The 250,810-nt window shown below is 44.7% G+C and overlaps 6 protein-coding genes and 1 non-coding gene across 10 annotated transcripts; 2 read left to right on the top strand and 5 right to left on the bottom strand.

The window, feature by feature from the left end:
- Positions 1–33,340: 33,340 nt before the first annotated feature.
- On the bottom strand, positions 33,341–34,152 carry LRRC3 (leucine rich repeat containing 3). Its single transcript, XM_038748796.1, has one exon. It carries the CDS (start codon positions 34,150–34,152, stop codon positions 33,379–33,381), a length of 774 nt encoding a protein of 257 aa, XP_038604724.1. The 3' UTR covers positions 33,341–33,378.
- A 23,959-nt stretch (positions 34,153–58,111) lies between these two features.
- Positions 58,112–112,895, bottom strand: TRPM2 (transient receptor potential cation channel subfamily M member 2). Of its 2 annotated transcripts, XM_038749031.1 has the most exons (35): positions 112,807–112,895; positions 112,476–112,494; positions 111,930–111,996; positions 104,917–105,172; positions 104,427–104,512; positions 103,676–103,844; positions 101,698–101,878; positions 99,030–99,196; positions 98,695–98,875; positions 97,744–97,805; positions 97,013–97,213; positions 93,914–94,016; positions 92,622–92,743; positions 91,784–92,134; positions 91,150–91,287; positions 89,860–89,989; positions 89,399–89,544; positions 87,271–87,383; positions 83,136–83,349; positions 77,357–77,475; positions 76,537–76,669; positions 76,096–76,267; positions 75,607–75,790; positions 73,960–74,141; positions 72,005–72,137; positions 70,430–70,517; positions 68,990–69,077; positions 67,367–67,518; positions 66,010–66,086; positions 64,927–65,028; positions 64,323–64,409; positions 61,564–61,669; positions 60,110–60,211; positions 59,510–59,626; positions 58,112–58,724 (listed from the first exon to the last, which is right to left on the bottom strand). In XM_038749031.1, the coding sequence occupies exons 4-35, from the start codon at positions 105,079–105,081 to the stop codon at positions 58,599–58,601; spliced, it is 4,497 nt and encodes a 1,498-aa protein (XP_038604959.1). In that variant the 5' UTR covers positions 105,082–105,172; positions 111,930–111,996; positions 112,476–112,494; positions 112,807–112,895; the 3' UTR covers positions 58,112–58,598. The 2 variants fall into 2 exon arrangements, with proteins under 2 accessions (XP_038604959.1, XP_038604960.1); XM_038749032.1 differs by lacking the exon at positions 112,807–112,895 and having other exon boundaries at positions 112,476–112,521.
- Positions 112,896–123,722: 10,827 nt separating this feature from the next.
- CFAP410 (cilia and flagella associated protein 410) lies at positions 123,723–139,386 on the top strand. Of its 3 annotated transcripts, none has more exons than XR_005451858.1 (8): positions 123,723–123,864; positions 128,152–128,170; positions 129,623–129,669; positions 131,682–131,911; positions 134,420–134,594; positions 135,526–135,619; positions 137,107–137,364; positions 138,947–139,386. XR_005451858.1 is itself a non-coding variant. In XM_038749680.1 (7 exons), the coding sequence occupies exons 1-7, from the start codon at positions 123,788–123,790 to the stop codon at positions 137,236–137,238; spliced, it is 774 nt and encodes a 257-aa protein (XP_038605608.1). In that variant the 5' UTR covers positions 123,723–123,787; the 3' UTR covers positions 137,239–137,941. The 3 variants fall into 3 exon arrangements, 1 of the variants encoding a protein (XP_038605608.1); XR_005451857.1 differs by lacking the exon at positions 138,947–139,386 and adding an exon at positions 137,468–137,941; XM_038749680.1 differs by lacking the exon at positions 138,947–139,386 and having other exon boundaries at positions 137,107–137,941.
- Positions 139,387–145,777: 6,391 nt separating this feature from the next.
- On the bottom strand, positions 145,778–150,882 carry LOC119930468 (gamma-crystallin B-like). The gene is made up of 3 exons (XM_038748795.1): positions 150,863–150,882; positions 147,569–147,887; positions 145,778–146,140 (listed from the first exon to the last, which is right to left on the bottom strand). The coding sequence occupies exons 1-3, from the start codon at positions 150,880–150,882 to the stop codon at positions 145,865–145,867; spliced, it is 615 nt and encodes a 204-aa protein (XP_038604723.1). The 3' UTR covers positions 145,778–145,864.
- A 3,275-nt stretch (positions 150,883–154,157) lies between these two features.
- Positions 154,158–209,221, bottom strand: PFKL (phosphofructokinase, liver type). The gene is made up of 22 exons (XM_038748984.1): positions 209,125–209,221; positions 198,902–198,975; positions 195,261–195,338; positions 188,793–188,982; positions 188,237–188,402; positions 187,560–187,604; positions 186,546–186,654; positions 182,186–182,281; positions 181,068–181,160; positions 176,535–176,660; positions 175,680–175,744; positions 172,694–172,757; positions 171,548–171,694; positions 170,927–170,997; positions 167,404–167,491; positions 163,994–164,146; positions 162,949–163,113; positions 159,773–159,834; positions 158,444–158,555; positions 156,853–156,952; positions 156,552–156,657; positions 154,158–154,685 (listed from the first exon to the last, which is right to left on the bottom strand). The coding sequence occupies exons 1-22, from the start codon at positions 209,219–209,221 to the stop codon at positions 154,538–154,540; spliced, it is 2,355 nt and encodes a 784-aa protein (XP_038604912.1). The 3' UTR covers positions 154,158–154,537.
- Positions 157,746–157,884, top strand: LOC119931097. The gene has a single exon (XR_005451960.1). It is a non-coding gene; the product is annotated as a small nucleolar RNA SNORA7 (small nucleolar RNA).
- Positions 209,222–224,094: 14,873 nt separating the features above from the next.
- AIRE (autoimmune regulator) lies at positions 224,095–247,396 on the bottom strand. Its single transcript, XM_038748793.1, has 14 exons — positions 247,247–247,396; positions 244,842–245,016; positions 244,135–244,287; positions 241,503–241,574; positions 239,276–239,389; positions 237,407–237,540; positions 236,444–236,524; positions 235,633–235,748; positions 232,304–232,403; positions 231,952–232,245; positions 231,565–231,728; positions 229,571–229,667; positions 228,132–228,200; positions 224,095–224,175 (listed from the first exon to the last, which is right to left on the bottom strand). Exons 1-14 carry the CDS (start codon positions 247,394–247,396, stop codon positions 224,095–224,097), a joined length of 1,800 nt encoding a protein of 599 aa, XP_038604721.1.
- Positions 247,397–250,810: the final 3,414 nt, after the last annotated feature.

The following is a 250,810-nucleotide window of genomic DNA, read 5'->3' as shown; positions in this document are numbered from 1 at the left end:
CTGGCACGTAAAGCAGGCTGAGGGCAGGCAGAGTCCCTCAGAAGCAGTGGGAGAGCCAAGGGCACAGAGGGCATGAGATTACAGCCTCTTGGTGGGAGGTGAAGAGAAGCTGGGGGGGCCGGGCTGCAGCTTTTATACAGGTCCAGCTTGGCGGGCCCAGAGCTCCTCTGCCGAGGACACCCAATTCCCTCAGATGCGGCGCATCCAGCCATGCCACCGTGGAATGACTTTAGGATCTTAATGAACCTTCACAGTTAAATGTTTTTAGTATTTTCCAGCCCCTTGATCTGCTGCTAGTATCACTTTTGAAAAACCCACAAATGCAATTCTGAGGTTTTGTTTTGTTCTCTCAATTTTCACCCAGGAAACATCATGAAATCCACTGAAGCTGCCCGTAGGGACCTCCGGAAGCTTGTGCCCCTGCTACTTACTGTGTGCAGAGCACTGTACTAAGTGCTTGGGAGCGTACACTATAACAGAGTTTGTAGACATGTTTCCTGTCCACAACGAGCTTACACTGTAGAGGCGGAGATAGAAATTAATGTAAATAAGTTATGGATAGGTACATAAGTGCTGTGGGGCTGAAGGAAAGGTGAATAGAGGGTGCAACGGCAGTGCAGAAGGGAGTGGGGGGAGAGGAAAGAGGAGCTTAGCCAAGGAAGGCCTTTTGAAGGAGCTGTGCCTTCAATAAGGCTTTGAAAGTAGGGTGATGGTCTGTTGGATATGAAGAAGGAAGGCATTCCAGGCCAGAGGCAGGATTTGGGCATGAACACTGGAGGATTAGTGGAGGAATTAGCCAGAAGGACAAAGGCTTTTAATAATAATTGTGATATTTATTAAGCACTTTAAGTGCCACTTTAAAATCACTATTTTAATCACTGGTGCAGATACGAGATAAACAGATTGAACACAGTCCCCACTCCATATGGAGCTCCTCGCCGTCCAAGGGGGAGGGAGAACAGGCATTGAATCCTCATTTTATAGATGAGAAAACTGAAGCCCAGGAGAGGTGACTGACTTGTCAAGGTCACGCAGCAGGCAAGTGGCAAAGCTGGGATTGGAACCCATGTCCCCTGATTCCTTGGTCAGCGGTTTTTCTACTGCTTCACTTCTCCTCTGCTCTGCTCCTGATGTGTGTCCGTGTGTGATGGGGCACCTTATGTGTGTGAAAGTAAAGCCTTGCAAGCACGAGGATGTAGTTTTGAGAAAAGGTTGAAAATCCCTAAAGTAAAAAGGCTTATGGGGTTGTAGACAAAATATTTCTGGAGCTTCAGAAAGTCAGCAGGCCTGGGACACCATTATCAGAAGCCCAAAGCAACAACCCACTTGAGCTGAGAGCAAAGTGAATGGGTGGTTCTTAAGCATTCTATGTGTTCAGTACTTGAACAACTCATGCAAGATCACCTTATTGCCAGAGCAGGAGCTGGAAACAATGAGCTGAGCATTTATCACTTACTGTTTCCACCTGCTCCCCTAGGGTTTAGGTTAGCTTTAGTCTGGCAGTGAAAAGTGGAGGAAAAGACAAAGAACAGGGGAAAAGCAGAAGGAGAAAAGGGAATCTGTCTCCATCAACAATAATCAGTCACTCTGTGTTCTTATTCAGGCAGAAAGAGAACAACAGGAGAGGTAATCTTTGTCTCTCTCTCTCCCCTTTTCTCTCTCCCCTAATCCAACCTGGTTCTTTCTCATGGGTGGGTGATGGGTCTCAAGGGCTGGGCCCGGATACTAAAGAGTTTTGGGGGTCCTCCTTTGGAGCTGGACTTAGGGGGAGAGCAGAAGGACAGAAAACCCATTTCTCCCAAACGTGGGTTGTTTCTTGTGGTTCTTTCTGGGGTAGTATGCCTCAAATGTGCCCTGGTTTTGTGCCTTCTAAATCTTGTGTATTTCATCTTAGAAACCGGCATACAGTTCTGTTAAAAGCAGTTGTTCCCTTTCATTAGTCATGGCAGCAAAACAAACAAGTCTGCCACATGGGGCAGAAGAACCGTTGGCAAGAGCTACAAGGCAGTACTTGACTTTAAGTACCGAGAAACAGTGTGGCTCAGTGGAAAGAGCCCGGGCTTTGGAGTCACAGGTCGTGGGTTCAAACTCCGGCTCCGCCACTTGTCAGCTTTGTGACTTTGGGCCAGTCACTTCTCTGGACCTCAGTTTCCTCATCTGTAAATGGGGATTAAGACTGTGAGCGCTGCGTAGGACAATCTGATCACCTTGTATCCACCCAGCACTTAGAACAGTGCTTTGCACATAGTAAGCGCTTAACAAATACCATTAATATTATTACTATTATTATTTAAGAAGGAAAAGCGCTTGGGTTAAAATTAAATATCACATCCCACCCTTCATTTCTTCTCTATTTTTCTAAGGCCATTCTTTCTGCATACACCATTCTAGAAGAGTTAAAATTGGAAAGCATTTTGTGAGTCATTAATTCTTGATAGCCAAAGATGTAATTCATCAAACCCCTTGCAGATGATCGAGTGGATAGCTGTGGATAGCTTCATCTAGGTCCAGAAAATTGGTTTGCAGTGACCTATGTATTTTCAGTAAGTGAGTAATGCATCCAGTCAGTTTCTTGCCATTTGGGATTTTCATAGCCCAGTTAAGAACAATGCAGGAATGCTGGCTTGATTCTCGGCAATGCCTGATTTGCAGGTATTCTAAAGACATTCTTACAGTCCACTCAAACTGTAAGTGAGGGGAGCTAGAGGAGGTTCATGCTTTGGGGACTAAGTCAGGGAGAGCGGATGTCCCTTGAGACAGAAACTGACCCTTTCTGTAACACTTCAATGAGGTGAGAAAGTCTAAGTAGCATGGCACGGTGAATAGAAGTCAGAAGGTCACAGGTCCTAATCCTGGCTCTACCGCATGTTTGCTATGTGATGTTGGGCAAGTCACTTCGCTCCTCTATGCCTCAGTTACCTCATCTGTAAAATGGGGGGCGAGACAGTGAGCCCTACATGAGACAGGGACCGTATCCAACCCAATTTGCGTGTACCCAGCCTAGCGTTTAGTACAGTGTCTGGCACATAGCTCTTAAATACCATTATTGTTATTATTCCCTATTCCCCTCCTCCCAGCCAATGATTGATGAACCATGGAAAATCTGATGAGGGAAAACTCTAACCTTCGGTTCACCTGAAGTATTTGAACCACGGCCCGGATCTTGGAGTGGGTTTCAGCTCTCCAGTGGTGGTGGTAGTAGTAATGGTATTAAGCGCTTACCGTGTGGGTGCAAAGGACTGTTTTAAGCACTGGGAAAGAATACTCGGGTGGGAATTATTCTGTGTCCCTCAGGGGTTAGTGCATTGAGAGGTGGGTTGTGTCTGGCAGGAGGTGCAAAGGATGTTGGCAACCATGGCGTCTGTGTGGGGAGCAGGCTTTGGTGCCTTTTGTTCCACTGAGTAGGTGGGGGGCCCCCATAAACTGGACTGGAGCCAAAGCTTGGGCCGATCAAGGTCTTTTGCTGTGTTGCAGTCTTGCTTAATAGACTGTGAGCCCACTTTTGGGTAGGAACTGTCTCTATATGTTGCCCACTTGTACTTCCCAAGAGCTTAGTACAGTGCTCTGCACACAGTAAGTGCTCAATAAATATGATTGATTGATTGGTATTTCCACAAAATGGGGGATTAAGGAAAGAGCAGAGTCAAACCACACAACCCTCTAGATGTAAGCTCATTGTGGACAGGGATTGTGTCTGTTTATTGTTACCTTGTACTCTCCCAAAAGCTTAGTACAGTGCTGTGCACGCAGTAAGTGCTGGAATGAACAACTGCCCTGGACCCAGAGGTAGGGGCCTTGAGAGGAATGAAAGTGGCTGCCGAGACTCTTCTTGTAAGGAAGGAGAAGTGAACCAAACTGCTTAATAATGATAATTAATAATTATTATTATATTAAGCACCTACTATGTACCAGGCACTGTACTAAGTGATGGTGTGGATACACACAAACAGGGTTGGACACAGTCTCTGTCCCGCATGGAACTCGCAGTCTTAATCCCCATTTTCCAGATGAGGTAACTGAGGCACAGAGAAATGAAGTAACTTACCTAAGGCGACCCAGCAGAGAAGTGGTGGAGCCAGGATTAGAACCCATGACCAGGCCGGTTCCCTCTGTGGGATAGAGAATGACCCTGACCTGATTTTCTTGTAACTACCCAGGAAGGGAATACGGGGAAGCGGCATGGCCTAGAATACAGGCCTGAGAGTCAGAAGGTCACGAGTTCTAATCCCTCCTCTGCCACTTGTCTGCAGTGTGACCTTGGGTGAGTCACTTCACTTCTCTGGGCCTCAGTTCCCTCATCTGAAAAATGGGGATTAAGACTGTGAGCCCCAGGGGGGACAGGGATTTTTTGTCCAATTGACTAATTTGCATCCACCCCGGCGCTTATTACAGTGCCTGGCACATTCAGTCATTCATTCAATCATATTTTATTGAGCACTTACTGTGTGCAGAGCACTGTACTAAGCGCTTGGGAAGTACAAGTCGGCAACATACAGAGACAGTCCCTACCCAACAATGGGCTCACAGTCTGTAATGGAGTGGGGGCATATATAAAGCAAATACCATAATTATCAGTGCTTAGAACAGTGCTTGGCACATAGTAAGTGCTGAACAAATACCATCATTATTATTACTGGGACTGGTTCATGGAAATGACCACAATTATTATTATTAATTATTGAAAGGAGACCTGCTTCATGCTCATCAAATTATCTTTACGGAATCAATAGGTACAATCCCTGTTGAGTGAATTTTCAGGCTTACTATGTAGGGCTTATGTAAATATTTGATTACTTGATTACGCTATTTGCAATTTGTATGTAGTGCCCTGTACTAGACTGCAGACTCTTTAAGAGCATAGATAGCGTCATTGTCGTGGCTCAATGGAAAGAGCCCGGGCTTGGGAGTAAGAGGTCATGGGTTCAAATCCTGCCTCCGCCAATTGCCTGCTGTGTCTCTGTGCCTCAGTTACCTCATCTGTAAAATGGAGATGTGAGCCCTACATGGGACAATCTGATCACCTTGTATCCTCTCCAACGCTTTGAACAGTGCTTAGCACATATTAAGTGCTTAACAAATGCCATCATTATTACTGTATATCTCCCAAGTACAATAGTAACTCAGGAATCAATACATTCTGTTGATTGAGTGGAAGATGGACTTTATTGACTGGGCTTCAGGGAGTCTAGCAACCAATCTACAATCTCTGAGGTCCTTTTAATTTTAAAATGCCCCTGCAAAAGATCAGTTGATTTTAAAAAAATAATTGAAGAAAACCTTACTGAAATTTCTCTTAACAGAACAAGTTGAGCCATTTTCAGTCTTCTAATACTGTAGGCTCATTGTGGACAGAGAACATCTACCAATTGTGCTGTGTGGTACTCTCCCAAGTGCTTAGTAAAGTACTCTGCACCCAGTTAGTGCTCTGTAAATACCATCAATTGATATACAAGGTCTCCAGCTTGTTGAAGCTGAAATAGAAATAGAAGTTATAATTAGAAATAGAATTAGAAATAGAAGATATAATAGAAATAGAAATTATTTCTGAATATTTCTCCTCAAAAGAGAGATAGCCACACAGGCCTGTTGAGACAGATGCAGGTGTGAGCCTTGGGCACTGCGTAAAGTTTCCCAAGTGGCCAAACCAGTAAATACTGTACTATAAAATTTGATGGGTCCTAAAGTAGGTGAATAGAAGCAAAATAGTTTATAAATTCAATACTGACCCAGTTGGTTACATACGCTGCCTCATTTTCCTTTCCTCCAATTCTTTCCTTTCCCCGCTGCCATCTGGATTTCAACTGAAGTAACTGAGGCAGAGAGGTGAAGTGACTTACCCCAGGTCACACAGCAGACAAGTGTCCCAGCTGGGTCCTTCTCACTCCCAGGCTTGTGCTTTATCCATTAGGTCAAGCTGCTTCTACTATTACCTGGAAAAAGGGGGTGCAGTTTGGAATCCTGATTCTGGCTCCCCCGTCCCTCCCTCCGGATTTCAACTGTGTGGGCTCTTGAGATGGTTTTCTGGGTCTGCTTAGATCCCCTGGGCCTCAGAACCCCCGGTGGGAACCTGGAATCCTAACTGATCCTGAAACTGCTCCAACCTCTTTTGGGGTTCCTGAACCGGCTACTGGGCCTGGGATAGAAAAAACAAAAACCCACAGTAGACTTAAATTTTCTTTCCATGAGCTCTTAGTACAGTGCTCTGCACACAGTAAGCACTCAATAAATATGATTGATTGATTGATTGATTGACTGCAGCCTGGAGCAGATCCCCTTCTAGACTGTAAGCTGACTGTGGACAGAGACTGTGTCTACCAACTCTGTTATATTGCACTCTCCCAAGCGCTTAGTACAGTGCTCTGCCCACAGCAAGCGCTCAATAAATATGATTGATGATGATGATGATGATGATCTCCAAAGACTGCCATGAGCCCCAGGCTGGGCGGGGGGCCCAATGCAGCCACAGGCATGGGACTCCGAGCATCCGTGTTCCCAGTAATGCTGTTACAAGTGCACGGGAAGCAGATGCTCTCCCTTCTGGGAAGTCGCTGTTCTCCCTTCTGGGAAGCGGATGCTCTCCCTGCCAGGCAGCGGATGGCTGTATTCAACTCCCTGTGGGATGTTGCATTTCATCGGGACAACAGGAGAGATTGTCTACTAGCTAGCGGTTGTCTGCTAGTTGAAGTTTGTCTACTAGTTCGTCTGTTATACTCCAAGTACCTAGTGCAATGTCCTTCACAGACTAAACACTCAAATACTTTTGGTTTAGAAACAGTTTGGCCTAGTGGAAAGGACATGGCCCTGGAAATCAGAGGACATGGGTTCCAGTCCCTGCTTTTTTTTGTTAATGATACTACTTGTTTAGCCCTTAATTTGTAAGTTCTAGACTGTAAGCTAACTGTGGGCAGGGAATGTGTCTACCAACCCCATTGTACCGTACTCTCCCAAGCACTCAGTACTGTGCTCTGCAAATAGTAGGTGCTCAAAAAATGCTACTGATTGAGTGTGTCATGAACTGAGGTAGATATGAGATAATCAGGTTGGACACAGTCCCTTGTCTCACATAGGACTCACTGTCTAAGTAGGAGAAAATAAGATTTAATCCCCATTTTACAGATAAGATAAATGAGGTAAAACAGAGAAGTTAAGTGATTTGCAGCCTGTTGGCAGAGCGGGGATTAGAACCCAGGCGCTCTGACTCCCAGTTCTGTGTTCTTTCCTCTAGGGAACTCTACTTCCCATGAGACCAGCTGTAGAGCAAGTCATTCAATTTATCTGTGTCATCATCAATCGTATTTATTGAGCGCTTACTGTCATTTCCTCATCTGTAAAATGCAGATTCAGTACCAAGTTTTCCCCAGTCTTTGGGACAGAGACTGTATCTTATCTGATTATCTTCTATCTACCCCGGGCTTAGAACAGGGCTTGGCACATAATCCCTTAACAAATGGCATTATTACTACCATTATTATTTGATCTTTGCAGCATGGCTCAGTGGAAAGAGCCCGGGCTTTGGAGTCACTAGTCATGGGTTCAAATCCCGACTCTGCCAATTGTCAGCTGTGTGACTTTGGGCAAGTCACTTAACTTCTCTGGGCCTCAGTTACCTCATCTGTAAAATGGGGGTTCACTGTGAGCCCCCCCCCCATGGAACAACCTGATTGCCTTGTATCCCCCAGTGCTTAGAACAGTGCTTTGCACATAGTTAGTGCTTAATAAATTCCATCATTATTATTATTATTATCTTTGTCAGATCTTTTGGCTGAAATTAAAAATTAAGGCTAGGGAACCTGTCTAACCCTTCTATTAGTTCCCGAGCACCCACTATATTGCTATACAGACTCTAGTCAATAAAGACTTACTGACCACCTATTGCTGTTAATTGGCTTAGATAAATTGGAGGGTCAGAATTTATTAAAATGATGGACTTTTTAATATAGTAAAATTGAGTCTAAATCAGGGTCTTCAAGTGACCTGATAGCTTAGCTACATGACAGGAAGGCATCGCCTTGCCTTACATACACCTTTGCTCATTTGTTAGATTTAAAATTTCAAATGGCAATTAAGGGTCAGGCACTGTGCAATGTGTGTCAGATCAGACTGTTTAAAGGAAGAGTTAGTCGGGGAGTTAAGAGCAAGAGTTGCTAGGCAACAAGGCAGAGGCCTTAGAGCATTCTCTCCAAAGGTCCATTTCAAGGAGGAAAACCTTCATCTCTCTTGGATTGCATTAGCCTGCTTCGTAAGTAGCCAGGGCCACTGCCCTCAGAAGAATTGGAAACATTATCAAGGCCTAAGTGGAGAGATAGAAGCCCAAATTGAAATGTTTAAAAAGACCAAGAGCTGATTGGGCAGCCCAGACTGCGGCTGTGCAGATGGAGTTAAATAAAAGAGTTTTGAATCATCAAATTAGGGCTGAAAGAACTGGTAGCTCACAGAAAGGGGAATGGACACATTACGGGGGGATTCTCTCACCCTTCCAGCATCCGTCACAAAGGCAGGACCCTAGTGAGCATCAATTTAAGCCTTCTGTGGGGCAAAAGAGAGACCCCTTAGCTGGATCAAGACAGCAAGAGAGGAGGAGGAGAAAGGCTTTAAGAAAACACTGATACTTTTAAAAGTCAAGCTAGGGAAAATCCTCTTCTTCCTCCGCTCCTGAAACACAGTTTGCTTTATAACACCCTGGAAAGTCAGAAGTAAGAAGTACAAAGTCTTGCACGTTACAAACTTCGAAGTGGCAGGAAAATTGTGTCCAGGGGAAATTGCAGGCAAGAATACAACATGATGTCATTCTCCTACTGGAAAACTACAGATACAAAAGCCTTGGCAGGGTCAGATGAGGGTCTGATGATCAAGGAGGTGGTTCTGTGCATGATGATTGTAATAATAATAATTGTATTTGTTAAAGCACTTACTTTGTGTCAAATAGAGAAGCAGCGTGGCTCAGTGGCTCAGTGGAAAGAGCCTGGGCTTTGGAGTCAGAGGTCATGGGTTCAAATCCTGGCTCCGCCACTTGTCAGCTGTGTGACTTTGGGCAAGTCACTTCACTTCTCTGGGCCTCAGTGACCTCATCTGTAAAATGGGGATTATGACTGTGAGCCCCTAGTGGGACAACCTGATCACTTTGTAACCTCCCAAGTGCTTAGAACAGTGCTTTGCACATAGTAAGTGCTTAATAAATGCCATTATTATTATTATGTTGGGGTAAATACAAGATAATCAAGTTGGATACCGTCCCTGTCCATCTGGGGCTCACAGTCTAAGAGGGAGAACAGATTTAATTTTTAATCCCCCATTTGAAAATGAGGAAAATGAAGCAGAGAAGTTAAATGACTTGCAAGTAAGTGGCAGAGTTGAGGTTAGAAATCAGATCCTCTGATTTCCAGGCCTGTGCCCCTTCCACTAGGCCACACTGACCCAAATTCTGCTACTTACGCTGTCTTTTCTCATCTCTCTTTGCTACTGCTGCTTCTCTTTCCGATTCTGCCCTCTTAACCCCTGGGTGTGTGTGTGTTTGTGTGTGTGAGAGAGAAAGGGTTTGGAGAAAGGAGTGTGTAGGTATGAATTCAGAAAAGAAGCTGTTTTAGGCAATCAGGCATTAATATGGAGTAAGAAAACCTCTCCAGAATGATGAACTTAAGGGCTATTCATTAAAGAAATGTAATCAGATGTTGAATGGCTTCATCAGAGTGTATCCACGTGGCAGCATGAGCCTTCCTTGAATTATGAAACACCAAAGAAGTGCCACCAGACTTCAAAGACATCCTCTTAATCTCCATCTTCAAGAAGAAAGGGAGCTGACTATAGAAAATAGAACATATCTCACCGCTTTTCACTGGCTGCAAGATTCCCACTGGAATCCAGCTTCTTAAACAGTTTCATATGATGATTAATTTTTTTTCTGATGGTATTTGCTAAGTGTTTTCTATGTGCCAGGCACTGTACTAAGTATTGGGGTAGATTTAAGAAAATCAGGTTGGGCACAGTCCATGTCCCACGTAGGGCTCACAGTCTTAATAACCATGTTACAGATGAGGTAACTGAGGCACAGAGAACTGAAGCGACATGTCCAAGCAGCTTGGCTCAGTGGAAAGAGCACGGGCTTTGGAGTCAGAGGTCAGGGGTTCAAATCCCAGCTCCACCAATTGTCAGCTGTGTGACTTTGGGCAAGTCACTTAACTTCTCTGGGCCTCAGTGACCTCATCTGTAAAATGGGGATTAAGACTCTGAGCCCCCCGTGGAACAACCTGATCACCTTGTAACCTCCCCAGTGCTTAGAACAGTGCTTTGCACATAGTAAGCGCTTAATAAATGCCATCATCATTATTATTATTAAGGTCACACAGCAGACAAATGGCAGAGCCAGAATTAGAACTCAGGGCCTTCTGACTCTCTGGCCCGTTATGCTATTTTCCTTATCTGAGAAGTGTTATAAGTTCATGAACTCCACATAATTTTCGGTGCTTTTCAAGAGAGGATTGTGAGGATCAGCTAGGGACCTTTGAATTTACAGAATCTTTCCCTTTGAGTCTGGCCTGACTCATAGATGCTTCGCTATTATTTTTTTTCCAAGAAACTGTATTTATGTGTCTGATGCCAGCTGCCTTCCCAGGTCTCCGTTGTGGATAACAAGGAAAATGAGCTCATGTCAGTTGTTTGCAATATCTAATTTGTCACTAAATCATTCAGCCTTCTGAAATATCCATTTACTGATTTGCAAAGGGAAGCAACAAGCAAGTAGGAGCTCTGCTAACATATTTTTTTACTCTGGGGCTTGTTTCTATCGATCACTCTTTTTTTTTAATGGTTCTTATATAAGAGCTTACTATGAGCCAGGCACTGTACTTAGTGCTGGGGTAGATACAAGATAATCAGGTGGGACTCAGTCCCTGTCCCACTTGTCCCCTGCCTAGTCTAAGTAGGAGGGAGTAGGATTTAACCTTTATTTTAAAGGTGAGGTAACTGAGACACAGGGATGTTAAGTGCTTTGCCCAAGGTCACACAACAGACAAGTGGTGGAGTTGGGATTCTAGACTGTGAGCCCGCTGTTGGGTAGGGACCATCTCTATATGTTGCCGACTTGTACTTCCCAACCGCTTAGTACAGTGCTCTGCACACAGTAAGCGCTCAATAAATATGACTGAATGAATGATTAGAACCAAGGTCCTCTTACACTTTGGCGTGTGCTCTTTCCATTAGGCTATGGCGTTCCTTTCAGTTGAAGCTCTTCGAGGGCAGAAAACATGTCTCTTACTCAACTGTAGTTTCCAAAGTGCTCTGCAGGTAGCAAGAATTCAATACAAGTTGACTGATGGATCATCATCTTCATGAAATTCAGCGTTTTGGGGCAGTATTTTGGGACAACTGGGTCATGGGTAAAATACGCTTCTTTTCTTACGTTAATGGTATTTCATTCATTCATTCAATCGTATTTATTGAGTGCTTCTTAAGTGCTTACTATGTGCCAGGTACTGTATTAAGCACTGCTGTAGGTACTGGATAATTAGGTTGGACACAGTCCATGTCCCACGGTCACAGTCCTAATCCCCATTTTACATGTATATGAGGTAACAGACACAGAGAAGCTAAGCAACTTGCCCAAGGCTAGCCACCTTTGCTCTGTTAGGGCCAGAAACATATGCACGCACAGTGACATGGCCCTCACCCCCTCACACTTCCTTCCTTGAGCTCTTCCCCAAATAATAATAATAATAATAATAGCATTTGTTAAATGCTTACTATGTGCCAAGCACTGTTCTAAGCACCGTGGAGAATACAAGGTGATCACATTGTTCCACGTGGGGCTCACAGTCTTAATCCCCATTTTACAAATGAGGTAACTGAGGCCCAGAGAAGTAAAGTGACTTGCCCAAAGTCACACGGCTGAGAAGCGGCGGGGCTGGGATTAGAACCCGTGACCTCTGACTCCCAAGCCCGGGCTCTTTCCACTGAGCCACACTGCTTAAAGAGTGTTACGTCCTACAAGCTAATCAAGTTGGATATAGTGCGTGTCCCATATTGGGGCTCACGGTCTTAATCTCCAATTCCCAGGAAGTAAGTGAGAAGGGAGATGAACTATAATAATAATAATAATAATAATAATAATGGCATTTATTGAGCGCTTACTATGTGTAGAGCACTGTTCTGAGCACTGGGGAGGTACAAGGTGATCAGGTTGTCCCACGGGGGGCTCACAGTCTTAATCCCCATTTTACAGATGAGGTAACTGAAGTACACCATAGCACACTGTGGCTAACCATAAAAACTGAGTCGGCATCAGCCACAAGCAAGCAAAAAATGATTTCATAATCAGTCCATTCAGATGAAATTATTTTTATGGCCTTTCCTTGAAGTGTCGTGGACTTATTACAAAAGTGGCTTTATTCAATTCATCTGAATATGGCTCTTGATATGGCTGCCAGAAGCAATGTTTTTGGAATGCCTCATTTGTCCTGGCAAATGCGATTTTCTCAAGCTCAGCTAGGCCTAATGGACTACTGACCCTATGAATTATAGCTGGTTGATTTCCCTGTTGTCAAACAGTTCTTTTTCAAGAAACCATCGTTCTTCCATAATAACTTGTTCCGTTTAGCCACAAATACTGGTCATGGAATTGCATGCAGTATCATGTATGTTGTACCAGACATGCAGCATAATGCAATGATGGCGTAAGTGCAATCAATCAAATAATAATAATAATGATGGCATTTATTAAGCACTTACTATGTGCAAGGCACTGTTCAAAGCAAATGATTCACTGAGTGCTTACTGTGTGTAAAACACTGTACTAAGCCCTTGGGAAAGAGCACAGGCTTTGGAGTCAGAGGTCAAGGGTTCAAATCCCAGCTCCGCCAATTGTCAGCTGTGTGACTTGGGCAAGTCACTTAACTTCTCTGGGCCTCAGTGACCTCATCTGTAAAATGGGGATTAAGACTGTGAGCCCCCCGTGGGACAACCTGATCACCTTGTAACCTCCCCAGTGCTTAGAACAGTGCTTTGCACATAGTAAGTGCTTAATAAATGCCATTATTATTATTATTATTACAATACCATTTGGCTGAAGTTTGTCCGAACTTAGAGGCTTTTCCCGGAGCAGGTGCCTGTCCCCCTGATAATAATAGTAATAGTAATAATGATAATAATGGTATTTAAGTACTTACTCTGCATTAAGTATTGTTCTGAGCACTGAGGTTGATATGATACATAGTTTCTGTCCCACCTGGGGCTCACAGTCTAAATAGAGAAAGTAGGATTTAATCCCCACTTTACAGATGGAGGTAATTGAGGCATGGAGAAGCTGTGAGTTGTCCAAGATCACACAGCAGACAAGTGGCCCAACTGGGATTAGAACCCAGGTCCCCTAACTCCCAGGCCTGTGCTCTAACCATTAGACCACACTACGTCAGAGCTATTCCATTTCCCTCCCAGGTGCCTCGAATACCGGCCCCAATCCAAGAGGCAGAACTCAGCGACAGAAACTGTGGTTGAGGAAGGCTGAGTGCTGAACATCAACTAACTAGACATAAGCCAGGGACGTAGTGTGGCCTAATGGTTAGAGCACAGGCCTGGGAGTTAGGGGACCTGGGTTCTAATCCCAGCTGGGCCACTCGTCTGCTGTGTGACCAGAGAAAGCGGAGGTCGGCAAAAATCCGGATCACTTATTCATTAATTCAATCGAATTTATTGAGTTCTTACTATGTGCAGATCACTGTACTAGGTGCTTGGTAAAGTGCAATATAATGATAAACAGACACATTCCTTACCCACTAGAGCTTACAGTTAAGAGAGGAAGACAGACATTAATATAAATGATTGTTGCAGATATGTACATCAGTGCTGTATATATGTATATATGTGTGTACATATTTATTACCCTATTTATTTATTTATTTATTTTACTTGTACATATCTGTTCTATTTATTTTATTTTGTTAGTATGTTTGGTTTTGTTCTCTGTCTCCCCCTTCTAGACTGTGAGCCCACTGTTGGGTAGGGACTGTCTCTATATGTTGCCAGCTTGTACTTCCCAAGCGCTTAGTACAGTGCTCTGCACACAGTAAGCGCTCAATAAATACGATTGATTGACTGATTGATTGATTGATTGATTGATTGCCATTTGTCTGGTGCATGGGGACAGGGCATGGGCCTGGGAGTCACAAGGTTTGCTGCCATTTGTCTGCTGCATGGGGACAGGGCATGGGCCTGGGAGTCACGAGGTTTGCTGCCATTTGTCTGCTGTGTGACCTTGGGCGAGTCACTTAACTCCTCTGTGCCTCAGTTCCCTCATCTGTAAAATGGGGATGGAGACTGTGAGCCCCACGGGGGATAGGGGGAGGGTCCAACCCCATTTGGTGGTTTCCACCCTAGCTTTTAGAATGGTGCCTGGCACATGGCAAGTGCCTAGCAAACAAATAATAATATATACGTATATTATATATATATATATGTATATATGTTTGTACATATTTATTACTCTATTTATTTATTTATTTATTTTACTTGTACCTATCTATTCTATTTATTTTATTCTGTTAGTATGTTTGGTTTTGTTCTCTGTCTCCCCCTTCTAGACTGTGAACCCACTGTTGGGTAGGGACTGTCTCTATATGTTGACAGCTTGTACTTCCCAAGCGCTTAGTACAGTGCTCTTCACACAGTAAGTGCTCAATAAATACGATTGATTGATTGATTGCCATTTGTCTGCTGCATAGGGACAGGGCACGGGCCTGGGAGTCACAAGGTTTGCTGCCATTTGTCTGCTGCATGGGGTTAGGGCACGGGCCTGGGAGTCACAAGCTATGCTGCCATTTGTCTGCTGCGTGACCTTGGGCGAGTCACTTAACTCCTCTGTGCCTCGGGGTTCCCTCATCTGTAAAATGGGGATGGAGACTGTGAGCCCCACGGGGGATAGGGGGAGGGTCCAACCCCATTTGGTGGTTTCCACCCTAGCTTTTAGAATGGTGCCTGGCACATGGCAAGTGCCTAGCAAACAAATAATAATATATACGTATATTATATATATATGTATGTATGTTTGTACATATTTATTACTCTATTTATTTATTTATTTTACTTGTACCTATCTATTCTATTTATTTTATTCTGTTAGTATGTTTGGTTTTGTCCTATGTCTCCCCCTTCTAGACTGTGAGCGCACTGTTGGGTAGGGACTGTCTCTATATGTTGACAGCTTGTACTTCCCAAGCGCTTAGTACAGTGCTCTTCACACAGTAAGTGCTCAATAAATACGACTGATTGATTGATTGCCATTTGTCTGCTGCATAGGGACAGGGCACGGGCCTGGGAGTCACAAGGTTTGCTGCCATTTGTCTGCTGCATGGGGTTAGGGCATGGGCCTGGGAGTCACAAGCTATGCTGCCATTTGTCTGCTGCGTGACCTTGGGCGAGTCACTTAACTCCTCTGTGCCTCGGTTCCCTCATCTGTAAAATGGGGATGGAGACTGTGAGCCCCACGGGGGATAGGGGGAGGGTCCAACCCCATTTGGTGGTTTCCACCCTAGCTTTTAGAATGGTGCCTGGCACATGGCAAGTGCCTAGCAAACAAATAATAATATATACGTATATTATATATATATATATGTATATATGTTTGTACATATTTATTACTCTATTTATTTATTTATTTTACTTGTACCTATCTATTCTATTTATTTTATTCTGTTAGTATGTTTGGTTTTGTCCTCTGTCTCCCCCTTCTAGACTGTGAACCCACTGTTGGGTAGGGACTGTCTCTATATGTTGACAGCTTGTACTTCCCAAGCGCTTAGTACAGTGCTCTTCACACAGTAAGTGCTCAATAAATACGATTGATTGATTGATTGCCATTTGTCTGCTGCATAGGGACAGGGCACGGGCCTGGGAGTCACAAGGTTTGCTGCCATTTGTCTGCTGCATGGGGTTAGGGCACGGGCCTGGGAGTCACAAGCTATGCTGCCATTTGTCTGCTGCGTGACCTTGGGCGAGTCACTTAACTCCTCTGTGCCTCGGTTCCCTCATCTGTAAAATGGGGATGGAGACTGTGAGCCCCACGGGGGATAGGGGGAGGGTCCAACCCCATTTGGTGGTTTCCACCCTAGCTTTTAGAATGGTGCCTGGCACATGGCAAGTGCCTAGCAAACAAATAATAATATATACGTATATTATATATATATGTATATATGTTTGTACATATTTATTACTCTATTTATTTATTTATTTTACTTGTACCTATCTATTCTATTTATTTTATTCTGTTAGTATGTTTGGTTTTGTCCTATGTCTCCCCCTTCTAGACTGTGAGCGCACTGTTGGGTAGGGACTGTCTCTATATGTTGACAGCTTGTACTTCCCAAGCGCTTAGTACAGTGCTCTTCACACAGTAAGTGCTCAATAAATACGACTGATTGATTGATTGCCATTTGTCTGCTGCATAGGGACAGGGCACGGGCCTGGGAGTCACAAGGTTTGCTGCCATTTGTCTGCTGCATGGGGACAGGGCAGGGCCTGGGAGTCACAAGCTTTGCTGCCATTTGTCTGTTGCGTGACCTTGGGCGAGTCACCTAACTCCTCTGTGCCTCAGTTCCCTCATCTGTAAAATGGGGATGGAGACTGTGAGCCCCACAGGGGATAGGGAGAGGCTCCAACCCCATTTGCTGGTTTCCACCCCAGCTCTTAGAACGGTGCCTGACACGTGGCAAGTGCCTAGCAAACAAATAATAATATATGCATATTATATACATATATATATGTTATACATGTATATTATATATATATTTTTGTAAGTATTTATTACTCTATTTATTTTACTTGTACATATCTATTCTATTTATTTTATTTTGTTAGTATGTTTGGTTTTGTTCTCTGTCTCCCCGTTTTAGACTGTGAGCCCACTGTTGGGTAGGGACTGTCTCTATATGTTGCCAACTTGTACTTCCCAAGCGCTTAGTACAGTGCTCTCCCCATAGTAAGCGCTCAATAAATACGATTGATGATGATGATGATGCTGTGGGGCTGGGAGCGGGGATGAATAAAGGGAGCAAGTCAGGGCAACGCAGAAGGGTGCAGGAGAAGAGGAAAGTAAGGCATTTCTGGCATAAAAATGGACATCGGAGCTTATCTCCTGATTCAAAAACAGGGCCCGTTTGGTCTTCGTGGCCCTGGGAAGAGTGCCTGTTTCTGAAAAGCATGTTGAAAAGGTTGTAAAAGAGTTCTAACAACTCTTTGAAGGGTACTATAGGTATCAACTAGCTCTACATAAGATGAAAGTCAGAGGTGTTTATTATTTATGGTGTTTGCTAAGCACTTACTAAGTGTCAAGCATTGTTCTAAGTGCTGGGGTAGCTGCATGTTAATCTGGCCGGACAAAGTCTCTGTCCCACCTACGGTTTCCAGTCTAAATATGAGGGAGAACAGGGATTGAATCTCCTTTTTTGTGCAGTGGAGGAAACTGAGCCACAGAGAAGTTGTGACTTGAAGTGTTGCCTAGTAGAAAGAGCATGGACCTGGGAATCAGAAGGACCTGGATTCTAATCCTGGCTCTGCCATCTGTCTGCTTGTGTGACCTAGGGCAAGTAACCTAATTTCTCTGGGCCTCAGTTCCCTCATCTGTAAAATGGGGATTAAGACTGAGACACCCAGGTGGGACAATGTGATCTCCTTGTATCCTCCCCAGTGCTTAGAACAGTGCTTCGCACATAGTAAGTGCTTAACAAATTCCATCATCATTATTATTATTATTATTACAGTACCTGGCACATAATAAGCGCTTAACAAATACCATTAAAAAAAAGGTCACAGAGCAGGTAGGTAGTAGAGCCAGAATTAGAATCCAGGTCCTCTGGTTCCCAGGCCAGTGCATTATCCATTAGGCCATGTTGCCTCCCGAGAATTCATGGTGAAAAATAATTCTTAAGTACGAATGTCTACCCCTTCTAGACTGTGAGCCCGCTGTTGGGTAGGGACCATCTCTATATGTTGCCAACTTGTACTTCCCAAGCGCTTAGTACAGTGCTCTGCACACAGTAAGCACTCAATAAATACGATTGAATGAATGAATGAATGAATGTCTGAGAAATAACTGTAGATTAAAAATATACTGACGTAGTCCAACCTTTTCCATGAAACTTTCTGGCCTAGAAACTGTACATCTGTTCCACTGCCAACCTTGCCAAGGAACTTCCCAACCTGTATATATGTGTATATGTTTGTACATATTTATTACTCTATTTATTTATTTTACTTGTACGTATCTATTTATTTTATTTTGTTAATATGTTTGGTTTTGTTCTCTGTCTCCCCCTTCTGAACTGTGAGCCCACTGTTGGGTAGGGACTGTCTCTATATGTTGCCAACTTGTACTTCCCAAGCACTTAGTACAGTGCTCTGCACACAGTAAGCGCTCAATAAATACGATTGATTGATTGATTGATTGATTGAGACGGCGAGTTTATCCTGGTCTCTCCCAAGCCCTCCACCTGCCCAGCTCTTTCTCTATAGTTCAGCATCTGGCATTCAGTACCAAAGGTTTATTTCACAGGCAGCTGTCCTTCTCAATCCTTAAAACAGTTATTGATCGTAATCTAGGATTTGACCTTTAGCCCTCTCTTGGGGAAAAATAATGTAACAGAAAATATGTTCCCCCTCTGATTTGTAGAACAGATTATTCAAAGAAGCGTGCTAGCCAAACCTCACCTGTCTTTGGCTGCAACTAACAAACCAGGTTAAATGTATAGAAGCAAAAGAAGTTTTTTGTTTTTGTTTTTTCCCCCCCACTATGCGATAGCAGGATTCTATTCTAAAGGTGGGACAGGAGAAAGGGAGATAATAATAATAATGGCATTTATTAAGTGCTTACTATGTGCAAAGCACTGTTCTAAGCGCTGGGGAGGTTACAAGGTGATCAGGTTGTCCCACGGGGGGCTCACAGTCTTAATCCCCATTTTACAGATGAGGGAACTGAGGCACAGAGAAGTTAAGTGACTTGCCCAAAGTCACACAGCTAATAATTGGCAGAGCCGGGATTTGAACCCATGAACTCTGACTCCAAAGCCCGTGCCCTTTCCACTGGTGGGACAGGAGAAAGGGACATAATAATAATAATAATAATGGCATTTATAAAGTGGTTACTGTGTGCAAAGCACTGTTCTAAGTGCTGGGGAGGTTACAGGTGATCAGGTTGTCCCACGGGGGGCTCACAGTCAGTCCCCATTTTACAGATGAGGTAACAGACACGGAGAAGTTAAGTGACTTGCCCAAAGTCACACAGATGACAATTGGCAGAGCAGGGATTTGAACTCATGACCTCTGACTCCAAAGCCCATGCTCCTTCCACTGGGCCACACTGCTTCTCTAAGGTTTAAGTACATACACTTAGTTGTTTGTTAATTTGTTTGTTAATATGTTGTTTGTTAATAAAACTTTATTATATATTTGCATGTGTGTTTAGAAGAAGCAACTAAAGGTGAAATTTACCTTCAAATAGACCATTACGAGAACCCAGGACCCTGGGCACATTGCGCACCTAAAAAGTCTGTCTATTTTGGGGGTGTCAAATGACCGGTGCTCTCTTTACTTTCTTACCTTCTTGTCTCATTTCTTATGAAGCTTTTGCTCAAAAATAGCCACTCCTTTTTGGGGAGAAGCAGTGTCACCTAGTTGTAAGAGCACAGACTTGACTTCTAATCCTGACTCCAGTACTAGTCATCTGTGTGACCTTGGGCAATTCTCTGTACCTCAGTTTCCTCATCTGCACAATGGCTATTAAATACCAATTCTCCCCCACTCTTCCATGTGACTTCCATGGGGGCAGGAAGTGTATTCAACCTGATTATCTTGAATTTTCCCCAGTGTTTAGTATTAACAAGTAATGGTATTTGTTAAGTGCTTATTATGTGCCTAGCACTGTTCTAAACACCGGGATAGATACAAGGTAATCAGGTTGCCCCACGTGGGGCTTACAGTCTTAATCCCCATTTTATAAATGAGGTAACTGAGGCACAGAAAAGTTAAGTGATTTGCCCAAGGTCACACAGCTGACCGGTGGTGGAGCCAGAATTAGAACCCATATCTTCTAACTTCCTTGTCCGCACTCTTTCCAGTAAGCCACACTGCTTCTCAAAAGTGCTTCTTAAAGTTCTCCTCTCATCTCCTTGCTTTTAGTTTCCCATTTTCAGCAGTTGTTTGGATTTCCTGTTCGTTCATTCGTTCTCCTGACATATCCCACACAGCATAGCTGTGTTGAGTTGAGCAGTTTTAATATTAAGAGACTGACTGAGTTTCAGAATTTTGTAAGTTGTAATCTTGTCTTGCCCTTTACTATCAACTACAGGCCATAATTCATGCTGAAAAAACTCTTTTCATAATTTTTCCATGTTTCTTTTCCTTTGTTCCGTGTGTGTGTGTTTGTATGTGTCTACGAGTGTGTAGGTTTAAATGATATTTGTTAAACACTTAATATGTGTCAAACATTGTTCTAAGTACTGGGGAAGACAGAAATCAATCAGGTCCGACACAATCCCTGTCCTACATGAGGCTCACAATCTTAGCAGGAGGGAGAACAGGTATTGAATCCCCATTTTATAGTTGAGGAAACTGAGGCACAGAGAAGTGAAGTGAGTTGCCCAAAGTCGCATAGCAGAAATATGGTGACACCAGAATTCATAATAATAATAATAATATTAATGATGGCATTTATTAAGTGCTACTATGTGCAAAGTATTGTTCTCATCGCTGGGGAGGTTACAAGGTGATCAGGTTGTCCCACAGGGGCTCCCAGTCTTAATCCCCATTTTACAGATGAGGGAACTGAGGGACAGAGAAGTCAAGTGACTTGCCCCAAGTCAAACAGCTGACAGTTGGCGGAGCCGGGGTTTGAACCCATGACCTCCGACTCAAAAGCCCGTGCTGAACCCAGGTCTTCTGATTCCAGAGCCCTTGCTCTTTTCACAATACACTGCTTCCCTATTCTGTCACTCATTTTTTTTTTGCTCCTGCCAATTTGCCTTTATACTCAGTTCCCCTTCATTTGTAATGAAGTCTTGTAAGCCAAACAAAATCAAACCGGTGTTCTACCTTTATTTTTTTTAATAAATCTTTCAAACCCTTCATTGAAATTAGGCATTCAATCAATCAATCGTATTTATTGAGCACTTACTGTGTTCAGAGAGCACTGTACTAAGCGCTTGGGAAGTACAAGTCGGCAACACATAGAGACAGTCCCTACCCAACAGTGGGCTCACAGTCTAGAAGGGGGAGACAGAGAACAAAACCAAACATACTAACAAAATAAATAGAATAGATATATACAAGTAAGATAAATAAATAAAGTAATAAATATGTACAAACATATATACATATACATCATCCATGATGATGATGGTATTTGGTTTGGGTACATTGGATAGGAGTTGGGTTGTTTATATAGTAAAAGCGATGCTAGAGAAAAGTTGAAGCTGGCTGCAGGAGGTTTAAGTACATTAACTTGGCCTTATGGGCACTCCAAATTACAGTAAGCATTGGTTGCCTAGGTAACAAATGCACAACCCTCACAGGCCCAAATTCTTTGTGTAAAATTTAAGGGTATCTTCGCTGACAATCAGTTTCAGGTTGACCATGTGGACTGGAATTGAATAAATGTAGCTGCTCTGCTTTGCTTCACTCCACTGTTGATCCTCGATGCAGCGTGTCATTTGAAAAGCTTTTTCAAACGACTTCGTATTGGATGTTTCTTCTCCTCAACATTATCCTCTTGTGGTCCTGACATCAGTCATTTGGGAACCCAGAGGTGCCATTGTCCCGGCAAAGGAGAAGCCCCAGCCATCGCGTAGCACCTTTCCTTTCCCATCCTTCTGTCATGTGTGATTTTCTGTGTGTTATACCCACTGCCCCAGCAGAAACATGATTAGCAGGGCAGAGTCAGCTGCCATTCTTATGAGCCAGTCATTATACTCTTAAACCTCTCATTTTAGGACTAAAAACAGCCATCTTGTGAGTCCTTTCTGATCCTTCTTGCCAAATCCAACTGCTCTTACTCCATCCTAATCCTCCTCGACCTCTCAGCTGCCTTCAACACTGTGGACCACCCCCTTCTCCTGGAAATGTTATCCAACCTTGGGATCACTGATACTTTCTTCTCCTGGTTCTGGAGAAGGAGTGGGCAGAGATAGGAGGAGAACCAGGAGAAGACATATCAGTGAAGCCAAGTTTACATAATGTTTCAAGGAGAAGGTCCACAGTGTCGAAGGAGGCTAAGAGGCCGTGGAGGATTAGGATGGAGTAGAAGCAGTTGGATTTGGTAAGAAGGAGATCATTGGTGAGTTTAGAGAAGGCAGTTCATGTGGAATAATGGGTGGGGGGAAGGCAGATTGGAGTGGGGTCAAGGACAGAATTGGAGGAGAAGTGGAAACAGCGGGTGAAGACAATTAGCTGAAGGAGTTTGAAGAGGAATGGTTGGAGGGGATGGGGCAATAACAGATAGGGAGCCAGGAGGTCAAGAGCAGGTTTTGATAGGATACGGGAGACATGAGTATGTTTGAAAGCAGGGGGCAAAAAGCCTTTGGAAAATGAACAGTTGAAAATGGTGGTTGGGGCAACCAAGATGGAAGAAAAAGGGCATCTCGCTGCTGGGGTACCTTGTGGGAAAATGTTGTGAATTCAGAGCATTTGTGAATGAAGGCAAATCCTCCTCACCCTCCAACAGGGCAGAATCTCCCATCTTAATTTCCAGCAAATACACTGAACACTTACCTTTCCGAGCTGAAGGATTGTTCAGCCTTCATATCTAATTGGATGACTTTCCCCTGACCTTGTGTAAAACTCTTATGAGATATGGACTCAAACACAAAAGCATTTGCAATTATCTTCTGGAACTGTGACTCAATCCCGATCACGCTGGTTGGTTCAGGACAGGAACTGAAATGTTGTAGTGAATTCCCTAAATAACTGCTTTGCCATTAATAGGCAGCATGATACTTATTTGTGTTAAATTCGTTACTGGAATACTATTTGACTGAGCTGAAATTGTTGAGTTGGGAGATTTTGTTTTAAACAATATTTGTTAAGTGCTTACTCTGTGCCCGGCACTGCCAACAGCTGCGATAGGAGCCCGTTGCTGGGTAGGGACCATCTCTATATGTTGCTAACTTGTACTTCCCAAGTGCTTAGTACAGTGCTCTGCACACAGTAAGTGCTTAATAAATACGATTGAATACAGCCTAATCAGGTTGGTCACAGTCCATGTCCAATGAGAGGCTCACAGCCTTAATCCCACTTTACAGTTGAGGCAACTGAGGCACAGAGAAATGAAGTGACTTGCCCAAGGTCACACAGCAGACAAGTGGCAGAGCTTTGATTAGAACACAGGTCCCTCTCACTTCCAGGCCCAGTCTCTATCCACTAGACCATTTAATGCTGTGGTCAAAGAGTTTAGTGAATCTCTAGGGCCAGAGGTCATACCATGCCTTCGGGCACATTCATTCATTCAATCGTATTTATTGAGCGCTTACTGTGTGCAGAGCACTGGACTAAGCGCTTGGGAAGTACAAGTTGGCAACATATAGAGACGGTCCCTACCCAACAACGGGCACTGACTACAGTCATACGTAAAATAGGAAAATTGACAAAAAAAAAAGTTATGGCACACCCCCAAACCCAAACAACAAAACCAGGTCACCCAAATTAATTATGATAAAAGCTAGTAGTGATTCCCAAATGAGGAATGGGCATCTCAGACTGGTCTTTGCCGATTGTGCTCAGATACCCGGGCCTCTTCCTATTCCTAAGAGTGCTACAGAGGCAGATCTCAATCCCTCTGCACCCCATTTAACATTATGTGTTAAATAATGTGTAAGCAAGACACTTACTCTGGGAGGAATTTAACATTATGTGTAACATTTAACATTATGTGTAAGCAAGACACTTACTCTGGGAGGAATTTATGAAAGAATATTACAGACACAGCATGGTCTAGGGGATAGAACACCAGCTTGGGTCTCAGAAGGACTCTAATCCTGGCTCTGCCACTTGTCTGCTGAGTGATCTTGGACAAGTCACTTAACTTCTCTGTGTCTCAGATGTTACCTCATCTGTAAAATGGGGATTGAGACTGTGAGCCCCATGTGCGACATGGACTGCGTCCAACCTGATTAGTTTGCATCTGCTTTAGTACAGTGCCTGGCACAGAATAAGCATTAACAAATAACATGGAAAAAAAAAACAGTTGAGTCACGCAGACAGGATTTTATTTATAAGATTGTGTGCAGGTCACTGACTCCACCCTTTCTCTAGACTGTAAACTCTTTGTGGGCCAGGAATGTGTTTGGTAACTCTGTTGTGTTGAATGTTCTTAGTACAGTGCTCTGCACACAGTAAGCCCTCAATAGATACCACTGACTGATGAATAACTGCAGCAGTCTGGGAAGCTAGAAATGAAACTCAGGACTGGTAAGAATTTTAATAATAATAATAATAATAATGGCATTTGTTAAGCACTTACTATATGCAAAGCACTGTTCTAAGCGCTGTGGGGGATACAAGGTGATCAGGTTGTCCCACATGGGGCTCACAGTCTTAATCCCCATTTTACAGATGAGGTCACTGAAGCCCAGAGAAGTTAAGTGACTTGCCCAAAGTCACACAGCTGACAAGTGGCGGAGCTGGCATTAGAACCCGTGACCTCTGGCTCCCAAGCCTGTGCTCTTTCCACTGAGCCACGCTGCTTCTCAGCAATTTTAGATATTTTTTCTGCTAGTTTCCACAGAATCTAGGCATCCACAAGGGAATAGAGAAGTCCTTGCTTTGCTCCTCTTCTTAGTTTATTTGCTTCTCCTTTAGACTGATAGCATCAATCGTTCAGTCAAACAAGCAGGCTTAAGGAGGACCAGCTCTAAAACAACACCCTTGTCTCCCTGGGACAGTTCCTGTTAAATTGAAGTTAATCAATCAGAATTTATTGAGCTCTTCTTGTGTGCAAAGCATTGTACAGTGCACTTGGGAGAGTACAATAGAGTATGTGGACATGCTTCTGGCCCTCAAGGAGTTTACAGTTTAGTTGGGGGAGACGCTAAAATTACAGATCAGTCAGTCAAGCAGCATGGCTTAGTGGAAAGAGCCCTGGCTTGGGAATCAGAGGTCGTGAGTTCTAATCCCAGCTCTGCCACTTGTCAGTTGTGTGACTTTGGGCTAGTCATTTAACTTCTCTGTGTCTCAGTTACCTCATCTGTAAAATGGGGAATAAGACTGTGAGCCCCGCATAGAACAACCTGCTAACCTTATATCTACCTTAGCTATTAGAACAGTGCTTGACACATAGTAAGTGCTTAACAAATACTGTCATTATTATTATTATTAATTGTTGATTGCTTACTCTGTGTAGAGCACTGTACTAAGTGCATAGGAGAGTCGAATATAACAATAAACAGACATATCCCCTGCCCAAAATGAGCTTGCAGTCTAAAGTACTATAGTTGCAGAGAGCAACCAAGTTTACATATAAGAGAATGGGCCTGGCCATCAGAGGACCTGGGTTCTAATCCCAACTCTGCCAGTTGCAAGCTGTGTGACCTTGGGTAAGTCACTTAAATTCTCAGTCTCAGTTTCCACAACTGTAAAAGGCGGATTAAATCTCTATTCTCCCTCCTACTTTGACTGTGAACCCCAGGTGGAACAGGGACTGTGCCCAACCTAATTGACTTGTACCTATCCCAGTGCTTAGAACAGTGTTTGACACATATTAAGTGCTTAAAAAATACCATAAAAAGATATATGTACATAATTGCTGGGAGAAATGGGAACTAATGGGAGAAATGAGTTTCTAGTAGCATTTTGAAGATGGGGAGAGGAGTGGTCATCTGATATGAAGTGGGCGAGAATTTCAGGTGGGGCTGTTGGTGAAATTTGTCCCACTCGATTTTCTATGGTAAGTAGAATTTTCTACTGGGAAATTTCTTTCCAAAACCATGCCTAGCTCAAGCTTATTAGACCGAAGAGTTGCCAGCCCTAAAATGGCTCTCATTTGTTCTGCTTCCTCCCAGGGAAGTGGTAATTGTCAGTGAGGAGAGAGTCTGCTCTCCCCACAGTCACCAGTCACTCCAGATCACTTCAGAACTGCACAGGAGAAAGACAGAAACCTGATTAAACTCCTCAGGTGTGTCTGGTGAAGCCCTGAGTGAAAGCAACTCAGTATGACCTTATCCCCTGCAGGAGAGGCAGGTGGGGCAGGAGGGGAGGAGAAGGAAGAAAAGTGAAGCCTTTACTAATGTTGGAGGAAAACCAAGTGAAAGAGAACCAAATGGTAGCAGTTTCTCATCTGCTGGTGCTAAGAGAGAAAAGCCTCAGAAGCCAGCGTGGAATGCTGTCTGGAAAGGAGCTTGCAGGAGCAGAATGAGAGCCCAGGTGATGCTTTCTCCCTCTGGCTATGAGGAAGTTTCTGAAGAGGAGCTGGGAGACAACCTGAGTGAGTCCTTTCACCCCTCCAGGAAGCCACGATAGCCCAGAAAGTCCTTCCTGTCAGTAATATGCCACCAAAGATTTCCCAGCCACAGGCCTTCTGGGAGCCTGGGACTGGGCCTCCTTGTGAATTTTTTGTGTTTAAGAATGTGATTGCTGAATCTGTTCCCGTGAGGAGGAAAGGGTTGAATGCTAGAGAAATGCTTTGTGGTACTGAGGAAGAGGCTTAGGGTGTTCCTGCCAGGTAACTTGCATGTAGAAAATTTGTGCTGTGGATAGTAGCTATAGTTGAGACTGAGGGTTAAGATATCTGCAGGAGGAATCTCTCTGTCCTGTGGTTAATTAATCATATTTACTAAGTGCTTATGCTTATGGCAGAGAACTGTACTAAACATTTGGGAGAGTATACTATGGCAATATAAGAGACACAATCCCTTCCCACAACAAACTGACAGTCTAGATGGGGAGACAGGCATTAATGTAAATAAAATTATAGATATGTACATAAGTGCTGTGGAGCTGAGGGGAGATGAATAAAGGGAGCAAGTCAAGGCGACTCAGAAGGGAGAGGGAGAAGAGGAAAGGAGAGCTTAGTCAGGGAAGGCCTTTTGGAGGAGATGTGTAAGGCTTTGAAGGTGGGGAGAGTAACGGTCTGTAGGATATGAAGAGCGAGGACGTTCCAAGCCAGAAGCAGGATGTGAACGGAAGGTCGGCAGCGAGGTGGAAGAAACTGAGGTACATACAGTGAGAAGGTTAGCATTAGAAAAGTGTGCCGTCTGGGTTGCAGTAGAAGAGGAGCAAGGTGAAGTAAGAGGGGGCAAGGTTATTGAGGCCTTTAAAGCAGATGTTAAGCTCTCAGGCTCTATTCAGGCCCTGTGGTTCTGGGACTTTGGAGATGTTCTCTTCATTGCAGCCCCCGCTCCCTAGTGACAGTTGGTAGTCAGTTTTATAGTGTCGCGTTCATAGTTTCTGGCTGTGCCCAGTGTGGAGGCTGAGAAGCTGTCGGTTGGCAGGTGTGCTCTGGAGCTGGTTGGGTGCAACCCTTTGCTCTGCCAACCCAAGTTTGGTTTTGGGGGGGTTTTAGGGTATTTGTAACCACTTACTATGTGCCAGGCACTGTACTAAGCACTGAGGTACAAGCTAATCAGCTTGGACACAATCCATGTCCCTCATGGGACTCACAGCCTTATTTCCCATTTTTACAGATGAGGGAACTGAAGCACAGAGGAGTTAAGCGACTTGCCCAAGATCACACAGCAGATAAGTGGCAGAGCTGGGGTTAGAACCCCGGTCCTTAATAATAGTATTAATAATAATAATGGTACTTGTTAAGCATTGGGGTACATACAAGTCAATCAGGTTGGGCACAGTCCCTGTCCCACATTCATTCATTCGATCGTATTTATTGAGCGCTTACTATGTGCAGAACACTGTACTAAGCACTTGGGAAGTACAGGTTGGCAACATATTGAAACAGTCCCTACCCAACAACGGGCTCACAGTCTAGAAGGGGGAGACAGACAACAAAACATGTGGACAGGTGTCAAGTCAGAACAAATAGAATTAAAGCTAAATGCACACCATTAACAAAATAAATAGTAAATATGTACAAGTGAAATAGAGTAATAAATCTGTACAAACATATACAGGTGCTGTGGGGAGGGGAAGGAGGTAGGGCGGGGCGGGGTGGGGATGAGGAGAGGAAACAGGGGGCTCAGTCTGGGAAGTCCTACACACTCCTAATCCCCATTTTACAGATGAGATAACTGAAGCCCAGAGAAGTGAAGGGCCTTGCCCAAGGTCACACCAGACATGTGGCAGAGTCAGGATTAGAACCCAGGTCCTTCTGACTCTCAGGCCTGTGGTCTGCTAAACCATGCTGCTTTTAACTTTTGACTCCTAGCCCCGTGCACGATCCACTAAGTCAACCCAAGTCCGGGTGTTTACCTGCGCTGAGGTGGGGAAGTTGGCCAGGGGTGGCAGAAGTGGCTTTCTTGGGGGCCAGTGGTGGCCCAGACTGCTTGCCATCCCCGGGGTGGGCAGGAACTGCAACCCCAGCCTGAGCCGTGTCCCAGACAGAGTCTGAGGCACCACAGCCTGCCTTCTTCTGGACTGTGAGCCCGTTGTTGGGTAGGGACCGTCTCTATATGTTGTCAATTTGGACTTCCCAAGCACACAGTAGGTGCTCAATAAATATGATTGAATGAATAAATACAATTGAATGAATGCCAGCCCAGAGCAGTGCTTCCTCCAGAGGAAATACGGCCCTGGGCCTGGGGGCTGACAAGGCACCAATTCTGGCTCCCAGATGTTCGGTTTCAGGCTGCTTGGTTCAGGGTCTGTGGTGATTTCCTTGCCGGCCCTATCACCCCATCCCCTCTCCTCTCCTCCCTCCGAGGCTTGAGAGACTGGCAGTGTCTGCTCAATGTAAGACTGACCACACCTGTCCTGTCCTCTCTATCCCCGCTCTGCTCCTTCCTCCAGCCCCAGCCCAAGGCCTAAGGGATTGGTAGTGTCTGTACAATGTAAAACAGGCCCTTTCCGCCTAATTCCCTATTCCCGCATATCTTCTCCCTCCTGCTCCGACCACAGGCCTGAGACACTGGGGAATGGCCATCTGATGTAAGATTGGCCCAGAATCTTTAAACCCTTCAAGTCTGTAGCTTCCTGCCATGCTTTGAAGATCTGGAGAGTCTCCCAAATGCAAAATCTAATCAGGTAACAGACAGAAACCTGATTAAATGGTTTTAAACATGAATGACAAGACTTCTGCCTGAGACAATATAAGGCACTCAGAGTGAAAACCGTTATTGGAAAATGCAATTTGAATTTTTTTTTAAATAGGAGGGAAAACCCCACCCAATTAGTTGAAAGTGACCAGGAGAGTTGAAAGTGGAAGGCTTGCCTGGGGACTAAGTGACAACTAAGAAAATCCTTTAGATGGAAGGATTGTTGTGATACTGTGAAATAAACCACTTCTGACGGTCTGGAGCTAAACTGGAGAGCTTTTGCTTTGACCATTGCCTCACTCTCCAGTGGATTTGGGGGTTTTCTGACTTGGCCTAGAATCTGCCTGGGTTGCAGCCCACCCTGTGGAGTATCAATCAGTTGTATTTATTGAGCACTTACTGTGTGCAGAGCACTGTTCTAGGCACTTGGGACAGTATGATATACCAACAGAGTTTGTAGATGCATTCTGTACCCACAACGAGTCTGGAAGGGGGGACAGAGATTAATATAAATAAATTACGGCTATGTGTATAACTGCTGTGGGGCTGATGGGACAGTGAATAAAGGGAGCAATTCAGGGTGAGACAGAAGGGAGTGGGAGAAAAGGAAAGCTGCCTCTGCCCACAAATACATGGACCTGGAACCATTTGTGGACAGTGACCGTCAACTGAATCCCTCTCTGAAGGTAAATGCCTTGGGGCTGGGAGACTGGACATCTGTGTCCTAATCCCAGTTCTGCCACCGGCCTGTTGCATAATGATGGGCAAGTCACTTAACCTCTCTGAGTCTGTTTCTTCATCTGTTTAGTGGGATTAAGATACCAGTTCCTCCTCCTACCTAGACCGTGGGACAGGGACTGTGTCCAATCTGATTCTCTTGTACTTATCCCGGCAATTAGCACGGGATCATCGTAAACCAAATTAATTTCTTGGCATTGGGCCTACCCTCTTCTTATCACCTTGGCTGCCCGATTCTAGTTTTCATGATGGTGTTTGTTATCCCTGAAAACTCGACATGCTTCACACAGGAGAATTAACTACCTGCTGTTTACACTTAGTGGCTTCCTTAGAAGTGGAATTGTGCTGCTACTCCAATAAATGCCCCCTGCACCTTTGCTTTCTTCTCCAACCCTGAATCATTTAGAAAACAGAATCTCATCTGAAGTTTCAAGCGGGTTCTAAACAGCTCGCTGAGTTGTCGGTTCTGCATGAGGACTCCTTAGGATTAGAGTTAGGATTCCTAACTTGCTGGCGCTTCCTGAGGTGATGATCCCAAATTTGGGGGTAATGTTACCCCACCCCTGGTGCCCATGTGCTGGGGAGGAAGTTTCATTAGGACCCCCTCTCCTACCCTGATGCCTGGGCGAGCCCCCAAACAGGACCTTTCTCTGTCAGAGCTGACACCCCCCCTCACCAGACTCTAAGCTTGTTGTGGGCAGGGAATATGACTGCTAATTCTGTTGTATTGTACAAGTACTTAGCTGTGTGACTTTGGGCAAGTCACTTAACTTCTCTGTGCCTGTCACCTCATCTGTAAAATGGGGATTAAACTGTGAGCCCCCCATGGGACAACCTGATCACCTTGTAACCTCCCCTGTGCTTAGAACAGTGCTTTGCACATTGTAAGCACTTAGTAAATGCTATTATTATTATTATTATAAGCACTCAAATACCATTGATCAACCAAGGGAGCAGCGTGGTTGCCTGGGAGAGAATCGGGCAAAGCTGTCATGTGGCCTAACTACCACATTGCTTCCTTCTGAGGCAGGATTCACAAGTACTATTTCACATTCCCGGTTCAGTTGTGGTGTTGGTTTAAGCCCTCTGAGGCCTTCTAGGGATAAAAGACAGGATGAAATAAATGTGTAACTTTAAAATGATCAACGTTGGAGTTTCAGTATGTGTATTTTTGGTTATGTTTTGTTTTAAAGGTTCTGAGTCTCCAATTTGCCCTAGCCCCACTGATTAAACAGTGGCTGTTCTGAGATCCAGGAAGCCTTAACAGGGGATAAGTGAATGCCCAAGGGGCCCTCTTATTGCTGGAGGATGAGGAGGGACAGAAGAGTGACAATCTGCCTTGCAGGTGGCCATTGGCCATAGCACAGTTGTGCCTCATCAAAGATATCAAACCAGAAAAACCCAAAGTTTTGGAATGAGTGCTGAAAGTCACTTGATCCAGAGCAGTAATGCTTAATATTCCTTCAGCTGGCTTCTGTGGGTAAACTAAAGCAAGGAATCGAGTTTATTTCCCAGACTACTCAAGTATAATTTCCTATTGTGTGATCTGGGAATTCAGGAAAAAGCAGGACTTTCTGCTGAGATTCAAGATTGCCTTAACCCTTTGCTTCAGCTTGATGATGACTGATTGGCTCTATGAAGCAATCCTCATTTAAAATCGACAGAGAGGATCATTGCTCCGGGGGTGACCCTCTACCCCTACAAAGCCCATGAGCTATGCACCCTATAATCAGGCTTGCTTTCCTTGTCTTCAGACTCAAGTATTTTCCTAGCAGAACCTAGAGTCACCCACTCATTTTAGGAAGTCCAAATGGCTTTTTCCCGCAGAATTCCAAATTCCTTGGACTTCCTTCATAAATCACTGTCAAGTTTGCATCTCTGTAGTTTCAGTAACTCTGCCACATAGTCTCCAGGCACAAAATCACAGGAATAAAACATCTTTCAAGTTTCTTGAATGCACTTTGCAGTGAGGAAAATCAAACACTAGTTGGTTTAAATCAAACCATTTAAGTAAAAAGGCTGTAAATAGCATTCATTCCATAAATAAACTTGTTTCATTTTTTGGCAATTTTATACTGACAGGTTGATGACACTCCTCCCCCTCATCCCCTGGTGCTGAGGAAAACATTATCTGTACCTTTAGATATTAGCCTCATAGATAAGAAAAAACACTGGTTTTTATTCTGGCTTCGTATGAGCAGAAAGCTTGCAAATACTCCAACTCACTTCATAGATCTAATGTAACCTGTTCCCGTCCTCTTTAACCTGTAATGTTATAATCAGTGGTATTTATTAAGCACTTAAGCTTAGAAGAGTGCAATACTACAGAGTTGGTAGACACATTCTCCTTCCACAAGGAGCTTGCAGTCTAGAGGGGGAGACAGACATTAATATAAATAAATACATTACAGAATTCTATATAAGTGCTTTGGGATTGAGGTGGGGTACATAAGCAGTTGATACTCCCTTGGCAGCTTTAGAGGGTTAACTTGTATCCATCAGTCATACTTACTGTGTGCAGAACACTTTACTAAATGCTTGACAAAGTACTACAGAGTTGGTGGACATATTCCCTGTCTGTACCTCCAGGACAAAATCTTATCTTCCTTTGGATAGTATCTATAACCATTTAAGCTTCATGAGCCAAGTACCTAAGGTAATCTCATTCCAATGTCACTCCTGAAGAGATGTTTATAAATAAAATTCTTATAAGTACATATGGCACATTTTTGTGGGGAAAATAGCAAATTCATGTTTTCTAAATGTCTTATGCTGACTTTGGAGTGCTTCCATAGAAAAGTACAGCCTTGAAGCCAGGACTTCAGTTTTGTCATCATGCTGCAGGGTTGTTAAGCTGTTGGTGAAGTAAATCTTCTGGATGCTACTAAGAACTTTCATCATTCTCTAGTTCAGGTAGGGCATCTTAAAGATAACTTGAAGGAATAAAAAACAAGGCACAATCACAGCTAGAGACAGGAGTGATTCCCTGCCTATTACAAACCAGGCACGGAGTGAATGGGCTTTTCCTTTCTCTGCTCTTCTCACATGTGACCTTCCAAATTTGAGTTGGACAAATTCTGTGTTTCTAACTTTCAGAAGCCTCCCTCTTGAAGATCTACCACAGGGACATAGCACCGTTGCAACTCTTTGTCTCTTGCCTTTGAGATTTATGTAGCCTTAGGTGAAGAAATTCTCCTGTTCAAACAACTGGTCTTGACTATTATCAGCGTGGGTTAGGAATGTTCATTTTCGAGTGGGAGCATCTCTCTTTTTTTTTTCAATGCCAAGACTAGAAACTACAATTTTAAACCATCTAGATTCAGAGGTAATCAAGGAAACCTGTAGAAAGTACCCTATCATCACTTTTCTCTTCTCAGATCATTAGTAAGGTGTCTCTCTCTTGCATTTCTATCAGAAGTCTCTTAAATCACCCTTCACCAATGTAACGGCACAGTTACGTTTGACTTCGCTATTAGAGTTCAGTGTTGATAGCATCTGAATCCTTAGCATCCTGGGTGCTGGGCAGGGACTTGAGGTATTCCAAGTGCCTCTTTGCATCTTCTTGATTTTGCCGAACGTAGTACACGACGTATGTAATCACCATAGCGAACCAGCCAAACATGGTGATGAACATGGCGACGTCCGTGGTCTTGTGGTGGATGTTGCAGAAGTTGGTTCCCGAATCCAGAACCCGAATTAGGGATTTGCCAATATACTCCTCCTGCACAGAGGTCTGGCAGGTGATCTCGTTGACGGACTCGGGGTCGAGCTTCAGTTCCCACAAGACCTCTTGTAAAGTACACTCACAGTGCCAGGGGTTGTGAGAGAGGCGGATTTTGGCCTTGAGCTTGACGAGGGCTTCCTTGGGAAGGCTCCGGATGTGATTGTTGGAGAGGTCGAGCAGCCTCAGTCCCCCCGCCACTCCCTTGAAGGCCGCGATGTCAATCGTCTCAATGGTGTTTTTCGATAAATCCAGCTCTTGCAAATGGGTCAGGTTCTTGAAAGCATTTCTGGGGATCTGGGAGATTTTGTTGGCATCTAACTTCAAGAACACTGTATCTTTTGGAATGTCCTTTGGGATTTCTCTGAGATTTCTCGAACTGCAGTAGACCACCATAACCCCAGTGTGGTCTGTACACTGGCACAGTTGAGGGCACGAAGCACCGACGTGAAGGCAGAGGAAGAGACAGGCAAAACCTTCCGGGTACAGATGGGGAGACTTGGGTGTCTTTTTCCTAAGGATCATTCTGCTTCCTGTTCAAAGGCTGACTTCCAAGTCAGCATGGAGAGTGTAGACTCTTACTCTTTGACAGGACTCCTTTTAATCTGTTTTCCATAGAGATTCACTTTTAGCCAGCAGGAATTCTCTGTGTGGGTGAGTCATGTGAAGTGCCATTAGATTTCCGTTCATGCCTTTCAGAGAAGACTGCTTCAGGTTCTAAAAAGCCAGGGGTAGACAAATTCAAATAATTTTTGGTGACACACGTGTAACGGCCTTAGAGCGTTAGCTATTTGAACCTACAGTTCAGTATATCCTACCAAAATCAATTACTGTAAAATGGATGTTAAATTTCTACCAACTACCCTTTATAACTCATTCCCTTGTATTACTGAAATCTCATTTAAAGGCTGGCCTTAAAACAGCCCTTCAATTATGGTTATTTATATACTAGATAAAAGCCATGAACTGAATTCAGCAATCTTTGGTTCATGCTTTGGAAAAGCAACGATACTTGCTCAAATAGGACATGGATATTTTGTTAAGGATACCGGATTATATTCATATTTTTCTATTATCCAATAGCCTTTGAATTCTGATTGAAACACCTCCTGAAAACTACAAATAAATTTCCATTTTGGTGTTTAAACCTTCAAGAAAATTAGTTCCTTAGTCATCTGCTTCTAATTCCTACACTTGAAGAGAAATAATGGAATAAAACTCACAATTGATGACATAGTAAGGGGGTTTTACTTTGAAACTGCTCCTTGTCTTCAGGAATCTGGCTAAAAGAAGAAACAAAGTAGATAATTCTACAGGGCAGTATTTCTCATTGATGTCTTATCTCTATGCTCCCGAAAGTTTACAGAAGGCTTGAAAAAAGACTTTGGTGACAACTAATTACTAATAGCCACACAATCTGGAAAAGTGCCACAGTATTTTTTTTTACGCCCCTGAGTTTACTTTTTTCACTCTATTAAATAAGCTTGTCTTCAGCTGTTCAGTTTACTCTTTCTCTCACTCTCCTGTAAGTGTGTCAACATTGCTTAAATCAGTTCACCCTGAGCATAAAGGGACTGTTACATGCACAGGGTATTTATCAGATTAGCTTGTATCTGCCCCAGCGCTGAGTACAATACCTGGCACATAGAAAGCACTTAGCAAATTCCATTTTTCTGGAGAAAAAATAAATGCTCATTTGATTCAAGTTCACTTACCTGAACTGTAGATTAGAGATGTCCCCACTTCGTTGTTGGTTTAGATGTTCCTGGCGTTTCCTTTCCGTTCCTGAAGAAACTACGGCTGATCCACTTTTCCTGATTGAGTGTGTCGCTCTGGGGAGGGACAGGGATTTTTTAGAGCCAGACCATACTTGTGGAGACCCCCGTTTCTCCTCGTTTTTCTTTGTCTCTTCCCTCTCCCACTCAGCCCCCTTTCCAGACAGCGTGCAGGACTGAGCAGACCATTCACAAAGGCTGAGAGCTGTAATCGGAGAGCCTCTGATCTGTCTCTGACATTCGGTGTGTTGGAAGAAGCATGGATTTTTTTAAAGGGATAACTGAGAAATTGCCTATGTCCTCCTAATCCGTGGAAATGGACTAATTTTCCGAGAAATCTCCTGAAGTTCAGGAAGTGACAGGAGCCCCTAAGGAGGGATGACTGTCAAGACAATTACCACAAGCTTTGTGGGAATTAGTCACAGTCACAACTCCAGTCCTCCTGAGAATTCCTCCTCCGTCTGGTGTCCTGCCCCATGAGGGGCACTGATTGATCGGAGTTCAGTGGCATAGTGAGTCAAAGGGTTGCTGGTCTACTTTTTTAAGATGACAACGCGCATGCATTTGTGTGGCTGTGGGGGTGGGTGGAGGAGGTCTGTTAAGGGAAGAAAACAAACGTATCTGGAAATCATGGAAAACATCGCCGCAAAAAAGACACACCAAAAGCAGAGGCAGGCACTGTGGGAGGCAATGCAACAGCGTGTGCTATAGAAATCCTTGTATTCATAGAATGTGGGGAAAAAAAAAGGCTGTTAATTACACTTCTGACTAATCACCCTCATCTGCATCCCAATAAATCAAGCATTACCCCCTCATAGAGCAGTTCTGCCTCTATGCCATATTAATATTTTTGATGGCATTTGTCAAACACTATGTGCCAGACACTTTACTAAGCACTGGGGTAGATATGACTGTGAGCCCACTGTTGGGTAGGGACTGTCTCTATATGTTGCCAATTTGTACTTCCCAAGCGCTTAGTACAGTGCTCTGCACATAGTAAGCGCTCAATAAATACAATTGATGATGATGATGATATGACAGTGAAACTGGACGCTGTTCACGTCCCACTTAGAGCTCACAGTCCTAACCTCCATTTTGCAGGTGAAGTAACTGAGGCACAGGGAAGTTGTGTCTTGCCCAAAGTTACAGAGCAGACAAGTGGCGGAGCCCGTGTTAGAACTCGGGTCCTTCCGACGCCCAGGCCCATGGTCTATCCACTAGGCTGTGCTTCTTCTCTGACATATGTGACATCAAATGGCCAAACAGTACGGCTCTAGTACGCAGTCCAGTCACCAGTGTCCAATTGCTGCTTGGCACATCACTCTTTCCCTGGCCAGGGCATGCAAACAAAGAGAGTAATGATAATGGCATTTATTAAGCACTTACTGTGTGCAAAGCACTGCTCTAAGTGCTGGGGAGGTTACAAGGTCATCAGGTTGTCCCACGTGGGGCTTACAGTCTTAATCCCCATTTTACAGATGAGGTAACTGAGGCACAGAGAAGTTAAGTGACTTGCCCAAAGGCACACAGCTGACAAGTGGTAGGCTTACAGTGAGCTGAAATGGGGTGAATAAAACAGATACGATGCAAGCAAAGATACGATGAGGCAAAATTCCAAGCAATATCTGGCATAGCAGTGAAGAGTAGGGACATCACAGAAGAAGACAGGTCAACCTGGTGCAAAGCATCTCCATCTTTCCTATAATGATAATAATTATGGTATTAAGTGCTTACTGTGTGCCAGACACTGTAATAATGATGGCATTTATTAAGCACTTACTATGTGCAAAGCACTGTTCTAAGTGCTGAGTAATAATGATGGCATTTATTAAGTGCTTACTCTGTGCAAAGCACTGTCTAAGTGCTGAATAATAATGATGGCGTTTATTAAGCATTACTATGTACAAAGCACTGTTTTAAGCACTGGGGAGGTTACAAGGTGAGCAGGTTGTCCCACGGGGGGCTCACAGTCTTCATTCCCATTTTACAGATGAGGTAACTGAGGCCCAGAGAAGTGACTTGCCCAAAGTCACACTGTTGACAATTGGCGGAACCGGAATTTGAACCTATGACCAATGACTCCAAAGCCCGTGCTCTTTTCACTGAGCCAAGTTGCTTCTTTGTAGGGACACCACAACAGAAGGCAGGTCAGCCTGGTGCAAAGCTTCTCCCTCTTTCCTATAATGATAATAATTATGGTATCTTAATTAATTCATTCAATCATATTTATTGAGCACTTACTGTGTGCAGAGCACTGTACTAAGCGCTTGGGAAGTACAAGTTGGGAACATATAGAGACGGTCCCTACCCAACAGTGGGCTCACAGTCTAGAAGGGGGAGACAGAGAATTAAACAAAACATATTAACAAAATAAAATAAGTAGAATATGTACAAGTAGTTTACTATGTGCCAGAGCCTGTACTAAGCGTTGAGGTGGATACAAGCAAATTGGATTGGACACAGTCCCTGTCCCATGTGGGGCACTCAGTCTCAATCTTCACTTTACAGATGTATATATGTTTGAACATATTTATTACTCTATTTATTCTACTTGTACATATCTATTCTATTTATTTTATTTTGTTAGTATGTTTGGTTTTGTTCTCTGTCTCCCCCTTTTAGACTGTGAGCCCACTGTTGGGTAGGGACTGTCTCTATATGTTGCCAATTTGTACTTCCCAAGCGCTTAGTACAGTGCTCTGCACATAGTAAGCGCTCAATACGATTGATGATGATGATGAGGTAACTGCGGCACAAAGGAGCGAAGTGACTTACCCAAGGTCACAGAGCAGACAAGTGATGATACTTTTGTTCTCTCCCTGATTTTCCCCCTTCCATGCCTCACAGCACAAGCTGTCTCCCTCATGCCCTGACTTTCCATATGCAGTCTGTCCAAGCTTAGCTTTAACAACATGCCCAACCCTTATTCTCCCATCCAGGCCTTCCCCCCTCTTTCCTGCTTTCCACTTTCCCCCTCCACAGTCTACAGCTTCTCTCAGTCCTAATGGTTTTTTTTTTTTGAGCACTTGCTGTATGTTGACCACTGGAGTAAGTGCAGGGGAGACTATGAAACAGCATAGCCTGATGGATAAGCAGCATGGAAAGAGCATGGGCTTTGGAGTCAGAGGTCATGGGTTCAAATCCCGGCTCTGCCAACTGTCAGCTGTGTGACCTTGGGCAAGTCACTTAACTAAGTGCTTAGTACAGTGCTCGGCACACAGTAAGCGCTCAATAAATACGATTGATTGATTCTCTGGGCCTCAGTTACCTCCTCTGTAAAATGGGGATTAAAACTGTGAGCCCCCCATGGGACAACCTGATCACCTTGTAACCTCCTCAGTGCTTAGAACACTGCTTTGCATATAGTAAGCGCTTAACAAATACCATCGTTATTAGAGTACCTACCCAGGAGTCAGAAGGACCTGGATTCTAATTCTGGCTCTGCTGCTTGTCTGCTATGTGACCTTGGACGAGTCACTTCACTTCCCTGAGCCTCAGTTACTTCATCTGTAAAATGGGGATTAAGACTGTGAGCCCTGTGAGGTACAGGGGCTGTGTCCAACCCGATTTACTTGTATCCACCCCAGCGCTTAGTACAGTGTCTGGCCCATATTAAGCATCTGAGAAATACCACAATTCTTCTTCTTCTTCTTCTTCTTCTTCTTATTATTATTATTGTTATGCTAAACAGGAAGTTTTGCTAGCTTTAGTTCCCTCCCTTCCAATTCAGTCCTGAGCTATTGCATGGAGCAGGGTAGCAGCATCCAGTGGCAGACTGCCTAGCCGGGCATACCATGGCACTGCCCCCAGCTGAGCTGGCAGTCGTCATTATGCATCATGGTACGCGCCCCAGGAAAGAACATGGCATGATGTGCATAAAGGAGGAAGGAGATCATTTCTTCCACCTCAATCTTTATAGCTAATAACCCTGGCCTAAAATGTCCTGAAGTCCGATGTGATGACATTCGCATGTCTATAGTACTTTATTCCAAGCTTGGTGAGTTAATGATCACAATTCTAAAAGGTAGGGAAGGACTGTTCCCACTTTACAGAATGAAGAATCAAAGCACAAGATAAATAATTTGCTAGAGTTGACCAATATTCGTGGCCAAGCTTGGTGAGTTATTGATCATAATTCTAAAAGGTAGGGAAGGACTGTTCCCACTTTACAGAATGAAGAATCAAAGCACAAGATAAATAATTTGCCAGAGTTGACCAATATTCGTGGCCAAGCTTGGTGAGTTATTGATCCCAATTCTAAAAGGTAGGGAAGGACTGTTCCCACTTTACAAAATAAAGAATCGAAGCACAGGATAAATAATTTGCCAGAGTTGACCAATATTCGTGGCCAAGCTTAGTGAGTTATTGATCCCAATTCTAAAAGGTAGGTAAGGACTGTTCCCACTTTACAGAATAAAGAATCGAAGCACAAGATAAATAATTTGCCAGAGTTGACCAATATTCGTGGCCAAGCTTGGTGAGTTATTGATCACAATTCTAAAAGATAGGTAAGGACTGATCCCACTTTACAGAATAAAGAATCAAAGCACAAGGTAATTTGCCAGAGCTGACCAATATTCATGGCCCCTGATACCACTGAACCAACAATTTTTTTTTTCTGAAGGTAGATTCCCAGAAGGATTACTGATCTACCCAAAGCAGTCAGAAGCCTTTCAAGGCAGTTAGGGCTCATTTTGCTCCATGTAATATCTTTTCCAAACTAAATTTCATGAGAAGATAATATAACCAAGCTCAGCATGAAATTCTATATCGGCAAACTCAAGGAATATTTCCCTTTCTCTGGAAAAAGCATCCTCTATAATTATAGCCATGGACAACATGGATGACACTAATATTCATTTAATCATATTACATTACTCATCCCAATTCTCCAAGGGCTTAAAATTATTCCTTTCAGCCCAGAAAAGAGAACTGCTTAGAGCTCTGTTGCTTGCATTGTATGTACATTGACCCTTGGAGGTCTAAAAGAATTCACGCTCCTAGCAAAGTGCTAATTTCTAGAGGGAGATTGTAATAATAATAATAATAATAGCATTTATTAAGCGCTTACTATGTGCAAAGCACTGTTGTAAGCTCTGGGGAGGATACAAGGTGATCAGGTTGTCCCACGTAGGGCTCACAGTCTTAATCCCCATTTTACAGACGAGGTAACTGAGACAGAGAGAAGTGAAGTGACTTGCCCACAGTCACACAGCTGACAAGTGGCGGAGCTGGGATTAGAACCCATGACCTCCGACTCCCAAGCCCGGGCTCTTTCCACTGAGCCACGCTGCTTCATTCAGTGTTGCAGGGCTAAGAGTGGGGATGAACATAGTTCTGGAAGGGGCAATTCCTTACATGCCTCCGGACTCCAGGCAAACTCTTGGATTCCACAGCTGCAAGTCTCAAAGCTTCCTTAGGACTTCACCCGTCCTCAAAGTTCTTGCAAGGCAGTGGTGCCCATGTCCCACATTGGCCTGGCAGAGGAAGGGAGACCTTCCATATACATATTTACATACATACATATATATACACGTACATATATGTATATATACATATTCCATGTACATATTTATTCTATTTATTTTATTTTGTTAATATGTTTTGTTGTCTGTCTCCCCCTTCTAGACTGTGAGCCTGCTGTTGGGTAGGAACCGTCTCTATATGTTCATTCAATTGTATTTATTGAGAGCTTACTGTGTGCAGAGCACTGTACTAAGCGCTTGGGAAGTACAAGTTAGCAACAGATAGAGACGGTCCCTACCCAACAACGGGCTCACAGTCTAGAAGGGGGAAACAGACAACAAAACAAAACATGTAGGCAGGTGTCAAAATGGTCAGAATAAATAGGCAAAAGGCCTCTTGGAGAAGATGTGAATTGAATAAGGTTTTGAAGGTGGAGAGAGTGGTGGTCTCTTGGGTGAAGGGGGAGAGAGTTTCAGGCCAGAGGGAGAATGTGGGCCAAGTTGTCTGTGGTGAATTGGAGGAGACAGAGGTACAGCAGTAGGTTGGCATTAAGAGGAGTGAAGTGAGTCAATAGGAGATCAGTAAGAAACCAAATAAGAGTTGACAAGGTGGATGAGTGCTTTAAAGCCCCTGGTAAGGAGTTTCTATTTGATGAAGAGATGCCTGGAGGTTCTGAAGAAGTAGAAAAAAAATGACTGAACTTTTTTTTTTGGCTGGGGGTTGGGGGAATAATCCAGGCAAAAGTGAAGTGTAGACTGGAGTGTGGAGAGACAAGAGGCAGGGTGGTCAGCAAGAGGCTGACACAATAATCAAAGCAAGATAGGATAAGTGCTAGAATGTAAATTCATCCCCATCTTATATATGTTGCCAACTTGGACTTCCCAAGCGCTTAGTACAGTGCTCTGCACACAGTAAGCACTCAATAAATACGATTGAATGGAAGGAAACACGTCTCCTGGTCTTATCAGTTGACTTAACCAAAGAAATTAATTGAGTTCTTGTGCATAGCACTGTGCAACACTCTTGGGGGAGAATAATAGAATAAATAGACCAACTTTGATTGGGGTCTGTAGGCCATATGGACCTTCCTTAGTGTTCTTTCCCACAGCAATAGATGTTCTGCCTGCATTGGCAGGAAGCCATGGGCCTGGATTAGCATTGCCTCTGTAGACTGCTTGAACCAAGTTTTATTTTTTAATATTCCACAACATTTTTGAATTTCACCTGGTGGAACAGAAGTCATTTACTCTCAATTGTTTTCTGTCTTCCACCTCACCTTTTATTTACCACTGAAACATTGGTTGATAGGTTGATAACATCGGGATTTTTCGGAACATCAATTAATCATTTATTTTTGTTGAGCTTTTACTGTGTGCAGAGCACTCTACTAAGCACTTGGGAGAGTACAATATAGCAATTTAACAGAGTTGATAGACTCATCTACTGCACCCAATGAGCTTAAATTCTAGAACATTACGCAGAAGTTTCCGTAGCGGAAATATTTTTCCCCTTTATTCTCCCTTTACCACCACAGTTGACTCCATTTTCTACTTGATTTTGATCCCTTCGATCCACCAGTAGTATTTATTAAGCACTTAGTGTGTGCAGAACACTGTACTAAGCATTTGGGAGAGTATAAAACAGAGTTGGTAGACATGTTCCCTGCCCACAGGAAGCTTACAGTCTAGAGGAGGGAGACAAACACTAATAGCTCTCTCTGTTCATCCTCAAACTGATCCCACAGGGATTGTCTAGGCACACCATATTTCCCTGAATAAATGTTTCCTTGGAGATGCAGCACACGTGGATTAAGGGTGAATTTCCTTGTAGAGTTGATCTGAATGGCTTTTGATGGTCCTCACCAACTCCTACCATCAATCAAGGGCTTATTGAGAGCTTGCTGTGTGCTGATCGATCATTCATTCAATTGTATTTATTGAGCACTTACTGTGTGCAGAGCACTGTACTGAACTAAGTGCTTGAAAGAATACAATAAAGTAGACATGATCCCTGCCCTCAAGCAGCTTGCAAAGCAGCATGGCTCAGTGGAAAGAGCGAGGGATTTGGAGTCAGAGGTCATTGGTTCAAATTCTGGCTACGCCAACTGTCAGCTGTGTGACTTTGGGTAAGTCACTTCACTTCTCTGGGCCTCAGTTACCTCATCTGTAAAATGGGGATTAGAACTGTGAGCCCCCGGCGGGACAACCTGATCACCTTGTAACCTCCCCAACGCTTAGAACAGTACTTTGCACATAGTAAGCGCTTAACAAATACCATCATTATTATTATTATTACTACTTGTGGCAGGTCAAGAATTGAGGTAATCACTAGGCTCCAGGAATGCTGTACTGGGCCCTGGGTTTGAGGTAAATGAAGGTTCTTGGGAAAATATGGGCTAAAGCCTGTGGCTGCCCTTTCATTCATTCAATTGTATTTATTGAGCGCTTACTGTATGTAGACCACTGTACTAAGCGCTTGGGAAGTACAAGTCGGCAACATATAGAGACCATCCCTACCCAACAGCGGGCTCACAGTCTAGAATTTTTCAATCAGTCAATGGTATTTACTGAGCACTTACTGTGTGCAGAGCACTGTACTAAGCAGTTGGGAGAATACAATGCTCTCAGCAGAAGCATGGCATAGTAGATAGAGCACGGGCTTGGGAGTCAAAAGGTCTTGGGTTCTAATCCCGGCTCCGCCACTTGTCTGCTGTGGGATCTTGGCCGAGTCACTTCACTTCTCTGTGCCTCAGTTACCTCATCTGTAAAATGGGGATTGAGATTGGGAGCCCCCATGAGATAAGAACTATGTCCAACTGGATTTGCTTGCACCCACCCCAGCACTTAGTACAGTGCCTAGCATGTAGCACTTAGCAATACTACAATTATTATGATTATTATTATTACAATACAGCAGAATTAGCAGACACGTTCCCTGTCCATAATAAGCTTGTTGTTCCATATCTTCTAGACTGTGAGCCTGCTGTTGGGTAGGGACCGTCTCTATATGTTGCCAACTTGTACTTCCCAAGCGCTTAGTACAGTGCCCGCGCACAGTAAGCGCTCAATAAATACGATTGAATGAATGAATACGTAGCATCCGAATGCAAAGCACCAAAAGTGCTTTTTTTTCCAGCAGGTTCAGCCATTTGAATTCTCTTTCAATTTGAACTTGAGTCATAGGTGATCTGTGAAGGATGTGACTTAGCCGTGACCTGGCTGCTGAGATTCTCCCTTGGTTTTGGGGGGCCCAGCGTACGGCACCATTATGGCTGGGTTTGACAAGGGTTATGGGGTTAAGTGGGGAGGATTAGAGTCTCTGGAAAGCAACGGGGCAGAGCAGCTGCAGGAGAGACCGGAGAAGCCGCAGCCAATGGGTTTCAGTGCCCCGTCATCATCATCATCATCAATCATATTTATTGAGCTCTTACTGTGTGCAGAGCACTGTACTAAGCACTTGGGAAGTACAAATTGGCAACATATAGAGACAGTCTCTACCCAACACTGGGTTCACAGTCTGAAAGGTGCTATGGACATGTTTACTACTGCTGTCATTTCTGGGGCTGTTCCCAGAGATTTCTGTGAGTCCTTTTTCTAGCCTATCATTCCTATTTTTTTTTCTTCTTTTTCCATCCCACATCCAGTCCTCCTCCTCTAGCTCCTTTTTTGGAGCAGCAGCATGGCTCAGTGGAAAGAGGTCATGGGTTCAAATCTCAGCTCCGCCAACTGTCAGCTGTGTGAGTTTGGGCAAGTCACTTCGCTTCTCTGGGCCTCAGTTACCTCATGTGTAAAATGGGGATTAAGACTGTGAGCCCCACCGTGGGACAACCTGATCACCTTGTAACCTCCCCAGCGTTTAGAACAGTGCTTTGCACATAGCGTTTAATAAATGCCATGAGCCCACTGTTGGGTAGGGACCATCTCTATATGTTGCCAACTTGGACTTCCCAAGCGCTTAGTACAGTGCTCTGCCCACAGTAAGTGCTCAATAAATATGATTGATTGAATGAATTATTATTATTATTTGGGGGGCCCATCCCCTAGAGATCCATGCCTGTTTCTGGTTTCAAAAAATCTGCTCACCTAGGGTACGTACCTTTTCCTTGCACCCCACACCATTTCTTATCTCAGTAACTGAGGCAGTATTTCCTGTGGGGAAGGATAATTATTTAAGCTTGTCATCTGCTCTGACTGATCAGTGCTTGCCCTAGAGGTTCTTTCTTGTTGGTAAAGACCTCCCAGGGGTCCCTCAGTTACCTCATCTGTAAAATGGGGATTAAAACTATGAGCCCTATGTGGGACAACCTGATTACCTTGTATCTACCCCAGTGCTTAGAACAGTGCTTGGCACATAGTAAGTGCCTAACAAATACCATCATTGTTGCTATTATTATTATTATTATTATTAGAGCTAAATGGCCCCTCCCAGGTTCCTCCCCAAAGGGATCAGCAGAAGCAGTGTGGCTTAGTGGATAGGGTTTATGCTTGGGAGTCAGAAGGATCTGAGTTGTAGTCCTGGCTCCATCTCTTGCCTGCTGCGTGACCTTGGACAAGTCACTTTAAATTCTCTCTGCCTCAGTTACCTCATCTGTAAAATGGGGATTGAGAATGTGAACTCCATGTGTCCAACATGATTAGCCTAGATCTACCCCAGTGCTTAGTGTGCCTAGCACATAGTAAGGGCTTAATAAATGCCATGAAAAAATGAAGTGATTAACAGATAAAACATGTTAGGAAGAAGGGACCTTAGGTCGGTCACAACCTTGGAATAATGAAGTTTTCAAGTAGAGAAAGTGCCTTGTGGGTTAAAAAAAAAAAAAGCCCTATTTCAAGTCATTTCTTTTTAATTGGATGGTATTTTGTTTGCTCTGCAAGTAGCTTGGTTCAGTGACTCCAATTCACTAATTAGGCAGCTTTATCTTACTCCTGGGCCAAGAGGCAAACATTATAATAAAATAAACCAAAGTGATAATGCCAAGTTTTGTGCCTCTTTACAGTAATTAAGGAATCCGAGGTGGCTGAGGCCACGATCAGCGGTCAATAATGCATTTGCTCTTGGAAGATTTCACTGAGATTGACACTAGATGAGGCAGGGAATGATTAGTGTGCAAAAGAATGGCAGGAAAGGTCAAAGTTGGCCACTAGAGAAAAATGCAAGAGGAGGGGGCCAGAGCCCTTCAGCTTGCAGAAGTTGGGCTGTTCTCCCCCTTTAAAAAAAAATATATATTTTTTGGTATTTGTTTAGCAGACATAGTAGATTGGATTGCATCCAATTAAAAAGAGACGACTTGTAATAGGTTTTTAAACCCATGAGGCGCTTTACTTGAAAACTTCATTATTCCAATGTTGCATCCCACCTAAGGTCCCTTCCTTCTAATGTGTTCTATCTTTTTAATCACATTGATTTTTTTTATGGCATTTGTTAAGCACTTACTGTGTGCTAGGCACACTAAGCACTGGGGTAGTTACAAGCTAATCAAGTTGGACACTTGGAGTTCAAATCTCAATGCCCACTGTACAGATGAGGTAACTGAGGCACAGAGAAGTTGTGACTTGGCTGAGGTCACACAGCAGATAAGTGCAGGAGCCAGGTCCTCCATTCTCATTCATTCATTCAATCGTATTTATTGAGCGCTTACTGTGTACAGAGCACTGTACTAAGTGTTTGGGAAGTACAAGTTGGCAACATATAGAGACAGTCCCTACCCAACAATGGACTCTCCTGTTCTCCCTCCTACTTAGCCTTTGAGCCCCAAGTGGGACAGTAACTGGGTCCAACCAAATTAATTTGGATTTACCCAGTGCTGAGAATAGTTTGACACATAGTAAGCGCTTAACAAATACCATAAAAAATAGATTTTCATAACAGATGGTCATTGGTCACAGTAGAGGAGATTTTGAAACAAATTGATAACCGGGGACGTATGTAGGACCTGGCACAGTGTGTTTCTCTGAAACTTCTGAAGAAACATAGAGAAGAAGTTGCAATTTTCCTGGCAGGAGAATATAACTTATTTTACAATCAACATGCAGGAGGATAAACTGCTTGTCTTCTAGACTGTGAGCCCACTGTTGGGTAGGGACTGTCTCAATATGTTGCCAGTTTGTAGTTCCCAAGCGCTTAGTACAGTACTCTGCACACAGTAAGCACTCAGTAAATACGATTGATTGATTGATTGTCTATTGACAAATGCCATGAAAAAATAAAATGACTAACAGATAAAACATGTTAGGAAGAAGGGAACTTAGGTGGGTCACAACCTTGGAATAATGAAGTTTTCAAGTAGAGAAAGTGCCTTGTGGGTTAAAAAAAACCTATTGCAAGTCATTTCTTTTTAATTGGATGGTATTTTGTCTAAACAACCAGTTAATGGTATTTATTGAGTGCTTACTGTGTGCAGAGCCCCATACTAAGCACTTGGGAGAGTAATAATAATAATAACTATGGTATTTTTAAGCACTTACTATGTTCTAAGCACTGGGGTAAATACAAGGTAATCAGGCTGTCCCACATGGAGCTCACAGTCTCAATTCCTGGTTTACAGATGAGGTAACTGAGGCACAGAGAAGTGAAGTAACTTGCCCGAGGTCACACAGCAGACAAGTGGCGGAACCGGGATTAGAAGCTACAACCTCTAATTCCCAGGCCCGTGCTCTTTCCACTAAGCCACGCTGCTTCCCTACAGTTGGGTCGGCGGGCATAATCCCTGTCCACAAGGAACTTTCAGACTAGATGGGAAGGCAGATATTAAAATAAATTACACAGTAAGCGCTCAATAAAATAAATTTCAGCTAGGGGAAGCAGCCGGGAATAGACTGTGAGCCCGCTGTTGGTTAGAGACCGTCTCTATATGTTGCTGACTTGTACTTCCCCAGCTCTTAGTACAGTGCTCTGCACACAGTAAGAGCTCAATAAATACGATTGAATGAATGAATAATATGTACTTAAGTGCTGTTAGTTCAAGGGTGGGATATCAAAGTGCTTAATCAATCAGAGGTATTTATTGAATGCTTACAATGTGTGTACCACTGTATTAAGTGCTTGGGAGGAGTATAGTACAATGGAATTAGCAGACACATTCCCTGCCCACAGTGAGTTTAGAGCATAAAGTGATGATGAGGCTTTGTGACTCAGGAAATTAATTTTGGAGTTATCAGATATTTCTTCAGAACAGTCAGTATTTCATGAGTACCTGCAGAGCACTATAGGAAGGTCAAATGTACAGTTCCTGCCCTCCAGAAGGAAATGAGGGAAATAGCAGATGCAGATTATTTAGAAAAAGCAGGAGCTGAAGAAAAGCCAAAGTTACAGTTGGTAGTAGCTTGAAGATGGAAAGATAAAAATGTGCAAAAGTAAATAGTATACATAAGAGCTATGGATTGTTGCATGTAAGTGCTCAGGATGGTTGTGAGGTTGTCATGACCTAGAAAGATGGAAATGAATTAGGCAGAGCCTTCTGGAGCAGGTGGCCTCTGAAGGTCTCTGACAGATGTTTCTGCTTGTCTGGTGAAAATTGGGTGAACTTGGAGGTTTTTGAGGAATGTAGTGTAGAGTGTTGTGTCATATGACACAACAGCTGCTGTTCCCTCCCTTCCTCTTGGTTCTCTCTCCCTTTTCCCCGTCCTCTTGAGGACTGGGTGCGGGCATTTTAGGGCTTAAAGTACGAGGCTTGGCTAATATACAGAGACCGAGGCCTGGAAAGCCCAGAGAGAGCTGTCCGGATCTCTGGAGACCATTTTGCATTGGGCTGTTTTACTTGAGTTACGTGTGTTAATGTATCGTACTGTACAGTTTTTAAATATTAAATTTCTACGCGGCAGCTCTCTCTTTTCATTGCCTTGAGGAAAACCCCAAGCGAGTTGCTTGAAGTGGAGGGAAGAAGGGAAAGGGAATTCCCTTTCAAGAATCCAAGATGACGCCTGTTACTTGTTTTGCTGTCTGTCTCCCCTTTCTAGACTGTGAGCCCGTCGTTGGGTAGGGATTGTCTCTGTTGCTGAATTGTACTTTCCAAGCGCTTAGTACAGTGCTCTGCACATAGTAAGCACTCAATAAATGTGACTGAATGAATGAATATGACATGTTAGAAAGATGATCCAAGGTATTTGTTACCAACTTGTACCTCCCAAGCGCTTAGTACAGTGCTCTGCACACAGTCAGCAGTCAATAAATATGATTAAATGAATGAATACAGGGTGTAGTATAACCAAAGTGTGGAAGGGGTAGGGATGGTGAGACCAGTGAGGAGGTGCCTGGTAATAATAATTATTATTATGATGATATTTAAGCACTCACTATGTGCCAAGCACTGTTCTTAGTGGTGAAATAGATAGAGGGTAATCTAGTGCAGAGGTGCCTGGAGCTGGAGATCTTGGGTGCAACTTCAGCAGCAGTCAGGAACCTGACCATGCTAACCATCCTGAGCAAAGGCCAAGGCAAATAACAAAATGAACCTCATTCTGCAACTACGCAAGACCAAAGAAGAGTCAAACCGTACACAATTCTGGTTGCAGCACTTTGACAAAAGACTGGAGAAGGTACGTAGATGCGTGGAGGATGGAGATTTGAAAATATCAGAACGCTTGTACTTTCCCAAGTGCTTAGTGTAGTGCCCTGCATATAGTAAGTGTTCAATAAATGCTACTGATTGATTGAATCTTTAATCTGGAAAGATAAGCTTGAGAGTGTAAAGAATGATGAAGGCTATGGTCACGGCACTGTTGTTTTCTGGGACTAGAGCCTCGAAACAAAGGTGGACCTTGTTTTCCCGTGATAAGTGGGACAGCCACATAATGTGTTGTAAGTTTCCTGAGGACAGGGACTGTGTTCTACTTTAGTGTATGTTCCCAAGCAACTAGTACAGTGCTCTGTACCCAGCCATTCAGATACCGATGGTAGCCCAGTGGTTTCCTCAGGCGTTTGCAGATAGACTGAGTCGGAAGGACTTAGATAAGCTCATGAGTCTGAAGTCTACAATAGATTATTAGAAAAGTAAAGTTAGGCATATTAGAAGGCTTGCACTTCATATCCATGAGTCTTGAAGGAATGAGTGAGGCTTTGAGATGGTGTATCTGTAACCAAGATGAAGGGCAACTATTTCACGATTTCGACAAGTACCTTTTGATTCCACTCTTGGAGAGCAAATACTGAGCAGAGTGGGTGAGTGATCTGATCCAGAATGACATTGGTTATGGCCGTTTTATCTTACCGTGGCTAAGTATGAATTTACATTGACAGGAATTAATTCATTCATTCATTCAATAGTATTTATTGAGCACTTACTGTGTGGAGAGCACAGGACTAAGCGCTTGGGAAGTACAAGTTGGCAACATATAGAGACAGTCCCTACCCAGCAATGGGCTCACAGTCTAGAAGGGGGAGACAGACAACAAAACAAAACAGGTGCTACAGGTGCTGTGGGGAGGGGAAGGAGGTAGGGCGGGGGGATGTGGAGGAGGAGAGGAAAAAGGGAGCTCAGTCTGGGAAGGCCTCCTGGAGGAGGTGAGCTCTCAGTAGGGTTTTAATATAAGGCAGGAATGTAAGCTCCTTGTGGGCAGAAAGCAGGTTTATTGCTTCCTGATGGGCACTCCCTAATTATCATTACTACTAATACTAGGGTATCTGTTCTTCCAGCTTGGAAATGCAAGATGATTAAGTCTGAAACATTTGCCATTCCTGAGACTCTGATTTCATGTTGAAACATTTTATTTGACAAATGCTTTTTAAAAATGGTATTTATCATTTATTTATGATATCTATATGGTATTTATCATTTATTTATAATATCTGTTCAGCACTTATGTGCCAAGCACTCTACTAAACTCTGGGCATTTATGAGCTAATCAGATTGCTCACAGCCGCTGTCCCACCAGGGGTTCACAGCCTGAGAGAGGGGAAACAGAAATTTAATTTCCATTTTTCAGATAAGGAAACTGAGACACAGAGCAGTTAAATTACTTGCCCAAGGTCATACAACACTATTGTATTTATTATTACAAGTTATTTATTTTACTTGTACATATCTATTCTATTTTATTTTGTTAATATGTTTGGTTTTATTCTCTGTCTCCCCCTTCTAGACTGTGAACCCACTGTTGGGTAAGGACCATCTCTATATGTCGCCAACTTGTACTTCCCAAGCGCTTAGTGCAGTGCTCTGCACACAGTAAGAGCTTAATAAATACGATTGATTGATTGATACAACAGGCCAGTGGCAGAGCTGGAATTAGAACACAGGTCTCCTGATTCCCAGTCCTGCTCTCTCTCCACTAGGCCATACCACCTAAGTTATTTTTTTCGCCTCTCATTATATGTTTTCTTTCCATCACTAGTTTAGATTCCCACCAGAGTGAGACCCATAAGGTTCCTGTACTATAAGGCTCACGGTTCTTCCTTTAAAAACTCTTGTTACATACGAATGATTTCTTTAGAACTTGCACTTTGAACATGGGTGTCCCCAGATGGCAGAATTTGAGCTGCAGTTTTTTCCTTAAGTCATCCTCGGTAGTTTTCCTCCAACAATAAAGATGCGCTCATGACAGGAATCTGCCAGGGAAAGGAACTATAAAATTTCCCAAACTCCAAATCACTTTCTGTTTCTAAAAAATTATTTGCAATTTTGAGTTGTGAAATTCACCAACAACTCATCTTGCCTATAGGGTTGGAGTTCCATGTGCAGGGATAGCAGCATGGCTCAGGGGAAAGAGCCCGGGCTTTGGAGTCAGAGGTCATGGGTTCAAATCCCGACTCTGCCACTTGTCAGCTGTGTGACTTTGGGCAGGTCACTTCACTTCTCTGTGCCTCCGTTCCCTCATCTGTAAAATGGGGATTAAGGTTGTGAGCCCCACATGGGACAATCAGATCACCTTGTATCCTCCCCAGCGCTTAGAACTGTGCCTTGCACATAGTAAGCGCTTAACACATACCAAAATTATTATTATTAATAGTGGAAAGATCATGAACCTGGGAGTCAGAGGACCTGGTTTCTAATTCCTGATCTGCCAATCGCTTATTGTGTGACCTTAGGCAAGTCACTTGACTTCTCTATGCATAAGTTCTCCTGTTCTTCCTCCTATTGTGAGCCCCATGCAGGACAGGAACTGCATCCAACCTAATTAACTTATATGTGCCCCAGTGCTTAGAACAGTTTTTGACACATAGTAAATGCTTAGCAAATACCATTTTAAAAAAAAGTCCGTCCCTGAAGCTGGTATTGTTACCTTGGCAGTACTTTCTCTGGAAAATATTGCACTTCCTTTTTTCCTCATGAATCAGCACTCATCAATTGCAAGTTTTTCCCGCTACCTTTAGAAATGAGCTTCTTTGCCTAATTGCCCTAATCGTGGCAATTAGGGTGACCTGCCATCCACTTGGATTCTGATCACTCTTGTTTTCAGCCTATCACTCAGAACACGGAGCCAATCTGCTTCGGTTCATGACACTTTGTCCTTTAGTCCCGCCGGTTTGAATCACACATTCAAATCACACTAGGGGCAAATCCAGCTCCTCACTAATATTAAGAATTGCATGCCACCTACGATTATTGTACAACTCAATTAAGATACTGCTCACGGTTAGAAAGGAGCCATTCGCATTTTTGCTGATCATACCCTGCATCCTAGCAGAGCATTCATTGCTGTGCAACACATGGAGGAAGGCACATGTCCTGTCTCTGGGTTTTTAGACATCTTGGGATGTTCTAACAGCTCAGACATAACTTTCACAGCTCAAAAGGACACTAACAATCAGGGGTGTCTCCCTTTCCTCTTCTTCAGCCCTCACCCTGTCTGGGTTTCACCCAAGTGTGTGGCTGAAAAATCACTCTGGGCCCCTTGTGAGTATTCAACAAACAGATTTTCTGCATGGCCTAGTAAGGCATAGGAGTCAAAAGGACTGGGTTCATTCATTCATTCAATCATATCTATTAAGCAGTTATTGCGTGCAAAGCACTGTACTAAGTGCTTGGGAAAATGCAATATAATAACAAACAGTGGCATTCCCTGCCCACAACCAGCTAACAGTCTAGAGGAGGGGGAGATAGTACAAATAAATAATATTGCAGACATTTACTTAAGTGCTGCGAGGCTGCGGTGGAGGGGGGGAGCAAAGTGAGCAAGTAGGGGAGATGCAGAAGGGAGTGGGAGATGAGAGTGGGCTCTTATCCCAGCTCTGCCTCTTGTATGCTGTGTGACCCTGGGCAAGTCCCTTAACTTGTCTATGACACAGTTCCCTCATCTGCAAAGTGGAGATTCAATGCCTGTTTTCCCTCTTAGACTGTGAGCCCTCATGGGACATGATTATCTTGTATCAACCCCAGTGCTTAGAACAGTGCTTGGAACATAGTAAGCTCTTAACAAATATTATTATTATGTTCCTACCAATCAGATCTCTCTCAGGGGGGCCAATTGAAGGAGGGAAGGGACAGATTGTAAACCAATGTTTGGTTTGGGTGAAATCTTAGTAGTTAAATAGTTAAATGTGAGCAAAACCCTTTCATTTTCTAGGGGGTCACTAAGTGGTTCATTCATTCGTTCAATCGTATTTATTGAGTGCTTTCTGTGTGCAGAGCACTGTGCTAAGCACTTGTGGTAAACTGGGGCAGTCCAAAGGATAGGTGGAATACTGGAAATGTGGTACTGGAATCTGGATGATGAATAAATGATCCGCTGCTGCACTTCAAGAAGTGTCAATTTCCCATCGAAGAACAGGGCCAGTAAAAGACATCGGTAGACCCTGGAGCTCAAAGCTGCTCCCTAGATATCATTTATCCTCTAATCCTTTAAAACAAAAGTTTTTTATATTCTTAAAATGGTACTGTATATTGATTTTCTTAATCAGCCAAGTGCTTTATAAGGTCAATGCATCCCTGGCTAATAGCTTCTGAAACATCCTTGTTCTGCCTTCCTGAAGGCTTAGACATCTGAGGCATTTTTAAAACGATGAAAGTCTCAATTATGACGATGCTAGGATACCCCTTTTAGCTGGCTGAGTTCACCTTCAAAACAATTCTCTAAATAGAAATTTGTGGTGTTTAGCAGTCACTTCTTGTTTCCCGATGAATAGTCTTATTTCTAGAAATACTGGTAGGAAAATGAATAATTCAATTGCTTAAAAACAAGGGAAATGGATATAATGGAAGACTGCAGATGTGATGTCTTTGTATGGTTCAAGTTTTCTCTCTCAATTTTCTGTTGCATAAAGTATAATCGGTCCAGGTAAAGAGGTGGTTTTCAGCAGGTAACACATCTTTCTTAGCCAGTAAGTTAGGGTATGTGGACTGTAGCTTTTATGTTGTGATGAAACTTTATTTTAATTGACAGCATGAGTGAATAGATGTCTGAGTCGAGGCAAGAGAGTCAGGAACATTCCTCCATTCCAGAACTTAGTGGAGAATGCTGCATCCTTTAGGCCATCAAAGTGGATGAGTTAACATCTAATGAATGGCTTATTCTCTGGGAATAATAATAATTATTATTATTATGGTTTTTGTTGAGTGCTTACTATGTGTCAAGCACCGTTCTAAGCGCTGGCATGGATACAAGCCATTCATGTAGGACTCAGTCCCTGACCCATGTGGGGCTCACACTCCTAACCCCCATTTTATAGATGAGGTAACTGAGTTCCAGAGTAGTTAAGTGACTCATCCAAGGCCACACAGCAGATTTGTGGTGGAGCTAGGATTAGAATCCAGGTCCTTCTGAGTCCCAGGCCTGTATTCACTCCACTAAGCCATGCTGTTCCTCAGCACTGGGAATAGTGGATAAACACTGAAGGAAGTTTTGAGTGACAAGTTCTCATTAAATCATGTTAAATACTAATATTAATCATAACAAAATCATAATGATTAAATCATAAATGCATCACATTATTAAATCTCCACTAACGGGAGGGACGTCTGATCCTCCTTAGCTGGTGGCAATAAGGAAATGACATTTTTATCTGCAGTTTTGTTCAATTCCACTCTTTGCTGGGCAATTCAGTCTTCCCAGGCTTCCATGAATAGCATGGCTTGTGGTAGGGAAGAAAGGAAGTCCCTCCCTAGACTTATCTTGCAGCAGTTTTGCTCCTGTCAGACCGTTAGACTGTAGCTGGTTTGAGAAATTCTTGGGAAAAGTGCCCGTGAAGTTGTTCAGCATTTATTAAGTGCCGAGCCCTGTTCAACCAATGGGATAGATGCAAGATAACCGGGTCGGACTCTTCCGTCCCGTATGAGGTTAAGTAGGAGAAAAAAAAACAGTTATCGAATGCCCCCATTTCACAAATGAAGTAACTGAGGCATAAAGAAGTTGAGTGATTTGCTCAAGATTATACAGCAGTCAGGTGGTAGAGCTGGGATTAGAACCCAGGTCCTCCGGGCCCCAGGCCCATGCTTTTTCCACTAGGGCATGCTGCCAAGGAGTGGCAGTTCTCGGCTTTTAAAGCTTATAAATGGAGCCAGTTGGCCCAGTCAGAAATAAGGTTTCTGAGTTTCACCCAGCCGGAGGTACCTTTTCCCTTCACCATACAGAGCCTCTTCCTCCTCCTCCGGGATCTGGTCTCTCTCTATCCCATTCTCCCTCCTCGCTTCTCCCCACCTCGGGTGTTCTGTTCACTCCCTGCATTAGAATTGTCTTACGGAAATGCAGTAAAGTCAAATCCTCAGAAGTCAGCGGTGTCCCTAGGGAAGCTGGGTAACACAGCTCCTCTTGCGAGTGTCTGTCAGATATGGCCCTGGACAACATTCCAGAGTTTCCATCACCACCCTAGCTGATGCCAATTAGGAAATCACATTTTCATCTTCACGGTTAAATGCTTTCTATAGTTTTGTTCAATTCTGCTCCTTGCTGTGCGATTCATTCTTCCCAGCCTTTCCTGAAAGCATGACTTCTTGTGGAGAAGAAAAGTAGTCCCTGGCTGTATTTGTCTGGTGCCAGTTGGGCTCCTGTCAGGTCCACTTTAGGCTGTGGCCAGTTGGAGAAATTCTAGGGAAAAGTGCCTGTGAATTTTCATTTATTATGTCTCGTGGGAGGCTTTGTGCAGACTGAATTTGTGATATCTAGGCCAGCTGCTCTTGATTCATTTGTTTGGCCTTTCCGGACTAATTGGACAGGAAAGCAAACCATTGCAGATAGCATAAGTTCTCGGTCCCCTTCTGTTCTCTATCTACACTCACTCCCTTGGTGAACTCATTCTCTCCCATGGCTTCAACTATCATCTCTACGCTGATGACACCCAAATCTACATATCTGTCCCTGCTCTCTCTCTCCCTCTCTTCAGGCTCGTGTCTCCTCCTGCCTTCAAGACATTTCCATCTGGATGTCTGCCCGCCATCTAAAACTCAATATGTCCAAGACTGAACTCCTTATCTTCTCTCCCAAACCCTGCCCTCTCCCTGACTTTCCCATCACTGTTGATGGCACTACCATCCTCCCTTCAAAGCCCTACTGAGAGCTCACCTTATCCAGGAGGCCTTCCCAGACTGAGCCCCCTCCTTCCTCTCCCCCTCCTCCCCATTCCCATCCCCCCTCCTTACCTCCTTCCCCTCCCACAGCACCTGCATATATGTTTGTACAGATTTATTACTCTATTTTACTTATACATATTTACTATTCTATTTATTTTATTTTGTTAATATGTTTTGTTGTCTGTCTCCCCCTTCTAGACTGTGAGCCTGTTGTTGGATAGTGGCCGTCTCTATATGATGCCAACTTGGACTTCCCAAGTGCTCTAGTACAGTGCTCTGCACACAGTAAGTGCTCAATAATTACGATTGAATGAATGAATAAGCCCAGCCGGAATGACAAAAGCTCTCGTATCCAGGGCTCACCTAACTAGGTAGCCCTAGCATGGACATCACATCCCTAGGTGCAGCATCCTTGTGCCCACAGGACCAATCCGCATGTTCCTGACCCTTGGGAATCACCCTGAGAAAGTGACAGGCATCTGGCTATCTGAAAAAGAGGTGGAATGTCATTCTGGCTCTTCTGAGTGAACCACAGGATATTGGGTAAGGGAAGGATGGTCCCCTCTCCTCTCACCTCCTGGGAGGAATGTGGGTCATTTCTCTGAGCTTTCTCCTGGGTTCAATCTCTCTACTTCCCAATTACTCAATGCCTCTCCTTGGTCACTTGAACCAGCTGGGGATATCCACTTCCTGCATGTCACTGGTTAAGGACAGGGGGAAGGGAACTGGAAGGGAAAATCCATAGCAGCAAACTTTAACTGTATTCACCACAAACCTTATTTTTGATTCAAAAAGCTGCCATTGCATGGGGCTTAAATAATTTTAAGATTTCAATGTGAGTGGAAGTTGGCCAGTGGTTCAAGGCTCAGGCTGCAAGCAACCAAACTTGTAGCAAAAACAGGGCAGCAGAGGCCACAGAATTAACTCTGAGAAATTCTTGTGTTCAAAACCCATTTTCTAGGGCCCTACTTGGATATTTCATCTCTGCACTGTAGGGAAGAGAAAAACACCACACCAACTTAGAGATGAGAGATTTAATTTCTTTTTATTTTTCAGAGTACCCTCTATCTCAAAGGATATTATGGTATATATCATTTGTACTCACAACTACAGACTGCTTCCCCGTAGATCTACAAGATTGACATTAAAGGGGCCTGGTCAGTATAACTGAGAGAGGCATAGGCTTGGCTCCCTGCATCTGAGCAGGTATCTAGGCCCCCAGCCCAGCGGCAGAGAGGGCAGATTTGTATGAAGACAATGGATCTAGCCCAGACTTCATTGCTCTTCCTTTCCAGGCAGAGAAACTCAAGCTCAAAGGTCCAGGGAATGATCCTGGAGGGAGGGTGGGGAGAAAGAGCAGGCCTGGGCCTTCCAACCCCTCTCATCTGCAAATTCCATTAATTCAGCCCCACACTGGGGAAAGAGCCCTTTATCCCTTTCCTCAGGGGAGCGAGTCTCTGGCTGAGCATCTAAAATAGGCCCTGGCACCAGGGTGGTACTTCAGGACAGTGGGGAAAGAAAGGATTAATCTCCAGTGGAAAATTGATATTTTCTTGCCAATACTTGTGGCTTTGCAACTGGCCTGGCCTGGAAGTAATGTGCTATGGGAGGGGAGCACAGATAAGGGCACAGCAGAAAAACATGGATCTGAGAAACAAAAAAAAACAGGGGCAACCGCTGCTGTGGGACCGGTGGCAGGAGGGCAGAGGCAGCAAATTCCAGCTTCTCCCCCTCTAGACCATAAGCTCACTGTGGGCAGTGAACGTGTACACTTTTACACTTAGTACAGTGCTTTGCGTACAGTAACTGCTCAATAAATACCATTGACTGATTCTCAGGCTTTCTGGGAGTAAATCAACCGGTGTATCAAGTGTGAGGGTAAACTTCAATTTCTTGACACGCATTGAATGCCACAAGTTCAGGCTTTGTGGCAGTTTGGTGGCATCTCTGGGTTTAGAAGCAGCAGGGAGGAGCCGGGGGTGTGGCTTTGGATGGGAATGTGTGTGGAAGAAGGTGGGACCCCAGGCAAAACATTGCATTTGGGCCGTCGGCACCGCTTTCCCAATCTGAGCACTAGCCATTGAAAATAATGAGGATAATCAGAGTCCGATAGTTCCGCCAAGTCCTCGGCCTAGGGAGACTAGTTTGTTTTTCTGCTGTAAATTCTTCTTAGGCAGTGAGCAGAAATGAAGGGACCAGACGGCTCAATTCTGGTCATAAATAATACACAGGACTCCCCTCCAGCTCCGAAAGACTGGAGACTCCTGGAGCCAGGGGTGGGGGGCAAGTCTTCAGTAATAGGCCCCAAACAGGGCAGAGGCCTTCTGAAGGATTTCTTTGTGATTTGCGTAAAGTGGAATTCTCTTGTCCACCACTTGCCATCTGATGGATACCTCTGGGTCACAGCCTTGGAGATGCTGGAAGGAAACAAGTCCCAAACTTTATTGAACTGATCTGGTTTCCTTGTCCCAATATGTCCTATTATGGAGAAATTAGGCACTAAACTTTCTCCTGCAAACTGATGATGGTATTTGTTAAGTGCTTACTATGTGCCAAACACTGTTCTAAGCGGTGGGGTAGATATATGGTAATCAGGTTGTCCCACATGGGGCTCACAGTCTTAATTCTCATTTTACAGATGAGGTTACAGGCACAGAGAAGGTAAGCAACTTGCCCAATGTCACACAGCAGACAAGTGGCGGAGCCAGGATGAGAACCCATGTCCTCTGACTCTCAAGCCCGTGCTCTTTCCACTAGGCCACACTGCTTCTATGACTGACAAATGGAATACTGACCATTAGCAGTTTGTGAGTATTATCTTGCTGAAGGATTAAACACATATTATCCTGTTCTATTTTTTCCCCTCTTCACATTCATCCAACTCCAGGCAGCTTCCCGCTTTCTCCTCCATTCAGCCCTTATGTTCTCCATTCTCTCTCTTTCTCTGCATTTTTCTACCCTCTGAGTATCACCTTCAATCCTCTCTTTTTGCTCCTTTGTGAGTGGTTAGAAATAAGGAATAAATGGAGGAAATATGGTTGTTCTGGAGCCAAAAGACCAACCTCAGTCCAGCCCACCTGGGGGGGACACCTTTAGCAGTCTGCCTCCTGTGGATCACCTACTGACTCTCTCTTGCCCATTCTTTAGGATGAAACCCCCAAGCCAAACCGTACTTCTCATGGCCCACGGTCACGTCCCTCACCGAATTCAGCCGTTTCAACTCCAGGTCATTCTGGTCTTCGAAGTGAACGTTGATGGCGACCGTCTCGATCCAAGCATTGTCTGTGTTCCTCGGATCGTCCACATAGCCTTTGTACACCTGGCCGAGGTAAGAGGAGGGAGGAAAGAGAGATGAAAGTGGAGACAAGTTCTAGGTAAATGAAAGAGAACATGCCACTAGAAAGAATAAGGACTAGGGTAGCCAACTTGTGTCCTCAGCATCCTTTCCTGTGGCCTCTTAGGGATAGGCAGGGGCAGAATTTGTTTATGGGGTTCACGCTCTATAGTCATGGAAAATGGCAGGACTAGCTTGAACAGAGGCCCTGTCTTTCTTGACAGTTGGGAAAAAGAAAAAAGATGCTCTTCCTGCTGGACTTAGTATATGTTTTCTCCCCAAAATCCTAGCTAGCAACCACACTTACTTTCCCAACTCCACAAGTTCTCTTGTTGCCCTTCCCAAATCCCTTCTGAACATACAGACCCAGCATGTTTTGTCCCACAGACTCAGAAAAGGCAGTGCCCCACTAGAGGGATGGAAAATTTGGATTTGTCAGTCAGTGAAAGGTTCAGCTGGCTGGGCTACCTCTGCACCTTGCTTCAGGAGGTTCTCAAAATACTGCCAGAATTCTTGGCTTAGGATCCGCTTTAGCTTCCGTGGTAACATCTCTCCAGGTTCTAGGGACCCCTGAACAGGATAAAAAAGTTAGGGGGATTTATTGTAGTAGTAAAAGTCAGATAAACTTAACAGAATTAGGGGAAAGAGTGTTTTAAGCAGCGAGACAGAGAGTTTCCATGCTAACAGCTAGTCAGAGTAGGACTGATATCACTTAACTTCCTCTATATATATGTATATCAGGAGGTTTAATATCACTGTGAGTTGTCTAGTACCCTCATATTGGCTGCAGATTTATAAACTAAGAAAACCAATACTAAGAGAGTAAGGGTGAGTCAGTATTGAAAATATTAATTTTTTTGTGGTATGAGTTACTATGTGCCAGGCCCTGTTCTAAGTGCTGAGTTGGCACAAAATAATCAGGTTGGACAAAGTCCATTTCCCACATGGGGCTCCCAGCCTCAAACCCCATTTTACAGATGAGGTAAATGAGGCACAGAGAAGTTAAGCAACTTGAACTAGAACCCAGCTCCTTCTGATTCCCAGGCCCATGCTTTATCTACTAAGACACTCTGCTTCTCCATTTCTTCCTTAGTTAAATGTCTCCACGTAATAGTACTAGCCCGGATTCCCTCAGTTCATGCCCCAGGGTGGAATAAGTTCATGGGGGGTGGTTCTCTCCCCCTGTTTGTTCCTCTTCTACACCCAACAGATAAGATTGGGGCTGGCCTGCTAGACAGCCTTTCTGGCCAGCCTGGAAAATCTCTGGCTGTTCTGGGATATCTTCAGAAAGTGGACTAAGGCTACATTTTAACACTCTTCTCCCCCAGAGTATGGATGATGCATCACTGTGAGCTGTGTTAAATCCCTTATATTTACAGAATTTCACTTCTCCTCCACATCTACTCGCTCTTTGATTTCATCGTCACTTAAAAACACCTATGTTGTGAAAATCCTATTTTCAGATAATTAAAAATGTTCCCAAGTCTAGTGGAGCAGTGGAACTGATTTCCGGAAGAGATTGTAGTGACCAAAACCATGGTAAAGTTTCAAAGTTTTAGCTAAGCACGTTATCAATCAATCAATCGTATTTATTGAGCACTTACTGTGTGCAGAGCACTGTACTAAGAGCTTGGGAAGTACAAGTTGGCAACATATAGAGACAGTCCCTACCCAACAGTGGGCTCACAGTCTAGAATTAATGCCAAGGCTGACTGTATTGCCGTAGCACAAGTTAAAACACAAACATTTCCCGTAATGCAAGAAGTCCCTTCACTAGCAAAAGCATTGTAGAGTTAGGTATCTGTCAGGGATTTTTATCCTTCACGTGAAGCTAAGTTCTCAATGAGCCCATTGAGAAAATTGGAGGGTTCGTGTCACTTGTTAAAGTTTCCTTGGCATCAGAAGTTTGACAGATCACATACCCCTGGCAAAGCCCAATGTTCTGACAGGGAATGTTTGACAACCAAGATTTCCAGCATTTTCTTTATGCTTTTTCTACAAATTGCTCCATCCAGATTCCTCCTCCAGCTGCAAAAACAGAAATGGGTGATTATTCGGGTGCCATTTCAAGCAGAAGTACAGCCACTGAATCTTCTTTAAAGCCCTTCTCTGCCTGACAAAGGTCTGTCCGTCTCCATTCCCTATCCTATCAGGCTTATCAAATTGGGAAAGCAGTCCCCCAGCCAAAATAATTGCCCACCCTGGTTTTAACTGTGGACAATAATTATTGTCCACAATAATGTCCACGTTATCATCTTTTGGAAATTCTCCTTCTCTTTTAAACAGAATCCAATAAAATATTTTAACTTTAATAAATTAAACTGTACCCAAAACAAAAGCCACAGGAAATGTTTTCCAAACATCCCTTATCTTTCACATGGGAAAAACAAGTTGTTAAACATTTGCTATTCTTGGCTGAAAAGAAAGGCATAGATATAAAGTTATATAGAGTATATACAGGAAGGAAAAATGGTTGTACAGATCATGCGGCAGAAAATCAGTAACAAATCCCCACTTCCCCATACGAGGCACTGAATTTGGGATTGTCAATCTTTTTCAAAGGTTCCTAGGGCCTGATTTTCACCTGAAGCAACTCCTCAGGAAACACCTCTTCCACTGGAGCCAAAAGTTCTTTGAGTGGAGGAACAGAGATCTGAAGCATGCAGAGGTGACAAAGAGAAAATTGCTTTTGCTTTGAGGTGAGAAACTAAGTCTCTCTCTTCTCTACTAGCTGCTGTGCTGATCCTGTTTTTTTTCCTGGGATTCTTGGAACTTCCTTTGTCTGCCACAATGCCTGAACATTGAGGGATCACCAGGGCACACACCAAGCCTTTCTAAAATCAATCAGTGTTATTTATGGAGTGCTTTGTTTAGGGCATTGCACTAAGCACTTGGGAGAGTAATAATTATGGTACTTATTAAGCATTTACTATGTGTCAAGCACTGTTCTAAGTACAAGTCAATCATGTTGGGCACAGTCCCTGTCCCACATGGGGCTCACATTCTTAATCCTCATTTTACAGATGAGGTAACTAAGGCCCAGAGAAGCAGCGTGGCTCAGTGGAAAGAGCCAGGGCTTTGGAGTCAGAGGTCATGGGTTCAAATCCCAACTCTGCCAATTGTCAGCTGCGTGACTTTGGGCAAGTCACTTAAATTCTATGGGCCTCGGTTACCTCATCTGTAAAATGGGGATTAAGACTGTGAGCCCCCCATGGGACAACCTGATCACCTTGTAACCTCCCCAGCACTTAGAACAGTGCTTTGCACATAATAAGTACTTAATAAATGCCATCATTATTATTATTACAATATAGCAGAGTTGCTAGACATATTCCCCTACCTATAAGGAGCTTACAGCCAAGAGGAAAACCTCAACTCTAGCCCCTAGTTTGCTCTGACAGAAAGGACACAAGATTAAACCGATTTAATACTTACATAAACAAGGTGATCTTGAACTTCATTGCCTAATGTTAAGGACACCCAATTGTCCCCTCCAGGGCCCCACCCTTCTGTTCCACAGTGGCCTGAGGAAGTATTCCTGGCTTAGCTCACCTTTCCTGGGCCTGACACCACAACCACTGCCTAGCGGGAAGGAAGGCCCAGGAGCAGAGGAGAAGTACCCCCTTCCCTACAATAATATTTTTCTCCCTTTGTTCCCCCTTCTCACAAAGACTGAATCTGACTCTGCCTTAGGGACTACTGTGAGGAAAATCCCCTTCCTCAGCTAACTCCCGTTTCATTCTCTAGAGAAGCAAGTCTGTCCGATTTCAGCAGGCCAACATGAGGGTAGAGACAGCATATCTGGGCAACAAAGCAGGAAAGACCAGGGGATAAAGAAAGAGCAGCATGGTGGTACCTTTTTTTTTTTAAACCTTTGATGTGCTGAAGTTTTCACCAGAACTGGGGTCATGCCTGCTTCTAAGATGTGATCACTCCCTGTGCTCCAAGTTAATTCAACTTCCCAAAATGTCTTGGAGACATTCACCTCAAGGGAAACTGCAGGAAGCTACAGCCACTTCCTTCTTTCCACTCATTCCCTCAAAGGGTATACCAACAGTATCCAGCAACAGTATTCATAGCGATAGCCCTCTGAGGGTTTTCCTCGTTGATGGCTGGCTAAAGACTGAGCTCCAACCCATAGGTTATGCTTAGAATCACCTTCTTCACCTGATAAAGAAACATCCCATATGATGCTAGGATTTCCTGAGGAGGAGGTTACCCTCCAGTGGAGGTACAGTGGTTTCACTGTGGACTCAGGAACTCAAGAGTCCAAAAAGACTTTCCTGATTCTCAGGCCTCCATGTTTGTAAAATGCAGGAGTCTTTCATAATAATAATCTCTTTCATAATAATAATAATGATGGTATTTAAGTGCTTACTATGGGCCGGGCACTGTACTAAGTGCTGAGGTGGATATAAGCAAATCAGGCTGGACACAGTCCCTATCCTATGTGGGGCCCACAGTCTCAATCCCCATTTTACAGATGAGGTAACAGGCTCAGAGAAGTCAAATGACTTGCCCAGGGTCACACAGCAGACAAGTGGCGGAGTGGGGATTAGAACCTATGACCTTCTGTATCCCAGTGGATAAACCCCTGCTCTATCCACTGTGCTAAGCTGCTTCCAGGTTGTCAGGGACGGGGTATAAAAAGAATCATAACGTATGATCCCAAAAGTCTTACCGTGTTATAACAGGGTGCAGGGCATGATTTGGTCCAAAGCAGCTGAGGCTTCCCCTGCCTCGTAACCCGGTGCGTCCCATTGGGTTCCTTATTCAGAGAAGAGAACCCCTCACATCAGTTGATCTCCCCCCGGGCCCACCGATTTCCCGACGCTTAGGGCAGAAGGGATTTTTCTGTAATTCAAGCAAAGACTAGATCTGGGGAAATGACGTGGTGGGAGGATCATCTATGGCTGAAACCGAGGAGTTGTCATGCAAAGTGGAAGAAAGTTAGGGGCAGCGTATCCCTAAATATCAGCAGCCTAACGCGGGTGGAAGGGGCTGGGATGTGGTCTCTCAAAAGTTGGGTGGGGAGGGGAGCTTAGACTGGCCAGTGTCTTTGGCAGATGTAGTCCCAGAATGGATGCAGTGATCATCTTGGTCCAGAAACACTGTAGGAAACCAAGATGGAAACCAAAAACTCCTCTAAGCAAGCTCAGAGCCCATTCTGGACTGCATTTCCTGAGTAAAAACAGAATAAAGTCCCCTCCCAAAGCCTGGGTGTGGAAAGAGGAGGGCAGAACAGAGAAATTCAAAGGTCAACTTAGAAATCCAGCAGAACTTACAGTGGAAGTCCATCCTGGACCACATAGGGGCCATGGAAGCTCTGCCGGTTTATCAGTCCGTCGACAGTGTTATAGTTAATCTGGGAAAGAGCCTCCAGGGAACTGGAAAACAGAACACAGGGCTTGGCCTCTGAGCTGGAAGGAGCTGCAATTAGAATCCCCAATCTATTCGGACAGCAAAGGGAGGGAAAGGAGGCACTGAGCTACAGTGAAGACAGCAAACAAATGTTGGACAGAAAAACTGACAGAGAGATGGCAAGTCAATTAATGAATCATATTTATTGAGTGTTTACTGTGCGCAGAGCATTGTACTACGCGTTTGGCTGAGTACAATATAACCAAGTTGGTAGAAATGTTCCCTGTCTACAATGAACTTACAGACTAGAGGACAGTTTCTTAAATGTTCCCCTACTATCTAAGAACTATAGGTGCAGTGCAGTGGCAGAATTTAGCAATGAGAAAAGCTCTAAAGGATTAGGCAAAAGAGGGCAGGGTTTCATCATCCATCACTTGCCATTTTTTGGCAAATGGCTTAATCTTGAATCAGGCAATCATTTTTTTAAACATTTAGTGATTTTAAAAATGTTAACAGATTCTACCCCAGTGATGACTGCTATGAACCATAGCCTTCTGGCCTTATAAATATAACCAAATGGTATCAATGTAGAAACTCAACACTCACAGCTCAAGGGAGACAGTGACAGGATGCCATCCCTCACACATGTATTTGGGATATTGTAGTCCCATTCTGTGGCTGGTTTGAGGAACCACTTGCATCTGGACAACCTCCCCAGTGCTAGTTATTAGTTTAGCTGACCGTGACCAAAGCGTTTGTATTTGTTCTGTTCTATTAACAATATTAGAAAAGAAAACAGTGGGCCGATGTTGGTTTTGTGTTGCAATATTGAGCCCAGGGCACACACCACGTGGGGCAGTGCAGTTTTCACCTGTTCTACCCAGAATCTAATGTCAGAAACTTCAGAGTCCAGGTACTGCCTTAAGGGCTCAGGCACACAGTCTCTGCCACATAAAGACAGCGGGGACAATGGATGACGGGAGTAAGAGGACTTGTCTCATACTCACGTGCCCAGAGGGTCAGAAGTGGCCTTCTCCTTCCTCTCAGCTGTATAAAAGGGTGGGTCATAGATCTGAAACTCCCTCTGAAAAGTACAAAAGCTTCGTCAGGGTTTGCGATCTAAATGCTGCCCATTTGTGACTCTCCAGGAGCTGATGATCCACTCTGGTGGATTATTCAGACCACTTTACTCCACCTCCCCCTTCTACAAGCTTCCAAACTTTGTATCAACTTCCCTAGGTGACTTCTTTATTCAAGGATGAATGGGAGAAAAGGAAGAACTCAAATCACTTGATTTTGCTGGGGAAGGAGACTGAAACCATGACTTTGGTAAATTTTGGTAGGGCTATGACAACAGAACTCAAGATCCAAAATATAAGTTGTAACTATAGGCTGCTGCAGCCAGACATATCATACATTTTCCAAAGCAGTTGGTTCTGACATAATGCATACTGTTCCCCTGTATTTTCAGATATAAAACACACTGGCAGAATGAGGATTGAATGTGACAGTGCTGGAATAAACAGTTGTGCACATGGAACATGCATCAGACATGGGGCGAGGACTAAGAGTTGTCCTTAGAAAGAAGTCTATCAAGAACACAATCCCTGTTACACAACTGACTGCACAAAGTGCCCACCCGCACACAGCACTATGCTCAACACAACATAAAACCTGCTAAAAAGGCTCAGCTTGTGCCCTCTCCTAAAAGGTTATTCTCCAAAGGCTTAAAGAACCACATATTATAAAATCTGTGTTATTAACTGGGCATTCATTATATTTTGGGTATCAGCCATGAATTGTAAAGATTTTTTGTGACAACTGGAAGAATCTGTTTCTCAGAATATCCAGGTAGCTACTGGAGTTCCTTTTTCTCTCAAGGATTTAGTTCCTGGTATAAAGATTTGGGTGGCAGCGTGGTGACTTCTGAGCATTCTTGGAAATGAATTATTAGCTCCTGTTGTTTGAGAGTATGAGGAGGGTTGCAACCCTGAAATGCACTCCAGACTTCATTAGTCATATATAATAATAATGATGGCATTTATTAAGCACTCACTATGTACAAAACACTGTTCTAAGAGCTGGGGAGGTTACAAGGTGATCAGGTTGTCCTATGAGGGGCTCACAGTCTTAATCCCCATTTTACAGCTGAGGTAACAGACCCAAAGAAGTTAAGTGACTTGCCTAAAGTCACACAGCTAAGTGGCAGAGCTGGGATTTGAACCCATGACCTCTGACTCCAAAGCCCGGGCTCTTTCCACTGAGCCACGCTGCTTCTCAATCCCAATCCCAGGTTTCTCTTCTGCCAGAAGAAAATTGACTATTGTTATTTTGATTTGTCTCTCAGAAGCAAAGAGTCCTTACCTCCCAGGGCACCTTTTCATTGGGCACAGGAAAGCGCATAACAGTGGAGTTGGGGTAGAGAAAATGGCGGGCATTCACATGGTAGAAATCTTCTATGACTTCATGCTTATTGCCCAAATCAAATTCCTTCACTTCAGTGGCTTTCCTAGATGCTAAAATACACACATACCCACAAGCAGATGCAGCACAAACCATCTAAAATCCCATCAGGACCAATTAAAATAAAAAAATTTCAGAAGCCAAGCCTGCAAGCTTTGAGAAGTGTCAACGAAGACATGGTTGAATTTACTCCCAATCAATGCTTCTGTTCCCTATTGTCATACTCACAATGCTATTTTTATTGTACCCGCTAAGCTAGGTGCCAAGTACTGTAGTAAATTCTGGGATAGATAAAAGATAATCAAATTGGACACAGTCTCTGTCCCATACAGGACTCACCATTTAAAAAGAGGAAGGAGAGCAGATATTTTTCCCCTCATACTTCAGATGAGGAAACAAGCACAGAGAAGTTAAAGTCACACAGCAGAGCCAAAATTAGAACCCAGGTCCCATGCCTCATCCTCTTTCCGACTAGGTAACACTGTTTCCAGCATGTGTTTGGCTTCAGAATCTATTCCAGTCATTCTCCCAGTAAATCCCAGAATCCTTCACCACTTCTCATCCGACGGTAGACAAGCATCTACAAGTATGGAACTATGGACCAGGGATCTCCAGGACCAGAAGAATTCACTTAAGGGTCAGAAAAACATTTCCCTGGTAAGTTGAGTTTTTGCCTTTCTGGATATCTCTCCTGAAGGAGGCAGGCCTGAACTGGCCATCGGGCAACTGACAGGAGGACTGGTGCACTCAAGTGTCCGTGTACACCTGTTCTCTTGAGGGAAAAATAAAAGCATAGCTCCAAAGCAGATATGTCAAGTACATGGCCATGCTAGACAGTTGCTTGGGTCAAGGAGGAGGTGGGGAGAAAAATAACTGATGTTTCCAGTGGCCTTGTTGCTCTGTAACCATTTAACCTCTTGCAGGATACTTCAGAGCACACCTTCCAGCCCAGAGCAAGGAGGTATAAGAATAATAAGTGCTGTAACAGTGATTTATTAGACTTCAATTGTAAGTGATGTTCTTGTTCTAACAAAATAGTAATAGTTTTATATTTTAAGGCAGAACACAGTATAATTCAAATGAATACTTTTTTCCCCCAATAAGTAGTATAGAGCTAAGTTTAAAAAATGAATGTTTGGCCGTAAGAGCACCCAAAAACAATCTGGGTGAGAGCCCAGAGTCTGAATATAGGCTGGTCCCAGTTTGATCCCCCAAGGAGCACTACAATTTTCTATTCTCTGGCTGTAAGGTTTAGGAAATTATTCTTTTCTTGTGACACTAGTTTGGCAAAAGTCAGTTTCAGTTGGTCATTCTGGTGTTTACTTCAACAGTCTACTTTACTTGCTTTATCTCTTACTCAAGCTCTTCTCTTTTCCTATCACCCTTCTATTGCCTCTGCCACAAATAAACCTTTCCTCATTAGCCCATACCTCCCTGCATCTTTTTTCTGTCTGAACAGTTTCCTTGCACCAAGCGTCACATTCATAATTCTATATGCAAATCAAGTGAAATGTCTCAACTTACCCAAAACAGGAATGCTCTCCTCCGAACCCAAACCACTCTCTCTCAGTGCTCTGACAATCCAGTTTAAGGCCTTGGCTGACTGGCACATCTATTCAAAACATTTCAAAGACACTCCATTAAAAGTCCTCCTCTCCCCATGGTTTCTGTTTTGATCCAGATTAGGAGGAAACAAAGCATTAACTGAGGTAAGCACCTTTTAAAACACATTTTGGTTTATTTACCCAGTTCGTATTTCCAAAATGAAAGTCAGCCTATTCTATTCAGCCCAATATTTTAATTGTTTTTAAAACACTGAATTTGGGTACAGTTTGGTTTATTACTGAAAGACAGCCACCCCCAGTGATATTACTGGAGTTGAGCATATTATTACCATTGTCTAGGAGACTGTTTTCTTGTAATATTAGCAAAATCATCCCTCAGACCTCATGTGCACTTATCAGACAAGAGACCACTTCTAATTTCCAAACCACATTAGATCTGTCAGAAAGAATTTGTTATGTGAGGACAATCTTCCCAAGACCACAGAGAAAATAATTTCACGTAACAACTCTGTTTTTCCATTATTTTCAAAGTTCTGGGAAAGATGAAATCTGTAACCTGGAAGTGAATTTGAGTGGAAAGCATTCCCTTACCCCTTTCTGAGTTTCCAAGATGAACTGACTGGCTTGATAATGATTTTGCACAGTATTTTGATGACTATTAAAGTCAGCACTCTGAGGATTAGAGTTACTGAAAAACACCATTCCCTAAACCCTCTGGATTAGTGCCTTAACAGAGTGTTGCTTTTTGCCTAGACAGCCAAGAAGTGACCCCCAGCTGATGAGGAGATCATTTAAATACGCTTTTCCCACAGACGCCAAAGCATCCTGAGGAGAGGCCGGTATCTTACTGATCTTTCAGCTCCAAGAAAGCAGTTAGAACAATCTTCTGTCCTTTAAAGTACAAACTACCTTCCTGTTCAGACCTACTCTGGAGGAATGGAATCAGATGAGGTCTGAGAGTAATGGTCTGCTAGAAGATAACTTTGATGAGTGTTTCTTAGAATTGGATACTGGTGTCTCAGCTAGAAAATTTTGGACGGTTAATTTCCTTGGAAAATTGAAAACTGTTGCCTTGGATGTTAAAATTATAGTGATTATAATAATAATTATGGCATTTGTTAAGCATGTACTATGTTCTAAGCACTGGGGTAGATACATAATCAGGTGGTACAGAGTCCTTGTCCTATTATGAGTCACAGTCTAAGTAGGAAGGAGAACAGATATTGAATCCCCATTGATTTTGGCATCCGGCAATTTCAGACTATTTACTAATATGCCATCATAGCTTCCTAATTATTCATCTAGCCATTGGCAAGGATAAATTCATTTCTTAAATTTATACCTATTTCATAAAAATGCCAAGAAGACTGTCTATGTATCCATCCGACCTCTAACCTACCTGGTCTTCCAGATACGTCAGTCTCTGCTCCACGGATCCCGTCCTTTTCAGTCTATCCAAGTCTAACAGATCCACCATTACGTCAACTCTGAGACAAAGAATTGAAAGACCAAGAGCCAGGTTTAGAGAATGAAGGATTTGGGGAAATAAAAGTTCAGTTGGCAAGGCTGTCACTCTTCTGGATTTGAGCCTATTTCATTTGATAGGCTAGATTTTGTTTCAGGAACAATAAAATTCAAAAAGGGAAAACTCACCTAAGATTATAGTCATTTCTCTAAAAGGCTTTTAAAGGTTTATTTCAAATAAGTATGAAGTAAAATTATTTACTCAAGCCTTTTTTTATTTTTCCTCACTTGTAGTTCTTTAAAGTGTCCTTAATAAACAAGAATGTATTACAATAATAATTGTGGTATTAAACGCTTACTATGTGCCAGGCACTGTACTAAGCGCTGGGGTAGATACAAGGAAATTGGGTTGGACAGAGTCCCTGTCCCTTATAGGTCTCACAGTCTTGATCTCCATTTTCCAGATGAAGTAACTGAGGCCCGGAGAATTGAAGTGATTTCCGCAAGGTCGAACAGCAGATATGTGGCAGTTGAGATTAGAACCTAGGTCCTTCTGACGCCCAGGCCTGTGCTCAATCCACTAATCCATGCCTCTTCATCCAATTTGCTGAGAAGGTGCCAGATGAAGGTGAGTGTTGTGGTACGCTGAACCAAGGATGTATGATCTGACACAAAATGATGACTACTGTTCTTCCTTCCCCTCCCCACAGCACCTGTATATATATTTGTACAGATTACTCTATTTAACTTGTACATATCTACTATTCTATTTATTTTTTTAATGACGTGCCTATAGCTTTAATTCTATTTGTTCTGACGATTTTGACACCTGTCTACATGTTTTGTCTTGTTGTCTGTCTCCCCCTTCTAGACTGTGAGCCCATTGTTGGGTAGGGACTGTCTCTATGTGTTGCTGATTTGTACTTCCCAAGCGCTTAGTAGAGTGCTCTGCACACAGAAAGCACTCAAATATGATTGAATGAATGAATGAATTATACTTTTAATAATAATAATGGTATTTATTAAGCGCTTACTATGTACCAAGCACTGTTCTAGGCACTGGACTGTTCTAAGTGCTGGTATTTGTTAAGTGCTTACTAAGGACTTAGAACAGTACTCAGCCCAGTCATAGATACAAGGTTATCAGGTTGTCCCATGTGGAGCTCAGTCTTAAATCCTCATTTTACAGATGAGGTAACAGGCACAGAGAAGATAAGTGACTTGCCCAAAGTCACTCAGCTGACAAGTGGCGGAGCTAGGATTAGAACCCATGACCTCTGACTCCCAAGCCCATGCTCTTTCCATTAAGCCATGCTGCTTCTCTACTTTCCCAAGCAGTTAGTACAGAGCTCAGCACACAGTAAGTGCTCAATAAATATATTTGATTGAACAACCTAACTCACAACTTGAACATCTGGGGGTCTTCCCAATTAAAATTGAGAGATTACCAAGATTCTCAGACTTGCTGAAGAATATGGGATGATCACAGGTTCTAGAATGGGATACTCACTTATCGCCAATGTCCTGGATCTTCTGCTCGGCCCTCTGCTTCAGCTGGTATTGTTGGTTCTGAAGGTAATTCTCCTTCAAGTAGATTTCCCAGGAAAGAAGAGCCGCTTCCTCATTCTTCTCCAGCTTTTTTTCTGGGAGGGAAAAAAAAGGCAAAAAAATATTTGAATACAAGAGGAAGAGTTCATTTGGACAACCTGTTATTTCCCACTCCAGGTACCCATCTTCATCCGATGATAATCCCATCAATAAAAACATAAGTAAAGCCATTATTGAATCAGACCACAGGTCCATCCAGCCTAGTGTTCTGACAGGGTAACAAGACACCCTGGGTGTAATGGAAATCCTCCTAGGTGTTCATCCTCATATTTAGAGATATACTCTGATGTAGTATACTCCCCCAAGTGCTTAGTACAGTGCTCTGCTCATAGTAAGTGCTTAACAAAATACAATTGATAGTAAGCACTAAAATACTATTGATGATGATTAGTGATCTTTAGGGATATACTCTGATATAGTATACTCCCCAAGTGCTTGGTACAGCACTCTGCACATAGTAAGTGCTTAAAAAATACGATTGATAGTAAGCACTAAAATACTATTGATGATGATTACTGATCTAACACCCTAACATTTGCCCTCTATAACCCTAACTTTGACTCTTCATTTTGGGTGATTCAACCTCTTGAACTTACTGCAATAGTGAATTCTATTTACTGGTTTTCTTTGGAACTGTGGTTGGAGAACTGAAATGAGTAGGGTAGAGAGAATCCACTGGAGGAGTAGAGATTGTCCCAGAGAGCAAGAAATACTCTCAGTTCTCGTACGGTGTGCATTTTTGAACAGCCTCTGATTAAGGAAGCATGGTAAAATTCAGAGATTGTGCACATACAACTGTTTCTTTCCACACCTCATCACATTCTATCCCGATACGCATTGACAGAAGACAGTTTCCTAAGTAGCAAATAGAAGAGTCGAGGGGTTGGGGCAAAGTGGTTGCCACTTCCACTTTCCATTTCCCCTCCTGCCTTGTATTCCCAAATCACTGCTTGCCTCCTCCAGAAAAATAATCTGCTGCTCTCTTTCTCCTCCTCCTCTTCTCCCAGATCATCCTGATTCTACTTTTACTATGTTCCTCAGTGGATTCCTCTCTTCTCAACTGTCACAAGATTTTTGGGGCCTCCAGATTCCTGAGAATCCTTTCAGCCAACCCTATTCCCCATCACTCCTCCTACTGTCCTCCTCCATCCTCATTCCACGGCTCAGCATGGCTCAGTGGAAAGAGCACGGACTTTGGAGTCAGAGGTCATGGGTTCAAATCCTGGCTCTGCCAATTGCCAGCTGTTTGACTTTGGGCAAGTCACTTCACTTCTCGGTGCCGCAGTTCCCTCATCTGTAAAATGGGGATTAAGAATGTGAGCCCCCCGTGGGACAACTTGATCACCTTGTAACCTCCCCAGCACTTAGAACAGTACTTTGTACATAGTAAGCAGTTAATAAATGTCATTATTATTATTATCCTAGTTTTCAATTCCGTCTCCTCTCCCCTCTCTGGGTTTACTTTTCCCAAACCCAAGTCGATAGAGCTAACAGGGTTCAACCCCACTACCATTTCCACAACACACAGGGCTTTGTAGGAATTCTCCGGCATCATGGAAAAGTGTGATCTATGGGCCTTGGTCCTACAGGGCAGGCCTGATGATTTGTCCAGTCTTAAATGAAACAAAACAATGGGGCAGCAGGAAAATGACTTAGATTGGTGGAGCAAAATGAAAATAATTTGCTGTAGATCAAGGGCTCCCAAATCCCACTGCCCCTAGGGGCAGGTCCCAGCCAAGGAGACGCTGGAGAAACCCCCATTATCAGGTATCCCAGAAAATCCTAAAGGGATTAAGGGATGGTGGGAACCCTTCTTGGATGCGTCCTCGCCTAAAATCCCAACTTGGGGTTTCTTACTAAGTTGCTTGTGGCGCTTGGCTGGTTTCCGAAGGATGACCCGCTTAATGAACAGCTGGAGATGGTTAAAGAGGATGAAAGGCGGAGGGGCAGGGGGACGGCCATGGTATTCCTCAATAAGGTCGTGACGCTGAAACTTCCAGATCTGGTCAGTGTGTTCTTGGACCTGCTGAAATGTGTAGCTGGTAAGAAAAAAAAGGCAGAGAGCAAAGAATTTATTTAGTGCTTGTTTCCTACAGACCTCAACAGAAACCCTTCCCGGTCTTTCTCTGTCTTTGACTCTGGACATCCTTATGACACCTAAATGCTCAGGCAGTAGTAGATGTAGACAGCCTGCCCCTCCTCCAGTGAATCTAGGATGAAATGAGGGAGAGGGGATCAGACTTGAGGAAACCAGCAAACAGCCAGTATCCTATTGCATCTCAGATGCTGCAGGTTTAATTGGGTGGATTTGGAGCAATGAAACAAAGTTTGTATCCTCAGCTGCCATGGGAGCCCAAGACCACCTTAGTTAAGACTGGATTTTTACACCTAGGACTCTAGACACTAGTACTAGATAACACTGGCTTTGAAGTACTTTGTAGTACAGACCTGAGAATACTTTTCAGAAAAAGCCCTAACCGATAGTGGTATTTGAAGTCTGAAAAATATAGACCATTGCTTCATTTGTGCCTCCAATCCTACCTGTAGGAATAAACAGGATTTAAATTATGGAGTTTTTAAATTAGGAATGTTTTAAAAGCACTAAAGGAAACCAGGACTGTCAGAGAACTTAAGGTACTTGCCTCTCAAAATTCAAGACTTAATAGCTAGTTCTCCTGATCCATCTACTCCCCACACTGTCTCCCAGGATCAAAAGTAGCATTACTGCTTAGCTGCGACTTGCCTGGGGGCTTTGTTTGTGCTACTACTGCGGGGTAGCAAAGGAATTTTCAACTTTCCTTTTTTCATTAAAAAATAATAATAATCCAAAATTCAGAAACTGCAGGAACCCCCAAAATTGGCTTTCTTGGTTGGGCCTATCAGGTTCAATAATATTACTGAGATTTAGATACTGATCAAAATGTAGGCTTAACGAAATGACTGAGTCGAAGGGGCTTCTCCTCAATCTGTGTTGATAATTATGGTACTTGTTAAGCACTTACTATGCGCGAAACACCATTCTAAGCACTGAGGTAGATACAAGCTAATCAGATTAGACACAGTCCCTGTCCTACATGGGGCTCACACTCTAAATCCCCATTTTATAGATGAGGTAACTGAGGCACAGAGAAGTTAAGTGACTTGCCCAAAGGCACACATCAGGCAAGTGGCAGAGCTGGATTAGAACCAAGTACTTATGATTCTCAGGCCATGCTCTGTTAGTAAGTAAACAGGAGCCATTCATTCTCTCTCTCTCTCTCTCTCACACACACATGCTCTCTCTAATAAATCCATAAAAACCAATGGGACTTAGCCCCTATAGGCAGCAGGAAACTGTGACTTGTGGAAATATCTAAATATACATCTCTCACAGGCAACCAGATGCAGACCTAGAGACAATCTCAACCCACCAATCACCTTCCTTTCCAAATGAAGCATACCCAGGGGCTTCTCCCTGGAGCCACACATCCCTCCAAAGGGAAAATAAGTGCTGAGTTGACTCACTTGAACATGGCTATGAGCAGGTTGAGGAGCAGAATGTTGGTAAAGAGCAGGTACAAGCACAGTAAGATGACAGTAAGCCATTCAGGGAAGATGGGCTCACTGCTGGCTTCATTGTTCTCAGGACACTTCGGCTTTTTGGGGTCTGTTCCATTAGGACTGCACTGCTCAGGGTTGAAGTTCACTCCTGGATTAAAAGACCAATTTCTGTTTTCTTTCAATTTCTCGCTCCCACTGAGATTAGCCTGCCAGTCACAGGTACATCACAGGGCCTGACCCACACATGGAGTCCCACTGACTCTTGCTATAAACTCAAGGCCCAGGGAAAGTTAAAATAAAAATGCTATGTTCTACCTCTGAGACCATCCCATGATGGGAAAACAATACACCCAAGGCCATTTTCAAATAATCACAAGTGGCAACGGGGCTAAGGCGTGATGGGTCTGGCCTCATTTGTTTGGGTACAATTTGCGAGAACTCTAGATTCCATACCATCAATGTAGGTGGGGATCTGTCCGAAGATGGTGAGGTAAGAGTGGTAGACCACACCCCGGAAGATCCAGTCCACTCGATTTTCATTGTGGATCAGAATGGCCTGTTTGGCCACCCCAAAGGACACCACCCAAACAGCCAGCAAGAAAAGGAAGAAGAAGACATCTTTCATCTGCAGAGACAGGAAAGGAACCAGTGTTACCCTGCTCCTCTGCCTAAACTGGTTAGGAAACCAGAGCAGGGAACTAAGTCTCCCTGTTCTCAGGCTCCGGGCCACCCGAAGAACTAAAGGCATTCGCCCAAGAAGTACATGCCATCATGACCACTAGAACCAAGGGCAGGCCAAAAGCAGGCCTCGAAGGTTCTGGCTAACAGGAAGGACATCCTCACACCAAGCAGAAACCCCCAGACGGCCCTCATGCACCCTTCATGCACTCTCACCATTCTCTTCACGATGATGATCTTGGGCCCCAGTGTTTTACTAACTGTAAAAATGTGCATCAGCCGAAGGCAGAACATAATAAAATCCAGAGACAGTATGATCCGTCCCGGATATAAAGCAGCAGGAATTAGCCTGGTCAGCGGGGAGAAAGACAGAATGCACCCATTCATTTCTTTCACTAGTGGATTAAATTGGGCATTTCAACAAATAGGGAGGATTTAAAAATTTCAGTTGATGAGTTGAAAGTGCTGTTCCAGATTAAATTTAGTAATAAGCGTTAAGGGACATATTTAACAATAACAGACACTCGAGAGGGTTAGGGAAGAGAATTTTTGTGGACCTGAAATGATTTCTCACTGAGGTACAGTTTGGCTCCTGAAGGGAAGAAGCAGCAGCAGCTGTACCTGAGTGCCTTGGTTCTGAAAAGCTCACAGACTGCCTCAGTAGAGAAAGCTTGGAGATGACAAGCCATCTTCTAATTATGCTAACTGGGGGCAGGGACAGCCTGAATAAATAAAATGCATCAATCTAATCCAAAAAGTTCTCCTTTTAGCTAAAAGTCTCCATTTTCCCACCTAGGTCTTCCACTGGGAATGTGAATGAATAGTAAAATGGGCTAACTAAAGCTTCTCCTTCCTTTACCCATCTTCTGGGGGAGAAATGAACCAAGCTGTGAAGTGTTCACCAAAAGATAAACAGCAGAAGGGAGGGAGAAGAAGAAAAAGAAAAAGGAGGAATCATCTACTTGTCAGATTCTAACTTCCTAGGGTGGGGAAAAATGTAGGGAAACATAACTATTCTTCATAATTTCATACTCACCTACACGTCAAACCTGCTATAAAGATCAAAATAGCACCAACATCCAACTTATTCCAAAAGTCATTGAAGTATAAGGAAGCCATTTTCAGTAATCCAAAACCATCTGGGTCATAAAAAAGCTGTTGGGAAAATGGAGGTATTTCATTGAGTAATTTGCGATCTACAGTTTTTATAGTATTTTTAAGCATTTACTATGTGCCAGGCTTTGGAATAGATAGAAAAAAATTCAGGTTAGACACAGTCCATGTCCCACATGGATTTTACAATCTTAATCCCCATTTTACAGGTGAGGTGCTTGAGGAACAGAGAAGTGACTTGCCTGAGGGTCACAAGGCAGACAAGTGGTGGAGCTAGGATTAGAACCCAGGTCCTTCTCACTCAGTCAATGTATTTATTGATCACTTACCATGTGCAGAGCACTGTACTAAGCGCTTGGGAGAGGACAATAGAGCATAAACAATACATTCCCTGACCACAGTGAGCTTACAGTCTGGCAGGGGAGGCAGGCATTCTAGGCCATGCTACTTTCCTAAATGTATTTACTGGCTATCTCTTCGGGATTCAGAGAAGGCTATGGCAGCAGAAAGTAGACTGTAGCAGATTTCAATCACGACAGTACAACGAATGTTCATAGTGATAAAAATGAGACCAATATTTTCCACTAGGAGTGAGTTCTTCACAAAATTACATGGATATGCTCACTATCATTAAATGTGTGTAGCAAGTCAACAGGGGGCTAGGCACTGGGGAACCTAAAACTAGGCATGACACTACTCCAGAGAGCTTATACTCAGACAGATATTGGAGAACCAAAAAATGTTTCACAATCCATTTTAAAGTTCTATCAACAACACTTCCTATCTTACATAACGGCCCTCTTCACCTGCCTCCCTCCAGCAAATTCTCTTATTTTTCCCCCAAGTCGACCTTCTAGTCATACTTCACTTGATTTTCTTCCCTCCATCCCCTCACTTAACCTGCTAACCGAGCCAGGAACTCCCTGCCCTACTTCAATCTGACCTATATTGCTTTCCCCACCTTCAAAGCCCTCCTAAAATCTCATTTCCTCCAAGTGTCCCCAGATTACTGAATTTATTTGAATAAGATTCCCCCCTCCAATTTGGAGTAGCATCAGAACATGCCAATATCACAGACACAGGCTCACACCTGGGAGTTTCTTTACTAAAACATGCAAACTCTGGGATTGGAAGAAGAGAGAGAGAATGATAGGTTAATTCAATGACTGTTGATTTTCTCAAATGCCTCATACCTTTCTCTTCCTTTTCCCCCATTTCCTGTTTTCTTCTCCCCCTGCCCTACAATCTTATAACCAGACAATTCCATGAATAACAGTCCCTCGAGGTGGCAAAAAAATTATGCTAAAAGGGGGGCAGCTATGCAAGGAAATAAAGGAAAGCCTAAAAACTGAGACATCAACCCATCTAGCATAAAATTTGATTCTCTTCCTTAGCATGTCTATATATTTTTGAATGATGGTTGCATGTTGATCTATTCTGACTACACTATTTGAAAATATTTTTATGTCTATCCAGGCAGAATGCAAACTCTTCCTTGGCCAGGAGTGGATCTCATACTTCTCTTGTCCTTTTCCAAGTGCTTAGTACAGTTCACTGGATGTTCAAAAGATACCTTTACTTCTACAACAAATGGGAAAGATCAAGTTGTGGCATGGGTCAATTCTGTATACGTAAAGCTCGTTCAGGAAAAGTTTCACACAAAAAAGAATTAAAAGAGAGGGGATGGAATTGGTTTTTCAGACATTCAGAAGAAGGAAGTTTCAGGTAAAAAGTGCTAAAAAAAAAAAAAAAAAGCACCCTCGAGGAGAAAACAATCCTGATCCAATTCCATCTGCAATACACCTTTCCTGAAGCATCATTTTGCTTTATTTGGAAGTCTCTTGCCTCAATAATGATTTATCGAATCCTTGGCTTGTCAAATGTAATGACAACAGTATACATGTCAGGGTGAACGAAACCAGTAAAAAATGAAATTTATCTAGCTTCTCTAATTGCACATGTTTAATGAGTTCTCTTTGATCTTTGCATAAACTTCCTGTTTCAAGGAACTAGCTTACTTGTTTTCTCCTTGTGTAATGCCCTAGGGGACAGAAAACGGGCCTGGGAGTAAGAGGACCTGGGTTCTGAACCTGGCTCCTCCACTTACCTGCTGTGTGACCTTAGGTAAGTCAGTCACTTTTCTTTTACGTGCCTCAGTAGACTGTGAGCCCCATGAGGGACAGGGATTGTCCAACCTGATTACCTTATATCTGCCCCAGTGCTTAGTATGTAGTAAATGTTTAGCAAATACCATAGTTATTATTACTACTACTAATAATAATAATAATGATGGCATTTGTTAAGCACTTACTATGTGCAAAGCACTGTTCTAAGCGCTGAGGAGAATACAAGGTGATCAGGTTGTCTCATGGGGGGCTCACAGTCTTCATCCCCATTTTACAGATGAGGGAACTGAGGCCCAGAAAAGTGAAGTGACTTGACCAAGGTCACACAGCTGACAATTGGCGGAACCGGGGTGTGAACCCATGACCACTATGATACTACTATCATATCATGATACGATTGATACTATTGAATAAATCATGACCACTATGAAACTCAGACTAGAGAACACTGATATTTTAAAATTATACAGTTTAAGCAATTGTAAGTTTTGGATTTTGTCAAGTTTAAAGAACCAGAAAATACTACAAATGGTATTTAGAGATTTACACATTTAACTAAATATTGCAAGCAGTATTTAATTACTTTTCTGCTTGTTTTAATATGGAAGTGAAGACCTGTATGTCATCACTTTTTATATGATCAAATCATTCAATCAATAGTATTTTTATGGCTTTAAGCGCTATGTGCAAAGTACTGTTCTAATCAATCAATCAATCAATCATATTTATTGAGCGCTTACTATGTGCAGAGCACTGTACTAAGCGCTTGGGAAGTACAAATTGGCATCACATAGAGACAGTCCCTACCCAACAGTGGGCTCACAGTCTAAAAGGGGGAGACAGAGAACAGAACCAAACATACCAACAAAATAAAATAAGTAGGATAGAAATGTACAAGTAAAATAAATAGAGTAATAAATATGTACAACCATATATACATATATACAGGTGCTGTGGGGAAGGGAAGGAGGTAAGACGGGGGGATGGAGAGGGGGACGAGGGGGAGAGGAAAGAAGGGGCTCAGTCTGGGAAGGCCTCCTGGAGGAGGTGAGCTCTCAGCAGGGCCTTGAAGGGAGGAAGAGAGCTAGCTTGGCGGATGGGCAGAGGGAGGGCATTCCAGGCCCGGGGGATGACGTGTTCTAAGCGATGGGGCAGTTACAAGGTAGTCAGATTGTCCCACTGGGGGCTCACAGTCTTAATCCCCATTTTCCAGATGAGGGAACTGAGGCCCAGAGAAGTGAAGTGGCTTGCCCAAAGTCACACAGCTGACAAGTGGCGGAGCCGGGATTTGAACCCATGACCTCTGACTCCAAAGCCCATGCTCTTTCCACTCAGCATTGCATGCCTACTGTACGCAGAGCTCTGTTCTAAGTGCTCGGGACCCTGTCTTCAAGGAGCTTACAATCTAGTGAGGCAGACAGATACTAAAATAAAATACAGGTAGGAGGAAGCAATAAAGGAGAAAGACTTGAATGTAATGGCTATGGTTGGGGGGTGAGGGAGAAGTATTTAGTTTTTGGGTGACACAGAAGTGCTAAAAGTTGAGGGCATGGGGCAGTGAGAGATTCAACAAGGGAGGCTCCTGGAAGATACGTGATTTCAGAAGGACTTTCATGATGGGGACAACACTGATTTGCTGGATAATAATAATAATGGCATTGGTTAAGCACTTACTATGTGCAAAGCACTGTTCTAAGCGCTGGGGAGGGATACAAGGTGATTAGGTTGTCCCACGTGGGGCTCACAGTCTTCAACCCCAGTTTCCAGATGAGGGAACTGAAGCTCAGGGAAGTTAAGTGACTTGCCCAAGATCACACAGCAAACGTGTGGCAGAGCCAGGATTAGAACCCACAACCTCTGACTCCCAAGCCCGGGCTCTTTCCACCGAGACACGCTGCTTCTCTGGATGTGGAGGAAGAGGAAGTGGCACAGTGAACAGGTTGGCCCCGTGCAGATATTCCCTTATCTTCTCATACTAATAGTAAATAATAATGTTAGTATTTGTTAAGTGCTTACTATGTGCCAAGCATTGGCCCTGTGCAGATATTTCCCTTATCTTCTCATACTAATAATAAATAATAATAATAACGTTGGTATTTGTTAAGCACTCACTATGTGCCAAGCACTGTTCCAAATGCTAGGGGAGATACAAGAAGATCAGGTTGTCCCACGTGGGGCTCACAGTCTTCATTATTAGTATTCTTTATTAATAATGATACTGGTACTTGTTAAGCACTTAGTGAAAGACACTGTACTAAGCACTGGGGTGGATATAAGCAAATCAGTTTGGACACAGTCTCTGCCCCACATGGGGCTCACAATCTCAATCCCCATTTTACAGATGAGGTAACTGAGGCATAGAGAAGTTAAGTGACTTGCCCAAGGTCACAGAGCTGACAAGTGGTGGAGCCGGGATTAGAACCTATGACATCAGACAACCTCATCACCTATCAATGCAAGCAAGAGAAGCAGCGTGGCTCAGTGGAAAGAGCACGGACTTTGGAGTCGGAGGTCATGGGTTCAAATCCCAGCTCGGCCATTTGTCAGCTTTGTGACTTTGGGCAAGTCACTTCACTTCTCTGGGCCTCAGTTACCTCATCTGAAAAATGGGGATTAAGACTGTGAGCCCCCTGTGGGACAACCTGATTACCCTGTAACCTTCCCAGCACTTAGAACAGTGTCTTGCACATAGTAAGTGCTTAATAAATGCTATCATCATTATTATTATTATTATCTAGGGCCTAGAATCTTCCCTCAAAAAAATACCTTGATGGTGTTGATGATTACTGACACTTCACCCACTGTGGAAGAGCTCCTACAATTTTCTGTGTTTAGGTTTCCTCAGAAAATCAGCTGATTAGCTTGTATTTACCCCAGCATGTAGTACAGTCACCTGGCACATAGTAAGCACTTAAATATCATTTTAAAAAAAACCTGAAGAAAACTGGATGCAATTGATGTAGATTATGTTTGCTTCTACAGGGAAACTAACCAGGAAGTTAAAAGACCTCTTTTCACCAGCAATGCCACCTAATAATGTCACAGTATTTTGCCAAAGGCAAAAATGTGGTCTCCTTTTTCAATCAATCATATTTATTGAGTTCTTACTGTGTGCAGAGCACTGTACTAAGCACCTGGGAAGTACAAGTTGGCAACATATAGAGATGGTCCCTACCCAACAGTGGGCTCACAGTCTAGAAGGGGGATACAGAGAACAAAACATACTAACAAAATAAAATAGAATAGATATCATCATCAATCGTATTTATTGAGCGCTTACTGTGTACAGAGCACTGTACTAAGCGCTTGGGAAGTACAAGTTGGCAACATATAGAGACAGTCCCTACCCAGCAGTGGGCTCACAGTCTAACAAGTAAAATAAATAAAAAGAGTAATAAATACATACAAACATATATACATATATACAGGTGCTGTGGGGAAGGGAAGGAGGTAAGGCGGGGGGGATAAATCTTTTATAAAGATTTGGAACCAGGGCTGACCAGAATAGCACCAAAATGAAAGGCTGCACTCTGGCTTGGACCAGACAACAGACACATTCTGGGGGCTTCTACGTACCTGGCGTGTCTCCTCACATACGAGAGAGAAGAGCCAGAAATAGATGACATATTCCCTCCAGGAAGGTGTTGGCTGGAAGTCAATCATCAGCACATAGGCAAAGAGCCAGAGGAAGCTGAAATAGGAGAGGATGTTCAGGTGGAAGATGACCACCGGGGCAGTGAAGAAGGCTCGGAAACGGGCGAGGCAGCTCACAGGCTGTAACCTCTTCTCCCTGTGGAAGCAGAAAAAAAATCAATCTCTCCCACTCTGGTTTCCTATAGACAGCGCTCACGTCTTTCCTGTATCGTAACCTTCCAAGAGTTTAGTACAGGGTTCTGCTCAGAGAAGGTGCCCAATAAACATTCCGGATTGAGCAAACTGAAGTGAACCTTTTTGTAGAAAGCGCGTATCAGGGGATTAAGCAGAATTCTGAGCAGTAAAACTGTTCCTCTCCCAGCGCCACCATTACATTGCTGGAGAGCAGGTGCCAAACTTCACTTCCCCAGGTTTTCCTTTCCCCATCTGAAAAATGGGGTAAAAATTGCTGGTTATTCACCAGTGGTACAGGAACAATTCATAAACATTGGTAAATCACTTCACATGGCAATGGTTTGTAAAATTGTGCAGAAAGAACAGTATCACATCACATCTCTCAAAAACAAAATCCTTAAGCACAGTCTTTCCCAGACTTTTTCACTTCCTTACAGCATTCAGTGGTAGGGAAGGAAGATAAGAGTATCGGCAAGCCACAACTTTGTTGTCAGAGTCCTATTCTGTCTCCCCATTATATTCCTTGTGGTCTCACTCTCCCTGCCCCTTCTACTTCGGGACTGGGAATCAGAAGGACTTGGGTTCTAATCCTGACTCCTTCACTTGTCTGCTGTGTGACTTCAAACAAGTCACTTAATTTATCTTTGCCTCAGTTCCCTCATCTGTAAAATGGGGGTTAAGACTGTGAGCCAGACTGTGAGCCCACTGTTGGGTAGGGACTGTTTCTATATGTTGCCAATTTGTACTTCCCAAGCGCTTAGTACAGTGCTCTGCACATAGTAAGCGCTCAATAAATATGATTGATGATGATGATGATGTGGGACAGGAACTGTCCCCATCCTGATTAGCTTGTATCTACTCCAGCGCTTGAAACAGTGCTTGACACATAGTAAGCATTTAACAAATGCCATTATTATTAATAATAATAATCCCTTCAAGGCCCTACTGAGAGCTCACCTCCTCCAGGAGGCCTTCCCAGACTGAGCTCCCTCCTTCCTTTCCCCCTCCTCCCCCTCCACCTTACCTCCTTCCCCTCCCCACAGCACCTGTAGATATGTATATATGTTTGTACGAATTTATTACTCCATTTATTTTATTTGTACATTTTTATCCTATTTATTTTATTTTGTTAATATGTTTAGTTTTGTACTCTGTCTCCCCCTCCTAGACTGTGAGCCCACTGTTGGGTAGGGACCATCTCTATATGTTGCCCACTTGTACTTCCCAAGCGCTTAGTACAGTGCTCTGCACACAGTAAGCACTCAATAAATACAATTGAATGAATGAATGAATGAAAAGCACTGTTGTAAATGCTGGGGGGGGGCGGGGGGGGATACAAGGTGATCGGTTTGTCCTGCGTGGGGCTCACGGTCTTAATCCCCATTTTACAGATGAGGCAACTGAGGCACAGAGAAGTTAAGTGGCTTGCCCAAAGTCATCAACTGACAAGTGGTGGAGCCGGGATTAGAACCCATGACCTCTGACTCCCAAGTCCGTGCTCTTTCCACTAACCCACGCTGCATTAATTATTAAACAGCGAGGCTAAGTGGAAAGAACACGGGCCTGGAAGTCAGAAGCTGTGGGTTCTAATCCTGACTCCGCCACTTGTAGCTGTGTGACTTTGGGCAAGTCACTTAACTTCTCTGGGCCTCAGTTGCCTCATCTGTAGAATGGGGATTAAGACTGTGAGCCTCACGTCTTAATACAAGGGAGTACCTTGTAACTCCCCCAGTGCTTAGAACAGCACTTGGCACATAGTAAGCATTTAAATACCATTATTATTATTATTATGGCATTTAAATACCATTATTATTATTAGTCCCCATCAAGAGAGCAGTCACAAGGCTGCATGGCCCCAGGCTTCACTCTCCAGGAGGTATAGGCCATACTAAGTTTCAGTCAGTGACAAATATCTCTGCTTTTAAAGCAACCTCCTGTGGTGAAGCATGCAGTTGAAATCTGTCACTGAAGACAACTTTGTAACAGTTCCTCATCAAGCCGAGGGATCTCACCAGGCCCGTCTCGCTTTGAAAACTTTAAAAAAAAAATCCATCGTTTACCTGCAGCCCTCCTCTATTCACTTCTTCACTGCCCTGGACATGCCAGGATTAAGCAAGTATCTACTCATAAGACTGTGAGCCTCACGTAGGACAACCCGATTACCTTGTATCTCCCCCAGCGCTTAGAACAGCACTTGGCACATAGTAAGCATTTAAATACCATTATTATTATTACTCCCCAACAGTCAGAGAGCAGTCCCAAGGCTGCATGGCACCAGGCCTCACTCTCTGACCAGACACCAATCCCACCTCTGGCTCTGTGTTCCCGGGCTTCACATGCCCTAAACTAGATTATCCCAGCATGGTTTGAACTGTACTTCTAAAGTGTGGCTTTGATGTGCCACGGGAAAGCAATGTAGTGCTGGGAGAAACAAAGGGATATTCTGTGCTTGCATAGTGACAGGTTTACTTGGGCTGCCTCAGCCCAAAGAAAGTAAGCAGAGGAATGGATAGGATGTGTCCCATTACATATGATGGATTTCAAACCTGGGAACCTAGTGCCTGTGACTTTGTGCAGCACAAACATTCATTCATTCATTCAATCCTATTTATTGAGCGCTTCCTGCGTGCAGAGCACTATACTAAGCGCAAACAGGTGGGTAGGCATCTACAACTCAGGCCTCTTGATTGCCAAGGCAGTGCTCTTTCCACTGAACCACAGCAGCGTTGAATGCATTTTATAATCATACAATAATATACGGGTTCCCTTTGCCGACTACTGGGGTTATATTCCTAAAACCACCCACGGCTGACCAGAACAGAGTCAGTATGATTAATGGTTAGGGACTGGGTAAAATTCCAACTATGAGGAAAACACACCCACACCATTCTACAGATTTTAACAAATGAGGGATCCTTCCATTTAGCTTTCTAAACATCTCATGTTAATTCTAATTTCTCCCCAAGCACAAATTGGTACCCCTAATCCAGGTTAGTTATGTATGAGATCCTTATGAGCATAAGCAAGTTTCTCCTCATAAGGTGCACTCAGAAGAGTTATTTTGGTACCATTTATTCATTCATTCAATTGTATTTATTGAGCGCTTACTGTATGCAGAGCACTGTATTAAGCGCTTGGGAAGTACAAGTTGGCAACATATAGAGACGGTCCCTACCCAACAGCGGGCTCACAGTCTAGAACCAGAGGCCATGGTCTTGTGTATACTTAAAAGTCAATAAAAACTGAAGGTGACAATGATGCTAAAATGAGAACCCATCATACTCCCAGACTTTAAGGATGTGTTTTTTAGGGTAACTCAATCCCAACATCGCTAAAAACAGGAATCTCAACAACAACAACAGAAAGAGAAAAATGAGTATTGCAACCAAAATATCCCCTACAAAACAAGTTTGAGAATAAAACAACACAAACCATGTTCAAAAAGATTAAATGAGGTCACTTGGGGATTTTTCTAAGGGCAATGTTAATAATTCTGGTTTTTATATAACAGGAATAATTATCTCCTCAAACTTAATTATATCCACAAGCAAATGGGGGAAAGAGGGACTAAATTTCAGCAGCAGCTTGGAGAGAAAGGAGGGAGGGGAAACAAACTGTGAACAGTGGAAGATTGTGGGAGGATATAGCAGGGGTTTGTCAGTAGTAGACTGCTGCAGCAAAGAACAAGCGCTTAGTACAGTGCCTGGCACACAGAAAAGCCCTTAAGTACCATAATTAAGTCAAGTAGCCAAGAGTTTAGGTTTCAAGGAGGGAGATTATCCAGGCTAGGACCCAAGGAGAATCTTGGAATAACTGAGGAAATTTCTAAGGAAGATGGATCACTTTCCTGCTCCTTAAAGCCCAAGAGAAGCCAGGTAGGTACCTGAAAGAGATGAGACCAGTGTAGAGAAGGGGGAAAAACAGCATACACAGGATCACCCTCCACAGCCCATTGTCCACACAGAGTTGCCCCCACCAGACTTTGGTCAAAAAGGCCTGTGAAAAAGACAAGAGTCACCTGGGGCAAAAGACCCCACTGAGAAAATATTTTAAAGTCAATTCTCTCACCTAAACCAGACCACAGAGAACCAGAAACCACCAGACCAGGTATCTTTCAGTCAGGGTTGTCAGTCAGTCAGTCGTATTTACTGAGAAGCAGTGTGGCTCAGTGGAAAAGAGTCCGGGCTTTGGAGTCAGAGGTCATGGGTTCAAATCCGGCCTCTGCCAATTGTCAGCTGTGTGACTTTGGACAAGTCACTTAACTTCCCTGTGCCTCAGTTCCCTCATCTGTAAAATGGGGATTAAGACTGTGAGCCCCCCGTGGAACAACCTTGTAACATCCCCAGTGCTTAGAACAGTGCTTTGCATATAGTAAGCGCTTAGTAAATGCCATTATTATTATTGTTATTAAGCACTTACGGCCTGCAGAGCACTGTACTAAGTGCTTGGGAGAGTACAATATAACAAAAAATTCACATTCCCTGCCCACAACGAGCTAATATCCTAGAGGATGGTCAAACACCCAGGACACTGCTAGAATCAGAACATCCCTCCTTGGGATGCCTAAACCAAGATATCTGCCGACTTCCGGGACACTCCAGGCCCCACAGGGTCCTGTCCCCTTGGGAGATGAGAGGCAGGGGGGAGAGGAGGCAGTGGGGAGACTTCACCTTCCCACCCTCTTCCCCAGGCTGCGGATGTAGAGATCCACAGAGGAGAAAGCCTATTTAGATGTCACCATCACCTCTTGAGAAGCAGCCTGGCCTCTCCCCCAAACCTAGTACAGTGCCCAATACACAGTAAGTGCTCAGTAAATCCAATTAAATGACTGATTAGTGGACAGAGCATGGGCCTGGAAGTTGGAAGGACCTGGGTTCTAATCCCAGATCTGCCACTTGTGTGCTGTGTGACCTTGGGCAAGTCACTCAACTCCTCTTTGCCTCAGTTACCTTTTCTGTAAGATGGGGATTGAGACTGTGAGCCCCACATGGGACATGGACTGGGGCCAACCTGATTATCTTGTATCTACTCCAACACTTTGTATAGTGCTTGGCACATAGTGAGTGCCTAACAAATGCCATTAAGAATTGAACAGCTCCAAGATACAGCAGTCAGAGGAAATAAATTATCCTCTGGAGAAGAAATTGAGGGATTCCACGTGATAAAGCAATCGGCATGTTCAAACCAACAGAGAAGCTGCTTAGCTGTGTTTTCCCCTGAGGAGTCACCAAAAGATGTGAGTTCCTAAATGGACTGTAAACTCCTTAAGAGCGGGGATTACCTCTCCCAAGCACTTAGTACAACATTTTGCACAGAATAAGCACTCAAGAAATAGAATGGATTGATGTCTCGCTCCAATTCCACTATCTGAGCTCCACAGATGTGTAAGGGGAATAGGAGTACAGACTGATGCTTTTCAACCATTGGTTGAAAAATACCTTTTACTTTCTCTGCTGAGAGCATTTATTAGGTTCATAATATATTCTATAAATTATTTATTCATATTAACATCTCCCCCGACTAGACTGTAAGCTCGTTGAGGGTAGGGAATATATCTTCCAACTCTGTTGTATGGTACTCTTCCAAGAGCTTAAGACAGTGCTCCACACACAGTAAGTACTCAATAAATAGCACAAATGGTGACAGTAATAATGATGAAAATGAAGATGAAGTTGATGAGAGGTCAGGGAGACAACAGATGCAGATGACACCCAAAACGGACAACTTAAGCATTGGGACACACCCACCCAAATACATATTTTTTTAAGTATTAGAGACCCAACAGTTACACAAACAATTATGCATGCAAACTACTCTTATCCCACAACAAAACCCACTTTACGATTATTTACCCAATGGACTTCTGTATTGTAAAGAATCACTTTCAGCCCACAAGTCATCACTAGAAGCACTGAAAGGCTGATGGGCTAATAATATACACGATTTAAAATTTTCTAGATGAAAGTAAATATGTTCTCTGGGGAACAATTCGCCCTCCTCAAGAAAATCACCTGAATGCCTCCATGGGACACGAACTTCATGTCTTTGGCCTCTAGAGCCAGCTGCAAACAGGTAGTTTTCCCCCAGGCTTCAGACACTCGAATAAGAAGCTTTTGGGATCTCTCCTCATCCTTCCGATAACATTCTGTGAAGACTCCTGAAAGGTCAGGTGGCAGGGAACCATGAATGAACAATACCCACAAATCAGGGAACATCAGGGAAAAGATCAGAAGGGGAGAGTCAGCCATGCATCTGAGCCATTCCAAACATAGCACCTTACCACATTTCCGATATAAAGGGAATTAAGAGAACCCAGGAGAGCTCCGTTCTTGGATCCTGGAGCTCACAAAACACTGTGGTTTCGAGCTTAGGTCCTGCCGAATTGTACTTTCCAAGCTCTTAGTACAGTGCTCTACAAACAGTAAGCACTCGATAAATACGATTGAATGAATGAATGACATGGATGTCTCACCGATGGCTCGGTTCTCATATTCCTCAGCAAGGGTTAGCATTTCCTCTGAGCTGTCCGTGTCATCTTCCTCCTTGGAGAGTTCCTTCAAGATCTTACTGCATGCCAGAGCTGCTGCAATACAGTCTTGGCTCTAAAATATCAAGGGAATCAATTCATAATGGATCATTAATGCAACAGAGGGTTGGGCAATTGTTTTTTATTGCTTCTCTCCCTTCCAGGCTGATCGGAATTATGGGCTCATTTTGAAAATAAACAAAACGAAGATTGAGTTGGTGTCATTCACGAGTTAATGGCAGTGCTGGGTTGAGATCTAGAAATCCCTAGGTTTCCGGTAGGAACCAAACAGACTACTTGCCACCCAAAGCTTAGACTATATATTTTGGGAAAAGCCTATTCTTTTTGCACCTTTCTGAACATTTCAGCTGTTCCAAAATCTGTCCATAGACCAACCATCAGATCTTCATGCAACCTGGATGAATAGTTAAGGGGTTAGGTACCTTGAAGGGACTGGATTCTCATAAGATCCTATATATTGCTATATCGTACTTTCCCAAGCACTTAGTACAGTGCTCTGTACTATAAATTCCATTAACTGACTGACCCTGGCTTAGCTTAGGTTTTTTTGGTGGGATTCCACACTGCCCAGGGAAGTGAAGGGACATCTTCATTCAAAAATTGTATTTGAGAGCTTACTGTGTGCAAAGCACTGTACTAAGCGCTTAACTGGACACAATTCCTATCTCTAACTGATTTTAATGCCTGTCTCCCCCACTAGACTGTGAGCTACTTAAAGGACAGCATCATTGTGATCCTTTGCTGATGGGGAAACTGCAGTGCTTTTTGACAACATACTTGGTGTATAGGCATCTTTACCTCACCCCAAAATGGGGAAAGGGCCCTGAAAAAATGTATTACTGAAATATTGTGGAAAGAGAAAGAGATGGCTCTCAAAACATACACAGTTGCAATTTCATCAGCAGCAGTTTGTGCATCCTCTCTCCATCTCTCTCAATTTCTTTAAAGTTGTCACCCTCTGGAGTGCTCTCTGAGCCCACTGATAGGATTGGAGATGGTTCCAAGTGTTAAAATAGTCTGTGAGGCCAGAGCCCATGCCCTCCGATTATTGCATATAAATCCATCCTTCCCATCGCTATTCTGCCCCACAGGAAAGCAGGAGTAACATCTGCCCCCTGCATTGATTTCTGGCCATTACAAAATCTGCACAAAACAGTAACTAAACAAACCTTCGTTTCAGTCACCAAGTAGTCATGAAAGAGGACAACCTTGTACCTGGGCCCAGATGATTTCTGCCAGCTCCCTGCGGTTCTGGATGATGGCCCAAATGAGAAGGTCTCGAACGGGATCCATGGTGAAGGTGACCCGGCCTGGGGAACGCTTGTAGAGCGATCGGAGACTCACACCTTGCACCTGGAGAGACATGAGGATTCGAACCGTGTAATGCGGAGAGCCTGTGAAAGTGTTATACTTGTTCTGGGGGCAAAACATTTGGACAGTGATGTCTGAGTTTTCCTACGTGGCACAGGAACTGTTCCCTGTGGGTCTCTTAACTTCATTTTCTGAATGTATAATAGGCGGCACCCAAGGCACTGGACTGCAAGAATTAAGGATCTTAAAAGGGAGAGTGGTTCAGATAATTAAGTTCAAAATGGTGGTATTCGAGCTGTTGCTGAGGAGATTCTCAAGTCAAGTCAGTGAGGCCTGGCTCACAACAAGTTGAAAGTTGTGTTTTATTCTTAGTCTGACATTTTCCTAGGCTGAGCAGGGAAAGAGATTCTCCATGACTCAAAAACTGCCACATGGGAACTCTGGCTGGGCCCTCCTAGTGATTTCCTTCTATCAGAATTCCAAATTGGAAGTAAACAGCTAAGTTTTAGATGTGACCAGAGAAAGAGGAAATGCGTACATTGAGTTTGATGTGTGGCACGGCTAAGGACAGCCGTGGTCGCTCCGTGTGCTTTGGCTTTGGGTAGAGGGGCTGGGTGAAGTCCCCCAGAAGCTCCCTCAGGACCTGAGACACGTGGTGCATCTGGATCTTGGGCAAGGAGGGGTAAGCAGAGCGCTCCATCTCCTCCATCAGCACTTTCTGCAACTTGCTGTGGAACAGGCTGGAGGAGGCCATGTTTTCATAGAGGTAGATCAGGGTGTCCCAGGTGACAAACTCCTTCAGACGGACTCCGTGCTCCAGGAAAAGTTTCACGAATTCAGGCTTGTTAGCAATCAGGGCGGCAGTCATCATTGGATGGAGATCTGAGGGCTGAGACAAAATAAGTAGTTGGGAACAGCACTACAGAGGGAAGTGAAAAAGGGAAAGAAAGAAAAAAGGTACCAGAGAGAAGGAAACCTAAAAGTGGAATCCCAGGACTAAAGAAAATCAGCTATAAAACTCAAGTAATGACTCAATTCAGTTCCTTAATGATTACACCTAGAATTCCTAGGGCACTTTGATTTTTCACAGCCCTTCTCACCAAACTGCCTGACTTTATCCTCATGACATTCTTGGGAGGACTTTTTACAGACAACCCTTCTACCCACCATGACAGAAGACATGTACCTGTATTTTCCAAGAGTGAGGACATTCCTCCCAACAGGGAGATTCACTTGCCTTGGCTCATCGTGGAATCAGGCCCGCTAACTGTAATACTGCTTTAGTTCACATTAGACATCCCTCTGGAAGCACCTCATTACGCTCTTGCCTGCTGGAATCCTGGAGGAAAACAAAGACCCGGCACAGATAGTCTCACCTTCCACTGCCGCTCATCTGTAAAGATCTCACTCCGAGCAATGTCCACTCGGTTCCAGGCCACTGCTAACTTCAATTGGTGGTCCCAGTTCTCGTGACCAAAATGGTCGTGGTTCCGGGAAGCTGCAAGACACAGGAAGAGATATTCGGTAGTCTGCAAGATTTGAATCATTTCTCTCACCTAACCAGGCAGGGATTGTACATTAACCTTTGCGGATAATTTAATGATGAGCTGAGGTGTAAAAATACACCCTTGGGAATAAAGTGTTCGCTTAAATAGGGACAACTTCCTTTTGCATGACTGGACTGGGGAGAAAAGAGGAAGAATTAGATATGGGCTAAACAGAGACTGTGAGCCCGTTGCTGGGTAGAGACCATCTCTATATGTTGCCAACTTGTACTTCCCAAGTGCTTAATACAGTGCTCTGCACACAGTAAGTGCTCAATAAATACGATTGAATGAATGAACAGAGTACCAGGTTAACAATTCCTGGTCCTGCTTCTCCATAAGGCCACTATATCTCAGGGATTCTGTGAAGATTAAAAGGCAACATAGTCTAGTGAAACTAGGTCTCGGAGGTGGAGGGCTTGAGTGCAAGCATGCTATATGTGACCTTGGGAAAGTCACATAACTTTTCTGTGCCTATGTTTCTATAACTATAAAAGGGAATAATAATAACAATAATAATAAGAAGAAGAATACCAGTTTTACCTTGTTTCACAGGGCCGTAAGTAGTACAATATTTGAAAAATCATGCAAAGAGCTTTGGAAAACTTTCCAAAATTTGCTTTTTGGATTCAAGATACTATTAATAATAATAATGGCATTTATTAAGCACTTACTATGTGCAAAGCACTGTTCTAAGCGCTGGGAAGGTTACAAGGTGATCAGGTTGTGCCACGGGGAGCTCACAGTCTTCATCCCCATTTTACAGATGAGGTAACAGGCACAGAGAAGTTGAGTGACTTGCCCAAAGTCACACAGCTGACATATTACTAATAAATAGCCTGAAATGTTCTGAGCATCAGAGAAAAGAGGGACTATTAGTTAGCAGGGAGAGAGGCCCAAGTCTCCAGTGGCCAGGCTGCAGGCTGATGAGGCCTCTGAACCCATCTGCCACTTCCTCCCAATCAGGTGTGGAGCATGGCTGATGTGAGAAAGCAATTCTTACAAATGTCCAAACTCTGGACTGTCTGTGTACTTGAAGTGAACTGAATATTCCAAGCACACACTCTTGCTCTCTCCCTCTCCGTAAATTGAGCTCCATTATCATTCCAGTCTATGACCCTTACCTTTCAACAATGCCTGAAGAATGGCCACATCCACATCTTGCTGACCATCTTTGCCTTCTCGGAAAATAGTCAGTAACTGTCTTCTCCGCACGATGTCTTGGATCTGTAAGAAACCTCTGATTTATGAGATATATTGCTAGGGTAAAAACCCCTGTTTCTTTGTAGTAGATGCTGATTTCTCAGTCTCTTCAAGGTGGAATTGTATAACAGCCCCATCCTTACTAATTTGTAAAAGAATCAACACACTACTTTTCTTCTCCCTGCAAAATAGTTGTCTGGTTTCCACCAACCTGGCAATCATTTTCTGGCATGAATGAGACACTAACCCAAAGGTCTGATAAATCTGAAGTGCTACCTGAGTCTTTATGGTCACAGCAATGAAGAGAAAATTGGAAACTTTTGGTCTTCTATCCTTACACCGTTGAATTATAGTGTGCTCAAAAACAGGACTGCTCCTTTACTCTCTCTCCCAAATACAGCCACAGGAGGGAACAAGCCTTGGAGGTTAGAATCCAGGAGTGACAGCAACCCCAGTGTATCTGAGCTTAGTGAATTAATCTCTCCATAAAGGAGGTGGGGATCCTTCAAACCTGTGAGTCTGTGTGAAAGCTCCAGTTTGGTTACACAAAGGAATCAATTTAAATCGATAAGTGGTATTTATTGAGCTCTTCCTGTGTGCAGAGCACTGTACTAAGCACTTGGGAGAGTACAACACAACAGTTAGTAGACATGTCCCCTTCCCATTAGGAGCTTACGGTCCAGAGAAAGAGCTGGACATTAATGCGAATTAGGGATGTGTACATAAATGATGGGGAAGAGGTGGGGTGAATAGCAAGTGCTTAAAGGGTACAGAACCAAGAGCATAGGTGATACATAAGGGAGATAAATGGTCTTTATTGAACCCTTATTGGGTGTAGAACACTGTGCTAGGCACTTGGGAGAGGACAGTAGAACAGAGTTGTTAGACATGTTCCCTGCCCACGACAAGCTTACAGTCTAGAGGTGGGGGACAGACATTAACATAAATAAATGTTAGGCAACGTTTACGTAAACGTTATTTATTCATTCGTTCAACTGTATTTATTGAGCACTTACTGTGTGCAGAGCACTGTACTAAGCACTTGGGAAGTACAAGTTGGCAACATATAGAGATGGTCCCTACCCAACAAGTTATTTAGGTAAATGTAAATAAATTACAGATGTGTACATAAGTGCTGCAGGACTGAGGGAGGAGTAAATAAAGTGTTCAAATCCAAGCCTAAGGGTGGTGCAAAAAGGAGTGGGAGAAGAGGAAATGTGGGCTTAGTCAGGTAAGGCCTCTTGGAGGAATTGTGCTTTAAATTGGAAGAGGATTGGAGGAAACTCTTGGTCTTCTACCCTTACACCATTGAATGATCCAATAATTGGAGTAGATGTGCTTTAACTAAGGCTTTTAAGGTGAAGAGAGTGATGGTCTGTCAGATATGAAGGCGGGAGAGAGTTCCAGGCCAAAGGCAAGGCATGGACCAGGGGATGATGGTGAGACAAGATGAGACAGAGGTGTAATAAGTAGGTTAGCATTACAGGAGCAAAGTGCATGAGCTGGATTGCAGTAGGATATTAGGACAGTAAAGTTGGAGGAAGCAAGGTGATTGTTCTAAAGCTGATGGTAAGGATTTTTTTTACGTGGAGGTGGAAGGACAACCACTGGAGGTTCTTGGCAGAGTCGGGAAACATGGACTGAACATTTTTGTAGAAAATTGATCTGGACAGCAGAGTGAAGTATGGACTGGAGTAGGGGAGACAGAAGGTGGGGAGATCAGCAAGGAGGCTGATGCAGTAATCAAGCTGGGATAGGATAAGTACTTGGATTAATGTAGCAGCAGTTTGGATGGAGAGCAAAGGATGGATTTTGGCAATGTTGTGAAGGTTGAACAAACAGGATTTAGTGATTGATAGAATATGTGGGTCGGATGAGAGGGATGAATAAAGGATAACACCAAGTTTACAGGCTTGTGAGACAGGAAGGTTAGTTTACAGTAATGGGGAAGCTAAGGGGAGGACAGGGTATGGGTGGGAAGATGGAGAGTTCTCTTTTGGACAAGCCAAGTTTGAGGTGTCACCAGAACATACAATTAGAGAAGCGGGAGGAAATACAAGATTATAGAGAAGGAGAGAGATCAGGGATGGAGATGGAAATGTGTGAATCATTCACATAGATGGTAGTTGAAGCCATGGGAGCAAATGAGTTCTCCAAGAGAGCATGTGTAGATGGAGAATAGAAAGGGACCCTGAACTGAGCCTTGAGGGACTCCTTCAGTTTGAGGGTGGGAGGCAGAGAAGGATCACATGAAATGAACTGAAATTGAGAGGCCAGGGAGGTAAGGGAATCAGGAGGAGTGTCAGTGAAGTCAAGGTTGGATCATTTTTCCAGGAGAAGGGGGCGGTCGACAGTGTCAGAGGCGACAGATGTTGAGGAAGATTACGATGGAGTAGAGGTGGTTGGATTTTGCAAGAAGGAAATCATTGGTGACTTTTGAGGAGCAGTTTCAGTGGACTAAAGGGGGCGGAAGCCAACTGGAGGGGATCAAGCAGAGGAAGTGGAGGCAGCAGGTGTAGACAACTCACTAAAAGGGTTTGGAGAGGAATGGTAGGAGGGAGATGGGACAATAATAGGAAGGAGCGGTGAGGTCAAGGGAGGATTTCTTTGAGGATAGGAGAGAAATAAGCATGTTTGAAAGCAGTGGGGAAAAAAGCCATTGCAAAGAGGGGTTAGTTGGGGAAAGCCTCTTGGAGGAGATGTGATTTTAATAATGAGTTTTGAAGGAGGGAGAATGATGGTCTGTTGTATGTGAAGGGGGATGGAGTTTCATATGAGAAGAAGGACATGGGGAAGGGGTCAGCAAAGTCCTGCTCCTTAAGGAGATAGAACTAAACAAGGAGCTGGAGTAAAGATATCTCCTCCTCTTCTTCTCTCTGGTACTCTTCCCCCTTCCCTTTCATCACCAACACGGAACAATGATCGATGACTAGTTCTGTTCCACGCCCTGGTTGAGTTCTCTGGGAAGAATTTAACGTTTCCTTGGGCACGGTTAAGCGTGTCATTCAATCCTGACTCACCTTTTTGGTCCACTCTACAATCTTGTTCTCCGTAAAAGTTTCAAAGGTTTCCTGGAAGAGCATGCTCAGCTTCTTCTGGATGAGGGAAACAGTAATCTCAGAGACGGGCAGGTTGGCCACCTGAGCGATGACATCGGCCACGCGTCCTGACCCCTCCACTATCACACAGGGTGTCCCGTTGGTGATGGCGTTGAAAATGGTCTGCAACAGAAATCAGGGTGGCCGAGGAAAATTCAGTTGAAAATTAGCATCTCTTAATATTCAGTTTGCCCCATTCCATAGCTATCCACACGGGTGGCTGTTCCTTTTTTTCTAGAATTTAGATTTAGATCATTTTCTCAACTGCAATAGCTGAATAAGATCACTCAAATAATCAATGGTATTTATTTGAACACTTACTTTGTGCAAAGCTCTTGGAAGAGTACAATACAACAGAGTTGGTGGACATGATCCCTGACCATGAGATCCTTATAGTCTACAGGGGGAGATGGGTGTTAAAGTTGATTAGGGAAAGGGAAAAAAATAATAGGGACTAGGGAATGGAGGTCACAGTGTATTGTGGGGGCCCAAATTAACTGAATAACCAGCTAATGGAGAGCTTGCCTTTCCACTAATGATCCTTCTGGATCAAAGTCCACTATTCAAACATTTGTTTGACCTAATTTGGTCTGACGTTGTCTTCCCTTTCACCTAGCGTTGTCCCCGGAGCCCCTTACCGGATCAATACTTACATCAAGCGTTCCAGGCCCACCTTCTAACACCACACAGACAATTGGAATCTTGATGGCAACCCCTGTGGAGAAAGCAGACGCATCAAAATTAAGTATAACACAGAACAGGGCCTCCTCTAGAGAGCTTCAGCCAAGAGTAAAAGACATTATCATTTTCTCTTAAAAGGCAGCCTCTTCAAAACAAAAGGAATAAGAGAGAACTCAATCCTCATAGCTCAGGGTTTTTTTCTGAATACTGCCACAAGTTGCAACAAGGTTCACTGAGATGCAGCATGGCCTAGAGAAAAAAGAGCACAGACCTGAGAGCCGGAGGCCTTGGGTTCTAATCCCAGCTCTACCAATTGCTTGCTGTGTGACCTTGAGCAAGTCACAACTTCTCTGTGCCCCAGTTTCCTCAACTGTAAAATGGGCATTGAATACCTATTCTCCCACCTAGACTGTGAACCCGATAAGGCATTGTGTCCACAGGTATTGTGTCCACAGGTATTGTGTCCAACCTAATTAACTAGCATCTGCCCCAGCACCTAGAAAGTGTTTGCCACATAGTAAGCACTTAACAAATACCATAAAAAAATAAGTTGGCAAAGGCTTTTAGATCCCAGCTCCACCAATTGTCAGCTGTGTGACTTTGGGCAAGTCACTTAACTTCTCTGTGCCTCAGTTGCCTCATCTGTAAAATGGGGATTAAGACTGTGAGCCCCCCGAGGGACAACCTGATCACCTTGTAAACTCCCCAGCGCTTAGAACAGTGCTTTGCACATAGTAAGCGCTCAATAAATGCCATCATTATTATTATTATAACTCTGATTAGAAGCAAAGTTTCAGCACACCTTGGGAGGTAGCAAAGATAGGCGTGCTAACTGTGGGGAAAAAAAAATCCTCAACCTTCAAGTAAAACTGAGGGGCCTATGTTCTGGCATGAGATATTCCCCATAAGTTAGGCACCATTACCTCCTTTTTCCTTAGTCTGCTCCGAGATAAACTTCTCCAGCTTAGTCCTCAAGGGGATCTCAACACCATATCGGCCATGGGTCCCGTCGTCCACTAGGATGAAGTGGGAGTGATTGTTATCCAGGCAGGAAAGGTGTCCTTGGCTCTCTTCATCCAGGACATACTCGGCGGGAAAGCCCCCCTGCAGACATTCAGGGAAGACATTCAGGATGAACTCGATATTAGTAGCCATCAAACCCTGGGCCCCCGGAGAGTTCTCCGAAAAAGAGCTCAACAGTTACCAATTCGGGAGGGAATATGTCTCCCCCACCCTTTCCGAGGGCTCTTTAGCTCACCATAGGGTAAATTAAGCTTTCCCGATTGTGTACTGTTCCCCAGGTGGCTATTCCAATGGTAATGACTTCCCCTTCTTTGTAGCTGCTGCTCAAGCTGAAGTCTCGGACGGCCTCTCCCACTTGCTTCATCACTCCTGCATGGGATCCGCCAGTTATAATCCAGGCACCTGAGGAAAATATCCAGGGGTTGCTGAGTTTCTGGGTTCCGGGCAGTGGCCCTGACTGACTGAAACCCTTAATGATGGCGTTCAGGAACAAAGAGGGTCATCTTCAAGTAAGAGATTCCCTCTTGCGTCTTTCTGGGTGGTATCGCAGTGCTTAGAACAGTGTCTGGCACATAGTAAGAAATTAAATTCCATATATATATTTTTTTTAAAAATCTTATCCCAGCTCAATGACTGCGTCAGCCCCCTCCCTGTGCCTTCAGCACATATGTTGCTCTGTTGCCCTGATGGTGATCCTAAAGTGTCCATCTGAACATGTCTCCCCATTTCTCAAAAACTTCCAGTGGCCACCCATTCATTTCCACATCAAACACTCCTAATTTTTGGCTTTAAGGCACTTAAATCAGCTCTCTCTCCCCTTTCTATTTATCCACTTCCTCCTACTACATTCCAGCTCCCATTCTTTGTTGCTCTCAAGCTAATCTCTTCCCCTCTAGACTGTAAGCTCCCTGTGGGCAGGGAATATACTTGCTAACTGTATTATACAGTCTCAAGCATTTAGTTCAGGGTTTTGCACAAATTCAGCACTCAGACACCTCTGACTCCTTTCTCATGTTTTTCCTCTTTCCTGGAAGTCCCTCCCCATTTTTATCCTGCCAGATCACACCTCTTCTATCTTCAAAGCCCCAATTAAATCTCTTCACCTCCAGGAGGACTTCCCCTATTAATTTTTCCTCTCTCCTAGCTTTAGCCTCCAAACTACCATCCCACCACCTTATGGCAACCAACACTTATGTGGCTCAAAGCCATTAAGCAGTCTTACTCTTAGATATTCACTTTCCTTCTTACTTGTCTAATGCTGTCGAATCATCTCCGACACATAACAACGCCATGGACATATGTCTTCCAGAATGCTCCACCTCCATCTGAAATCATTCTGGTAGTGTATCAGAGTTTTCTTGTTAAAAAAACACAGAAGTGGTTCTTCCGTGCAGTAAACGTGAGTCTCCACCCTCGACTCTCTCCCGTATCTCTGCTGCCCAGCATGGTTGAGTTTTGACTTGTAGCAGATTGCCTTCCACTTGCTAGCCACTGTCCAAGCCAGGAATGGAACAGATCTGCCTCTAGTAGAGTATTGGAAACTCTCTAGGTGTGACCCCAAGAGGGGTTCTTTCTTATACCTATCCCTAAATTATTGTAGTGTCCGTCTCCTTGATGCAGTGTAAGTTCCTTAAGGGTAGGGACCTCGTATGCTAATTTCTAGTGTCTTTTCCTGTGTTTTCAACCGTGCTCTTCTCTTAACAAAGTCCTTAAGATATACTATTGAATGACTGGATGCTTGGGGGTGTCTCGGGACATGGATAGACTTAGTTTCATTTGGGATCCACTCCTCACCTCGATTTTTAAAATAACATTTTTTGGGACTTCTGATATTACAGGTAGGAGTAACCACATACATACACACTCTATTTAACTGTCCTCGGTTGGGTTTCAGGCAGGAAATATTTAGCCCCTTTCTCCTCTCCTTCACTGAGGAACTCAGATTGGCAGAGAAGGAACAATAGGGAAGTCATTCCAAGCAGCCCAAGGCTCACAGGATTTGGCTCAATGAAGCCTACAAGTTTGGACCCAGCGGACCACGCTCAACCAAGGCAAAAAAACGTACTGGAAATGAATTTAGTTCAACCCCATGATTTTAATAGGTCAGTAGTTAAACCACTAGGCAGTCAACTCCCTAACCTGTTTGAAAGATGTCAGAAGTAGTGGATTCTCTTACCTCTCTCAAGAAGCCAATCCTCCTTTCCTGGAAAGTCCTTTTCTCTAAATTAGGTCCCTCATATTATAATAATAATTATGGTATTTCTTAAGTGCTTATTATGTGCCAAGCACTGCTCTAAGCGCTGTTATAGATACAAGGTAGTCAGATTGTCCCATGTGGGGCTCACAGTCTTAATCGTCATTTTACAGACGAGTTAACTGAGGCCCAGAAAAGTGAAATGACTTGCCCACGGTCACACAGCAGACAAGTGGAGGAGTCAGGATTAGAACCCATGACCTTCTGACTCCCAAGCCTATGGTCTATCCACTGCATCACACTGCTGAAATTTCTCTGAAGCTTAAGCCCACTTCTTAGCTTTCTGTCCCTTAAGGAGACAGAGAAGAGTTAATCTCTCTCCTCCAAGAATTTTAAATTATAAATAATAATAATGATGGCATCTGTTAAGCGCTATGTGCCAGGCACTGTACTAAGCGCTGGAGTGGATACAAGCAAATCAGGCTGGACACAGTCCCTGTCCCACGTGAAGCTCACAGTCTCAATCCCCATTTTACAGATTAGGTAACTGTGGCACAGAGAAGTGAAGTGACTTGCCCAACATCACACAGCAGACAAGTGATGGAGCTGGGATTGGAACCCATGGCCCTCAGGCCTCTGCTTTATCCATTACACCACACTGCCTCTTAATGCAAGGCAGGTTCCTGAAACCGGCCAGACCAAGACTTACCTGTTGTCTGAGCCACCTTGACCAGGCCCCTTCTAAAGATGCTTTTCAGTCTCAGCTTCATGTTAAAGTTTTTGGCTCCTCCGGTCACAGAGATTAAGAGGTTGGGGACATCGAGACCCCAGTGCTGTGTCATTAGATGATAGATAACCCTTGAGGGGGTGTCAAGGGAGACGCGTACATACTGCAGAGGGATCAAAACACATGAAAAAAAGAAAAGGAAAATAAAGGTTCCATATACAGTCCATTAGAACCGTGCTTTGCACATAGTAAGCACTTAAATGCCATTATTATTATTACTCACAGAAGCACAATTGAGGAACTCTCTGCACAGCAGAGGAAAAGCCAAGAAAATGGAATGCTTGGGCAGGGTGATTACAAAAATGCTTTAGACACATAAAAATAATATGGGAATAGATGAACTCATACCGGGGATGCGAGAACAAAATATATGATTTTCAGTGGTCTTATTAACCACACAGTTTCAGAAAGTGAATGGATCTAGAGCTTCCTCATCTACAAACTGGGAGTCATGATCCTTACTACTAGCCCGGCACAGGTGTTTTTTAAGAAATATCATGTTAACTCACATAATTGCCTTGCTTACTCGCATAATTGCCTCCACCCCATCATTCCTAACTGCCAATTTTTGAGGAGGAAATTAAAGATTGCCTCAGTAGCAAAAGCAGCCAGCTCAGGAAAAGGAGTCTGGTCAGAATACAGCGGATTAAGCCTTGTGCCACAGGAATTTCTTTTGAGAAGTATGTGTGAGCATCAGGGTGGAAAAATGAGTATGGTCAGAATGCCATGGATACAGCCTTGTGTTTCTTCTTTGAAACCTGCGTGGACATTCAGGGATATGAAGAGCTGTAGTCTGAAATGGGCCACTGCTGTAGGGACAGTGTCACATCGGGAGTTTCTTAAGAGACACGCAAACTCTCGGGTAGAAAGAGGAGGTCGGGTGGTGGAAGGGGAGGGGACAACGAGGAAGGTCACACTATTCATTGAGTGCTTATAATATGCAGCACTTGGGAGAGTGCATTTGAAGATAATAATCTCAAATATATATACCCGTATATATGTATATACCTGTACATATGTATATACATATTTATTACTCTATTTTATTTGTACATATTTAGTCTATTTATTTTATTTTGTTAATACGTTTTGTTCTCTATCTCCCCCTTCTAGACTGTGAGCCCACTGTTGAGTAGGAACCATCTCTATATGTTCCCAACTTGTACTTCCCAAGTGCTTAGTACAGTGCTCTGCACACAGTAAGTGCTCAATACGATTGAATGAATGAATGAAATGCTCCCTTGTCCCCTCTTTTCCTCTTTATCAGCAATGGTATTTCATTGAGCACTTACTGTGTGCAGAGCACTGTACTAAACGCTTGGGAGAGTAAAATGAAACAAAGCTGGCACACAACAAGCTTAGTTTGGTTCCCTTATTGCTAGACTTAATTCCCCTCTTAGCCATTCTCCAGTTTGAAGGTTGCAAAAATTATGCCAAGGGATGGAGCAATTATGCGAGTAAATACAGCAGATAAGTATTTTGGAAATAGAGAAGTTCTGTCAAAAGTTATACCTAATAATAACAGCTCTTGGTGAACAAAATATTCCCGGACAACACCATGTTCAATAACGTCCATGTCAGAGACTTAAAGGCTTCAGCGTCCCCAGGTACTGCTTTCCCCTAACAGCTGCTCTGGTGCCCTAAAACCATTAACTTTGCCTCATATAGGACATGACTCAGAATAGTATGAAAACCTAGATTAGTGTGCTTATTCAACTCAACCCTCCCCACTGCAAAAGGGGAGAAAAGGTTGTAGTAAATCTCGAGGGGTGTGGAGAAAATGATGTGTCCTTCCAAAACCACCTTCTTCAGGGCAGGTCTCCAAGGCAAACACCCCCAAGCCAGTTTTGATGTGAATGAAGCCCCTTGTCTGCAGGAAAGAAAGATAAAGCAAACCAACCTTTCCCACCTTCTGCCCCAAACCAGTGAAGACAATGTCCCCAAAGGCATCTGTTGGCATTTCCTGGACATGTTTTTTCAGATCCCATTCTTTTCCCTGAAAGGTGTGGGGTTTCGTGGCCTCCTCCATATGTTGCTCTCTAGTATAGCCACATTCGCATACTACCTTCCTGCAAGGAGACACAGTCAACTGTTTCACAGAGCCTGGTACACAGACGGCAGGAGAGCACGGGTTAGACAATTTAGGGCAAGATTAGAAGGCTCATTTTCTGCTCACTGTCCACAAGCATTCTGGAAAGGGGCAGAAATAAATACATATATACACATATAGAAAGACAGACAGAGACACCCATTCTGACACCTACTCTCTCTCCAGTTTTAAGGAGAATTTCCTCCTGCAGCTCCACTGGCTTGGGGTGCCTGTGTCGAATTTGGTTTTCCAAGGATCTTTAGTTTCCAAGCGCCAGTCTCTGAAGAGGCTGGCCACCTTCTAATTCCCCCAGGTTCTTAAATCCAACCTATACTCTGGGCTTAGACTTACACCCAAAGAAATAGATGGTCTGACTACGTAATGGGCAAAAGGATTTTTCTTAGCCATCATGGAAGACCCTGGAGCCCTGAGCACTTTCTACCCCAGGAGTAAATGAGCTCCATCTGAGCACCTCTGCTAGGTCTTTTGGTAGCCCCATCTCAGGATGACGCAAAGATAGATAAAGATTGGAGAGGGGAATGCTTGAAAGCAGTTTTCTTACCCAGAATCCGATGTTTTGGAACTTTCAACAAAGTACATGCACTCCTTTTTCTTGATATTTTCAGGAATCCAAGAGCTGACATTCTCCTGGGGAGAAGCAAGGACGGGCAGAGAGGAAGGTCAAGCAAAAATATTAGCAATATTCAAGACAACATGATCAATCTTCCACATGCTTATTAATGTGCTGTGGTAAGTGCTCAAGAAACCACTGATTAATTAGCATCAACCTTTTCTAACGAGGAACTCACAGAGGTAGAGATAGAGGCGGTACAAAAAACAGATTGCCCAAGGGGCCTGAGGGAAAGAGGATTTGAGAGGTCCCAGGGTAAAGAGATATTTTAAGCTGTCACAGGGACCCTTGTGCAAAAAAGGAAGGAAGCTTCCCTCTTTGTTTTAGACCACCATGGGGACCAACTTACTGATTGCCAACTAGAATTCATTATTATCATTTAATTGATTAATCGATCAGAAGGGCTGGACAACAGGCCTACCTTCTCGTTGCTGCCAAAAGTAAACTGTGACCTCTTGCTCTTGAAAAGGCCACTGTTACTTCTTCTGAGGTTGGGTACCTTTTCTAGATCTGAAACCTTCTTGGACTGCAGGACATAACCGTCCCCATCCTCGGGGCAAGCCTTCTTCAGGCCTGACGATTCCATTCTAATTCTTGATTCTAAAGGCCTCCTCTCAGGTTGGTGTCAGTCTAGCTTGTTAATTTGAGGATTCCAGGAAAACTCCATTTTCAGGGTGCTAAAATGGAACAGGTATATCAGAGATAGGGAAAAAAGAAAAGAAAAACACTTACAAGCAAGAACTCAAGTGCAAGCCACCCATAAAATATGGAACTACATCCATCCCAACCACCTCGCGAAGTAGTTGGTGTGATGACATTTTGGGAAGTGTTTTATGGTCAGTGTTCAGAGCCACGACATTCTTACCAGAAGTGTGGAGTCGAAAACCAGTCCACCGGGGCACCACTGCAGACTTGGAGGGAAGATCTCACCCTTGGTGAAAAGTGGGGCATGATGTGTCCTGAACTTTAGCTGAGAGGGTCAGCTACAGTTAAGGGATATGAGTTTGAATTTAGGCCCTGCCCTCTATTTACCATTGAGTATCTTTATTTTGATAAGATGAATGTCATGTAAATCAGAAGAGGTAACAGCCACATCACCAATTTCCTTTGGGAATGACATGGGCAGGGAGAGGCGGGGGCAGAAAGCTCACATAGAGCTTTTAAAAGTTGCCTTCCTATTGAACACTGTTCTGAAACACTCAACTGGAATACGCATTTTTTTCCCCTAACCCCCAAGTTGTTCCCAACCAGATTACTTGTAATGGATAATTTGGTTAAAAAATATCTCTCGGAGGTAAATCCTTGCTAAGCTCCAGAATTTAAGCTTAAATGACCAAGTGCTTCTTCAGACGAGCGATAAAGGCAGGAAATTTGTTCCCAATGTGGGGTGAGGGGAATCTTAATAACTTGCAATGGTTGCCCGTATCCCAAAGGGTGACCTTTATGCTTTGATCTGGATGGATTTCCTGTTTGGACAATCTTTTGGGACTCTTCTGGAGTCAATGAATGAAGCATCCTTCACACAGAAACCTATCTTCCATGTCAATTATTTGCTAGGTTGCATTATGAATGGAGCCTATCTCTACTTATTTTCAGTAAATACCTCATTCCATGTCTGTGTTTTGTATTTGCTTCTTAACATTAGTTACGACTCCAGGTAGAACAGGAGTAATTCTCATTTTGCTAATCCACAAATCCGGCAATTATTAGTCCCACTAGAAACAGTCTTGCCACATTTCTCATTAAAGACATAATTGCTAATATGGTCTCAAATTACCAAGTACACTGCAGAAGAATGGCCAGCTTACTGTGAAGACTCACATCAAAAATGGAAGTTAAATAGCACTTGATTGAAGCAGAAAAGGATTTATGATGCAATTTCATTGTTTCCCTCATCTTTGCTTAATCACATAGCCCTGAAGTAAAACCTTGATGCTCTTAGGCCATTACAGCTAAGTGAACAAGCTAAACCCCCTTCTTCACCTGTGCCCTCTTTCACACACATTCAGCATTTTATGGTTACGAGGCCCAGTTTGTGGTGAAGGTTCAGCTAAATGGCTCAAATCTTTCTAAAAAAAACATTTCTCGTAAGTTCTGTTGTTGTTCCATTACTGATGCTAATGGAGAAAATGAGGAAAATGAGACCCCCAGGAGCTTTCCCACTTTGGGGGAAAAATTGATTTTCCAAGCCTCATTCTGTGGTTTTATACACCATGACACTTTTGTTGTAAGTACCTGAGTACTAGAGGCGCACTCCCACGATACAGCTGGATTATGTTCCTCAAAAATGTGGCTGTACCATGAAGGGTTATGTACTTTTTCAGACTTACATACAAATATGTTGAGCTGCAGGACCAGACAGTTGGGGCAAAATTGGACTGTAAATCCTTCCCCATAACCTTATCCCCTAGCTCTTACACCTCTCCTAATCCTTACAGATGTACTACTCTCTATAACCCAAATTCATCCTTCTCTCCCTAGTCCCCTCTCCCTGCCTTATTCATTCATTCAATCATATTTATTGAGTGCTTACTGTTTGCGGAGCACTGTACTAAGCGCTTGGGAAGTCCAAGTTGGCAACATATAGAGACGGTCCCTACTCACAGTCTAGAAGGGGGAGACAGGCAACAAAACATGTGGACAGGTGTCATCATCAGAATAAATAGAAGAAAAGCTAGATGCACATCATTAACAAAACAAATAGAACAGTAAATATGTACAAGTAAAATGAATAGAGCAATAAATCTGTACAAACATATAAACAAGTGCTGTGGGGAGGGGAAGGAGGGAGAGCTGGGGGGATGGGGAGGGGGAGAGAAAAAAGGGGGCTCAGTCTGGGAAGGCCTCCTGGAGGAGGTGAGCTCTCAGTAGGGCTTGGAAGGGAGGAAGAGAGCTAGCTTGGCAGATGTGCGGAGGGAGGGAATTCCAGGCCAGGGGGAGGACATGGGCCGACGGCGGGACAGGCGAGAACGAGGCACAGTGAGGATAATAATTATAATAATAATGGCATTTATTAAGCACTTACTATGTGCAAAGCACTGTTCCAAGCGCTTGAGAGGTTACAAGACAATCAGGTTTTCCCACGGGGGGCTCACAGCCCCCATCCCCATTTGATAGATGAGGGAACTGAGGCCCTATGCGCTCCGATTATTATTTTTTCTATATTTGAACAGTTTCTGCTTTGGGTCTGGCTATCGCCAGAGCCATCATGTTGGTCCTCCTCCCCTTTTGGGTCCTGGCTTGCAGTTCTTGCTCAGGGAGAAGTGCTACAAACGTGCTGGCAGCTGGGCCTGCAGGAATAGCCGTTGTCCAAATCCTGCCCCACACTATCTGTCTTCATTCCCAAGACTGAAGAGTTTAAGAAAAAAATCTGGACGTGGGAAATGTGGAGGATATAGGGAAGACAGAAAGCAGCATTGTGTAGTGGATGGGACCTGGGTTCTAATCCCGCCTCTGTCACTTGTCTGCTGGGTGACGTTGGGCGACTCACTTCACTTCTCTGGGCCTCCGTTCCCTCATCTGTAAAATGGGGATGAAGACTGTGAACCCCATGGAGGACATGGACTGTGTCCAACCTTATTAGTTTGTATGTACCCTGAGCATAGAACAGTGCTTGACACAGTTAGCTCTTAAATACCAATATCGTCATCACAGAAGGAGTGAGGAGAGTAAGGAGAGAGTGAGTTCAGGGTGCAGGAATGCAGAAAAGAGAAAGAAATACTGATGAAAACAGGGAAGAGACAGGAGGATGTAGTGCAGTAATTAACTTATAATAATAATTATGGTATTTGTTACAACTTCTCTCTGCATGTTCCCTCATCTGTAAAATGGGGATGAAGACTATGAGCCCCCCATGGAACAACCTGATCACCTTGTATCCCCCCCCCACCCCAGCACTTAGAACAGTGCTTTGCACAAAGTAAGCACTTTTTTTTTTTTGAGAATCAGCCCGGGCTTTGGAGTCAGAGGTCATGAGTTCAAATCCCAGCTCTGCCAATTGTTAGCTGTGTGATTTTGGGCAAGTCACTTAACTTCTCTGTGCCTCAGTTACCTCATCTGTAAAATGGGGATTAAGACTGTGAGCCCCCCGTGGGACAGCCTGATCACCTTGTAACCTCCCCAATTTTTACAACAGTGGTTTGCACATAGTAAGCACTTAATAACTGCCATCATTATTATTGTTAAGTGCTTACTATGTGCCAGGCACTGTAATATGTGCTGGAGTGGATACGAGCAAATCGGGTGGGAAACTGTCCCTGTCCCACAAGGGGCACACAGTCTCAATCCCCATTCTACAGATGAGGTAACTGAGGCACTGAGAATTGAGGTGACTCACCCAAGGTCACACAGCAGACAAGTGGCAGAGTCAGGATTAGAACCCATGACCTTCTGATTCCCAGGCCTGTGCTCTACCCATAGGCCATGCTGCTTCTCTTTTAATCAGGGATAGGGCTTTTGGAATAGTAATAATAATGATGATGGCATTTGTTAAACGCTTACTATGTGTAGAGTACTGTTCTAAGCGCTGGGGAGGGGGATACAAGGTGATTAACTTGCCCTATATGGGGTTCACAATTTTAATCCCCATTTTACAGATGAGGTAACTGAGGCTCAGAGAAGTTAAGTGACTTGCCCAAGGTCACACAGCAGTCATGTGGTGGGGTCGGGATTCAAACCCATGACCTCTGACTCCAAAGCCCGGGCTCTTTCCACTGAGCCACGCTGCTTCTCATTATGTGCCAGGCACTGTACTAAATGCTAGAGTGTGACCAAGTATCAATCATATTTATTGAGAACTGTTTATAGAGCACTGTACTATGCACTTGGGAGAGTACAATATAACAATAGAAGAGACACATTCCCTGCCTATACTGAGCCCAGCCCGCATCCTCCGCTGCTCTGTGCTAACCTCCTCACAGGGCCTTGTTCTCGCCTGTCCCGCCATTGACCCCCGGCCCACATCCCACCTCTGGCCTGGAATACCCTCCCTCTTCACATCCGCCAAACTAGCACAATTCCCCTCTTCAAAGCCCTACTGAGAGCTCACCTCCTCCAGGAGGCCTTCCCAGACTAAGCCTCCCTTTTCCTCTGCTCCTCCTCTCCACGCCCCAACTCCCTCCCTCTTCTCTACCCCCTCCCAGCCCCACAACACTTCTGTATATATGTACATATTATATTTATTTTATTATGTGTATATATCTATAAATCTATTGATTTATATTGATGCCGTTGTTGCCTAATTGTTTTGTTGTCCGTCTTCCCCCTTTTAGACTGGGAGCCGTTGTTGGGTAAAGATTGTCTCTGTTCCCGAATTGTACTTTCCAAGCGCTTAGTACAGTGCTCTGCACACAGTAAGCGCTCAGTACAATGGAATGAATATATTCCTGGGCTGTGGATCCTGTGAGATATCCACTACCCATGGGTAGACCTGTATTTGTGAGCCCTCTGTTGGGTAGGGGCTGTCTCTATATGTTGCCAACTTGTACTTCCCAAGAGCTTATTACAATGCTCTGCACACAGTATGCGCTCAGTACGATTGAATGAATATATCCTTGGGCTGCGGATCCTGTGAGATATCCACTACCCACAGGAAGACCTGTATTTGTGAGCCCACTGTTGGGTAGGGACCGTCTCTATATGTTGCCAACTTGTACTTCCCAAGCACTTAGTACAGTGCTCTGCACACAGTAAGCGCTCAATAAATACGATTGAATGAATGAATGAATTTTAGAAGGTACAGAAAATCCTAGGCCAACTGAACTTTGCTGAGGAACTAGAAGGATTTGTCAGATGCAGGGTGCGTGTTCCAGCAATACCTCAGGTTCCACCTCGAGAAAAATCACACTGATACTTCTGATCAGAGTGGATGGTTTTTTGGTTTTCTGTCCCTTTTCCCTTCCTATTCACCCCAGAACTCTCTCCCCAACTGTGCAGCAGCATGGCATGGTGGATAGAGCACGGGCCTGGGAATCAGAAGGTCAAGGGTTCTAATCCCAGCTCTGCCACTTATCTGCTGTGTGACCTCGGGCAAGTCTCTTCACTTCTCTGGGCCTCAGTTACCTCATCTGTAAAATAATGATTGAGACTGCGAGCCCCATGTGGGACAGGGAATGGGTCCAACCTGATTTGCTTGGATCCATCCCAGTGACTGGCTCATAGTAAGCACTTAAAAACCACAATTATGATTATTATTATTACTCTCATCACAGAGCAGGGAATTCCAGTTAACATAATCCTACTGAAACTGGACTGAGCCCTTCGTTTGATGCTTTTCAACCAATGGTACCCACAGCCCTGGAAGTACTTCAGAGAAGAGCAGGTACTGTGTGTCCCCAAATCCTGCTGCTGAGGACAGGGAGAAATCCAAGAACTTGATTCTCCATTTTTGTTACCCCCAAGGGAGAAGTCTCCATGAAGATACGTGGAGTAGAGTGAAGAGCAGACAGTTTTGCCCCTTAAGGTAATTAGAATGCCTGTCTCCCAGATGCAGATCAAAAGTAATTCTCCTATCCTCATCCTCTTAAAAGTATCCAAGACTATTCCTGTCTTAACTGCTGCTATAAGAAAAAAGTCCTCAGAATTCCATATGGTAGAAAAATTAGATGGAAAAATGTCATCTGATTGCTAATCCAAAGACCAATGTTAATTTAAAAAACCCAACCTTGAATTTACAAGGCACATTTTCTCCCAGGTTCAAAGTGTTCTTGCATCTAATAGCTCATATCATCACCTATCCCTGTGAGTCCTGTTGGGACACATATAATTAGATCACTTCCAGCCTAGGGTACATAAACTGCCTAGATTTTAGATAAGACTGTTGGTATAACAGCTCATCCCATCTGTCACTCATTCCTCAAGCATCTGCCTCTGTGCTATGTTTCCTATTAACTTATTCACCTCTCCCCCTACTTCATCCCACCCCTCCATCCATTAATTTTCCAAATTAATTTCCCTCCTGAATTTCTGCAGATCTTCAAGTCCTTCCTTTTTCTCCTACTACAATAATAATAACGATAGTACTTGTTAAGCATTTACTAATGTGCCAAGCACTGTATTAAGCACTAAGGTAGATACAATAAATAATCATAATGATGGTATTTGTTAAGTGCTATGTGCTAAGCACTATCTAAGCACTGGGGGAGATACAAGGTAATCAGGTTGGCCCTCATGGGCTCAGTCTTAATCCCCATTTTACAGGTGAGCTGAGGCAAAGAGAAGTTAAGTGACTTGCCCAAAGTCACACAGCTGATAAGTGGCAGAGCCAGGATTAGAACTCACAACCTCTGACTCCCAAGACGGTGCTCTTTCCATAAGGTAATAACATTGACACAAACCCTTTCCCACATAGGGTTCAAAGCCTAAATAAAAACACATCTTCTAAGAACTGCATTCCATCCCCACTGCCCCCACAACTCTCCCAACTTTTCAACTCACCTTAAGAATTCCTGCTGTCAATTTATAGATGAAACTCTCCACAAATCATCTTGAACCTATCTGTAGACTGAGGAAAATGCCATAAGAATTTAATATATGAAAGAAAGAAAATGATGTATTGGAGAAATTAGTAGGAAACCACAAAATATGTGGTCCTGCTAGACAATTCTGGACTGAAATGATATCTTATGAGACATTTTTAAAGCATTGCCAAATGCACTAAAACCAGTGTACAAAATAGGAGTATATATTCATATGCAGGACCCAATCATGGGAGAACATTTGAAAAAGCTGGGATGTATAATGAGCACATAGAAAGGGTCACTTGAGGTGGACAGCTACACCACTTGTAGGGTCACCCAAGATGTGCACACAATTAAGGTAACACATGGGGTAGGACTACATCAGGCTCTACAAAACTTGCCACACACACACACACAACACAAGAAATCCAGACGCATAGCAGTGTAAAGAACATACATACATGACAGAAGACCCCACAAGAACGTCACATGGATAATAATAGCCCTGTAGTAGAATCTTTACCTGGACCCATATATGAAGGCTAAAAAGAAGAGACCCTTATGAACTCAAACCCAGCAAGAGGCATAATGCATGCACTGAACATTTTGCAAAATGCTTTTAGGCATTTATCCAGCTCTTTGTGTTAAGCTGCTCTTCAGAATGCAGCACCAGCAGCACAGTTCCAATAATGCTGCAGAGCTGCAATGCGAGCATTTCTTTCAGCTCCGTCTGCGTTGCTCAAGTGCAGAAGGGACAGAAGCAGAGCTAGAAATCCCCAGCTATGCAGCTTCAGGGCCCCCGGCTGAAGTTGGACAAGCCACGGACACGAATGGGAAATCGTAGCATTCACTACCTTCTCCGCAGTGTCTTCCTCTCCTGTGACTTCTTCTGCCAGAGCTTGGTGACAGGTGTAGGGAATAAATCTCAGCCTTCCCCCCCTCCAAGGAAGTCATTTCATTCACCAATATCCAGCTGGTGAGAGAGAGGCATCAGCTGAGACATCTCGAGACTGACTGCATTTCAGAGATGGCAGTTCTCCAACAAATCAGACTGCAGATGCAGCCAAGCCCTTTGACCTCCAGGGAACCAGCGGAGAGAGACTGTAGGGAAGAAAGTGGCTGCACAGCAGAGGATACAGTCATTCAAATGTATTGATTGAGTGCTTACTGTGCACAGAGCACTGTACTAAGCGCTTGGGAAGTACAAGTCGGCAACATATAGAGACGGTCCCTACCCAACAATGGGCTCACAGTCTAGAAGGGGGAGACAGACGACAAAACGTGTAGACAGGTGTCAAAACCATCAGAATAAATATAATTATAGCTATATCATTAGCAGAATAGAGTAGTAAATATGCACAAGTAAAATAAATAGAGTAATAAATCTGTACAAATACATATAAGTGCTGTGGGGAGGGGAAGGAGGTAGGGCAGAGGTGGGGATGGGGAGGAGGAGAGGAAAATGGGGGGCTCAGTCTGGGAAGGCCTCCTCCAACTCGGTTGCTTCTCTACAAATAGTGGGAAGAGTATTTACTGAACGCTATTAACACTGAGGAAAATAAAATGCACTGGAGAGAATTACACCTTCCCTGGCCTCCCAGGGGTTCACAATCTACGAATAAAATGGGGGCAGGTGGGAGGAGGAGCTTGGTAACGTACACTATAAGGAAAGGAACTGACAAGAAAAAAAACACACCCAAAATAGAGGTCAACAGGTCATGCTTAGAACAGTCCTTTAGTGCTTAGAACAGTGCTTGGCACATAGTAAGAGCTTAACAAGTACCATTATAAAAAAAAGGGAACTAGTAGAACCTTTACAGAGCTGTCACCCAGTCTATCTTAAGTTCAGTCACAACCAAAGCTGTCCACATCAATCAATGGTATTCATTCATTCAATCATATGAGCTGTCCACATCAATCATTGGTATTCATTCATTCAATCATATTTATTGAGCACTTACTATGTGCAGATCACTGTACTAAGTGCTTGGGAAGTACAAATTGGCAACATATAGAGACTACATGTTTTGTTTTGTTGTCTGTCTCCCCCTTCTAGACTGTGAGCCCGTTGTTGGGTAGGGGCCGTCTCTATGTGTTGCCGACTCGTACTTCCCAAGCGCTTAGTACAGTGCCCTGCATATAGTAAGTGTTCAATAAATACGATTGAATGAATGGAGACAGTTCCTACCCAACAACGGGCTCACAGCCTAGAAGGGGGAGACAGACAAAAAAACCCCAAAAAACAAGTAGACAGGGTGAGCACTTACTGTGTGCAGAGCACTGTACTGAGCACTTGGAAAGTACAATTCAGCAACAGATAGAGACAATCTCTACTCAACAATGGGCTCACAGTGTATTGAACACTTACTGCATGCAGAGCAATGTACTAAGCACTTGGAAAGTACAATTCAGCAACAGATAGAGAAAATCCCTACCCAACAACTGGCTCACAGTCTATTGAACACTTACTGCATGCAGAGCACTGTACTAAGCACTTGGGAGAATACAGTATAATAGAGTTGGCAGACCAGTTCCCTGCCCATAAGGAGTTTATAATCTAGAGGTCTCCATCACAGTAGGAAACCCCTCAGTAACTATTCTTACCTGCCTCCTTCAAACCACCCTGATTAACTCCCTGAATCCCAAGTCACATCAACCCAACAGCCATCTTTATTAATAATAATAATGATGGCATTTGTTAAGCACTTACTATGTACAAAGCACTGTTCTAAGCACTGGGGGGGGATACAAAGTGATCAGGTTGTCCCATGTGGGGCTCACAGTCGTAATCCCCATTTTACAGATGAAGGAACTGAAGCTCAGAGAAGTGAAGTGACTTGCCCAAGGTCACACAGCAGACAGGTGGTGGAGCCGGAATTAGAACCCACGACCTCTGACTCCCAAGCCTCGGCCCTCGCATATATGGGCATACCAAATTGTATGCCATGATTAATTCTGATTCTGCTCTTTGTAAATATATTGTGTGCCTCCTCCATTAGACTGTAAATTCCTTGCCAACAGGAAGCATATCTTGGGCTTTCCTTGTACTTTCCCAAGTGTCTACTATAGTGCCTGGCATTCAGCAGGTGTTCACGAGAAGCAGCGTGGCTCAGTGGAAAAAAGCACGGCCTTTGGAGTCAGAGGTCATGGGTTCAAATACCAGCTCTGCCAATTGTCAGCTATGTGACTTTGGGCAAGTCACTTAACTTCTCTGGGCCTCAGTTCCCTCATCTGTAAAATGGGGATGAAGACTGTGAGCCCCCTGTGGGACAACCTGATCACCTTGTAACCTCCCCAGCACTTACAACACTGCTTTGCACATAGTAAGTGCTTAATAAATGCCATCATCATTATTATTTTTATTAAATACCACTGCTTCTACTAGTGGTCCTAGTGGAGAATCAATCAATCAATCAATCGTATTTATTGAGCACTTACTGTGTGCAGAGCACTGTACTAAGCGCTTGGGAAGTACAAGTTGGCAACATATAGAGATAGTCCCTACCCAACAGTGGGCTCACAGTCTAGAAGGGGGAGAAGCAGCGTGGTTCGGTGGAAAGAACCTGGGCTTTGGAGTCAGAGGTAGTGGGTTCAAATCCCAGCTCTGCCACTTGTCAGCTGTGTGACTTTGGACAAGTCACTTCTCTGAACCTCTGTTACCTCATCTGTAAAATAGGGATGAAGACTGTGAGCCCCCCGTGGAACAACCTGATCACCTTGTAACCTCCCCAGCACTTAGAACAGTGCTTTGCACATAGTAAGCGCTTAATAAATGCCCCAGCACTTAGAACAGTGCTTTGCCCATACTAAGCGCTTAATAAATGCTATCATCATTATTATTATTATTATTACTACCCAAAGTCCATAGGGAGTTTGGTAGGGGGGGATGAGGCGGGGGTCAGTCCAGGGCTTCGATCCTCAGCAAAGGAGTTTCCAGCTCCCCCTTCTTCTAGGGTGGTCATTTCCACACTCCAAGTCAATCAAGCCATCAGTGGTATTTATTTAGCGCTTACTGAGTGCAGAGCACTGTACTAAGTACTTGGGCAAATACAACAGAATTAATGGACCTGAGTCCTGCCCAAAATGAGCAAGTGGAACTGAAGGACTTGAACCTTGCCCTGGGGGAGGATGAGGGTTTGGATGCACATTTGAGTGTTTGGAAAAACAGCTGGCCCTTCTCTAAAGAAGAGAAAATGGTCCCAGTTAAGGATCCTGAAACCAACACAACTAGGGAAGCTCCTTGGGGCCACCCCAGGATTCAAGACAAGATCCTCCCAGTCAATAAATCCATCAATCAATGGTATTTATTGAGTGCTTACTAAGTGCAGAGAACTGTACTAAGTCCTGGGAAGAGCACAAAAACAGAACTAGCAGATGCGTGGCTCAATGGAAAGAGCCCGGGCTTTGGAGTCAGAGGTCATGGGTTCAAATCCCTGGTCCTCCACCTGTCAGCTGTGTGACTTTGGGCAAGTCACTTCTCTGTGCCTCAGTTACCTCGTCTTTAAAATGGGGATTAAAACTGTGAGCCCCCCATGGGACAACCTGATCACCTTGTAACCTCCCCGGCGCTTAGAACAGTGCTTTGCACATAGTAAGTGCTTAACAAATACCATCATTGTTATACGCTCCCTGCTCATACGAACTTATAGACTAGAGGGGGAGATAGACATCAGTAAAAATAAGTGATTTACAACAGCGCTTAGTGCAATGCTTGGCAAACAGTAAGCGCTCAATCAATCAATCAATCAATCGTATTTATTGAGTGCTTACTGTGTGCAGAGCACTGTACTAAGCGCTTGGGAAGTACAATAAATGATTGAATAATTTAAAGATCGGGCTGTGGGACTGGAGATGGGGTGAATATCCCATGTCCAAAGGTCACTGTTGCGGAAAACACTCGACTCGCTCCCCTGAGGACCCCTGGAAGGTTCACAGTTGTCTGCATTGAGTGAAGATGTAGAATTAAGTGGTTCAGGATCACTCACGTTGGATATTTGTACGTCAAAGAGGTGGCTGTCGGACTAATAATAATGGTATTTGTTAGGCGCTACTAAGCGCCAGAGGGTTTGGGCTGTCTGTAAGGGGGTGACTGCCAGTTAAGCTTGCACCCCCCAAGCGCATGGGGGTCACTAGATGGAAAAAAACCCTGACTGGACCCCATCTATGAAAGTTCTCAGACCCTGTCTGCTGTGTGACCTTCTCACCAGGCTGGTACTTACAATATTCTTCAATTCTAGAAGCAGCGTGGCTCAGTGGAAAGAGCCCGGGCTTGGGAGTCAGAAGTCATGGGTTCAAATCCCGGCACAGCTGCTTGTCAGCTGCGTGACCTTGGGCAAGCCACTTAACTTCTCTGTGCCTCAGTTCCCTCATCTGTAAAATGGGGATGAAGACTGTGAGCCCCAAGTGGGACAACCTGATCACCTTGTATCCTCCCCAGCACTTAGAGCACATAGTAAGTGCTTAACAAACAAATACCATTATTATTATTTAATAATGCGACCTGCTTTATTTCTGTGACTTCAAATTTGTATAGTGAGCATTTATACGCATCCTCGCCCTCTTAACCATGGTATTTGCAGCGTGGATCAGTGGAAAGAGCACAGGCTTGGGAGTCAGAGGTCATGGGTTCTAATCCCGACTCTGCCACTTGTCAGCTGTGTGACTTTGGGCAAGTCGTTTCACTTCTCTGGGCCTCCGTTCCCTCATCTGTAAAATGGGGATTAAGACTGTGAGCCCCATGTGGGACAACCTGATTACCTTGTGTTCCCCCTAGCACTTAGAACACTGCTTGACACATAGGAAGCGCTTAAAAAATGCCATCATTATTATTATTAATATTATTTGTCCACTTTTGCCTACTAGTTCCCCAATTATGTTGTAAACTCCTGGAAACATCAGAAATTTTCCTTCTTTAGGGTAATCCTTAAGCAGACACCATGGACGTTCAATAAATATGAGGAAAGAGAAAGAGAAGATCCAATTTCTCCCTCAGTAAAGACAAAAAAAGAGTGTTTCAGTCAATGTCTCTTGAATCTGAGAGTCCACATGAAAGTAAAACAGGCTTAGTTAGGGATTCTTGCATCTGAGGTGTTTCATTTTTCTCTCTGCTTTTCCAGTCCCTTCCAGTCTTAAATATCAGGCAGATAAAGAAGCACTGCGGCTCAGTGGAAAGAGCGCGGGCTTGTGAGTCAGAGGTCATGGGTTTGAATCCCAGTTCAGCCACCTGTCAGCTGTGTGACCTTGGGCAACCCCCTTCACTTCTCTGTGCCTCAGTTACCTCATCTGTAAAAATGTGCCATCATTATTATTATTATTCTCTGGGCCTCAGTTACCTCATCTGTAAAAATGGGGATTAAAACCGTCCCCGTGGGACAACCTGATCACCTTGTAACCTCCCCAGTGCTTAGAACAGTGCCTTGCACATAGTAAGTGCTTAATAAATGCCATTATTATTATTATTATTATTATCTGTGAAATGGGGATTAAGACTGTGAGCCCCACGTGAGACAACCTGATCACCTTGTATCCCCTCCAGCGCTTAGAACAGTGCTTTGCACATAGTAAGCGCTTAACAAATACCATCATTATTATTATTATTTTTAAAAACTAGTATTTAATTCCTTCAAAGATTGAAAAATGGTAAGAATGGGCTCCGGACACTTCCCAAACTTCCCCCTCCTCCCTGCAGGCTGCGGTTAGAGCCCCCTTTCCTCTGGCACCACACTGATCTGTGCGGTTACCTCCGGCATGATAACTTTCTCTTTCAGTGAGGTCACCCTATACCGTGAATGCCTTTAATAATTTATAAGAAGCATCATAGTCATGGCAAAACAATGCCATTAATGACCACATGACCAAAGGTGAGCCTGGTGATCTGAAGCCCTAAGTCCTCCCTTGAAAAATCTAATCTAAGGTAAATACTAGTGAAATTATTTTGAGAGCACTTAAATCACCGTGGAAAGCAGCTGCGATCTACACTGCCTGTGAGAGAGTGTAAATGTTAATAATGGCATTTATTAAGTGCTTAACTATGTGCAAAGTACTGTTCTAAGCAGTGGGGAGGATACAAGGTGATCAGGTTGTTCCACGGGGGGCTCACAGTCTCCCCTCCCATTTTACAGATGAAGGAACTGAGGCACAGAGAAGTGAAGTGACTTGCCCAAAGTCACACAGCTGACAATTGGGGGAGCCAGGATTTGAACCTGTGACCTCTACACTGGGCCACGCTGCTCCTCTCTAGAAGGCTGTGTTCCTTGAGTAGCAAACTCAAACATAAATGTCTCTTCCTACAAATGAGCAAGATCAAAAAATCAAGAAGACTATCAAGTTTCTTTTTTGATACTACACCAAAAAGTAAATAAAAATGGAATTTGTTTTTAACAGGCTTCGGAAACGATGGAAAGTACATTACGTCTAGGTCGGAGAAACCTCTAACAGCATAAATGAGACCATGTTAGTAAAATTTAATTTCTACCTGTTCGGAGTCTGGATCTTCTGACCATGAATAATACATGGAAGCAATGAGGTCATGATTCTGGATCTGAAGAGGCATGGGATAAGAAATGTAAGTGGCACGTCTGTAGAGAGCATTTCAGAAATCATCTCATTTTAGTCATAAAGCTTTTTTTTCCTCCTTTAAGGCAATGACTGAAATCCATTCTAGCACATTCTTCTTGTGAACAAGTTCACAAGATTTGTTCTAGGATTTTCTTGCCATTAACTCCTCTAGAGTTAACGGAAGTTAGAGTTAGAAGCAACATGGCTTAGTGGATCAAGCGCTTAGTACAGTGCTCAAGCGCTTAGTACAGTGCTCTACACACAGTAAGCGCTCAATAAATACGATTGATAAATACGATTGATAGAGCACGGGCCTGGGAATCAGAAGGTCCTGAGTTCTAATCCTGACGCCGCCACTTGTTTGCTGTGCGACCTTGGGCAAGTCTCTTCGCTTCTCTGTGCCTCAGTTACCTCATCTGTAAAATGGGGGTGGAGACGGTGAGCCCCACAGGGTACAGTGGACATGGGACATATATATGTATATATAATAATACACATATTATTATATATACATATATGTATATATGTTTGTACGTATTTATTACTCTATTTTATTTGTACATATCTATTCATTTCATTTTGTTAGTATGTTTGGTTTTGTTCTCTGTCTCCCTCTTTGAGACTGTGGGTAGGGACTGTCTCTATATGTTGCCAACTTGTACTTCCCAAGCGCTTAGTACAGTGCTCTGCACACAGTAAGCGCTCAATAAATACGATTGATTGATTGATTGACAGGGATTGTGTCCAACCCAACTTGCTCGTATCCACCCCAGCGCTTAGTACAGTGCCTGGCACAAAATAAGTGCTTAATAAATACCATAGCTATTATTATTATTTTTTAGAGCTCTCCACAGTTGAGCTTTATATTCACTTTTAAAAGTCACCCGATCATGGTCGGGAGGATAAAACTTTGCCATTTGCTTTGCCCCTTGGGTTGTGGATACCAAAATTATTATTGTTATTATTAGAAGACACAGTTTCCATTTTAGTCTCCATTTGGAAGCTGGAATGGAGCTAAAATGGTAGCTCTACTTCTTGCCTTATTAGTAGGGTACGGCTCTCCAGCTTGGACTAATAATCCTACGGAGTTAAAGAGACTCTTCCCTAATCTGCCTAGACCTGGGAATCTTAAAACAGGATGGTTTCTTCCACTTTGCCAATTAATAGTAGTGATTAATGAAGGTCCACAAAGTGCTTGTGAGGATACGATGGAATAAGTAATATAACAAATACCATAATTATAACCCCCCAGCGTGGCTTAGTGGGTAAAGCACGGGCCTGGGATTCAGAAAGCCATGAGTTCGAATCCCAGGTCCACCACTTGTCTGCTGTGTGGCAAGTCACTTCACTTCTCTGGGCCTCAGTTACCCCATCTGTAAAATGGGGATTAAGACTGTGAGCCCCATGTGGGACATGAACTCCGTCCAAGTAGATTTGCTGGGGCTTGGCACTTAGTAAGTGCTGAACAAAGACCATATTTTAGAGAAGCAGTGTGGCTTAGTGGAAAGAGCAGGGACTTGGGAGTCAGAGGTCATGGGTTCTAATCCCAGCTTTGCCATTAATCGGCTGTGTGACTTTGGACAAGTCACTTCTCTGTGCCTCAGTTCCCTCATCTGTAAAATGGGTTGAAGACTGTGAGCCCCATGTGGGACAACCTACTTACCCTGTATCTCCCCCAGTGCTTAGAATGGTTCTTGGCACATAGTAAGCGCTTAACAAATACCATCATTATAAGTAGAGCTGATACGTGCCCTTAAATCAGTTCCCAACCTAGCCAGATTCTGCCCCGGGGTTTACTACACTACAGTCAATATCACAGTCAGTAGTTGCGATATTTGTTCTAACGATTTTGACACCTGTCTACACGTTTTGTTTTGTTGTCTGTCTCCCCTTCTAGACTGTGAGCCCGTTGTTGGGTAGGGACCGTCTCTGTTTCCGACTTGTATTTCCCAAGTGCTTAGTACAGTGCTCTGCACACAGCAAGCGCTCAATAAATAAGATTGAATGAATGAATGAATATCTGTTGCCGACGTGTCCTCTCCCAAGCGTTTAATCCAGTGCTCTGCACACAGTAAGCGCTCAATAAATACGACTGAATGAATGAATGTGGGTGACTGGGTTGCCCCACGGGGGGTGAGGGTGGGGTTCACGGTCTTCATCCCCATTTTCCAGATGAGGGCACTGAGGCCCGGAGAAATGAAGTGACTTGCCCAAGATCGCCCAGCTGACAAGCGGTGGAGGCGGGATTCGAACCCACCACCTCTGACTCCCAAGCCCGGTTTCTTTCCACTGCACCACGCTGCTTCTCTAAAAGGATGGCAATTGTTCATTCATTCAATAGTATTTATTGAGCGCTTACCGTGTGCAGAGCACTGTACTAAGAGCTTAAGCGCTTACTATGTGCAAAGCACTGTTCTAAGCGCTGGGGAGGATACAAGGTGATCAGGTTGCCCCACGGCGGGGGCTCACAGTCTTCACCCCCATTTTCCAGATGAGGGAACTGAGGCCCAGAGAAGTGAAGTGACTTGCCCAAGGTCGACCAGTGGACAAGCGGTGGAGGTGGGCTTCGAACCCACGACCTCTGACTCCCAAGCGCGGGCTCTTTCCACTTAGCCACGCTGCTCCTCTAAAATGATGGCATTTGTTAAGCGCTTACTATGTGCAAAGCACTGTTCTAAGCGCTGGGGAGGATACAAGGTGATCAGGTTGTCCCACGGGGGGGCTCACAGTCTTCATCCCCATTTTCCAGATGAGGGAACTGAGGCCCGGGGAAGTGAAGTGACTTGCCCAAGATCGCCCAGCTGACAAGAGGTAGAAGCAGCATTCGAACCCACGACTTCTGACTCCCAAACCCGGGCTCTTTCCACTGCGTCACGCTGCTCCTCTAAGAGGACGGCATTTGTTCATTCATTCAATAGTATTTATTGAGCGCTTACTGTGTGCAGAGCACTGGACTAAGAACTTAGGCGCTTACTATGTGCAAAGCACTGTTCTAAGCGCTGGGGAGGATACAAGGTGATCAGGTTGTCCCACGGGGGCGGCGGGGGCTCCCAGTCTTCATCCCCATTTTCCAGATGAGGGAACTGAGGCCCGGAGAAGTGAAGTGACTTGCCCAAGGTCGCCCAGCGGACAAGCGGTGAAGGTGGGATTCGAACCCACGACCTCTGACTCCCAAAAGCGGGCTCTTTCCACTGCGCCACGCTGCTCCTCTAAAATGATGACATTTGTTAAGCGCTTACTATGTGTAAAGCACTGTTCTAAGCGCTGGGGAGGATACAAGGTGATCAGGTTGTCCCACGGTTGGGGGGCTCCCAGTCTTCATCCCCATTTTCCAGATGAGGGAACTGAGGCCCGGAGAAGTGAAATGACTTGCCCAAGGTCGCCCAGCTGACAAGCGGCGGAGGCGGGATTCGAACCCGGGACCTCTGACTCCCAAGCGGGGGCTCTTTCCACTGCGCCACGCTGCTCCTCTAAGAGGACGGCATTTGTTCATTCATTCATTCATTCAATAGTATTTATTGAGCGCTTACTGTGTGCGGAGCACTGGACTAAAAACTTAAGCGCTTACTATGTGCAAAGCACTGTTCTAAGCGCTGGGGAGGATGCAAGGTGATCAGGTTGTCCCACGGGGGGGGGGGGGGGGGGTGCTCAGTCTTCATCCCCATTTTCCAGATGAGGGAACTGAGGCCCGGGGAAGTGAAGTGACTTGCCCAAGATCGCCCAGCTGACAAGTGTGGAGGCGGAATTCGAACCCACGACCTCTGACTCCCAAGCCCGGGCTCTTTCCACTGTGCCATGCTGCTCCTATAAAACGATGGTTGTCCCACGGGGGGGGGGCTCACAGTCTTCATCCCCATTTTCCAGATGAGGGAACTGAGGCCCGGAGAAGTGAAGTGACTTGCCCAAGGTCGCCCAGCTGACAAGCGGCGGAGGCGGGATTCGAACCCGGGACCTCTGACTCCCAAGCGGGGGCTCTTTCCACTGAGCCACGCTGCTTCTCCCAGAGACGAGGCCCCGCCCCCTGGCGACGATGCCACGCCCCTAGCGACGAGACTCCGTCTCCTAGCAACGCGGCCGCTCCCCTAGCGACGACACTCCGCCTCCTAGCAACGCGGATACTCCCCTAGCGACGAGACTCCGCCTCCTAGCAACGCGGCCGCTCCCCTAGCGACGTGGTCCCTCCCCCTAGCGACGTGGCTCCGCCCTCTAGAGCCGCATCCGCGGCCTGTGGCTCCGGCTGGACCGGCCGGGCCGGGCCGAACCGAACCGAACCGGGCCATGAAGCTGACCCGGAAGATGGTCCTGTCCCGGGCCAAGGCCTCCGAGCTGGACAGAGTGCGGAAGCTCAACTGTTGGTGAGCGGGAGGGCCCCTCTCGACGTTTGGGCCTGGCTTTGGCCTGCGGGGCCAGATCATCACCATGATGATGATGATGGCATTTATTAAGCGCTTACTCTGTGCAAAGCACTGTTCTAAGCGCTGGGGAGGTTACAAGGTGATCAGGTTGTCCCTCGTGGGGCTCACAGATTTAATCCCCATTTTACAGATGAGGGAACTGAGGCCTGGAGAAGTTAAGTGACTTGCCCAAAGTCACACAGCTGACAATTGGTGGAGCCGGGATTTGAACCCATGACCTCTGACTCCAAAGCCCGGGCTCTTTCCTACTGAGCCACGCTGCTTCTCCACACCATCATCATCATGCTATTTGCCAAGCGTTTACTCTGTGCCAAGCACTGTTCATTCATTCAATCGCATTTATTGAGCGTTTACTGTGTGTAGAGCACTGTTCTAAGCGCTTGGAAAGTTCTAAGCGCTGGGATCAATCAATCACTCGTATTTATTGAGCGCTTACTGTGTGCAGAGCACTGTACTAAGCGCTTGGGAAGTACAAGTTGGCAACATACAGAGACAGTCCCTACCCAACAGTGGGCTCACAGTCTAGGAGGGGGAGACAGACAACAAAACAGAACATATTAACAAAATAAAATAAATAGAATAGATAGGTACAAGTAAAATAAATAAATACGTAGAGTAATAAATAGGTACAAACATATATACAGGTGCTGTGGGGAAGGGAAGGAGGTAAGACGGGGGGGATGGAGAGGGGGATGAGGGGGAGAGGAAGGAGGGGGCTCCGTGTGGGAAGGCCTCCTGGAGGAGGTGAGCTCTCAGTAGGGCCTTGAAGGGAGGAAGAGAGCTAGCTTGGCGGTTGGGCAGAGGGAGGGCATTCCAGGCCAGGGGGATGACATGGGCCGGGGGTCAGTGTCAAGCGGCGTGGCTCAGTGGAAGTTATTTTACTTGTACATATCTATTCTATTTATTTTATTTTGTTAATATGTTTGGTTTTGTTCTCTGTCTCCCCCTTCTAGACTGTGAGCACACTGTTGGGTAGGGACCGTCTCTATACGTTGACAACTTGTTCTTCCCAAGCGCTTAGTACAGTGCTGTGCACACAGTAAGTGCTCAATAAATACGATTGATTGATTGAAAGAGCTCCCTCATTCATTCAATCGTATTTATTGATGATTATATTATTATTATTATATTATTATATCATATTAATAATATTATTATTATTTATGGATGATTTATACGTGCATGCAGAGGAACAAAGCAGCAGTACAGTGCTCTGCACACAGTAAGCACTCCGTAAATATGATGGTATGAATGGATGGATTTATGCATGCATGCAGAGGAACAAATCAGCAGTACAGTGCTGTGCACACAGTAAGTGCTCAATAAATACGACAGAATCAATGGATGGATTTATGCATTCATGCAGAGGAACGAAGCAGTAGTACAGTGCTCTGCACACAGTAAGCGCTCCATAAATATGACGGAATGAACGGATGGATTTATTCATGTATGCAGAGGAATAAAGCAGCAGGGCCTAGGGGACAGAGCCCGGGCCTGGGTGACATCAGCACTTAGAACAGTGCTATGCATGTAGTAAGCACTTAATAAATGCCATTATTATTATTATTATTCATTTAATCATATTTATTGAGCTCTTACTGTGTGCAGAGCACTGGATTATGGGCTTGGGTATAATAATGATGGTATTTGTTAAGCTCTTACTATGTGCCAAGCAGTGTTCTAAGCACTAGGGGGGATACAAGATTGTCCCACATGGGGCTCACAGGCTTCACCCCATGTTACAGATGAGGTAACTGAGGCACAGAGAAGCTAAATGACTTGCCCAAAGTTGAAAAAGTGGCAGAGCTGGGATGAGAACCCATGTCCCCCAAGCCCGTGCTCTTTCCACTGAGCCACGCTGCTTCTCTTCTCTCTCATGGGAAGTACAAGTCGGCAACATCATCATCAATCGTATTTATTGAGCGCTTACTATGTGCAGAGCACCGTACTAAGCGCTTGGGAAGTACAAGTTGGCAACATATAGAGATGGTCCCTACCTAACAGTGGGCTCACAGTCTAGAAGATAATAATACACGGACACATTCCCTGCCCACAATGAGCTTGCAGTCTAGAGGGGGAGACAGATATTAATTCATTCAATCGTATTTATTGAGCACTTACTGTGTGCAGAGCACTGTACGACAATTGAATTAAATACAATTACAATACAATACAATTAAATACAATTGAATGAATGAATACTAAGCACTTGGGAAGTACAAGTCGGTAGCATATAGAGACGGTCCCTACCCAACAATGGGCTCACAGTCTAGAAGGGGGAGACAGACAACAAAACAAAATTAATGAAGTCTAGATGTAAATAAATCTGTAAATAAATTACATCTGTAATTTATTAATATCTGTCTCCCCCTCTAGATGGTAAGCTCATTGTAAATAAATTACAGATGTGTCTAAAAGTGCTTTGGGACGAAGGGAGGGGGTGAATAAAGGGAGCAAATCCGAGTGCAATGCAGAAGGGAGGGGGAGAAGAGGAAATTCATTTATTCAATCGTATTTATTGAGTGGTTACTGTGTGCAGAGCACTGTACTAAGCGCTTGGGAAGTACAAGTTGGCAACATTTAGAGACGGTCCCTACCCAGCAGTGGGCTCACAGTCTAGAAGGTGAGGGCTTATAGTCTGGGAAGGCCCCTTGGAGGAGATAGACTTTTAATAAGGTTTGGAAGGTGGGAAGAGTGATCCTTCCAGGCCAGAGGCAGCACGTGGGCGAGGGGGCTGCAGCGACATAGACGAGATCGAGGTACAGTGAGTAGGTTGGCATTAGAGGAGTAAGAAAGCAGCCAGGAAAAGTGATTGAGTGCTTTAAATCCCATCACCAATTTTCTTGCACCCATTCATCAGTCAGTGGTATTTATTGGTAGAGACTGTTGGATTTGATCATCTTGTATCTACCCCAATGCTTAATACAGTGCTCTGTACACAGTGAGCACTTAATAAATACCATTGATGGATTGATGTCGCCTCTTGGATGCGTCTACGACACCTCAAACAATATATCAAAAAATGAACCTTTCATCTTCCCTTCCGAAGCCTCGCTTTTTCCACAATTCCGTATTTCTGAGGGAAGCCCCATTATCCTTTGTTCTGCCCCTTGGCTCTCCTCCCTAACCAGACTAACCTCAGTGTCCCTCAAACTCCCCTCTCCTTCCTGCACCCCATTTCATTCATTCAGTCGTATTTATTGAGCGCTTACTGTGTGCAGAGCACTGTACTAAGCGCTTGGGAAGTACAAGTTGGCGACCTATAGAGACGGTCCCTACCCAGCAGTGGGCTCACAGTCTAGAAGAGTCTAGAAGAATGTTTCCCCCTCTCAGGAATCCCCATTTGTCAGGGCTAGCATTGCATTTTGTGGAAATTGATCGAATTAGCTCTGTAGCCCAGCATCCTCCCACCTCCAAGTCCAGCTACAGACAAGTTTGCCCCTTTTCCATGCTACGGAGCAACTCGGTGTAGAAAGAGGAAGAGAGATTCCCTGGAAAATCCTAACCAATGGCTGAGGGTGCCAGGGTGGTAGAAGTTCCCAAGATTAGCGGGGTTAACATAGGTTCCTCATTCAATGATCCTTCTTTGATTATCTTCTCTGTTAGGTAGTCAGCTCCTCAATGACAAGGCCTTTTCTATTTCTCTTTCGTACATCCCCAACGTGGCTCAGTGGAAAGAGCACGGGCTTTGGAGTCAGAGGTCATGGGTTCAAATCCCAGCTCCGCCAAACCAATCAATCATATTTATTGAGCGCTTACTGTGTGCAGAGCACTGTACTAAGCACATGGGAAGTACAAGTTGGCAACATATAGAGACAGTCCCTACCCAACAGTGGGCTCACAGTCTAGAAGACAAATGTCAGCTGTGTGACTTTGGGCAAGCCACTTCACTTCTCTGTGCCTCAGTTACCTCATCTGTAAAATGGGGATTAAGACTGTGAGCCCTCTGTGGGACAACCTGATCACCTTGTAACCTCCCCATTGCTTAGAACAGTGCTTTCCACATAGTGAGCGCTTAATAAATGCCATTATTATTATTAGAGATTCAGTAAATTCTATCAGCGGTAGTAATGATATTTAACTTCCCCAAGTCTGCTGGAAGAGACCGCTATTCCCTTCTATTTAGTCACAGTTTCTTTGTTCATTTTAAGACTGTTTACAATTTTTCCCTACTTGACAATTAAAAATTAACAACTTTTTTGCTTGTGTTTTTTGTTTTGTTTTTAGGGGCAGCCACCTTACAGATGTAAGTACTATACTGGTGATTTCCAAATTAGGTCTCTTATTTAAAATAGATCTCATATTCCCTCATAAAAGGAATTCGAAAAGATACAACTCTTATCGTGCCCTGCGACCTGCAGAGCAAATCACTGGCCCATATACAGTACTCTGTTCCTTGGAATGCTTAGCTTCTCTGCACTTTAGAAATTGCTGGAATTTTTCACCTTTTTTCTTTAATTATGGTGCTTTTTAGGTTCATTACAGTGAATCTATATGATCATCTTTTGTCCATTTGTAATTGGATCTCCAATAGGAGATCCTCTCCAATGGTGGTCATAATTACAGTCCTGTCAAAGTCTGTCTCTGGTCTGTGAGAACGGAGGTGATCTCTGAACAGATGGAGAGGATTTCCACCTCATTGGGGTTTACCTTTCCGAAAACAGATCTATCCTGCCAGGATCCTATGACTGCCATACTGGCTGGACAAGAAGTCCGGGGCTCTGTAAGGGTTCTGGGATCCGGGCAAGGTCATGGTTTCTGACGGTCTCATTAGAGAGGGTGTCATCTAAGCACTGTGGTCTCAGAGGTGGGAATATGGGGCTGCAGCGAAAGCTCATTCCTGCTCTGACCTTACTAACTTCTCCAGGTAGCCAGGGTCTGGGTGGTGGAGTTGAACTGTCTTTTGCAGTACAATTTCTCCTGCTCCTGGATCCATTTTTTGCCCATTTCTGAGATTGTAGGGGAAAAGTCCTTCAGGCCGCCCCATTGGGAGACCCGAGGTACTGGTTCTTTGCCTATTTAACCCCTTTAACTATTCCCATTTTTTAGCATTCTTGGCACATGATGCTGTCCTCCTTGTCCTCTAAAAGCTTCCCATCCAGCCATCTCCGAATTTGAAGTCACTATAAACATTTGTGTGCAGCTCAGCAAAAGCAGAGTGATAAAGAGAGCCTTCATATTCTGAGGCCAGATATCTGGTCTATCTTGGTATTTGATGTGAGGGAAAGAATCTGAGGCTGTTTTTGATAAAGAGAAATTTGATTGCGCTGAAGCCCATGCATTAATTTATCGATGATTCCTGTCGCTAACTTTTCACCCGCCCGTCTCAGTGCTAAACCCTCTGTCCTGCTTCAGCATAATGGCACGGTGAAATCGAGACAGGCCAAAGCTGTAGTACAGTTTTCCTGCGTGTGGGTTTCAGCTCTACATTTATACGTAAAGAGAGACAGTAAGCAATAATTTTATTTTGGCAAGCTTTTCCCCCACAAGTCTGAGGGTGCTCAAGCTTTTTTATTTCTAAGATCTGATGTAAAAATGTAAATAGTGAAAATGAGTCTCAAGTTAAGTAAGGAGACTTCACGTTTAAACCGGCTATAGATTGGATTGCATCTTTCTTTTTTTCCTCTTCTTTATAAATACTTTTTCACATATAGAGCAAAAATCTTCAGAAATTCTTTCCAATGTTCTTTCTCTGTAGATTTCAATATGCCGAGAGTTGCCCAGCATTGAAGTAATTACTCTCAGGTAAGCAAATGTCTAAGCCTTCAATTTTTTTCTAAGGTTAATTGTTCAGAGTCTCTGGAAGTTTTCATTAATTTAAGGTCCTCAGTGATAACAGATCACCACAGGAAATATTAGCATAATTTACTTGAAAAGTCAGGGCAGATGTCAGTGAGCGCCATCTTCTCAACTGGACCTGGGAGTGGAAAAAGTGCTAAGAAATATAGCTTCGTTTGCCCATTAGTTCCGGATCTCTCCCGCTGTACTGTGTGCTTTATTTTTTATTTTTACTGTATTCGTACTTTATTTTTATTTTTTGGAGAAAAAGCCAAACCTTGCAAGGCACCCTGGCTGAGACTTTTATGAGGGTGGAACTGATCCGAGTTAAATTCTCCTTTCCACCCTTTTTAGCCTATAGGCACCTCAAGAATGACTTTTTTCCACCCTCTTCTATAAAGACCTATTTAAGATTCATTCAGCCTTATTTATTGAGCGCTTACTGTGTCCAAAGCACTGTACCAAGGTCTTGGGAGAGTACGATTTAACAATAAGATTCCTTCTTCCATCCTTTGCTTGTTGCCATTCTAAGCAAGCCAGGAAGTTCTTTCAGTGTGCCTGAATCACTTGCCAGACCTTTCTGGGTTTTTTCATCCCATCGGTCAGTTTTGAGAGATTTCATTAATAGCGAACAATGTCCTTTTTGTCCGTCTTTATTCTCTAGTGTCCCAAGCCCTTTGCCGTGACTTTTCTATCTAGCTTAACTGTAAAATGAAACTACGTCTTAGCCTCAGTCCCTTTTCCGAGGCTCTTGGAATGAAACGTTCCTTTGGTAAACCCAACACCGATCTATAGAACAGGTTTGATCAGCGTTAGACCTGGAGTTTGCATCCTCAACTCTTGAAGGAAATTCTTCCATAGAGCACTCAAACTCTGAATAATTTTTCTAAAAATCAACAAAAACACTGTTCAGTAAGGTGTCACATAAAAGTTAAAACAGTGCTTCTCACACCAAAAATATTTCAGAGGAGCAGCATGGTAGTGGAAAGAGCAGGGGCTTGGAAGACAGAGGACCTGGGTTCTAATCTTAACTTCTGTGTACCTCAGTTTCTTCATCTGCAAAATGGGGATTCGGTGTCTGTTTTCCATCCTACTTAAATTGTGAGCCCCATATGGAACAGGGACTCTGTTCAGCCAAATTAATTTGTGTCTGCCCGATGCTTAGATCAGTGCGTGTTATAAATTAAAATAAAAGGTGTTTTAATGTTTACCTGAAGCTACTTTCATTGCTTGATTGTCCAAGTTTTTTATAGTTCACAACTCCGGGTAAAATGTAAGAAATAAAATGGAAGAGCTGCTTTGAATTTTTCAGCTTACCGCTTACTCTGACTCGGGTAAGTGAGCTAACCTCTTTAGACCTCGGTAACTTCATCTTTAAAATGAGAGTAAATTAGATCGCCTTTTTCATTAATGCCTCACCAAAAAATATAACAGCAGTGATGAAAATGTCTTGAATTTGTAGAGCTCTTTTATTTTTCCAGAGCACTTTTGCATCATTCTCATTTTGTCTTCAAGCTCCCCATGAGTGGGGGGGAAAGGCAAGTATCCTTTCATTTTAAAGGTGGTGAAACTGAGATCCGGAAAGGTTAAATGACTTCCCCGACATCTTTCAGCAGACCATTGGTAGGGAACTTTTGAAAATCCTCACTTTTCAGGCCCGTGCTCTTTGCACTAGACTGCTGAAAATTGAAGGGAGATTTTGAACATCCCCGTAAACATGCAACATGCATAAAAGTAATTCTATTCAATTTTAGGGGTGAGATGATCTTCAGATGCCGATATGACCCAAGGCCAGTTTGGCCTCCGCAATTTCAGCTGTCCCATTCTTCTCCAATGCCTCTTTGCCAATCTGGGGGCTTTATTTCCAGTTAACCGATGGTTGTGTTCAGTACTTCTGTTTTGTTTTTAATCTGCTTCCAACCGGAGGCGTTTGGAAGCCAAATCGGCTAGAGGGTTAGGTTGTTCTGATCTTGATGTAGTGTCAATGGAGTCTCAAGCCTGGAGCCGATAAGTCAGTGCCTGCATCTGAGTGAACTCTACCTGCGGAAGAACAGCATCTCCAGCTTGGCTGAGCTCTTCTACCTGAAGGACCTGCCCCGGTTGAGGGTCCTGTGGCTGGCTGAGAACCCCTGCTGTGGTTCCGATCCCCACCAATACAGGATGACAGTTCTACGAAATCTTCCCAACCTCCAAAAACTGGACAACCAACGTAGGTACCTCAGTGTCGTCGCCTGCCCGAACTTTCAGAAACGTTCTGGAATTGTGAGACAGCAGGCAGGGTGGTTGAGATCCGCCAAGAACAGTTGCCCACTAGATTGCCCGGTTGGCCTTGTTTCAGAAGATATATGAAATGGAAACCTCCTGGTGTGTAAAGATTTTTTTTACCCCTTTACCTATGGTTATTTCAAGAACAGCATTTTTCTCGGAGCCAACATTTTTATTCTCTGGGTAGTAAACACTCCCTTCAACCTCTGCTTCCTCTTTTGGGAAAACGTCTTTACATTTTGCTTCCCTTTAAATACATCTGCTTTCCCTATAGCAGGAAGGTTGTGTTTTGAAGAACGTTGTGTTAGAGTAACCGTTGAGTGTAGAAATTAAGGGGCTAGGAAGCAGGTGGTTCGTAAATTCATTCATTCATTCAATCGTATTTATTGAGCGCTTACTGTGTGCAGAGCACTGTACTAAGCGCTTGGGAAGTACAAGTTGGCAACATATAGAGACGGTCCCTACCCAACAGTGGGCTCACAGTCTAGAAGATACCTTCGTGACTGACATTTTTGGGTACACATTCCTAGGGTCTGGTTGTATATGCCCCACTAGCGGAGTGCCTTACACCATTGCCACATATTATTTATTTATTTATTTTATTTATTTTATTTCTATATTTTTATACATTTATTTATTTATATACAATATGTATATATTCTGTTTATTTTATTTTGTTAACATGTTTTGTTCTCTGCCTCCCCCTTCTAGACTGTGAGCCCACTGTTGGGTAGGGACCGTCTCTAGATGTTGCCAACTTGTACTTCCCAAGCGCTTAGTACAGTGCTCTGCACACAGTAAGCGCTCAATAAATATGATTGATTGATTGATTGAATATTTCACTGGATTAAGTATTGTAAAATTGCAAATACCCACAGGCACACAGAGTCCTGTATGGTAAAGCTCAGTAAGGCTGGGGTGGAGCCTGTCTACATGTTCACCTGTCTACATATTTACCTGTCTACATGTTCACCTGTCTACATGTTTTGTATCACCTGTCGACGTATTTTGTATCGTTGTCTGTCTCCCCCTTCTAGACTGTGAGCCCGTTGTTGGGTAGGGACCGTCTCTATATGTTGCCGACTTGTCCTTCCCAAGCACTTAGTACAGTGCTCTGCACACAGTAAGCGCTCAATAAATATGATTGAACGAATGAATGGAGACAGCATCACCTTTTAACCACATGCCTGTCCACATGGACTTTTTACTATGTTGAGCCCACTTATGGATTGAATTCCCCAAAATCTATCTGTGTGGTCAGGAGAACTAATAGTTTTATTGTGTAATGTTGTAATTTTGTAATGAAAGCCTCCGTTGGAGAAGAAGTGACTAGACTAGTGTGTGAAGAGGAATATCACTGTACAGGATGAAAAAAAATGGGTTCGTTGGCCTGAATGTAGTTTATGCCCCATCACTGGGCTCAGGGCCACCTGTGGACCTTTCCGTAGCCTGGCCCGATATGACAGACCGATTAAGATTGATCTTCGTTATCCCCAGATTTGAGCCTTCTCGGGCTGGTGGGGGAAGTACCTGTATATATGTATATATGTTTGTACATATTTATTACTCTATTTATTTATTTATTTTACTTGTACATATCTATTCTATTTATTTTATTTTGTTAGTATGTTTGGTTTTGTCTCCCTCTTTTAGACTGTGAGCCCACTGTTGGGTAGGGACTGTCTCTATATGTTGCCAATTTGTACTTCCCAAGTGCTTAGTACAGTGCTCTGCACACAGTAAGCAGAGTAAGTACAGTAAGCAGTAAGCAGAGTAAGTAAGTAAGCAGAGTAAGTAAGTACTTACTGCACAGTAAGTGCTCTGCACACAGTAAGGGATGGGTGTTTTAGAGGAGGGGCACCTTATGAAGCAGGATGGCATAGTGGAGAGAGCACAGGCTTGGGAGTCAGAAGGTTGTGGGTTCTAATCCCAGCTCTGCCATCTGTTTGCTGTGTGACTTTGAACAAGTCGTGTCACTTCTATGTGCCTCAGTTCCCTCATCTGTAAAATAGTATTAAGACTGTGAGCCCTATGTGGGACAGTAATGTCCAATCCAATCAGTTTATATCTACCCCAGCGCTTAGTACAGTGCCTGGAACATAGTATGTGCTTAGCAAATACCACAATTATTACTATTACCATAAGTAAGAGTCCCCAAGGATTTGGACAGCCTGGTAAACCCGCCATGCCCGCTACATCCGCTGACTGAGAATAGATGCATTTGCTTCTGACAAATCCTTGGATTCCCTTAATTTAGCCTTTGAGGGGCAGCAGGAAGGAAGCAGACATGAGCAAACCGTGCAGTTGGTCTAAACTGTGAGAGCATAAATAATTCCAATTGTGAAGGCCTGAAGGTCTTGGAGTCGTTTTGGGGGTTGGAGGATGGGGAAGGTTGTGTTTTGTTCATAATTGTTCTAACTGGCCCTTATTTAATTCCTGATTCATCTCGTAGACGTGACAGAAGAAGAGCTGTCTCAGGCTTTGGTGGAAGGGGAGGAGATAATAACTGCTCCGGCCCATCAGGATACAGAGAATGGCCACCCAGAAATGTCCTGTGACCTGAGTGTGTCCGATTCTGCGGCAGAAACAGAAACTGACCCGCTGAACTACAGTATGGAGGAAACAAAGTGAGGACTCCGAATAGGGATAGTTGTGTTTTGGATGAGTTAGCCCAGGATTGTGAAGAGTGTCTGTAGAAACCTTCTTATCATTTTGACATTACAGAATCAATCAGTGGTATTTATTGAGCCTTTACCCTGTGCAGAGCACTTACTAAGTGCTTGGAAGAGTACAATACAACGGAATTATCAGACACGATCCCTGCCCATAATGAGCTTACAGTCTAGAGGGAATGTACTACTTATTCAATTGTACCATTTTTCTCTCTCTTCCTCGCTCTCTTTTTGAAAGCACACCTAAAATTGAGAAAGGGGAAGGGATTCTTAAAGTTTCTGTTAACCTGCAGCTCCAGGCAGTATATTCCAACCTATTGTGACTTCTGCACTTTGAAGATATTGTCTGGCTGGTCACAAAAACAACAGAAAGGGTCATGGCTTACTACGAGTCAAGAGTGAAGGTGTGGATTTTTAAATTTCCAGAGAAAGGGATGAGTTCACTGTCATTGCAGATGTCCACGATGTCATCTCTCCACTCTATCCAGCATTAGGAGACCCTTTTAGAAGATGGTACTAAGCTCAATTTCCCACCCTTATTTTAAGACAAAGACAGAGAAATAATATATAAAGGGCAGGAAAATAGACCCTATACGTAGAAGTAGGTATTCCTAATTGCATTACTTTTTTCTCTCATATTTTTCCTTCCTGATTGTAAATCAGGGAGTCAATGTAGGTAGGGAATGTGTGGGAGGAACTGTGGAGGTGGATGGGAGGTGAAAGATCTGAACTATTACAGGACTAATAGTTGGTCCACCCTGGAATGTGTATGTCAGTATTTGTAAACAGAAGAAAGCTAAAGAAGTTGGAGTTATTTAATTTAGAAAAGTCCACTCCATGCAGAAGGGCACCCTAAACTTACTTTGTTTCATTCTCTTCCTGCCAGTAAAATTCGCGAACAGCTTGGGATGAAGCCACTTCTGCGGGATAGATTTTCCTCTTTCTCCCCTCGGGAAACAGACAGTAGCAGAAAGAAGAGGGTGAGTGTGGTTTTTAATATTAATATAATAATTGAGACACTTTAAGTTCTTCGTACAGTGCTCGGCACATAGTAAGCGCTCAGTAAATACGATTGAATGATGTGCTGTCATCTTTTATTGTAATATGCCAGAGAATTCATCATATAAAGTATCTTTGGGGGAAAGGCTTGGATCCGTGCGCTGTGTCCCAGTGTGAAATGTATTTGGAAATGCATGCTCACAGCAGGGCGTGAGTTATGGGTGAGTGTTTCACTAGTGCATTGTCCACAAAGAATTGGATTTGTGGGGGTGCCGGCATAATCCTTACTTCTGCAGCTTGGTTAGCTTCCCACCCCTTGCAGTAAGAAAGGAGCCAGCTGGAATCTAGAGCCAAGAAAGGTCTCCATACTGCAACTTTCTCCCAACTCTTTCTTCGAGGTAGGAATGGGTGTTCTGGACATTGTGAAGGCTGTTCTCCCCAGGCTTCAGACAGAATCAGGATTCGATTAATTAATTATTAATGATGGTCTCTGTTAAGCGCTTACTATGTACCAGCACTGTTCTAAGTGCTGGGGTAAATACAAAATAATCGGGTTGTCCCACATGGGGCTCACGGTCTTAATCCCCATATTACAGATGAAGTAACTGAGGTACAGAGAAGTGAAGTGGCTTGCCCAAGGTCACACAGCAAACAAGTGGTGGCTTAAAACCCACGTCCTCTTGCTCCCAAGCCCGTATTCTTTCACTGAGTCACGCTGCTTCTCACTAAGCCACACCGCTACTGTCCCTGGTAGACTGTGAGCCCACTGTTGGGTAGGGACTGTCTCTATATGTTGCCAACTTGTACTTCCCAAGCGCTTAGTACAGTGCTCTGCACACAGTAAGCGCTCAATAAATACGATTGATTGATTGATTGTCACCTTGACTACATTTTTCCCTTCCCACATGTTTGGGTTCCTGGATCCATCCATTTTTCCCTTCCCACATGTTGTGTTCCTGGATCCGTCCCACCTCTCACGTGTCTATGTCGGTCAATTAGCATTATTTATCATCATCATCAATCGTACTTATTGAGCGCTTACTATGTGCAGAGCACTGTACTAAGCGCTTGGGAGAGAATTGCTGGGATGTGGCGTTGTCTGAGGCTTTGTTTTATTGTGTCCTTAAAATACTTCCTCTGCCCTCTGTGCTTTCAGTTTCCCGATTTCAGGGTTCCATACAGCCGTTGTTTGGCATCCCGCTGTCGCTCTTTCTCTTTACACATCCCGCTGAGCACAGCTGCGCTAAGGTGAATGTGGCTTCCGTCTCTATGTTCCAGAACTTCATTGTCTGTCATCCTCACTTGCCCTCTGATGCCAAGTGTGGCCCGTGAATGATGCCCAAGGAATTGCTCAAGGAGCCGGAGGCGGGGTCGTTTCTGTTTTTTTATTTTCTCGTACTGAAACGTGATCGTCAGAAGTTGCATGCAACCGGGTTGCGTGTTGCGGCTAACATCTCTATTTCCACAGAACAACATCCTAAATGCCATCTTGCTGCTCCTGAAGGAACTAGACACGGAGGGACTGGACATCATCCACCAGACAATTGGGAGCAGGCTCCAAGCCTTACAAAGAAAGGAGTGTCAGGAGGAGGAACAATAGAGACGACTACGGGGGGTCCCAAAAACTCAGTCCAGCCCAACAAAACGGCACTAATCAAGCAGCGTCATTTTCGTCTCATCCGGTGCAACTGGAGCAAATCCTCTACCCTCCTGCTTTTTTCTCCAGGTGAGAATTGGGGTGGGTGGAAACTTCACATAAGAAGCTTAGATCGTCCGTCCACCAAACGAGCCTTCTGTTGTCATGCCTGTGTTTGGAACCCTTCTTCCAGGACTACCCACCCAATCTACGCCGTAATCATTCGTGACACTCGGGACTGTATCTGGACGATCCCGTTTACCACTCCGTGGAACTTTTCAGGAGAGATGTTGCTCTTTCTCTGGAGGTTGTGTGCTCACTCGTAAACTCAAATGACCCAGAGAAAGGTAAAAGAGATCATTATTTCGATTGCCTCTTTATGGTGACCGACATGACTCTGAGCATGTTAGACTGATACCGGCATTTCCGAGAGTTGTCCTTTCCTGGAAATCTTTTTGCGAGAATCAGTCTCGTCCGTAGATGCTCTTTTTCATTTTCTCTCCCTTAGTAAATATAAGGGACCACGCTAAAGCATGACTCATAATGGAGGGCTTTGAAAGTAATTTTCCCTATTAAAGAACATATTTTTCCAAAATACAGCATTTACCTGTACTTTCTAAATGAACAAATTTAAAGGTATATTGAAAAATAAATACCACTTCTCTCAGCCTGCTAGTGTTCCATTTTGTTTTCCCTTCTTGTCCTGTTTCAACAGTCTGATTTGGAGAGTGGCCCGGAAAGCCACTATTGATCAATCAATTGTATAGAGTGCTTACTGTGTGCAGAGCACTGTACTGAGCGCTTGTGGAGAGTGCAGTCTGAATGTATAATAAGTTGGTAGCCACATTCCCTGCCCACAATGAGTGGATAGTCTAGAGTGGGAGGCAGATATCAATATAAATAAATTATGGATATGTACGTAAGTGCTATGGGGTTGAGGGAGGGGTGAATAAAGGGAACAAATCCAAATGCAAGGGCAGCGCAGAAGGGAGTGAGAGAAGAGGAAACAAGGGCTTAATCAGGGAAGGCCTCTTGGAGGAGGTATGCCTAAAATGAGGCTTTGAAGATTGGGAGAATAATTGTCGAATGTGTAGAGAACATGTCCTAGTGGCAAGAACACGGGCTTGGGTGCCAGAGGTCATGGGTTCTAGTCCCAGCTCTGCCACTTATCTGCTGTGTGACCTTGGGAAAGTCACTTCTCTGGGCCTCAGTTACCTCATCTGTAAAGTGGGGATTGAGACTGCGAGCCCCAGTTGGGACAGGAACTTTGTTCAACCTCATTGCCTTGTATCTACCCCAGTGCTTAGAACAGTGCTTGGGACATAGCACTCAACAAATACCGTAATTATTGTTATTATTATTATTATTATTAAGTGGGAGGGCATTCCAGGCCAGAGAGAGGATGTAGATGAGAGGTGGGCGGCGAGATAGATGAGACGGAGGTTCAGCGAGTAGGTTGGAAATAGAGGAGTTAAGTATGTAGGCTGAAGCTGGCCAAAGAAGGTCCATTGGTTGAGCTTCAGGGAAATGCTATTTAAAAGCTTAAATAATTATGGTATTTAATATGTGCTTACTAGCTATAAAATAGTCATATCAGACCCAGTCCCTGTCCCACATAGAGCCAACAGTCATAAGAGGAAGGAAGAACAAACATCTTATCCCCATTTTACAGATGAGGAAACCAAGGTGTAGAGAATCTAAGCGGCTTGCCTACAGTCACCCAGCAGGCGAAGCAGAGGTGAATCGAAACTCAGTTCCGACTTCCAGTTGTGCTTTTGCTAACCTTAAGACGGCTCCAGTGGTTGCTTTTCAAACATTTAAGGACGTATGCTTGATTTTTCTGGTTTTATTTTCTCAAAGATCTCTATTGACGGAATAAAACAGGCCCATACCTGGGGTCTCCGATTTTGTTTTGCAGTTGGGATGCCATTGCAGTTGTGTAGATGCTCGTTGAAGACAGTGGGACTATTGGTACCTAAGAGGGGAGGCTGTTTTCTCTGCAGAAAATTCATATTTTAAAACTAGTATACAGAACTATTGAATTTCTAAAAACAGTGTCCCTCCTTCAAGTATGCTCTGTATTAGAATATAGAAGCAGAGACTTTTATCTGATTGGAATCTCTCCCATAATAATAATTATGATATTTGTTAAGCACTTACAATCTGCCAAGCACTGTGCTAAGTTGTAGGGTAGGGACAAGGTAATCAAGTTGGACATAGTCCCTGGTCCCAGATGGGGCTTACTGATGAGGAAACTGAGGCAGAGAAAAGTTAAGTGCCTTGCTCAAAGTCACACTGCAGACCAGTGGCAGAGCTGGAATTAGAACCCAGGCCATCCTAGGCCTTCCTGCTTCCCTAAACAAAAGTAAACGTGAACAAAAGATTTGATGAACAATCCTATAATCAATCAAAGGTATTTATAGAGTACCTATTGGGTGCTAAACATTTGGGAGAGTAAAATGGTAAGATGCAGAATCTTGCAATTCAGTGGAAAAAGTACAACAAACAAATATTTACTGGGAGTGAAAGCAGGAGAAAGAAAAAGTGCTGAATTTAGGTATAAATTTCATGTTAGTTATTTAAATAAACAAGTCCACATGGTGTAAATTGAGCTAATTAAGCCCTGTTAGAACCAGTATGATCTCCTGAGAAGCTTGGTATTAGGTATATGAACATTTGGGAACGTGTTCATTAGTTTTGATTGTCTTGGATAAATTTACATTTTAAAACATTGAATTTATAGAGTACCTATTGGGTGCTAAGCATTTGGGAGAGTAAAATGGTAAGATGCAGAATCTTGCAATTCAGTGGAAAAAGTACAACAAGCAAATATTTACTGGGAGTGAAAGCAGGAGAAGGAATAAGTGCTGATTTTAGGTATAAATTTGATGTTATTTAAATAAACAAGTCCACAAGGTGTAAGGTGAGCTAATTAAGCCCTATTAGAACCAATAAGATATCCTGAGAAGCTTGGTATTAGGTATATGAACATTCGGGAACGTGTTCATTAGTTTTGATTGTCTTGGATAAATTTACATTTTAAAAAACTGAAATAGTTTCCAGAAGCTCCTCTGAATTTATAAACTGTAAAAAGTCTCAATCTGTTTTGTTGGCTTTTATGAAAAGTTGTGGGCAAGGAACATGTCTACCAATTCTGTTGGATTGTATTCCCCAGAGCATTTATTACAGTACAGTGCTGTACACACAAGCACTTAATAAATACCACTGATTGATTAGTGAGAAACACTTTATAATTTTAGTGAGGGGATTCACCCAAGATACGTGGAATAAAATCAATCAATCAATCCATCGTATTTATTGAGTGCTTACTGTGTGCAGAGCACTGTACTAAGCGCTTGGGAAGTACAAGTTGGCAACATATAGAGACGGTCCATACCCAACAGTGGGCTCACAGCCAAGGGAAATGTTAGCCATCTGCTAACAATAGAAATAAAATTTGCTTCCACGGATATTACTGTACTTTTGAATCATATTGTCCATAGGATTCATTGGTGTGTTTTCAGATCTTGTTTCTGGGATTGTTTTCCTGTTTACACATTTGTTGTTACTGAGTGCCCTTTAATTTTATTAATTTTTTAAAAAATAAACCCAAGTCTTCATGTTTATACAGTGCTTGGAGACATAAAATATGGAAGTTTGTGCAGGTCATAGGCATCTGAACGTATCTGGATTAGGTGGTACAAGGTTATTCCTATGCCAGCTGATAGCATTTTACGGCTGCTTTGACTGCATAGATGAGTTTCATGTGGCTTTTGTAGGCAGGTCAATCATTTAGCAATTAAAACACCCCTGTACAAAACAGATTGCTAGTTATTACTACGAGCTGCCTAGAATTCTTAGCGTAGAGTCTGTAGTTGCCAATGGAGACAGGTACAAATGCTAATGGCAAAGGGGACTCATTAGCTACACCAACAATAACCTGCCCCTGAGGAAGTGTGTTGGAAAGGTGGGTGAGGGGGGACAGCTCCCTAGTAAGCAGGATGGGAAAGACCGCTGGTCACCCCAACACCAAAAGCTTGCCCTTTCTGTCCCTAAGGGGAGTTGAAGGCCAGAGGGTCAGGAAAGACCAATAATTGGCCGTCCATTAAGTGCCCCCATTGCTTCTTCCAGGTAGCGTGGCGGAGCAGATGGGCAGGTTTTACACTGAAGCATGCAAAGCCTAGCTCTGACAGCCAGTCATTCATTCAATCGTATTTATTGAGCGCTTACTGTGCGCAGAGCACTGTACTAAGCGCTTGGGAAGTACAAGTTGGCAACATATAGAGACGACCCCTACCCAACAGTGGGCTCACAGTCATGCTGCCTGGCAGGGTCGGAACCAATCTGGGCTCCCATCCATTCCAATGGTGACCTTTCTGCTTTTAAATAGAGATTCAATAATAATAATAATGATGGCATTTGTTAAGCGCTTACTATGTGCAAAGCACTGTTCTAAGCGCTGGGATAATAAGTAGTAATATAGGCTATATAGAGATGTGTGTATGTCTATATATGGTTTGTAATATTGTCATTTCTAGAGAATCAGCGAGAATCTAGCACACCCAAATTTTCTGAAATATATACGAACTATAATCATAATTATGGTATTCATAAAGCACTTACCGTGTGCCAAGCACTGTTCTAAGCACTGGGGTAGATTCAGGGTAATCAGGTTGTCCCATGTGGGGCTCACAGTTTTAGTTCCCATTTTACAGATGAGGTAACAGTCACAGAGAAGTTATGTGACTTGCCCAAGGTCACACCGCAGACAAGTGGAGGAGCCAGGATTAAAACCCACGTCCTCTTACTCCCAAGCTCGTGCTCTTTCTACTAAGCCATGCTGCTTTTCACAAGCAGCATTGTTCATTAATCCGCAAAGTTCCTCAGTCCAAAGTATTGTTAAAAATCAGGAGTCTAGGATAGAATAGAATAGACTAGAGTAGACTAGACTTCTAGACTGTGAGCCCTCTGTTGGGTAGGGACCATCTCTATATGTTGCCAACTTGTATTTCACAAGCACATAGTACAGTGCTCTGCACACAGTAAGCGCTCAGTAAATACGATTGAATGAATTAATTAATTAATAGAGGCTGTTGGATTTGGCAAGAAGGAGGTAATTCGAGACTTGGAGAGGGTCTCCATACAGTGGAGGGTTTGAAGCCAAGTTACCAGGTGGTCAAGGAGAGAATTGGGGGAGAGGAACTGGAGGCAATGGGTGTAAAACAATTCACTCAAAGAATTTAGGAAGGATTGGTAGGAGGGAGATGGGCCAATAACGAGGGTGTCTGGGGTCAAGGGATTTTTTTTAGGATAGGGGTTAAATGGGCATGTTTAGCAGTTGTGGAGAGCAAACAGTTGAAGATGGAGGTTAGGGAGGGAAGAAGGGGGAGGTAAGTGTTTTAATAAGGTGTGAGGGGATGGACTCAGGGAAGCAGGTGGAGAGGGGTAGATTTAAGAAGAGGTGGGACATCTTCTGTTGAGATACTCCTGGGAAATATGAGTAGAAGAGGAGGCCAGGACTGAAGAAGTGCCAGAGAATTTTAGGGAAATCACACTCGATGGTTTCAGTTTTTCCAATGAAATCGTTGGCAAGGTCGGTAGGGCCAAGGAGCAGGGGAGAGAGGGGGACAGGGAGTTTGAGGAGGGAGTTAAAAGTCTGAAAGAGCTGGCACACGCAATCGATGTGGGAGTCAAAGATGGAGCAGTATTGTTGCTGGGCAGACAGGTGAGGGTCAGTTGGCTCCAGCCGAAGAACAGAGGAAGCTTACTATGGATGGGATCCAGGCTGTGGGTTGGTGGTACAAGATAAATGAAGTGACGAGAGCAGGGGAGTTGTGTTCTGTGGTGAAGGCAGTATCAAAGGTGTGGATTTATGCATCAAGAGACGGTAGGTTGGGTATGGAGGCCGATGGGTGTGATGACTTTGGAAAATTGGAAGACGGCGAGAGATTGGAGTTCTCCGCGTGGGGACGAGACAGTTTTACAGGGAGGGGATGTGTAGGAGAGAACGCAGGCGAGGAGATTGCGGGCGGAGAGAGGAATTTCAGACTCCGTGAGGTTAGAGATTGTACCGTTACCGGAGATGATGAAATCAAGCGTGTGTCCCAACTTGGTGAATTGGTGAGGTGTAAAGGAGCAGGATGGTGGAATTGATGAATGAGAGGAAGCGGGTACCAGGAAGGTTGTCGGGAATATCCAAGTGGATATTGAAGTTCCCGAGGATCAGCATGGGGACAGAGAAAGAAGGAATGTGAGAAAGGGAGCAAGATGGTTCAGAAAGTTAGAGGTGGGAGCATAGGTGACAGTGACTTCCTTATGTGAATGACTCAGCTTTTCCATCAGAAGAGATATATCAAAATGTCTCTCCTGTGCTGTTTGAATCCTGATTCCCCAAAGTAACTATTTTCTAATTCACATCATTTCATCAAGAAAACCTGAGGTTTCCCCACCAATGGTGGTGTCTGGGTGTCACAACCGCAGGCCCGAAATTTGTGGCTGCAGTCTCCAAAGACTGTGAGCCCGTTGTTGGGTAGGGACCGTCTCTATATGTTACCGACTTGTACTTCCCAAGTGCTTAGTACAGTGCTCTGCACACAATAAGCTCTCAATAAATATGATTGAATGAATGAATGAATGAATGACGGAAGTAAACCTACTATTCCTGTCGGGAAGTGTTGGCTTCTCTCTGAAATTGCTTGCTTGTGGTGTACATTTCAAGCCTAGTTACAATAAATCAATCCCTGCTGCAATTTCTAAGTCTGGGTTTCTTCCACAGAACTCTTCTAACCATCTTGACAAAAGATTTTAAACTAGATGGTAAAGATCCATAGAAATCCAATGGGCAGAAACGCTCCCCTCGCTTTCCCCCTCCCCTCCTATTCTTTTCTTATGCTATTTGTTAAGCATTTTCTATGTGCCAGACTGCATACTAAGCGCTGGGGTAGATACAAGATAATCAAGTTGGACAGGGTCCATATCCCTCATGGGGCTCATAGCTTCAATCCCCATTTTACAGATGAGATAACTGAGGCCCAGAGAAATTAAGTAATTGCCCAAAGTCACACAGCAGGCAAGGAACATTGCTGGGATTAGAACTCAGGTCCTCTGATGCCCAGACCTGTGCTCTTTCCGTAGAGCATGCCACTTATCACACACGCACTGCTTCTTTCTAGTGCCAGGCTTGAAAGAAAACCCCAGCAGAGTTGGAGAAAGTTGGATGTGCAACCAGAAGCAGCGTAGCTCAGTGGAAAGAGCCCGGGCTTTGGAGTCAGAGGTCATGGGTTCAAATCCCGGCTCCACCAACTGACAGCTGTGTGACTTGGGGCAAGTCACTTCACTTCTCTGGGCCTCAGTTACCTCATCTATAAAATGAGGATTAAGACTGTGAGCCCCACGTGGGACAACCTGATCATCTTGTAACTTCCCCAGCGCTGAGAACAGTGCTTTGCACATAGTAAGCACTTAATAAATGCCATTATTATTATCCAGTATGAGCCAAGAGTGAGGGGCTGTAAAGCCATCCCCCTAAATCTCAGTTGAATCCTAGCGTTTTTCAGCTTGGTTTTGGGGATTGCATCATCCCTCTCCCTAGACTGAAAATACGGTTGCTAATGTTTAGGCCACTGAAAGGAATGCTCTGCACCTTTGCATTTTTATCCATTCCAAACTACTGAGCGGTGTCCTTCCTGGGAATCCCATTCTTCGCTCACTTGTCACAGTCCCACTGCCACAAAGGGGTGTCTGGGAGAAAGTGAGGGGACAATCCGAACAATGGACCATTGGTCTTTGTGAGCATGCAGACCAATCGATCTTGGAGAAGCAGCGTGGCTCAGTGGAAAGAGCACGGCCTTTGGAGTCAGAGGTCGGGGTTCAAATCCCAGCTCTGCCAATTGTCAGCTGTGTGACTTTGAGCAAGTAACTTGACTTCTCTGGGCCTCAGTTACCTCATCTGTAAAATGGGGATGAAGACTGGGAGCCCCCCGTGGGACAACCTGATCACCATGTAACCTCCCCAGCACTTAGAACAGTGCTTTGCGCATAGTAAGTGCTTAACAAATGCCACCATTATTATTATCATTTATCGAGTGCTTATGGAATGCAGAGCACCATACTAAGCACCTGGGAAAGTATTCATTCATTCAGTCGTATTTATTGAGTGCTTACTGGGTGCAGAGCACTGTACTAAGTGCTTGGGAAGTACAAGTTGGCAACGTATAGAGACGGTCCCTACTCAACAGTGGGCTCACAGTCTAGAAGGGGGAGACAGACAACAAAACAAAACATATTAACAAAATAAAATAGAATAGATATGTACAAGTAAAATAAATAAATGGAGTAATAAATATGTACAAACATATATACAGGTAATATAATATGTATTGTACAGAGTACGATACAACAGAGTTGGTAGGCACGTTTCCTGCCCACCGCAAGAGAGAAGTCTGGAGATGTCGGTCTGCAATAAATACTTTTATTTATCTTGGAGAGAGAACGGAGATGGGGAGTCAAACGGTCACTCCGCGGCCCTCCCCGCAGCCTCTTATTTCCCAGGCAGAACTGAGGGTGGGAGGAGGTAGCCCAGGGGACCGATTTAACTGGTGTCAGTGGCCCGTCGGAGGGAGCCCAGGGAGCCGTGACTGGCTCCCCACTCGCTGGGCCGCCGGTACTCACCGGGCCTGACGAAGTACTGCCGCCCCTGGTAGTTGGGCTGCTCGTAGAGGACCCAGTAGCCGTCCATAACGCTGCAGGAGAGGACGTCCCGCTGGCGGAAGATGTCGGGGATGGAGGTGCAGTCCTCGGTGAACTCCATCATCTGACCCGTGCAGTTCTCCTTCGCGTAGATCCTCATGCGGTAAGAGCCGTCGTGCTGAGGGGCGAGGAGGGGAAGCCCTGAGCCCTGAGGTGAGGAGCCCCCGTGCCGGGCTGCTAGTGGCCGGGCCGAGAACGGGGCCCTGGGCTATTAGACGTCTTCCGTCTTGTGCTTTAACTTCGGACTGATATCTGACCCTTAACTTCATAGTCTTTGTCTCATAATTATTTAGAGACCACAGCTCCCTCGGGTTATTACGATCCCGATCACCCTGGCTCAGAGATTTATTCCTGGTTTAAAAAACCACCCCAGATCAGAACAGATCTATGGCTGCCTGGCGGTCTGGCCTGCGGACAGAGCTCGGGCCCGGGAATCAGGGGACCTGGGTTCCGATCCCAGCTCCGCTACTTGTCTGCAGGGATTTGAACCCCTGACCTCTGACTCCAAAGTCCGTGCTCTTTCCACTGAGCCAAGCTGCTTCTCTAAGATCGACTGGTCTGCATGCTCACAAAGACCAATGGTCCGTTGTTCAGATTGTCCCCTCGCTTTCTCCCAGACACCCCTTTGTGGCAGTGGGACCGTGACAAGTGAGCAAAGAATGGGATTCCCAGGAAGGACACTGCTCAGTAGCTTGGAATGGATAAAAATGCAGAGGCGCGGAGCATTCCTTTCAGTGGCCTAAACATTAGCAACCGTATTTTCTCCCCCTCGTCCCCCTCTCCATCCCCGCCATCTTTCCCTTCCCCACAGCACCTGTATATATGTATATATGTTTGTACATATTTATTACTCTATTTTACTTGTACATATCTATTCTATTCATTTTATTTTGTTAGTATGTTTGGTTTTGTTCTCTGTCTCCCCCTTTTAGACTGTGAGCCCACTGTTGGGTAGGGACTGTCTCTATGTGTTGCCAACTTGTACTTCCCAAGCGCTTAGTACAGTGCTCTGCACACAGTAAGCGCTCAATAAATATGATTGATTGATTGATTTTCAGTCTAGGGAGAGAGATGATGCAATCCCCAAAACTAAGCTGAAAAATGCTAGGGTTCAACTGTCACTTCACTTCTCTGTGCTTCAGTTCCCTCATCTGTAAAATGGAGTTTAAGACTGGGAGCCCCACTCAGGAAATGGACTGTGTCCAGCCTGTTTAGCTTTTATCTAGCCCAGCACTTAGTACAGAGCCTGGCACATAATAAGCACTGAACAAAAGCCATTTTTCTTAAAAGGCGGGTGTGGAAGCACAGGGGCGGAGGTAGAACTCCTCACACACATTAATTTTTTTTCCATTCCCTGGAAATCACCCAACACCCTCTGGCCCCTAAGCTTCGGTTGCCAGCCCTCAACCTTCCCGCTTACTCCCTTGGCCGCAGCCTGGAATGAGCAGGGAATGGGTCGTGGGAACACCAGATCGAGGAAGGATGGCTTGCTGCTGAGCCTTTCTACCCTAAGGCGGGCAGGCTCCTGGGAAAACTGGCGACTCACCCGGGGAATGCTGCGGCAGGATCTGATGGAATCGTTCAGCCCCATCCACTGCTGGTAGTCAGGGTACTCTCCGCGCCTCAGGAAGTACTGGTAGCCCTTGTAGTTCGTCTGCTCGTACAAGACCCACAAGCCACAGTCCACCCGGATGGAGTTGCAGCGAGTGATGTACGCCTGCAGGTCAGCACAGTCCCCGCTGCACGCGTAGCAGCGGCCCTGGAAATTGCGGTCCTCAAAGAAGGTGATCTGGGAGAGGAGAGAGCCACTGATGGGAAAACCTGTCGCCACACTCACCACCTCTTCCGGAACCAGGCCCCGGCCACTTCACGGAAGCCCAGGGGCCTCTCCGTTTTAGCCTTTCCTGCACTGGGTGGAATTTAACTTTCTGCAGACTGTTATAGAATACGACAATCACAGATCCATCTTTGAGGGCTTTTCTGTATTTGCCCACGCTCACTGAGCACTGGGAAACACACCAACAGGTGGGAGTCAGACCTCCAGGCACTCAGAGTCTAAGAAAGACACAGGGGGAGGACTGAAACAATAAAAACACAAAAATAATACGGAGGACAATGACCACGATAAACACAAGAGGGAAGGGAATCATGGCTGGAGGAGCAGGGTTTTGAACCCCTTCTGTTTCAGAGTCTTGCCTTCCCAACCTTCTGAAGCAGTAAGCCGGATGAGAGACAGGGACTGTGTCTGCCCTGATTAGCTTGTATCTACCCCAGGACTTAGTAGAGTGCTTAGCTCATAGTAAGTGCTTAAGGAATCACACACAGCACCCCCCTTTCGGGTCTGTCTGCATAATGAGGAAGATGAGTTACAGTGAGGGAGGGAAATGTCTCTGCTTCCCTGAAGAGATCAAGGAGGATCGACAATCCTTCGATGCTACAATGTATTCTGTACCTGATCACCTTGTATCCTCCCCAGCACATAGACCAGTGCTTTGCACATAGTAAGCGCTTAACAAATGCCATCATAATTATCATTATTTTACTGAAAGTTTTCGGCACATCCTCTCTTTAAGGGAAGAAATAAAGAAAATTTTTTTCAAAATACCAATTTCATGTCACCCTCCACCCCTCTTTCATGACTCTAAACCTTACCCTTTCCAATTCTTTCATTCATTCAGTCGTATTTATTGAGCGCTTACTGTGTGCAGAGTACTGTACTAAGCGCTTGGGAAGTACAAAGCAGCATATAGAGACAGTCCCTACCCAATAATGGGCTCACAGTCTAGAACGGGGAGAAAGACAACAAAACAAAACATGTAGACAGGTGTCAAAATTGTCAGAACAAATAGAATTATAGCTATATGCACATCATTAACAAAATTAATAGAATAATAAATATGTACAAGTAAAATAGAGTAATAAATCTGTGTATATATACAGATGCTGTGGGGAGGGGAAGGAGGAAGGGCGGGGGGATAGGGAGGAGGAGAGGAAAAAGGGGGCTCAGTCTGAGAAGGCCTCCTGGAGGAGGTGAACTCTCCTCCAGTTAACTCACTCCTCCAGGGTGAGTTATCCTAGGAAGAGGATGCTGACAAATAAGTTAAGACTAGGAAGTGTCTATGCTCACATATTTGATGGGTACAATCCCTGAAAAATCCTATCCCATGAAATAGCAAATCATTTTATTGCCATGGACAACACTCTTCCTTGTCCAGTGGATAGAGCGCTGCTCTGGGAATCAGGAGGCCTGGATTCCAGCCCCAATTCTGCCTGTAGCTTGCTAAGAGGATCAAAGAGCACATATGCACATTCCCCAGTGGGAACATGACTGGCAGAGGGGAGAAAGTGTTGTGGTGCTCCACAAATTACTAGCTCTTAAAGCAATTCCTTCCTACAAGATCCTTGACCCTGAAGATTCACAGCTCAACCATTGTTCCTGATGGGAGACTTCGTTGATCTGCCTGGTAGGATTTCTCTCTGCTCTGCCCTCATCATTTGGTAGAGAAGCAGCGAGGCTTAGGGTAAAGAGCCCGGGATGGGGAGTCAGAGGTCGTGGGTTCTACTTCCAGCTCAGCCACCTATCAGCTGTGTGACTCTGGGCAAGTCACTTAACTTCTCTCTGCCTCAGTTACCTCATCGCCACTCTGACACTGTTCATTACAAAAATGGACATTAAAACATCAGGGTTTGGGGCAGTTGGCTAATCTGACATGCTGCACAAATGGAATTATATTTTTCCCTATTGTAATACGAGAATTGAAAGGATAAAAAGCCACCTACATATGTACACACACGCAGGCACACAAATATTATAAATAGCTCCATAAAACTCATTCAGTGAGGCTGAACTGGTCAAATGTCTTGAGCCTCAATCAACTCAATAGAATTCTCACCCCCTTTTCACGAATAGGGATCTCAGATGGAGAATCTCCTCGGGAATACAGAGCAGAGTTAAAATTCAAGGCCTCCTAAGTGGATTAGTGCTCTGGCCTTCCTATTCCATCACACTCCGACGCACGGCCACACGACACAACAAATTACCTTTCCCATCTTCAACGGCTCTACTGTGCCAGGGTAGAAACGGGGTGCACTTGGAAAGCCCATGGGCTGCTTTTATACCTGGCTGCCCAGTGTTACCAGACGGTGCCATTTCAATGAGGGGATTTATTGCCAACTCCTGTCAGCAGCCATTTCTGTTGAACACTGTGTCCTCTTTGCTGAGCTGGGTGGTTCTTTTGTGCCCATATGAGGTAGAGCTAATTGCTGACAGATTCAGCATCCCCTCGAAAGGCAAGTTTATCGCTCGGTGCACTTTGCATTGAGGATGTAAAAGCTTCTATTGTTAGAATGACTGAGCTAGTCAAATTTCATTGAAATGGGGCTAAATCGTTCACTACACATAGGGGAGGGACTGGCTCTGAGGCCTTGGCTGGTCTGAAATATTGACCAGTAATTTAGTAGTTTACTGTAACTACTGTTTACCGTTTGGTAGTTTTTCAGTAGGTTACAACAGTCTGCAATCCCGACTCTAGCCCTAACTCCTCCTTGCTAGTAGGTAGAAGGCTGCACACTACGAGCTTGGCCATGACAGGTTAGTGAGGGGCATTTGGGGGCACGCCACCCCATTCCAGGAGGGTTCGAAAGAGAGGCTCTTAGGGTTGAGGTGTCCCTAGCTACCTCAGTGAAGTACCAGGGTCTGTCATGCACCTTAAAAAAAAATCAACATAAGTCACTAAAGGATTAGAAGAAACCAACTTGCTGGATTTATGTGTCTTTACCTTCTAAACTTTCACAAAGGAGTGGAGATGAGTTTAAGTAGGGAGGATCAGGAGAGACTTACTTAGCTGAGCTCACCAGCATGCTCAGAGTCACTGGCACACCTAAACCTGAATCAAATAATGAATTAAGTAATAATCCAGAGACCAGAGATCAATCCAACCAGAATCAAGGTAAGGATTTGCCTCATGACAGAGGAAAATCCCTCTAGAGTTCCACTTACCTAATTGTTCCCCCAGCAAGTTGTGGAAGAGGCCTGCCATAAAAAAAAAAATGCTACTAGCACCATGTAATAAAATGTCTATTTGTTTTATAACAATTTGCATCGGGGCCGGGATTATGTCTTTCTCTATTGTACTCTCCCAAGAACTTAGTTATGTTTTGCACCCAGTAACTGCTCAATACATACAACTGATCGTGTTTATTATTCTTTGAATTGAGGTGGCACAAGGGTGACATCTAGCCATGCTCTGTAAATAATAATAATAATGGTATTTGTTAAGCGCTTACTATGTGCCAAGCACGGTTCTAAGCGCTGAACTCACTATGCCTTTCCAGTAATTCCAATATCATCTTCGTGTGCATTGTCAAAACTGCCTTGGAAATTCAGCTCAAATCACATGGGATTAAACTAGTTTAGTATGTGTGTTGAAATTGTATAGGTAAGCAAGGCATCTCGGGACAAGACAGGTGGATGCCTTGCCGGGGGCGGAAGCGTGGTACACTGCAGCTAGGTCTGTTGAGGAGCTGTTGCTGTCAAAGTGAAGGAGGAGGGGAGGAGGGCAAGAGACATCAAATTCAGATCAACAAACAAATTTATAGATCTTGGCATACTGAGCTAAAATTCTCCTTAGTCCATTAGCACTGTGCCCTTGTTAGAGGCATGTACTGGTTAGCTGTCAGTGATCAGCACAATGGAAAACTCCATCCCACCAATTGTTGCCCCACTTGAGTCATTAACACATTATTTTCTTTATTCCGCCTATCCCTTTCCCCACAAACCTGTCCTCTTTTAAACTTGGTCACTGCCAAGACTCCTCTTTCTCCCCATTTCCCTTCCTCTGATTGACACTAGCTGCCAACCCCTAAATCATGCCACCGAAAAAGCAAACCGAAACAAACCTATCCCATCCACCTCACCTCTGACCCGGCTTCCTGGTTCCATTTCAGTCCAGGCCACCGCAGTCTCCCCACCCCTAAACCTCCCCCATCCAGGAGTTGGGGGGACGGGAGAAGGGACGAAGCAACTGCTCCCATCTTGCTGGTCCTCTCTGAGCTCTCAACTCAGTTCTCCCATCACAGTCCCATTCCCCCAGCCCCTTGGCTTTGGGGGATTTGGTAGGCATGAGCCGTAAATGAACCCGGGGACAGTCAGGGGCAGAGGTAAACTGGGCAGGACACATTTAGCAGATACTTCAAAAAGACAAGCAGCGAAGGTTTGGGGTTCAGGGAGAAGGTGATTTGGGGTTCTGGAAGACTAGCATGATGGGGGAGATGGATAGAGAACAAGTAAAAAAACCCAGGATGGCCTAGTGGAAAGAGCCACCCTGGAAGTCAAGAGACTTGCATTCTAAACCTGGCTCTAAGACTTACGGTGCTGTATGACCTTAGGCAAGTCACTTACCTTCCCTGTGCCTCAGTTTTCTCACCTGTAAAAATGGGGATAAGGTACTTGTTTCCTCCTACTTGGACAGGAAGCTCCAGATGAGTCAGGGACTGTGCCCAAACTGTTTGTTTTGTATTCATCCCAATGCTTTTAGTACCGTGCTTGGCACATAGTAAGCACTTAATACCAAAATCATTGAAACAGAGCAGAGGAAGTGGGGAGAGGCAGTAGAGTGAGGAAAGAAAAAAAAATTAAAGGCCAACGTGTGAAAAGTTGTTTCTGTTGTATTGGCCAGCGCCGCTTCAGGTCTGTACATCTAGCTGTCCAGTACGATCTCAAAGGGGTTCAGTGTGTTGGTTCGATTTAGATGTACAGCCAGAGCTCCTCTGGACGCTACTGAGTTTTGAGTTGGCCAGGTGGCAGGTGGAAAATCAGCTGAAATTAGGTCCCTCTTGATAGCTAGATGGCTGGCTTCTCTTGAGAGAGAATTCCATTTCTTGGGCTATTAGGCTGCTGTCAAGCAACGGCCAGAACTGGAAGCAAAATAATTTTCAGACCTTTTCAAGTGTGGACACCTGGCGTGTTCCAGGCAGTTTTCAGCTTGGCCAAGAGTTTGTTCAGGTGGAATAGGGTTACCAGAGGTGGCAGGGAAAGAGAGGCATATTTGCCATTCTTCACTGGAATACCATCACCATTAATGGAACTGCTTTTGCCATTTCACTATCGTAGGCCACTTAGATATAAAAGCTAATGCTTGGAAGCTAATCCTCCCCCTCCCTGCAGCTGGCCAAAGGCTTAAAAATCTCTCCTTTTAAAAGCTGGAACCACTCCTGCTTAGCTCCAAACAAGAGTTCAACCCTCCCTCAAGGAATGAGAAGGCAATCTGATACGTTTGGTATCTTTATCTTCCGAGAACAAACAGTGCCAAGACCAGTCAGTTCGGGGTAGTGCTTTATCACAGCCGTTTTCAAAGAGGACAAGTGGGCAGTGCGGTCACGGCAAAGGCCCTCGGAACCCGGAATTGAAACCGGCGTGTTGGTGAGGGGAGGAAACAGCTCCAACAGCAAAGGAATCACGGTGACATCCACGGGGTTGTGGGAGGAACGTGGGAGGAGGTCAAATGACTCTGCTCAGGTGTGCCATGCCTCGCGGGGAAACGGATCCCATCTCTACACCCACTGGGGTGGGATCTAATAATAATAATAATAATAATAATAATAATGGTTTTTGTACACTCTGCCTAACCTAATTGGCCAGGTGAGTCGACCTACAGGAGTCTAGGAGTTCAAACCTTGCAGGCCTGCGTGAGCCAGTTAAGGAAGATGTGTTTGCATGGACCTTTTACCAAGCCGGTATGGGGCTTGAGAGAGCTGTGCCCCTCATCCCAACCTTCTCCATCTTTTTCCTGGACGGGGTCCCCCAAATTTAAAAAGACCCCCAAAGACTTGCTCGTTAAATAGTAAAGTATGGAGGGTTGGGAACTGATTATGCAGCTCAACAACTGAGAAATCATCTTCCCCTTCTTTATACTAGCAGGTGGCTGCCCTTGGGCTGGGGACTGCTCAAGTGGCTCAGTGGAAAGAGCCCGGGCTTGGGAGTCAGAGGTCACGGGTTCTAATGCCGGCTCTGAAACTTGTTAACTGTGTGACTCTGGGCAAGTCACTTCACTTCTCTGGGCCTCAGTTCCCTCATCTGTAAAATGGCGATGAAGACTGTGAGCCCCATGTGGGACAACCTGATTACCTTGTATCCCCCCAGTGCTTAGAACAGTGCTTGGCACATAGTAAGTGCTTAACAAATGCCATCATCATTATTATTATTAAAGTCCATCTGGTCAGTAGTACCCAGGAAGGGGATCCGGTCACGTCCGGTTCACCCATCTGGCTTCCTGAGCTCCTTCGGTCCTGCAGTGGCGGTCCGGTCTCATCGCCCGGCTCTCGGGTGGTGTATTCATTCAAGCGTATTTATTGAGCGCTTACTGTGTGCAGAGCACTGTACTAAGCGCTTGAAGCAGCCCTCGCCCTCCTAGGCCCGGGGTTGTTCTCCGTCAGCATGGCACTCACAGGCATTTGGGATGGGAAGGAAGCAGGGACAGAGGGATGGGGGAGAGTCTTCCGGCGGCCGGAGGGGCCGTTAGAAGCCCTTCTCGATGCTGAGGGTGCGTCGGGTGACGTGTTCCATCTCCCCGGAGACGTACTCGGTCAGGCTGATCTGATAGTTGGCCAGCATCTTCAGCATGAGGCGCAGATTTAGCCACCACTGCTCCTGGGGCATCCTGTGTCTAAGCAACGGACAGAAGACAAGAGAGGCAACTCATCACTCAAGAGGGTCGGACGGGAATCCTGGCTGGTAGAAGCAGTGTGGCCCAGAGGTTAGCTCCTGCTCCTGGGAGTCTGACGGACCCGGGTTCCAATCCCGGGTCCGGACACTTGTCCGCTGCGTGACCCTGGGCGTGTCACTTCACTTCTCTGGGCCTCAGTTACCTCATCTGCAAAATGGGGATTAAGACCGTAAGCCCTGTGCGGGGCACGGACTGTGTCCAACCTGATTCGTTTGTATCTACCCCAGAGCCTACTATGGGACTTGGACATCGTTAGAGCTACTTCCTAGGCACCTAGTACAGTGCCCCGCATGAAGAGAATGCCTACCAAGTGCTGCTGCTATTACTATTTCCTTCTTTCAGCCCACTGTCACACTGGGCACTCGTATGTATTTATAAAGATTTATTACTCTATTTATTTTACTTGTACATATTTACTATTCTATTTATTTTGTTAACGATGAGCATCTAGCTTTAATTGTTTGTTCCGACGATTTTGACACCTGTCTCCGTGTTTTGTTTTGTTGTCTGTCTCCCCCTTCTAGACCGTGAGCCTGTTGTTGGGTAGGGACCGTCTCTATATGTTGCCGACTTGTACTTCCCAAGCGCTTAGTACAGTGCTCTGCACACAGTAAGCGCTTAATAAATACAATTGAATGAATGAATGAATGAACAAATACCACAATTGATGATTCTCTCCTCCTCTGGTGCAGCTACAATTCTGATTATCTGAAGATATCAAGCTCACATGCCCCTTAAGCAGAGTTCTTGAAACTGTGGCCTGATTGCTGGGGGGGAGTCCTGTGGTAGTCTAATGCTGTCTTCTCCTGGCTCTGTCCCTCTCCCGAACTCTGTACTACAATTCAAGTACAGGGCATTCTGGGTTGGTGATTGTGGTAATTACAGTGCTTTGCACATAGTAAGCACTTAATAAATGTCATTATTATTATTATTATTATTATTATTATTACAGTTTCCCTTGCTGGACTGTAAGCTCCACATTGGCAAGGAGCATGTCTACCAACTCTGTTGTACTGTACTCTTCCAAGTGCTTACTACAGGGCTCTGCACACAGTAAGCGCCCAATAAATACCACAGAGAGCTTAGAACAGTGCTTTGCACATAGTAAGCACTTAATGCCATTATTATTATTAAATGGAAACAAAAACTCTAGAAATGATAACATTGGACCTTGAAAACTGCTTGAAGGGCGCCTGCAAATGGGATACCTCCATTTGTGCAAGCGTGGTTCAGTGGGAAGAGTCAGAGGTCATGGGTTCGAATCCTGGCCCCGCCACATGTCTGCTGTGTGACCCTGGGCAAGTCACTTAACTTCTCTGAGCCTCAGTTCCCTCATCTGTAAAATGGGGATTGACTGTGAGCCCCACGTGGGACAACCTGATCACCTTGTATCCCCCAGCGCTTAGAACAGTGCTTTGCACATAGTAAGCACTTAACAAATCAATCTATATTATTACCCTTCCAATGCTTGACTTCCTGAGGAGGTGGCCCCCTGAGACCACCGTCTCTATGGCCAAATGGGGGCAGCTGGGAGGGGATTCTGCTCTGCGGGCTGAGCAGCTGGTGTCCCAAATATGGCACGCGACTCATCCGGGACTGTGCCGTTACCCAGAAGCGACAAAGGCTTTGCGCTTCACCACTGTGGAACAAGTGCCCGGATAGGTAATACTCTTGCTTTGAACCTGTTTCTTATCTTCCCGCCATGGCCCCCTCTCTGGCATTTATCGCTGGGCTCAGGGACAAGGACCACCAAGGATTCCCCATGCAGGGAGAGCGGGGAAGAGCAAATCCAGGCCAAAAACTTACTCGAAATCAGTGACTTTCTTGAGTTCAGTCACGGGGCTGAAGGCCACCACTTTCTTCTTCAAGCCAATCACGCAGGCTGAGTCTGCCGAATTGGCGAACACCCGCCCTGCAGGGACACAGGAGCAACTCAGCAAGTAACACCACCGGCATTGGACCCAAGAAACCTCCCTCACCCCGCCGCGGGGAGAAAGCTGATTTGGCACGGTTTGGTGAGGGGAGGCAACAGCTCCAGCAGCAAAGGTCTCCCGTTGACATCCACGGGGTCGACACCGGGGCACCGGCAGAGCCTAGCCCCACTTACCCCTGCGGTAGGCCTCCTGCAGTTTTTCCGACATCCAGATCATAGCCTTCACGCCCAACTTGGTGCCGTAGTTACGGTCGAACGGGGTCGGAGCTCCTCCCTGTGAACAGAATGAGGCGGGGATCACAAGCAGCAATGCATGCGGCGTGGGAGCGGTGGGGGTTCAAAGGTCAGAGACGGTATGGCCATCCAAGGGCAGAGAGGCTCACGGGTCCCAGGGAACCCATCCATTTACCATCAGACCTCAGCACTCTCCCAAGGGCTTATTACGGTGCTCTGCACATAGTATGCGCTCAATAAATACCACTGATTGATTGCCTGATCTCTCTCACTGGATATCAGACAGCATCCATTTATCATTTTTTATCCATTTATTACCCGGGGTTCCAATCCCGGTTCTGCCACTTGTCTGCTGTGTGACCTTGAGCAGAACACTTCACTTCTCTGAGACTGTTACCTTATCTGTAAAACGGAGATTGAGACTGTGAGCCATACACGGGACAGGGGACTGTGCCAACTTGATTTGCTGTATCCACCCCAGCGCTTAACAAATTCAGTCATTTTTACTATTATCATCAGCAGATATCATTTATCTGGATGACAAACCAGCCCTCACATGCCTGTCTCGTTCCTAGTTGGGGGCGGGGGGGGGATTCCTGCCTTTCCCAGTTTTAGAACCACTGGTCTGTGCACAGCCTAGGAGGAGCAACGTTGTATTCTTTGGAAACACATCCATCCACGGAGCTCAACAAGCATTCCAGGCAGCCATCGAGCCTCTCCGTACATGAAAGGCAGGCGTGAGGCGGCTTTAGGAGTTAAGCGACTTTCTCTAGGGCCTCGCACCGAAGCAAGAGTGGCTCCTAACTTTATCTTTTGATTCCTACCTTCTCCACTCCCTCTCAGGATCACACCTGGAGAGTTTCTACTACTCTACCCGTCTCGACTATGGGAGGGAGAGTCAAAGCAGAGGCCTATCCGTTCCATTCCTAGCCTGGGCAGTGGCTTGCGAGTGGAAGGCAATCTGCTACAAGTCAAAACTCACCCGTGCTGGGCAGCAGCTGCACGGAAGAGAGTCGAGGGCGGAGACTCAAATTCACCGCGCGGAAGGAAGCAACGGTGAACCACTTCTGTATTTTGACCAAGAAAACTCTAGGGATCCACTACCAGAACGACTGCAGGTGGAGGTGGGGCGTTCTGGGAGAGATGTGTCTATGGTGTCGCTGTGAGTCGGAGACGACTCGACGGCATAAGACAAGACAAGACACTCCATCAGCTCTGCCAATAATCCTCAGGCTCATCAGCGATGAGGTGGGAAGAATTAAGAGAGCAAAGCTGGACAACTACTTTGTTCCAGATCTTATTCAAGCCACTGAGAGTGATAGGAGAACAGATATGTGGGGAAAGGCCTCTTCAATCCCTAATTCTTCCCTTCCCCCCTGTATCTCAGTGTGGTCACCCCCCACCATTCATTCATTCATTCATTCAATCGTATTTATTAAGAGCACTGTACTAAGCGCTTGGGAAGTACAAGTCAGCAACATATAGAGACAGGCTCATCACCCATCCTTGGCACGATGTGAAATTTCCCTACCTGCTGAAGATGGCCCAAGACGTTGGTCCTACAGTCGAAAATCCCTTTCCCCTCGGATGAGTACAGATTATACAAAAATTCTGTCGTGTAATGTTCGTGACACTTTTCATTTCTAGGGGGAAAATCAGAGAGAAAACCATGAGTGTGTTTTGAATACTGCGTATAAATAGAAAATGCAAACACCTGCCAGTGTACTGTCTCTGAAATCCACCGGTGAGGTCAAGTCGATTATCTTGTCTGATAGACACCACCAGTAATCAGCAGGGGTCAATGCCTGGATGACCTCCAGCCCACCTCCCTCCACAGCCCTACTGAGAGCTCACCTCCTCCGGGAGGCCTTCCCAGACTGAGCCCCCTTTTTCCTCTCCTCCTCCTCATCCCCCCCACCCTACCTCCTTCCCCTCCCCACAGCACTTGTATATATGTTTGTGCAGATTTATATTGCTTGTACATATTTACTATTCTATTTTGTTAATGATGTGCATATAGCTTTAATTCTATTTGTTCTGACAATTTTGACACCCATCTACATGTCTTGTTGTCTGTCTCCCCCCTTCTAGACTGTGAGCCCGTTGTTGGGTAGGGATCGTCTCTATATGTTGCTGACTTGTACTTCCCAAGCGCTTAGTACAGTGCTCTGCTCACAGTAAGCGCTCAATAAACACGACTGAATGAATGAATAAATGGTGGTGAATTGAGCAGAAAGGAACGAGTGCTGAAACAGGATTAAACCCTCTTTTCTTCTGCTCGCTCTCCCTTCTGCATCATCTGTGCACTCGGGTCTGTGACCTCCGAGCATTTGACATCTGCCCCGTCCTCAACCCCACAGAATTTGGGGTACTTGGAGAAGCAGCGTGGCTCAGTGGAAAGAGCCCAGGCTTTGGAGTCAGAGGTCATGGGTTCAAATTCCAGCTCCGCCAATTGTCAGCTGTGTGACTGGGCAAGTCACTTAACTTCTCTGGGCCTCAGTTACCTCAACTGTAAAATGGGGATGAATACTGTGAGCACCCTGTGGGACAACCTGATCAACTTGTAACTTCCCCAGCGCTTAGAACAGTGCTTTGCACATAGTAAGCACTTAATAAATGCCATCATTATTATTATTATTACTTAGGTACGTGTCTTTAAATTATATTACAAATTACTTATTAACATTAATGTCTGTCTTCCCTTCTAGACTGTAAGCTCACTGTTGGAGGGAAGGTGTCTGCCAACTGTGCTGTACTGTATTCTCCCAAGCGCTTAGTTCACTGCTCTGCACATTGTAAGCGCTCAATAAATATCACTGATGATAATGATGGTGGTATGGGCCACGTAGTTCGGACTCACCGGAGCACCAGGCCTCTCTGAATGTCTGTTTTCATTTTGTCGGTCAAGTGCTCCACATTTGCCTAAGGAGACAAGGGGTAAGAAAGGTTACACGCAAGCTTACCTCTTCACTGTGCCTCATTTTCATCTCTCCGGTCACCAGCCTCTTGCTCACCCCTCCCACCTGCTTCCCTCACTCTTCACATCCAACAGACCACTGCTCCCCCATTCTTGAGAGCCCTTCTGAAATCACATCTCCTTCAGGAGGTCTCCCCTGATTAATAATAATGATAGTATTTATTAAGTGCTTACTACATGCAAAGCACCGTTCTAAGCGCTGGGGAGGTTACAAGGTGATCAGGTTGTCCCCCGGGGGAGCTCACAGTCTTAATCCCCATTTTACAGATGAGGGAACTGAGGCCCAGAGAAGTGAAGTGACTTGCCCAAAGCCACACAGCTGGCAATTGGCGGAGCTGGGATTTAAACCCATGACCTCCGACTCCAAAGCCCGGGCTCTTTCCACTAAGCCATGCTGCTTCTCTAAATTGATTTGATTTCTCATCCCCACATTGGCCATTTCAGCACTTCTGTGCCAGCTAAGCACTTAAGTACACACAAACCCCCGTAGCACTTATGTTCAAAACCTTATGCTTCATTCATTCATTCAATCGTATTTATTGAGCGCTTACTGTGTGCAGAGCACTGTACTAAGCACTTGGGAAGTACAAATTGGCAACATATAGAGACGGTCCCTACCCAACAGCGGGCTCACAGTCTAGATTACTTCTTTCTACTTGAAATTTATTGTAGTATCTGACTCTCCCCTCGACTGCAAACTCCTTGAGGGCAGGGATCCTACTAATCTTATGGTATTCTCCCATGTGCTTAGTACAGAGCTCTGCACACTAACGGTGCTCAATAGATAATACTATTCCCCTCCCTTTCTCTTAGTCAAACACGACTTTGCACTGCGCCGGAAGACCCGGCCTAGGAAATTTTCATAATAATCATAATTGCGATTTTCAGTCCTAGATACTTTAGGTCTAATCCTCTCAGATTCCTCTCTTCCCCCTGAAATGTATATGCAGGATCACTGTCCTCTCTCTGAGACTGCCATCCACAAACTAAGCAGGTCCTGATAGGCTGCAGATGGCATAGGCGTGAGTCGACAAAAAAAAAAAATCGAGTACGGTGAGTGTACCTCAATGATGATGGCATTTATTAAGCGCTTACTATGTGCAAAGCACTGTTCTAAGCACTGGGGTAGATACATCTCACCTACCTCACGGCTGTCTTTGCCCAAGTCCCGCCTCTGTCCTGGAACTCCCTCCCCGTTCATTTCCAACAGATTTCCACTCTCCTCATCTTCAAGGCCTTATTAAAATCACATTTTCCCCCAGAAGGCAGTCCGTGACTAGGCTCTCATTTCTCCTATTCCCTCTCCCTTCTGCAGCACCCTAGCACTTGAATCCAGAATCCCCACAGCACATATGTACATATCCTTAATCCGTCTCCTCCTCTAGATGGAAAACTTTGTGGGCAGGGAACGTTTCTACCGGCTCTGTTGCATTGTACTCTCCCAAGTGCTCAGTTCAGTGCTGTGCATACAGTAAGTGCTTAGTAAATATGATTCATTCAATCGCATTTATTGAGCGCTTACTGTGTGCAGAGCACTGTACTAAGCACTTGGGAAGTACCAAGATGACGATGATGTGCATCTAGCTTTACTTCTATTTATTCTGATTCATTCATTCAATCGTACTGAGCGCTTACTGCGTGCAGAACACTGTACTAAGCGCTTGGGAAGTACAAAGATGACGATGATGTGCATCTAGCTTTACTTCTACTTATTCTGATTCTTTCATTCATTCATTCAATTGCATTTATTGAGCGCTTACTGTGTGCAGAGCACTGGACTAAGCGCTTGATGGCCACAGAAAAGCCTCGCTTCACCCCAGTGTTTCTCTCCTCATTTTCCCCTCAGGGCAGGCACAGGGAAGGATTGCTATTCCTTATATTCCCTACAACCCTGGGCCCAAGGACATCCAAAATGTGCACCCCAAAAATTGACGGGAAGAGGGTCAATAAAGGGAACAGGTTCCATGAAAGAGAGGAGAACTGAACATTGGAAAAGGAAATCTGAAATAAGTATTTTCATTTTTATAGATAATAATAATAGCGATAATAATAATGGCATTTGTTAAGCGCTTACTATGTGCGACGCACTGTTCTAAGCGCTGGGGGGGCTACAAGGTGATCAGGTTGTCCCACATTGGGCTCACAGTCTTTATCCCCATTTTACAGATGAGATAACCGAGGCTCAGAGAAGTGATGTGTGTGTGTGTGTGTGTGTGTGTGTGTGTGTGTGTGTGTGTGTGTACGTATTTATTACTCTATTTTATTTGTACATATTTATTCTATTTATTTCATTTTGTGAATATGTTTTGTTTTGTCGTCTGTCTCCCCCTTCTAGACTGTGAGCCCACTGTTGGGTAGGGACCGTCTCTATGGGTTGCCAACTTGTACTTCCCAAGCACTTTGTACAGTACTCTGCACACAGTAAGCGCTCAACAAATACGATTGAATGAATGAAGTGACTTGCCCAAAGTCACACAGCTGACAAGTGGTGGAGCCGGCATTTGAACCCACGACCTCTGACTCCAAAGCCCAGGCTCTTTCCACTGAGCCACGCTGCTTCTCTTATAATAATGGCATTTGTTAAGTGCTTACTATATGCACTGTTCTAAAAGCTGGGGGGGATGCAAGGTGATCAGTTTGTCCCACGTGGGGCTCACAGTCTTAATCCCCATTTTACAGATGAGGCTCAGGGAAGTTAAGTGACTTGTCCAAGGTCACACAGCGGACATTTGGGGGAGCCGGGATTAGAACCCATGACCTCTGACTTCCAAGCCCGGGCTCTTTCCACTGAGCCGCGCTGCTTCTTTGTGTGGCGAGCCTGGATGTAAAAGGGCCCCTTGTCTGTCACTCCTTTCTGTTCGACAACTTTTCAGAAGGCAAGTGGTACGAGTCGCGTGGATTTTCCGCCCCAGAGGCCACCACAGACCACACCCATTTTCCCAGTGGAGATTCCGGAATCAGGCGCAGAAATGCCCAAGTGGCATTTCCCCATCCCTGGTAACTGGAGTCCGAAGCGGGAATGAGTGAGCTTCCGACGAACAACCAGGACGCCACCTCACCTTTAAGTCGTGGATGGTGAAAGGATCTTCGTAGATATAGGCGGCGTCTGCTCCGACGGCGATGGCCGTCACCGTGGCCAGGTAACCGCAGTACCCGCCCATCGTCTCCACGATGAACACCCGGCGCTTGGTCCCAGAAGCCGACTGCTTAATTCGGTCGCAGCTCTGCCGAGAAAGAGAAAGGAGGAAGGTGGGGGGGTGTCTCACACAGGGAAGCAGTGTGGCGCAGTGGAAAGAGCACGGGCTTTGGAGTCAGAGGTCATGGGTTCAAATCTCAGCTCCACCACTTGTCTGCTGTGTGACTTTCGGCAAGTCACTTAACTTCTCTGGGCCTCAGTTCCCTCATCTGTAAAATGGGGATGAAGACTGTGAGCCCCATGAGGGACAGTCTGATCACCTTGTAACTGCCCCAGCCCTTAGAACAGTGCTTTGCACATAGTAAGCGCTTAATAAATGCCATTATTATTATTATTATTACACAGGTGCTCCCAGCAGCTGAGGCAGTGGGCTTCCTCAGGGATGACAGGCCTAGAGGCCCGATGAAGAGAGAAACGGCGATACCTGCCGAGGAGTTTAGCAAGCTGGAATGGGTGTGAGGCAGAAAGCTGCTCTGACATCAAAGCGGCTCTGCCTAGTGGAAAGAGCATTGCCGTGTGACCTTGGGAAAGTCATTTAACTTCTCTTTGCCTCCATTCCCTCACTTTCCTCCGATTTAGACTGCGATTTCCATGTGGGACAGGGACTGTGTCCAACCCCATTACCTTCGGACACCTGCCACAAACTAAATGTAAATCAGGTACCATTAAAAAAAAGTCAAAGACATCTTCAGGGAAAAAGAGGATCGTAATGGAGGAAACGGAGGCTGTGGGAGAACAGAGCCGAGTGGCTCAGGCCGGGGCCCGGCTCTGGGTGAAATAGGGGAAGGATCGTTTGGGTTGAGAGGCATTTGGGCCGACGAGTTATTAGGACACGTTCCAAGTATTGTAGAGATTAAGGCGAAGAGGGGGTGGTCCCACCCATCCGGCTCCAGCCATACTGCCCTCACCTCCATGGCAGCGTTGACAGCGGTGTCCGAGCCGAGGCTGAAGTCGGTGCCGGGGACGTTGTTGCTGATAGTGGCCGGAATGACGCACATGATGATGCACAGTTCCTCGTACTGCCCTCGGGCTTCGACCAGCTGCAGCACGCCCTCATACGCCTGGAGAAGCAGGAAATCCAGTCAGGGACCACAGACGAAAGTCTTTTTTTTAAAAAAAAGGGGTGTGTCAGCTTTTTCCCCCCTACTTTTCTGTCCAGGATAACTAGCTATGGGCCAGGAAGAGATGTTGAAAATCCCAACTAAAGCTGTACTGCTCTGACTCAGCTCCTCCCCGACCGCTTAAAGTTGTTGCTGAGGACGAGACCCTGAACCCCTGGACAGGGGTGGGCAGGGAATGTTTCTTCTAACTCCCAGATGCTTAGTACAGTGCTCTGCACACAGTAAGCACTCAAATATCACCGATTGATTTGATTCCAGCTCACAGAACGCTCTGTCCTTGGGGCTGCCAGTCCAGGAAGAGCATAGTGAGATGGGGTAGATGAGTCCAGAAGGCTTTGGGACGGAGAATCTGAGTGAAGGAATTGATTGTAGTGCTAGTGGTTTGCACAGTGTCACTCACCCTCCTCTCATCTTGGCCAGTCAGGTTCCTGCTACAGCTTCTGGGTGCCTTTACCGAGTAGGTGGGTGGGGAGGGAACTGGGGATCTATCAATCAATTGTATTTATTGAGCGCTTACTGTGTGCAGAGCACTGTACTAAGCACTTGGGAAGTACAAGTTGGGCTGCAAAACATATGTGAGAATTTTACATACAAAACCCTCTAGACCATAAGATGGTCATGGGCAGCCTACATTTCTGAAACTTCCTTGGGCTGTGGGAGCGTGACGATTTTCCTGTAGTCGAACTCCCTCTGGGACAGGGGACATGTCTAATTACCTTCTCTGGCGCTTAGTGCAGTGCTCTGCACACAGAGAAGATTTACTATATACTGCTACTGTTGCTGGTTAGGTATTTGAATTGTTTCAGTTTGATGTCTACATGTTTCATTTTGTTGTCTGTCTCCCCCTTCTAGACTGTGAGCCCATTGCTGGGTAGGGACCGTCTCTATATGTTGCCGACTTGTACTTCCCAAGCGCTTAGTACAGCGCTCTGTACACAGTAAGCACTCAACAGATACGACTGAATGAATGAATGAGCTGCTCCGCAAGATTTGGAGCCAAGTGGGACATGACCCCGATAATCTCCTCTCCCAGCTCAGTCGAGGGTGATTTTAGATTTGCAGTAAGAAGGTTCACTGCTGGCCAAATGGTCAGCCACACGGTCAGCCTAATTGAAAGCCTTAATAAAGATCATGGTAGTGCAAGCTTTTATGCCCCATCACTTCTCTCCACTGGTTCTGCCTCTCAGACGTCTAGAGAAGCAGCGTGGCTCAGTGGAAAAGAGCCCGGGCTTTGGAGTCAGAGGTCATGGGTTCAAATCCCAGCTCTGCCAATTGTTAGCTGTGTGACTTTGGGCAAGTCACTTCACTTCTCTGGGCCTCAGTTCCCTCATCTGTAAAAAAAATGGGGATGAAGACTGTGAGCCCCCCGTGGGACAACCTGATCACCTTGTAACCTCCCCAGCGCTTAGAACAGTGCTTTGCACATAGTAAGCACTTAATAAATGCCATCATTATTATTATTATTACATCTCATCTCAAGATAACCTCTCCAAATGCCCGACACGATTATCACCTCAATGAAGAGGATTATTGAAACATTCCAGAATCATGTTAATTGTTGGGTGCTTTAGCCACGGGAATGCAATCTAGTTTAATTCATCAATTGAGCACTTACTGTGTGCAGAGCATTGTACTAAGCACCAGGGGAAAGTACAATATGACAGAAATGGCAGACACGATCCCTGCTGACGAGGGGCTTGCGGACTGCTAGGGAAGGCAGGCATTTAAAAAACAGATAGGGGAAATGGCAAAGTATAAGGATTTGTACATAAATGCTGTGGGGCTGGGGTGAGTAACAAAGTGTTTAAGAGGTACCCAAGTGCATAGGTGAGGCGAAGGGACGGTGGATAGGGGAAAAAAGGGAAGATCTTTACACGTCTTCCACATCCATCTGTTTCTCTTCACTCAAACAGCTGACACCTTGGTACAAGCTTGAGTCATAGGCACAGAGAAGTGAAGCTACTTGCCCAAAGTCACACAGCTGGCAATTGGCGGAGCCAGGATTTGAACCCATGACCTCTGACTCCAAAGCCTGTGCTCTTTCCACTGAGCCACGCTGCTTCTTAGTACACTGTTTGGAGCATAGTAAGCACTTAAAAATACCAAAATTATTATTATTATCAATTCCTGCCAGAGATTCTTGATCCCAAATTCTTCAGAACTAGACTGAGGCTCATCTGTCACTCCTTGAGGAAACATGTCTGATGGCTCTGTCGAAGTGTACTCTTCCAAGCATTTAGTACAGTTCTCTGCACACAGTTAATAATAAATGCCATTGAGTGATTGACAGGAGACTTTATCATCATCATCTGAAGTATCCTTCTACATCAATCTAATAGCTTGGGATTCCTTTGGAAATGCTTCTTTGCTTCTCTCCTTCTTCCATTATTTTCCCTTTAACTAGTACACCGTTTTTTATGATATTTGCTAATGCCCTTACTATGTTCCATATTCTGTGTCAAGTCATATTCTGATGATTTGACACCTGTCCACATGTTTTGTTTTGTTGTCTGTCTCCCCCTTCTAGACTGTAAGCCCACTGTTGGGTAGGGACCGTCTCTATACGTTGCCAACTTGTACTTTCCAAGTGCTTAGTACAGTGCTCTTCACACAGTAAGAGTTCAATAAATACGACTGAATGACTATCACAGCTAAACTATTTTGTTGGCCTCCTAGCTGGAAGGTATAATTTAGGATGCTGGGAATTAATTGGGGCAGGACTGTTGGAGGAAATGGGATTTAAGGAGGGCTTTGAATGTGGGGTGGGCTATCAGATTTAAAGAGGGAGGGAGTACAAAATTGTGAAAAAATGTGAGCAAGAGGATGGAGGAGGGAGAGTCAAGAGTGAGATACAGTTAGAAGGTTGGCCTGGGAGGAATGAATGTGGAATCAGGGAAGACCTCGTGGAAGAGACGTCATTTTTGGAGGACTTAGAAGGTGGTAAGAAGGTGGTCTGTCAGATCAACTTGTACTTCCCAAGCGCTTAGTACAGTGCTCTGCACACAGTAAACGCTCAATAAATACGATTGAATGAATGAATGAATGAATACAAAGGGGGATGAAGGTTCAGGTCGCTACTAAAGCAGGGAAAGGGAATGGTGGCATCAGTAAGAAACAGTCACATCCATTTGAACATTTTACATGTTTGAGGTCCTCCTGGTTCTGTCTCTTACCAGGAGTCTGGCAACTTTACCCACCTCAAAGCCCCCGATGACCAATAGACCCTGGATGTTATACTTCCGAATGCTTTCCACGATTTTCTCCATGAATGTCTTTGGGAGGGTTCTGCAACAGGAAATTAAAGTTAAAAAAAACACTGTGTGAAACTCACAGACATTCTCTTCAAACACTATCTTTTACCTATTCACAGTACAGGAGTAGTAGTCATAGCATTTATTGAGCACTCACTGGGTGGAATTCACTGTACTAAGCGTTTGGAAAATACAAAATATCCTCTGCCCACAGGGACCTTACACTCTAAAGGGAGAGAGAAATGTAAAAGCATTTACAGAGTAACTCAAAATAAATAATTGAATGTACAACTGAATCAACGTACATACACAGAGAGGCAGGGTGACCTAGAGGATAGATCACAGCTTCGTTACTTGTCTGCTGTGTGACCTTGTGCCAGTCACTTCACTTCTCTGTACATCAGATATCTCATCTCATGGGACCTGGACTGAATCCAACCTGACTAGCTTGTATCTCCCCCAGCACTTAGTCCAGGGGTTGGCACCTAGTAAGTGCTTAACAAATGCCATTAAAAAAAAAATGTGCCAAGGATGGGACTAAATAAGTGTATAAGTGCTAAAGATAGCTGGAAGGTATAGATGATTTAGGATGCTGGGAATTAATTGGGGCAGGGCTACTGGAGGTAGTGGGATTTAAGGAGGGCTTTGAATGTCGGGTGGGCTACCAGATCTGATGAGAGAGGGAGTACAAAGCTGTGAGAAAAATGTGAGCAAGAGGATGGAGGAGGGAGATACAGTTAGAAGGTTGGCTTGGGAGGAATGAAGAGAACAGGTTGGGGAAGAGCAGGTGAAGAGAGGCGTGGTACTTGCTGGTGAGCCTGGAAGGCTATTGGGAGAAACTTTTGCTTGATGTGGAAGGGTCCGGGGAGCCGGTGGAGGGTTTTGAAGAGAGGAGAGACGTGGGCTGAGCGATGATTCAGTAAAAGAATCCGTGTAGTGGTGTGTGGGCCAGATTGGAGAGAGGAAAGTCAGTAAGGAGGCTAAGATAGTTTAGCTGTGATATGACTCAAGCTTGTACCAAGGTGGCATGTTTGGGTGAAGAGGAACGGATGGATGTGGAAGACGCGTAGGAAGAACTGGCAAGATTTTTGAGTAGAAAAGATTGTGAGAGTTGAAGGAGGGTGAGGAGTCAAGGATGATGTCAAGCATACATGCTCTGGGAAAGGACACGGTGGGGTTATTGAGTGAGGTAGGAAAGTTAGGAGAGGAGTAGACTCAGGAGAGACGATGAGCTTTAAGCGTGTTAGGATGCTGGCAGGACATCCCAATGAAGAGGTCCTGAAGGCAAGAGGAGATGAAATAATAAACAAGCAGCATGGCCTAATGCAAAGTCAGTCAGTCAGTCACATTTACCGAGCACTTATTGTGTGCAGAACACTGTACTAAGCATGTGGGAGAGTACGATTTAACAATATTACATGCACAGTCCCTGCCTTACTCTCGGCTTCAAACCTCGCCCCCTCCTACCTCACCTCCCTTCTCTCCTTCTCCAGCCCAGCCAGAACACTCCGCTCCTCTGCCGCTAACCTCCTCACTGGGCCTCGTTCTCGCCTGTCCCGCCGTCCACTCCTGGCCCACGTCCTGCCTCTGGCCTGAAATGCCCTCCCTCCACACATCCGCCAAACCAGCTCTTTTCCTCCCTTCAAAGCCCTACTGAGAGCCCACCTCCTCCAGAAAGCCTTCCCAGACTGAGCTCCCCCTTTTTCCATTCCTCCTCCTCCCCTTCCTATCACCCCCACTCCCTCCTTCTGCCCTACCCCCTTCCCCTCCCCACAGTACTTGTGTATATTTGTACATATGCATTACTCTATTTTATTAATGATGTGTATATAGCTATAATTCTATTCTGATGGTGCTGACACCTACTTATTTTGTTTTGTTGTCTGTCTCCCCTTTATAGACTGTGAGCCTGTTGTTGGGTAGGGGCCATCTCTATATATGTTGCTGATTTATACTTCTCAAGTGCTTAGTACAATACTCTGCACACAGTAAGAGCTCAATAAATATGACAATGAATGAATGCCCACATCCAGCTTAAAGCCTACAGGGAGATCCCAATCCTGAAAATCAGAGGTTATAGGTTCTAATTCCAGCTCTGCCACTTGACTGCTTTGTGACTTTGGCCAAGTCACTTAACTTCTAGGTTGCTTAGTTTCCTCACCTGTAAAATGGGAATTTAGTGTGTCTTCACTTTCCTGCTTAAACTGTGAGCTCCTTGTGGACAGTGACTCCATGTTACCTGATGTATCTACTATCTACTATCATGTATCTACTCCAGACCTTAGGATGGTGTTTGGCACACAGTAAGCACCTATATACCACAATTGTTATTACTACTCCTACTCTACCAATAAAGTTTGCAAGTCAGATGAGAGGCCAGAGTTAGAGAGGTAGATTTAGAAGTTAATGGCATAGAGGTAGTAACTGAAGCCATGTGAGCAGATAAGCTCCCTGGGAAGGTAAATGTAGAGCAAGAAGAGTAAGGGACCCTTAATAAAGCATTCAGAGACACCCACGATTAGAGGTGGGAGGCACAGGATGAACCAGAAAAAAAGAAGGATAAGAACTGGCCAGATGGCTAAGAGGAGAATCAGGAGAGAATCACGTCAGAAAAATCCAAGTTATAGATTCTACTTCCAGGAAAAGGACTGGTGTGCAGCATCAAACGGACAGTTGAATACGAATGGATCGCTCAGCCCAACCTACACAGACATAGAAAGCCATTTCCATTGGCAGTATCGGTAAACAACATTTGCATCATTCAATCTTGAGATAAGAGGGGAAGAGTGCAAGGGAGGTAACAAAGTTTACTAAGGGACTCACTAAAATGGACGGTAAGCGGCTTTAGGTCTCCAATCAGCTGATGGTCCACTCTCTTTAACCTTTTTACTGCCCAGTTGTGAAATAACCCCAAGGATCTGGGATTCAGGGTCCTCCCAAGGTGATGCTCACGTAACTACTGATAACAGTGCTTGGCACATAGTAAACGCTTAACAAATACCATCATTATTATTACTATTACTAACCTCGGCAATTTTACAGACTAGGGAATTTTATTTATTTATTTAGATTAATGCCTGTTTCCCCCTCTAGACTGTAAGCTGGTTGAGTGCAGGGAATGTGTCTGTTTACTGTTATATTGAACTCTCCCAAGTGCTTAATACAGTACGTTGCACAAAGTAAGTGCTCAGTAAATACGATTGAATGATTGAATGAAAGGGAAATGAGCCACAGGAGTTGAGCAATTGGCACAGCAGTGCAGGAAGCAGGCACTCCTCCAGTACTAATAAGCGTGGCATTTGCTCAGTGCTTACTATTGTGCTAAGTTCGGAGGGAGATGATAATAATTAGGTAGACCCCCTTGACAGATTCCAAAGGGGACCAGGGACTGAGGTTTTCTAAGAGGGGAGAGGCACCAGAAGCAAGGTGAGAAAGGCATTCTTTTTACCAGACCACCCACAGGACTTACCTCTTGGTTCCCAGCATCGACCCGCCGCGGCCCAGCCAGCCGGCTACGTCATGCCAGCCCACCTCTCGGACCTAGGAGGAAGAATGTGCAATTTCACGTTCGTGAGGAGTGCACAGTTTTGAAGGAAGGCATGCCCTTACCCATAGTTCCTCCTCAGGGAGCAGGGAATCCATTTTGATAGCCTTTCCCCTTAGATGAGATCAGCTGTGGGACTTGCGGTCTAGAAGGACCACCAGACACTGTGTCTTCCACCCTGTGCACCAGGGATGGGCAAAATACAAGCCAGAGGTTGCCTCTGGCTACCACTGGTTCTATCGAGCCCACTACCAAATCCATCTTTAGTAAATATTTCTATAATAGTAATAATGATTATAATAATTGTGGCATTTGTGAAGCGTTCGTTCACTTTTCTTCTTGGGCTTCCTTACCTTATCTCAGCTCTTAGCTTCTGTTATGTCACTGGAGCCCATTGGACTGTTAGCTTCTTGAGGACAGACACTGTGCTCACTACCTCTACTATCCCTCCCAAGCATTTAGCACAGTGCATCACACAGAGCACCAAATGACCTCCATTTAGTCTGTGCTGGAAGCCAGAGTATAGACAGGTGTCACTATATTTACCTGCCCTTTGGCTAAGCCTTCGAAGCCGTCGTTCACGACATACACTGTGTGCCCCTTCGAGATTCCAATTCTCACTGCTGACCTCACTGCCGCATTCATCCCAGCTGCAGGCGCCCCAATGTTCAAAATTGCTATGGAGAAGTTGGTCTGAGAAGAAGAAGGAAGAAGAAAGAAGAAGGAAAACAAGAAAAAAGAAGAAGAAGAAAAAGAAAGAAGCAAGAAGGAAGAGGAGGTGGAGGAGGAGAAGAAGAGGAAGAAGAGGAGGAAGAGAAAGAGGAAGAAGGAGAAAGAAGAAGGAAGGAGGAGGAGGAGGAGGAAGAAAAAGAGGAAGAGGAGGAGGAAGAGGAGGAGAAAGAGGAGGAAGAAGAGGAAGAGAAGGAGGAGGAGAAAAAGGAGGAAGAGGAGGAGGAGGAGGAGGAAGAAGAGGAAGAGAAGGAGGAGAAAGGAGGAAGAGGAGAAAGAGGAGGAAGAAGAGGAAGAGAAGGAGGAGGAGAAAAAGGAGGAAGAGGAGGAGGAGGAGGAAGAAGAAGAGGAAGAGAAGGAGGAGAAAGGAGGAAGAGGAGAAAGAGGAGGAAGAAGAAGAGGAAGAGGAGGAGAATGAGGAGGAATAAGAGGAGGAGGAGGAGAAGAGGAGGAGGAGGAAGAGGAAGAAGAAAAGTTGGTCAGTCAATCATATTTATTGAACTCTGGGAGCAGAGCACTGTACTAAGCACTTGGGAAAATACAACATAATAATAAACAGACATCCCCTGCCCACAACGATCTTACAGTCTAGAGGGGGAGGCAGACATTAATATAAATAAATGACAGATATGTACATAAGTGCTGTGGGGCTGGGACAGGGGATGAATAACGGCAGCAAGTCAGGGACATGGTTGGGACATCAGTAACATAGATGAGCCTGAGAGAAAGAAGCTGTGGTAGTAGTATTGATGGGTCCCACAAGGACTAGGGGGAAGGCGATGGATCTGCCTCAAAGGGATTTGAAAGGGAAAAACTTTTAAATATCATTACCAATTTATATTATCCCCAAAGTGCAAAGCAATAATGGCCATTACTGCATTCTGTAAGAAGCTATGGGAGTGTTTTGTTTCCTTTTTTTTTTCTGGAGCAAAGGACACAGTGTAATGTCCAGATTCATCTTACCTTTTCCAGTGCTTTCTTCTGGTGTGCAAGGAGCTTGTAAATGTTCCAGTTATTTTCAAAACTCCTATAAAGAAAACAAGCCATGAATCTCATGATAAAACACTACACCTCGCTTTATGAATATTTGACAAAGACATTAAAATTTGAACCTAATCTATTTTGGGGACAGCTCTCAGCTAAAAGCCAATCAAAACCTGCTGGTCTTTTCAGGCTAGCACAGGAGGACAATAAACATTTTCCATAACCCCAGAAATTCAGTTTTATTTGGCATTTTTAGAACAGTGTTAGGTCAAACTCTGGCCTCTTGGCCCTTGATGATTTGGTCACGATTTCTAGTAACCATGACTCTGTCTCCTAGCCTTTCCCTGGCTTTCTGTCTCCCAACTCTCTGGAATCCAGACCAACGACAATGGGGGAAGTTAAAAGAAACATGATAATCAAGAACCACTTCCTGTGTGCTGGGTTGGATACAAAGTTTTAAAGCCGGACAAAGTCCCTGGCCCACACAGCAGTCACAATCTCTTTCCCATTTTACTACTGAGGAAACTGAGGCCCAGAGAGGTTAGGTGAGTCACACAGTAGGCCTGAGGCGTAGCTGGGATTCAAACCTGGGTGTTCTGTCTCCCAGCCCCGTGCTCTTTCCACTAAAACCATGAGCAACGACAACCTGAAGAGGATCAACAGTAATGCTTGAACTTTAAAACTGCCCAAGAATACCCCGCACGACTCTTTGAAGCAAACCCTAATTTTAAGTAACTTAAATTGTGGTCCTTTTAACTATTTCATACATTTAGATCCAGGTGGTCCTTTGGAAAAATCTTAGTGGGGAAATTTGTTCTGAGTCCTAAAGCCAGGGTCATAAGAGAGAAGAAGAATAATCCTTGACTTGAGGACTCAATCGATCATTTATTGAGTGATTACTGTGTGCAGAGCACTTGAGAGAGCACAACAGAGTTGGTAGACACACGTTCCCTGTCCACAAGGAGCTGTTAGCAGGTTATTATGAATCACACCTGAATCCGTTCGTAACAATCTGAAACTGGTGAGGGCAACCCTGCTTTGTCACAAATTCAGGCCAGAATTCATGTGCATTTTCTGAGTCCATCCAGATTGTACACTGTGACCCAGGGTGGTCAGAAAGGGAAAGAAAGGATAGAAAGTGGGGCAATTGGAAAATCACATTTTCTCCTGCATTCTTTGCTCTCTGCTAGATGCTCACTACTCTGGCAAGAGCAGCTCAAATCATTCATTCAATCGTATTTATTGCTCACCCTATTTTGATTTGAACATTAATCGGAGCAACTTAAAATATCCGGAAAGGAATTTATTGAGAGCTCACTATGTACAAAACACTGTACTAAGTGCTTGGGAGAGTACAATACAGCTACCGGCAAATAAGCTCGCTGTGGACAGGGATTGTCTATTGCTGTACTGTACTTTCCCAAGCATTTAGTACATGTTCTAGACACAGTAAGGGCTCAATAAATGATTGAATGAACAAGCTCATAATCCAGAGGAGGAGATATATATTAATACACATAAATAAATGAATCAATGGCCAAAGGTCCTGAGTGTCATGTTAACTACATGGCAATAGGGCCAAGCTAATCCAGGAAGACTGGAGTCAGGGGGTGGGGGCAAGGATGTGGGCACTGGCCTCCCACCAAATGGCTACCTGAATAATGAGGTAGCTCACAGGAGGCTCTGAAAATTGTCCAGCTCTGAGTTCCTAGACCGTGACACCGTCCTCAAGGTTATTCCCCCTCATAGTAGCGGGCTAACCTGTCACATAAGTGCTGGTCAGAAAAAGGTAGAAAATTTGAGCTCTTTTTTAACCTTTGCTTGGGGCAGCTCTGGCCCTTTGTGACCAAGGGCAGGACTCCTCACTGCTCTGGGCTCGTAAAGGACCAACACTGTCCTCTATTCTAATGAGATACTGGATTGATTTCTGAGAAGGGAGAAAAAGGGCCTTACTCTGGAAGTCCAGGTTGTTTTCTCAATTCTAAGATGCCACTTAAATAGGCTCCTTTAGGGTAATAAATGGCAACTTAGCGGCACGAAAGGATCAGTGCAAAAGTGAACAACGACCCCTAAACACTGGAAAGAAGAAATTCAAACTGGGAACATGAATTGCTGCTCAGTGGTCAGATCAGACATTTTGTGAAGTCCCTTGTGCAAGTAGGAGGAAAGGCACCTTGTAAACTCAAGGGACTGTTTTATATTATCACCATCTATATATCATGTTCTATGTTACAAAATCAACTCTCCTCTATCTCCAGAGAATCCAGCCTAGAGTTTATAAAGGACTTTGAAATCTTAGACTAAATGGCACTATATAAACTCAAAGTGAAATGATTCTACAACTCTATGTAAAACATTTTTTAATAGGGTGAACTATCCTTTGAACAGATAAAAGGGCTCTTACTGCCTCTGCAGAGAATTCAATCTTAAAACAACTGAATTCTATTTTTATATTTGGTCACAATTTTCACCTCTATCAGCAGCAGGGCCTAAAAAGTTGGATTTGCTAACTACTACTACTACTGCTACTTAATGATGATAGTATTTGTTAAGTGCTTATTATGTCCAAGCCCGTGTGGGGTTAACAGTCTTGAGGGGAGGGAGAAAAGGAGAACTCCATTGTATTGTACTCTCCCAAGTGCTTAGTATAGTGCTCTGAACAAAGTAAGGGCTCAATAAATACCATTCATAAATTGATTGAGGTATTGAATCACCATTTTACAGAGGAACAAACCGAGACAAAGAGAAATTAAGTGGCTTGCCCGAGGTCATACATCAAGAAAGTGGCAAAGCCAGAAATAGAACCCAGGCCCCCTGATTCTCAGGCCCATGCTCTTGTCACCATGCCACATCACTTCTCCTTTTATATAAATACACATATAGCAACATATGTGTACATGTAGTCTTTCATTTTATATGTGGATATATCCATTGCATAGATTATAATACCTTTGTTGTCTCTTACCTCCCTCGGAGAAGGATTGCTTCATCAAACCTTTTCTCATCCATGGCTTTCTGCACGTCTTTTGTCTTTAAAGGGAAGGAGAGGAGATGAGTTACAGGGACATCTTAGTCCAAATAGCCAGGAGAAACCAGCCCAGAAGCAGGTACAAAGTGATATTCTACACAATTTGCCCTCTGTCCCATAGACGGTAACGGGAGAGAGACAGAACTGCCCCAACCTCTGGGGCAACATGTACTGACAAGAAGTGGAATTTCCTCAATAGCTGGCAGGCTACTTCCTCCACAGCCAGATTTGAAGCCAAGGAACATTCTAGGCATTTTGGCTAAACAATGAGGCCCAGAAAAAATGATTCATCAGCTACAAAGAAAAACACAATCAAAAGTCAGTGAGAGTGGTTGCTGCAGAAAGAAACACCTGCAGACGAGCACTTATCAATCAGTCAATTGTATTTATTGAGCACTTACTGTGTGCAGAGCACTGTACTAAGCGCTTGGGAAGTACAAGTTGGCAACATATAGAGACAGTCCCTACCCAACAGTGGGCTCACAGTCTAAAAGGAGGAGACAGAGAACAAAACCAAACATACTAACAAAATAAAATAAATAGAATAGATATGTACAAGTAAAATAGAGTAATAAATACGTACAAACATATATACATATATACAGGTACTGTTAAGACTGTTGTACTCTCCCAAACCCATTGTACAGCGTGCTACATCTAGTAAGTCCTCGATAATACCTTTGAAGGTGATAGTAAGAATCATTAAAGAGTAGAGCTGAAGGTCTCTGGCTTGGATTTATGCTCATCACATCCCACAACCATACCATTTCCCCACTTCAGGAAAATACTTACCACTTGAACGCACTCCATTAGGGGCAGTCGGACAGACTGGTTCCCAGACAGACTCACGACACAGGCTGGTGTGTTGGGCGTGGCTTCCAGTAGCGCCATCACGGCCTCCATCCCCATTTTACTGCTCTGAGGACACATAAGACCAACCCCTGGGGGAGTTAGGGACCCTGTACATGCAAAATACTGGGACTGCAGTTAATAATAACTACTATTATTATTATTATTACGGTACTTGTTCAGCACTTACTATGTGCCAGGCACTGTACTAAGTGCTGGGGTGGATACAAGCACATCAGGTTGGACAGAGTCCCTGTCCCACACGGGACTCACAGTCTCAATCCCCATTTTGCAGATGAGGGAACTGAAGCACAGAGAGGTGAAGTGACTTGCCCAAGGTCACACAGCACTTAAGTGGCAGAGGGGTATCAGAACCCATGACTTTCTGACTCCCAGCTCATGCTCTATCCTCTACACCACGCTACTTCTCATTATAATAAGCCACATAATTTGCAGAAAAACCTATCAAATTGCTGGGCTTTTAACTCCCGCTCGAGCTAGAAGGAGATCAGTCGGCTCCAGAGCATCCCGACAGGATGACGACTTCATTGACTGAACCAAAGGGAGACGTCAAAAGCTGATCAAATTCACTTCAAAAGTTGATAAAATTCATCAACAGGAGGAGAGACTCCCTTTAATTAGTAATATCAATTAGTTAATACTATAATTATGTGACTGCACTCCTCTCCTGTTCTTCGAAGAGCAACAGCGCTCAGGGACCAGGGGTCCTGGCTCTCAGGAAGGAGATGCAATTAGAGGTCAAGGAATAAAGGCAGCAATTCCCAAGGAAAAGCGGGAAGATGGTGGTTAGCAACTGCTTTGGTTGCAAAGGCAGAGACTTCCACATGGCAGAAAGAAGTTGTGTCCCCAGGGAGTGTGTCCCCTACAAGGTAGGGATCCCTAACCCAGATGGGAAATAGGATGGCTTAGTGGAAAGAGCATGTGGCTGGAAGTCAGAGGACCTGGGTTCTAATCCAGGCTCTGCTTCTTGTCTGCTGTGTGACCTGAGCAAGTCTCTTCACTTCTCTGGGCTTCAGTTTCCTCATCTGTAAAATGGGGATTAAGACTGAGAGCCCTGTGTGGGACAGAGTCTGTGTCCAACCTGATTATCTTGTACATATGCCTTGCACATAGTGAGCACTTAAAAAAAACACCACAATTATTATTATTATTATTACAGCCTAGAGGGCCGGACTGAGTCAGCAGGAATGATGACTACCACCTGATTCTGCTCATGCAGGTGGGAATTAATGAGATTTCCCGGATGCAGAGCTCTGTGGGTAAGCTCCACAGGATCAGTGGGGTTCTCTTCAACTTTAGTGGTCACAGGAAGAGGCTCCCACTGGATCACGTGCCTCCTGGAGACCAAGAACTCACTGCACAGTTGGTTTCAGAAAGCCCCTTCCAGATTTCTCCTGGGCCCTGATGGGCTCCAACATGCTTAGAAAAGGAAGGGGATCTGCAGCAGCTGGCTGGTTCGACCTAAGATTGGTGGGAATGGATCTATGAAGTCCACAGTAAATTAAATATTCACTGTCACAAGGGGAAATCTTAAGCACTAGAAGAGCAATGGGGAAATCTACCTGGGTGAAAAGGTGACCTAAAAGAAAACAGAAGTAATAACTGTGGTGACGTGAAATGTTTGTGAACAAATTCAAGGAGAACGGGAAATAAATGAGAGGGTGAGAGGTCTTGTCCAGAACACAGTTATGATGCTATTGGAATAACAGATAGAATTTATGACAGGTGATAGAGTAAATGGTTATTAGTTCTTCAAGAAAAGTAGCTGGAAAAAGAGGAAGGCAGAATTATCTTGTACATCAAGGAGTTACCCAACAGAGATCCAGAAACAGGAGCCAACCGAAAGAGTACCTGGGTTAAAGTAAAGATGAAAAGAAGATGGTCACCAACATGATAGCAGTCTATTTTAAATCTTTCCACCCCAAGGAGAAAAGATGGAATAAAGTAACCCCACAGTATCCTTTAATTTTACACTGACTCACCAGAAGTTCAGGATCCAGATCTGGTGATGATGGGAGACTTTCAACTAGTCAGATATCTTCAGGAAATGCTATTCAGCAGGACACAGATCATTACACAAGTGTTTGATTTACATTTGAGATAACTGCAGGTGTGGCAACTAGAAGAATCAACTAGAACAGATATCCATCTTGATATGGTCCCTATTTACGGGAAATAAGCAGTTGAAGACTTCAGAGTGGATGGCTAACTTTGTGGGAGCAGTCCCGTAATGGCTTTATTTCAGGACTTCAAGGGAAAGGAGGAAAGAAATCAGTAGGAAAAAGAAAATGGGCTGAGAAAAAGCAAATTTTAAGGTTCAGAATGCCAGTAAGGGGGACCCATAGCAAGGAGAGCCCAAGAGGTAACGGAGTCAGAGAAAGTTGTTTCCTCTCCAAAGAGGCAGCTCTGCAGTCTTGGGAACAAACTGTGCTTTGTGCTGTGCAGTGCAGGCAAAGGACAAGCAGAGTCTTATGACATCCTACTATCAAAACAAGAACCCTTGAGGAAGCTGAAGGGCAAATGGCAAACCTACAAAAAAGTAAAAATTAGGTCAAATGATTAGGGAAAAGCAGGACTATGGTATGGAGAGGATTAGAACAGTTTAAAGTTAGAAACAAGATGCATCTTGCATGAGACAAAAAAAAGGTGGCCAAGAGATTGTATTAAGCACTTGTATTAAGCAAAGAGAGTAGAACCAGGGAAATTTAAACTAATACTACCTTCTAACATGTGACTGAGAAAAAGCAGAAACTCTAATGTTTTATTTGCCTTTGTCTTTTCAGAAAGAGCAGAAAAAAAAATAAAAACCAGTTGACTGAGACAAGTCTTTCTTGGGATGGATAGTTGGGAAGTGAAACTAGAATCAGGAAAGAAATCATTTGACTGTTTTTCAAAATTGAGTGTCCTGTAAGAAAGGCCTGTTGCCATGAATAATAAAAATAATCAATTGTGAACTTGTCTACTAGTTAAATGCTTACTATGTGCCAACCACTTTACTAAGCATTAGGGTAGATAAAAGATAATCAAATCACAATAGGCACTGTCCCACATGAGTCTCACAATAGGAGGAAAAATAGATATTGAATTTCCATTTACAGATGAGGAAACTGAGATACAGAAGTTAAGTGACTTGCCCAAGGTCACAGAGCAGGTAAGTGGCAGGGCCAGGATCAGAACCCAGGTCCTCTGAATCCCAGGCCTGTGGTTTCCAACAGGCCGCGCTGCTTCCTGTGCATCCTAGGGTACTTTGGGATTGGGCAGTTACTTCAGAGTCACTGGCAAATTTTTCAGACTTGATGGAGAACAAAATCCCTGGGTTTGGGAAAGGGCAAATGCAGGGTCCAGCTTTCCAGAGGACAAGGGAAGGTAGTAGTATCATAGATCAGATCTCTTAAATATCAATATCTAGGAAGATTTTAGAACAAATGACCAGTAATCAATTTGCCACTGTCTAGATGAAGATATTAAGAAGCAATCAATATAACTTTGTGAAAAGTGAATCAGATCACACCAACTTGATCTCCTTCTAGATGAGAGTAATATGTCAGGTAAACAAGAAATAATGAACAGATCCATGGACTACCAAGATTTCAATAAGGCTTTAGATTCTGTGCAACATAATCGGCTCATTGTCAGGTTGGGGTAGTTTGGTCTAGATCAAATACTATATTGTTGGCCAGCTGCCTTGGAAAGATAGTCATCAATGACTCCATGTCAAACTGGGGAGTTGTATCAAATGGTGGTCCCAGGAAGTTAGTCCAATGGGTTAATTCTGGTCACTATCTTTCCTGGTGACCCAGACAAAAAGATTAAGAGTTTGCTCACCAAATTTGCAGACAAATATAGGATGGTGAAAGACTCGTTAGACACAAGTCCAGCAGAAAAAGTTTATAACTAACCAGAAGCTGAATGAATCAGGATGATGGTAGTAACAGTAGTAACAGTATTTATTATATGGAGAGCACTGTGCTAAGCATTGGGGTACATATAAAATAATCTGGTAAATAATAATTATGGCACTTGTTAAGAGTTAATTATATGCCAAGCACTGTTCTAAGCACTGGGGTAGAGACAAGTTAATCAGGTTGGGCACAGTCCCTGTCCCACTTGGGACTCATTTTTCAGATGAGGTAACTGAGGCACAGAAAAGTTAAGTGACGTCTCCAAGGTCACACAATAGACAAATGGTGGAGCCAGGATTAGAACCCAGGTCCTCTGTCTCTCAGGCCCACGTTCTTTCCCCTAGGCCAAGTGACTTCTCTAGATCAAACAAGGAAGCATTATTATTTTTAAAATCAACATGGTTTGGGGATACATCAAGGGAAAAGAGTTCTTATGCCTTATCAACTTTCTTGAACATAAAATGATAGACGTCAGATGCCTGGATTCCTATCACACTGAGATGCACAATTGTCCGAACCAACATAAATGGATTATGGGAGTAATTTAACCTACCAAGACCCGGTCAAAAGCAGAGGGAGTTCCTCCTCGCTGTACATGGCCCAGGACCGTCACTCGAGTATCAAATCCAAGACACTTAACAACCAGCTGTCCAGGAGAGGAAAGAAAACAGTTACATCTGGGATGCAATCTCTTCAACCCACTCACAAGACCCAGAGAGGGATACGGAATTCCCTCTCCTCGTAAGGAGAAGGAGAGGGAGTCAAATTACACATATCACTACTATCCCCATCCCCTCTAGCTGAAGTGTCTTTCAGGATTTATTCCACTCTAGGGGGGACCAAGGGGAGCCCCTGGGAATGGGGTGGCGTTATTCTTCCACTAAATTCCCTGAGGTGAAAATATGTTTGACTAACTTCAGAAAAACAGGAGAGCAAAGTAGTTCCTAGCATCTTTCTTGGGTCATCAACCGAAGTTCCATTAAGATAGTGATCGGTCATGGGTACAAATCCCGGCTCTGCCGCCTGTCAGCTGGGTGGCTTTGGGCAAGTCACTTAACTTCTCTGTGCCCCAGTTACCTCATCTGTGAAATGGGGATTAAGACTGTGAGCCCCACGTGGGACAACCCGATTACCCTGTATCCTCCCCAGTGCTTAGAACAGTGCGTAGCACATAGTAAGCTCTTCAAATGCCATCATTATTATTATTATTAACTTGGCAGTAGTTCCCTTCCCACCTTATAGACTGAACTGATTCATCCTCTAGTTCCCTAGGCAGTAGGTAGGTGGCAAACGATGTTAATTAACAATACCATAAATCCGTACAAAATTGCCAATTCCAAAAAGTGCCACTATATCATTTACCTTATTGACTCTCACAGCATCTCTGTGAGAGAGAGGTATTATTATTATGTTCCTCAGGTTAAGAAAAAGAAAACCAGAGCCATGACTAGAAAACTAGGTCTCCTGACTCTTCGATCCACATTTTTGTCCTCCGGGCCACACTGCAAACACAACCTCTTGAGAAATTGCACTTGGCAGGTGAGGAAGTAGTGACACAAAGGGGTCAAGTATATTTCCTTCAAGACCCACCCTGATTCGAATTTAGTCATGATCGGAATGGTGACTCCTCTATTTCACCGCGTTCCAGTTCACGCTGGTCCAGGTACTTACCTCCTTTACGTATCTGGATGAGATGGGCTTCCCATTTCTATCGATGGCACCTTCAGCAATGATGATGATATTGAGTCTGGACCCTCTGCTCCGTGTCTGAATGAATAAAAAAAAAATAGCACAGTCGATATTCTCTTTCCTTACAGAGCAATACCCTAACAGAAGCACAGAATAAAGAACAAAAGAAAATAAACAAAAAAACAGAATAAAGAAAAAAGTTGTAATGGCTCACTCTCCCTCTGGAAACTAGGGGATACTACTGAGTGGTCGCTGTGGTGAACTGAGGGGCAACCAGGAATGAACAGAATGCAGTAGATGCCCCAGAGTGACCCAGCGCTTAGAACAGTGCCTGGCACATAGTAAGCGCTTAAAAAATGCCATCATCATCATCATCATCTTCTAGTCTCTTCAATCTCCCGAGTGAAAAATGTATCGGGGGAAAATGCCACCGTCAGGGGATGCCCACAGTCATGATGAAAGGGCTTCTGCCTCGTACATAAGGGTGCTTGAAGGCACATCTCCTCCAAGAATCCTTGGAGGCAAGGGAAGCAGCGTGGCTCAGTGGAAAAGAGCCCGGGCTTTGGAGTCAGAGGTCATGGGTTCAAATCCGGGCTCCGCCAATTGTCAGCTGGGTGACTTTGAGCAAGTCACTTAACTTCTCTGTGCCTCAGTTCCTTCATCTGTCAAATGGCGATAAAGACTGTGAGCCCCCCGTGGACAACGTGATCACCTTGTAACCTCCCCAGCGCTTAGAACAGTGCTTTGCATATAGTAAGCGCTTAATGCCATTAAAAAAAAATCCTTCCCTGACTTAGCCCTCCTCTCCTCTTTTCCCACTCCCTTCTGCGCCGCCTTTACTTGCTCCTTCATTCATCCTCCCTCCCATCCCCAGAGCACATATGTATACATCCGTAATTTATTTATCTATATTAACATCTGTCTCCCCCTCTAGACTGTGAGCCCACTGTAGTCAGGAATGTGTCCGTTTGTTGTTATACTGTGCTCTCCCAAGCGCTTAGTACAGTGCTTTGCACACAGTAAGTGCTCAATAAGTACAATGGAACAAATGCTTGTTGTCTCTGGGTGTCCGGGGCCCTAGACAGGTGGGCTAATGGTGATTTCCAAATCATTAGCCTGTCTCCCATCTTGGTAGTAATGGCACTTATAGCCTCACTTCCATTGACCCAACTACGGAACTATGAAATCCGAGCTGAAGGCAGTGAAGCATCACTAGCAGACAAGGCCTCTCTTCCTTTTTTTTAATGATACTTGTTAAGCACTTACTGTGCCCAACACTGCTCTAAATTCCGGGGTAGGTACAAGTTAATTAGGTCAAACACAGTCCCTGTCCCTCCCAGGGCTCCCAATCTAAGTAGGGGAGAGAGCAGGTATTGAATCTCCATTTTACAGTTGAGGAAACTGAGGTACACAGAAGTTAAGTGACTTGCCCAAGGTCACACAGCAACTAATTGGCAGAGCCAGAAGGAGACCCCAGGTCTGTGCCCTTTCCACTGCTTCTTCCCCCGCAACATTTTGACCTTCCACGATTTTCTACTCCTTTCCTGAATCTGGCCTTGGGACTAAAGCCAGTAATCTTGGCTGCTGTGCAGAATTGAGTGCAATCATAATAATACATAGGCTCACTGACCTTCAAACTCACCAACTTACACTGCCTCTGAATAAGGAGCAGCGTGATAACAGTCCTCAGCTCAGAACAGAGCAGGCGCCAAACAACGAACAGATGGTCTAGATTTACAACCATTGCAAGGTTTTTAACATGAAATAGGCCAATAAAAATGTACTGAAAATTACTCAATACCTATGTTCTCGCTGTCAGTTCATTTGTTTGAAAGGCACATATTTCCCCTTTGTGAAGACAGAAATAAAAACGAGGAAGGGCAAGCGGCCTGAGGAAAGGCTAGGAACTAGGAATGGGGAAAGCAAAGCCTCGGAAAGAAGGGTAAAGAAACAAGGCCAGGTCCAGAGAAAATAAAAGATACAGACAGCAAAAGGAGGGAAAAGCCAAGAGCACCAATAGTAGACAGAAGTGAAAGAAAGTAAGAAATGGATATGGACAGTAGGGAACAGGGAGAGGTATGCAGAAAGACAAAGATGCAGGAGTGAAAAAAGCGTCAGATTCAGAAATTAACATCACGGAAGGCAAGTAAAAGTTGAAGAGGTTCTTTCTGTTTCTGCTGCACGATCTCTGTTAAATTTTTACTTGTTTTATGGTATTCGTTAAGCACTTACTATGTGTCAAGCACTGTTCTAAGTGCTGGGTAAACACAAGTTCATCAGGTAGGACATCATCTAAGTAGGAGGGAATTGAATACTGAGGCCCAGAAAAGTTAAATGACTTGTCCAAGGTCACATAAGCAACTGGTAGGGTCGAAATTATTACCCAGGTCCTCTGATTCCCCAGGCCCAAGCTTCTTCCATTAGGCCATGCTTCTCTTCCTCCTCAATTATCACCATTCCCATTCCTGCCACCCACGAACACTCTGCCTTAGCCTTGATTTCAGTGAAAGATGCACCTGGGGAAGGTGAGAAGCTGCATGGCTTAGTGGAAAGAGTCAGAGGTCGTGGGTTCTAATCCCAGCCCTGCCACATATCAGCTGTGTGACTTTGGGGAAGTCACTTCACTTCTCTGTGCCTCAGTTACCTCAACTGTAAAATGGGGATTAAGACTGTGAGCCCTGTGTGGGACAACCTGATTACCTTGTATCTCCCCCAGCGCTTAGCACAGTGCCACATAGCAAGTGCTTAACAAGTACCACTATTATCATTATTATTATTAGTTGTATTATCCTTTATCTTTATCTGCAAGGAGCTAATTATTATTCTTACTCTCACTGCTAACATTTATTAAGCACTTACTATGTACAAAATGCTGTACTAAACTTTGGAATAATTACAGGAAAATCAAACTCAGATTGGTGCCCTGACCCACAAAAGGCTCACAAAGAAGGATGTTAGGCAAACACAATGGAATCAAGTTATTTACCTAGGGACGTGTGGAGACTGGGCTTCCCATTTTGTGTGGAGGGAGCTGAGGGTCTTCTATGATAATAATTGCGGTATTTGTTAAGCGCTACGTGCCAGGCACTGTACTAAGCACTGGGGCGGATACAAGTAAACAGCGTTGGAAACAGTCCCTGTCCCAGGTTGGGCTCACAGTCTCAATCCCCATTTTACAGATGAGGTGACTAAGGCAAAGAGAAGTGAAGCAACTTGTGCAGGGTCACACAGCAGAAAAATGGCTCTAACCACAACATGCTGCCTCTCCAACCTACTTGATGGTGCCAAGCAGTTGTACTAGACAAGGCAGGGGCTGGGGGCTATTTCCACAATATTTTTCAACCTATCTACTAGGTCTTGGGGTCTGGAGGACCCCCAGTGACGGCCTGAGAGTCAGAGGACCTGGGTTCTAATCCTGGCTCTGCCATTTGTCTGCTGTGTGACCTTGGGCAAGTCAGGTTACTTCTCTGTGCCTCAGTTCTCTCATCTGCAAAATGGAAATTCAATATATGGTCTCCCTCCTACTTAAGACTGTGAGCTCCATGTGGTACCTGATTATCTTCCATCTATCCCAGTGATCAGTACAGTGCTTAACATGTAGTTAGCACTATTCTTCTTCTTATTATTATTATTCTCAGTTGGTTTGCTTGTGGAGGGGCAGATTCAGGTATGTCAGAGGCCAGAATGAAATGAAATCTGACAGCCAAGCCTATGTCCACTGTTTTCTTTTTTCTATAATTTCAATGGCATGCTGCTGCCATCCAAGGCTTAAAATTCACACCAACTCCAAGTACAACTGTGGATGAAAAGTGATATAATCTGGGAAATCTTTTCTTTTTGGTATTTGTTTACTGCTTACTATGTGCCAGGCACTGTACTAAGCGCTGGAGTAGATACAAGCTGATAATAATAGTAATGATGGCATTTATTAAGCACTTACTATGTGCAAAGCACTGTTCTAAGCGCTGGGGTGGTTACAAGGTGATCAGGTTGTCCCACGGGGGTGCTCACAGTCTTAATCCCAATTTTGCAGATGAGGTAACAGGCACAGAGAAGTGAAGTGCCTTGCCCAAAGTCACACAGCTGACAATTGGCAGAGCCGCAATTTGAACCCGTGACCTCTGACTCCAAAGCCCGGGCTCTTTCCACTGAGCTACGCTGCTTCTCATATTGGACGCAACCCATGTCCCACGTTTGCACTCAGAGTCAGCCTCTGTGGCCTTGGAGAAGATTCAGGAGGTCTTTGGGTGTATTCTTTCTGGCCTATTTTTTTGAATTAAATCCTTAAAATCTGGATTTCCCAGCCGGACTGAAGAGGCTCCAGCTTCTGAATGGCAATTACCTCCCCAAGTCTCTTGCACATGTGATTCTCCCAGCCATCCTCGGGAGGAGCCTCTGGGATGAAGAGCCAGTCAGCTCCCGACGCCAAGGCTGAGACCAAAGCCAGATACCTGGGAAATAAGATCCAGGAGCTGAGGTCAGGATTTGAGGGTTGCTAAAACGTTAGCCTCAAGTCTACAGGTGACAGCACAGACAAAAAGCCTGCATTATGGAATCAGAATACATTTAGCCCCACGGAAACCCTTACCCAGAGCAAAATTCCTTCTCTTTCTCTGCCTACATGGGATTGGGAAGATTCTGGCATGGAATTAGGAAGGGTCTTGAAAGCAATTCTTGGGTGTCTATCAAAGTCCGCATGAGGAAGATTCTGTGAAGGTCATTCTGATTATACAAAGCCATTCCCTTTGGGTATTTTGAGTTGTCCAGGGAAAAGCAATCCAACATTCCTTCTGATCCCATGAAAAATTTCCACAAATCCTCAGGGTAAAAGAATGCATCTTTGAGGTTCAGCGACATGAAGGAAGCAGGCTATTAAAACTATTATAAGATATATACTTAAAGGCTATGACTGCCTCCACTTCAGAACCCTTCTGAGATAAAAACAGATTTTGCTTTCTAGTCACAATTTACCTGACATGCTGTTTCTGTCAATCCTCAGAAAAAAAGAATTCTCCCTCAACCCAAAACATCTGTTAAACTCCATATCCTCCAGGACACTTTCTCAATCTCGGTTTTTCCTTCTTCCTTTTCACTAAATCCCATGTTCCCCACACTGCACAAACCTCTTCCTATTTTCTATACTCTCTGCAAGATTCTGAGATTCTCTAGCCACCCGACAGTTCTTCCCCACATCTCCTCCTCTTTCAAACTCCAAAGTTTCCTTTCAAGAACCTTCCACCCTCCATCAACTAGTCTTTCTCTGACTCCCCGCAACCTAAAACCAATCCCCACTAGAGATAGCTCCCGCTTCTCAATTTACCCCATCAGTTAGCCATCACTAAAAACATTTCCTTACCCACAGTGCCTGCCCATGACTTCCAGCACAAATGTCCTCTGATGGCTGCAAAGAAACAATGGAGAGGTGATAAAATGTTAGATACCGGAGGACAGAAAATACTAAGGCAGGGAGACTCTCTCTAAATCACATTCAAGTTGAGACTGTGAGCCCCGTATGGGACGTGGACTATGTTCAACCTGATCAGCTTATATTAAGCAGCTGACAATCACCCTTGACAAACACCATAAAAATATGTTTGTTTTTTAAAAATGGTGTACTTCAGTCCTTCTCAGCCCATCTGCCTCTCCAATTTAAAATTTGGAAATTAGTTGTTTTGATGAATCTGGGTGTCCTAAATTCTTGCAACACACTACCATATTTTTCTCCCAGGAACACTCCCAAATCCAGCATTTAACAGGCACCCCCGGTCATCCAAGGTTTTAACTTGTATTAGCCTTGACAGCATTCCATATTTCAAACAGTTTTCCTACGTTACAGAGGGGGAGACAGCACCAGAAGGGGGTCATATGATAGGTCCATGGTCAAAGACCAAATCAGAGAGATAGTAGACAATAAGCCCAATGTTCCTGACTTTTGGTCTTAATGGCAATCCCCGCTAAGTCCAGCGCTACTTACCTTTCACGTGGGAGAATGGAGGAAAGTGGGAGTCCAGCCAGAGAGAAACCCATGCTCACCTCTGAGCTGTGGTGGTGATTGCATCAATCACCTCCATGATCCGATGCAGGGCTGAGTCGGTGCCAATGGTCATATCAGTGCCACAGAAATCATTGTCAATGGAGCCCACCAACCCGACAATGTTCAAGTGACAGTACGTCTGGGCCACCGCCTCTGTGATCTTCCCTGTTTGGGGGAAAAAAAAAAATCACATAAGTATCCTAGAACGGTCACATCCGTGATCCCTCTAATGACGGGTTCTATTCATTCATTCAATCAGATTTATTGAGCGCTTACTGCGTGCAGAGCGCTTGGGAAGTACAAGTTGGCAACATATAGAGATGGTCCCTAGCCAACAGCGGGCTCACAGTCTAGAAGGGGACAGGAGTTCCACCTGGAGAGGCTTTGAGCCACATAGGCCAGAGGAATTATACATTTTTTCCGCAGGTCAGCGTGAATGAATGGTTAAAGAAGAACCGGTTCCAGGGGCTCCTCCAAAAATTCCACTACAAGGGGTACTGATGCCCCACTCCCGTGATCTAGGACCCACCTTATATTGCCGTTCCTCAGACGTACCTTGAGACACCAGTTCCTCCAGCAGGCCGCCCCATTCTGTGCGGAAGATGTTGGCGCCCGTCAGGCTGCCATCCCCACCAATGACGCACAGGTTGGTAATGCCATGCTGAACCAAATTATAGGCAGCGGACAGGCGGCCCTCTCGGGTGGTAAAAGCTTTGCACCGAGCACTGCCGATGATGGTGCCTCCCTGGGAGGGGAAATAAAAATGACCAACTTGCCTGTGGGTAACAAATTGGGTGCGGGAGGGAATCTGTAGGTCTGAAGCAAAACAGAAATTTCCCAGGTTATAAATTTCTCCTGACCCTTAAGGTAGGGAAACTTTCAGACACCTCGATTCACACCAGAGGTCACTGCTTCAGGTCAGGAATGATGAAGCGGAACACTTTGCTGTATCCTTAGGACTCTACAGTAGACCAAATTTTAAAATTGTCAAGCAGCTGCCAGTGAGAAGCGGCAAGGCCTAGTAAAAGCAGTGTGGTCTGAGAAGCAGCATGACCCAATAGAAAGAACTCAGGCCTGGGAGTTGGAGGGCCTGGGTTCTAATCCTGACTCTGCCAGTTCTCTGCTGTGTGACCTTGGGCAAATAATAATAATAAGTAATAATAATGATGGCATTTATTAATGACAACTGCTCTGGGTCTCAGCTATCTCATCTTTAATTGGGGATAAAGACTGTGAGCCCCGTGTGTGGCAGGGACTGTGTTCTACCTGATTATCTTCTATCTACCCTCATGATCAGTAAGACTGACACATAGTAAGCACATAAATACCATTTTAAAAAATGAGAAGAAATAGGCAGGACTCCCCTCTCACCATAGGTAGAGATCAATTCCTGAGTTTTTGCTTTCCGAAAGGACCAGTTCACAGTGGCTCTTTACACCTCTCTTAAAGACTGGGTTGTCCAGACCACCTTTCCCACTGACTACCAATATCATTGTTTCCCAACCTAACTGTTTTTCCTCCATAAGTGAACAAACGTGACTTCCTCCTTGAGGATCTAAAAAGCATCACCAAAGCCCTGGTGGGTCACAGGCTCTTCGGGCTTTGGGAGTCTAGAATACCTTGCCCGACAATCTTTGAAACAAGAGTGAGGGGCAACGGCTTGGAATTGGGAGACTGCGTAATGGCGGAGCCTGAACTAAGATGATTCTTTAAAACTAAAAGCCAAAAATTGGAAGTAAAATCCATACACTACAAAGCAGAGTTCCAGTGCAAGAAAAAAAGTGGCGAAAGGAAGGGGATTGAAGACAGGAATCCAGCCTGCGTATCTACAGCTCCTAGCCTCTTTTTCCATAGCCAGTGTTAGCATGCAGCTGCACAAGAATCAGATACAATGTATTTTATTCTCCAAATGTTTAGTACAGTGCTTTGCTTACAGTAAGCAGTCAATAAATCCCACTGATTGACACACTGCTTTTGTTTATATGCTGTTCTGGGCACTTGGCGCCTTTCCCAAAATTCCAACAGAAGGGATGTCAACCCGCTCCTCATATTCCATACCCTGGGCCTAAGGAATGTAAACCCGCTCCTCATATTCCATACCCCGGGCCTCTTACTACATTGCTTTTGCTTAAATGTACCTTTGGTCACCCAATAATTTACTGAAACAGTGCTTGAAAAAGGAGGGGTTGATTGGGGGGGGGGGGCGGGGAGAGAAGAGGTTGATTGCGCCTTTTTTCTTGCTTCTTTGAATCTCTCCCCAACTCCTTGACTTGTCCAAAATGCAGACCCAGGCAGACACTGTCCGGGACTTGTGTCTGACACCTTCATGGGCCTTTCATTACCAAGAAGAGGAACAGCAAGGGCCATGCAAACCTCAAGTCACCTAACTTCAGCCCCATCTGGTCTACTAACAGGTGAAAGCGCCACACGACCGCAACAGGGAGGGAGGGTGGGAAGTCATGCCAAACAGGGAGAAGGGGCGGGAGCTAAGGAGGCGGCCCACGCGACGTGCAGCACCAAACTGTTACCTGAGGGTAGAGAGACATCATTCCCAATCAGGTGGGATACTGGAGGGAGAAGGGAGAAAAGGTGACAATGGAACGAAAGAGCCTAAGGAAATCACGTCCGGGCTTCTGGTGAGTTGAAGTCTTTGAGAAAACTGCATATGCTACCTGGTTACAATGGTGATGACGATCCACTGAAATATGGACAGTTGGCCTTGGCACTATTTGCACTTTTCTCTCCAACCTGAATGTGTCATAACGTTTCTTTGCCTCCCGTTTCCCTGCAGTTCTGAAACTATGGTCGCTAATAGAAACCAAAGTCACTGGAGGATCTTGGGACAGAAAGCATGGATCTGAAGAAGGTTACAAGTACAGGGAGTGAGTATGCACATGTAGGGAAACAGTGCCTTAATTAAACAGGAGTAAAATCCAACTTTTTTTCCTGTTTTGAAGCACAGGTGAAAAAGACATGTATGTAAACAGGGAAGCCCAATGCAATTTTCACTTTCTAGCTTCGACCTTCTGCAGGTAATGTATAGCCTCTTTTATATTATCTGCAGGTTCAAAGGTTTATTGTTTATTGCTGTCTATTTTAGATTTTCAAGGACCATACTGACGTGACCTGCCCAAGCTGAGACATGGATTTCCTTAGGCTCTTTCTTTATAAATATGAGTCCTTAATTCTATTTCCTGAGGATGATGGGTGTTGGCAGCAAATTCTAACCTGTGCCTTGCCCTTTAACCAACACAAACGGATAGCTTGCCTGGAAACATTCAATCTGCATTTCCTTTTTCTCTGAGAGGGGATCATTCATGTAGTTCTGCTTTTCAATCAAAATACTCATATGGCTTAAAATAATTACCCTATCTCCCTCCCCCATTATAACTGTTTTCTTTTACTCATTTGACTTTTTCAATGGCAATCCAAATGTGGCACTATGAATGTCTGAAAAAAAAGTGGTTACCATAACTCTAAAGACAGTCCTTCAGAAATAATAATAATGGTAATAAAGTAATAATATTTAAGAGCCAAGCTTGTACTAAGCATGGGATAAGCAGATCGCTGATCAGATAAAGTCCCTGACCCACATGGAGTTCAGTCTAAATGGCAGAGAGAACATGTTACTACAAATCCTCACAGCCTTCCTAATAATAATAACACTGATAATAATAATAATGATAAAGATGGTATTTGCTAAACCTTTCCTATTTGCCAAGCAACACACTAGATACAAGAAAAATTTGGTCACCCCCATTTTCTGTCCCCTAACGGACTCACAATCTAAGTTCAGAGGGAGAAGGGGTTTTTAATCCCGATTTTACAAATGAGGAAACTGAGGCACAGAGAAATTAAGGGACTTGTCCAAGGTCACAGAGCAGGCAATTGGCAGAGCTGGGATTAGAACCCAGGCCCCCAGACTTCCTCCCAAAATGGTTCAATCCTATTTTCAACGGCATTTTTTTCAAAGTGAAGGCCAAATCTATACAGCCCTGCCTGACGTCAAAGGACAGAGGGTACTGAGGAAAAGAGGAGGATAAATAATAATATATAAAATAAAAATCCCGGCTCTGGAGTCTGGAACAGAGCTAAGTCTACGGACCCCAGCATTTCACTAGGTGGATGACTGGTCCTATTTCTTTGGGAGCCACACAAAGTCACACAGTGACCTAAATACAACATGAAGAAGCATAGATACAAGTTGTTGAGAAAGACTTGAGAATTTCAGCAAGACTCGGACTGGCTGATCACCATTCCTGTAGAAGGTATTAACGCCAATCTCTGCAGCCAGGATTACTTAATTTTGGTCAGAAGAAAGATTTGCAGGTGGGAAAGGAGCCCAGTCCCATTTTCAGAATTGGGTTTTGGGTGCCCCTATGCACTGAACCACTGGGTTCTAATATTACTTCTATTATTATTATAATAATAATATAATAATAATATATATAATATATAATAATAATAATAACGGTCATTGTGGCATTTGTTAAGCACTGTTCTAAGCACTGGGGTAGATACAGGGTAATCAGGTTGTCCCCCGTGGGGCTCACACTTTTCATCCCCATTTTTCAGATGAGGTAACTGAGGCCCAGAGAAGTGAAGTGACTTGCCCAAGGTCACACAGCAGACAAGTGGTGGAGGCGGGATTAGTAGGCCGTGCCACTGGTCTATTGTCCTCTACCAAGCACTTAGTGGGGTGTTCTGCACATAGTAAGTGCTCAATAGATGCCACTGATGATGGGCTGATCCTTGTCCCCCCCAGGCAATAATAATTGCTTAACAAATGCCATAATAATCACAATAACAATTATAACTATAATAATAATATTATTAATTATATTATCTTATTGAGATATAACTATAATAGCTGAACAAATGCCACAATAATAATAATTATAATTATTACAACAGTTAGTAGACACACTCCCTGCCAACTAGGAACTGAGAGTGAAGGGAACTTACAGCACTTGAGGAATCATCCTAGATAGGAGACCACATCTTGCTTTGTGAAACACCCTTCTTTAGCCTCCTAATTTTTTCGACTCTTTGGCCGCAGCCAACCTGTGAGCAGCCCTTATTTTGCCCTTAATCAGGTCTACACCAGGAACCGGTAGTGTTCCTGGTGGAATTTTCCACTAGAAGCTTCCGCTTTAGCCATGACTGTACAAGTCTGGGGTGACCCAGAACCAAATCCAGTCCCTCTCGACTGTGAGCCCGTTGTCGGGTAGGGACCGTCTCTATATGTTGCCAACTTGGACTTCCCAAACGCTTAGTACAGTGCTCTGCACACAGTAAGAGCTCAATAAATACGATTGAATGAATGAATGAATGCCAAGCACTATACTGAGCGCTAAGGTAGACACAAAATAATCAGGTCCCACGTGGGCTCACAGTCTAAGTAGGAGGTAGATGAAATATTGACTCCCCATTTTGCAGATAAGGGAACTGAGACACAGAGAAGTTAAGTGACTTGCTCAGTATCACAGAGCGGACTAATGGCGGAGCCGGGATTAGAGCTGTGCTCTTTCTACTCGGCAATGATGCTTCGACTGGTTTGCTCCCACTCCTTTCCAGTCTTGCTCTTCTCAGCAGACAAAATGTTCCACGAGGCAGGTGTTGGGGGAAGAGGAGGGAAGAACTGGACTCCTCCAAGGTCCTTTCTACGCTTCAGAAATCCTAGCGCGTGAGAATTAGCCATCCAAAAAATAACTCTTGGTCACCTCTAAGAGAACCACTTCCTGTCAGGAACCAACTAGAGTTCCCTCCCCTCTAGCACCACATCTATCAGATGATTGGGTCCCTTGGAGGACTGTTAAATAATCAGACTGCTTTTATTGTAAATTCCTTCTCAGATTATAATAATCTTGACTGAGCCAGGATCAGTCCTGGTTCTCCCACCTGGAGCTCCCTCCCACAGGCACAATCCATCTGTGGCAGGAGTTGAAAGTAAGAGACTTTCCCTCCATCTCCTTCTTCCTTCCTCAACCTTCTGCACTGGGGGCAGCTGCTTGGGTTTTCATCCACTTGACTCTTCCCTCAACAGCCCTTTGGGTGTCATAATATAATAATAATAATAATAATAATAATAATAATAATAATGGCATTTGTTAAGCGCTTACTATGTGCAAAGCACTATTCTAAGCACTGGGGGGATACAAGGTGATCAGGTTGTCCCACGTGGGGCTCACAGTCTTAATCCCCATTTTACAGATGAGGTAACAGGCTCAGAGAAGTTAAGTGACTTGCTCAAGGTCACACGGCGGACATGTGGCGGAGCCGGGATTAGAACCCAGGACCTCTGACTCCCAAGCCCGGGCTCTTTCCACTGAGCCACGCTGCTTCTCTGATGTCATGTTGAGACATCACCTGCTAGTCTGCCCCCGTCTCACCCCCAAGAAGGGCACCATGACTCCTTAGACCAGGCCACGGATGCCATTAAACATTACTGACTGGACGGGCTTAATTGGCAACCCATTCTCTCCTCTTTCAGGGGACAGAATTGCGCTGATCTAACTCATTCCACTAAACCGTTAGCTCACTGTGGGCCCGGAAAACGTCTACCAACTCTGTTATATTGTACTCTCCCAAGTACTCAGTACAGTGCTCTGCACACGGTAAATGCTCAATAAATACCAATGATAAATACGATTGATTAGCCTTATTTTTTTTTTTAATCTGGTGCACTTTGATCTAGGTCATCTGTTCCATGTTCAATTTATAGTTTTTTCCCTTTTGAATTTTCTCTAATCTCCCCTAACTATTCAATTTAACATCTGCCTTGATAGCGGATTACCTTCCACTCGCTAGCCGCTGCCCAAGCTAGGAATGGAATGGGTAGGCCTCTGCTTGACTGTCCCTCCCAAAGTCGAGACTGGTACTGGAAAGTTTCTAGGTGCGACCCTGAGAGGGGAGATGACACTTGATTAGTCAAAAGTCTCATGCTGAGATCCAGCTTGTTATCCCACTAATTCCTTGGGTTTGATTGCAGGAGACTTTGAGCAGCTGCCCACAAAGTCTTACCAACTGGATAATATTGGAGACGCTCAGCCAGTTTGCCTGTTTAATGTTCTCTCCTCCTTCCACCAAGCCTTCGTAGCCCTGGAATCAGAAAAGAGAAAAAGATGTAGCTGTGAAAGAGGTTATCCCGTGGAATCAGTAATACCAATAATAATAATAATACTGGTAATGTTATTTGTTAAGTGCTTACTACGAGGCAAGCACTGTTCTAAGCACTGGGGTAGGTACAAGCTAATCGGGTTGGACGTGCCCCTGTCGGACATAACAATAATAATAATAGTAATGATGGTATTTGTTAAGCGCTTCCTATGTGCCAAGCACTATTCTAAGCGCTGGGGGGATACAAGGTCATCAGGTTGTCCCACGGTCTTAATCCCCATTTTACAGATGAGGGAACTGAGGCCCAGAGAAGTGAAGCGGCTTGCCCAAGGTCACACAGCTGACAAGTGGCTGAGCCGGGATTCGAACCCATGGCCTCTGACTCCCAAGCCCGGGCTCTTTCCACTGAGCCACGCTGCTTCTCTGCGCATGGGGCTCACCGTCTTCATCCCCATTTTACAGATGATGTATGTGAGGCACAGAAAAGTGAAGTGACTTGTCCAAGGTCACACAACAGACAAGTGGCTGTTTGGGAACCAGAGTGGCTCAGTGGAAAGAGCCCGGGCTTGGGAGTCAGAGGTCATGGGTTCTAATCCCGGCTCCACCACTTGTCAGCTGTGTAACTTTGGGCAAGCCACTTAACTTCTCTGTGCCTCAGTTACCTCATCTGGAAAATGGGGATTAAGATTGTGAGCCCCATCTGGGACAACCTGATCACCTTGTATCCCCCCGGCACTTAGAACAGTGCTTTGCACATAGTAAGTGCTTAATACCAAAAAAAAAGTGGCGGAGCTAGTATTGGAATAATAATGATGGTATGTGTTAAGCGCTTACTATGTGCCAAGCGCTGTTCTAAGCGCTAGAACCCAGGTCCTTCTGACTCCAGGCCCATGCTTACCCACTAGGGCATGAAATTAATAGTGTTTGCCAATTTGTACTTCCCAAGCGCTTAGTACAGTGCTCTAAACACAGTAAGTGCTCAATACGATTGATTGATTGATTTGTTCAGGGCATTAAATCAGTTGAGGTCAACCAATATATGCAAATGCATTTTTTTGAATGGTATTTGTTAAGGGCTTACAATGTGCCAAGGACTGTACTTTGTGCTGGGCTAGATACAAGCTAATCAGGTTGGACACAGTCCATGTCCCACATGGGGCTCACAGTCTTAATCCTCATTTCACAGATTAGGTAACCAAGGCGCAGAGAAGTTAAGTGACTTGACTAAGGTCACTCAGCCACTCAGCAGACAAGTGGTGCAACCGGAATTAGAACCCAGGTCCTCTGATTCCCAGGCCCCTGCTCTTTCCACTAGGATATGCTGCTTCTCACTCTGAACTGAAAGAACTGGCAAAGCCTAGAGATTCATCTTCTTCCACAAAGCATGGGTCCTAAGACTACAAAAATCCCAGTCTCCTGAGGAATATACGAAGGAGCTACCTCGGATTTATAAACTATGAAAGACCTCAAATTTAGGACTCAGAGAGAATGTTCTGTGGGATTCGTGGAAATAATGATAATAATGGTGGTATTTGCAAAGCACTTACAATGTGTCAAGCACTGACTGTTCTAAGCACCGGGGTAGATACAAGATTCATTCATTCAATCGTATTTATTGAGCGCTTACTGTGTGCAGAACACTGTACTAAGCGCTTGGGAAGTCCAAGTTGGCAACATATAGAGACGGTCCGTACCCAACAGCGGGCTCACAGTCTAGAAGGGGGAGACAGAGAATAAAACAAAACATATTAACAAAGTTAAATACAATAAATATGTACAAGATCATCAGTTTGGACACAGTCCCTGTCCCACATAGGACTCACAGTCTTAATCCCCATTTTATAGATGAGGTAACTGAGGCACAGAGATGTTAAGTGACTGGCCCAAGGTCACACAGCAGACTAGTGGCAGAGCTGGGATTTGAACCCACATCCTTCTGTCTCCTAGGTGCTTGCTCTTATCCACTAGGTCATGCTGGAAACAGATATGAGCCCACTGTTGGGTAGGGACCGTCTCTATATGTTGCCAACTTGTACTTCCCAAGCGCTTAGTACAGTGTTCTGCACACAGTAAGCGCTCAATAAGTACGATTGATTGATTGATATACCTGAAAACAGTGGCTAAAGTCTAAAGAGTTCTCTCCACGCAGGCAAGATCATAAATAACAATGGCCGGTATCACGTAGATACTAACTAATGAATAATCTTTATGGTTATGTCATCGGGAATCTCCAAGTTCCTGATACAATATCCAGTCTCCTAGTCTTGTGCTTAAACCAGAAAGCCAGGCTATCTTATCACCTGCACAAGAGTTTCCAAACATAGGTTAGTGTTAGGGTTACAGTTAAGGGAGATGAGGATTGGTATGTCCCAATCTAAAATTATGTCCTAATCAAAAATAAACGAAGCACACCCACTTGTTTTCTTTTTTAGAGCTAGGAATACAGAAAGTCTCTCCTCTCCCGATAGGATCAGGAAGAGGGCAAGACTATTATAACACAATCCAAACTCCCACTTTCCCAAATCCACGGGCTGCAAGAGTCCTTCCTTGAGCAAGTTGCAATTATTTATGGGTCTCAGACCCCAAAATGTCAGAAGTGCAGGGAACAATGCACAATACAACCCACTTTCAAAATGGCTGGAACACACCACTGACCTGTTGGCTGAGCAGATGGAGCTGCTACAACACCTCTAAAAACTCGCTCAGTTTCTGATCCAACAATCAACTCTGCTATTCTGGGAACATCATCAGATGGATGAAATACATTCGGGTCAAAACTGTTTTCAAACTACTCCTCATCATCTTCACTTTCCCGCCTGGAAGCAGATTATTTTGTACGGGAGGTGGCGGGGCTGAAAGTGATCAGTTTGAACGGTGTAAAACGAAAATGACTGCAAAATTCACCATTTTCCAAAATACAAAGTGGACTTTGACTCTGGCAGAATGAGCAGACTGGCCATTTCTGGAAGCAAGCCAACCACATTTCCATAGGCTGGGGGCTTGGAAATCTGGCTCAGGCACTTGATACAAAATAGGAATCTCAAAGGACCAAGAGAGTAATAGTAACCGCATATAACAAACCAAAAATCAAGAATAGAAGGAACTGAGATAATTCCCCAACTTCCTTCACAGCTCAGTTCATCCATTCCACCATCACTAAAATCACAGAGATAGAAAATTGACTTTGAGCACCGCATAAAGGAATTAGGGAAACAATAAATAAATATTTCTTGGTAATGAGAGCCTAAAGAAACACCTGTTTTACTGACTGTCTATTGCTACTACAATTCTGACTGAAGGCAGTGGGGTTAGTCTAGCAGACTTCTCAAGAGTCACTGGATTTTCTCTGGAATCAGCTTGCCGTACTCTATTCGGCGCATCCATCGTATAAAAGAAAAAGGGCAGTGACCTGAATTCAAGGATGCTGCCTAAATAATGTCAGCTGTATTCCAAACCTTCATTTCCAGTTCTGCTGGAAGGACCTACAAAATTCCAAGCCAAGAGATAAAATATTCAGTCTCTCAACAATGAACTGTCGGCCATACCTCATAAATCAGGAAAACTTTTGCTCCAACATATATCCCCATACGAGTCACAGCCCGGACTGCAGCATTCATACCTAGAAAGAAATTCGTCCCGATATTAATGATATTTGTAAAATATACATGATACTTTTTATCTACTTTTTACAGTGCTCTGCATATAGTAAGCGCTCAATAAATACGATTGATTGATCTAACCACTTAATGGGCATTTTTGAAAATCTCACCCACCCAGTTGTGAGAGAGACGAGACAAAGGTTGCCTTCATGTTCTTTTGGGAGGTGATTTAAAGAGGGTAGGTGACTTAACCAGGACCCAAAACAAAGCAGAGGCAGGAGGAAAAAGGATAATCGTGAAAACAAATGGAGATAAATCTTCCTGAACTCAAATATAGTTTGTTACCTACTCCATCCCTTTGCAAAACGTTAAAAGGTCAAAGGAGTAGAAAATAAACGTGTGCCTACAGAAGAAATTACCCTCTCTCATATTTCAAGTATTAGTTTACGAGACCTTTAATTGTCTTGTGCGGCCCCTGCCCGGATATCCTCTATATTCTAGGCGAGGTCATGAAGACAGCCATGACAGCTCTTCACCTGGGGGACCCGAAGACGTCGTCTCTGAGCAGAGCAAACCCAGGTGATGATAAGAAAATGAACTGATCGCCCTAAAATCTCCCCTACTCCTCTTTAATCCCTCCCTCCTGCTGCCCCTTCCTTAACTCTCCCATCCTTGTCAGCAGTATCTCAAGAGGATAACTCCTGCCTTGTCTCAAAATCCACTCCCTCCATCTGCACATCTGACCCCATCCCATCGTACCTCTCCAAAACACTCGCCCCCTCCCTTCTTCCCTCTCTGACTGCCATTTTCAACTGTTCACTCTCCAATGGCTTCTTCCCCTTGCTTTCAAACATGCTCATGTCTCCCCTATTCAAAAACAAAACCCTCCCTTGATCCCACTGCTCCCTCCACCTATCTCCCATCTCCCTCCAACCATTCCTCTCTAAATTCTTTAAACGAGTTGTCTACAACCACTGTCTCCAGTACCTCTCCTCCAATTTTCTCCTTGACCCCCCCCCCCCCCCCCCCCCCCCCGGCTCCGATCTGGCTTCCATCCCCTTTACTCAACAGAAACCATCCTCTCCAAGGTCACCAATGATCTCCTTCTTGCCGAATCCAACGGCCTCTACTACAACCTAATCCTCCTCAACCGCTCAGCTGCCTTTGACACTGCAGACCACCATCTTCTCCTGAAAACATTATCCAGCCTCAGCTTCGCTGACACTGTCCTCTCCTGGTTCTCTTCCTATCTCTCTGGCCGCTCCTTCTCATTCACCGGCTCTTCCTCTGCTTTCCTTCACTATGAGCATCACCTCAAGGTTTAGTCCTGTGTCCCTTTCTGTTCTCCATCTAAACCCTCTCCCTTGGAGAATTCAATCGTTCCCCCGGCTTCAACTACCTCCTCTATGTGGCTGACTCACAAATCTACACCTCCATCCCCGCCGCTCTCCCTCCCTCTCTGCAGTCTCACATTTCACCTTCAAGGCATCTCTACTAGATGTCCTGCAGTCACTTCAAACTCAACACGTCCAAAAAAGAACTCCTTACCTTCCCACCCAAACCCTGCCCTCTTTCTCGCTTTCCCATCACTGTAATAATAATAATTATGGGATTCGTTAAGTGCTATGTGCCAAACACCGTTCTACGTTAGATACAAGATAATCAGCTTGGACACAGTCCCCGTCCCGGATGGAGTTCACAATCTTAATCTTCCACTTTATAGATGACGTAACTGAGGCCAGAGAAGTCAAGTGACTTGTCCAAGGTCACACAGCAGGCAGCTGGAAGAGCCGGGATTAGAACCCATGTCCTCTGACTCCCGAGCCCATGCTCTTCCCAACAGCATCACCATCCTTCCAGTCTCTTGAGCCCGTGGCCTTGGCGTTCACCTACATATTCAATCTATCACTAAATACTGCCAGTTCAACCTTCACAACAGCTTTAAAATCCACCCTCCCCTGAGCCAGACAATACTTACATACTTATCCGTAATTTATTTATATTAATGTCTGTCTTACCCCTATAGACTGTGAGCTTGCTGTGGGCAGGGAGTGTGTCTGTTGTTGCAATGTACTCTCCCAAGTATTTTGTACAGGGCTTTGCACACAGTAAGTGCTCAATAAATACGACAATGAATACGATTGATTGACTGAAGAGAAGAGAATGCACCTGCCCATGGGGCTTATTATTTTTTTATATTATATTGTTACAAGATTAATTAATTAATTATTATTATATTATATTATTTTCTCAAGGATTTTCTCACGAAGCCCAGTTTCTGCTCAGGGATTTTCTCCTTGCGGGGGCATTCCAAGAATTCATTTCCTGACTGAAATGACTTTAAACATATGAGTTCCTTCCTCATTCATTCATTCAATCATATTTATTGCGGGCTTACTGCGTGCAGAGCACTGTACTAAGCGCTTGGACAGATAATTGCTCTCCCCTGCTTCAAGGCCATCTTGAAGGCACATTTCCTCCAAGAAGCCTTCCTTGACTAAGCCCTCCTCTTCTCCCACTCCTTTCTGAATCACCCTGACTTGCTCCCTTCATTCATCCTCCCTCCCATCGTCACAGCACATATGTATAGATCTGCAATTTATTTGTGTATATAAATGTCTGTCTCCTCCTCTAGATTGTGAGCTTGTTGTGGGAAGGGAATGTGCCTGCTTGCTGTTGTATTGTACTCTCCCAAGCGCTTAGTACAGTGCTCCGCACACAGTAAGTGCTCAGTAAATATGATTGAATGAAGTGGATGAACGATCAGATATGCCAGGCTCCAAGAATTGGATATTAAGCTTGGTTAGGAGAAATCGCCAATGTGCTCCCGCCCTCTCTATCAAAAATGCAGCTCTACATTGTGTACTAACAGGATGCTTTGTTAACTAGCATGAAACACTACTTCAGCAGGACCTGGGAACATCAATGTGTCCCATTTCATCATCAATCGTATTTATTGAGCGCTTACTGTGTGCAGAGCACTGTACTAAGCGCTTGGGAAGCACAAATTGGCAACATACAGAGACAGTCCCTACCTATCAGTGGGCTCACAGTCTAAAAGGGGGAGACAGAGAACAAAAGCAAACATACTAACAAAATAAAATAAATAGAATAGATATGAACAAGTAAAATAAATAATTAATAATATTTTCCATAATTCCCAAACTGCAGGACACAAAGGAACTAAGGTTATTCTTGGCTACACCATGGAACAACGGCACAAATCAAAACAACATTAAAGGGAACACAAACTGTCTACTTCTTTCCGATTCCAACACTGGAGAGCAGCAATTATCTGCTTAATTCAAGCAGTGAAGATAAGGCGCTTAAGTAAATTCCAATGCCTGACAACCTGGATTATTCCGATCAAAAGCCCACTGTTGGGTACGGACTGTCTCTATATGTTGCCAACTTGTACTTCCCAAGCGCTTAGTACAGTGCTCTGCACACCGTAAGCGCTCAATAAATACGATTGATTGATTGATCCTTCAACAACGGAAAATTCTTTCAAAATCCTTCTTCCTCTCCTTTCCAGGACACCTCTTCCCTTCCTCCCTGGATCTGGGATTTTTTTTTTCCCCTTTCTTTGATAGCCCCCCTTCTCCCCGACACCTTTCCCCTTCCAGTTCTTCAGAAGACATCCAGAGGAGGAGGGGTGACCCCGTGTCTCTCTCCCTTTCTGCTGTCATCCCCCCCACCTTACCTCCTTCCCCTCCCCACAGCACCTGTATATATGTACATATGTTTGTATGGATTTATTACTCTATTTGTTGATTTTATTTGTACATATTCTATTTATTTAATTTTGTTAATATGTTTTGTTTTGTTGTGTGTCTCCCCCTTCTAGACTGTAAGCCCGCTGTTGGGTAGGGACCGTCTCTTGTGTGTTGCCAACTTGGACTTCCCAAGCGCTTAGTACAGTGCTCTGCACACAGTAAGCGCTCAATAAGTACGACTGAATGAATGAATAGTAGTAAGCGCTTAGACAGGGCAAGCGCTTAGTACAGTGCTCTGCACACAGTAAGCGCTCAATAAGTACGATTGAGTGAATGAATAGCAGTAAGTGCTTAATACAGGGCAAGCGCTTAGTACAGTGCTCTGCACACAGTAAGCACTCAATAAGTACGATTGAGTGAATGAATAGCAGTAAGCGCTTAATACAGGGCAAGCCCTTAGTACAGTGCTCTGCACACAGTAAGTGCTCAATAAGTACGATTGAATGAATGAATAGCAGTAAGCGCCTAATACAGGGCAAGCGCTTAGTACAGTGCTCTGCACACAGTAAGTTCTCAATAAGTACAATTGAATGAATGAATAGCAGTAAGCGCTTAATACAGGGCAAGTGCTTAGTCCAGTGCTCTGCACACAGTAAGTGCTCAATAAGTACGATTGAATGAATGAATAGCAGTAAGCGCTTAACAGGGCAAGTGCTTAGTCCAGTGCTCTGCACAGAGTAAGCGCTCAATAAATACGACTGATTGAATGAATGGATAAATGCCCAATCGTATTTATTCATTCACTCATTCAATCGTATTTATTGAGTGCTTACTGTGTGCAAAGCACTGTACTAAGCGCTTGGGAAGTACAAGCTGGCAACATATAGAGACAGTCCCTACCCAACAGTACTCTGCACACAGTAAGCGCTCAATAAATACGATTGAATGAATAGCAGTAAGCGCTTAATACAGTGCAAGCGCTTAGTCCAGCGCCCTGCACACAGTAAGCACTCAATAAATATGATTGAATGAATAGCAGTAAGCGCTTAATACAGTGCAAGCGCTTAGTCCAGCGCTCTGCACACAGTAAGCGCGCAATCAATACGACTGATTGAACGAATGGATGAATGCCCAATCGTATTTACTGAGCGCTTACTGTGCACAGAGCACTGGACTAAGCGCTTGGGAAGTCCAAGCTGGCAACATCTAGAGACGGTCCCTACTCAACAGTGGGCTCACAGTCTAGAAATGGGTGACTATTATTATTATTTATTATTATTAACGGCTCCTATTATTATTATTATTATTTATTATTATTATTAACGGCTCTATTGGTCAGTCAGTGTCTCTGTGGGTCGACCATGCGGCCTACTTCCCCTGAGGGGACAGGTGCTAGGCGCACCGCCGCCTCCCAGCCTCGAGGGGGCGCCGGCGGGTCGCTCCGCAGCTCGGCGAGCCACTTATCAGGCCTGGCCAGCGGCCGCCGAGGCGCCAGCGGCGGGCGATCGGGAATCGCTCGTTCTACAGCTCATGCCTGGGCCCGCGTCACGTGACGCTCCCCCACCACGTGACCTCTCCCCCGAGCACCACGTGACCGCCCCCCACACACACCCTCAGCATTCATTCATTCACAGTCTAGAAGGGGGGAGACAGACAGCAAAACAACACATATTAACAAAATAAAATAGAATAGTAAAATATGTACAAGTAAAATAGAGTGATAAATTTGTACAAATACTGGTGATGGGGGAAGAGGAGGAGGTAGGGCAGGGGGGATGGGGAGGAGGAGAGGATAAAGGGGGCTCAGTCTGGGAAGGCCTCCTATTCATTCATTCAATCTTTAATCATATTTATTGAGCACTTACTGTGTGCAAAGCACTGTACTAAGCGCTTGGGAAGGACCAGTTGGCAACATATAGAGACGGTCCCTACCCAACAACGGGCTCACAGACTAGAAGGGGGAGACAGACAACAAACAAAACAAGTAGACAGGCCTCAATACCATTAGAATAAATAGAATTAGAGATACATACACAATAAATACAGACAGTAATAACAGTGGCATTTATTGAGCGCTTACTGTGTGCAGAGCACTGTACTAAGCGCTTGGGAAGGACAAGTTGGCAACATCTAGAGACGGTCCCCACCCATTAACGATATTACAGTCTAGAAGGGGGGAGACAGACAGCAAAACAAAACATATTAACAAAATGAAATAAATAGAATAGTAAATATGTACAAGTAAAATAGAGTAATAAATCTGTACAAACAAATACAGGTTCTGTGGGGAAGGGAAGGAGGTAGGGCGGGGGGATGGGGAGGAGGAAAGGAAAAAGGGGGCTCAGTCTGGGAAGGCCTCCTATTCATTCATTCAATCTTTAATCATATTTATTGAGCGCTTACTGTGTGCAGAGCACTGGACTAAATGCTTGGAAAGTCCAAGTTGGCAACATAAAGAGACGGTACCTTCCCAACAACGGGCTCACAGTCTGGGGGGGGGGGGGGGGGGGGGAGACAGACAACAAAACAAGTAGACAGGCCTCAATATCATTAGAATAAATAGAATTAGAGATACATACACAATATATACAGATAATAATAATAGTGGCATTTATTAAGCGCTTACTATGTGCAGAGCACTGTACTAAACGCTTGGAAAGTACAAATCGGCAACAGATAGAGACGGTCCCTACCCAACAACGGGCTCACAGTCTAGAAGGGGGAGACAGACAACAAAACAAGTAGACAGGCCTCAATACCATTAGAATAAATTAGAGATATATACACAATATATACAGATAATAATAACAGTGGCATTTATTAAGCACTTACTATGTGCAAAGCACTGTTCTAAGCACTAGGTTATATATACACAGCACCTATGTATATAGCTGTAATTGATCTATTAATTTATTTATAATGACTGCCTCACCATCTCCTTGTGATCTCCTTGTGGACAGGGTATGTGTCCATAATAATAATAATAATATTTGTTAAACGCTTACTATGTGCCAAGCACAGTTCTAAGCTCTCGGGGAGATACAAGGTTATCAGTTTGTCCCACGTGGGGCTCACAGTCTTTATCCCCATTTTACAGATGAGGGAACTGAGGCACAGAAAATAATAAATTCATTCATTCAATCGTATTTATTGAGTGCTTACTGTGTGCAGAGCAGTGTACTAAGCGCTTGGGAAGTACAGTTGGCAACATATAGAGACGGTCCCTTCCCAACAATAAGTAATAATAATGGCATCTGTTAAGTGCTTACTATGTGCAAAGCACTGTTCTAAGCACTGTTTATATACACGCAGCACCTACGTATATAGCTGAAATTGTTCTGTTATTTATTTATAATGACTGCCTCACCCTATAGACTGTGATCTCATTGTGGGCAGGGAATGTGTCCATAATAATAATAATATTTGTTAAGCGCTTACCATGTGCCAAGCACGGTTCTAAGCACTGGGGGAGACACAGGGTTATCAGTTTGTCCCACGTGGGGCTCACAGGCTTTATCCCCATTTTACAGATGAGGGAACTGAGGCCCAGGAATAACAAATACTAATAATTATGGCATTTGTTAAGCGCTTACTATGTGCCAAGCACTGTTCTAAGCGCTGGGGGAGATACAAGGACATCAGGTTGGCCCCCGCGGGGCTCAACAGTCTTAATCCCCATTTTACAGATGAGGGAACTGAGGCCCAGATAAGTGAAGTGACTTGCCCAAGGTCACACAGCTGATAAGTGCGAGCCTGCTGGTGGGTAGGGCCCGTCCCTATATGTTGCCAACTTGTCCTCTCCCAAGCATGTAGTACAGTGCTCTGCACACAGTAAGCACTCAATAAATACGACTGAATGAATGAATAAGTGGCAGCGCAGGATTAGAACCCACGACCTCTGACTCCCAAACCACTAAGCCACGTGATACAAGCTTCATCAGGTTGGACGCTGTCCACTCTGAATCACCATTTCACGTACACCATTTACGTAATAAATTCATTCATTCAATCGTATTTATTGAGCGCTTACTGTGTGCAGAGCACTGTACTAAGCGCTTGGGAAGTACAAGTTGGCAACATATAGAGACTCTGAATCACCATTTTACGTACAGTCGTTGGAACAGGCACAGATACGTGCAGCAGGTTGCTCAGTGTCACACAGCAGAGGAGTGACAGAACCGGGATCATTCATTCATTCAATCGTATTTATTGAGCACTTACTGTGTGCAGAGCACTGGACTACGCGCTTGGGAAGTACAAGTCGGCAACATATAGAGACGGTCCCTGCCCAACAACGGGCTCACAGTCTAGAAGGGGGAGATGGACAACAAAAAATATGTAGATAAGTGTCAAAATCGTCTGAATAAATACAATTATAGCTATATAATAATAATAATGGCATTTGTGAAGCACTTACTATGTGCAAAGTGCTGTTCTAAGCGCTGGGGGGGATACAAGGTGATCAAGTTGCGGGGCTCACAGTCTTAATCCCCATTTTACTGATGAGGTAACTGAGGCTCAGAGAAGTTAAGTGGCTTGCCCGAGGTCTCACAGCAGACGTGTGGCGGAGCCAGGATTCGACCAATCGCATTTATTAAGCAGAGCACTGTACTAAGCGTTTGGGAAAGTACAATAATAACAATAATGGTAAGGTCCTGTGGTTCAGTGGATAGAGCCCGGGCTTGGGAGTCATAAGTGGTGGTTTCAAATCCCAGCTCCACCATTTGTCTGCTGGGTGACGTTGGCCAAGTGACTTCACTTCTCTGGGTCTCACTTCCCTCATCTGTAAAATGGGGATTAATAATAATAATGATGGCATTTATTAAGCGCTTACTATGTGCAGAGCACTATTCTAAGCGCTGGGGAGGTTACAAGGTGATCAGGTTGTCCCACGTGGGGCTCACTGTCTTAATCCCCAGTCTTAAGTGACCTTGGGTAAGTCACTTCACTTCTCTGGGTCTCACTTCCCTCATCTGTAAAATGGGGATTAATAATAATAATGATGGCATTTATTAAGCGCTTACTATGTGCAGAGCACTATTCTAAGCGCTGGGGAGGTTACAAGGTGATCAGGTTGTCCCACGTGGGGCTCACTGTCTTAATCCCCAGTCTTAAGTGACCTTGGGTAAGTCACTTCACTTCTCTGGGTCTCACTTCCCTCATCTGTAAAATGGGGATTAATAATAATAATAATGGCATTTATTAAGCGCTTACTATGTGCAGAGCACCATTCTAAGCGCTGGGGAGGTTACAAGGTGATCAGGTTGTCCCACGTGGGGCTCACTGTCTTAATTCCCAGTCTTAAGTGACCTTGGGAAAGTCACTTCACTTCTCTGGGTCTCAGTTCCCTCATCTATAAAATGGGAATAATAATAATAATAATAATGGCATTTATTAAGCACTTACTATGTGCAGAGCACTGTTCTAAGCGCTGGGGAGGTTACAAAGTGATCAGGTTGTTCCACGTGGGGCTCACCGTCTTAATCCCCAGTCTTAAATCACAGTCTTAAGTGACCTTGGGCAAGTCGCTGAACTTCTCTGAGCCTCAAGTTACCTCATCTATAAAATGGGGATGAAGACTGTGAGCCCCACAACTTGATCACCATGTAACCGCCCCAGCGCTTAGAACAGTGCTTGGCACCTAGTAAGCGCTTAACAAATAAAGACTGTGAGCCCGCTGTTGGGTAGGGGCCGTCTCTATACGTTGGCAACTTGTACTTCCCGAGCGTTTACTACAGTGTCTGCACACAGTAAGCGCTCAATAAATACGATTGAATGAATGAATGATGTGCCAGACACTGCACTAAGCGCTGGGGTGGACACAAGGAAATCGGGTTGGACACGATCCCTGTCCCACGTGGGGCTCAGGGTCTCAATCCCCATTTTCCCGATGAGGTAACTGAGGCCCAGAAAAGTCAACTGACCGGTCCAAGGTTGGCTCAGTGGACAGGGCCCGGGTTTGGGGGTCAGAGGTCATGGGTTCTAATCCCGGCTCTGCCACCTGTCTACCGTGTGACTCTGGGCAAGTCACTTCACTTCTCCGGGCCTCAGTTCCCTCAACTGTAAAATGGGGATTAAGGCGGTGAGGTCCACGTGGGACAACCTGACCACCTTGTAACCCTCCCCCGCGCTTAGAACGGTGCTTGGCACATAGTAAGCGCTTAATAAATGGCATCACCCGGCTAATGTTGTGGCCTCCGGCCTTATGTCCCCAGACCGTGCCAAGCCGGTCCTGTGCCCCTAAATGGTGACCGGCCAGCCTGGCGCCCCCAGACCGGGCCCCCCAACAGTCCTCTCCCCCCCAGTCCACGCCCAGCCGGTCTTGTGCCCCCCCAGAGGGCCCCCCACCAGCCGTGTGCCCCCAGACAGGGCCTCCCAACCCCCCCGCGCCCCGGCCAGCCCTACGGCCCCAAACGGTGTCCCGGCCGTGGCGGTGGCGCCGTGCCCGCTCACCCTGGGCGTCCCCGCCGCTGGTCAGCACGGCGATGGCCTTCCCGGCCCCGGACATCCGCAGCTTCTCCAGCTCCTCCTCCACCGCCACCGCCGCCATGCTGCCCGCCTGCCCGCCCGCCCGCCCGCCCGCCCGCCCGCCTGCCCACCCGCCCTGCTCCTGCTGCCCCCACACCCAGGCCCGACCCCCGAACCCTCACCCTCTCCCTGCTCCTGCCCCTGTCTCTGCCCTGCTCCTGCTCCTCCCCCTGCTCCTCCCCTTCCCTGTCCCTGGTGCTCTCTCTGCTCCTGCTCCTCCCCCTGCCCCTGTCTCTGCCCTGCTCCTGCTCCTCCTCCTGCCCCTGCCCCACTCTTCCCCCTTCCCCTGCCCTGTTCCTGTTCCTTCCCCTGCCTTTGTCCTGCTCCTCCCCCTGCCCTGCTCTTCCCCCTTTCCCTGCCCTGTCTCTACCCTGCTCCTGCCCTGCTCCTCCCCCTGCCCTGCTCTCCCCCCTTTCCCTGCCCTGTCTCTACCCTGCTCCTGCTCCTGCCCTGTCCCTGCCCTTGCCCTGCTCCTCCCTCTGCTCCTGCCCCTGTCTCTGTCCTGCTCCTCTCCCTGCCCGACTCTTTCCCCTGCCCTGCTCTTCCCCCTTTCCCTGCCCTGTCTCTACCCTGCTCCTGTCCCTGCCCTGTCCCTGCCCTTGCCCTGCTCCTCTCTCTGCTCCTCCCCCTGCCCCTGTTTCTGTCCTGCTCCTCTCCCTGCCCTGCTCCTCTCCCTGCCCCTGCCCGACTCTTCCCCCTTCCCCTGCTCCTCCCCCTGCCCTTCCCCTGTCCTTGCCCTGCTCCTCCTCTTCCCCCTTCCCCTGCCCTGTCTCTGCCCTGCTCCTGCTCCTCCCCCGCCCTTCACCTGTCTCTGCCCTGCTCCTGTCCCTGCCCTTGCCCTGCTCCTCCCCCTGCCCCACTCTTCCCCCTTCCTCTGTCTTCCCTGTCTCTGCCCTGCTTCTACCCCTGACCTTCCCCTGTCCTTGCCCTGCTCCTCCCCCTGCCCTTCCCCTGTCCTTGCCCTGCTCCTCCTCTTCCCCCTTCCCCTGCCCTGTCTCTGCCCTGCTCCTGCTCCTCCCCCGCCCTTCACCTGTCTCTGCCCTGCTCCTGTCCCTGCCCTTGCCCTGCTCCTCCCCCTGCTCCTCTCCCTGCCCCACTCTTCCCCCTTCCTCTGTCTTCCCTGTCTCTGCCCTGCTTCTACCCCTGACCTTCCCCTGTCCTTGCCCTGCTCCTCCCCCTGCCTTTGCCCTGCTCCTCTCTCTGCTCCTCCCCCTGCCCCTGCCCTGCTCCTCTCCCTGCTCCTCCCCCTGCCCCAGCCCCGCTCTTCCCCCTTCCCCTGCCCTGTCTCTGCCCTGCTCCTCCCCCTGCCCTTCCCCTGCTCCTCCTCCTCCCTCCCCTGCCCCTGCCCTGCTCCTCCTCCTCCCTCCCCTGCCCTGCTCATCCCTCTTCCCCCTGCCCCTGCCCCTCCCCTTGCCCTTCTCCTCTCCCTGCTCAGAACTAAGCTAAGAACAGAAGACATAGTAATTTTTAAAAAAAGGAAAAAAGAAGGAGGGCTTGGGTTAGGAATCATTGCAGTTCTAATATGGATGCAATCGTGGGGAGGATCTGTGGGGAGAGGACGGCGGATCCGTCTAACAGGGGCTGGGGCAACTGTCTACAACTCTCCCCCATTGCTCTTTGGGATTCTTGCCCAAACCTGCGGGTTTGGGGAGCTATGGGAGAGGGATCTGGGCTCTGCCAGTTGTCAGCTGTGTGACTTTGGGCAAGTCACTTAACTTCTCTGTGCCCCAGTGACCTCATCTGGAAAATGGGGGTGAAGACTGTGAGCCCCCCACCGTGGGACAGTGGGCTCACAGTCTAGAAGGGGGGGACAGACAACAAAACACGGTACTGAACGTTTGGGAGAGTCCCCTGCAACACAGTTGGAAATACACGGTGTCCTTGTTGGCTGCCAACTCTCTTAATAATAATAATTATGATATTTGTTAAATGAGAGAAATAAAGTGACGTGCCCACAGTCGTCACACAGCTGACAAGATTATATATTTCTCCCTTCTAGGCTGTGAGCACGCTGTTGGGTAGGGACTGTCTCTATATGTTGCCAACTTGTACTTCCAAAGCGCTTAGTACCCATGACTTCTCTGTGCCTCAGTTCCCTCATCTGTAAAATGGGGATGAAGACTGTGAGCCCCACGTGGGACAACCTGATCACCTTGTATCCCCCCCCCCCCAGCGCTTAGAACAGTGCTTGGCACATAGTAAGTGCTTAACAAATACCATTAGTATTATTATTAGTGTATTCTCCCAAGCGATTAGTATAAAGAGAAGCAGCGTGGCTCAGTGGAACGAGCCCGGGCTTGGGAGTCAGAGGTCATGGGTTCAAATCACGCCTCCACCACTTGTCAGCTGTGTGACTTTGGGCAAGTCACTTCACTGGGCCTCAGTTAACCTCAATTGTAAAATAGGGGATTAAGACTGTGAGCCCCCTGTGAGACAACTTGATCACCTTGTAACTTCCCCAGCGCTTAGAACAGTGCTTTGCACACAGTAAGCGCTTAATAAATGCCCTCATTACTACTATTATTATTATTATGTTGTGACGACAGATGACAGTCTCGTCCGCGGGAATGCTCCTCAGCCATGGAATAGCTCGCCTGGGAGTGATGCGTTGAGAAGCAGCATGGTTCAGCGGAAAGAGCACAGGCTTTGGAGTCAGAGGTCATGGGTTTGAATCCCAGCTCTGCCAACTGTCAGCTGTGGGACTTTGGGCAAGTCACTTCTCTGTGCCTCAGTTCCCTCATCTGTAAAATGGGGATTAAGACTGTCAGCCCCATGTGGGACAACCTGATCACCTTGTAACCTCCCCAGCACTTAGTGCTTTGCACAGTGTTTAATAAATGCCATTATTATTATTAGAGAAGCAGTGTGGCTCAGCGGGAAGAGCATGGGCTTTGGAGTCAGAGGTCATAGGTTCAAATCCCCGCTCTGCCAATTGTCAGCTGGGTGACTTTGGGCAAGTCACTTAACTTCTCTGTGCCCCAGTTTTCTCATCTGTAAAATGGGGATGAAGACTGTGAGCCCCACGTGGGACAAACTGATCACCTACCTCCCCACTGCTTAGAACAGTGCTTTGCACATAGTAAGCGCTTAACAAATACCATCATCATCATGCGAAGCAAATTGCTCCAATTTGTAAATGCCATCATTATTATTATTATTGTAAGGCGGGACGGTGGACAAGCTCCCCACTTTTAACTCTTCAAAGAGGCCTAGGCTGGTAGGAGAATAGAAATGCCAAGATCAAGGGCTGCTTTCAGGCGCAGGCACCGTTTCCACTGAAAACATTTTTGTTCTGTGTGTCTGTGAGATCCGAGTGGGCAGGATACACTCTTAGTCCTTCCCTACAGTATCTTCTAATGTATGACTCGATTTCCATAGACTTTTGCATTCGATTTCCCGTGTGTTCAAACAACTCCACACCTGTGATGGGCTGGTAATTACTGTTTTCCTTTCTTGTTTGCACTGGGCCTGTGAATCTTTTATTGGTTACTGGTATTTATCCCTCAGCTTTTAAGACGATGGCCCTGATGGGTTGGTAATTACTGTTTTCCTTTCTTGTTTGCGCAGGGCCTGTGAATCCTTTATTGGTTACTGGTATTTATCCTTCAGCTTTTAAGCCGATGGCCCTTGTTATCGCCCCCTCTTTACAACAGGAAACAAGCTGCATAGATTATGCCGCGGCTCCCGTTTGAAAAATGATGGTCAGGATCCAGAAAACTCCCCCACTGCCTGTTTTACCCTTGAAAAAGCACTGTAACATTGACTATTAGTATAATGGCCCATTTCCCTATTAAAGAAAAACAGGCAGGTGCTTTTCGATTACCTTTGTAGAATGAGTGATCCCTAAAATGTGTGTGGATAGTACTGTCAATGGAATAATAATAATAATGATGGAATTTATTAAGCACTTACTACGTGCAAAGCACTGTTCTAAGTGCTGGGGAGGTTACAATAATAATGGCATTTATTAAGCGCTTACTATGTGCAAAGCACTGTTCTAAGCGCTGGGGAGGTTACAAAGTGATCAGGTTGTCCCACGGGCAAGAGGGGGGGGGCTCATAATCTTAATCCCCATTTTACAGATGAGGTAACTGAGGCACAGAGAAGTTAAGTGACTTTCCCAAAGTCACACAGCTGACAGTTGGTGGAGCCGGACAAGATGATCAGGCTGTCCTACGGAGGGGCTCACAATCTTAATCCCCATTTTACAGATGAGGTAACTGAGGCACCGAGAAGTTAAGTGATTTGCCCAAAGTCACACAGCTGACAATTGGCGGAGGAGGGATTTGAACCCGTGACCCCTGACTCCAAAGCCCGGGCTCTTTCCACTGAGCCATGCCGCTTCTCCGGTTCCATGTCATCTTGTTGAAGAGAATGGAAGCTGCATTCTAAATACAAAGAGGAATGAGGTGAGACAAACTGTAGACTACCTTATTTTTCTTATTTTTTGGCATCCGTTAAGTACTTAACAAGCTCTTAAGGCATCGAACTAAGCGCTGGGTAAATACAGTTGTCACCTGTGTGACTTTGGGCAAGTCACTTAACTTCTCTGGGCCTCAGTTACCTCATCTGTAAAATGGGGGATGAAGACCGTGAGCCCCTTGTGGGACAACCTGATTACCTTGTATCCTCTCCAGCGCTTAGAACAGTGCCTTGCACATAGTAAGCGCTTAATAAATGCCATCATTATTATTATTATTACAAGATAATCAGATAGGACATAGTCCACATCCCACATGGGTCACGGTCTTAACCTCTGTTTTTACAGATGAGGAAACAAAGGCACAGAGAAGTTAAGTGACTTGAGCGAGGTCACACAGCAGACAAGAGGCACAGCTGGGATTAAAACTGGGAGCCTCATATAGGACAGGGACCGTATCCAGGGACTGTGCCCAACCCAATTTGCGTGTATTCACCCCAGCACTTAGTACAGTGCCTTGCACATAGCGTTTAACAAATGCCATTATTATTGTTAGAACTCAGGTCCTTCCAACTCCATGGCCCAAGCTCTATCTGCTAGACCATTCATTCGTTCATTCATTCATTCAATCGTATTTATTGAGCGCTTACTGTGTGCAGGGCACTGTACTAAGCGCTTGGGAAGTCCAAGTTGGCAACATAGAGAGACGGTCCCTACCCAACCGTGGGCTCACAATCTAGAAGACACGGCTTTTCGTTTGCTCTATGTGTTCTTGAGTACGTGCGTGTTTATAAGTGGGCATATAATATTGTTTTCTCAAGTCCCAAGGGCAGCCCTCTCATTCATTCATTCAATTGTGTGTGTGTATATATATATATATATATATATATATATATACACATATATGTAAATATATATATATATACATATATAATGGTATTTATTAAGCGCTTACTGTGTGCAGAGCATTGTTGTAAGCGCTGGGGAGGCTACAAGGTGATCAGGTTGTCCCACGTAGGGCTCACAGTCTTAATCCCCATTTGACAGATGAGGTAACTGAGGCACAGTTAAGTGCCTCACACAGAGGCACAGAGAAGTTAAATGTCTTGCGCAAAGTCCCACAGCTGACAGTTGGCAGAGCCGGGATTCGAACCCATGACCTCTGACTCCAAAGCCCGGGCTCTTTCCACTGAGCCACGCTGCTTCTCTATTGAGCGCTTACTGTGGGCAGAGCACTGTACTAAGCGCTTGGGAAGTACAAGTCGGCAAAATATAGAGACGGTCTCACTTTCCAAAGTCCAAAGATAGAAATATTTCCTGTAACCATACACTGTGAAATAACTAAGCGCTTAGTACAGTGCTCTGCACATGGTAAGCGCTCAGTAAATACGATTGAATGAAATCAATATCTATATTCATAAAAATATTATTTAACGAATGCTTTTTTCTACCACAATAAAAAGTAAAGGGAAAACACAAATGTTCTTGCAAATCAAATTGCCTAAAGGTGAGTTTGTTTCTTCCATTTTCTTAGGCTTGTTAAACTTCGTGCTTTGAATCCATTAACCTTTCTCCCCTTCCTTCAATAGTAGTGGTAGTAATAATGATGGTATTTGTTAAACTCCAAGCACTGGGTAGATACAATAAGATCAGGTGAGACATATTTCCCGCCCCACTTGGGTCTCCCAGTCAAAGAGAGAGGTCGTACTGGGGCCTAGCCCCTATTTTACAGATGAGGAAACTGAGGCACAGTGAATGAAGTGTCTTGCCCAAGGTCACACAGCTGGCAAGCCCCAGAGACGAGATTAGAGCCTGGGCCTTCTAACCCCCTGCTCTGTGCTCTTTCCACTAAACTATGCTACTTCTCATAATATTGGTATTCATCATCATCATCATCAATGGTATTTATTGAGCGCTTACTATATGCAGAGCACTGTACTAAGCGCTTGGGAAGTACAAATTGGCAACATATAGAGACAGTCCCTACCCAACAGTGGGCTCACAGTCTAAAAGACTCATTCATTCATTCAATAGAATTTATTGAGTGCTTACTGTGTGCAGAGCACTGTACTAAGCGCTTGGGAAGTACAAGTTGATATTCATTTGTGGGAAGCACCGTGGCTTAGTAGAAAGAGCCCGGGCTTGGAAGTCGGAGGTCGTGGGTTCTAGTCCCGGCTCTGCCACTTGTCTGCTGAGTGATTTGGGGCAAGTCACTTCACTTTTCTGTGCCTCAGTTACCTCATCTGGAAAATGGGGATTAAGATTGTGAGCCCCACGTGGGACATCCTGAGCACCCTGACGCTCAGTTATTTCACAGTGTATGGGTAAGATTCTTTGAATACAGGAAATAGTTCCATCTCTGGACTTTGGAAAGTGAGACCGTCTCTATATTTTGCCAACTTGTACTTCCCAAGCGCTTAGTACAGTGATCTGCCCACAGTTAGCGCTCAATAGAGAAGCAGCGTGGCTCAGTGGAAAGAGCCTGGACTTTGGAGTCAGAGGTCATGGGTTCGAATTCCGGCTCTGCCAATTGTCAGCTGTGGGACTTTGAGCAAGACACTTAACTTCTCTGTGCCTCAGTTACCTCATCTGTCTAATGGGGATTAAGACTGTGAGCCCCACGTGGGACAACCTGATCACCTGGTAACCTCCCCAGCGCTTAGAACAGTGCTTGGCACATAGTAAGCGCTTAACAAATACCATTATTATTATTAGTATAATGCTTACTGTTTGTGAAGCACCATGCTAAGCACAAGGATGACTATATGGTAAACAGATCAGACTCTGTCCCTGGACTGTGAGCCCATTGTTGGGTAGGGACCGTCTCTATATGTTGCCGACTTGTACTTCCCAAGCGCTTAGTACAGTGCTCTGCACACAGTAAGCGCTCGATAAATACAATTGAATGAATGACTATATTAGGCTCACAAACTGAGTAATAATAATAGTAACATTCAGTCATTCATTCAATCGTATTTATCGAGCGCTTACTGTGTGCAGAGCACTGTACTAAGCGCTTGGGAAGTACAAGTTGGCAACATACAAGCAAACTGACAGAGCCCACTCTCTCAGCAATTCCAGCAAGAGCCACGATTTGTTTATTAAGACAATAGCAAAGTCAGGCGATTTCCCAATAGCTCAGGCTCAGCCCAGAACATTTTGCTTCCCACTTCATTTTCCTTTTCGCCTCGTTTTTACAAATGGCACATCTCCTGGTGTTTTTATGATTCAAATGTTTTCTCAAACTTTTGCCATTTTCTTTTTTAAAAAACTTTCAAATCATGCATCGAATATGCGAGGTATGAGGTTTGTGATTGCGGCAAAGGAATGTCTGGATACTCAAACAGTGCTGGATGTTCCTCCTTTTTAGTTCAGTTTCTTTTAGCAGTGCTTGGCACATAATAAATGCTTAACAAGTACCATAATTATTATTAGAAATGTAAGATCAAACGTGTAATCCAAGGTATAATCTTTACTTAGACGTTATTTTACTTATCCTGAGGGAATAGTAATTACAATTCCGTACCAACTGGTGAAGTGCATGCCAATTAACTAAATTGATAGGTCCTGTTATCATCAACAGCATTTATTGAACCTTTATTGTATGCAGAGCGCTGTGCTACACCCTTGGGAGAGTACAGCACAATAGAGTTGGTAGACAGTGAGGCTCAGTGGAAAGAGCCCCGGCTTGGGAATTAGAGGTCATGAGTTCTAATTCCGGCTACCCCGCTTGTCAGCTGTGTGGCCTTGGGCAAGTCACTTAACTTCTCTGTACCTCAGTTACCTCATCTGTAAAATGGGGATGAAGACTGTGAGCCCTATGAGGGGCAACCTGAATAGCTACCCCAGTGTTTAGAACAGTGCTTGGCACAAAGTAAGCGCTTAACAAATACCAACATCATTATTATTATTAATGAGCTACTCAACAAATACTAACTTTTACCTTTTGGATGCATTTTGTGGGCCCAAGAGTTAGGTTTTCTGACATGGACTGTGTCCATCCTGAATTGCTTATAACAACCCCAATGCTTAGTTCAGTGCTTGGCACATTTAAGAGCTTAATAAATGCCATTAAAAAAAAAAAGGACAGAGCTGCTGTGCTAGTGGAAAAAGCTTCCAAATCTAACCTACCAGTCCGCCCCAGCTTCACCCCCGTAAAATGAATGATCCCTAAACTGTATGTGGGTGCAGTTCATGAACTGTGAGCCCACTGTTGGGTAGGGACCGTCTCTATATGTTGCCAACTTGTACTTCCCAAGCGCTTAGTACAGTTCTTTGTACACATTCAATAAATACGATTGAATGAATGAATTGCTTTGTACACAGTAAGTGCTCAATAAATACGATTGAATGAATGAATGAATGAATGAAAGGCCTCGCTGAAAAAAAAAATCTCAAGTCTATGGCCTGTTGGAGGTAGAAAATACTTTTCTCCCCCTTAACCAGTACCTAACTGAGTAATAATCACCTGGAATGGCAAGGAGTCAGAAAAGGTTCCTGGCTGTGTGTTAATTCTCCCTCAGTTATTCTCACACTTAAGAATCCAGTCTCCCCATCAGCCTCAACATCTTCAAACCAAAGGACATAGATGTATCCAGCAGTGAGGACAACAATTACCTGTTGTTTCATTAAATTTGCCACTGCTGCCCGGCAAGTATGTGAGTCTCGTAGATGATAGTCTCCCTACTTGAAACTCCGATAGTCGGTGTCTTAAATTGAGATCGTTTTGGACCTGGAAAGAAGCTTTTACTTCTGAACTCTCAGGGTGAAAAGTGGACTTGTGTCAGTTTTACTACATCAATCAATCAATCAATTTATTTGTGTATTTATGGGGTACTTTGTGCAGAGAATAATAATAGTAATTGTGGTATTTGTTAAGCTCTTACTCTCTGCCAGTCACTGTACCAAGCACTAAAGGAGGGGGTAATAATAATAATAATGCATTTATTAAGTGCTTACTATGTGCAAAGCACTGTTAATAATGATGGTATTTGTTAAGCGCTTACTATGTGCAAAGCACTGTTCTAAGCGCTGTTCGAAGTGCTGGGGAGGTTACAATAATAATAATAATAAGATGGCATTTATTAAGTGTTTACTATGTGCAAAGCACTGTTCTAAGTGCTGGAGAGGTTACAAGGTGATCAGGTTGTCCCATGGGGGCTCACAGTCTTAATCCCCATTTTACAGATGAGGTAACTGAGGCCCAGAGAAGTGAAGTGACTTGCCCAAAGTCACACAGCTGACAACTGGCGGAGCCAGGATTTGAACCCATGGCCTCTGACTCCAAAGCCCGGGTCCTTTCCACTGAGCCACGCTGCTTCTCTACAATCAAATCGGGTCGGACACAGTCCCTTGTCCCAACCTGGGGCTCCCAGCCTTAAGCCCCATTTTACGGATGAGGTAACTGAGGCACAGAGAAGTGAAGTGACTTGCCCAAGGTCACACAGCAGACAAGTGGCCGAGCTGGAATTAGAACCCATGTCCCTCGGACTCCCAAGGCGAGACTCTCTGTCCACTAAGCCAGGCTGAGAACTGTACTAAGTGCTTGGGAAAGTGCAGTACAGTTGAGTTGGTAGACCTGATCCTTGCCCACAGGGAGCGAGATTCATTCATTCAATCGTATCTATTGAGCGCTTACCGTGTGCAGAGCACTGTACTAGGCGCTTGGGAAGTCCAAGTTGGCAACGTATAGAGAGGGTACCTACCCCACAGTGGGCTCACAGTCTAGAAGGGGGAGACAGAGAAAAATAGTATTCCGTAAACCCTGAAAAGGGTCCCCAGAGGTACGCCGTCCCAGGGCAACAGGCTGCAACCCTAATCCTGACCAGATATCTTGCAATGTCTATAGGTGACATGATTTCAGATTGCCGGAATGATTTCACATTGGTAAATAATCCTGCCCTGTCACTGACCCTGCCTGCTCACCCTCCCTCGCCCCCGTCTTCCCTGGCTTCTCCCTCCTGGCTTTCCCGCCCTCCTGTCTTCCCAAACCCTGTGAACTCCCTTCCTCTTCCAGCAGCTTTCCATTATTAGAACTTTCAAATATTTTTTACAACTTCTATCATGCTGCAGGCCACCCCCCGCACCTTCCCAATCTTGCAGTTCCCACCTGGTGCGAAACCGATGATATGGACTGGATGAGGTGGGATTTTGCGGGGTAGCAGGTATCGGTGGCAGAGGGAAGGAGGACCTCAGGGTTTTCTTTGCCATATATTAGTTTTCCTGCTTTAAGAAGATGCAAACTTCATAATAATTATAATAATTATGGTACTCGTGAAGCGCTTACTAGGTGCCAAGCAATGTTCTAAGCACTGGGGTAGATAATAATAATAATAATTATAACAATAATAATAATAATAATAGTAATGGCATTTATTAAGCACTTACTATGTGCAAAGCACTGTTCTAATAATAATAATAATGGCATTTATTAAGCACTTACTATTTGTAAAGCACTGTTCTAAGCCCTGGGGAGATTACGAGTTGATTAGGTTGTCCCACGGGGGGCTCATAGTCTTAATCCCCATTTTACAGATGAGGTAACTGAGGCACAGAGAAGTGAAGTGACTTCATCATCATCAATCGTATTTATTGAGCGCTTACTATGTGCAGAGCACTGTACTAAGCGCTTGGGAAGTACAAATTGGCAACATATAGAGACAGTCCCTACCCAACAGTGGGCTCACCGTCTAAAAGCTGTGTGACTTGCCCAGAGTCACACAGCTGACAAGTGATGGAGCTGGGATTTGAACCCATGACCTCTGACTCCAAAGCCTGTGCTCTTTCCACTGAGCCATGCTGCTTCTCGTTTTATTATATTATTATATTATTGATATATTTATTACTTATTTATTATATTTTTATTATATTTTGTATTTATTATTATTTAGTTTTCCTGCTTTAAGAAGATGCAAACTTCATCATAATTATAATAATGATGGCACTTGTGAAGCACTTACTAGGCGCCAAGCAATGTTCTAAGCACTGGGGTAGATACAAGTTAATCAGGTTGGGCACAGTCCCTGCCCCACAAGGGGCTCACACTTTAAATCCCCATTTTACAGATGAGGTCATTGAGGCCTCGAGAAGTTATGTGAGTTGCCCAAGGTCACACAGCAGTCATGTGGCAGAGCAGGGATTAGAACTCGGGTCCTTCTGACTCCCAGTCCTGAGCTCTATTCACTAAGCCACACTGCTTCTCTATCATAGTGACCCCTGAAAGTGGTAGGGTCCGATACTTGTGACAAAGGGAGGAGTTTTGATGCCGGGATCTCTTTCCAGAACTGTCAGAATGGATGGCTTGTGGTCACAGGAGCTTTTTCTTTGTAAGCGCTTAGTACAGTGCTCTGCACATAGTAAGCGCTCAATAAATGCGATTGATGATATTGCTCCTACTTAATTCTGGGCTGACCTCCAAAGAGTTTCCCCGGCCTTCAACTGGGGGGATTTGATTCTGGTTTCAGGTCTCAAGTGGCCAGATGGAACTCCTCAAGGTTGGTTTTCTCCTCTTCTTAGGCGAAAGTGTTTTTCGTCTATCAGGACCTAAGCTGAAACCTCCCATAACCCGAGAGGTTTGTCCCTAAAAAGCAATGTATTCAGGAGAAATTGCATTGCAGCACCTGCAGTGTGACAGACCCTCATAACAGGAGCAAAACTGCTTCTTCTGACACTGCGTCACCATTGATTCCAGACAGATGTGCATTGTTGGAAGGTTTTTCCTTAATTCTGCAAAGCCATTCATTCCAAAACACTTAAGGAAAACATGTCACGCTGTACCTCTGTAACTATACTGGTGATAGTAATAATCATAATAATAATAACTGTGATATTTGTCAAGTGCTTACTCTGTGCCAGGCACTGTACTAAGCACTGGGGTGAATACAAGCAAATTGCTTTGGATAAAGTCCCTGTCCAATGTGGGGCTCACACTCTTAATCCTCATTTTACAATTGAGGTAACTGAGGCACAGAGAAGTGAAGTGACTTGCCCGAAGTCACAGAGCAGAAAAATGGCAGAGTCAGGATTAATAATAATAATAATAATGGTATTTGTTAAGCACTTACTAGCTGCAAAGCACAGTTCTAAGCGTTGGGGAGGCTACAAGGTGATCAGGTTGTCCCATGGGGGACTCACAGTCTTCATCCCCATTTTCCAGATGAGGTCACTGAGGCCCAGAGAATTGAAGTGACTTGCCTAAAGTCACCCAGCTGACAGTTGGCCGAGCCGGGATTTGAACCCACGACCTCTGACTCCAAAGCCCGGGCTCTTTCCACTGAGATTAGAACCCGTGACCCGTGCTCTATCCATTATGCCACCCTGCTTCACTTAGAAAATCCACAGGGGAGCCGATGAGGGAGGAGAAAAGCGGGGAGAGTCTCTCGCTGAGGGGAAGAGAAGGCAGAATTGTAGCTGGTGGGGATGAATTTGAAGTGATCTTATATACAATGTGTACCATCATCGTCATGATCATCACCATCATCGACAGCATTTATTGAGCACCTCCTAGGTGCACAACATGGAACTCAGTAGGTGCTACAGAAGAAGCATAAAATGATTCCCATCCTCAAGGAATTTAAGCATCGAACGGGGAAGGATAGGCAGACATTTGTGACAGAACGACAGTACACAGGCACATGAACAGCGAAGGCCCCATAGTTTGGTTCACGCCACGGATAAGATGCTCCTTTCCGTGCTGTCCCGTCTACGTTCCAGCGAAGCATCAGAGATGTTTTCAGACTCAACCTCTGGGTAGATAAAGTTGGGATTTCCCACCCCTACAGTGGGCTTTCGCAGGAAAAAGTGGCAGATGACCAGATTACCTCCTTTGTCTTCTCCTCAGGACGCTGATTGTCCCCTTCCACTTCCCCCAAGTGAACCCCGCCATTACACAGAGGGCGGGCCGGGGCCGAGAGGATGGGGATCGATATTGAGAAAAATTATGGGGCTGCTCCACCTTTGAGGTTAATTAATTAATTAATTCAATCGTATTTATTGAGCGCTTACTGTGTGCAGAGCACTGTACTAAGCGCTTGGGAAGTACAAGTTGGCAACAATCTAGAGACGGTCCCTACCGAACAGCGGGCTCACAGTCTAGGAGGGGGAAGACAGACAATGAAACAAAACATATTCACAAAATAAGATAAATAGAATAAATATTCATTCATTCAATCGTATTTATTGAGTGCTTACTGTGTGCAGAGCACTGTACTAAGCGCTTGGGAAGTACAAGTTGGCCACATATAGAGAAGGTCCCTACCCAACAGCGGGCTCACAGTCTAGAAGGGGGAGACAGACAACAAAACAAAACATATTAACAGAATAAAATAAATAGAATAAATATGTACAAATAAAATAAATAAATAAATAAATAGAGTAATAAATACATACAAACATATATACATATATACAGGTGCTGTGGGGAAGGGAAGGAGGTAAGGCGGGGGGAGGAAGCGGGGGAGAGGAAGGAGGGGGCTCAGTCTGTACAAGTAAAATAAATAGAATAATAAATATGTACAAACATATATACATATATACAGGTGATATACATATTACAGCCCCAGGCCCATAGGAAGCGCCTAACAAATGCCATGATGATGATTATTAGTAATAAATAATCACAATTATTATTACTTAAACCTTCTCTTACGTCTGCAGGCATATCCCAGACACCCCCTTTCCCCCCCACCCTGGCACCCCCTCAGGGGAGGGAAACTGAGGCCCACTCACAGTCTAGAAGGGGGAGACAGACAACGAAACAAAACATATTCACAAAATAAGATAAATAGAATAAATATGTACAAGTAAAATAAATAGAGTAATAAATATGTACAAACATATATACAGGTGATATACATATTACAGACCCAGGCCCATAGGAAGCGCCTAACAAATGCCATGATGATTATTATCAGTAATAAATAATCACAATTATTATTACTTAAACCTTCTCTTACATCTGCAGGCATATCCCAGACACCCCCTTCCCCCCCCCACCCCGGCAACCCCGCAGGGGAGGGAAACTGAGGCCCATTCACAGTCTAGAAGGGGGAAGACAGACGACGAAACAAAACATATTAACAAAATAAGATAAATAGAATAAATATGTACAAGTAAAATAGAGTAATAAATATGTACGAACATATATACATATATACAGGTGACATACATATTACAGCCCCAGGCCCATAGGAAGCGCCTAACAAATGCCATGATGATTATATTAGTAATAAATAATCACAATTATTATTACTTAAACCTTCTCTTACATCTGCAGGCATATCCCAAACACCCCCTCCCCCCACGGCACCCCCGCAGGGGAGGGAAACTGAGGCCCACTCACAGTCTAGAAGGGGGAGACAGACAACGAAACAAAACATATTCTTTCATTCATTCCTTCAATCGTATTTATTTTGATCCAGGAGTAACAGCAACAACCTGAGCTGGTGGCCCAGCCCTGTCTGTCTCTCTAGAGAGCATCAGGAGAAAAAATTCTGGGCTTCGGAGAGGGGACGGGACATGTTCTGAAATGCCCACTGTAGGATGCCGTCGAATGAATTCTGAAAGACAAAATCAAGGAATAAAGAGGCAGAACCAAAGGATGGAGCGTACCTCAACAGATTAAAGAGGAGATTCCTGGAGCCATCGAGGAGACGGAGAAGCAAGCATGCCCATTGGAAGGCGGGGGAAGCAGCATGGCTCAGTGGAAAGAGCCCGGGCTTTGGAGTCAGAGGTCATGGGTTCAAATCCCAGCTCCGCCACATGTCAGCTGTGTGACCTTGGGCAAGTCACTTAACTTCTCTGGGCCTCAGTTCCCTCATCTGGAAAATGGGAATTAAGACTGTGAGCCCCATGTGGGACAACCTGATCACCTTGTAAACTCCCCGGTGCTTAGAACGGTGCTTTGCACAGAGTAAGCGCTTAATAAATGCCATCATCATTATTATTATTGGAAAGAGCACGCGCGTGGGAGTCAGAAGGCCTGGGCTCTAATCCTGATTTAGCCAAATTCTTGCTGTGTAACCTTGGGCAAGTCACTTATAATAGTAATAATAATGATGATGGCATTTGTTAAGCGCTTACTATGTGCAAAGCACTGTTCTAAGCACTGGGGAGGTTACAAGGTGATCGGGTTGTCCCACGGGGGGCTCACAGTTTTATCATCTCTATGCCTCAGTTCTCCTGTTCTCCCTCCTACCTAGACTGGGAGCCCCATACAGGACAGGGACTCCGTCTAACTTTATTACCCGGTATCTACCCCAACACTTAGAACAGTGTCTTGCGCATAGTAAGCGCTTTGCAAATAATAATAATAATGACATTTATTAAGCGCTTACTATGTACAAAGCACTGTTCTAAGCTCTGGGGAGGTTACAAGGTGATCAGGTTGTCCCACGGGGGCTCACAGTGTTCATCCCCATTTTATAGATGAGGTAACTGAGGCCCAGAGAAGTTAAGTGACTTGCCCAAAGTCACACAGCTGACAACTGGCAGAGCCGGGGTTTGAACCCATGACCTCCGACTCCAAAACCCGTGCCCTTTCCACTGAGCCCCGCTGCTTCTCTTTTAAATACCATTAAAAAATAAACCTGAGCTCTTCGGCAGCATTCTGGCCCCACTGGTGACAACCGGAAAAAGGAGTGTGACTTAGTTTGGGAGTCAGAGATCGTGGGTTCGAATCCCGGCTCTGCTACTTGTCAGCTGGGTGACTTTGGGCAAGTCACTTCACTTCTCTGGGCCTCAGTGACCTCATCTGCAAAATAGGGACTAAGACTGTGAGCCCCACGTGGGACAACCTGATTACCTTCTGTCTCCCCCAGGGCTTAGAACAGTGCTTGGCACATAGTAAGCGCTTAACAGATACCATTATTATTAACTGAAACTTGCACAGTGGCTATCTGACCTGATCCTGGCTCTATAAGGATCTTCAGCTCTCACAGGCAGCAATTTTACCCACTTTCTCTCTTCACTCTTCCTTACCCTTTCCTCCCAAGCTCTCACCCATCTCACTCCCCAAATAATTATAGTATTTACTAAGCACTCACTATATGCCAAGCAATGTGCTTCGTAGGCAATATTTGTAATGGTCTTCCTTAAGCATTGTGTATGTTCCAGGCACTGTACTAAATGCCGGGGTGGATACAAGCTAATTAGGTTGAACTCAGTCCTTATCCCACACGTGGAGCTCACAGGCTAAATAACCATTTTTCAGAGGAGGTATCTGAGGCACAGAGAAACTGAGTGACTTACCCCAGGACACACAGCAGATGAGAAGCAGCGTGGCTCAGTAGGAAAGAGCCGGGTTCCAATCCCGGCTCCACCACTTGTCAGGGGTGTGACTTTGGGCAAGTCGCTTAACTTCTCTGTGCCTCAGTTACCTCATCTGTAAAATGGGGATTGAGACTGTGAGCCCCACGAGGGACAACCTGATATCTTGAAACCTTCCCAACACTTAGAACAGTGCTTTGCACATAGTAAGCGCTTAATAAATGTCATTATGATGATGATGATGATGATTGGCTGACAGGATTAGAACCCAGGTCCTTCTGACTCCTAGGCGCGTGCTCTAACCATTAGGCACACTGCTTCTCGATATATGGTAACTAGGTGGGATAGAATCCGCCTCAGTACGGGGCTCATAATCTAAGAGGAAGAGACTACAGGCATCTCATCCCCATTTTACAGCCAAGGAAATGGAGGCACAGGGAAGTTGAGTGACTGGTTTTCGATCCCACAGCAGACCAATGGCAAATCTGGGATAAGAAACCAGGTGTCCTGATTCCCAATCCCATGTTCTTTCCACTAAGCCACCCTGCCTCCTTCCGAGCTCCCCAGGCTCTTTCGGGACTCTGAACCGAGGAATCACGGGGCTCAGGACTGGCAGAGCAAGGTGCAGGACCTCACTTTCCTGAGGTAAATGACGAGGTCCAGGCATTATCTATTTTATTATTATTATATTTCTTAAGCACTTATTATGAGTCAAGCACTGTTCTAAGCACTGGGGTAGAAGCAAGTTAATCATGGAGCTCACTGTCTAAGGCCCCTTCAAGGCCCTACTGAGAGCTCACCTCCTCCAGGAGGCCTTCCCACACTGAGCCCCCTCCTTCCTCTCCCCCTCCTTCCTCTCCCCCTCCTCCCCCTCTCCATCCCCCCCCGCCTCACCTCCTTCCATTCCCCACAGCACCTGTATATATGTATATATGCTTGTACGTATTTATACTCTATTTATTTATTTTACTTGTACATATCTATTCTATTTATTTTATTTTGTTGATATGTTTTGATTTGTTCTCTGTCTCCCCCTTCTAGACTGTGAGCCCACTGTTGGGTAGGGACCATCTCTATATGTTGCCAACTTGGCCTTCCCAAGCGCTTAGTACACTGCTCTGCACACAGTAAGCGCTCAATAAGTATGATTGATTGATTGATTGATTGATTGAGGGAGAGAAGCAGTGTGGCCTAATGGAAGTCAGAAGGACCTGGGTTCTAATCCTAGCTCCATCACTTGTCTGCTATGTGACCTTGGGCAAGTCACTTAACTTCTTTGTGCCTCAGTTACCTCATCTCTTAAATGGGGATTAAGACTTTGAGACGCATATGGGACATTGACTGTGTCCAACCTGATTAGCTTGCATCTACCCCAGTGCTTAGTACAGTGCCTGGCACATAATAATCACTTAAATACTGTTTAAAAAAGCAGGCATTGAATCATTATCCTGAGAGAACTGGGAGATTGGATGTCCTTAAGAAACTGTCATCTCAGTCTTTCATTGTCTCCTCGTGCTCTCTCACTTTGTCTCTCTACTTTCTCTGTCTCTTTACTTTGTCTTTGTCTCTTTTGGTCTCTCTCTCTCTCTGTTTATCTCTGTCTCACTCCCTCTGGATTCCACTAAAAGATTTGTCTTCTCTGAACCAACTTTTCTGAGCTTGAGACTTCTAGAAATGAGAAATGAGAAGCAGCTTGGCTCAGTGGAAAGAGCACAGGCTTTGGAGTCAGAGGTCATGGGTTTATATCCCGGCTCCAACAATGGTCAGCTGTGTGACTTTGGGCAAGTCACTTAACTTCTCTGTGCCTCAGTTACCTCATCTGTAAAATGGGGATTAATAATAATAATAATAATAATGGCATTTATTAAGCGCTTACTATGTGCAAAGCACTGTTCTAAGCACTGGGGAGTTTACAAGGTGATCAGGTTGTCCCATGTAGGGCTCACAGTCTTAATCTCCATTATACAGTTGCGGTAACTGAGGCCCAGAGAAGTTAGGTGACTTGCCCAAAGCCACACAGCTGAGAATTGGTGGAGCCGGGATTTGAACCCATGACCTCTGACTCCAAAGCCCGGGCTTTTTCCACTGAGCCATGCCGCTTCTCTAAGACTGTGAGGCCCCCCATGGAACAACCTGATCGCCTTGTAACCTCCCCAGCACTTAGAACAGTGCTTTGAACATAGTAAGTGCTTAATAAATGCCATCATTAAATGAAATAAAATGGGACAAAGGCATAATCATCACGAACCTCATTCAGGAGAGAGTCCAGTTCTTCTTTATTCAGCACTGGCTCATTCCCACTTGAGTCTTCAACCACCTGGAATCCAGATGAAGAAATTATCAACCCCGACTCAGTTTAACTGTAGCAGTTGTTATTGAGAGTTTATTGTCTACCAAGCATTGGGGAGGTAGCTAATTCCCAAACTACGGATCTACCCACAGGCCACCAGCTCAGTGACTCTCCTTTGGGAAAGTTTCTGTACTCCTAGAGCTCTCTGTGTAAGAGACCTCTCTGTCTCTTCCCCTCTAGACTGTAAGTTCATTGTGGGCAGGGAATGTGTCTGTTACATTGTTCTATTGTACTCTCCCAAGTGCTTAGTACAGTGCAAGTGCTTAGTACAGTGCTCTGCACATAGTAAGCGCTCAATAAAGACGATTGAATGAATGAATGCCCCATACACAGTAAGCACTCGATAAATACGATTGACTGACTGACGGTCAGGGGATGGGAGGTGTCTCTGGATATTCACTCATTCATTCAATCATATTAATTGAGTGCTTACTGTGTGCACAGCACTGTACTAAGCGCTTGGGAAGTACAAGTTGGCAACATATAGAGACGGTCCCGACCCAACAGCGGGCTCACAGTCTAGAATCAATCAATCAATCAATCATATTTATTGAATGCTTACTGTGTGCAGAGCACTGTACTAAGCGCTTGGGAAGTACAAGCTGGCAACATATAGAGACAGTCCCTACCCAACAGTGGGCTCACACTCTAGAAGGGAGAGACAGAGAACAAAACCAAACTTATTAACAAAATAAAATAAATAGAATAGATATGTATAAGTAAAATAAATAAATAGATAAATAGACCGCGGGCTACAGTATATATGGGCCTATTTTAATTTATTTGCTTATATTAATGTCTAGACTGTAAGCTCGTTGTAGGCATGAAATGTGTCTGTTTATTGTTACATTGTACTCTTCTAAGCACTTACACAGTCAGCATTCAGTAAATGTGATTGAATGAACGAAGGAATGACTGAAAGTTTCTGCCGACGCGTTCTTTTTTTCTCTTCAGTTTGACTCTACATACCCGGTGTCCAGTGACTTGCAGATGTCCCCCTGTAACTGCAGGCAACTTTGAGCCTCACAGTAAATGCACTTGCATTCCGTTCACATTTCTTTTAGACTGTGAGCCCACTGTTGGGTAGGGACTGTCTCTATATGTTGCCAACTTGTACTTCCCAAGCGCTTAGTACAGTGCTCTGCACACAGTAAGCGCTCAATAAATACTATTGATGATGATGATGACGATTGATGATTTCTCCTGCTCTCGTCATCTGACTGTCCTCTGGTTGACCCCCGCTCTCTCTCTTCATAGCGATGGGTGACCCCTCAATGGACATCACTAACGACCCCAGAGACTCCCACAGCCCCAGAGATCCCGAAGTTGGCTCTGACCTTCACTGATCCCAGGGCAGAGGTGTTGGATGACAGCAGTCCCTCCAGAGGCACAGGGTCGAGCCTTTCGGAGCAGAATTTGCACTTCACGATTCCACTGAAATCCAAGGAAAACAGGTTGGGATTACAGGTACTCCCCAGGAGGATCGGGGAGATTCTGCGAGCTCCATGTGGGATGGCGACTGTGTCCAGCCAGATTAGCAGGTATCCATCTCGGTGCTTAGTACAGTGCGTGGCACAGAGTTGGTGCTTAACACATACCATTCAAAACAACAACGAAATAACAATAAAGTAGATTTATCATCAAAGCTGTGGAGAACATTAGGACGTTGAGAAACAGCATGGCCTAGTGAATCAATCAATCGTATTTATTGAGCGCTTACTGTGTGCAGAGCACTGTACTAAGCGCTTGGGAAGTACAAGTTGGCAACGTATAGAGACGGTCCCTACCCAACAGTGGGCTCACAGTCTAGAAGGGGGAGACAGAGAGCAAAACCAAACATATTAACAAAATAAAATAAATAGAATAGATATGTACAAGTAAAATAAATAGAGTAATAAATATGTACAAACATATATATATATTATATATATATATATATATATATATATATATATATATTCACATATAGTGAAGTCAAAAGGACCGGATTTCTAAGCCCCTGGCTCCGCCTCTTGTCTGCTGTGTGAGCTTGGGCAAATCACTTAACTTCTCTGTACCTCAGTTACCTCACTGTAAAATGGGGATTGAGACTGTGAGCCCCACGTGGGAGAGGAACTGTGCCTAACTCAATTTGCTTGTATCCACTCCAGCTCTTAGTTCGGTGCCTGGCTCATAGTAAGCGCATAACAAATACCACAATAATAATTATTTACTATTCTATTAATTTTGTTAATGATGTGTATCTAGCTTTATTTTTACTTATTCTGGTGACTTGACACCTGTCCACATGCTTTATTTTGTTGTCTGTCTCCCCCTTCTAGACTGTGAGCCTGTTGTTGGGTAGGGACCGTCTCTATATGTTGCCGACTTGTACTTCCCAACTGCTTAGTACAGTGCTCTGCACACTGTAAGTGCTCAATAAATACGATTGATTGATTGATTGATTGATTCACTAGGCCATGCTGTTTCTCAACATCCTAATGTTCTCCACAGCTTTGATGATACATCTACTTTTTTGTTATTTCGTTGTTGTTTTGAACCCTGCACTCAGTAAGCGCTCAATAAATATGATTGAATGAATGATTGAATGACTGAATTATTATTATTGGAGCTAGCTGTGACAGTGGGGTGAGCTCTCCTAGCTGGCAGAGACTATCTCCATCCAGGCTGGTAGGCTGTGCCCATTACTATCTTGTATCTACCCTGGCACTTAGAACAGTGCCTGGCACATAGTAAGCGCTTAACAAATACCATAATTATTAGTATTATTTATTATTTTTCAGGTATGGGCAGGATAGAGCTGAGGGGAGTCAGCCATACCTGGATCCCACCATGGTTTAATGTCCATCACAAAGGAGACATTCCTTCAGGCCTGGCAGTGGCCTTTTCTTATGGCATTTGTTAAGAACTCTCCATGTGCCCAAACACAGTTTCTACACACTGAGCTAGATGTATGATAATCAGGGTGGACACTGTCCCTGTCTCCCTGCCCCACAATCTTAATCCCCATTTCACATATTAGGGAACCGAGGCACAGGGAATTTAAGTGACACAGAGCGGACGAGTAGTGGAGCAGGGATTAGAACCCAGGCCCTTCTGATTCCCAGGCCCGTGCTCTATCCATTACGCCACACTGCTTCACTGCCTGAACACAGTTTCAGAAATCAGGCCTCAGGAAGAATGGAGCCATGTTGACATCCATAGTTTCCATCCCAAAGAAGCTCATGCTGTGGCAAAGCCCCAGGTTACTGCCCCAATTCCACCGCAGCGCTATCCAGAGAAGGGAGTGGTGTGCCACGGGGCACCCTGGCAGCCAGCGGCTTTCACTCACCCAGTCCGGTCGGCGCTGGAGGAGAAATGGCAGTGCCGATGGAAGGGCTGGAAACACTGGGCGCAGTACAGCAAGCCTCCTCCTCCTCCTCGGCAGATCCCACATCTCTCTTCCTCACTGAGTTTCTGCTCAGGAGAAATGGGTCTTGACCTGCTCGTCTCCCACTAGCCGATGCCGGGGGGGTCTCGGGGCCCTGGACCGTCCCCACTATCAGCCTGCTCCCTAGAGTTACCCTTCTTTAGAAGAAACAGCCCGCCAGAGGAACCTCCCAAGCCCTGGAAACCCGGGGCCTAAGCCAAAGCTTAGGCAGTGCAGGGTGTGACTATAACGTCTGCACTGGCAGGGAAAGGCCTCGAAGAGAAAGTCACAACTAGCAACAACTCTCACCTGGTGCCTCTCCAGGCCTGTACTTTCCGGAGGATGCAGGACTGTTGGAGCGATGACCAGCAGAGGTGAAGGGGTAGGAGCATTGGGGAGAGGGTGTTTGAAGACGAAAGTAGCATCTGAACTTGGGGTGGGCTCTTTGGTGACGGTCTTTTCTCGCTCTCCCAACTTCCTCAGCCCGGGTAGCACCTGTTTAGAAAGTCCAAGAGGGCCATGCTTTGCTGCTGATGAAAACACAAACGCTCCCCCGGGTTTTCCCTTCATCCTTTTGCCCCTCTTTTGGGCAGGTTGAAAGCACTGCAGATATAGAAAATAATGGAAAACCCGGTCGCAAGAGGATGGCCTATTAGCATACCTGAGTCTGTGAGTGAGAGTCTTTCCTGATCCTCTCCTCTCCTTGGCAACCATCAGGTTCAGTCTTCCCTTCAACACACCTGACACACCTCCAGGTTCCACTACTCGGAGAATGCCGAAAGATGAAGGGAGGCAGAGGTGTCCAGGCATGGAGAGAGAGAAGAGGAAGGTTTTTCCTCGGCTCCCCCTCCCCATCGCCCCGACACGCACTCTTTCCTCTACCTGCCCCCTCCCCACCTCACAGCCCTTGTGTATTTATGTACACATCTATAATTCTATTTATAGTAATACCTCTTGACTTGTTTTGATGTGTATATATCTCTAATTCTATTTATTTATATTGATGCTATTGCTGCCTGTTTACTTGTTTTGATTCTGTCTTCCCCCTTCTAGACTGTAAGCCCGTTGTGGGCAGGGATTGTCTCTCTTTATTGCTGAATTGTACTTTCCAAGCGCTTAGTACAATGCTCTGCACACAGAAAGGGCTTAATAAATACGATTGTCCATTACAATCCCTATGGCCTTCCCCTTGGATCAAGATCACGTCTCTGGGAATCAGAGCACGTGGGTTCTAATCCCATCTCCGCCACGTGACCGCTATGTGACCTTGAGCAAGTCACTTAGCTTCTCTTTGCCTCATTTTCCTCATCTGTAAAATGGGGATTAAGGCTGTGAGCCCTTTGTGGGACAGGGACGGTGTCCAACTTGGTTATCTTATATCTACCCCAGTCCTTAGAACAGTTCCTGGCATATAGTAAGCGCTTAACAAATACTTTTTAAATTATCATTAATATTATTATTATTATTATCATTATCATTATTATTTTCATCAATTTGGATCACAGGGAGGCATAGCATCAGAAATTGTCTAGTGTCCAGGTAGGGGAGAATCAGGCTTAGGAACTATTTCTGGGGGACCGGTATGACATGCTGCAATCAGGAAGCAGTGTGGCTCAGTGGAAAGAGCCCGGGCTATGGAGTCAGAGGTCATGGGTTCGAATCCTGGCTCCGCCACTTGTCAGCTGTGTGACTTTGGTCAAGTCACTTAACTTCTCTGGGCCTCAGTTCCCTCAACTGTAAAATGGGGATGAAGACTGTGAGCCCCCTGTGGGACAACCTGATCACCTTGTAACCTCCCCAGCGCTTAGAACAGTGTTTTGCACATAGTAAGCGCTTAATAAATGCTATTATTATTATTATTGTCAGGCAAGGAACAGTTCTTTTCAGCAGGAGCTATGAAAGAAACGCATGACAAGGCAAACATGGAAACACCCGCAAGCAACAAATATGACAGCACAATGGGACTGGTTTCGTGGTCACAGTGTGGCTGAGATTGAGGATCCTTTATTGGCTTTTTTCAGCCGTTGAAACATCCATAGATAATAATAATAATAAATGCCATTGTTATTATTATTAATAATAATGATGATGGCATTTATTAAGCACTAAATATGTGCAAAGCACTGTTCTAAGCACTGGGGAGGCTACAATAATAATCATAATAATAATGATGGTATTTATTAAGCACTTACTATGTGCAAATCACTGTTCTAAGCGCTGGGGAGGTTACAAGGTGATCAAGTTGTCCCACGGGGGGCTCACAGTCTTTATCCCCATTTTACAGATGAGGTAACAGAGGCACAGAAAAGTGAAGTGACTTGCCCAAAGTCACACAGCTGATCATTGGTGGAGCCGGAATTTGAACCCTCGACCTCTGATTTCAAAACCAGGGCTCTTTCCACTGAGCTCCGCTGCTTTGCCCATAAACTTCACTGTCAGTAACATCTTTTCCGAGTATGAAGGACAGCCGCCTCAGAGAGCCATTCTCATTCGCAGCCATTCTGTGTTGGTAGAACACAGGCCTGAAGGTCAGAAGGTCATGGGTTCTAATCCCGGCTCTGTCACTTGTCCGCTGTGTGACCTTGTACAGGTCACCTCACTTCTCTGGGCCTTAGTGACCTCATCTGTAAAATGGGGATCTAGACTGTGACCCCCACATGGGGCAGGGATTGTGTCCAACCTGATTTGGTTGTATCCACTCCAGCGCTCAGTACAGTGCCTAGCTCATAGTAAGCGCTTAACAAATGCCATAATTATCATCTAAATCAGTCAAATGCTTCCAAGGCTGGAGGACTTGGGCAGGTTGCTTTATTAACACAGAGAAGCAGCCTGGCCTAGTGGAAAGAGCCACGGGCTTGGGAGTCAGAGGACCTAGGTTCGAATCCCAGCTCCCCCAGTGGCTTATTGGGTGACCTTCCACTTCTCTGTGCCTCAGTTCCCCCCTCCCCACAGCACCTGTATATATGTTTGTACGTATTTATTACCCTATTTATTTATTTATTTATTTTATTTGTACATATTTATTCTATTTATTTTATTTTGTTAATATGTTTTGTTTTGTTCTCTGTCTCCCCCTTCTAGACTGTGAGCCCATTGTTGGGTAGGAACCGTCTCTATATGTTGCCAACTTGTACTTCCCAAGTGCTTAGTACAGTGGTTTGCACACAGTAAATGCTCAATAAATATGACTGAATGAATGCATGAAAGATTAAATCCTCCTCCCTCCAATTTAGATTGTGAGCTTCATTATGGAACAGGGACGTGTCCAACCTGATTACTCTTGTAACTACCCCAGTGCATAGTACATGATAATAATAATAATGGTATTTGTTAAGCGCTTACTATGTGCGAAGCACTGTTCTAAGCACTGGGGGGATACAAGGTCATCAGGTTGTCCCATGGGGGGCTTACAGTCTTAATCCCCATTTTACAGATGAAGTAACTAAGGCACAGAGAAGTTAAGTGACTTGCCCAAAGTCACACAGCTGACAGTTGGTGGAGCCGGAATCTGAACCCATGACCTCTGAATCCAAAGCCTAGGCTCTTTCCACTGAGCCACGCTGCTTCTCTAATACATAGGGAAGCATAGAATACATAGAATAATACGTGTGCTTCTCTAGTACATACAATGCTTAGCAGGTAGTAAGCACTTAACAAGTACTATCTTATTATTAATAATAATGCTTATAATAATAATGATATTAGGCTCCTAAACCTGCTCATCCCAGGGCTCTGGTAAGACTTGAGGGTCCAACCAGGGTGAAAAGGACAGAAAAACGGTGACTTTCTTCCCCATTAGTTCTTTGAAGTCAGTCATCATCCCCTCTAAATAGTCCCTCAACCTGCTGTCTTTGCTCAGTACTCAGAATGCAAAGTTGTCATCTCTGCTGGAAGGATAGAGCAGCGTGGGATAGAGCTTGCAGGCAGAAGGTACCTGATTCCCCAGAAGCAGCCAGAGGGATTGGGAGTCTGCCGGCTCAGCGGTCCTACCTGGGAATTTCGGTCAGCGGAGGGACCAGGCAGGTCAGATGGAACGCCCTGGGGCAGCCATCGCAGCAGATCAGCTCACCCCCGTCCCTGCAGACTGCGCACTCGTCGTCGTTCTTCTGACCCCAGAGAGAAGAGAAATGCAAGACTTCAAGCTTCAAACCTTCCCAGGAAACCAACCAAGCGGGGAAACTGCTCCCGCATTGTCCCTTCCCCAAGAACAGGCCCAAACTCTACAGGGCCATTTGTCAGCCATCCTGCTGTCTGGCCGAAAAATAGGAAGGTCGGTCGATCAATCAGTCAAACGGTGTGGCCTAGTGGATAGAGCACAGCCTGGGAGCCAGGAGGACCTGAATTCTAATCCCAACTCCGCCAGTTGTCTGATTTGTGACCTTGGGCAAGTCACTTCACTTCTCTGGGCCTCATCTGTAAAACGGGGATTAAGACTGTGAGCCCCATTTGGGACAGGGATTGCAACCAGCTTGATAAACTCGTATAATAATAATAATAATGGCATTTATTAAGCGCTTACTTTGTGCAAAGCACTGTTCTAAGTGCTGGATGTACCCCAGTGCATAGAACAGTGCACATAGTAAACACTTAATAATCACCATTATTATTATCAATCAGTGACACTTATTGAATGTTTACTTTGTGCAGGACACTGTACTAAGTGCTTGGGAAAGCACAATGAAATAGAGCTAGCAAGACACCTTCCCTGCCCACAGGGAGCTCATGGTTTGGAGGTCACAAACAGCACTTGTTGTTACCAGGTGACTGTTTGATGGGGAAACTCCACACTGAATTACTTTACCTGATGGAGGGATTGATCTGTAGAGTGAACAGGGGTAAAGGCAGATCTGCTTTGCTGGCTTAGTCTCTGTTCTCCTCCATTCTGCAGAATGAGAGGAAGAGAGTCAAAAGAGAACCTTGCTCTATGAAATTGGTTTTGAATACTGGAGAGAAGTGGATTGGAGCTGAACAGAAAAAAGAGTCCCGCATCAGGGACCCTCTGCCTAACTTGGCAGCCCTTCTAAACTGTGAGCCCACTGCTGGGTAGGGACCATCTCTATATGTTGCCAACTTGTACTTCCCAAGCCCTTAGTACAGAGCTCTGCACACAGTAAGCGCTCAATAAATACGACTGAATGAACGGAATGAATGAATGATCTTGATGGAAGAAAACATGGAGCCTAGATGCTGAGCTACTCACTGGATTGTTATCTCCCGGGACCAAGGGACAAATTCAGTTCAGGATCAATTAGCCAGATTGAATCTCAGTCGATTTAAACACCCCAAGTCCAGAAGTGACAACACCTCAAAGGAGGATGCACGGCAGTGCTAGACACCAGAAGCAACTGATTAAGAAGCAAGTCTCAGAATTGCCAGGGCCTTTCAAGACTGTGAGCCTGTTGTTGGGTAGGGACTGTCTCTATATGTTGCCAACTTGTACTTCCCAAGCGCTTAGTACAGTGCTCTGCACACAGTAAGTGCTCAATAAATGCGATAATGAGTGAATGAATTGGAGAGATAAATAGACAGAAAAGGCCTCAAGTTCCCTGTTTATGGATCTGAGCGAACAGTCCATCGTGAGTCCCCCAAGGATCAGGGATCTTGTCTAATTCCTGCTTGTATTTTCTCTCCCAGTCCTTAGTACAGTGCTCTGCACAAAGTATGCACTTAATAAAGAAAATTACTACTAGAAGTGCAGATCAATCAATCAATCAAATGTGGATTCCAAGATCTCCCACTTGAGTTAGAGAGGATGTGGGCATACAGGTTGGGAAACTTGGGATGCTTTGGGTCGGACAGATGGCTTCGGGCTGCGGTTTTTGCTCTTCCCTCCAGTATCTTCAAATTTGCCCGGCGTGTAGAACTCTCCCCCAACTTTGATGCACTTCTTAGAGTTCCCTGGAAAGGAAGATACGTAGGTGTGAAGCCGTTTCTTCAGGTGCAGCAGTACCTAGACACCCACTTCCTGACAAGCGAGCAGACGCCCGCTTCAGCCAGCGACCCCAGGCCGGCAGCCCCTACTCAACTTATTAGATCTTCTCAGCTGACCTGCGAACCCCTACACTGACCCCTCTTCCCAAGCCCCGCTTCCTCTGTGCCATTTGCAGCTCCGTGATGGGGAAAGGAGAGGTCTCAGGCTCCGAAGGAAAGGCTGAACTTTGAGCAAAGGAGGTCCTGCTACTGACGTCTCCCCCAAGCAAATCTATAGCTTCGTGCACCTTTCACAGAGCATGTGTCTTCATTTTAGGAATGATGTTGCTCTATATGATGTCTCAGAAGCACTGAGGAGGAGGGCTTGGGCACTGTGGGATGTTTCTGGGGAGGAAGGCATGCTCCTTAACGTGAATGTTTCCTGAACTGAAAGTGAGCTTTCTGCCTCAGAGGTGGAAGCACAGGAGCAGTTGGAGACACCTCCCTCCTCCTCTACTCTCCACACTGAGGACCCTGTCCTGTCCTGGTTCCAGGGAGCCCTCCGGCCTCCTGGCATCTCCTTTTACTGTTCATTCACTTGGAAATGCCACTTCTCTGGGTGTTTCCTAGCTCAGTGGTCAGTGCCCTCAGTTTAGATCCACCTGAGTTCAGGAAACAGAAGCAGAAGAAGTCAGGTAGACCTTCTGATCTGAAAAAGTATTTACACTTTTCGCTGCAGAGTTAGTCTCAGAATTCGTTCATTCATTCATTCAATCGTATTCTGCAAACTTCAGAATTGTAATTCAATCAATCGTATTCTGAAAACTTCAGAATTGTAATTCAATCAATCAGTCATATTTATTGAGCGCTTACTGTGTGCCAAGCACTGTAGCAAGTGCTTGGGAAAATACAATACAGTGTTAAAGAGAGACAGTCCCTAATTGTAGACTGTAAACTCCTTGTGGGCAGGGATAACGTCTATGAACTCTATTGTATCGTAGTCTCCCAAGCGCTTAGTGCAGTGGTCTGCACAAAGTAAGCACACAATAAATACCATTAGCATCGCCAGGATGAGGGCAGCTTTCAGACAATAAGGAAGGGTCAAACAGCAACAGGGAAGGGAAGCTTGCATTTCATTTACACATTACTGAAATGGATTCTTGGAGAAGTCTCTGAAAAGGAACATTAAATACATTGTCTATCTAGCTGCTTTCTTAGCCTACTACAATCCAATGTTATTCTTTCTAAATCCTTGATCACTAGTTATCTATTCAATGGCTACATCTAGCAGGACCCCATTAAAAAGTTAAGGGTTTGTAAGGAAAAGGGAGAAAGGATGAGGAAATGCATCATCAACAGACTGAGACTAGGATTGAGAAGCAGTGTGGTCTAGTGGATAGAGCCTGGGTTTAGGAGTCAGAAGGCCTGGGTTCTAATCCCAGCTCTGCCACTTGTCTGCTGTGTGACCTTGGGCAAGTCACTTCACTTCCTTAGGCCTCAGTTCCCTCATCTGCAAAATGGGGATGAAGACTGTGAGCCCCATGTGAGACAAGGACTGTGTTCAACCTGATTAGCTGGTATCTACCCCAGCATTTAGTACAGTGCCCAGCACAGAGTAAATGCTTAACTAATACGATAAAAAAAAAGGAATGAGTAAGATCCAGTATGCTCTTTTTTATGTCAAAAAGCCCTGCCCCTTCCCTAGGAACACTAGATTATCTACCTGACTCAAACACTTGTTTAATGAGAATTCCTTCCACTGCCCCGCAGGTCCCTGGCAGATCGCTTGAAGACACAGTGACAGCTCTCTGGACCGAGGCAGACACGGTCTGAATTCCTGTGGTGGGAAAAGACACAGAGATCTATTGTTTGACCTGAAAATTTCACATTTGGTGCCCTTGGAGGGATTATGGAATCTCTAATCATAAACAACAGATGCGTCTCAAAGATTTTGGGACTACTTGGTTGCAATGACTGTCTATAGTGGCAGTGACCTACACAGTGCCAATGACACTCCCTCATCTTGTTGGAAGGCAGGGGTGCCACACATCACCAGGTGCGTGCTAGGAATTTACATACAAAACCGACTTGGTTGAAGGGACCAAGGCTGAAGCGCCCCTGAATAGCATCAGTTGTCAGGGAAACCTCCTCAGTAGCCAGAAAAGTCTTTGCTAGTCACATTACCGAGGATTCCTGCTGCCTCCGGCCTCCATCTGAGACACCCTGGGTGGGTCTTCAGTGAGACACCTTCACAAAGGGTGGCATAACACTAACCAGCACTCCCCTACTTCTAATTGTTTCACCCCCACAAAATGGTGAGATAAGGGTCATACAAGGATACACAGGGGTCAAATAGTAGAGGTGTGTATCGACCTGCTGTCCTCGGAGAAAATCTTCAGTCTCAGCAGAAAATCTTTCCCAACTGTCGGATAGAATCCAAAGAAGGGAGGGGACTTCCACTCCATACCTGTGCTTTCAGCCAGGAGGAAACCTAGATAACTGCCTCTACAGTCCTGAAAAACTCTCCATGGAAGGAAATTCCCCGGCTTCCCTGACCAACGTGTGCACCTTGTCTTGGCCAAGGGAAGCCTTTAATACTAATGCCATTTAACAAGAGGTTCTAAGCCCTAAATTCTGGGGAAGAAACAAGATTATCAGGTTAGACACAATCCCTGTCCCACCTGGGGATCACAAGTGGCCTCATCTCTATTATACGAAAGAGTAAACCGAGGACCAGAGAAGGTAAGTGCCTTGCTCAAGGATACAAAGCAGGCCAGTGCAGAGCTGGAACTATAATGCCGGTCTTCTAACTCCCAATTCATTCATTTGTATTTATTGAGCGCTTACTGTGTGCAGAGGCACTGTACTAAGCGCTTGGTCTTTCCTGTGTTCTTTCCATCAAGCCTCAGTGCCTGCTTTTTTATGTCCCCCTTATTTGCCATAGCCTGAACCCATTTTCTCTCATTCTCTCTTCATTAGAAATGGAAAAGAGATGTTCATTAGCCTCCGGTGCAATGTGCACACATCAGGGAAAATTAGCTTTTCACCCTCCCTTGCTGGAGTTTAGTGGAACTGAAGTGTTCTTGCCCAGAGCATAGAAATAATAACAACACTAATAATAATAACAACAATAATAATAATAATCTCCTCTTAGGGTCACACCTGGAGTTTCCAGTACTCTACCAGTCTCGGCTATGGGAGGAAAAGTCAAGCAGAGGCATATCCATTCCATTCCTAGCTTGGGCGGTGTCTAGCGAGTGGCAAGCAATCTGCTACAAGTCAAAACTCAAAACACGCTGGCAGCAGTGGTGGGCGCAGACTCAGGTTTACTACATGGAAGGCGGCATTTGTAAACCACTTCCATATTTTTACCAAGAAAACTCTATGGATACACTACCAGAATGGTTGTAGATGGAGAGCGGGGCATTCTAGGAGAGATGTGTCTGTGGCGTCATTACAGGTCAGGAATGACTCGACAGAATAAGACAGAAATAATAATAAAAGTACTTGTTAAGTGCTTATAGCACTGTTCCAAGCACTGGGGTAGATACAAGTCAATCAGGTTGGACACAGTCCCTGTTCCACATGGAGCTCACAATCTTAACAGCCATTTTACAGATGAGGCAACTGAGGCCCAGAGAAGTGAAGTAACTTGCCCAAGATCACACAGAGGACAAGTGGCAGAGGTGGGAATAAAATCTAGGTCCTTCTGGTTCTCAGGCCTGTGTTCTATCCACCAAGCTACGCTGCTCCTCCATCTACCAAAATTCATCTACCAGATGGAAGTTGGTTTCAGAAATCCCCCTCCTCATCTAACCAGTCATTTGCCTGGGACTCAGGATAGTTTGGGGAAACCCCAGACCAGACCGAGACCCAAAATAATTCCAGCCCTAAAAAGAGGATTTCTATAGATTCACAGGAACCCGTGAAGAGAAAGAAGCACCACTGACCATTCAAAAGAGGGAAGCGCTGGGTTTCTGAATTCTCAGGCTTCTTCGCTGATTTTGCCTTTGACAGGGACCCTGGGGAGCGAAGGTTGAGGACAATGAGATCAACAGAAAGCTCATCTGGGGATCTTAATGGTTTAGGAGCTGGAGCTTGTGATGGAATATAGGCAGAGGGAGGAATGCTGAAAGTGGGAAGGCAGGGAATGCACTGTCATACACTGTCACCTCTAACCAGAGGGAGACTGTGCTGACCCCAGAGCAAAGGAAAAAACAACCAAGATACCTGTAAGTCAGTCACAAGAACACGAGAAGCAGCGTGGCTCAGTGGAAAGAGCCTGGGCTTGGGAGCCAGAGGTCATGGGTTCTAATCCCGGCTCCCCCACATGTCTGCTGTGTGACTTTGGGCAAGTCACTTAACTTCTCTGGGCCTCAGTTACCTCATCTGTAAAATGGGGATGAAGACTGTGAGCCCCTTGTGGGACATCCTGATCCCCTTGTATTCCCCCCAGTGCTTAGAACAGTGCTTCGCACATAGTAAGTGCTTAACAAATGCCATTATTATTATTATTACTATTATTATTATTATCAGAAGTGCCACTGTTACTGGGCCTGGCAAAATGGTCAGTTCAGTATTCTGTTTTTGACAGTAACAACAGAATGTTTTTAGGACCTATCAATCAGTAGTTCTTTATTGAGCTCCTGTTGCATGCATTGCACTGTACTAAGGGCTTCGGGGGGCGAAACCTACACAGAATTTACAATCTAATGGGGGAGACAAACAGACATAATTTATTTACAAATGGTAGGAGCACTAGGGAGAACAAGGACACAGAAGATAACACCAACGGTATGGAAAAGTGAGCTAGATTGAGAAGCAGTTTATATGTGACTAGAGCGTGGATTTGGGAGTCAGAGGTCCTGAGTTTTAATCCTGGCTTTGCCATTTGCCTACTCTGAAGGCTTGGACAACTTCTTTAAACTTCTCTATGCCTCAGTTTCCTCATCTACAAAAGAGATTCAATACCTGTTCTCCCTCCTACTTAGATCGGGTGCCTCATATGGAACAGGGACACATCCACCCCAGTGCTTAGTAGTGTTTGACACATAGTAAGCACTTAACAAATACCACAACTATAATTAAATAGATGAATAAAAATTTGTGTTTTGCAGATCAGTATAAATGTTGAGGTACTTTGTATATAAATGTACTAAGGGTGGCTGGTGGGTTGACAGGACTTCAGGTGATGGAAGCTACTTAGGAAAGGCCTCCTTGAGGTTCAAATGGGCTTTGAGATGGAGAGATGTGGTCTGATGGCTCTGAATGGGGAGAGAGCTCCAGGTAAGGGGAAAGACATAATAATAATGATGGCATTTATTAAGTACTTACTATATGCAAAGCACTGTTCTTAGCACTGTGGAGGTTACAAGGTGATCTGGTTGTCCCCCGGGGGGCTCACAGTCTTCAGCCCCATTTTACAGATGAGGTAACTGAAGCCCAGAGAAGTGAAGTGACTTGCCCAAAGTCACACAGCTGACAATTGGCAGAGCTGGGGTTTGAATCCATGACCTCTGACTCCAAAGCCCGGGCTCTTTCCACTGAGACACGCTGCTTCTCTACTTCTCTACACTACTTTGCATGAGCAGAGTATGGACAAGGGGATGGGAAAATTGAGAACGAGACATGGTTAAAAGTTTAAATTTGGAAAGAGTCAAGAGTATGAGCTGTTGAGAAGCAGAAGAAGAAAATAGATAGTAAAAGGAGAAAGCTGCTGAAGAGCCTTGAAGCCAACAGTCAAGAGTGAAGGAAAACAGATAGCTACCCAACATCTAACGTATTTAAACTTCTCTAACAACCCTAACCTTCCCCTCTAGTATCCCATTATGGTCTTCCTAACCATTAGTGAGTTTATCCAGCTGCCTTGACCCTACTTATCATTGCAACTTGAACCCATTCCTACTGTGACAGCTTCCACATATTGACTACTCACCTGGTGAAGAAGAAATGTTTCCTTCTGTTTAATGTGGACCTCGTACCTTCAAATTTCAGTGGATGCCCATTCATCATGTTTATGAGGGCCTGCCAAACAGAAATTCTGTACTGGCTCTGCCTCCCCCTCGTCATGATTTTGTAGGTATCCATCAAGCTTCTCTCAGCCTTTAGATTGCCAGTTAGAAGAATTCTAATCTTTCTAACCATCGCTCTGCTTTCATCCGGTTCGTTCCTTCCTCTCCCCCTCGTCCCCCTCTCCACCCCCACCATCTTACCTCCTTCCCTTCCCCACAGCACCTGTATATATGTATATATGTTTGTACATATTTATTACTCTATTTATTTATTTTACTTGTACACATCTATTCTATTTTATTTTGCTAGTATGTTTGGTTTTATTCTCTGTCTCCCTCTTTTAGACTGTGAGCCCACTGTTGGGTAGGGACTGTCTCTATATGTTGCCAACTTGTACTTCCCAAGCGCTTAGTACAGTGCTCTGCACACAGTAAGCTCTTAATAAATACGATTGATTGATTGATTGATTGATCTGGCTGCCCTTCTAGAGAGGGGTCATGGGTCAGACACCTTCTGAAGCATTTGGTCCCAGCTTTTAGTTTAAGTCCAGCCTAGAAGGCTATTCCATACCTGGGTTGGAGGTACATTTCACGGTAAGGGGTGGGAGCTGAGGGGAACCCCTTTCTTCAGGGGCTTTCCTCTTCCCTTGGGGCCTAGACAGTGTCAAAGTCTTCAGGCTGACGGGAACTTTCTTTCCCTTCCGGTGTCTGCTGAGGTCTATATCTGGAAAGAGCAAAATGAAAGATGTGAGTTCTAGATTTTCCCAGCTTCAGAGAAACAACATCCTTGGATCTAACTTTTGGGTTCCTTGGTTTCCTCAAAAACATTCACTCCATGAATCAATCAAAACCACTGATTGATTGATTGGTTCACCCCTTTAACTCCGTGACTCAGAACCCCAATAAGGTGCCCATCGTCTCTCATTCTCTGTCGAGAAGCATCACAGCCTGGTGGATAGAATACGGGCATGGAAGTTAGAAGGAGCTGGGTTCTAATCCCGGCTCTGTCACTTGTTTGCCATGTGATCTTGGGAAAGTCACTTCACTTCTCTGGGCCTCAGTTACCTCATCTGTAAAATGGGGATTAAGACTGTGAGCCCCATGTGGGACATGGATAGTGTCCAACCTGATTTGCTTGTATCCACTGCAGGAATTGGAACAGTGCCTGGCACATAGTAAGCACTTAAGAAATAACACAATTATTAACGAACAGTCTTTTGAAGATAGCACAGTTCAAAGCAAGGACAACATTATGTGGAAAATGGCAAGAACTCATACTCTTGGGAAAGCTGCTGTGAATGGGCTGCAGTCTGGCGTATCTTTCCAGATTGTAGTCCTTGAAGAGGATTCTCCAAAAGTCCTGAATGGAAGATGAATCCCGGCTCAGCAGCCAGGTGAGTAGGGCATGGAAGGCCTTGTGACAGCCTTCCTTTTCCTTCAGACTCAGGGTCTCCTGAAGGGGAAGAAAAATAATGATTCAGGAACCTCTAGGCTTCCACATTTGGACATCCTGTAGTGTCAGTGTGGGCTGCTTGAAGTTTCAGGACATCCTGCAATCCCAGTTTGCAGCTTGAGAAACAGCATGGCCTAGAAACAGCACAGGTGAGAGAGTCAGAAGGACGCAGGTTCCAATCCTGGTTCTGCCAGTGATCCCTGTGTGACCTTGGGCAAGTCACTTCACTTCTCTTTGCCCCATTTATCTCATCTGTATAATGGAGATTAAGACTGTGAGCCCCATGTGGGACATGGACTGTGTCCAATATGATTAGTGATTAGTTAGTGCTTAGTTCAAAGCCTGTCATATAGTAAGCACTTAAATAACTTTCAAAAGAAAAAAACTCTCATTGTCAGGAGAGAGAAAATAGAATTTGCAGGAACCCTCTCTCATCTACCGCACTCTGGGTGATTATCTCTGCCACTGTCCACGTTGCTGTTATCAGAAAGCAATTTTCCTGACTCCTGAATTCCCCATGCTCTGGGTTTCTTTTCCAGTCCCTGGGACCAGGAAGCTTAGGTCCAGAGCCTTCAGACCTGACTAGAGGAAGTACATAAATGATGATGTGTGTAACAATATAGGGTGAATCTGGAAAATTTTTCTACCTGTGACAAGATTCCTGCACCCTGGTTTGAGCTTCCTCCAGAATCAATCAATCATTTGCATTCACTGAGTGCTTATTTTGTGCAGAGTGTTGTACTAAACACTCAGGAGAGTACAATGCAATAGAGTTGATAGACCAATTCCCTGACCACAATGAGATTACAGCATAGAGGGGGAGACAGACATTAATATAAATAAATAATGTACATAAGTGCTGTGAGGCTGAGAGGGGCGGTGAATGCCCAGGAGCTCAAATGCCCGAAGGGTAATAATAATAATAACGATGGCATTTGTTAAGCACTTACTATGTGCAAAGTACTGTTCTAAGTGCTGATCTAAGTGCATGGATGACACAGAGGGGAGAGTTTATTGGTGAAAAGAGGTCTTAATTGGGGAAATCCTCTGGAGGAGATGTGATCTCAATAAGGCTTTCAAGGTGGGGAGAGTGACAGTCTCTTCCCCAGTCCAATACCATTTCCCCCTTCAGTCTGTAAGCGCCTTATGGACAGGGATCATATCTACCTACTCTATTATATTGTACTCTCCCAAGTGTCTAATAAAGTGCTCTGCACATTCATTCATTCAATTGTACTTACTGAACATTTGTTTCATGCAAAGCACTGTACCAAATGCTTAAAGCACTGTGCTAAGCATGTAAGCGATGTACTGCACACACTAAGTGCTATATTGTACCCTCCCCAGTGTCTAGTACAGTGCTCTGCACACTTCATTCATTCAATTGTACTTACTGAACGCTTATTTCGTGCAAAGCACTGTACTAAATGCTTAAAGCACTGTGCTAAGCATGTAAGCATTGTACTGCACACACTAAATGCTCAGTAAATACTTGATTGATTAAGTGAGCTCTGGGAACATCAGTGGCCAGCTTCAGAGAGCTGTGTACCTTGAAAGGTAGCTACAGGTTCTTCCTAGTTGTGTGTGTAGAAATGAAGATAGTTTAAAGGGGTTGGAAGATTGCCAAATGACAGGAAATCTATACAGTTGAAAGGTAGATGGTTAGAACCTGAGGTCCCCTTCTTTATAATCAATTTCTGAAAGTAAAGAAAACCAACAGCTCTGCAACTGCTCCTAAAGAAAATAATCAAGAACAATGTAGATGGTGTGGCCTACTGGAAAGAGCACAGGTCTGGGAGTAAGAGGATCTGGATTCTAATCCCAGCTCCTCCAGTTATCTGCTATATGACTTTGGACCGGTCACTTAACTTCTCTGTGACTCAGTGACCTCATCTGAAACGTGGATTTTGGGACAGGAACTGTGTCCAACCCAATTATCTTGTATATACCCCAGTTCTCAGTACAGTGTTTAACAACAGATAGTAAGTGCTTAACAAATACCATAAAAAATAAATCCTACTGAATAAATCAGTGAGTTATAAAAGGCATTCAATTCCCAACCGACTGTCCTGGCCTAAAAGATTCTGAAAAGATAATCCGTGGGAACCGTGGACAATACAGGAATGAAAGGGGATGTGGGGAGGGAGGAGAAGAGGAGAGCAGGAGAGGTGGGAATTTATCCAGCAACACCATGGCTGGGCCAGATCCAAGTTGCCTAATTTTCTCCCACCTTGAACTTGTCTTCTGTGATGACATCGTGATCAGCCAGCCCATGGAGCAATGGAAAAACGTCATTGACGGCCATAGCGATCTCTGTTCGGTATAGCTTCAACAGCTGACGCACGTCCCCCTCTCCGGAAGGCCTGTCCAAACTAGACATCCTATAAGACACTGGTATTATAGTAACTGTGACATTTGTTAAGCGCTTACTATGTGCTCAAGCCTAGTGCTCAGCATTGGCTGGATACAGTATAACCAACTAGGACTCAGTTGGGGACGGGTCTCCCACGCTGAGAGGGAGGGAGTGTTGAATATCTCTGGTTTTAAGCACTTAGTACAGTGCTCGGCACATAGTAAGTGCTCGGTAAATACCAATGATTGATTGATTTAAGGTCGGGTCGAATGTGGCTAATTGGCTGATTCTACATCTCTGAGGCTGGATCCTTCTATTGCCCTCGTTCTGCTACTGAAGGATGCTGGGACTGGTAGACTCCTACCCCCATTGAGAAGCAGTAAAGCCTAGCGGATAGAGCACAGGCCTAGTAGTTAGAAGGACCTGGGTTCTAATCCCACCCTCCACTTCTCTGCTTTGTGACCTTGGACAAATCACTTCACTTCTCTATGCCTCAGTCACCTCATCTGTGAGCCCTAGGTGGGACAGGGACTGCTTCCAACCAGATTATAGTACTTACTACAGTGCCTGGCACATAGTAAGTGCCTAACAAATACCATTAAAAAAACCCCACCACAGCCCTTGGAGACCTTCTGGAGAAATCAGGAGCATCTTCTGAAGCAAATCTCTTCCCATTAATCCCACAGATGCCTCACAGAAGCACAAATGAAGGTTCCCGGCCAATGCCCAGGAGAAGGGAAGGGGATGTCTCAGCTAGCTAACCTGGGTTCTTTCCCTTTTCAGTGCTCACAACCTCATTTCAGGGCCTGCTTGTGTTATATCAGGCTCCTGCTCTGCCTCTCTCTTCCTGACTTTTTCTCTGCACTCTTTCTCACACTCTCACCTGCTCCTGGAGCAAATCACCCACAGGTTGGCCCAGGTTTGCTGGCGTCTCGTTGGCTTTCCCCCTCTCTGTCCTCTGGGCCGGCCGGGAGGTGGGCTGTGAGGAGGCCGGAGTGCCCTGAAGTCAGCAGGCGTGCTCTACAAAATCAAGCTCCAACTTTGCCTCCTCCTCACGATGACGCAGGCAGGTAAAGGCCAGAGGTAACTGCTAGCTACACTTCTTTAGCCCCCTATTATACACAATTCGCTTCGTGGAAAGAACAGAAAATACCCTCCTTGCGGAGCCAATCAGGATTTCGAGGCTAGCTTTAGAGATTGTGGGAGATGGGAGGTTCGCTTTCACTGACTCCAGAGGAAACCTGTGGTTTGCCTAGCTTCATTCTGTAAACTGTTCTGCCGTGGAAGGTCATGGGGAAGGGGTGAGAGGTGAAAACGGGAGGGAGAAAGAAGAGGAGGAGGAGGAGAAGCGGGGGAGTTTCCTTGCTGTCCTTCTGAGACATTGGAGAGATTTTTCAACCTGGACAAAAGCCTTTTTTTTATTTTATTACCCTCTTAGCCATTACAAAAGTCTTTTTTTTAAATTACCCTCTCAGCCAGTCATAACCCAGATGGAATTTTTGGCCCAAATTGCTCATCAGTGGCATTCTGCAGCCCCAGGATGAAGCTGGGTTTAAACTAGGCTTGAAGAATGAAGCACACTGTGATTCCAGAGACATCTTGCTTGTGTCTATTTCAATCCAAAGTGCTGTGTTTGGGACAATTTTCACGTACTCATTTTAGCCAGGATTCCTGGTCTCTGAGCTCCATCCTCGCTGACATATCCTGAAACTGGCAAATGCAAGTGCATTTTGACTCTCTTTAAGGAGCTAAATGGCATGAACCAAATAACACCCAACCTGAAAGCGAGTTGCGGGGAGCCACAACACCTTAAAACTGTCCACTGATTCCATAATGTATTTCTATTTTTCTTGGCTCCACTTTTTTATTAGTAGTATTGTATTTATTAAGTGCTCGTTGGGTGTCCAATCATTATGCTAAGAATTGGAGTAGATAAAATAAAATCAGATCAGATACATTCTCTGTCCCATCTAGAGTTCATAATCTAATGAAAGAGGGAAAGCTGGTTTCCTATCCCATTTTACAGATGAGGAAACTGAGTCACACACACAGCAAAGTCACACACGGCACACTGTACAAAATTGGGATTATAGTGTTATTCCCTCTCAGAACTGTGTTGGGAGTTAATAGTTACAATATGCTTCAATCTCATGTTGAAGGGGCTATTTAAATATAAAATATGTATTATGATAATTGAGGACTCATCATCTACAGTTTTCTAGAATCTGTCTGTGGCTAAAGGTAATATAGTTTGGGAAACTGAGAAACAACGTGGTCAATTATTTTGCAGTTCTGGAGAAGGGGGAAGAGTTTTAAAGACAACATTTAAGGGCTCTGCTATGCTTAGCTCCTAAGCAAGGTCTAAATTATTTTCTTCTGTTCTGTGGGATAGGGTCTTAGCTTACCCTGAAAGGGTCTGCATTGTAAACACACACACACACACACACACACACACACACACACACACAAAATTTCAAGTAATGAGCAAGGTCCAAAATTTTCTCTGCCATTCTATGAGAAAAGGTCTTAGCTTATTCTGGAAGGATCTGCAGGGTTAACCAAAAATAAGCATATGATAATAATAATAATAATATTTGTTAAGCTCTTACACGTGCCAGGCATTGTACTAAGCGTTAGGGTGGATACAAGCATATTGGGTTGGACACCGTCCCTGTCCCACGTGGGCTTTACAGTCTCAATCCCCATTTTACAGATGAGGGAACTGAGGCCTAGAGAAATGAAATGACTTGTCCAAGGTCACACAGCAGACAAGTGGCGGAGCTGGGATTAGAACTCATGACCACCTGGCACCCAGGCCTGTGCTCTATCCACTAGGAGCAGTCAATTGCGTTTATTGAACATTAACTGTGTGCAAAACATTGTACTAAGTGCTTGGAAGAGTACAATACAACAATAAATGGACACATTCCCTGCCCACAATGAGCTTACAGTCTAGAGTTTACTAATGTGGTTACTGTACGAGGTATCGATCCTCAGAAATATTCGCAAGTGCGGCTTGGTTAGAAGTATTTGGTGAGAAGCAGCGTGGCCCAGTGGAAAGAGCTTTGGAGTTAGAGGTCATAGGTTTGAATAATAATAATAATAATAATGATGGCATTTATTAAGTGCTTACTATGTGCAAAGCACTGTTCTAAGTGCTGGGGAAGTTACGGGGTGATCAGGTTGTCCCAAGGGGGGCTCACAGTCTTAATCCCTATTTTACAGATGAGATAACTGAGCCCTGGCTCTGCCACTTGTCAGCTGTCCTTCTCACCTGTTTTATCTTAAAGTGGCTTGAAGGAGAGAGATCAGAGCTGGAGATACAGATTTGGGAATCATTCGGGTAGAGGTGGGGAGTTGAAGCCATGGGAGTGAATGAGTTCTCCAAGTAAGTGGGCATAGACAAGCAGCGTGGCTCAGTGGAAAGAGCACGGGCTTTGG

This window comes from Tachyglossus aculeatus, chromosome 7 (genome assembly GCF_015852505.1).
Source record: "Tachyglossus aculeatus isolate mTacAcu1 chromosome 7, mTacAcu1.pri, whole genome shotgun sequence".
Lineage (NCBI taxonomy): Eukaryota > Metazoa > Chordata > Mammalia > Monotremata > Tachyglossidae > Tachyglossus > Tachyglossus aculeatus.
The sequence above is the reverse complement of the archived record's forward strand: the minus strand, read 5'-3'. Positions and strand labels throughout refer to the sequence as shown.

What these genes read in the sequence shown, in the direction of transcription:
- TRPM2 (XM_038749031.1), bottom strand. Translation starts at nt 105,081, where the DNA reads ATGGAATCGTCAGGCCTGAAGAAGGCTTGCCCCGAGGATGGGGACGGT. An exon ending in CTTTTGGCAGCAACGAGAAG is followed by an intron (nt 104,513 to 104,916) that starts GTAGGCCTGTTG and finishes GCTTCTCCCCAG; the next exon opens with GAGAATGTCAGCTCTTGGAT. An exon ending in TTGTAGAGTGGACCAAAAAG is followed by an intron (nt 94,017 to 97,012) that starts GTGAGTCAGGAT and finishes GGTTTCTTACAG; the next exon opens with ATCCAAGACATCGTGCGGAG.
- LRRC3 (XM_038748796.1), bottom strand. Translation starts at nt 34,152, where the DNA reads ATGATCCTTAGGAAAAAGACACCCAAGTCTCCCCATCTGTACCCGGAA.
- AIRE (XM_038748793.1), bottom strand. Translation starts at nt 247,396, where the DNA reads ATGTCTAGTTTGGACAGGCCTTCCGGAGAGGGGGACGTGCGTCAGCTG. An exon ending in GAAATGTACCTCCAACCCAG is followed by an intron (nt 241,575 to 244,134) that starts GTATGGAATAGC and finishes TTCGCTCCCCAG; the next exon opens with GGTCCCTGTCAAAGGCAAAA. An exon ending in CATCCCAAGTTTCCCAACCT is followed by an intron (nt 236,525 to 237,406) that starts GTATGCCCACAT and finishes CTCATTCTGCAG; the next exon opens with AATGGAGGAGAACAGAGACT.
- PFKL (XM_038748984.1), bottom strand. Translation starts at nt 209,221, where the DNA reads ATGGCGGCGGTGGCGGTGGAGGAGGAGCTGGAGAAGCTGCGGATGTCC. An exon ending in TAATGGAGTGCGTTCAAGTG is followed by an intron (nt 175,745 to 176,534) that starts GTAAGTATTTTC and finishes TTCCCTTTAAAG; the next exon opens with ACAAAAGACGTGCAGAAAGC. An exon ending in AAGAAAGTCACTGATTTCGA is followed by an intron (nt 154,686 to 156,551) that starts GTAAGTTTTTGG and finishes TCCGTTGCTTAG; the next exon opens with ACACAGGATGCCCCAGGAGC.
- LOC119930468 (XM_038748795.1), bottom strand. Translation starts at nt 150,882, where the DNA reads ATGCTGGTGAGCTCAGCTAA. An exon ending in ATGCTGGTGAGCTCAGCTAA is followed by an intron (nt 147,888 to 150,862) that starts GTAAGTCTCTCC and finishes GCTTCCGTGAAG; the next exon opens with TGGCCGGGGCCTGGTTCCGG. An exon ending in CCTGCCGCAGCATTCCCCGG is followed by an intron (nt 146,141 to 147,568) that starts GTGAGTCGCCAG and finishes CTCGCCCCTCAG; the next exon opens with CACGACGGCTCTTACCGCAT.
- CFAP410 (XM_038749680.1), top strand. Translation starts at nt 123,788, where the DNA reads ATGAAGCTGACCCGGAAGATGGTCCTGTCCCGGGCCAAGGCCTCCGAG. An exon ending in TACAGTATGGAGGAAACAAA is followed by an intron (nt 134,595 to 135,525) that starts GTGAGGACTCCG and finishes TCTTCCTGCCAG; the next exon opens with TAAAATTCGCGAACAGCTTG. An exon ending in ACAGTAGCAGAAAGAAGAGG is followed by an intron (nt 135,620 to 137,106) that starts GTGAGTGTGGTT and finishes CTATTTCCACAG; the next exon opens with AACAACATCCTAAATGCCAT.